The sequence below is a fragment of the Pleuronectes platessa genome, chromosome 22 (assembly GCF_947347685.1).
Source record: "Pleuronectes platessa chromosome 22, fPlePla1.1, whole genome shotgun sequence".
Lineage (NCBI taxonomy): Eukaryota > Metazoa > Chordata > Actinopteri > Pleuronectiformes > Pleuronectidae > Pleuronectes > Pleuronectes platessa.
Window position 1 is genome coordinate 637,280 of NC_070647.1, and position 279,479 is coordinate 916,758.

General features: G+C 41.9%; 4 protein-coding genes across 18 annotated transcripts; 3 read left to right on the forward strand and 1 right to left on the reverse strand.

Annotated features, from left to right (window-relative positions):
* Positions 1-32,537: 32,537 nt before the first annotated feature.
* Positions 32,538-120,789, reverse strand: ipo8 (importin 8). Of its 8 annotated transcripts, none has more exons than XM_053414579.1 (27): positions 120,567-120,716; positions 118,376-118,478; positions 115,192-115,273; positions 109,227-109,383; positions 108,794-108,952; positions 105,863-106,019; positions 100,757-100,846; positions 99,601-99,695; positions 99,422-99,506; positions 99,198-99,332; positions 96,649-96,748; positions 92,819-92,895; positions 76,824-76,940; positions 76,614-76,703; positions 75,098-75,124; positions 74,760-74,925; positions 66,223-66,383; positions 65,936-66,061; positions 65,799-65,865; positions 63,454-63,579; positions 63,177-63,274; positions 62,965-63,060; positions 60,898-61,118; positions 57,441-57,646; positions 52,671-52,886; positions 33,947-34,076; positions 32,538-33,492 (listed from the first exon to the last, which is right to left on the reverse strand). In XM_053414579.1, coding segments are annotated over exons 1-27 (3,102 nt in total). In that variant the 5' UTR covers positions 120,581-120,716; the 3' UTR covers positions 32,538-33,491. The 8 variants fall into 8 exon arrangements, 7 of the variants coding, with proteins under 7 accessions (XP_053270554.1, XP_053270553.1, XP_053270556.1 ...); XM_053414578.1 differs by having other exon boundaries at positions 65,790-65,865; XM_053414581.1 differs by lacking the exon at positions 118,376-118,478 and having other exon boundaries at positions 65,790-65,865; positions 120,567-120,789.
* A 5,244-nt stretch (positions 120,790-126,033) lies between these two features.
* On the forward strand, positions 126,034-225,212 carry tmtc1 (transmembrane O-mannosyltransferase targeting cadherins 1). Of its 7 annotated transcripts, XM_053415271.1 has the most exons (20): positions 126,034-126,460; positions 151,066-151,243; positions 157,431-157,504; positions 158,092-158,268; positions 161,644-161,725; positions 167,268-167,371; positions 170,901-171,090; positions 173,128-173,249; positions 175,229-175,396; positions 179,564-179,677; positions 190,126-190,269; positions 203,395-203,503; positions 203,792-203,894; positions 204,603-204,738; positions 207,148-207,292; positions 207,604-207,741; positions 209,673-209,795; positions 214,733-214,769; positions 223,296-223,373; positions 223,495-225,212. In XM_053415271.1, exons 1-19 carry the CDS (start codon positions 126,117-126,119, stop codon positions 223,325-223,327), a joined length of 2,520 nt encoding a protein of 839 aa, XP_053271246.1. In that variant the 5' UTR covers positions 126,034-126,116; the 3' UTR covers positions 223,328-223,373; positions 223,495-225,212. The 7 variants fall into 7 exon arrangements, with proteins under 7 accessions (XP_053271246.1, XP_053271245.1, XP_053271247.1 ...); XM_053415270.1 differs by lacking the exon at positions 214,733-214,769; XM_053415275.1 differs by lacking the exons at positions 126,034-126,460; positions 214,733-214,769 and adding an exon at positions 147,671-150,912.
* A 6,057-nt stretch (positions 225,213-231,269) lies between these two features.
* LOC128429148 (zinc finger MYM-type protein 1) lies at positions 231,270-235,045 on the forward strand. Its single transcript, XM_053415433.1, has 5 exons — positions 231,270-231,303; positions 231,597-233,174; positions 234,616-234,629; positions 234,791-234,919; positions 235,007-235,045. Exons 2-5 carry the CDS (start codon positions 231,890-231,892, stop codon positions 235,043-235,045), a joined length of 1,467 nt encoding a protein of 488 aa, XP_053271408.1. The 5' UTR covers positions 231,270-231,303; positions 231,597-231,889.
* Positions 235,046-248,063: 13,018 nt separating this feature from the next.
* Positions 248,064-257,408, forward strand: nfyba (nuclear transcription factor Y, beta a). 2 transcript variants are annotated; one of them, XM_053415277.1, is made up of 7 exons: positions 248,064-248,197; positions 250,398-250,491; positions 250,569-250,699; positions 254,946-255,143; positions 256,482-256,560; positions 256,703-256,782; positions 256,880-257,408. In XM_053415277.1, exons 2-7 carry the CDS (start codon positions 250,398-250,400, stop codon positions 256,910-256,912), a joined length of 615 nt encoding a protein of 204 aa, XP_053271252.1. In that variant the 5' UTR covers positions 248,064-248,197; the 3' UTR covers positions 256,913-257,408. The 2 variants fall into 2 exon arrangements, with proteins under 2 accessions (XP_053271252.1, XP_053271253.1); XM_053415278.1 differs by lacking the exon at positions 248,064-248,197 and adding an exon at positions 248,210-248,489.
* Positions 257,409-279,479: the final 22,071 nt, after the last annotated feature.

Below are 279,479 nucleotides of genomic sequence, written 5' to 3' on the forward strand. Positions count from 1 at the left end.
ATACATTGGAGAAAAAATTATCCAGCACCAGCCAAGCCCGGGAACCCACTCTGAAGGCCCACCCTGAGTGGTGAAAAATGCCTAGAAATGTCTCACTCTTTGTGTTAGGTAAATACAAAACAAAAAATACATGGGACACTTGTAGGCACTTTACATTATAGCAAGAATGCCTAGAAATGTCTCTAGCTTTGTGTTAGGTAAAAAAAGGACATTGGACACTTGTAGGCACTTTACATCATAGCAAAAATGCCTAGAAATATCCCAAATGTTTTTTTAGGGAAAAATGAAATACATGGGGGAAAAAATTCTCCAGCACTAGCCAAGCCTGGGGATCCACTCTAAAGCCCCACCCTCAGTGCTGAAAAATTCCTAGATATGTCTCACTCTTTGTTTTAGGTAAAAACAATTAAAATACATGGGACACGTTTAGGCACTTTACATTGTAGCAAGAATGCCTAGAAATGTCCCAAATGTTTTGTTGGGGAAAAATACAATACATGGGAGAAAAAATACTCCAGCACCAGCCAAGCCTGGGGAGCCAGTCTGAAGCCCAACCCTTAGTGCTGAAAATTCCTAGAAATGTCTCACTCTTTCTGTTATGTAAAATAATTACATGTGACACTTGTAGGCACTTTACAGTATAGCAAGAATGCCTAGAAATGTCCCAAATGTCTTGTTGGGGAAAAATACAATACATTGGAGAAAAAATTCTCCAGCACCAGCCAAGCCCGGGAACCCACTCTGAAGGCCCACCCTGAGTGATGAAAAATGGCTAGAAATGTCTCACTCTTTGTGTTATGTAAAAACAAAACAAAAAATACATGGGACACTTGTAGGCACTTTACAGTATAGCAAGAATGCCTAGAAATGTCCCGAATGTTTTGTTAGGGATAAATACAATACATTTGAGAAAAAATTCTCCAGCACCAGCGAAGCCCGTGGACCCACTCTAAAGCCCCACCTTGAGTGCTAAAATATGCCAGAAATGTCTCACTCTTTGTGTTATGTAAAAAAAATTCACGGGACACTTGTAGGCACTTTACATTATAGCAAAAAATGCCTAGAAATGTCCCAAATGTTTTGTTAGGGATAAACACAATACATGGTAGAAAAATTTTCCAGCACCAGCCAAGCCCGGGGACCCACTCTAAAGCCCCACCCTGAGTGCTGAAAAATGCCTAGAAATGTCTCACTCTTTGTGTTAGGTAAAAAAATACATGGGACACTTGTAGGCACTATACATTATAGCAAAAAATGCCAAGAAATGTCTCACTCTTTGTGTTAGATTAAAAAAAATAAAAATACATGGGTCACTTGTAGGCACTTTACAGTGTAGCAAAAATGCCTCGAAATGTCCCACGCGTTTTACAAGGGAAAAATACAATACATTGGAGAAAAAATTCTCCAACACCAGCCAAGCCCGGGAACCCACTCTGAAGGCCCACCATGAGTGATGAAAAAATGACTAGAAATGTCTCACTCTTTTTGTTGGTAAAAAAACAAATACATGGGACACTTGTAGGCACTTTACATTGTAGCAAGAATGACTAGAAATGTCCCAAATGTTTTGTTGGGGAAAAATACAATACATGGGAGAAAAAATACTCCAGCACCAGCCAAGCCTGGGGAGCCAGTCTGAAGCCCAACCCTTAGTGCTGAAAATTCCTAGAAATGTCTCACTCTTTCTGTTATGTAAAATAATTACATGTGACACTTGTAGGCACTTTACAGTATAGCAAGAATGCCTAGAAATGTCCCAAATGTCTTGTTGGGGAAAAATACAATACATTTGAGAAAAAATTCTCCAGCACCAGCCAAGCCCGGGAACCCACTCTGAAGGCCCACCCTGAGTGATGAAAAATGCCTAGAAATGTCTCACTCTTTGTGTTATGTAAAAACAAAACAAAAAATACATGGGACACTTGTAGGCACTTTACATTATAGCAAGAATGCCTAGAAATGTCCCAAATGTTTTGTTAGGGATAAATACAATACATGGTAGAAAAAATTCTCCAGCACCAGCCAATCCCGGGGACCCACTCTAAAGCCCCACCTTGAGTGCTAAAATATGCCAGAAATGTCTCACTCTTTGTGTTATGTAAAAAAAATACACGGGACACTTGTAGGCACTTTACATTATAGCAAAAAATGCCTAGAAATGTCCCAAATGTTTTGTTAGGGATAAACACAATACATGGTGGAAAAATTTTCCAGCACCAGCCAAGCCCGGGGACCCACTCTAAAGCCCCACCCTGAGTGCTGAAAAATGCCTAGAAATGTCTCACTTTTTGTGTTAGGTAAAAAAATACATGGGACACTTGTAGGCACTATACATTATAGCAAAAAATGCCAAGAAATGTCTCACTATTTGTGTTAGATTAAAAAAAATAAAAATACATGGGTCACTTGTAGGCACTTTACAGTGTAGCAAAAATGCCTCGAAATGTCCCACACGTTTTACAAGGGAAAAATAAAATACATTGGAGAAAAAATTCTCCAACACCAGCCAAGCCCGGGAACCCACTCTGAAGGCCCACCATGAGTGATGAAAAAATGCCAAGAAATGTCTCACTATTTGTGTTAGATTAAAAAAAATAAAAATACATGGGTCACTTGTAGGCACTTTACAGTGTAGCAAAAATGCCTCGAAATGTCCCACACGTTTTACAAGGGAAAAATAAAATACATTGGAGAAAAAATTCTCCAACACCAGCCAAGCCCGGGAACCCACTCTGAAGGCCCACCATGAGTGATGAAAAAATGACTAGAAATGTCTCACTCTATTTGTTGGTAAAAAAACAAATACATGGGACACTTGTAGGCACTTTACATTGTAGCAAGAATGCCTAGAAATGTCCCAAATGTTTTGTTGGGGAAAAATACAATACATGGGAGAAAAAATACTCCAGCACCAGCCAAGCCTGGGGAGCCAGTCTGAAGCCCAACCCTTAGTGCTGAAAATTCCTAGAATGTCTCACTCTTTGTGTTATGTAAAACAATTACATGGGACACTTGTAGGCACTTTACATTATAGCAAGAATGCCTAGAAATGTCCCAAATGTTTTGTTAGGGATAAATACAATACATGGTAGAAAAAAATCTCCAGCACCAACCAAGCCCGGGGACCCACTCTAAAGCCCAACCCCAACTGCTGAAAAATGCCTAGAAATGTCTCACTCTTTGTGTTAGGTGAAAAAAATTAAAATACATGGGATACTTGTAGGCACTTTACAGTGTAGCAAAAATGCCTCGAAATGTCCCACACGTTTTACAAGGGAAAAATAAAATACATTGGAGAAAAAATTCTCCAACACCAGCCAAGCCCGGGAACCCACTCTGAAGGCCCACCATGAGTGATGAAAAAATGCCAAGAAATGTCTCACTATTTGTGTTAGATTAAAAAAAATAAAAATACATGGGTCACTTGTAGGCACTTTACAGTGTAGCAAAAATGCCTCGAAATGTCCCACACGTTTTACAAGGGAAAAATAAAATACATTGGAGAAAAAATTCTCCAACACCAGCCAAGCCCGGGAACCCACTCTGAAGGCCCACCATGAGTGATGAAAAAATGACTAGAAATGTCTCACTCTATTTGTTGGTAAAAAAACAAATACATGGGACACTTGTAGGCACTTTACATTGTAGCAAGAATGCCTAGAAATGTCCCAAATGTTTTGTTGGGGAAAAATACAATACATGGGAGAAAAAATACTCCAGCACCAGCCAAGCCTGGGGAGCCAGTCTGAAGCCCAACCCTTAGTGCTGAAAATTCCTAGAATGTCTCACTCTTTGTGTTATGTAAAACAATTACATGGGACACTTGTAGGCACTTTACATTATAGCAAGAATGCCTAGAAATGTCCCAAATGTTTTGTTAGGGATAAATACAATACATGGTAGAAAAAAATCTCCAGCACCAACCAAGCCCGGGGACCCACTCTAAAGCCCAACCCCAACTGCTGAAAAATGCCTAGAAATGTCTCACTCTTTGTGTTAGGTGAAAGAAATTAAAATACATGGGATACTTGTAGGCACTTTACAGTGTAGCAAAAATGCCTCTAAATGTCCCACATGTTTTGTTAGGGAAAAATACAATACATTGAAGGAAAAATTCCCCAGCACCAACCAAGCCCGAGAACCCACTCTGAAGGCCCACCCTGAGTGATGGAAAATGCCTAGAAATGTCTCACCCTTTGTGTTAGGTAAAAATAAAACAAAAAATACATGGGACACTTGTAGGCACTTTACATTATAGCAAGAATGCCTTGAAACGTCCCAAATGTTTTGTTAGGGAAAAATACAATAAATGGGAGAAAAAATTCTCCAGCACCAGCCAAGCCCGGGGACCCACTCTAAAGCCCCAACCTGAGTGCTGAAAAATGCCTAGAAATGTCTCACTCTTTGTGTTAGGTAAACAAAAACATGGGACACTTGTAGGCACTTTACAGTGTAGCAAAAATGCCTCGAAATGTCCCACACGTTTTACAAAGGAAAAATACAATACATTGGAGAAAAAAATCTCCAGCACCAGCCAAGCCCGGGAACCCACTCTGAAGGCCCACCCTGAGTGATGAAAAAATGCCTAGAAATGTCTCACTCTTTGTGTTAGGTAAAAACAAAACAAAAAATACATGGGACACTTGTAGGCACCTTACATTGTAGCAAGAATGCCTAGAAATGTCCCAAATGTCTTGTTAGGGAAAAATACAATACATTGGAGAAAAAATTCTCCAGCACCAGCCAAGCCCGGGAACCCACTCTGAAGGCCCACCCTGAGTGATGAAAAATGCCTAGAAATGTCTCACTCTTTGTGTTAGCTAAAAACAAAACAAAAAATACATGGGACACTTGTAGGCACTTTACATTGTAGCAAGAATCCCTAGAAATGTCCCAAATGTCTTGTTAGGGAAAAATACAATACATTGGAGAAAAAATTATCCAGCACCAGCCAAGCCCGGGAACCCACTCTGAAGGCCCACCCTGAGTGGTGAAAAATGCCTAGAAATGTCTCACTCTTTGTGTTAGGTAAATACAAAACAAAAAATACATGGGACACTTGTAGGCACTTTCCATTATAGCAAGAATGTCTAGAAATGTCTCAAATGTTTTGTTAGAGAAAAATAGCCCGGAGACCCAATCTAAAGCCCCACCTTGAGTGCTAAAATATGCCTAGAAATGTCTCACTCTTTGTGTTATGTAAAAAAATACACGGGACACTTGTAGGCACTTTACATTACGGCAAAAATGCCTAGAAATGTCCCAAATGTTTTGTTAGGGAAAAATACAATACATGGTAAAAAAAATTCTCCAGCACAAGCCAAGCCCGGGGACCCACTCTAAAGCCCAATCCGGAGTGCTAAAAAAATGCCTACAAATGTCACACTCTTTGTTTTAGGTAAAAAAATATTAAATACATGGGACACTTGTAGGCACTTTACAGTGTAGCAAAAATGCCTCGAAATGTCACACACGTTTTACATGGGAAAAATACAATACATGGGAGAAAAAATTCTCCAGCACCAGCCAAGTCCGGGAACCCACTCTGAAGGCCCACCCTGAGTGGTGAAAAATGCCTAGAAATGTCTCACTCTTTGTGTCAGGTAAAAACAAAACAAAAAATACATGGGACACTTGGAGGCACTTTACAGTGTAGCAAAAATGCCTTGAAATATCCCACATGTTTTACAAGGGAAAAATACAATACATTGGATAAAAAATTCTCCAGCGCCAAGCCCGGGAACCAACTCTGAAGGCCCACCTGGAGTGGTGAAAAATGCCTAGAAATGTCTCACTCTTTGTGTCAGGTAAAAACAAAACAAAAAATACATTGGACACTTGTAGGCACTTTACAGTGTAGCAAAAATGCCTCGAAATATCCCAAACGTTTTAAAAGGGAAAAGTACAATACATTGGAGAAAAAATTCTCCAGCACCAGCCAAGCCCGGGAACCCACTCTGAAGGCCCACCCTGAGTGATGAAAAAATGCCTAGAAATGTCTCACTCTTTTTGCTGGTAAAAATAAAAATACATGGGACACTTGTAGGCACTTTACAGTGTAGCAAAAATGCCTCGAAATGTCCCACACGTTTTGTTAGGGAAAAATACAATACATTGGAGAAAAAATTCCCCAGCACCAGCAAAGCCCGGGAACCCACTCTGAAGGCCCACCCTGAGTGATGAAAAAATGCCTAGAAATGTCTCACTCTTTGTGTTAGGTAAAAAAAAGGACATGGGACACTTGTAGGCACTTTACATTATAGCAAGAATGCCTAGAAATGTCCCAAATGTTTTTTTAGAGAAAAATAGCCCGGGGACCCACTCTAAAGCCCCACCTTGAGTGCTAAAATATGCCTAGAAATGTCTCACTCTTTGTGTTATGTAAAAAAAAAAAAATGGAACACTTGTAGGCCCTTTACATTATAGCAAAAAATGCCTAGAAATGTCCCAAATGTTTTGTTACGGATGAAAACAATACATGGTAGAAAAAATTCTCAGGCACCAGCCAAGCCCGGGGACCCACTCTAAAGCCCCAACCTGAGTGCTGAAAAATGCCTAGAAATGTCTCACTCTTTGTGTTAGGTAAACAAATACATGGGACACTTGTAGAAACTTTACAGTGTAGCAAAAATGCCTCGAAATGTCCCACATGGTTTACAAAGGAAAAATACAATACATTGGAGAAAAAAATCTCCAGCACCAGCCAAGCCCGGGAACCCACTCTGAAGGCCCACCCTGAGTGATGAAAAAATGCCTAGAAATGTCTCACTCTTTGTGTTAGGTAAAAACAAAACAAAAAATACATGGGACACTTGTAGGCACTTTACATTATAGCAAGAATGTCTAGAAATGTCTCAAATGTTTTGTTAGAGAAAAATAGCCCGGAGACCCAATGTAAAGCCCCACATTGAGTGCTAAAATATGCCTAGAAATGTCTCACTCTTTGTGTTATGTAAAAAAATACACGGGACACTTGTAGGCACTTTACATTATGGCAAAAATGCCTAGAAATGTCCCAAATGTTTTGTTAGGGAAAAATACAATACATGGTAAAAAAAATTCTCCAGCACAAGCCAAGCCCGGGGACCCACTCTAAAGCCCAATCCGGAGTGCTAAAAAAATGCCTACAAATGTCACACTCTTTGTTTTAGGTAAAAAAATATTAAATACATGGGACACTTGTAGGCACTTTACAGTGTAGCAAAAATGCCTCGAAATGTCCCACACGTTTTACATGGGAAAAATACAATACATTGGATACAAAATTCTCCAGCGCCAAGCCCGGGAACCAACTCTGAAGGCCCACCTGGAGTGGTGAAAAATGCCTAGAAATGTCTCACTCTTTGTGTTAGGTAAAAACAAAACAAAAAATACATGGGACACTTGTAGGCACTTTACATTGTAGCAAGAATGCCTAGAAATGTCCCAAATGTCTTGTTAGGGAAAAATACAATACATTGGAGAAAAAATTCTCCAGCACCAGCCAAGCCCGGGAACCCACTCTGAAGGCCCACCCTGAGTGATGAAAAATGCCTAGAAATGTCTCACTCTTTGTGTTAGCTAAAAACAAAACAAAAAATACATGGGACACTTGTAGGCACTTTATATTGTAGCAAGAATGCCTAGAAATGTCCCAAATGTCTTGTTAGGGAAAAATACAATACATTGGAGAAAAAATTATCCAGCACCAGCCAAGCCCGGGAACCCACTCTGAAGGCCCACCCTGAGTGGTGAAAAATGCCTAGAAATGTCTCACTCTTTGTGTTAGGTAAATACAAAACAAAAAATACATGGGACACTTGTAGGCACTTTACATTATAGCAAGAATGCCTAGAAATGTCTCTAGCTTTGTGTTAGGTAAAAAAAGGACATTGGACACTTGTAGGCACTTTACATCATAGCAAAAATGCCTAGAAATATCCCAAATGTTTTTTTAGGGAAAAATGAAATACATGGGGGAAAAAATTCTCCAGCACTAGCCAAGCCTGGGGATCCACTCTAAAGCCCCACCCTCAGTGCTGAAAAATTCCTAGATATGTCTCACTCTTTGTTTTAGGTAAAAACAATTAAAATACATGGGACACGTTTAGGCACTTTACATTGTAGCAAGAATGCCTAGAAATGTCCCAAATGTTTTGTTGGGGAAAAATACAATACATGGGAGAAAAAATACTCCAGCACCAGCCAAGCCTGGGGAGCCAGTCTGAAGCCCAACCCTTAGTGCTGAAAATTCCTAGAAATGTCTCACTCTTTCTGTTATGTAAAATAATTACATGTGACACTTGTAGGCACTTTACAGTATAGCAAGAATGCCTAGAAATGTCCCAAATGTCTTGTTGGGGAAAAATACAATACATTTGAGAAAAAATTCTCCAGCACCAGCCAAGCCCGGGAACCCACTCTGAAGGCCCACCCTGAGTGATGAAAAATGCCTAGAAATGTCTCACTCTTTGTGTTAGGTAAAAACAAAACAAAAAATACATGGGACACTTGTAGGCACTTTACAGTATAGCAAGAATGCCTAGAAATGTCCCAAATGTCTTGTTAGGGAAAAATACAATACATTTGAGAAAAAATTCTCCAGCACCAGCCAAGCCCGGGAACCCACTCTGAAGGCCCACCCTGAGGGATGAAAAATGCCTAGACATGTCTCACTCTTTGTGTTAGGTAAAAACAAAACAAAACATACATGGGACACTTGTAGGCACTTTACATTGTAGCAAGAATGCCTAGAAATTTCCCAAATGTTTTGTTGGGGAAAAATACAATACATCGGAGAAAAAATACTCCAGCACCAGCCAAGCCCGGGGACCCACTCTAAAGCCCCACCCGGAGTGCTAAAAAAATGCCTAGAAATGTCTCACTCTTTGTGTTAGGTAAAAACAAAACAAAAAATACATGGGACACTTGTAGGCACTTTACATTGTAGCAAGAATGCCTAGAAATGTCCCAAATGTTTTGTTGGGGAAAAATACAATACATGGGAGAAAAAATACTCCAGCACCAGCCAAGCCTGGGGAGCCAGTCTGAAGACCAACCCTTAGTGCTGAAAATTCCTAGAAATGTCTCACTCTTTCTGTTATGTAAAAGAATTACATGTGACACTTGTAGGCACTTTACAGTATAGCAAGAATGCCTAGAAATGTCCTAAATGTCTTGTTGGGGAAAAATACAATACATTTGAGAAAAAATTCTCCAGCATCAGCCAAGCCCGGGAACCCACTCTGAAGGCCCACCCTGAGGGATGAAAAATGCCTAGACATGTCTCACTCTTTGTGTTAGGTAAAAACAAAACAAAAAATACATGGGACACTTGTAGGCACTTTACATTGTAGCAAGAATGCCTAGAAATTTCCCAAATGTTTTGTTGGGGAAAAATACAATACATGGGAGAAAAAATACTCCAGCACCAGCCAAGCCTGGGGAGCCAGTCTGAAGCCCAACCCTTAGTGCTGAAAATTCCTAGAAATGTCTCACTCTTTCTGTTATGTAAAAGAATTACATGTGACACTTGTAGGCACTTTACAGTATAGCAAGAATGCCTAGAAATGTCCCAAATGTCTTGTTGGGGAAAAATACAATACATTTGAGAAAAAATTCTCCAGCACCAGCCAAGCCCGGGAACCCACTCTGAAGGCCCACCCTGAGTGATGAAAAATGGCTAGAAATGTCTCACTCTTTGTGTTATGTAAAAACAAAACAAAAAATACATGGGACACTTGTAGGCACTTTACAGTATAGCAAGAATGCCTAGAAATGTCCCGAATGTTTTGTTAGGGATAAATACAATACATTTGAGAAAAAATTCTCCAGCACCAGCGAAGCCCGTGGACCCACTCTAAAGCCCCACCTTGAGTGCTAAAATATGCCAGAAATGTCTCACTCTTTGTGTTATGTAAAAAAAATTCACGGGACACTTGTAGGCACTTTACATTATAGCAAAAAATGCCTAGAAATGTCCCAAATGTTTTGTTAGGGATAAACACAATACATGGTAGAAAAATTTTCCAGCACCAGCCAAGCCCGGGGACCCACTCTAAAGCCCCACCCTGAGTGCTGAAAAATGCCTAGAAATGTCTCACTCTTTGTGTTAGGTAAAAAAATACATGGGACACTTGTAGGCACTATACATTATAGCAAAAAATGCCAAGAAATGTCTCACTCTTTGTGTTAGATTAAAAAAAATAAAAATACATGGGTCACTTGTAGGCACTTTACAGTGTAGCAAAAATGCCTCGAAATGTCCCACGCGTTTTACAAGGGAAAAATACAATACATTGGAGAAAAAATTCTCCAACACCAGCCAAGCCCGGGAACCCACTCTGAAGGCCCACCATGAGTGATGAAAAAATGACTAGAAATGTCTCACTCTTTTTGTTGGTAAAAAAACAAATACATGGGACACTTGTAGGCACTTTACATTGTAGCAAGAATGACTAGAAATGTCCCAAATGTTTTGTTGGGGAAAAATACAATACATGGGAGAAAAAATACTCCAGCACCAGCCAAGCCTGGGGAGCCAGTCTGAAGCCCAACCCTTAGTGCTGAAAATTCCTAGAAATGTCTCACTCTTTCTGTTATGTAAAATAATTACATGTGACACTTGTAGGCACTTTACAGTATAGCAAGAATGCCTAGAAATGTCCCAAATGTCTTGTTGGGGAAAAATACAATACATTTGAGAAAAAATTCTCCAGCACCAGCCAAGCCCGGGAACCCACTCTGAAGGCCCACCCTGAGTGATGAAAAATGCCTAGAAATGTCTCACTCTTTGTGTTATGTAAAAACAAAACAAAAAATACATGGGACACTTGTAGGCACTTTACATTATAGCAAGAATGCCTAGAAATGTCCCAAATGTTTTGTTAGGGATAAATACAATACATGGTAGAAAAAATTCTCCAGCACCAGCCAATCCCGGGGACCCACTCTAAAGCCCCACCTTGAGTGCTAAAATATGCCAGAAATGTCTCACTCTTTGTGTTATGTAAAAAAAATACACGGGACACTTGTAGGCACTTTACATTATAGCAAAAAATGCCTAGAAATGTCCCAAATGTTTTGTTAGGGATAAACACAATACATGGTGGAAAAATTTTCCAGCACCAGCCAAGCCCGGGGACCCACTCTAAAGCCCCACCCTGAGTGCTGAAAAATGCCTAGAAATGTCTCACTTTTTGTGTTAGGTAAAAAAATACATGGGACACTTGTAGGCACTATACATTATAGCAAAAAATGCCAAGAAATGTCTCACTATTTGTGTTAGATTAAAAAAAATAAAAATACATGGGTCACTTGTAGGCACTTTACAGTGTAGCAAAAATGCCTCGAAATGTCCCACACGTTTTACAAGGGAAAAATAAAATACATTGGAGAAAAAATTCTCCAACACCAGCCAAGCCCGGGAACCCACTCTGAAGGCCCACCATGAGTGATGAAAAAATGCCAAGAAATGTCTCACTATTTGTGTTAGATTAAAAAAAATAAAAATACATGGGTCACTTGTAGGCACTTTACAGTGTAGCAAAAATGCCTCGAAATGTCCCACACGTTTTACAAGGGAAAAATAAAATACATTGGAGAAAAAATTCTCCAACACCAGCCAAGCCCGGGAACCCACTCTGAAGGCCCACCATGAGTGATGAAAAAATGACTAGAAATGTCTCACTCTATTTGTTGGTAAAAAAACAAATACATGGGACACTTGTAGGCACTTTACATTGTAGCAAGAATGCCTAGAAATGTCCCAAATGTTTTGTTGGGGAAAAATACAATACATGGGAGAAAAAATACTCCAGCACCAGCCAAGCCTGGGGAGCCAGTCTGAAGCCCAACCCTTAGTGCTGAAAATTCCTAGAATGTCTCACTCTTTCTGTTATGTAAAATAATTACATGTGACACTTGTAGGCACTTTACAGTATAGCAAGAATGCCTAGAAATGTCCCAAATGTCTTGTTAGGGAAAAATACAATACATTTGAGAAAAAATTCTCCAGCACCAGCCAAGCCCGGGAACCCACTCTGAAGGCCCAACCTGAGTGATGAAAAATGCCTAGAAATGTCCCACACGTTTTGTTAGGTAAAAAACAAATACATGGGAAAAATAATTATCCATCACCAGCCAAGCCTGGGAAGCCACTCTAAAGCCCATCCCTTAGTGCTGACAAATGCCTAGAAATGTCTCACTTTTTGTGTTAGGTAAAAAAATACATGGGACACTTGTAGGCACTATACATTATAGCAAAAAATGCCAAGAAATGTCTCACTGTTTGTGTTAGATTAAAAAAAATAAAAATACATGGGTCACTTGTAGGCACTTTACAGTGTAGCAAAAATGCCTCGAAATGTCACACAAGTTTTACAAGGGAAAAATACAATACATTGGAGAAAAAATTCTCCAACACCAGCCAAGCCCGGGAACCCACTCTGAAGGCCCACCATGAGTGATGAAAAAATGACTAGAAATGTCTCACTCTTTTTGTTGGTAAAAAAACAAATACATGGGACACTTGTAGGCACTTTACATTGTAGCAAGAATGACTAGAAATGTCCCAAATGTTTTGTTGGGGAAAAATACAATACATGGGAGAAAAAATACTCCAGCACCAGCCAAGCCTGGGGAGCCAGTCTGAAGCCCAACCCTTAGTGCTGAAAATTCCTAGAAATGTCTCACTCTTTCTGTTATGTAAAATAATTACATGTGACACTTGTAGGCACTTTACAGTATAGCAAGAATGCCTAGAAATGTCCCAAATGTCTTGTTGGGGAAAAATACAATACATTTGAGAAAAAATTCTCCAGCACCAGCCAAGCCCGGGAACCCACTCTGAAGGCCCACCCTGAGTGATGAAAAATGGCTAGAAATGTCTCACTCTTTGTGTTATGTAAAAACAAAACAAAAAATACATGGGACACTTGTAGGCACTTTACATTATAGCAAGAATGCCTAGAAATGTCCCAAATGTTTTGTTAGGGATAAATACAATACATGGTAGAAAAAATTCTCCAGCACCAGCCAATCCCGGGGACCCACTCTAAAGCCCCACCTTGAGTGCTAAAATATGCCAGAAATGTCTCACTCTTTGTGTTATGTAAAAAAAATACACGGGACACTTGTAGGCACTTTACATTATAGCAAAAAATGCCTAGAAATGTCCCAAATGTTTTGTTAGGGATAAACACAATACATGGTGGAAAAATTTTCCAGCACCAGCCAAGCCCGGGGACCCACTCTAAAGCCCCACCCTGAGTGCTGAAAAATGCCTAGAAATGTCTCACTTTTTGTGTTAGGTAAAAAAATACATGGGACACTTGTAGGCACTATACATTATAGCAAAAAATGCCAAGAAATGTCTCACTATTTGTGTTGGATTAAAAAAAATAAAAATACATGGGTCACTTGTAGGCACTTTACAGTGTAGCAAAAATGCCTCGAAATGTCCCACACGTTTTACAAGGGAAAAATAAAATACATTGGAGAAAAAATTCTCCAACACCAGCCAAGCCCGGGAACCCACTCTGAAGGCCCACCATGAGTGATGAAAAAATGACTAGAAATGTCTCACTCTATTTGTTGGTAAAAAAACAAATACATGGGACACTTGTAGGCACTTTACATTGTAGCAAGAATGCCTAGAAATGTCCCAAATGTTTTGTTGGGGAAAAATACAATACATGGGAGAAAAAATACTCCAGCACCAGCCAAGCCTGGGGAGCCAGTCTGAAGCCCAACCCTTAGTGCTGAAAATTCCTAGAATGTCTCACTCTTTCTGTTATGTAAAATAATTACATGTGACACTTGTAGGCACTTTACAGTATAGCAAGAATGCCTAGAAATGTCCCAAATGTCTTGTTAGGGAAAAATACAATACATTTGAGAAAAAATTCTCCAGCACCAGCCAAGCCCGGGAACCCACTCTGAAGGCCCAACCTGAGTGATGAAAAATGCCTAGAAATGTCCCACACGTTTTGTTAGGTAAAAAAGAAATACATGGGAAAAATAATTATCCATCACCAGCCAAGCCTGGGAAGCCACTCTAAAGCCCATCCCTTAGTGCTGACAAATGCCTAGAAATGTCTCACTTTTTGTGTTAGGTAAAAAAATACATGGGACACTTGTAGGCACTATACATTATAGCAAAAAATGCCAAGAAATGTCTCACTGTTTGTGTTAGATTAAAAAAAATAAAAATACATGGGTCACTTGTAGGCACTTTACAGTGTAGCAAAAATGCCTCGAAATGTCACACACGTTTTACAAGGGAAAAATACAATACATTGGAGAAAAAATTCTCCAACACCAGCCAAGCCCGGGAACCCACTCTGAAGGCCCACCATGAGTGATGAAAAAATGACTAGAAATGTCTCACTCTATTTGTTGGTAAAAAAACAAATACATGGGACACTTGTAGGCACTTTACATTGTAGCAAGAATGCCTAGAAATGTCCCAAATGTTTTGTTGGGGAAAAATACAATACATGGGAGAAAAAATACTCCAGCACCAGCCAAGCCTGGGGAGCCAGTCTGAAGCCCAACCCTTAGTGCTGAAAATTCCTAGAATGTCTCACTCTTTCTGTTATGTAAAATAATTACATGTGACACTTGTAGGCACTTTACAGTATAGCAAGAATGCCTAGAAATGTCCCAAATGTCTTGTTAGGGAAAAATACAATACATTTGAGAAAAAATTCTCCAGCACCAGCCAAGCCCGGGAACCCACTCTGAAGGCCCAACCTGAGTGATGAAAAATGCCTAGAAATGTCGCACACGTTTTGTTAGGTAAAAAAGAAATACATGGGAAAAATAATTATCCATCACCAGCCAAGCCTGGGAAGCCACTCTAAAGCCCATCCCTTAGTGCTGACAAATGCCTAGAAATGTCTCACTCTTTGTGTTATGTAAAAAAAGGACATGGGACACTTGTAGGCACTTTATATTATAGCAAAAATGCCTAGAAAAGTCCGAAATGTTTTGTTAGGGAAAAATGAAATACATGTGAGAAAAAATTCTCCAGCACCAGCCAAGCCCGGAGACCCACTCTAAAGAACCACCCTGAGTGCTGAAAAATGTCTAGAAATGTCTCAATCTTTGTGTTATGTAAAAAAAATGACATGGGACACTTGTAGGTACTTTACATTATAGCAAAAATGCCTAGAAATGTCCCAAATGTTTTGTTAGGGATAAATACAATACATGGTAGAAAAAATTCTCCAGCACCAGCCAAGCCTGGGGACCCACTCTAAAGCCCCAACCTGAGTGCTGAAAAATGCCTAGAAAGGTCTCACTCTTTGTGTTAGGTAAACAAATACATGGGACACTTGTAGGCAGTTTACAGTGTAGCAAAAATGCCTCGAAATGTCCCACACGTTTTACAAAGGAAAAATACAATACATTGGAGAAAAAATTCTCCAGCACCAGCCAAGCCCGGGAACCCACTCTGAAGGCCCACCCTGAGTGATGAAAAAATGCCTAGAAATGTCTCACTCTTTGTCTCATCTCATCTCATCGTCATCCGCTTATCCGGGGTCGGGTCGCGGGGGGAGCAGCTCAAGCAGGGGGCCCCAGACTTCCCTTTCCCGGGCCACATTGACCAGCTCTGACGGGGGGATCCCGAGGCGTTCCCAGGCCAGTGTTGAGATATAATCTCTCCACCTAGTCCTGGGTCTTCCCCGAGGTCTCCTCCCCACTGGACGTGCCTGAAAAACCTCCCAAGGGAGGCGCCCAGTGGGCATCCTTACCAGATGCCCACTGGACGAAACTGACTGGCTGCCGAGGACCCGAACACAGCTCTCGCTTTGGGAGTACAGAGATTGGATGGCCCTGAGGATAGACCCCCTTACCCCATACTCCCGCAGCACCTCCCACAGTTTCTCCCGGGGGACCCGGTCATACGCCTTCTCCAGATCCACAAAACACAAGTGGACCGGATGGGCATACTCCCAGGCCCCCTCCAGGATCCTTGCGAGAGTGAAGAGCTGGTCCGTAGTTCCACGTCCGGGGCGAAAACCGCATTGTTCCTCTTCAATCTGAGGTTCGACGATTGGCCGAACCCTCCTTTCCAGCACCTTGGAGTAGACTTTACCAGGGAGGCTGAGAAGTGTGATACCCCGATAATTGGTACACACTCTCTGGTCCCCCTTTTTGAACAGGGGAACCACCACCCCGGTTTGCCACTCCTTTGGCACTGTACCCGACTCCCACGCGATGTTGAATAGGCGTGTCAACCATGACAGCCCCTCAACACCCAGAGCCTTTAGCATTTCTGGCTGGATCTCATCAATCCCTGGGGCTTTGCCACTGCGGAGATGTTTGACTACCTCAGTGACCTCCACCAGGGAAATTGACGACGAAACACCATCAACCTCGAGCTCTGCCTCCAACATAGAGGGCGTGTTATTCGGATTCAGGAGTTCCTCAAAGTGTTCCTTCCAACGTCCGACGACCTCCTCAGTTGAGGTCAACAGAGTCCCATCCTTACTGTACACAGCTTGGATGGTTCCCCGTTTCCCCCTCCTGAGGTGCCGGATAGTCTTCCAGAAACACTTTGGTGCCAACCGAAAGTCCTTCTCCATGGCCTCTCCGAATTTCTCCCACACCCGCTGCTTAGCCTCCGACACGGCAGCAGCTGCAGCCCTTCGGGCCTGTCGGTACCCTGCAACCGAATCAGGAGTCCTCCAGGATATCATATCCCGGAAGGCCTCCTTCTTCAATCGGACGGCTTCCCTGACCACCGGTGTCCACCACGGTGTCCGAGGGTTACCGCCCCTTGAGGAACCTAAGACCCTGAGGCCACAGCTAGCCGCTGCAGCTTCAGCAATGGAGGCTTTGAACACCGCCCACTCCGGCTCAATGTCCCCAACCTCCACAGGGATGCCAGAAAAACTCCGCCGGAGGTGTGAGTTGAAGATACCTAGGACGGGGGCCTCCTCCAGACGTTCCCAGTTCACCCGCACTACTCGTTTGGGCTTACCAGGTCTATCCGGAAATTTCCCCCATTCCCTGATCCAACTCACAACCAGATGGTGGTCGGTTGACAGTTCCGCCCCTCTCTTTACCCGAGTGTCCAAAACATGCGGCCTCAGATCAGATGACACGATCACAAAATCGATCATTGATCTTCTTATGAGCGTATATCTTAACCCTCGTGTTGTCCCTGCTTCCCCATGCTGTTGGCTGTGAGCTTTTGGGTACTGATTGAACTAACCACATTCACATGCACGCACGCACGCACGCACGCACACACGTCCCCCCTCTGCTTGAAACACACAGCCCACCACACATCAGCACGCGCAAGATGGGTAATAGAAAAGCGAACAGCCCTTGCAGATGTATTTGTCACAACCGCGGCACTTTCTGTGAGTTTTACAGTCCTTGTTCCTGGGGCATATCTGACATCTCTTCCTCTTACTCGCCGCGAGCAGGGCTGCCATGGAGGCTGCGACGACCGGGGCTAAACAGGAGGCCGGACCCTGGGGTTGTTGTTGTTGTTGTTGTTGCTGCAGGGTTAGGGCCGGAGGAGCGGCCGGACGCTCGGGCCGAGCGTCGTCTCGAAGGCGTTGTAGGAAGAGAAGTCGAGGATGTTGTGGAAGATGACAAGGGGCCAGCGCGCGGTCATCGTCCTGCAGCTGTACGTTCCGATCACCTTGTCCAGGTTGTCCACGCCTCCTTTGTTGCGGTTGTAATCCAGGACGACGACCGGTTTGCCGCCCGCGCGGTCGCTGACGTCGGCCTCCGAGTGCCGCGTGCCTGTTTTTCTTCTTCGGGACGTAAGACACCAGAGTGGCGGCGGGCGTGAAGGCGAACACGGAGGAGAACGCCGCTCGTCCCTTGACCGCGAGCAGCTGGGGCGGGAGCTCGGGCTTGTTCTTCCGAACCGACCACGGTGAAGTAATTGTCACATGTGACGTTGCGCCCGCTCAGTCCCTCCGTGACATCGAGCATGACCCGCAGTCCCAGGTTCCTCTCCGGGCGCCCGCCGCTCGGCTTTCCGGTGTAGACTTGCATCTTCCAAGCGTAGCTGGAGACGGCGTCACACGCCACTCACGACTTGATCCCGTATTTCGCCGGCTTGCTGGGCATGTACTGTCGGAAAGGACACCGGCCTGGCGTGTGTGAGTGTGTGTGCGTGCTTGCGTGTGCGTGTGTGTGTGTTCGAGGGGGGGGTAGGGGAGAGGAGAGGAGAAGAGACGAAACGTGAATATCGACAATATCTTCAGGGAAGAAGAAGAAGCAGAAGAAGAAGCAGAAGAAGAAGAAGAAGAAGCAGAAGAAAAGAAGAAGAAAGCTCATAGTCGCCAGGTGCATACCGGTGGACAACCGACGAGGCCACGTAACATAACGCAATGACAAAAAATACACATAAAATATTAAAAAGAAAAAAAAGAATTATAAAGAAGAGAATAACAAAAAGAATAACCTCTGAGCGGAACCTGTTGCTCGTCCACGGTCACTTCGGGCCCCGGGTTGTAGAGGAGCGGCAGCCTCGCCACCCAAGCGTCCCAGACCTCTCGCACGGCCGCCAATTTGTCCAAGGCGCGTCTCACGCGTCTCGTCTCGCGGTCGTCGAATCGCAGCCGTCTGGAGTACGTGTGAAAGACCTTCAGGGGCATCATGGGAATATCACGTGGCCGCTCTCTGCGTCCCACAGGCTGGCGGCGGCCTCGCCCCGGGACCTTTACATGCCCGCCAAGATCAGCAGCCCCACGTAGGCGCGCAGGTCGGTCGCGTCCATCTCTTTCCAGCCGTCGCCGTATTTCCGACAACCCTCCAGATTAGTCATCTCCAGGAGGATGTTCTCTACCGTCAGCGTGACAAACAGGCCGAACGTCGAGACCGCGTCGCTGATGCCGGACGTCGCGTGCGTCGTGGGACCCGGGTAAGGGACCCCGACGGGGGTATCGGAGTAGGAAGACGAGGAGGTGGAGCGGCCCTCGCGGTGGTACGGCGTTGAGGACCATGTTATTTCTCCGTTTTTGGACAGGAAGGTCTCTCTTTCCACGAATCCTCCTCCTTCTTCTTCTTCTTCTTCTTCTTCTTCTTCTTCCGAGGATGTGCACGATGAGGTATCTGCAGCAGCGGCTTCACGCACCGGGTCGTAGTCGTCGTCGCCGCAGTCATCTTCTTCGTCTTCTTGTTCGTCTTCTTCTTCTTCGTCGTCTTCTTCATCTTGGTCCTCTTCCTGTTCAGAGGATTGTCGCTAGGAAAACAGCTTTTGGAGAACCTGGTCTCTGGTGAAACGCTCTTGACGTGACATCGCGTGACCTCGTCAGGGAGAATGGCACGGTGTTGTACCGACTTGTACCCCGGATGCATCGTTAGTAACAGCCGTTCCACAACAGTTCACAGCCTGTGTGACGTAGGACCCCTGGGATACCCGCATTGGGGAGTCTCTTAGGCCTGGGTCTCGGCGACCCGAAGGCTCGCGCCGGGGGGCTCGCGCTGCCGCTCGAGTTGACGGCCGTCTCTCCGATAGGGGGTCCCTGTGACCCTGAGACTCGCGACACCGGGCCCGGTCCGGCTCCCCGCGTCGTGTACTCGAGCCTGCTGTTGTTCAGTGGTCGTTGAAAATAAAAAAAAAATACGATACATTGGCAAAGCGTAAGGTGCCTTGCTCAGGGGCACTAGACAGGGTAGGGAGAATCCTCTTTTTTTGGACAGATCAATCCAGGTTCGTCTTTTTGTTGTTTCTCCGTGGAGTTGAACCAGAGACGAACCAGAGACCTTTTCTGCACATAGTCCAAGTTTCTGCCACTAGTCTACCGCCTCTCATGATGTGAAGAACAAAAACAAGAAAAACAAGACAAACAAGAGGAAGAAGGAAACTCATTTTTATTATTTTTTATAGCTGCACACGACACACGCGAAGATGTATGGCCCCCGTCTCTTGTCGTTTGGGGTCCCCGTGACCCGAGTTGCGTACTCGAGCCTGTTCTTGCTCGGCGATGCGAAAGAAGAAGAAGAAGAAGAAGAAGAAGAAGAAGACACGCGAAGACGTGTGTCGTGTGCAGCTCTTGTCGTCTCTTGACGTTCGGGGTCCCCGTAACCCTGAGACTCACGACATCGGACCGACTCGTCTCCCTCCGTTGTGTGCTCGAACCTGTTCCTGCTCAGTGATGCGACGAAGAAGAAGAAGAAGACTTTTGACTTTTGACTTTTAAATAACTTTATTTACGACACCTTGTCAAAATAAATCCTTAACTATTCAATTATGTGGAGCAGAGAAAGGTTAAAACATTCCATACACACCCACACATCATACAACACACCTAAAATAACCAGATATTGTGTTAAAATTCTAAAAACAGAGACTGGTTGTCCCCCAGTGAGCACAGGACCTGTCCCACCCCCCACACAGCCCTGAATCCCTCCAAATTGTCAGTCAGTGTAAAATACGCATGCTCAATTCTCAGCCGCGCTGCCACCAAACCCCTCAGACAGCGCAGTGGATCTGTCCAGCCTCCCCCAGCCATCTTGTTCTTTCGACTAATCCAGGTGGCTATCTTGGCATTAGCAAAGACAAAATTGTATTTGCAATTTAAATGCCGAAGTCCAGCAGATCCTATCCAATAATGTTCCAGAAATGTTTTTAAAAATCTGCTGGTAATCCATCCAAACCTGGTGCCTTGCCTGCAGCCATCTGTGATACAGCAGTGTCAGCTCCTCCAGAGTGATGTCTGCGCTCAGGGTGTCTCGCTCGCCTGGACTCAGCTGTGGGAGGTCCAGCAGCAACTCGGCCACAGCTTCCCCGTCACACTCCTCTGCCCCAAACAGGTCGGTATAAAAGTCCACCGCGTGTCTCCTAATCTCGGCTGGTTCTGATGTTATATTCCCATCCGGCAGCCGGAGACACACCATCTGCTTCCATGGGCCACGGATCTTTCCAGGTTAAAAAAGAAAGTGGTAGGTGCGTCTATGGCCCCACTGACCCTGCCATCTGTTATTTTGATCCAGGTATACTGCCTGGTGGAAGGATGTTTCCTCCTCCACACGTCCACTAGATCCGCCTCTTTGACTGTCTGGCCCAGAAAAGAGGAGGACTAAGGATGGAGCTCCTGTCCTGTTCGGTCTAAAGTGACGTCTGTGCAGCAGTTCCAATCCCCCCCATTATTATACATTCCCCTGAACCAACACTATCCAACTTGTTTTTTAATAATTTAAAAAGAGTAACCCGTTCAGGACCTTGGTTTTGTGCATACACTTTGATTAAATTAAAAATAATACTGTGTATTTCCACTCTTATATTTAGAACCCTGCCTGCCACGATCTCTGTGCTGGATAGAAATGTCATATTTAATGAGGGAGAAAATAAAACAGCAACTCCAGCGCTCAGGTTAGAGCCATGGCTTAGTACGTGTTGCCCCCCCACCATACTCTCCAGTCTGTCTCATTCAGGCAATCACTGTGAGTCTCCTGTAAAAAAAGGACATCCAGCTTGTTTACTTTAAAAAGTTCTGATACTAAAACCTTTTGTGAGCACTTCTACCCCCATTTTTGTTTAATGAGGCTACCTTTAATGCCATGAGAGGATAAAAAATACAGCGTAAAAAGACAAACAGGTAGACACACAAACACAAGCTGGGTCAACAAGACCCTGGGACAACAAAAGGGTTAAATTGTGTCCAGATTTTAAGACAGTTTTTCAGAACAACACTGTCTGAATGCACATATGCTGAAATAATTGTGGGGAAGCACAGGCGGGACATCAGAGATCATGAACCACATGAGGCCTCCTCAACCTGTAGCCAGGGTGGGGGTTGGTCATTAGTGCAACAGAGTGTAACATGGCTCTAATGTTTGTTGCCCAGTAATAGAGTAAGAAGCTGGGACCACCCAGCTCCTTAGGTTTTTGTACAGTGACTTTTTTAATTCTAGGGTGCTTCTTGTTCCATAAAAATTGGGAAATTTTGTGGTCAAGTGAGTGAAAGAAACGTTTAGTAAAGAAAATGGGTAAACATTGGTAGAGATATAGAAATTTCGGTAGCACATTCAGTTTAACACAGTTTATCCGCCCTGCAAGAGAGAGAGGCAAAAGAGACCACCGCTGAAGATCCTGAGTCAGCCTTGCAGGAAGAGGGGAGAAATTTAATTTATATAAGTCTGAGTATTTTTTGATTAAACAGACACCTAAGTACTTAAAATGTTCAATAGATGTTTTGAAAGGTAAGTCAGACAATGGATATGCCATGGCTGCAGCATTGAGCGGCATTAATTAACTTTTTTGGAAATTTAGTTTGTAGCCTGAAATTTGACCAAACTCCTCCAGTAAGTTTAAGACAAGAGGGAAAGCTCTGTCTAGGTCAGAAACAAAGAGTAAGAGGTCATCCGCATACAGGGACACTTTATGTTCGACGCCACCCCTTGAAATACCTGGTATCTGACTTGACCTTAGGGCCACCGCCAATGGTTCAGTGGCAATGGCGAACAAGAGTGGAGAGAGTGGACACCCCTGACAGGTCCCACGCTTGAGGGGGAAGTAGTCAGAATAATTATTGTTTGTGCGAACACAAGCCTAATCCATGACATGAAGGTCTTACCAAAACCAAAGCGTCTTAACAAAGAGAACAGGTAGGACCATTCTACACGGTCAAATGCCTTCTCTGCATCCATGGAGATAACCACCTCAGGGGTGTCGGTGCATAAACAATATCAAATAAACGTCTAACATTATGAAAATAATGTCAGTCTTTAACAAACCCTGTTTGGTCAGTACCTACAATAGTTGGTAGTACAGTCTCCAAATGCCTAGCCAGGCAAAGAGTTTGACATCTGCACATAGCAGAGAGATGGGGCGGTAGTTACCACAGGAAAGTAGGTCTTTGTCCTTTTTTAAAAGGAGAGATATAGTGGCCTGTCCTAACGTGGGGGGAAGATTGCCATTTTGCATAGATTCATTGAACAAGATAAGTAAAATTGGAACTAATTGATCTGAGAATGTTTTATAAAATTCAGCCGGGAGACCATCTGCACTAGGCGAAAAGCAGAATTAGAGTCATGGGAAATCTTATGGAAGTAACCTGATCCCCTGCAGTAAGTGCCTATTTACAGCACGTCAGCACCGCGTTCTTCCGCGACATTAACCTAAGGGAAGCAGTACCGCAGGGAGGGGGTCTGGAGAACAAAGGGGAAGAGCAGCGGGGGGGGGTCGCGGAGCGAAGGTGTTATCTAATTAGCATATGACTCAGGACAAAGCCGATGCTGAGCCTCTCTCAATTCCCCATTGGAGGAAACCAACCCGGAAAGTCACTCGTGATTGTCTGGTAGAAGTGTTGCCATTGGTCACCCTGGGTCATTGCAGCACACGCGTAGGGTAAACCACTCCCACAAATTAACTATGATAATTATAATAACCATAATAAAAAAGTATTATTAATATTGTTGCCTATATTTATTAATATGAATTATTAATCCCTTGCTAAAAGCACTGCAGATGCTTGATGCTATATTTATTCATGTCATTGTTATCATATTGGCAACACCATATCTATGCCGTCAATTTACATTTCTGGGGCAAAGAGAAAAAACAGTAATGCTGCAAATGTTGAATGAAAGCTTTATTCATAGTGCACAAAACCGGCCCAAGCAGTGTCAGCCAAAGTCAGCCCGAATCCACATCTAGGGTCACATGTGAGGCTTAAAATGTTTCTGTGCATCCTCTGGATTCAATAATCTGGGTGGCAATCTTTCTGAATCTGCCCCAGTGTGCAGCCACATGTTAGGGCCAGCTTCCACCCTGGTCTGGAGTTTGGCGCACAGGTCGGGGAGCTCCCGGCTGCTGAAAGATGGAGGCCGCACAATCCACCCAGATATCCCATCAGATGAGCCATCCTCCTCATCTGACATCATGTCGATGGTGGTTCCCCTCCAGAACTCCACCTCATCTGGCGCCAGGACCCTCTGCATCGCTCCAAGCAACTTACAATTTTCCTTCTCTGTCGATCCCAAGCTGAACTTCTCCGTGCAGCTCCCATAGCCTCATGTTGTGGTTGACCATAGCAGAAGTTCCTCCGTAGGGTCCCATAGTACGTCTTACATGCAGCTGGAAACCAACATGAGTAGCATTAGTTCAATACTATTAAAGCAAGTAAAGCAGTCACTGAACCACTGTAATAAGATCCACATTATAATCATAATAATAATAATAATAATAATACATTTTATTTGTAAGGCACTCTTCATCCGAGAATCTCAGAGTGCCACAAGTACATAGTTAAAATCAAAGTCCTAAAAACTCAACTCAAAGTAAAAACGCCTTCTTGAATAAAAAGATTTTTAGGCCAGTCTTAAAAGAGTCCAGGGTCTGTGTTAACCTCAGGTGGTCAGGGAGACCGTTCCATAGGCGGGGCGCTGCTGAGCAAAAGGCCCGGTCGCCCATGGTGCGGAGCTTGGTCTTGGGAACCCGAAGGAGCGAGCTACTTGTAGATCTGAGGGTGCGGGTGGAGGTTTGGTGAGTGATGAGTTCTTGCAGGTAGGGAGGTGCATGTCCATTTATGCATTTATGGGTGAGGAGTAGGACATAGCAGTGTTGTCACGATACCAAAATTATGACTTCGATACTATACCTGCCAAAATATCACAATACCCGATACTTTTAATACGATACCACAAATACGATACAATACCACAAATACGATACGATACCACAAATACGATACGACACTGGTTTATCTGATAGTAATAAATAAAACATCTGTAAGGTTCCCTTTTTTACCAGCTTGTTCCTGCCCAGCTATTTGAAACACTTAACAAATGGCATTCATATTAGTATTAGCCTACAGGCCCACATAAGTCAAATTGTATGTATTTTGCATGTATAGCATTTTCTTTCTTAATTTTTTTCTTAATTCTTAATTGAGTTTAATTTTGGCAATGACCTGGGCTACGTTTTTGCAGCCAAATTGAAAGCTAGATCAACGTCTTAAACGAGAATACATGCAATAGGGCAAGAACACATTCAAGTGACTGGGGTGTTATGTTTTAAAGTGCGCAAAAACACACACGCGTAACGTGAGGGAACGTCACGCTAATTTGTCAAATCAGCATCGTATCAGGCCAATATGATAAAACCAGGAGCCGTGACAAATTAACGTGACGTTCCCTCACGTTACCGTTCAACATATGAACACTGTACAGGGAGCCGCTGCAGAGTGTCTGAAGAACCCCTGGCTCCGGAGAAAGAATTACTTTTTTTTACTGCTCCGCCATTAAAGAGATGCGGACGTCAAAGCATTAGTTGCGCCTCACATTCACAATCCCACTCGCGCGCCCCACCTGTTATGTCTCCGCCCGGTCGCGCCACATAATTTCCAGTTTTCACTTCTGGCATCTTTCTTTTCGATAAGCCGAGGAAGGTCGGCGAGAGCTCCTGCAGATGATGCCATGTCTCCCCTGAGATCACTCGCTGTGAGTGAGGGCCGCCTGCATGTATGAGAGGTGGCAGCCCCGCCCCTCGCAGTCTGCATGCAGAGTGACAGGTAGCAGAACAGCGAGTGCGCTCTGATTGCTGCTATTTCAATGAAGTACCGGTACTAAAACTATGCAAAACTGTATTGTTTTTAACGTAAGGGTACCGCGGTACCTTTCTAGTACCGGTAAACCGTGCAACACTACTTTGTAGTCAATCCGGGTTGAGACAGGGAGCCAGTGGAGTGAGTGGAGAATTGGTGTTATGTGTTCATATTTACGGACATCAGGATCCTGGCAGCGCTGTTTTGAATGAATTGCAGTTTTTTTGATGTTCTTGCCAGTGATCCCAGTGAAAAGTGAATTGCAGTAGTCCAGTCTAGAGGAGATGAATGCGTGAACGAGCTTCTCTGCATCTGACAGGGTTAAAGTGGGGTGCAGTTTGGGGATGTTTTTGAGATTAAACACTATAACACCATTACTACAGTAATTTACATGAGACGACGTCGGTGCTCTCAGTGTGCCAATCCGGACTTTCCGCGAGAGCAGCAACTAAACGTGTAGTCACGGACTCATTGTGTTGGGAGCTCACGCTGTGATAACAATATGATAGAAAGAATTCAGAGAGAGAACGAATTTCACACAGAAACAAAGCGTATCTTTTTTTAATCTTACCTTTGCTCTGGGTCATAGCGCCTGCCATCTGTCTCGGAGTTATGGAGACGTCGCACAGTTTCCTAAAAAATACAAAAGAACATATAAATGTCACATTTATGAACAATCCGGTTCTAACAATACATAAACATTTAAAAGTACACTAGTTCTGCACTCATTGCTTTGTTCTTCTAGCTTTCTCACTTTTCCTACAGTTGTTAACACCCTATTAAGATTTGCAAGTTACGTGGCTTAGCAGTTAGCAAAATGGCTTATTTTTCGCTTAACACTTACCGCAAGCTTGGGACACTGCCCCCGTCTTTTCCGTTTCGGTTCCGGCCCACTGGAATGGTTACTCTCCAGGGCAGTCAGCCGCTTGTTCACGGAAGCGAGAGCTGCGGCGGTGGCTTCGCGGTCTTTGTCCATCCTAAGATGCAATTCTCGGTGCAAAACAGTGAGCTGGCGAGACAACTCATTCATCGCAGACACGACTACCCTGTCCGTGGGTCCGTGACTGCCTGAAACGCTACGGTCACGAAGCTGTCCGGGGTTCTGTGGTGTTAACGTTTTATATGCTCTTGTCTCGCGAGGTCTTCCAAGTGACCATGTGCTCGCATGTGATTGGACGATCCATCTGATGACGTATACGACTGACCAGGAAGCAAATAAAGATGAGAGGAGTCACCATTTTACTAACATTTTCATGATGGAAGTCCCCAGGCCGAGAGTCAGGCACGTTTGTGGACAGTGTGACAACGATCTCTCTCATACACAGTTTTATGAGCATAGAAGCCTGTATTTCTTAAATGGATTTTGGGTTAGAAAATCTGAAATAGATCAAACCGATGCTGTACATGATTCAGTGGCATCCAGTCAAGACCATGGACAATACCATACTGGCAAGAGTAACGCCCCCTCGATGTTAGAAGCTCTCCGAGACCTTGGTTGGGGCGATTGAAGAAACTGAGGAAATGCATCTACTGCCCGACAACCCTGAAACGACTCAGTACGATAGATTCCATAAATGTTCCCACCAACTGAGACTTCAGACAATGGTAAGCAGCACTGTCTAACGTTTTAATAATGTAATATATCGGCTAGATAAGTGTTGTTCATGAACAATAATTTGTCCTAAGCGTTCACTTATAAAAGCATCCTGTTTGGTGTGGCACTGATTGGTTAAAAATATTTAATTGATCATTAATGTAGCTGCTATATGGTTGGATGTTTTTCAGACGAAACGGCAGATGACCAAAGCATTCATCTTTACCTGGACTCCAGCGATTCAGATTCAGTGCAAGATGATGACCAAGAGATTGTGGTAAGGATTTGGAACATAAAAAGTAGTGTACAGAATGTTGTTTGGGTAACTATGAAGCAAATCGATTGCAAATTCTAAGCTTGCTGTTTGAGATGCACATAAGATCTTTTCATTTTCAAATAGGATTATTAACGTGCTGGGTGTGGTCTTTTCAGAGTGAGGCTGCACATTTAATGGCCTATTCACTTTCAAATGGACATGTTCATGTGCTGGGTGTGGTCTTTTCAGAGTGCAACTGCATATTTGATATCCCTTTTAGAGTCAAACTGGCCATTTGCTATAGCTAATTACCTATTTGTTTTGAGCCATTTTTTAAGATGTACTTTAAATCTGTACAGGATGACTACATGACTGAGGAGGACGAAGAGGGGGAACGTCAGGCAGATGATCAGAGTGAAGTCTATCCAAACATGCAAGCTGGAGAGGAACATGAAAGCAGTCAGTCATCAGAAAAGCCAGAACACTTACTGATGAAACTTCTAACTGTGACAATTTTGTCATGGCAAGCAACCTTCAAGATTTCTGACAATGCCATCAAATCCCTTCTTCTGTGCATCAAACAGTTAATGTGGATAATGGGAACAGTTCTCTGTACTGATTCCCTAACTACCTTCGCGAACAATATGCCAAAGACCTTATTCTCTTTGAGGGGCTGGACAGGCATGCTCCGTGACAATTTTTTACAATATGTGGTATGTCCAAAATGTATGACCGTATACATTCCAACAGACACCTATGAGCTCAGATCGGATGGTACAAGGGTTTGCAAGACTTGTCGCTACATCCCATTCTACAAACACCCACATAAGAGGTCTGCACTAAGGAAGAACTGTGGCTCTGCCTTGCTAAAGAAAGCAAAATATTCCAGCGGTAAAGAGTATGTCTATCCAATATGACCGTACTGTTACAACAGTGTTGTAAAGTCTCTGGAATCACTTGTTAAAAGACCAGGATTTGAAGAGAGGTGTGACGAATGGCGGAAACGTAAAATACCTGAGGGTGTGTTAGCAGATGTTTATGATGGACAAGTATGGCAGGATTACCAGTATGTGAATGGAGAGCCTTTTTTAGCAGAGCAAAAATAATTTGGCCTTGATGCTGAATGTGGACTGGTTCCAACCTTTCAAACATGCACCATATTCAGGGAGAGCCATCTATTTGGTCATTTTAAATCTACCTCGTGAAGACCGTTTTAAGGAAGAAAAACATGATTCTTGTTGGACTAATACCTCGCCCAAAGGAGCCATTGCTTAACATAAATGCTTTCTTAGATCCCTTGGTTGATGAGCTCCAAGAATTTTGGCATGGTATAATTCTGGAAGACAGCTCTTTTACAGGACATCAGGTTTACAGAGCGGCACTGGTTTGTCTGTCATCAGATATTCCTGCAGCCTGAAAATTTGGAGGCTTTGTTGGACATACAGAGGTAATTGAAATATTCAAACGTTTGCTTTACAATATATAATTAATAAATATTGAACAATGTAGATGCTTATAATGATATATTTAATAGGTCTCTCATTGAATGCTCAGGTACAAATATGTGTGTTTAATATATTACATTTAACTCTTGCAGGGTGCCATAAGTGTTTGAAGAAGTCTTCATGGGAGCCACGGTCATCAGAGGTTCATATACACTTCGCCGGAATATCCAGACGGGCAAGGACGAAGGCAGAACAGAAAATAATTGAACACCAGTATGGCGCTAGATGGTCAAAACTTTTCCGCTTGAATTACTATGATGCAATCAGATTTGTCATCATAGATCCTATGCACAACCTTCTCCTTGGTACAGCAAGACATGTGTTTCGACTGTGAACAGAACTAGGAATTTTGACAACAAAGAGCCTTGATGAACTTCAAACTAGAGTAGAAATCATCAAAGTACCTTGCGAGGTTGGAAGAATTCCCCTACGAATTTTATCTGGTTTCACAGGATTTACAGCAGGTCAGTGGAAAAACTGGGTAACAATTGGGCTTATTGACAGCAGACATTATGACATGTGGTTTGACTTTGTGCAGGCTTGTATCATACTCTTCTCCAGAGTCATATCCATCAAGAGACTGGAAGTAGCGGACAGATTCATGCAGTCATTTCTCTCAAAATTTTTCGATCTGTTTGGCCCATTGCACTGCACCCCGAACATGCAAAAACTCACGTATCTGATTATGCTAATGCAACATATAAAAAAAAACAACAGCTGCAACAGGCATAAACAGGCCTACATTTAGCAATTGCGCCAGCCAAGCACAAACATTGTCAGAAACCCCAAACAACGAACCCCGCTGTACAACGGTTGCACAGCAGGCTACGCAAATCCGAGAAAGCCTCGCTGTTAATAGAGCAGGAACGCCAAGCTAGCGCTCGCCCGCCTGGCTGACAAGACAAACAAAACACACTGCGCCGGCTGGCACCGCCAGATACACTCAAAACCATGGACAAATGGTTGTTTCAACAGGTCCGGGCTGTAGTCATGATAAAGGCGAATTGTGGCCATTATAGAGCAGGTCGTTTTTATGGCCTAAAGTGGAGTTTAAACATAATTAAGCCTTTGGGAACTCTATAATGATCCCTCATTTGCTTCAGCTGGGATGCATATATAAATCCCAATCATGGGAAAGACAAAGGAGCTTCCACAAAAGCTGAGAGAGGAGATTATTTCATCAAACCTGAAGGGCCTCGGATAAAAGAAGATTTCCCAAAAATGTATATTCCAAGACACACCATTGGGAGCATTATAAGGAAGTTTAAAACTTATGGAGCAGCTTCAAACCTGCCTGGCCGTGGAAGAAAGCCCAACATTTCATCCAGGGCCCTCAGCAGAACAACTAAGAGAGACCCCTGTATGACTGCAAGACACCTACAGGATGGACTGATGAAGACTTGCACTGAATAAACAAGGACTTCATGGCCGGACTCCAAGATGCACTCAGCTCTTGACAACAAGCGTATCGTATATTCTATGTAGCCGAGAGGTTGATGTTGTTGTAGAAGTTGTTGATGATGAAGAAAGGACTCCGAGGACCTAGTACCTTCAGTATAACAAAGTTTATTACACAGAAGTTTCACAGGTCAGGACGGGCACCATGGTATACCCGGAGACATCACACAGCCAAATGGTGAAAATCTGACGTGCGGGGGTCTTACACACAGTTATATAGGGACATTGGTTCCGCCCTTGACTTCAGGTAAATTACGTCCCCTTATGGGATGTTTGACTAAATAAGTGCACGTTTTTGTGTCCGATCATGAAGACACATTAGTCAAATACATTCCCTCTGTATCCATCCACCAGCTGGTCAGAAACAACTCCCTAGGTCAAAGGTCATCCCAAAAAGGTAGAGTGCAAATAAGATAAACATCTGACAAACATAAGACAACTGAGTTTTGGGTGACAGTTATATGGACTAATGAAACCGAACTGGAACTATTTGGACATATGGACCAGCGGTATGTCTGACATGCGAAAGGCCAGGCTTATGACCATAAGAATACCATCCCCAAGGTCAAGCCTGATGGTTGGTTATTGATGATGTTGGGTTGTTTTTCTGCGGCAGTAACTGGCAATCTAGATTGTGTACCTGGCATCATGGATTCTCAGATATACCAGGCCATTTTAAGGAGGAATGAGATGCCTTCTGTTGACAAATTAAACCTTGGTGATCATTGGACTTTCCAGAAAGACAATGTTCCAAAGCCTACCTCCAAGTCAACCAAAGCTTGGTTTAGAAAAGGATCCTGAAACATCCTGGAGTGGCTTTCTCAGTCACCAGATTAAAATCTGAAAGAAAATCTTTGGTGGGATTTAAAGAAGGCAGTTGCAGCACGGAAGCCATCAAACATCAATGAGCTTGAGGCTTTTTCACGTGAAAAATAAGAAAAGATTCGAGATTTTAGAAGATCGAGGTTTTAGAAGCTTGTCCGCACTTACCGCAAAAGTTTGTTAGAAGTTATAAAAGCTAGAGGATGCCCCACAAAGAACTGAAGCTGGGGGTTGAATAATACTGAACATGCACATGTGTTAAAAGAGTTACATTTTTCATTTGAACTTCAAAGTTAAGTCAACTTCTGTTGTCAAAATAACTCAAATATGTATCAATAAATATCTTTTGTTGTTTAATTATTTTTTTGTCATTTATTGTCATATCTGTGATCCACATCACTATAATGTCTTTTGAGGTGAGGGGGTTGAATATTTCTGATTGCAACTGTACGTGCCTCGCGAATAACCAGGTCCTTGATTTGGAAACGGTGGAACCGTATGATGACAGGTCGTGGCCGCTCGTCTGGGGCAGGTTTTGGAGCAAGGCTTCTATGAGCTCGTTCCAGCTCATTGTCACGTTGCATGGCAGAGCACGCTGTCTCCAGTTGTTGAATGCGGTGGTCAGTGTCGGTGGCATTGTCTTCCAAAGAGGATATTCGTTGCCCATGGTCAGTGACCTTTGTGTGCAGGGTGTCCAATGTTGAAGTCATCGAGTCGTATGAAGTTTTGAAGTCGGCAGCAAGCGCAAGCCTGTGTTCCTCCAGTAGGGAGCTAATCTCCGCCATGGTGATGCTAGCGCTAGCAGACACAGAACACAGTGCAGGATCGCTTTATTTTTGATTGGAGTAAAAATTACTACTGAGGAAACAACATCACATCACTTTTGGGATTTTTAATCACCATTTTTAGGGGTTTAACACCTGATACCCGGGCTCCTTCCCGACTGCTATTGTGTAGCTCCAGATGTGCAAGACGGCGGCCATCGTATATGGGATATTGTGGCTTTATTTCTTTATACTAGGCTGAAGTGTTGGAGTTTCGTCCATTTTTAGATAAAGTTTATGGTCCAACCAATCATTATTATTATTGACCACTGCTTGAACTGAGGGATGGACAGAAAACAAATTTATTATGTTTGAGATTTTTAAAGAGCTGTACATTAACAAAAGTGGTTCAATACCAGACCAGCAAAACCAGACATTTGCTCTGCAATATATCAGCTGCAATTGCAACCCAGTAAACACACAGCTTGAGTCTCTGAAATGTAGCAATCTACAGCTAGCAATAATAACATTGTTGCTAGAAATTCTCAATATATTCTTTGTCTATAAACATGTTAATGACAAATAGTGAATAGTTGTAGTTTTTGTTTCTCTGCAAAACTAATAATGACATCAGGCTCAGCTGTTCTTTGTGTTTATTTTTTATCAAACAAGACTTCTTTAACAGCCATATTACTGGCTTTGTGAGACAGTATTTAGACATCAGAGATATTTAATTAAGGTAGGAAAAGAAGGATGGAATAACAAGAATATCACAGGAAACTATACATTATTCTTTTGTTTCTTAAATTAGCTCTGAAAAGTGTTACAAAACAAAAACCAGGGTCGAAGAAAAACTAAAAACTGCTTCTTTTTAGACATCCCTCCCATTTTACATTTAATTTGTCTGTGGTCATAGTCGGTGGCCACAAGTCTTGGACCTCATTCTTCTCAATTGTCTTCAACCTGTACACAAGCCCCCCCCCCAACAGAAATCAGGCTCTTTTTTTTCTGGATAGGAGCTCACCTCATGAGATGATACAAGTTTTCAGATACAGGTACATACAAATGCACATGTTGAAGTTTTATTTTTGTACAGTTTCTCGGACCCACACAGGCACACTAAAATTACTTGGATCAAAGGACTGCACTTTACGTGAACATATATGCTGGTCAAAGAAATTTAAAATTATAATGCAAATCTTTCTCACACACACACACACACACACACACACACACACACACACACACACACACACACACACACACACACACACACACACACACACACACACACACACACACACACACACACACACACACACACACGTCATTGAAATATTCCAGTAGTAGATGTGGTTTTATACAGTGCACTAGGACTCAAACTGCTATAATGCCAATCCAGCCCCTGGTACTCATCCAATTCTGATTGCAATCTGGAACCTGGTTTTGTTGGGATCCATTAAGGTATGATCTTATCTGGACTGAAATCATTCAGAAAAGACTGAAATTAAATTCAAGTTGGGTCAGACCAGCTGCTCTCTTTCTTCGGCCCCCTTCACTGATTCTGCAGTTCATCTGTCTCATCAACACTCTGAAAACACATCAAGAGACGATACAGTATATTTTTTGTAATACTTCTCTACTCATTCTGTTACTGGTAGTCATTCTAAATGTCAAATACAGAACTCCAAAAGGGACAAAAGATGGGAGGAAACAAAGTGAGTTGTCAGAAATAGCTCTGCATGATCTGACAAGTGCTCACAAGCTGTGGATAAAAAACTTCCAAATACAATGTTTTTAAATCATTGTGTTTACTCTAGGGTTATTTATATAGACGTCTTACCCACTAACTGAAAACATTAAAAAAGTGTCTGAAAAAACTGAAGGAATAGCTTTTGGAAAATACATATTTTGCTCTCAACCCGTCAGGCCAGGGTTCTAGTTAAGAAATATCTCTAAGATCTGTTTTGCCTGTCTCTATTTCTCCCATTCCCTCTGTTCCAAACTAAATCCTTTCCTCCACCTTTGTGTGTATTTCCACTCACCATTGGCCCTTTGTGGCAGTGCTACTACGTTGCTGTGAAATGCTGTATATCTCCTGCAGTTGTTTCTTCTGGTCATCACTGAGTGGACCAGTCAGACTCTGGTACCAGATTGCATCACGGTTCTGCACCCCTAAAACATACAGGGACAAAGATAAAGTTTATAATGTTAAGTGTTTTGGTGCAAAAAATCGTAAAGATTTGAGAGCTAACACTAAATAAACCAAAATCTAATGAAAAAGTGAGAAGGGGCAATTTGGGGTAACACAGTATCTTGCCCACTTAGGCAAGATACTGTGTTACCCCACATACCAACTCATTGGGCACCATTTACTAACATGTGTGCAGAAATTCATGACATGTGATTACCAGCCTATTTTGTTCTAACCATCATGCATATGTTTGTGAATCAGAAAAATTCTAAATTGACAGGTGCGTAGCCGCTCTTGGTAATTAGCATACTGACCCTCCTCTATTTCTCCATATAAGGACGTCTGTTTGTCACGAAGAGAGCGTTGAACTGAACAGTTGAAGTTATAAGAGACGACCCCAAAAGGTAAAAAACACAATAATCTCACAACACCAGAAATTGAAGGCGTCGGAGGTGGAAGACACAAAACACACACTTTTCTGTATTGGTCCTCCGGGGTGACGATGTTTAAAAAGAATGAAGCCTGGGCTGCAATAACGAAGGCGCTGAATGCTGTGTCCTGCACAGAGCTGAGCACTGGAGCTGTGGACATTTATCTTAGATACATCGCGACGTGGACTCCATCTGATTAATTATAGTACTACTGCTTCAGGATCAGACACTCATCAAAAGTCCGGTCGTCCTGTGTCTGAGTTTCTGTCGGAGATTGTTCCCTCATCACTCCCCTCTGACCAGCGCTCACTTTACACTTAACAATAAACACTGATAACAAGTTATTAGGACATGTAAAGGACTGACATTTACTTTGTGTTTGTTTGATTCTCTCTAGAGTTTATGAGACACATACTGCTGAACAACACGAGAAGTAACGTGACGCGCACAGTCAGGACATCAGGTTTAAAGGGACCGGAACGACCCGGAGTCATGATCCGAAATCATCGATTTATAAATGAATTCATGTGATTATCAGTTTGTGTGTGAAGAGGGACAGAAATGAACGCACACTCCTGCAGACAGAAGAGTTCCTTCCACAGATTAAGACTTAATGCGGTGTTTTAATTTCATTGTTTCAGAAGAAGCGTCGCCCCGTTTATCCAGAAACATAAATATGAAGTCAGCAGGTTTTAGAGATGAGGATGAAAGGGCATACATTTCTAATGTTTTTTAATACATTGGGTAAATGAATAAATACATTTTATTTAAATAAATGGAGTTTTAATATACTATGCATTTAGGCAAAAGAGGGTGTGTTCACATTTTCCAAGACCGTCTGGCCTTCATCATCTGTGCGTAGGCATGGTCTGAGGAAGTTCTACATTTGTTCACAGGGTACGAACAAAATGGGAACTAACATTGATGAATCCCAGATTTGTGCGGCAAACATTCGTACGCACGGTTTAAGCACAGATTTGTGCGTACGTACTGTTAGTGAATGAGGTCCATGGACCTTTTCTGACCTCAAGTATCCTCAGTTTCCATGGTAACTGCAGACTCATGAAACTCAACCTGTTTCATGAGACAAACTGCCACCTATATGAATAACAAATCAAAGAAATCTTAAAAGTGTTTGTGCATTTCTACTAAGTCCAATGATCACCAAGGTTTTTTGTATTTAATCTTTTGTGTAAACCTAAAAGAAAGTTGACGTGCTGCAGTGAGTTCTCACTTCCATTATCTGTGGTGTTTGTGTATTGACCATCTTACCCACTGAGGCTAGGTTTATATAGCAATATTTATACCGTTACTTGTAATAAATGTAGTTTACTTGCCGGGATGGAAGTGAGGATTCGTCAAATGATATAGCTGTAGTAATGACATACGACTCTATCAGTCAGAGGTCACAAAAGTGATGACATATACAGCCACAAGTCATCCTTTCACCGCTGGCTGTAGAGGTGGTGTCAAGAAAACAATGTGGGCTACCTGGTCCCCACCCATACTATTACTCATATTCACCGAAGCACAGGGTAAGATAGATTTATCTATCAACCATCAACCTAAAGGTAGTTAAGCTAATTTCAAAGACCTATCCTTTGCCACCAAAATACAAGCTTGAAATCACAAAAACTAGTGGATCTAGTTATTACATATAGTCCACCTGCCACTTACTCAGAATTTTTTGCTAAATTAGACATTTTACCTGAAGTAGCTCTCAGCACAGATAAAATAATGATGGTAGGTGATTTCAACATTCATGTTGTTGTTGCTAATGAGATCCTTGGTTCTGCATTTTATTCACTAATAGGCTCAATTGTTTTTTATTCAACATGTTAATAAAACCATTCACTGTTTCACCCTTATTCTATATGGCATTGCACTTGAACATTTTATGTTTCTCCAAAACCTCCTTCTGTCTGACCATTTTTTATTAATTTATAATAATTAACTCCACCCATTTTAGACAAATTCTATTTTAGCCAGTGTTTAAAATATAATACTGCAAACATATTTAGGGAAAGTATTCCTCTGATATTTACAGGTAGGTGTTATTAAAATACAGAAAAGTATTCAAAACTTCACCCCGATAGTTGATGACTTTCTTCATAGTCCAACTGCCTCATTGCAAACAACCCTAGACAAAGAAGGTAGTAAATCAGAGTAGGGCTGCCACTAACGACTATTTTTCAATCGATTAATCTGTCGACTATTTTACCGATTAGTTTAAATTAGCCCTCCGAAATGCCAAAATCTCCTATTATTCAATATGGATAGAAGTAAATATGAACAATCCCAGGTTCCTCCTCAGCACTGCAGCAAGGCGGACAGGGAGTCAAAGCTCTATGTGGGTCCTTACATTTCTGGCAACCAAAGGACCTGAGGCTGCTCTTTAATTGGTTGTTGCATATTTTCCACGGGATGAAGCCCTAGACACTAGGTATTGAGGTGAGTTTTTTTTATCTAATGTGATTGGTCGACCTTCGCCGCCTTCACTGACTTACTTCCGCTGCGAGCTGACCAGCAACCATATAATCATGTCAAGGGGAACTTCAGCAAATCCGGTTATTTCTTTACAAAAACACCCCAACAAGATAAAATGATTGACCCAATTAACAGATTCAGTAGCTGACAAGTGAGCTTGCACCCTTGGCTTCTCCCGCTCTTGTTATGAGAAACAGTGGTGGCTAACTGGATGTGGTGTAAGATATGCCTTCTATTGCTTCCCCTGTTTGCTGTCGGAGGTACTGACACTTTACACACACTTATGAATGTACTGTTCTTTGTCTGGAACATATCGTCTGTAAAGGTGGCCCTTATAGGCTGCATCCTAAATCTGTTGGAGAGGAAATAGTATCATGTATGGTTAGGGTGTTGTGTCAGTCAGCTGAGTTCTTGGAACAAAGGAAAAACACAGTTAAAACAGAGTAGAGCAAAAGGTCAATATAGAATTCAGGTGATTTCGGGATCAACTTCTGCAAAAGACATGAATAGACAATTGGCTCACATGCTAGACAGTGGGTGCACCATACAGTTTATGTTGAGCTGTACCCTAGATGGAAAGGTCTGCTGTAAGATTAAACTAAGAATTTATTAAGTAAATTTCCATTACACTTGCAACCTAACATGGACTTACACACCAATGACTTGAGACTTCACTCGGACCTGACCTCATTTACTGGTTAAGACTTGACATATTTCACAAAATATAAATTGCATTATCTTCTCAAAATGTGTGCGCAACTAATTCCTATATTCTCGAGTCATTCATTAAGCGACGTGGTGGCTGCCTATGTTAAAAGGTGGGTGTGGCCACAGCAACATTGTCAGTTGTGGAAAAGTAGTGACCATTAGCTGGGACTTACTTGTGAAATCATTTGTGCCCCATATAAATACTTGAACCTTTGATCTACTGCGTGTTTGTTGACCAAATTAAAAGGATACCATTCTGTTCCCAGCAGAGGGGCATTTAATCGATCTTTTCAGATTCATTCTGTTGATTCAATATGTTTTTCAGATCTGTCAATTCTAGATAACTAAGAAAAGGACCCCATATTCTTTCAAAAGATTATTGTTTCCCCTTGATAGAAGAGGGGGTTTATTTCTAATGGTATACATGCAGAAAGTCTTTCTACCATTTAGTAATACTGAAAAGCTTAAATTTAAAGCATAAATCTGGAATATTGCTATTAAATTTATTTAGTTTTTCTGCCAATTATATATTAAAATCCTAAGATGTGTGTTTTCGATTTGAGTTTAAGCTGCTTTGCAAGCATTTTCCCAATCGCCAAATGAAACAATGTCCAGTAAGTCCTCTCTCCAAGCTCTGAGTTTAGCATCAGAAGATTTGGGGGACCCAGATATGAGTGAACCATAAAATCTGGATTTATGTTTTTCACGGTACTGTCTTTCAAAATGGTTTTCGCTAATGGTGAAAAGGGAGGAACAGCTAGTGATTGTTTTTGGATCGCTTCAATTAAACTTCGGACTTGCAAAAAACTTTGAAAAAGTTTGTCCTTGGAATGTTGTATGTATTTACAACTCTTCAAATGAGTTTAACATTATTTAAATTCTGCATTTTCTGCAGCCCCTTATCCAACCATGTCCTAAATCCACTATTGGCTGTACCGGGTATGACATTTTTTATGTACCCAAAGTGGGCTACAATGTGAAAGAGAAAGTACCTCGTTCAAATATTTCCTTACCGCATGCCAAACATTAATCATTTTCCTGGTTATGGGGTTACTGGTTTTACTTATGAGTTTCTTTAGACTGGTTGAGTACATATATTCAGGAAAGGATAGTTCTAGGTATTGAGATTCCCTATCTCTCCAGACAGAAGAATTAAAGAAGTAAAACATAATAGTTCTTAGTTGAGCTGCCCAATAGTACAGTACCGGATTAGGACATTGGAATCCCCCTCTATCATATGGTAAGTACAGAAGAGACAGCTTTAGTCCGAGTCGTTTGTTATTCCACAGACAATTTATGAAAAACTTTTTTCACTTAAAGAATAGATCTGAGGGAGGGAGCAATGGGATGTCCGGGAACAAATAGAGTAATTTGCGAAGTCTTTTCATTTTCAAGATATCTATCTTTCCAATTAAAGACGTTGGCATGGATGTGCATCTATTAATCAAACTAGTAATTGATTCCATGGTCAAATCATAATTAGACTTGATCACATTGTCTATATTTGGTACAATGAAGACACCCAAGTACACTCCTGATCAAAATCTTAAGACCAGTTAAAAAATTGCATGAATTTGTATTTTGCACTGTTGGATCTTAGGAAGGTTCTAAGTAGAGCTTCAAAATACAAAAAGAAGAAATGGGAACAAGAGACCAAAAGTTGTGAGCAGGCAATTTATTGAAAACAACAATTTAACTCAAATAGGCTGTTCATCAGCTGATCAAAAGTTTAAGACCACAGCCTTTAAAAGCCAAAATCTGTGCAAAAATGTCCATGTCATTTCCTGTCAAGTATTCACACTGTGAAGATCTCTTGATGGCAAAGGCAAAAAAGCTCACCATCTTTGAACGTGGTAGGATTGTTGAACTGCATAAACAAGGCCTCTCACAACGTGCCATCGCTGCTGAGGTTGGACGCAGTAAGACAGTCATTTTGCATTTCTTAAAAGATCCTCAGGGTTATGGAATAAAAAAATCAAGTGGTAGACCCAAAAAAATCTCACCGGCGCTGAGCCGGAGGATCCGAATGGCTGTCCGTCAAGACACGGGACAATCCTCGTCCCAAATTAAGGCCATTACTGGTGCTGACTTCAGCCCAATAACCATCAGACGGCATCTGCGAAGGAAGGGCTTCAAAAACAAGAAACGTCTTCAAAGGCCACGTCTCCTTCAACGCCACAAAATTGCCCGTTTAGACTTTGCAAGGGAGCACCAAACATGGGACATTCAAAGGTGGAAGAAAGTTTTATTCTCTGACGAGAAAAAATTTAACCTTGATGGTCCTGATGGCTTCCAACGTTAGTGGCATGACAAGGAGATGCCACCTGAGATGTTTTCTATTCAGTGGAGGGGGTGACATCATGATCTGGGGTGCTTTTTCCTTCAATGGAACAATGGAGCTCCAGGTTGTGCAGGGGCGTCAAACAGCAGCTGGCTATGTGGAGATGTTGCAGCGGGCATCCCTCATGACTGAGGGCCCTTGTCTGTTTGGTAACGACTGGGTTTTTCAGCAGGACAACGCTCCAATTCACAATGCCGGTCTGACCAAGACTTTTTTCCAGGAGAATAACATCACTCTTTTGGACCATCCTGCGTGTTCCCCTGATCTTAATCCAATTGAGAACATTTGGGGATGGATGGCAAGGGAAGTTTACAAAAATGGACTTCAGTTCCAGACAGTGGATGCCCTTCGTCAAGCCATCTTCACCACTTGGCGCAACATTCGCACTAGCCTTTTGGAAACACTTGCATCAAGCATGCCAAAACGAATTTTTGAAGTGATCAACAATAATGGTGGAGCTACTCATTACTGAGTCAGTTTTTGACACTTTAATTTCTGTTTTAGGAGTTTTTTTTTTTTTTTTAGCTGTGGTCTTAAACTTTTGATCAGCTGATGAACAGCCTACTTCAGTTAAATTGTTGTTTTCAATAAATTGCCAGCTCACAACTTTTGGTCTCTTGTTCCCATTTTTTCTTTTTGCATTTTGAAACTCTACTTAGAACCTTCCTAAGATTCAACAGTGCAAAATGCAAATTCATGCAATTTTTTAACTGGTCTTAAGATTTTGATCAGGAGTGTATGTAACTTGATTACCAACATTAAAATGAGAAACTTCTGCGGATGGATTACCTTTATCTTTGGAGTTTAGGAGCATTATAGAGGTTTTGGAGTAATTTACTTTGTAGCCTGAAAAATCACAAACATTTTTAAATACTCTTAACACAGCTGGTATGGATTTCTCCAGGTTAATGATAATGATCAGTTTGACCTATATTGTTACACCAGCCATCTCTATATGAGATCGTACGGCTATGGCAACAGGCTCAATGGCCATTATAAACAGCGGTGGCAATAAACGGCATCCTTGACGGCTTCCTCTATGGATCTTAATTGGTTTTGATATTGTATTATTCGTGATTACTTCAGCACAGGGTTCCTTAAATAACAGTTTAATCCACTTACAAAAGTATTCCCCACATCTAAAGCATTTAAGAACGTCAAAAAGATAGGGCCATTTGACCATATCAAAGGCTTTCTCAGCATCTAACTATAAGATAATCTTGTCTGGTACGTCCTTCTGGATGTGTAAATGTTCAGCGCCCTCCTGACATTGTGAAACCCTTGTCGACCTCCTATAAACTCGTTTGGATTCTTTTCAATTATTCTTGGGAGTGAGCCTTCCAACCTCTTCGCCAGAACTTTACATAGCAGCTTCACATCCGAATTTAGAAAACTAATTGGTCTTAAGGTTTCACACTTATTGCAGGGTTTCCCTAGTTTTGGGATCAGTCAAATTAATAATAATAATAATCCACCATCCTTGAGGGAAGCCTTGATAACAGCCTTCCCTCAAGGATACTGGATTATTATTGGTTATTCTAATAACATATGCCATAAAGGGTCTGTAATTTGGTTTTAAACTTTCTGTAAATATCTATAGGTAGGCCATCAGGACCCGCCGCCTTACCAGATTTCATACTATCAGTTGCATCAGATATCTCTTTTAATGATAACTCAGCTTCGGGGCTGGATTCGAGTTCCTCTGGGATAATGGGTATATCAAGATTATCTAAAATTATGTTACATGTCAGAAGTACAGAAGTAGACAAAATTGTTGGTACCCTTCCGTTAAAGAAAGAAAAAACCACAATGGTCACTGAAATAACATGTAACTGACAAAAGTAATAATAAATACAAATTAACTTAAAATTTACTTATGAAAATTAGACATTGCTCATGAATTGTGGTTCAACATAATCATTTAAAAAAAAAAACGATCTAATGAAAATGGCCTGGACAAAAATAATGTTACCCCTAGAAAAGATTGAAAATAATTTGACCACAGGGACATGTTAAACTAAGATGTATCCTCTAATTAGCATTGCAGGTGTCTTCAAACTTGTTATCAGTCTGTGTGCCTATTTAAAGGGTGAAAAGTAGTCTCTGTGCTGTTTGGTATCATGGTGTGTACCTCACTGAACATGGACCACAGAAAGCTAAGGAGAGATTTGTCTCAGGAGATTAGAAAGAAAATTATAGACAAGCATGTTGAAGGTAAAGGCTATAAGACCATCTCCAAGCAGCTTAAACGTTCATGTGACTACAGTTGCACATATTATTCAGAAGTTTAAGGTCCAAGGGACTGTAGCCAACCTCCCTGGACGTGGCCGCATGAGGAAAATGTATGACAAAATGAAGAGACGGATAATAAGAATGGTAACCAAAGAGCCCAGAACAACTTCCAAAGAGATTAGAAGTGAACTCCAAGGTCAAGGTCCATCACTGTCAGATCGCACCATCTGTTCCTGTTTGAGCCAAAGTGGACTTCATGGAAGATGACCAAGGATGACACCACTGTCGAAAGCAAATAATAAAAAACGAGACTGGAATTTGCCAAAATGCATATTGACATGACACAAAGCTTCTTGGAGAATGTCCTTTGAACAGATGAGACAAAACTGGAGCTTTTTGTCAAGTCACATCAGCTTCATAGTTCACAGATGCAAAAATGAAGCATACAAAGAAAAGAACACTGTACCTACTGTGAAACATGGAGGCTCGGTTATGTTCTGGGGCTGCTTTTCTGCATCTGGTACACGGTGTCATGAATCTGTGCAGGGCACAATGACATCTCAAGACTATCGAGGCATTATGGAGCTAAATGTGCTGCGAAGTGTCAGAAAGCCTGTTCTCAGTCGCAGGTCATGGGTCTTCCAACAGGATAATGACCCAAAACACACAGCTTAAAACAACCAAGAATAACTAAGAGCAAAACATTGGACTATTCTGAAGTGGCCTTCTATGAGCCCTGATCTAAATCCTTTTGAACATCTGTGGAAGGAGATGACACATGCAGTCTGAAGAAGACATCCTTCAAACCTGAGACATTATTGGTATTGACCTATGAATTAGAATCACCCTGACATGTGTTGAAAAAGATGCTGAAAACACCCATCCCCTCCATCTCCTCTGTAGTTTAATATCATCCCTTGCCAAAAAGTGTTTCTTGAAGAAATATAAGTTTTGATAACAAACTTTTAAGTCTGTTTATTACCAGATTTTTTAAAGCAATTCCAGAATGTACATTTAACCCCCACACCCCGCGACATGACATTTGACACTGATTATGTTAGACAAATAGATGAAAACGACAACAAAAAAAGGTAAAGGATAAAAACGAAGGGTAAAACGGGAAACTTGATTACATTTGAGAAACAAATATTCTTAACACTGATGTTCCAACAAACATCAAACATTGAGAACCCCTAACAATCCCCTGACCCGCTTGATTCCAACCCGAAGGCTAGCTCCCCCCAAATGTTGAGACATTCCCCCACAGCTAATGACCACTCCACCCACAACAGCGCAGGTCTTCCAAATCTAGTTGTTTTAGTGCTCTCCGCCATTCAACAACAACATGGCCCACTGGTTAGACCAACATACCGGAAATGTTTGTAGTGTTGAACAAAGTCTTATAAATTAAATAAAACATATAGTGAGTGAGACCTCTTCATTCAAAATTAAGATGGCATGAACTCCGGTGAACTGCAGACACACAGTACAAAAGAATGAGAGCATATCTCCGTCGCGAAGTACGAAACAGGAGCTCACTTTTAAAGAATTGTTTGCTGACTTCCGGTTGGTGAGTGGAATGGAGTAGTCGTGTTTCTTCGGGCTCCTGCCACACAGTCTCCTTTTTGACCATAAGTCAATTTAAATGATCCCAACTTAGTTGCAACTTAACACTTAACGGCACCCGAACGAGCTTTTCGCCCAACAACATGTCGTCCAGACCAAGCAAGCCGTCGAAAAAATCAGAACAAGCTGCCCCACCGGACACTGCTATCGACAATGCTACGTTAGCCAACATGCTGGCGGAGCTGAGAGCGGACCTGCTGACCAGACCGGACTCACTCTCTGTACGATTTGAGAACAAGCTGGCGGGCATCGACGCAAAGTTAGATGGGATACAATCCACGGTAACGGACCATGAACAGCGAATCTCTGATTTGGAATCTGGGCTGAACCAGCTGCAGTTCCTGGAGGAAAAGGTAACCTCCATGAGTGAAAATAATGCAAAGCTGAGAGCCAAGCTAACCGACCTGGAGGGGAGGAGCAGACGGTGCAACGTGCGTCTCATAGGTGTGCCTGAAGCAGTCGAGGGTTCATGGCCGACCGCGTTTTTCTCTGGCTTTCTGGTGGACGTGCTGGGGAAAGATGTGCTGTCTTCCTCACCAGAGCTCGACAGAGCTCATCGCGCTCTCAGACCCAAACCAGCGGCGGGGGAGAAACCGAGAGCCGTGATCGTCTGTTTTCACAACTTCCAGACCAAAGACTCTGTTATTCGCGCTGCCCGTAAAAAAAGAGGCGAACTTAAATATGACGGCAAACCGGTCTACATCTATGAGGATTACTGCCCCGAGGTCCTGGACCAGCGGTCGGAGTATAAAGAGGTGATGCGACAGCTCTACGCTCTCAATCTCAAGCCTTCACTGTTGTACCCAGCGCGGCTGTTCATCAGGGCTGAGGACGGGAGCAGACGGCGTCTCGCGTCAGTGAAGGAGGCGCAGCAACTTTTGGCCGCACACCAGAAGCACTAAAAGACTGATGCAAGTTAAAATCGGTTGAACTATCAATAGCCTATCCTAATCACATGTCATTGGATGGAACAGGTATGTGATTGCGTTTTGTTTAGCAGAACAAATATGGCGGTTTGTGTGCTGGTTTTGGATGATGACAAAGTTATTTGTAGTTGCAATAAGTTGGGCTCACTGTTTTTATTTCAGCACTTCTGAGTGGAACTGTTCCATTACACTGTTTTATCCTATGTTGTTGTCACTCATGTCGAGCCTTTTGAGTGCCGGTTACAATTTTGTCGAGACAGTCACACTGTGCCTTTTTACAAATTGACTTAAATTTTCTACCATTCAGACTACTGTGTGGCAGGGTGGGAGATTGGAGGAGAGGAACCCCGGGAGAATTTTGCTAAGGGAACATGGCACTTTTGTGCAAGGGTTGTGGGTGGGTGCGGGGTGGGGAACTGGGGGGCACTGTTTATGTGTTTATGGGCTGGGGAGGGGCTTGGGGTCTCACACTGTCTCTTATGTATTTTTCTTTTTTCTTTTTTTTTTTCTTTATTCTCTTTTTTTTCTCTTCTTTTATTTTTTTCTCTCTTTCTCCTTTTCTTCTCTCCTTTTTCCTTCGTCTCAGATATAATCAGATATTTCACTATGCTATACAAGATAATCCATCACTCAGGCCTACATGGAAAGTAAAAAACTATGAATAACATTCGTTTTATATCGTGGAACGTCAAGGGGGCAAACCAGGCCACCAAAATAAATAAGATCATGTCTCATCTTCAGGATTTGAGAGGTGATGTGGTTTTCTTGCAGGAGACACACTTACGCAATAACGAGGTCCTGCGCATTAAAAGGGGTAGGTTTAGCCATTTATATCATTCAAAGTTTAATGCGAGGGCCAGGGGCGCTGCCATTTTGATTCGAAGCAGCATTCCATTTGAACCAGAGAGAGTTGTAGCTGATCCGGCTGGTAGATTTGTTGTTGTGACGGGAAAACTGTGCAGCTCTCAGGTTATCTTAGCTAGTGTCTATGCACCAAACTGGGATGATAAACAATTCATATCCAAGTTTTTCAACTCCATTCCCAACATTGAAACGTACCACATCATTGTTGGGGGGGATTTTAATTTTGTACAAGATGCTGTTTTAGACAGATCCTCCTCTAGACCATACTCTATTAATAATTCTGCCAAACTACTGGCCTCCACTGCAAGTGAGTTGGGCTTTTCAGACCCATGGAGATCTAAGTTCCCAAATAAAAAATCCTTCTCTTTTTTTTCGCATGTCCACCATTCTTATTCTCGAATAGACTTTTTTCTCTTAGACAACAGACTTATTTCTAATGTACACTCATGCGAGTACCACAGCATTTTAATCTCAGACCATGCTCCCACATCGCTAGACATACAATTTCCCAACTACAGCCGCATCTTAAGACCATGGCGATTTAATTCACATCTATTATCCGATAACCCCTTTGTAGACTTCCTAAGATCTAATATACAACTATTTTTTGAAATTAATGATACACCGGACGTATCAAAAGGAACCTTGTGGGAAGCTTTTAAGGCGTACTTGAGAGGACACATAATCTCCTACACAGCGCATCTCAGAAAAAAGGCTAAGTCCAGACAAGAGGAACTGTCACAGAACCTCTTGGAGATTGATGATAGCTACTCTAATAACCCAGACCCGCTACTTTATAAAAAGCGTTTACAACTCCAAACTGAGTTTAACCTTTTATCTACAAATGAAGCAGAATTGCAACTGCTTAAATCTAGACAGCGATTTTTTGAATCAGGGGACAAGGCTGGAAAACTCCTTGCCCAGCAAGCCAGAGCCGCATCCGCCTCCAGGCTTATTCACAGTATTAGGTCCACAACAGGCGTTATTCTCACTGACCCAAAATCCATAAATGAAACATTTACCAAATTTTATTCTGATTTATATGCCTCTGACCATCCCCAGACCAGTACAGCCAGTGCTCTAAACACCATTGAGTTTCCCAGAGTGGACGGAGAGCTGGTGCGGGGTCTGGCTGGCCCAGTTTCAGCGGCTGAGATCATTAATGCTATTGGTACTTTACAGAGTGGCAAGTCGCCGGGTCCGGATGGATTTACTGTAGAGTTTTATAAGAGATTCGCCCCACTTGTCTCCACAGTCTTGTGCGATGTATATAACGAGGCCTTGTCTCTCGGCCATCTTCCTCCAACCCTGAATAATGCCACAATTACTCTTCTCTTAAAAAAAGATAAAGATCCTTTACTGTGCAGTAGTTTTAGACCTATATCTCTGTTAAATGTGGATTATAAAATCCTCGCTAAGATTTTAGCCCTGCGTCTTCAGGGGGTTCTCCCACAAGTCATCTCACCAGACCAGACTGGCTTCATGCTGGGGAGGCACTCATTCCACAACACCAGAAGACTGTTTAATATTTTGAACATGCCCAGCTCCAGCACCCCCGAGGTAGTGGTGTCGCTGGATGCTGAAAAGGCTTTTGATAGGGTGGAGTGGGACTTTCTATTTGAGGTGATGGAGAGGTTTGGTCTAGGTTCAGGCTTTATTTCATGGGTGAAACTGTTGTACTCCACACCAGTAGCCTCAGTGCAAACTAACAATATAGTATCAAGCCCCTTCCAGCTCCACCGCGGCACAAGGCAGGGGTGTCCACTATCCCCTTTATTATTTGCCATAGCTATTGAGCCCCTGGCCATCTGGCTGAGATCCGAGAATAGATTTGAGGGCGTCTCCCGCCAAGGTTCAGTGCACAAACTGTCACTGTATGCAGATGATTTGCTGCTTTATGTATCAAATCCATCCACATCTCTCCCGATAGTTCTCGACATCCTAAAGCAATTTGGCCAGCTCTCTGGCTACAAACTCAATTTTGGAAAAAGTGAGTTATTTGCGATCAATAACTTAGTTGGCGTTTTGCCAGACAGCACAGCTCCCTTTAAAAGGGTGAATAACTGTTTTAAATATTTAGGTGTACTTATAGCAAGGTCTCTATCAGACACTTTCCAAAAAAATTTTGTCCCACTGCTTGGCAGAGTTGAGGAGGACTTTCATAGATGGTCTACCTTGCATTTATCGTTGGCCGGTAGGGTGAACCTTATCAAGATGACAGTTCTGCCAAAATTCCTTTACCTTTTCCAGCATATCCCTGTTCTTATCTCAAAAAAGTTTTTTGCTAAACTGGATAAGGCAATATCTATATTTCTCTGGGCAGATAGACCTGTGCGTATGCAGAAAAGGTTATTGCAACTTCCTAAGAGCACAGGGGGCCTTGCTCTTCCCAATTTCTTATATTACTACTGGGCAGCCAATATTCACAAGCTCTTGTACTGGATTGATAAACCTAACACCGACCAGCCTGCCTGGGTCCACATTGAAAAGTTGTCATCTCGGGTCTCGCTGCGGTCGTGGCTGTGTTCCCCACTTCCTGTGTCGGCCACTGAAGCCAACGATAATCCAGTAGTCAAGCAGTCATTTAAGATATGGTTACAATTTAGGAAACATTTTGGCCTGCAGGGTCCCTCTATTCATGCCCCAGTATCCCATAATCACAGTTTTAAACCATCCATTATGGACTCTACATTTCATTTGTGGTCGGAGAGAGGCGTGGCATCTATCAATGACCTCTACGATAGTGGTATTTTCATGTCCTTCGGTGACCTATCGTCTAAATTCGATCTCCCCTCATCTCACCTTTTCCGTTTTTTTCAAATTAGACATTTTGTCCAAAAAAACTACCCTGAGTTCCCAAACACTCCCCCTAAGACTCTGTTGGATACCCTTCTCATGCTTAACCCCAATCAGAAAGGGAATATTTCCCGTATTTTTAACGCGATGGACGCCATTACTTCAGTCTTCCCACAACAAACAAAACATCTGTGGGAGCAGGATCTGGGGCTCCATTTTGAAGAAGATCAGTGGGACAATATCCTTAGGTTGTTCCACAGCTCTTCTATCTGTGCCCGACACGGGCTGATTCAATGTAAATTAATACACAGGACTTACTACACCAATCATAGACTGTCTAAATTCTACCCCAATGTAGCTGACACTTGTAATAGATGCAACCAGTCCCCTGCCAATCTCATACACATGTTCTGGTCATGTCCAAAGCTTAAAGACCTCTGGTCCAAAATATTCGACACCCTTCAAATTGCTTACCATTTTGTGGCCGACCCCCATCCCCTCCCTGCCCTCTTTGGTATCCCGCACAACAGCATTTTAACCGCTGAGGCTCGACATTCTATGGCCTTTTGCACTCTGATCGCTAGGCGCTTAATTTTGTTGAACTGGAAGCACAGCTTCCCCCCATCCTACACTCGATGGGTTAAGGAAATTCTACACAACTTAAAACTGGAGAAGTTAAGATTCTCCCTCAAGGGCTCTCTGGGGAAATTTGGCCAAATTTGGAACCCCTTGCTGTCCATTATAGACTCATTAGATATTACACCTGAGGAGTCGGATATCTGAGTTCTGCTGACGTACCACTAAACTTTACATTCCCAGAATGTTAGCTTTTCTTTAATTTACTCTCTTTGTTTTTTGTTTTGTCCCTAATCTTTATTTTTGTTTCTTTTTCTCTTTTCTCTTTTTTCTTTTCTTTTCCCTTTACCTAGAGGCAGATAGGGGTGGGACCTCCTACAGGAAAAGGAGGTGTGGGTGGATATGCGGGAGGAGGGCCAACGTAAAATGTAAAAAATTTGAAAAATGTGAGCATTGTAAAATATCTATTTCATGTTCTTACTTTGTATCTCTGTTGCTCAATAAAGAAATTTAAAAAAAAAAAAAAAAAAGAATTGTTTGCTTGCAGCCCATTATAGTGAATACAATTCGTTGCATTTATTAAAAGACTGCATTTAACCCTCTTTAGTGTTGGTGTGCTACCCAAGAGTTGCAGTACCTACTACTAATATAACTAATACAACTGTGACAACCCTGGAGTTGTCCTGCTGTGGGGTTTTGCTTGTGTTTTTGTTTCAGGCTCCTGTAGGTGGAAATAGACCCTAGTGATCAGCAGGGATGTGGCACACCTGGGCTAACCAACATTTAAGAGGCCTGCAGACTGGGCTCTGGATCTCTCTCGCTCTTTCAACAGGTCTACCTCCATATGAACATCCCAGCTTAGCATTTGCGTGACTCTTACTTCTATACACCCACCCAGTGAACGGGTTACCACGTTTAGCTTCAAGTCTAGTCTTTTTGTAGAATAAATACTATAACTGCGGAACTGTGTGGCCTTCCTTGTTTCTTGTTGCACAACATGAGCCAATGTGTAACACAACTGTTAAACGAAAGAGAGAAGAAAGAAAAATAAAATAAATAAGTATGTCTTCAAGTTACCAGTTATTTAGTCTTTGTCTTCCCCTTTTTCTTTTGCAATCTGTTCTCAAATTTGTGTCTTTATAAGTCACCAAGAGACGTGCCGGTAACAGCATGCCACCCCGGATTCCCATGTTCCATAGTTTCTTCCGGACTGCATCATCATCTTCTGTCGTTTGTGCACCCCCATGGCGGTGGGCTCCCTCTATTCTGTGAGCTCTCTCCAGTATAAGTTTAAGACTTAGCAGTGCTAAATCCAGCACTTCAGGGAGCCAGTTCTCCAGAAGTGTAAAAGCATCTCCTGCTTCAGTGTCTTCGGTCAGGTTCACCAGTCTTAGATTGTTTAGTCTGGACCTGGCCTCCAAGTCCCAAACTTTATCTTCCAGACTCTTGTTTCTAGCTTCAAGAGTTCTGCATCAAGCTGATGTTGTCTTCGGTGGTCGAAATTCTTATTTCAGCTTGTGCCGCACGTTCGAAACATTCAACAGAACTTTTTCCAATCTAGCTCCCTCCAGCTTTCATCAGTCGGCATTGCTTGAGCTAAGCTAGTGTTAGCATCATCCTCCCTAGCTTCAGAGTTCAGCTTGGATGATCCGAAGTTCGGTAGTTTTGATTGCAGCATTTTTGTATGGCTTTTAGCAGATTTTCAGGCTGCGGTAAACCTCCATCTAAATGCTGTGAGGAAACTGGATTGTCATGGCCTAAAGCTCTCCCACTGGTTATCATGCAAATGAGAACAAGAGTCAGACCAAAAAATGGATTGAGCCCATTTGAGATTCTGTTCGGACGCCCAGCGAACACGGGCATTGAACCTGTTAATAGACAATTGCCCTCAACAACTCTCTGTGAAGATGAAATGCTTTGTTATTGTACAAATCACTCTTCTGCTTTATCTGCCATCCTCAAACAGGTTAAAGACGCACCCCCTAACCCGTCAACTGGACCACTTCATGACCTGAAGCCCGGCGACTGGGTGGTAGTGAAAGACCTAAGGCGGAAAAGTTGGCGACACAGACGCTGGACAGGACCGTACCAGATCCTGTTAACAACCCATATGGCAGTGAAGGTCGCTGAAAGGACAACGTGGATTCATGCCAGTCACTGCAAGAGAGTCCCAGAACCAGAACATCCACCTGCTGCACCCACACTGAATAATTAAAACAAAGGAAGGGTGAAGAGAGGGCAGTGCTGACCAGCACAGCTTTTGGTAAAAGTTGCTTCAGGGAATCACATAATACACACACCGCAGAGAAGACGACGATGAAACGCCGACCTCCCTGGCATCCCTTCAGTCAGTTGGGCCTGAGTGGCAGTAGAGGAACTGTTCTCTTAATAATGATAACAGCGATCTCCTGCTGACTGATAACTCTTGATACGGATTTATTTTTTGGACCATTCAAACCAATCTCCCAGGCCAGTCTGTTTGATGGGTTTCAAACATCCTGTGCGATATGATTAGTTTTCCTTTGAAGCTACAGAGTGTTTGCTCGTATGAACATGTCACACTTCTATTTGCACGTATGTCTCCCCCACACTGCACCTTTATACGCACAGTTTGGTTGACTACTGTAGCCTTCATGGGCTTTATGGGGAATGCCAGCTGTGTCCCTCTGGTTTGTTCCGCCAGATCCACCTTCTCTAATGCTAAGCCATTAAATGTATCTGCATACCCGATGACACACCAATTAGATCTACGACAATATAAGATGCGTTTCCCCTCCCTGACTGGTTTCTTTCTCAGAACCCTATTGATAGTGATGAAGAATGCGATGTTGTGTGTTGTCTGTTTAGTCTGCTCTTATCAGTCCTTCCTCCCATTTAAAGATGCATACCGTCCACGACAAAGGCAGTTTGCTTTACACTACAGTGATGGTGTTGATGCATTTTGAATATATGTGACTGGATGTATTTGATGTTTTACTGTAGGTGCGCATTCTCTTATGTTGTCATAAATGACAAAAAGGATGGAAATGTAATAGAAAAATTAACTAAGCATGGTTGACAAACTATTTTGTATTTGGATAGAAAGTTTCTGCAGCCTTGTCAAGAGACTTCTATGGGTTAGGGTTAGGGTTACCCACACCAAATGTTTTATGACTTGAGCTGTTTTATGGTCAGAACTGTTTATGACGTGGATACAGTGAGACCTTTTGCGACTTAATTACCCATCAAAGGAAGGAGTGTATGTCTTCTTATCACCATAGGGAACAAATGTGAATCAGCTGTTGTGTTTAGATACCTTTACTTAGCCCAACTATGGAACCAGTCTGGATTGGTTCAGAGAGACAGCCCTCAAGTCTTCCTATATAAGATCTGTGCTTTTGACTGTTCTGCATTCTCACTCTGAAATCCTTGTGGTTTCCATGTGTTGATCCTTTCTGCAGAAAGCCCCTAATTTAATACACGTAGATAACTCTGTTGTTTCTAGCCTCTTGTATCTCCAGATTTCCATCACAGTCTTCCTAGCAGTTCGCCATAACGGGAAGTTCCATTCACACTTTTACTACTTTTAAGGCTTGAATGATTACTTACCAAGCAGTGCGGAGGTAAAGAACTGATACTCGTCCTCGCCATTGTCGTAGTCGAGCGGTGTGCTGTATTCTTCTAGGGGCGTACCCTCAAAGCAGTCATCATCCAAGCATTCATCTTCATCATCTTCCTCACTGCCATGGTCTGTCACTGTGCCGGACTGCTGCTGCATGGCATTCCAGTTCTCATTAACCTCATCTTCATCACTGGGAATCTCCTCTGCCAACACAAAACATAGCATACTGCTTTAGATTAAAGCATTTAACGTCAAAAATTAAATTAAATTACAGTAGAAATCAGTTATTTCTCCAAAGGAGAGAAAAAAAAGAAAGAGGGGATATCACAACATTTTACAATGACCACTGTATATCCCCACATCCGATCAGATCCCACCACACCCGCAGACTCAACCTCCCAAATTGTGGTGAAGACGACTTGCTGAAGTTCAAACCAAGCATCAGAATGGGGAAGAAAGGGGATTTAAGTGACTGTAATCGTAGCATGGTTGTTGGTGCCAGACGGGCTGGTCTGAGTATTTCAAAAACTTCTGATCTACTGGGATTTTCATGCACAACCATCTCTAGGGTTTCCTGAGAATGGTCCGAAAAAGAGAAGATATCCAGTGAGCGGCAGTTGTGTGGACCGAAAACACTTAATAAAACAGACACACATAACATACTCAGTATGGCTACCTAGCCACCTTTTAATAAATTCCACTTTGTAGAAGTTAATGGGGATCCAAAAAATATTTAAAAAATAACGTTTGAAGTTTTAAAAAAAAGCTAAAAAGCTCAATTTTAGAACATGAGAAGCTAACACAATCATTTAGATATGGAGAAACAATATTTTTCTAGTCCCAAATTTGACCAGGAATTCAGATTTTCAGTTTTATGGACTGTGCTGTAAGATAGTTCTTACTGTACCCTAAACTACAATATCAATTTTATTGTCTGTTTCCTTTAGCATAAACAAATTTGGTTGCTATTCAAATCGGGTGAATTTGAATAGCAGGGTAAACTGGAAAATATGGGTTGTTTTTGGGACATCAGTGAGTGAAAGTTGTAATCTAAAAAAGTTTCCCTATTTAAATTGTTGTAGCTTATGCTAACCCTCTCTCTGTTTGTTGAAATTAAATACAAACATTGAAATATCTTAGCTGTATGTCAGGGGTGTTCAAACTACGGCCCGCCATCCATTTTTAATTGTCCCGCCTCAAAAAAATTGTAATGTAAAAAAATACTTTTACTTATACTTTTTTTACTTTTTTTTTTTAAACTAACAAATTAGTAGCACTTACATGGCACTATCTTATAGCACTTTGTAGTTTTGCTCTATTTTTGAAGAAATTGTACTTTCTTGATTCTTGTTGTAGGGGGTTTGTACCCTCGGGTACCCTTGAATGCAGTGATTGTTAATCGCTTCGGATTAAAGCGTCAGCTAAATGAATTGTAATGTAATGGACCATCGCCCACTGTATTGTACTTCTCAGTGTAGACACTAGGTGGCGCCCAACTCACCCCTGACCTGCCAGCTGTCCCTCAGAACACAGCCACGTCCCCCGCCCTGAGCGACGCAATTGAGACGCACTGTCAATGGCTCGCTCCAGGGCAGGGGGGCGTGAGTGGCCCAGACCTTCAAATTTTTTCTGTATGTGGCCTTCGGGATAAAAAGTTTGGACACCCCTGCTGTATGTGCTATGATAGTATGATTGGTGAAGTCCTTATCATTTTTTGAGGGTTAACCAATAGCTACAGTTCACCTTGAAAACTCAGTATTCAGGAAGATTACTTGTTAGTCAGTCACATTTTTGGGGTATTTTGTAATCTGGAGAATTTTCCTCCCAGATGAACATAAAGGCCAAATTTTCATCAACAAATAGGTTAAGCCTACTACAGGATTAGTGGTCTGGTGGGTTAATTGAACATGGAGGCAGTGGGATGGGATAGAGTCAAATTCCCGGCCTGATTTATTGTTTCAGTCCGATACTGGTTATGGGGGCAAATTCCTGTTTTTTAACAGGTTTGACTCATCGACACGGGACAATCTTCCCTCCACCTCCTCTCATGTCCCCATTCTCACCTCAGCTACCCCCCTCCTTGTGACAGCAACTCCACAGCTCCCCGCAGCAGACACCTGGACTCCAGAGCCACTGGTGAACAACCCATCAATGGCCTATCACCGTAAACCCCTACCTCCCTTCTCTAACCTTCCCGTTCTCTCATACCTTCCTCAACCCAGACCACCCTCCTCAGCTCCCCCCTTCCATCTCCTCACATCATCTCGTCTGACGGCCACCACACCCCAAACTACCCCAAAAATTTGGACCAGCCAGGTGAGACAACAACTCCCCAGTACCAGGATCAACAAGGCCAGAGGACTGGACAACATTAACCCGCACGTGGTCATGGTTTGCGCGGAGCAGCTGGCAGGTGTGTTGACGCATCTCTTCAACCTCTTGCTAAGGCTGGAAAGGTGCCCAATATCTGGAAGATATCCTGCATTGTCCCTGTACCAAAGAAGGGCTGTCCCAGAGCTCCAAGTGACTTTGGCTGACTGACTGGCCTCACAGACTATACACACACCTGGAGAAGCCATTAAGCACCTTGAGGATTATGTTATTTGAAATCTCCAGTGCATTTGACACTGTTCAGCGACACAGGCTGGCCCAGAGGCTCTCTGTGATGCAGCTGGACTGAGACCTGTGACATAGACCACTGACAGGCTGCAGTATGTCAGGCTGTAGGACTACTTGTCAGACATGAAGTAAGCAACACGGGCACATCACAAGGAACTGTCCTGTCACAATTTCTATTCACAGAGTTAGAAGTGGACTTCCAACGCAGAAGGAGATCCTCCATCCCTGTTGTGATTAATGGAAGAGGGGTGGAGATGGTCAATAGGGTTGGGGGCGCATCTTAATGACAAACTGGATGTGCTGCTAATTTCTTGTGCTGCTGTGTCATTTGTGAATTTCCTCAACAGAGGACAAATAAGACAGATGTAATTCTAACTTGTCATTTTTCAGTTTCACCATAAACATTTTTACAAATACGTAGACATTGAAAGTATGATAGAAAAAAATACAAATTGTTGATTTAATATGCAAGATTACCCCCCCCCCCCTTAAATGTATTATTCACTGTGAAATCTGTTAAAATGTCCCAAAACAACTTATCTCTCAATGTTAAAGGAGGTAATACAATTTTTTTTCAAGTGTTACGAGTTCTTTCCTGAACCGTGCCTCATCTTTTCACCAAATTTTGTCTGATCAGTAATTTTTACATAATCCTGACGACAAACAAACAAATACAAACAAACAGAAAAGGGTGAAACATGATCTCCTTGTTAGAGGTAGAAATGGGAACAATGGACATAATGATGGTAACATCGGAACAGTTTTGCAAGCCATGCCAAGACCAGGAATTTTTATAAATTGTGTAAAATTGTGCATGAGTTTGGATGGATAGATAGATGTCACTGGAAAGAAGAATGTGCTAATGCAGATATTGATAATTCAGATATAAGATGATAGAAAAATTGAAGTGAGAGAAGTAGAGTACGGTAACCATATACATTCGGAAGCATTTAATGCAGTGAAATTAATGAACCTTAAAAAACAAGCAACAGGAGGAACCCTTAAGGCCAATGTATGCCTATCCGTTTTGACGGGGCAAACACATGGCAACGCCTTCTTTGCCGTGGAACCCCTTTCCGGGCTCCTTGGAGAGCTCTTCGTGCACCTGGTGCACAGATTTTTCTAACTACAAGTTGGCATGGCGGAGAGCCTAGGGATAGCCCTTGGCTGTGATTGGTCCGCTAACGACAGCATTTCCGAACGACATCATTTCCGGAATCCCACATTTCCGGACCTCAAACTTCCTGTTTCATTCCCTATATCACAATACCCAAACACAACTACGATTCTACGATTAATGGGACAATCGGTTAAGCCAGCGGAGTTGTCCAGTTGTCGGTGGTTGGTTAGAGCACTAACGGCATGTGTGTACGGTAACATACTATTATAACGCCCTGTCGTAACGGCGCTAGCGGGCTAGCCACCATACTAACTGCGGTGGTAACAGCGCAAAAACCCCGTTGTCACGACTTTACTTCCACGGCTATCACTACACTGTTTCTCAAATACCGTCAGGTTAAAAGCAAACACTTGGTAGTAGTTAGTATCTGGAGTCCATGTTGACTGTGTGTAAAAGCTGGAGGGGAATCTAGCTGCCTCCGTGTAGCTTCAAGCTGTGGAATTAGCAACGCAGTTCGGAAACAAGACCGGGGAACTGCTGCACTAAGAAACGTTAACATGAGCATTTTGACACGCTGGGTGTCACTCTATTTCAGCAAAAACTGTCATTTCTACGCATCATCAACGGCCTTTGTCTATTAGTTGCCATCGTTCACTGTGTGTGAGAGAAGCCTAGAGGAGGTAAATAAACAAATGTGGACTTCTTCTACATTTAAAGTTAATATATCAGGCTGCTATATGAGCTGTAGACAAGGTTTTGGAAATCCAATTCTTTTACACATGACTTAAAGTGAAGTAGAGACTTTCGGGTTAGTAAAGTAGATATGCTGAATATAATTTGCGATTGGAACTGAATCAAGATCTGATCAAATCAGAAAATTAAATATCAATAATTATACCCAAGTCAATCCTTCTCTCTGCTTTCCGTCTGCCCTGATAAATCTGCTTTTGTTTCTGCACCTTTTTCTTCCTTTTACAATTTTTTTTTCCTCTATTCCTTTTTCCTGATCTTTTCTCACCATTCTGGTCTTCATCTTGTTGCCCTGTTTGGGCCGGCACATCTGGTTTGTTGATGAGACGAGAGGTGTGAAGGTGCTTGAGACCCAGGAAAAGAAGCAGGATGGAGGGGATGATCTGGGCAGCAACACCATCAAGCACTGCTGGTCGGTTAGGCAGCTCCATCAGCACACTCAGGCCGATGATACATATCTTCCGGTCATGAAGCCTGAGGTGAGCATAAGGGGAAGGAAGGCAGACAGAGAATTGGGTTAAAAGTTCTCAAAGATTTTTTAAAGAATATACAGATAATTTACAATCTGGTTTCTAGGTATCTAGAGGCGCTAAGAAGCCGAGGCCTTACACTGAACTGAAGTTCTAGAAGAGTTATGAACTTGGGTCTGAATATTATGTTGATTGCTCAACACACCTCTGAAATAGCCAACTTGCAAAAAATCTGTAAAGTAAATCTTTCACACTTGTATATAAGCCAGACAAAATAACTATCTAGAGTATCTAAGAGAACAATATCTACCTCTATGGATTCCAGAGGTCCTTGTCTGTTTTTAATGACTAATTTTGACGAGTTTTCCATTTTTCCCCTTTGCTTCTTTCCCTGATTTCTGAAAACTGACTATTGTCTGACTCAATAGTACAGTAAGTGAGGTGCAAAAGTAAACACAAAAATGTATGAATAATCCAGCATTGTTATCAGAGTCGCCCACTATTGCTATTTTCTGAATTGGTCCTGAACGTTCTGGAAATGCTGCCTTTCACACATGCACAACGCAGCAGGAGATTCTCTTTTGTCAGTAGAGGGTGGTGTAACATGCAGAGGCAGGATGTAACGTATCAATGCAGAGATCACATGTTTTTGTCTCTAGCACATCGACACTGGCGTAGGCTCTCATCTTAAAAAGTTCTTTCTACATCTTCTTTGGTGTCTTATAAGTGTATGGCTCCTCTTTTTCATCCGCAGGTATTTGTTTTCATTTGGTCTTTTTCATTTTCAGAATACCCCCACTCCCGTAGTGAAACCTTAGGAGGATTTCCTGCTGTGTTCTCACACCTGCCCTTCCTTAATGTGGACTTAATACTGGGGGACTGGCTGGATTAAGTTCAAAGAAAGTCCAGGGGCTCTCATTTAGACATATGTGTCAGGGTTCATACACATGTTGACCAATGGATTTCCATGACTTTTCCATGACTTTTCAATAACTTTAAACCAAATTTCCATGACCGAACATTTTGTGAAATCCCGGTGTATACCCGAAAAAGTGACAAAATGTAGTATTTAAACTAACAATTAGAATTCCAAGGCATACAGTATACCTTAAAGGGGACATATTATGAAAATTCACTTGTGTAGTGCTTCTACACGTTAATTTGGGTATCTGGCATGTCTACCGTCCCAAAAACTCTGGAAAAAAACAACTCCCGCGATTTGTTGTGGTTCCTCTATGTCAGAAACGATACGCTATAGTACGTTGAATGGGCTTACGACCGAAATAAATGTCACAGTCGCACCATACCCATGAAGGGAGTTTTGCTACATGGCCTTGGACGAGCGAGCGAGCTAACGCTAGCCGGGGAGCCGGGCTCGAGAGGGGGGGCGGGGCACTCAAAACAGGTCAATCTGAGGAGGGCTGTTTTAGACAGGGTAAAAAGGGTGCTGTTTTAAATGATCCTTGTGGTATTTTGACCAAAATGTGTTAGACATTTCATTAAGACCCCAAGGAACCATATCAACTGTGGTAAAATGGGCATAATATGTCCCCTTTAAATGACAAAAACCCAAGTATGACTGCTTATATTTTGAGCGTATTTCTTTAAAAAGCATATGAATTATTTAAAACTCAGCATAAATTAACTAGGAATGGGCGTTAAATTAAATTGTCTTAACCAATCGTCGGGAGAATTTACGATCGATTTTCGAATAATCATTGATATTTTATATTAAAATTCACTATTTATAGGCTATATTAAAATGCAGTGAAAATAGAAAATAGAAAATAGAAAAAAACAGCATGTTTCCTCATTGAGATCTTTATTACAAGATGTACAACTCTTGTGACAGATAAACGGGATCAGTTCAATGGTTACACTTGAAAATATGCGCTGCTGTACTCTTAAGCCCTGATGACAGAGCAGCAGCTAGCCGCTGAGAGCTAGCTGGATTTGACGGTTCTCGACTTCTCAGTCCGGTTGTTGTCACGCCCTCACTCCCGAAACCCCTCACCCAGACCCGGGTCTGTCCGGGTTTCCTTCCCCGTGGACTGACGGTCCCTGTGCGGACATGAAGCAGAGCGAGCAGCGGAGGCTAGCTTCGGGCTGCTTCCTCCAGCTGCTAACATCCTCGCTGTGCTGCGTTCAGGGCAACTCGGATATTCCGACCTCCTGCCACATAGCGAACATGCAATAGTTTTCATCTATGAAAAAATAATGTCATCGACGAAATTCTTAATGATCAATTCATCGATCGTCGATTATTTATGCCCATCCCTAAAATGAACGACATGAAAATATGAATATAACACATTTCCATGACTTTTCCAAAACTTTTGGGAGATTATTTTTTCCCTTGTCTTTTCCAGGCCTAGAAAAAAACATTTTAAAATTCCATGACTTTTCCAGGTTTTCCATGACCGTACGAACCCTGTGTTCACACAACCTCTGGAGAAAGGGCACAGGATCTCCGAAGTTCAGTGCATGCCTGAAGGCAGTTTATGATTACAACCTTGTTGTAGTACGTAATAACATTACTTGTAAATTTGTAAAGTACATAGCATCAACCAATGACGTACGACAGCATTTGTAGCCTAAGCTCAATTGCTAAATCTTATCCTGTTCATTGTTGCTAAAGACACAATACAAACTTAACAGAATAGAACAGAAAAAAACAGAACACAAAAAAGTTCAAGACCATTAGGTCAGATTCCAATTTAGGAACTTTTTACTTTTTTACTTTTGAGGCAACACCTAATGACCAAAACAGACTGTTCTGTAGCTTCAAGCTCCACAAATAGAGACCAAACACTTACCAAAAAGAGAGCGAGTGTCAGACTTGCATCTGTCTGTTGGACAGAACATCTGTAATCCGCCCTAATAAACTGGTTCACCAATGAGTTGTGACAGTTTGTAGTCAGAGAAAGGAGTCTAAAGTACAAAAACAAGCCTTTGAATCAACTCTCTGATTGATCGGGATTGAGAGCAAAAGTTGTCACTATGTCACCACCAATTTTGTGCCATGAAATGCTAGTAATTTTTTTGTCAGAATTATTTTGAGTTAATACCTCAACTGCCTCCTAGGTGTTGAGGGGGGCATACTATTATATATTACCCTTAGTTGTGCATACAATACCAGCATGCTCCTCCTTTACCCTCATGTCTCTCCCTCTATAACCTAAGTACCTCAGTGTTTGAGGTATCATCTAATGATCTACCATAATGTGTTAAAAACAGAAGGGGCCTCATCCTTACCCCAGAAATAACTCTGTGTCATTCATCCACTGGTTGATGAAGTGTGCAGTAATGGGCTGCGGGTTGTGTGGGAAGTGCATGTTGTCCAGAGTGTGTATGAGCAGCACTGGATTGTAGTAAAGAGCAGCGATGGCCACCTGAAGGCACATGGTTCTCAGTTCACTGGATTTCACCCCTCTCATCAAACGCTCCAGCACTGCCTCCACAAACAGAGGGATGCACTGCAGTGGGGAAACAGAGATAAATCAGGCTTATACAAATCACCTTTGTTGGGTAATACCCTTCAGTTTTGTATTTGGTTTGTGAACAGACACTGTTCACAATGTTAGAAGTTACAAGCAGTGTGCGCAAAAATCCCATCCAACAGACCTCCCAACAATGTAATTGGTTTCATAGCCAGGTTAAAGATTTCACATTTTGATTCCAGTCAATACAGTTATAGTTAAATATTCAAGCTTATGTGATAGAGTGAAGCATGCCCCCCTGCTATTTCCAGGTCAGGTAAGGCTTTTTAGGAGGATAGCTATTATAAATCAACAGCCATGACATTATTTTATTAGGAAATTTAGTCAGAAAGGACCAAGATCTGTGGGGTTTATTTAAAACAAAGACCAAAATAAACATTTATTTGAATATTTTGGTACTAGTTCAATTTGAATGGGATTGCTCTCCACCCATATTAGATTAGAAGGACAAAGCTCACTCAAAGATTTAGAATGAACACTAACTTGAGTCTTTTGAGATATTGGCGGTTTTTAACAACGACAGCTGAAACAATGAAGAAATCTCCCATAATCCCAGGCTGCTTCTTGACATAACTAAACTCCATTTTTTGTTATTACAGTGGAAACCACTTGTAATCATGAATATAGTGATCACAAATATAGTAATCAACTGTTTATATGGATCAAAAAGCCTAGGACAGAATCGTTCATATACAAATGCTTTTTAAATAATTTGGTTATAGTGATCAGGTAATCCGCTTACTGTGTTAATTTTGGGTCTTTTCATACATGTTTGGACCATAGTTATTAGCCCACAAAGAGCCCACAATTTCTTTTACAGTTTTTACTGGCTTTGTCAGGAATTTACTGTTCCTCTCTATGTCTCTATTACTCGAGCTGTGGACTGGGAAATGAATCGAGCCAAACAGAGTGCATCCTACCATCTCCTCCGGCTTTCCATACATTGACTAAGTTTACAAACTCTGTTGTTTTCACCCAGTCTGAGTTTACACATGTGTCAGATGACATTGTTTGTGAGTGCGTGTGTTGGTGTGCTTTTGTGTCAGTGCGCGAGAGAGAGAGAGATAAAGGGAGCTAGCGGGATAGGGTGATGAATGGCCTCGCAACTATGAGGAAAGATTTAACTCATTGAAGAAAAGTATCAATCATAATGTGATGCAATGTTACCTTTCCCTCAAGTTCTGTGAGTATCATACACAAGCTACGCAATTTGTTTATAGTAATCAACTGTATTTCTAGTGTATTTTGACTGAGAGACAGAGCAAAAAGTTACTTACACATGTTCAGACAAATTGATATATATTTTCTTGTCTTTCTCGCCATTGCTGTAAACTCTTACACGCACAAATATTTTGGCTAATAGGATGCATTAAGTCAGTTTAATATGAAGTGGCTAGAGAATTTTACATGCACCTACAAATCCTTCCACAACCTATATTTTTTCCATTAATAAAATTCAGAAATGTTAAATTAGTGATTCCGAACTGTAACTTGTATTTCACTAGGATGATTTGCAGTTTCCAGATAACATAAAGAAATATATCCAAGGATAAAGCCAATAATGAATAAATCCATAAAACTGATACACGGTGAAAGAAAGTAAAAATAGTGGATACATAGTTAAAAAAATAGATGCATAACTTCATAACAAATTGTGAAAAAAAGTGGAGTACATAATGAAACATGATGCTTAGTGTAAATTGTGAGGGTATATTAGACAGTGAATATTGGGACCTGCTGTGTTAAATGTACAATATTTGAATGTCAGTCACTCTGTTGATTAATTATATGAAAGTCTGTAATGTTTGTGGTCATTTCTGACCTGGTCGATGCCTCTGCCTCTGCACTGCAGTATGATGACCTCCAACAGTTTGGCAGCATGACACTCTGCATCCTCACCTGCATCTATGGTCAGCACCTAAAGTTAAAAAAAATAGTTGAGCAGTCATGGCTAAGTAGCACTGCTGGAGACAGTGGATCTTTGTTCAGATTTTATGCAACAGCAAAAAGCAGGGGAAACGTCTGTAGTCTGACCTTTTTGCACATGCTGTAAATGACCTCTAAGTGTTTTGGGTTAGACAAGAGCATGTCTGTATCCACAGTGATGTAGTTGTGCAAAAGAGGCATCATATCTGAAACACAAATGCATATTATCATTAACACTGTTATAATTTTTCTGGGATGGTGTATCATCATGCAAAAAGTAAAGTTTACTGTACAGGTACACCGTTTAAAATGATTGTGCTCAGTGTACGTGATACTGGATTACACTCTGTGTAATGTTAGTAAAACAAATTGGGTTGTGAGGCACCTGTGAAGTAATCAAAGCAGTCATGCTGGAAGACCTCGTACAAGATGCCAAGTAGCTGCCACATCTGGGGAGAAATGGTCTGACAGGTGAGGCCAAATGCCAGAGAGAGGATCTCCTCATAGAACTCTGCAAAGAGGGAAGACAGGGCTGCTAATATAATGTTCACACACATTGAAAATGTCAGTGCTGAAAACAATTAAGGGAATACTTAAATCCCACATCAGATCTCGATGAACGAATTATGCCAGTTGAAAATCTTTATTGTTTTACATTGTATAATTGTTGAGAACAAAATGACATAATGGTCAATGGAAACCAAGATAATCAACCCTTTAAGGGCTGGATTCAAAACCACATCTAAATAATGGCAACTCATAATGTGACTATTCAAGTATGAATTCCAATATTATGTATAGTTCAGTTATAAAGCATTTCTCTTTCCCCCAATTTAAGGTCTGTAATAATCACTGTGGGAAACTGATTGGAATCATTCCTCTATGTCTAAGGAAACCAAACTATAGCTGGCCTGGGCAGTTCACAACTTACAGATAAAATTATTCTAACCAGCGGTCTTACTGTGAAGAACTTGCTCATGTTAGTGATAATTGCAACATCACTTTAAGTAACATCACTGTGCACAAGCAGTGATTGACAAGTGCTCAGACACTTCTGCTGGTTCAGATTGATCGTCTAGAAATGTGAGCGATTCTTGAAAATTGCTCTATGAGCTGTAGGTGGAGCCAGAGATGCTGTGACAGTTATAGTACATATGTCAAGGAGCTATATTTATATATATATATATCCCCGCTTAAGCTTTAAGAGAGAAGCTGAGATATAAACAATGTCCATCAACTGGTTGAAAACAAAGGACCAATCTTAATCAAGTGCTCTGTATAAAAGGTCTCTATTTGGACATTTGAGAGGCTTCAATAACCACATTTTATTGCAAAATGTGTCTCGACTTTACAATGTGTCGTCACAGGAGGAAAACCCATCTCAAGTAGTATATAAACTGGTAGCAGTCTTAGAGGTAGTATACCTGGAAACTCCACTGATGTGTTCAGCTCCTACTCCTCTTGCCATGTAATAAGGGGTAAACCTCACAGCTGTGACTGTGTGTATTTGAGTGTTGTCTAGATTTCTGAAAGAAAAATTTACTTGACCTGACCTTATCAGAGTAAGAGTGATCCAACCCCCCAGGGAAAATCACTCCAATTACTAGGATTACACACACATACAGACACTTTTTGTGCGGTGTACCAGTGACCAGTGATCTCAAAACACTGCAGGTAGAGTCAACTTCAGCTTGATAAGTACTCACACAATCAGAGATCCCAGGATTGATCCTCAATACGGAGGATCAATGCACAATGAGGTTTGCACGCAGAATAATGCACTGTCCATTTAGTCAGTTGCCTGAATGATTATGCAATGTCGGACATTTCTACCCGAGTGCTCAAAAATATTGGGAGGAGTAGACGCAAGTACTTTAATATAGCACACGCTAAAAAACACGGCATGGTAGAAGACGGAGAGAACAGTTTTTTCTGCACGTGTTACCATGTTTGGATTGACAGAAGCATCTTCTCTCAATTTCAACAGTTGTTCTTTTAGTTTTACCCACAGCATTCTCGCAGATACTCTACCATGTTGCGTTTCTTTGAGTTATGTTAAAATTCGGAGTTCAACAACGTTTTTGTTTGCATCTTCTATTAACACCTCCAATTCCATGGCATTAAATTTCGCTTTGCGCTTGCGGTCACACTGCTCTCCGTAATGCTCCATGGCAGAAACCAGTAACGCACACAAAACACTCATTTAAATACAACTGCCTCTACCGTGTTTGCACCTGTTATCATATAGGCAATTATTGTTAATAGATCACCTGCAAAACGCCCACCAACCAAACGTACAATCGGTAATAATGCACATGCATTTAGCACTCTTTATTTGGGATCTTAGTAGATCAGGCCCATAGAGTAGAGAAACACAGCTGGTTGATACGCTTTTGGCTGCCTCCTGTCACATGACCATTGTTTCGCACTCAGTAGCAGTTCTTCAAGCGTCTCCCGTCAGTAACAAAATGTGAACGTCTTTAGTCTGCAAATAAGCAAGTCAGTAAAATCTATAGTTTGAGAACTGTCGTAACCTTTGGGTTACATCGCAGGAACATACCAGTAATTCAAATCAGCCACGTAAAATTTACTCTGTGAGGAAACAGGAATATTCCTTGGATTTCTGATGGAAGCAGCCTGACAGGATCATAGCAGCATTTCAGGGAGCAAATTAATTAATTAAGTAAATCTATGATAAAGTAATTAGTAGCTCTCACACACCTGCCATACCTATGATGGGTTTCTGCAAGACCAGGCCGATCACCTGCAAACAGATCCCTTCCAACTTCTGAGTGATCTGAAATTAAGTATAAAATATTACAAGATATAGCAAGTTATTCTGTGTGTTTATGAATGTGTGTTGAGACCTCTTTGTGGTCCTCCATGACAGTGAGTATGGTGTCGATGGTGCTAAGGAGGCCAAGGGCCATGACAGTCTTGTCTTCGTTCTCCTCATACTCCTCACTCTGAAGAACCCTGGTGAAGATATCTGCCTATGAAAGAAAGATAGAAAGAAAGAAAGAAAGAAAGACACTTACTTTAGAACATTACATTAAATATACCTGACTAACATGAAGAAAGAGCTACATATAACATCATCTGAAAGGCTCAGTCAATCATGAAATCATTGGAAATGTTCACGATGTGTTCCTACCAGGTTCTGTGTCATATCCACAGCAATGGCCGCAACCTCCTGGTTGTACTCACAGATCATCTTCTGAATGACATTAGTCAAGTCGTCATTCTCTGTCTCTTTCACCACATGCAGCATCTCCTGCATGACTGGCTGGATGTATGGCCTGATGTAGATCTTGGCTATACAAACATGAAAACAGAGCATGTGTGTAAGCAATTTACAGTATATCACACACACACACACACACGCACGCACGTGCGTTTTCACGGGCCCGTAAGTGCAAGAGCCCTTCCGGGCCCCTTACGTGCTTATGTATGCCTTCTTACGGCTTACATGCGTCGCCCAATTTTTCTAACTATAGACACAGCTCCGTAAGCCTCACGCAGCCCGCAAGGCTGTGATTGGTCTGCTAACTACATCCTTTCCAGAGTCGCATTTCCGGTTTCATGCCCCATAATACCGGCAGAAACAACGGAAGATTTAGAAGAATGACTATGGACCAAATAGAAGAGCGTTTGGCAGAAGAGATCCGAAAGTATGACCACTTGTATAACCCGTCACTGACTGGCGGAATTGGCCGCCACAAAAGGCTATGAGGAGCCGCAGTGGCGATGTAAATAAACAGTCGAAGAAGATAGGAGGCCTCTCAAGGTCGTCTTCGACAAACACGTTACTCCGCCTAGTGTTCTGGCGGGGAATTGCTTTGTAACACGCGAAACGCTTGGAAAAGCATGAATGACAACGAGTCCTTCGCAACAGCGGCGTGAAAAGCCGCAGATGCAGTTGCAGAAGCATGCGCCGGCCTTTAATCTTCACAGAATAAAACCAAGTCAGTAAAACTCCAGTGGTATAAATATGTCCATTTAGGAAGCATAAGTGATTGTGAATTAATTTCACCTGCTTTGGTGTAAATGAAAGTGACAATAGGTGCAATGGAGAGGCAAAAGCAAGACAACCCCCCAAAAGGGAATAGTTTTGCATGTGGTGGCCACAGTCAAATGCCCTCTCTTTAGTTTTCCTGACTGATTCTTCCTTCGTTTTTGTATTTTGCTAGTGTCCTGGTCACTACTGGTAGCACATCCATAAGTTATGTGTAGGGATGCAGCGATATGGAAATTCTTGGCCGATACCGATACCAATATTTAAAATAACAATCTGGCCGATGGCCGGTACCGATACCGATATTTGTTTATTTTCTTTTTGTTATTATTCATTCACCTTTTTGTGCCAGAAAAATAATTAAATAATTATTTAAAAAGCACTATTTAAAAAAATGTCAGCCCTTCATCACTCTTATCTTTTAATGAGCAGATTTATGAAACAATCTTTGATTTAACTAAACTTTATTTAACAGAGACATATAATGCCCATTTTACCGCAAGTTGAAATGGTTCCTCGGGATCTTAATGAAATGTCTGTAACATATTTTGGTCAAAATACCACAAGGATAATTTAAAATAGCACCTTTTTACCCTGTCTAAAACAGCCCTGTTAAAGTAGCATTATAGAGAACGCTCTTCTCATTGATTTACGGTAGCAGTATTGCCCGTTTATTAGATGTGTTACGGCTTCTGTGTGTATGACGTATGTTGTCAATTCCCTTGTTACCTGTGCATGAGACGGATGAATAGAGCCGATGCACATGAGAATAAAGTACTTTAACAGACACTACGCTCATACTTTTTACGCCAAGTTACACTGCGTGAGTCAAGATAACTTAACAAGCCCTCCTCAGTTTTACCTGTTTTGAGTGTCGGGCAGAAATCACATCGCGTCAACACCCACCGTGGGCCTCGCGATGCATCTGTCGGATTCCCCTGGTCCGCACCAGTTCTCAGTCAGCTGCTAGGCGCCAGCCGAGGCGCACCGCAGGGTGCCCCCCCGCGCGAACAGAGGGTTCCCCCAGCGGTCGCCGTAGCTGAGGTGATCCGCTAGAAGGGCCCGACACGCGTCCAGAGTGGCCGCCGCTGACCGCGTACCCGGTCCCCTCCAACGGCCCGCCTTCCGCGCCGGCGATAGACACCGCCCCGCGGTCCAAGAGAAAGAAAGCCCCCGCACCAGTGACACCGTGAGGTGCCACCGGATGAGGACCTCCCGGTGCCACACACTGAGCCTCCGGCGGCACGGAGAGGAGGGCGACGGAGCGACTGCTCCCCCAGCCGCGGCACGTGCCCAGCGGTTTTACAACAAATATGAACATCGGCCAATGATATCGGTGAAAGTCAAGTTTATTACCGATAAGCCGATATCAGTAAACGAGGCGAATATCGGCCGCTACCGATGTTCGGCCGATAAATCGGTGCATCCCTAGTTATGTGCCATACGTGCAGTCGCAAGGTTTGCTGTGTCTCCCAGAATAGTCTCAAGCGCATGAAGGAGATACCAGGAGACCGACCATTACACAATGAGAGCTGGGCATGGCAGTAGAAAGGCATCAAACCTGGCAGTAGGACTAGTATCTGCTGCTCAGGTGCGAGGAGGAACAGGCATTCACCTGAGAACACAAGAATTGGACTGACTGCCACTGAGCACATGTGACAGACGTGAAAGAGACTGGAGACGCCGTGGTGGACGTTATGCTGTTCTTTAACATAATTTGGCAGTGGGTCAGTGATGGTCTGGGAAGAACAAAACAACCATCGGACATGAAATGATATATACATAAGAACAATAAGTTATGGGCACGTTTGGTGCTAAGGTGCAGTGTACTCCCTTAGCCCGGAGTCTAATGGAGAATCAGGAGTGTAGTCTGAAGATTTTTTCGGAGTCATGGCTACACAGGTACGTTCAAGACCAAAATTTTAACATCAGGGGATTTCAGACGGTTCGGGCCGACAGGGATTGCACGGAGAGCGGGAAGCGTAAAGGAGGGGGTTTGCTGTTTTGTAAGCAATCCTGGTCATATTGCAATCAAGGACTGTATTTGTCGCCCGGACATTGCACTTTTAGCAGTGGGACTCCGTCCTTACTACTAACGGAAATCTTGTATGCTATTGTGATGGCTGTGTACATTTCTCCGTCCGCCAACCCAACGTCATCCACACCGCCATAGCTGGACTGCAAACTGAACACCGGAATAACCAAATCATTATCTGGGGTGACTTCAATCACGTTTGCATGGATAAAACACTCACAAAATTCACCCAGTATGTCACCTGCAAAACTAGAGGGGAAAGGACCCTTGACCTGCTGTATGCTAACATTAAGGATGCATTTAAGGCTGCACCCCTTCCCCCCTCTGGGGAGATCAAATCACAACTTAAGGCCGGCGCATGGTTTTGCGCAAGAGCCCCTTGTGTGCTTTCGTACCCCTTCTTGCGTGCATCGCCCAATTTTATACAACAACTATACGACAAAGCTACGGAAGCCTCACGCAGCCCGCAAGGCTGTGATTGATCTGCTAACTACATCCTTTCCGGAGTCTCACATTTCTATGCCCCACAATACCAGCAGAAACAAATTAAGATTTTGAAGAACGAATATTGACCAAATAGAAGAGCGCTTGGCAGAAGAGATCTGAAAATATGACGACTTTTATAACCCGGCATTGATGTTAGGATTGCCCTCTCTGCCATCATTCACTGTGTGTGTGGAGAACAAGACTGGGAGTAGGTGAATAAACAGTCAACAACGACTGCCACACACAAAGAAGGCGTCTCTAAGGTCGGCTTCGACAAAAATCTTTACTCCACTTAGTGTTCTGGTGGTGAATTGCTTTGCAACATGCGCAACCCTTGGAGAATCATAAATTAAAACGAGTCCATCGACACAACTGCGTGAAAACCCACAGCCGCAGTTGCAGAACCATTTAGTGCATCTCACCCCCTGCCATGTGCCTCTGGTGAAATGCAGCCTGTGATCACAAAGACAGTTAGGAGACAAGTAGGTGAATGCTCAAAAGGGAATGATGACACAGTGCGTAAACCAAGAATAGCAAGACCTTCTTGGATAGGGGAAGTTTTGGCAGCTTTTGATGTAAGGGGTCCAATAGCTCTGTTAGCTCTCCACTGTGGACAGGAAGATGGTGCATTACTCCCCTTGTATTAACAACAGTACACCTGATGGTCTCCGTTATGGCCGACTTTGCTTATTTTTTTTTCTTTTGCTGTTAGGTGCCAGAGCAGCAGACTCAGAGGCTGTTTGGATGCTTTCTTTACATGTTCTAGTCATGTCATACTCCAGTTGCTGACCAAGGCAGACAAGTCTAACAAACAAGGTATTATTTTTCAAAATGAGTTTAATTCAGATTAAGATTAAGATACAAAATACAATTTTATCCCAAACACATGCATGGGCACACTCATGCAATTATAGGGAAATTTAACCTCTGCTTTTAACCCATCTGGTGCAGGACACACAGAGCAGTGAGCAACCATGTACAGCGCCCGGGGAGCAGATGTTGGGGGAGAAAGGTGCCTTGCTCAGGGGCACTAGACAGGGTAGGGAGAATCCTCTTGGATTTTTGGACAGATCAATCCAGATTCGTCTTTTTGTTTTTTCTCCGTGGAGTCGAACCAGAGACCTTTTCTGCCCATAGTCCAAGTTACTGCCACTAGTCCACCGTGAGTCCCTCCTCCATTAAATGATTTGCTTATAATTTAACTGTTCATAAAAGTCCTTCCAAATATGTATTTTATGATGACCTACATCAGACCAGGTTCTAGCAGTGCCATGAAGCACATTGCGGTGGCAATGGGCTCCTCATCTGTGACTGGATTGAGAGAGCCAGTAAATGATCACACCTTTCCAGGTATTGTAGTGGGTGAGGTGAATAATTTAAGCAACTATATGTTGGGAAATTTTATTTTAACAGGACATTGACACTAGGTCCCCATGAAGGGTGGATGCCACTGGTCAACCATAATTGACATCTGACACGCCAGACTGTACAGAGGAATCTAACCTGAGGTGGTTGGTACCGAGTTGCTGTTCTCCTGGTAACACGTCTAAGTGGGTTTAAACACTTCCAATTCCAAAGGAGGTGGTAACTTTACCTGCAGTGATTTCCTCTGACAGTGTTTTAATTCCACTTTTTGCAGTTTAATGACTTATCCTGTAGGTGGGCTATGTACTAGAGATTGGGGAGATGACAGAATTAAGTTCCTTTAGCAAATAAGTATGATGGTGATTTAGCCTCCAGCCAAGGGAGGCAGTGAACTGTGTTCGAAGATATCAAAGCTGCTTTCCTTGTCTTTGAACACTTCCTTCTGTTCAAGGAATAAGTCATTTAGTGCTTTGGCTACTGTTTTAGTATATGATGTGATTTCTTTTGTTATTATTTCCATGTTTTCCTGTTTAGTTCCTGTCCGTGCTGATAGTTGTCTTCCATAATATTTTGAATCTCCTAATGAATCCCAGGTCCAGAAGTTGCGTGACAGCAGTGCAATGCTGCGGTGAAATGAAATGTTTCGTGAAGGCAATAGAGAGCATCTCCCAGGGTCCTCACCTCTATGGGAAACCTGCTTCATGACCAAATGTTTAGCTATTATTGGTGACTGTGTGCCTCAGGTCCGATGTGGTCACTAGTCTAACCTGGCACCATTTTCCTACATGTGTTGGCCTTTAGAAAGAAACACAGCAACCACGCACGCACGCACGCACGCACGCACGCACGCACGCACGCACGCACGCACGCACGCACGCACGCACGCACGCACGCACGCACGCACGTACGCACGCACGCACGCACGTGGATTTCACAATTATTTACAAATAAAAATCTGAAAAGTGTTGAGTGCATATGTATTCACCCCCTTTACTGTGAAACCCCTAACAAAGATCTGGTGCGACCAATTGCATTCACAAGTCACATTTGCAAGTCACATAATTAGTAAATAGGGTCCACCTGTCTGCAATTTAATCTCAGTATAAACACACCTGTTCTGTGACGGACTCAGAGTTTGTTGGAGATCATTACTGAACAAACAGCATCATGAAGACCAAGGAGCTCACCAAACAGGTCAGGGATAAAGTTGTGGAGAAATATGAAGCAGGGTTAGGTTATAAAAAAATATCCAGAGCTTTGAACATCTCTCTGAGCACCATAAAATCCATCATAAGAAAATGGAAAGAATATGGCACAACCGCAAACCTACCAAGAGGAGGCCGTCCACCCAAACTGAAGAGTCGGACAAGGAGAAAATTAATCAGAGAAGCAACCAGGAGGCCCATGGTTACTCTGGAGGAGTTGCAGAGATCCACAGCTGAGGTGGGAGAATCTGTCCACAGGACAACTATTAGTCGTCTACTCCACAAATCTGGCCTTTATGGAAGAGTGGCAAGAAGAAAGACATTGTTGAAAGGGATCCATAAAAAATCCCGTTTGGAGTTTGCCAGAAGCCATGTGGGAGACACAGCAAACATGTGGAAGAAGGTGCTCTGGTCAGATGAGACCAAAATTGAACTTTTTGGCCTCAATGCAAAACGCTATGTGTGGCGAAAACCCAACACTGCCCATCACCCTGAGCACACCATCCCAACAGTGAAACATGGTGGTGGTAGCATCATGCTGTGGGGATGCTTCTCTTCAGCAGGTACAGGGAAACTGGTCAGAATAGAGGGAAAGATGGATGGAGCCAAATACAGGGAAATCCTTGAAGAAAATCTGATGCAGTCTGCAAAAGACTTGAGACTGGGGCGGAGGTTCATCTTCCAGCAGGACAATGACCCTAAACATACAGCCAGAGCTACAAAGGAATGGTTTGGATTAAAGAATGTTAATGTCTTAAAATGGCCCAGTCAAAGCCCAGACCTCAATCCAATAGAGAATCTATGGCAAGACTTGAAGATTGCGGTTCACAGACGGTCTCCATCCAATCTGACTGAGCTTCATCTTTTTTGCCAAGAAGAATGGACAAACCTTTCCATCTCTAGATGTGCAAAGCTGGTAGAGACATACCCCAAAAGACTTGCAGCTGTAATTGCAGCGAAAGGGGGTTCTACCAAGTATTGACACAGGGGGGTGAATACTTATGCACCCAACAGATGTCAACTTTTTTGTTCTCATTATTGTTTGTGTCACAATACAATTTATTTTGCACCTCCAAAGTACTATGCATGTTTTGTTGATCAAATGGGAAAAAGTTTATTTAAGTCTATTTGAATTCAAGTTAGTAACAGTACATAATGGGAAAAAGTCCAAGGGGGGTGAATACTTATGCAAGGCACTGTATATCAGCTGATCAGACATCGCTGATCCCCCGTTTCCTCCTGAATCTTCCAGCCGGGTGCACACATGATCTACGACCTCCTTCAGGAATACACTCCCTCCCGCACCCTCGGCTCATCCTCTTCTGGACTGCAAACCATCCCCACGTCACGCCTCGGTACCATTGGTGCCCGAGCCTTCAGCTGCTCAGCAGCCAGGCTCTGGAACTCCCTCCCCCCACACATAAGACAATCAGACTCCATCAAATCATTCAAGTCTCAACTCAAAACTCACCTGTTCAAACTGGCATACTCTTTATAACTGGACCCTGTGCACTTCCCTTTTTTTTATGTTGATGTTCTTTTTTAATGTTGTTTTTATCTTTCAGGTTTTTATCTTTTATCTTTTATCCTGTACTATTGTATTGTAAGGTGACCTTGGGTGACTTGAAAGGCGCCTCCAAATAAAATGTATTATTATTATTATTATTAGAATCACGCACCAGTGTCACAGCAGTATCTATTTATTTAGAGCATCCAGACCCAATCCATCACATCAGTGGATCCTCACCTCCACTCTGGGATACTATTTGGAAAGTTTCTTAATTTCTTGTAAGTTATCTCCAGTGCGCTCTGTGCGCCAGTGGCACTGCAGGGATTTAATACACGCACAGTGTTAGAAGATATTATGAAAAACTTTTAATGACTCGGCTCTGCAACTCCGCTTTTAAATGGAATCTGAACGTGATTTACTGAAAGTTGTTTTATATATTTTTCAATTAAAAGGTTTGTGTGGAACAGATATGTCGAACGAGCACAACTAAGCTGTTGGTAGAAATGTAAATGAGGAAGTGGATCAATCTGCTTCAGTTCACCACCACGTCAGGTCTGCAACACCACTTTCCAGTCTCCAAAATTTTCGTACACATGGGTCAGAGTTTGCTTGGAAATACGCACATTACGCACGCTTTTTGTTGATCTTTGTTGCTTTGGTAACAAGGCAAAGGTTGAGGCAAAGCATGACACATTCACTCAATTTCATTGTCTGATCCATAAATTAAAGTCTGCTAAAAAATATCGTTCTTTCGGATTAGTTAAATTTGGATGGAAACATTTCCATGACTGCTTTTTTCCCCATTGGACAAGTCAGGCTCCCCTGACTACAAAATTGTGAATGAATAGAATAAATTAGACCTCAGTCTATGAGATCATAATCTGTCAGTCAATTAATACATACGTCATATCGCCTGTAGCAGAAGAGGGAGAATCCCTGGTGGCCCAGATTTTTGAATATATTTGCAATTTATGATCTTATTTGTACTTTGTGGTACTCCAAATTATTTCATCACTTATTTAATATTAATATAAATGTCAAAACACAGACAAAATGTCAATACTTGTCCACAGACCTTGCTCCTGGTTGCTGACCAATGTCTGCAGAGCAATGGCAGCCTCCACCTTGACCGGCATCTCTTTGTCGTCGATGAGATCCTGTTTTACTAACTCAACAGCATTCCTCAGAACCAGCTCATCCTGGAAACTTAGTGGGCTGAAAGAGTGGAGCACCCAGCATGACTGCCAAGCAAAGCAGAGAACAGCACATTAGTACAGCATCTGGAAACTTCTTAGTCAATGTTAGAAATCTAGATCTCTAGATCTCTGAAACCACCACCACAAGTGTCCACTGCTGCGAGAGCAGGTGTGGACGCAAGCACAAGGTGCTAAAATGAATGAAACACTGACTCACATTGACTGAATGGAGCACCCAACAGGACTGAAAGCAAGGGAACCAAAGGTTAAAGCATTAAAATACAGTCTATTCATTAAAATTGTATTTAGTGACCCATACAACATATGAAATAAAACAAAAGTATGTTTTGATGTTTTTCACAATATAGCTTTAAGAATATTTTCAGTGTGTGCCCAGACTGTCTTAAAATATTTAAGTGTCGTTGTAGTCTATTGGATAGGGCACTTATCAGATAGCTACAAGGTCCATTTCTCAACACCTGGTCAGGGGACATATAATGCATGTCAAACCAATTCTCTCCCCATGTTTTTTGGCAAAATGTTAAACAATCATCTTGAAACAAAAATAGTCTTAAAATATTAAATATGAGTGGGGTTTCCAAGAACGATATGTTGAAGATCCTTCTGTCCGTCCTGGGAGAGGGATCCCTCACATGTGGCTCTCTCTGAGGTTTCTACGTATTTTTACCCTTTTAAAAGGGTTTTTAGTAGTTTTTCCTTACTCTTGCTGAGGGTTAAGGACAGAGGATGTCACACCATGTTTAAGCTCTATGAGACGAATTGTGATTTGTGAATATGGGCTATACAAATAAAATTTGATGGATTGATTGATTGAAGATGCTATTAAAACCTATTAATGACTCGGCTCTGTAACTCCACTCTTAAAAGGAATCTAAACGTAATTTGCTCTAAGTTATTTTATATATTTTTTAATTAAAAGGTTTGTGTGGAACAGATATGTCGCGCGAGCAAAACTAAGCTGTTGGTTTCAGGGGCCTCATTTACAAAAACAGTGCATAGGATTCATGCAAAAAGTGTGTGAGTACACAAAGATCACACAGAAAGGGTGCGCAAAAAAAGATTTATATTTATGAAACCGTTTGCACCCGACCTGGAACGGAATACCATCGTTCATAGTTAATGTTTCCTCTAACTGACGATAGTTGTATGACGAGAATACCATACATATCTGAAGGTGTGAACTCCTCTTTGTCAGACTTCTGAACCAGTGGTGCAGAGTTGAGCACTCGGTTATATTCTTAGATAAATTCTTTGTTAAATTTTCTGTTATATTCTCTGTTGTATTTCCTACTTGAATAAATTCAAAAACAGCAGATTGATCAGAAAATTCTTATACATATTATTTAAAGTTATTGAACCAAGTTCAAAAGTAAAATATGTCAACAATAGAAACTATCACAACTGTGAAATAAACAATTATATTCCTTATAGTCATTTTTGATGACTGTGGGCAGTTCAGAGGTCAGAAAGAAAGTACTTACAATAAAAGGGAGATGAAATGTGTATATCCGCTCAACATAATGTTTATCAGCTGAGAATTTGTTATCAGCATGTCCTATATGAGAAAATAATTATTCTGATTATTCTTGGGATGTATGCACACTAACTGGGTTTAAGGTTTTTTCAAGAGCAAGGGATCTCTGAATGAAAGGAAAACAAAAAAAAAGACCAAAAATAATTAACCATTAAGGAGCTATGGGGGATTCACTTACTCTGGCTCGCAGGTAACCCATGGGAGAGTTGAGCAAAGGAAAAACATAGTTTTGTAGTATCAGCTCCATCTTCTCCCTGTACATCCGCTTCTGTAGAATCACACACAATAAAGCACAGTGGTGATTAAAACAGACAGAATCTGATCTTTTTTTTTTTAAGGAAAATTAAATTAAATTAAAGAGGCACAGAGGTGTATCAGAGGTGTGTACCCTCAGCATAAGCTCAGCCAGAGCACCGATGCAGTGCAGTGCTCCATCCTTACTGCGGGGATTTGCCGAGGGGTCCATCAGTATCTGGTGGCAGAACTCCATCATCTGAGGAAGAACCTTCCAAGAAAAAATTATGAAGATTTCACAATGAAAAGGCTAATGCATAAAGAATGACTTTGTTACAGACGTATATGAGGGTTTCTGTGGCCGAGAAATACACTTGAATACATTTTCACAATTTATGTATATATTGCAGGGGTAAAAATATAAATAAAGTTTCATTGTCATATTGGAGGAATGCCCGTTTAAAGTCATCATTATAAATATTACTGACAGCTGCAATATATTTTTTTGCCACCTGGGGGCAGCAGAACAAGCTGAAAACAAAAATTGACAGATTATCAATCATAACCAAGTGGAAACCTAGCTAGACCTCACCAATTGATTTGTGAACTGCTGCTTTGAAGCCAAGAGTTTTGAATTTGATCAGCGCCATCTTGGCGATTTTGGGCCAGGCTGAGCTGGATGTTACCATATTTGGACAAAAAGGAGGAGCTGGTTCTGACCTTCTCTGACCTCTCAACTCGAGGAGTCACATGCCCACCTACAACGGCTACTGACCCAAGCTCCTGACTGGGCTGAGAACTACCTGCTAACACAGTTAGCTTTCATCATCTGAGGTAAAGTTCATGTGTAAGTCATATGAAAAGCCAGTGGTGGACTTCCGGTTACGTCATGGAGGGATAGGTCGCACGGTATCAGAGCTCCCGATAGCCAGGTGCTAATACCCCTGAAAACTCGAATATTCAGAGCTAGAAATCATCTCTGCTGTAATGAAAAGGGGGAGAGGTTCGAAGGGTAGGAAAACTGCGGTTAATCAGCCTGAAAATACGGCGCAAGACGAAGCTGAAAACGCGATAGCTGACCTCGAGATGGAAGAAGATGGCTGCCATGAAACTACCTGCTTTGAACTAGCCGACAGCGAGGCTGGAATGCGCTCGGGTCTGGCAAACATTAGCAAGGACATAAAGGACTTAAAAACAGAAATGAAAGCCTCATTCCGCGCATTTGGTGAAGATTTGAGGAGGGACGTGAAACGAGACTTGGATGATTTCAAAAAAGGAATTAACCAAGAGTTCACTAAACTTGGCACTGAACAGCAGCTGCAGAGCGGGAGGCTAAACGAGGCAGAGACGCGGCTGGAGAAGCTAGAATCTTGGGCACTGGAGGCAAACAACGCTCTCATTACCTCTTTGAAAGAACAGAAAACCCTGCAAGACAAGTTAACTGATTTGGAGTCGAGGTCGAGGAGAAATAATCTCCGCATCTATGGGGTCCCTGAGGGAGAAGAGGGCGAATCGACAGCTAAGTTTTTGCAAGACATGCTCAGGCGTGAACTTCAACTGCCGGATGACTTAAATCTCCAAATACAAAGAGCGCACCGATCGCTGGCACCCAAGCCAGCAGCCGGCGCTCAGCCGAGACCTATCATCGTTAATTTCCTGGAATTCACCACCAAAGAGAGAGTCTTACGGGACGCGTGGAAAACCAAAATACAGCTGAGAAACAAACTTCTGTCATTCGATCACGATTATGCGACAGAGGTTGTTCAAAAGAGGAAAGAATACAACGCTTCTAAAAGAGTCCTGAAGGAAAAAGGCATCCGGTTTCAGACACCATTCACCAGGATGAGAGTCCACTGGAGCATGGGAGCCCGAACCTACAACGACGCGAGGGAAGTGAAGGAGGAATTGGTGAAACGCGGACTCATTGAACCGACACCGGCTCGCGACACGGAGGAGACCGGGTTGGAGACACGGCTTTCCACGGCGATGGAGTGGCAGCGCAGAGAGGGACCTCGGAGGAGCACCGCTTCAGCAACGACCATGGCAACGACACGCGCAAGGGATAAACTACAAGAATTCAGAAGATCTGGAGATTGAAGTAGGATTAAGACAACAAACATGATAACCTGTCCGGTAGGAATGTTCCGTTTTAAACTACGTCTACAAAAGGCTGAATATTGATCAGCACGTTTGCCCTATGTAAGTATAAAAGACTATCGGGACCTGAGTGTTACCCTATTTTTTATTCTCTTTCTCTCATAGTTTTTTTTCTTATCCGTTGGACTCACTTAGAATGACGAAAGCCTGTACCGTAGGCCATTATGTCATTACTAAGTTAGGGCCCTCTCCGAATGAGAGGCTTTCCCTTCGGCCCCCCAACGGGACCGGAATTCTGGAGGACGAGAAGACCCTCCTTCTTTTGGAAGTGTTTTATTTGTTTAGTTCGTATTCTGCCACTGTTCAGGCACGGTTAGCTCAAGTGTTTTATTTGTTTAGTTCGTATTGTGCCACTGCTCAGGCACGGTTAGTGGGGCCACTGATGTTCTTATTTGTCCTTAAGTGATGCACGTTAGTGATGTGAGGATAGCGTCCTTAAATGTGAATGGTTTAAATAATCCAATTAAAAGAAAAAAAGTAATAACCAAAATGAAGAGGGAAAACATCCACTTGATATATTTACAAGAGACTCACCTCTCTCAGCAGGAGCATTCTAAGCTTGGGTCTTTTGGATATAAAAATGCCTTTTATAGTACGTTTAAGAATGGCCCCAAAAGAGGAGTTGCCATATTAATCTCTAATTGTGTGAACTTTGAATTCATTAAAGAAATAAGGGACAAAGAGGGGAGATATGTCATCGTAAATGGAAAAATTGACAATAATATAGTTACTTTGGTTAATGTCTATGTGCCACCCGGTAGTGATAAAACTTTTCTGAAATCAGTGTTTGAAATTATAGTCTTGGAAAATGAAGGGACCCTGATTTGTGCAGGGGATTTTAATATGATCTTGAATCCTAAACTTTATACAACCAATGCTAAAAGAAATAAGACACAATTATCAAAACTTGTCAATATCTCACTAATTGAACTGGGGATGTTTGATGTGTGGAGGGAACTCCACCCTTTAGAGAAGGACTACACGCATTATTCTGCTCCTCATTCCGTTTACTCTCGAATAGATTACTTTTTTATGAATACAGCAGACAGACATAGAATACAAGATTGTAGTATTGGGATAGCTGATCTGTCTGACCATAGTATAGTCTATCTTAACATTAAATTGGAGGCAAGGAAGAAAAATTCACTCTGGAAATTAAATGCAGGTATGTTAAATAATCGGGACACAAAAGAGGGAATTAAAAAAGAAATTAAAAATTGCATAGAAGAAAATATAGACAGCCCTGTTGATGATACCATTCTTTGGGATACGGTTAAAGCGGTTATGAGAGGGAGATTGCTATCAAGGGCAGCATACCAAAAGAAAATTAGAGAGGAAGAATATAAAAATTTGATTAATCAATTAAGAATACTGGAACAGAAACATAAAAACCATGAGGATGGAGCCCTTCTACATCAAATAAACATTATAAGACGACAGATAGACGACAATTTAAATAATGAGATTGAGAAAAAACTGAGATTTACTAAACAAACATATTATGAATCGGGCCCCAAAGCGGCTAAATACTTGGCTAGACGCCTTAAGGTGCAGCAAGCTGCTAATACGATACACAAGATCAGAGACCCCTTAACAAAAGAAATTTTATTTAAACCGGAGGAAATAGAAAAGGTCTTCAAAGAATACTATGAAAACCTGTACTCTCAGCCCCCAGCAAAAGAAAAACACGAGATGAAAGAACTTCTCAATTCATTGGACTTACCGGCTATTGGAGAAGATCAAAATAGAAAATTAAATTCTGCTATTACTAAAAAGGAATTAGACAGTGCTATTAGCAGATTAAAATTGAACAAATCACCAGGCAGTGATGGCTATCCGGGCGAGTGGTATAAAACATTTAAAGAGGAATTGTCTCCACTTCTTCTGAACTCCTTTAATGTAACTCTGACAGAGGGTAAAGTGCCCCCCTCTTGGAAAGAGGCGGTGATCTCAGTGATACTAAAGGGAGGTAAAGAAAAGGAATTATGTGAATCTTATAGACCTATCTCGATTTTAAATGTAGATTATAAGATTTTCACGTCAATCATCTCTAAAAGGTTTGAAAATGTTATGTCTGATTTGATCGATGAGGATCAATCAGGATTCATTAAGGGGCGACAGACTCAGGACAATATTAGACGTACTCTACATATCATAGATCACATCCAGAAACAGGGACTGGAAGCAGTATTAGTGAGCCTTGATGCCGAGAAGGCCTTTGATTGTGTCAATTGGGAATTTTTATATCAGGTACTGGAGAAATTAGGTTTTCAGAAACAGTCAATACAATGTATCCAAAGCCTTTACAAAGAACCCACAGCAAGGATAAAAATCAATGGCCACTTAACCAATAGTTTCAATCTACAAAGAGGCACTCGCCAGGGATGCTGCCTTAGCCCCACTCTATTTGCCATATTTATAGAACCTTTAGCACAGCTGATCAGACAGGATAGCAGTCTGAAGGGAATCCAAATAGGAAAACAGGAACACATCATAGGACTTTTTGCCGATGATGTTATTGTGACTCTGATGCACCCAGATAGAACCTTTTCTAACCTGATGGCAATATTAGATGACTTTGGTAAATACTCTGGCTATAAATTAAACATGGCAAAAACACAAATCCTCACTTTCAATTACTCTCCTAATAAAGAAACCAGAGAAAAATACAAAATTAAATGGAAGGCTAAAGTATTAAAATATCTTGGAGTGACATTAACAAAAACTCTTGGCAACACGTCTGAAATCAACTATAAACAGGTCAACGAAAATATTGGAACAGATGTCAGGAGGTGGTCAGCCTTTAACCTAGATATGGGGACACGTATAGATATAGTGAAAATGAACATACTACCAAGACTACTATATCTGTTTCAATCTATTCCACAGATGATCCCAGAAGCACAATTCAGGCTGTGGGACAAATTGATTTCTAGGTTTATCTGGGCCGGCAAGAGACCAAGGATCAGGTATAAAACACTTCAAATAAATAAAGAGGAGGGTGGTGTGTCACTGCCTAACTTGAGACAATATTTCTATGCAGCACAAATTAGATTTGTAGTATGCGGAAGCTGCCCGCATTATGAAGCCAGATGGAAAGACATTGAAGTCAACATAGAGACCTCTCCAATCCAAGCAGTGTTGGGGGACACAGCGAATAAAATGCGCCAAGAAAGCAGCAATGATATTATCAAACAGACCCTGGGTATTTGGAATAAGATGGTGAAAGACTACAAAATGGAGGGAGACGCAAAGATTTTGACTTGGCCTGCCCTGGATCACAAATTTAAACCAGGAACAAATGATATTGGCTTCAGACAGTGGTGGGACAAGGGTATAACAGCTATATGTACACTCACACAGGGTGGGCACTTCAAGAGTTTTGAACAATTACAAAAGGAATTTGATCTAAATAAAAAAGATTTTTTCAGATATTTGCAAATTAGGGATTACTTTGATAAAAAAATTAAACCAGAACTATCTGTAGAGGGTAATGCAGTGGTTGAAATCCTAGTTGAAGCTTATAAAAAAAAGAGTAATAAAACTATTTCCAAAATATATCAGGGCCTACAGAAACAAAATGGAGAAAATACAGGATATGTTAAAGCAAAATGGGAGAAGGAATTAAACATAGAAATATCACAGGAGGATTGGTGTTCTATGTGGAAAGCACAGCATTCATCCACAAGCTCAAGGAAGTGGAGAGAATTTGGTTGGAGGAACTCAATTCGTTATTTTATAACACCACATATTAAAAGTAAGCAAATTCAGTTAAAGGAACCGTGCTGGAGGCTGTGCGGAAACACGAACGCCCATCACTCTCATATTTTTTGGCTATGCCCAAAAATTCAGATATTTTGGGGGAAAATATGTCTGTCTTTAAGTAAGATTCTGGGATATGAAGTCACAAACAATATAAAGGTGCTTTACTTCTGTATTTTAAAGGATGTCATCTCAGGAAAAGATTTGTATCTGTGTAAAATATTGCTCAGAAGAAGAAAACAATCACTAAGAACTGGTATCAAGCGGACACTCCAAACCTCAAACAATGGATGGACATAGTAAAACAGATTAAGACAATGGAAAAAATTACTTTCTCTCTCAGATCCAGAGGAGCGATTTTCCCAAGTAAATGGGAGAAATGGACTACCTTTATTGAAGAATTAGATGACGCTTCACTATCAGGATAAGCTTTGGACAATCAAAGAAAATATGTATAAAACTGTTATACTGGTGCGCCCCCTCGTTATTGTTTATGTTATTGTACTTGTATTGTGTGTATGTCCTTTAAAAATGTGAAAAGACTAAAATAAAAAGTTAAAAAAAAAAAAAAAAAAGAAAAGCCAGTGGTGCACATGTACACATATTTCAGAGCAGTAATGAGTGGTTGCTGAAATTAAAGTATGAGCTAAAGTTAAATAGTTTTATGTAACATACTACAGTGTGTTTTAATCTGCAGAACATGAAGAGAGGTCAGAAATGATCTGAACTTCTACATGAACTGTAATGACTATAACTCATGATGAATAACAGCCTGGACTGTTTGCATCTTCTCTCCATCACCATTGTTACAGTCAAACTACTCACTGTTAAACAATTTTATTGTTAAAGAGCAGCTTGTGTTCCTCCAGGCTTTGGACTTTATTCTTACAGTAAAGACGACTGAATCAAGTGCTGTAAGATGTATATAAAATACTACTTTACTATTGTTCTTTCTCAATTCAAACATTTCTAATGTAAATTATACTCACTAAACGGTATTTCATTTTTCTGCTGGATTATAAATTAATGTAGTTTAATGTGAAATAAAGTTATCTATGAAACTGTTTCACTAGTCATGATTCTATGGAGCACATCTGTTAAAAGTTACAGCAGCAACAGTCACATTATTCGATCATACAAGAACACTGATGATCTCGTTGTTGGAATTTGAAATTAATCACAAGCCTTTTACATTTGGGTTTTAATCAAATCAATCATTGACCATTAAGATATGAGTTGATACTTTCCTTATGTGTCTTATGACAACATTTTATGAAAATTAAAACATAAATTTACCAAAGTGTGCCGTTTGATTTATTATAAGGAAGAAAAGGTTAAATGTGCAAAAAACAGGCAAGTCATCTGCAGACATGGAAAATGTACTCAGTAATGCTTAATCATATTTCAAATTTAAATATCAGAGGTTAGATAAACACTTCAGAGTTTGTATATCTAATACAGTGGTTCTCAACCTCAATATTTTTTCAGCCAAGTATCCCCTAACCAGCACAAAGCATTTTTGGTTGAAAAAAAGATGTAATACACAGCGCTGCGCCATAAGTGTCTGATTTATTAAACACTTATATTTTATTGAATATTCATTAAATACATTTTTTTTAAAGGATATTTGAATGGATGCTAATTTTAAATCTATTTAAAAAAAATCTCACGTACCCCCATCTGAGAACCACTGATCTAATACATACTTTTAAAGTGTTAATAGGAGTAAATATTTGTTATAGAAGTCACAATTATCCAGGTGAACTACAGGTTGGAAAGTTCTAGCTGTTACGATTGAAGACTGTTCACACTAAACTAGGGATGCACCGATCCGATACTTGTATCGGTATCGGTACCGATATTGAAGAAATTTCTAGATCGGGTATCGGTGACAATGGGCCGATCCATAAGCAACACGCCGTGCGGAACCTACAGTGTTTACAAAATGGAGCGAGCGAAAGGATCGGCGATCTGGAGCTTTTACACGTTACCTCAGCCAACAAGCTCCACGGCTACGTGCAACATCTGCAAGGTGAATGTTCCGAGGGGCGGTTCTAAAGCGTCGAGTTATAACACGACAAACCTCATTAAGCATCTACACAAATTTCACGTGAGAGAGCACGCGGAGTTCGTTGAACAGAATAAAAAAAAAGGAGCCGGCACGAAGCAGCTAACCTTAAAGGAAATGAAGGAAAGAGTAGAAAAATTTCCAATGAATAGTGTGCAGGCAACCAAAATCACCGACAAGATTTTAAACTTTATTGTAATGGATGGGCAACCGCTGTCGGTTGTTGGAGACAAGGGATTTCGGCTGCTAATTAGCCACCTGGAGCCACGTTATGACATTGTAAGCCGAAAATATTTGTCCGAGACGGCTCTACCTGAACTGCATGCTAAAGTGTCCAAACACATATTGGAGAGGCTAAAAGACGTCAAAGCTCTGAGTTTCACCACAGATATCTGGAGCTCTGACGTTTCCCCCGTGTCACTTTTGAGCTTAACAGCACACTGGCTGGATGAGAGTTTCTTGCCACACAGTGCAATGTTAAATGCAACAAACTTCCGTGGGTCACAAACCAGTGACGCGATTGCAGCTTCCCTAAAAGAAATGCTTGATAGGTGGCAAATTCCTTTGAATAAAGTCCATGTCATTCTGAGGGACAACGCCAGCAACATGCGAAAGAGGATGGACATCATGAGAGTGCGTAGTTTAGGCTGCGTTGCACATACAATGCATCTCGTTGTCATCGAGGGACTTCTATCACAGCGTGCTGTGAGTGATGCCGTTGCAAGTGGGAGACAGATTGTTGGACACTTCAAACATTCCCCGCTAGCTTATTCACGGCTGCAAGATATCCAGCTTGAGATGAACCTACAAGAAAAACGCCTGCAGCAGGACGTCAAAACCAGGTGGAATAGCACCTACTTCATGATCACGAGTCTGGTGGAACAGAAGCGAGCACTGTCTACTTATACTGCTGACCATGACCTGCCCACAACACTCACGGCAAACCAGTGGGCCTTGCTTGAAAAAACAAAGAACTGTCTAGAACCGTTTGAGGAGTTTACAAGGATGGTGAGCTCAGCCACATCCTCCACTGCTGATGTTATCCCAAGTGTCACCGTTCTGAAACGTATCCTCTCTATGGAAACCGAGGCTGACTCTGGGATTAAAACCATGAAAAGGACGCTCTTAGAAGCTGTTGACAAGCGCCTAAGCACCGCGGAAGACGAACATCTGTATGTACTTTCCACACTGCTGGACCCAAGATACAAGGACAGGTGAGACTGTAAACTTTTTGTAAGAGATTTCACTTGTGAGAAAGATTATTTGACTTTACTAGAACATATAAATATTAAATATTATACAGACATTATAGATGTAACATACAGTAATAACATATTTGAAATTTAAAGTAAGGATAACTGCATATGTGATCTTTTTTTTTTTCATTTCAAGAAGTATTAGGCTAGTTTGCTGAATTTATAACTGAAACCAACATGTTTTATTTTTTCAGATTTTTCACCAGTGCAGACTCTGTCAAGCGTGGGAAAGATGCACTTGCTAAGGAGCTGGAGGAAGATGTGAGGACCACCACTGCTGATGGAGCATCAACGGCTTTGGAGCCACCAGGAAAGGCCCCCCGAGTGGAAACAGCAGCAGCAACTCCAAGCAGCAGCAGCAGCAGCAGGAGCGGCTTCATGAAAGAATTTGGCAAAATTCGGGGGGAGCGAGAAGAAGGTCCTGGTGCAGCAAGCAGCTCTAGTACTGCTGTACAATTGCATGGATATTTTACAGAGGAAACAATTCCTACCACAGATGACCCATACAAATACTGGGGAGTCAACCGCCAGCGCTTTCCTGGCCTTGCTGCTGCTGCCTTCAAATACCTCAGTGCACCCTGCACTAGCGTTGAAAGTGAAAGGCTTTTCAGCACAGTCTCCACCATCATGGACGAGAAGCGAAACAGACTCACAGCCGAGAGAGCAGAAATGCTTGCTTTCCTAAGCAAGAACCTGCCAGTGATGCTTAAGCCTGAGCTTGAGAAGCTTGAGAAATCTGCTTGAGCAGGTCACTGACACTGAGTGTCAGTATGTGTGTGACTTATTAAGCCTCAACAGTTATTGGTGAAAAAACTTGAGAGAAGCTATTGTTTTCTCAATTTCAGCTCCTTTATTATTTATTACAAGTTATAAGTTGGTACTACCTCTAATTTTGTTTTTGTTTGTTTTTACCAAGCTAGAGAAGCTATTGTTTTGTTCAGATGCTTTTGTAATGGATGTTTAATTCCCATTTGCACTAAACTATGTAAAGAGCTGATTGCTATTTATTTTGAAAGTCTTCCAACCAAGCTAGTGAAGCTATTGTTTTCTCAATTTCATCTCCTTTATTATTTATTGCAAGTTACAAGTTGGTACTACCTCTAATTGTGTTTTTGTTTGTTTTTACCAAGCTAGAGAAGCTATTGTTTTGTTCAGATGCTTTTGTAATGGATGTTTAATTCCCATTTGCACTAAACTATGTAAAGAGCTGATTGCTATTTATTTTGAAAGTCTTCCAACCAAGCTAGTGAAGCTATTGTTTTCTCAATTTCATCTCCTTTATTATTTATTGCAAGTTACAAGTTGGTACTACCTCTAATTTTGTTTTTGTTTGTTTTTACCAAGCTAGAGATGATATTGTTTGGTTCAGATGCTTTTGTAATGGATGTTTAATTCCCATTTGCACTAAACTATGTAAAGAGCTGATTGCTATTTATTTTGAAAGTCTTCCAACCAAGCTAGTGAAGCTATTGTTTTCTCAATTTCAGCTCCTTTATTATTTTATTATTTATTTTGTTTTACATTGTATTTGAATCCCTAATTGCACTGACTGAACCAGTCACACTATATTTTTGTGATTAAGATTGTTTTACTGGTGCACAATTATATAATAAATAAGTAATTCAGTACATTTATATCTGTTTATTTGTTTTATAAAAAATAGGAAAGAAATGTTTAAGTCAAGTCTCATGATCCCAGTCTTTTCCCCCCAATGAAACTTGCAGTTTGTTACCATAATTTCGCGCTGTTTTTCTATATCGGTATCGGATCGGTATCGGCCGATACTAAACCTCAGATATCGGTATCGGTATCGGAGGTGAAAAAAGCGGATCGGTGCATCCCTACACTAAACACTTTCCTGTGAAGGTTGTGACAGCTGAAATTGATCTACTTACTAATCTAGTCAAATTATTTTCAAATCAAAATAAAGAATCAAACAACCATTTTTTTTCTGTGTTTCTTCTCTTGGACCCGGAAGCTACGTCCATTTTTTATATACAGTTTGTGCTTATAACAAATTTCTCTGCCCTCTTGAGTCTCAAATACAAGTCACCGTCACAACAATCAGGGTTCTACACATTTTGACCAATGGATTTCCATGACTTTTCCGGGAGATTTCAATCACTTTAAACTAAATTTCCATGACCAAATATTTTGTAAGATTCTGTGTATACATGGAAAAGTGACAATTTGTTTTATTTACGCTAACAATGAGAATTTCAAAGCAATACCATAAATTACACAAATGAATGAGACAAAAGTTTGATTGAGGTCTTTGTCTGTTGTAACCCATGGCATGTACTTTTCCATTTGTAGCCAAGCATGGTTAAATCTACACTTCCCTGGCATAGTGCACTATCCCGCCTGCTTCCCCAATGAACTTTTCAATTAGTATGAAAGTATAGTATGCCTGCTTATATTTTGAGCCGATTTCTTTTTAAATCATATGCATTATTTAAAAGTCAGCGTAAATGAAGGACATGAAAATATGAATATAACAAATTTTATCTCCAAAACCTTTAGGATTTAATTGTTTTCAAGCACTTTTCCAGGCCTGGAAATAAACATTTAACAATTCCATGACTTTTCCAGATTTTCCATGATGTAGGAACCCTGAACAATGTAATTTGCCAACTAAATAAAAGACAAGAGAAGAGCTCAAAATTATTCATCACATGACTGCTTCAACTCAGAACAAAGAACTAGATTATACAGAGCTCAAGGAAATTGGTAATGGACAGTATTTGCACTCTCTTTGCCAAAATGTAAGTTTTTTTTTCTCGGCCCATGTCCCATCCTTCCAGAAAGTTTTGTGGATATCTGTTCTGAGGTTAATCAATGATCTTGTGAACATACAATTGAACAACCACCAACCAGTTAGATAGGTATGTGAAAACACAACCTCCCAATGGGATTATTGAGCAATCGAGCCAATGACAGACATGATTCTGCACAGATGAGCTAAAAAAGCTGAAATATTCTTGTCAGGTCCAATCCTTAAATTAGGGATACCGTTAGAGAACTAAAGTCAACTTCTAGAACTTAATACCTGGCTCTCCACATAATGCAATGATCATTTTTGGGGATAAAAACAATACAATATCAGGATGAACAGGAGTCATCAACAGTGAGGTTTTTTGACCTTGCTGGCAATCTTTTCCATAGCCTCAAGCACCTAGCTCTCTCTTCTCTCAGTTTTATTAAGAGCTTATGTAAATCTGGGGGAAAAAGACCACCCTTCACAGCAGTCACAGCTTCTTCTTTTTGGTAGCACTGACACTGTCCACACACAGCCATAACAGCTGGTTATCAATCAAAGTACAATTCATAAAACAACATGATTTGTGTGTTGTCTCAATAAAACCTTAAAAAGCAAGATAAAAAAGTAATTCAACAATCAGTAAAATAATACTGTTGAAAGGATTTAAGCTGAAAAGATAACCAGAGAGAACTAACAAAACACTTATGTTTGGATTCAGGCCATGTGCTTACAAATAGGCTCAGATAAAATCCACAGGTTTGGGGCTTCTCTGTGTGATTTTTTTGGCCACCAAAAAGGGAGTCATTTACTCAAACGCAAATTGCAATCTTTTTTTGTAGAGGAAATTTACAAATAAAATGTTTCCTAGCAGTGGATTAAACTCCAGTGTTTTCCTGCAGGAAAATTAGCATAGACCATGCTCGCGCAATTTGTAAGGCTTAGGACTGTTTTGTTTAATTAGTTTCATTCTTTTTCACTTCGTATTGATTGTCATACTTTTGGGCCTCTCTAACTCTTAAAGACTGTACCTAGAATCGAGTTAGAAGAAGATGACCCAAATTGAACACATCTGTGTAATAATACTGCATGCCCTTTTCTCTATTGCAGTATGCATATGATCCAAGGTTGAGTTAGGAAGCTAGATCGATAACCGGAGGAAGGTAAAAATATCTCTGCAAGAGGGAATACTCATTTTCTTTCTCTTTGAAACTAGAGCTGCAAAAATGACTAAAATCTGAAAACGCCATCAGAATGATATTGTAACTATCGTGACAATACCTGGGAACTGGGTCCAGACTTTATACGCAGTTTGCCTTACAAAAATGCACAGAACAGCAGGAGTTCTCTGCTCAGACACGTTCAACAAAGCAACAAATTCTCCACAGGATTAAGGTGAGGGGTGGTGCAGCAGGGAGAGGCAGGATGTAACGTATTAATTTTGCTGCGGAGATTACATGATTTTGTTTACAGCACATCAACACCTTCTTCGGTTCCTATCATCACAAACTCTCACATCTTTGTCAGTCTCTTCTTTCTGTGCACACACGCATGCTCCAGTGAACGTGACTGTGCCATCAGGTGCACAGAGCACACTGGAGATCACTCATGGAAATAAGAAAAACTATTCACTTTCAAATTTCTATTTCCAAATAATATCCCTGAGAATCAGTAGGTGGTGCTATCACTATCAATAAATACAGACTAATACATCTGGTAAGGCAGGGACTTCCTGTTACACAGTGAATCAGTAGGTGGCGCTAAGACCCTGAGTTAATATTGACACATGGAGCTGTTCAGGCCTCGAATATGATCTTAGGTGTTAATTTTGGTGCCGATTGGACAATGCAGAGTGGAGTTATAGAACTTTGTCTCCTATAGCTTATGATCAATCTTCACCATATCTCAATGTTTATACGGTTTGAGGAAAGTTCACAATTCTAAGCATGGTTTTATGACTTGCTTGAGCTCATTTAAGCTGTATTTTGTAAAGCAGCTAGGAGCAGAGCTTCAAAGTATGAAAGATTTCACTTCCTGTTGCGAGAAGGTGGCGCTGTAATGATGAGTCAATATCGACATATGGATCTGTTGAGGGTGGGACTGTGATTGTGTGAAAGAGGTCTGAGGCTGATTGGACAATGCACAGAGGAGTTTTAATAAATCCCAAATTTTGGGCGGATCATCAAAATTCAACGCCACGGTCACATAATGTGACATATACTTAAAAATCAAGGTTAGTTTTAATCTCCATGTTGTTGATATTATACTCACTTAATTTGAAGTTGATCTGTTGAAAGTTCTAGTAATAGTCTCAGTGCCCCCTAGTTGTAACAGGAAATGTCATGTTTTACATTTCCGTGTCCTGCAGCTCACCCGTTTACCTGATGTATTTCTAAAGAGAGCCTAAAGGACTTGGTGATGCCATATAATGAAACTTGGGAGCTTTTTTCAGGTTGATGTGCCGATGGCGTGGCAGCGAATTTCGATGTCTCGCCATCAATTTTCAATTAGCTGTAACTTCCATGTTTTTGCTCCAATCACCGTCAAACATCAAATGTGTAATAAGGTTCCTGCCCTGAACACATCTTTATGCCATATACTATAATTGTCACAGCGCCTTCTAGCTGTAACAGGAAGGACCTGAGATGTTGGTGATACCATGTTGTGACAATTAAACCTTTGTGTTGAACGCCGATTTTGTGACCTTTGACGGAACGCCAAAAAACAGGCAGCAGTTGTAAAGTCATTGCGCATGCTCCGGGGCCTTAAACTTGACATGTACAATGAGAGTCGCTTAATAAACACATCAAGGACAATATTTGGCAAGTGAGGCTAAAGGGCTAAAAAGCGCCATCTACTGGAAACTGGAGGTAGTCCCTCTGGTTCAAATGTCATTACCTGAAATTTTTCCAGTAGTCTCCAGAACTCGTAGCTGAATTGTGAGACATAATCAGCATGCATTCTCAAGGGCCACCTGATGGACGCAGGGAGACACTCCAATAAATCTCCTGTCTAGTCCCATGCGGGTGCCTCTCAGTGGGCATGTTGGCATGATAAATGTTGAAGAGCAATCTTTTCATCTATAAGCTACAATTATTTATGCTCTTCGCTTAGCATTTCATTTTATAATGTGGTCCCAGTACAGCCTCAAGAGCATGGAGGAGATACCAGGAGATTGGTCATTACACAAGGAGCGCTGGACAGGGCTGTAGAAGGACATCAACCCAGCAGCAGGAAACAGACACAGCATACAGTAGGTTTATCAAACTTTTTCAGTAACAGCTGCCTGCTGCTGAACACAGAATGATATTGACATTATTTTTAAACTGGCACTGCCGTTGTATACCTCCGCTAGTATTTTTTCAGATTCATATACGGTTACTATGAGCTTTAACTTTAACCAATGATATCTAATCACTTCATATTTGAGGCTAAGTGACAACTGATCAACAGTTGAAGATGTTTATTGAGGCCATTGTGTCCTTGAAATCTGAAAACCCAAATCAGTGATTGAGCCCAAGTGAAAATGTGTCCCAAAAAAAAAAAAAAATTAAAAAAAAAAAAAAAAAAAAATCACACTGACAAGGCAAAACGTATCAGTTAATCTTTGAGCCCAAATAATTGTTTGTACCAAATTTGAAGACATTACCTCAAGGCATTCTTGAGCGATCGCATTCACAAGAGTGGGATGGACAGACCAACAACCCGAAAAAACTTAATGCCACCGGCCATCATTAGAACTGAGCCCTAAAATGCTAAAAAACTCAATGGACCTAAGGTGTTCTGCAGGGTTAGTGAAAATTCCCGTCATCACAACAAACAAGACTTTTCATATTATATATAGTAATTTAATCCATTGTTAGTATAAGAAACAGTAAGTGGCAGATGTAAAATATCTCACATAAACCATGTAGAGTTAAGAAGCTTTAGCATAAAAACCAACGATGTAAAAAAGGTAAAGCTTTGCTATGTTTTGTATAAAGCAATAACCCAATTGTAGTCAAAACCATCAGATATGGAGTAGTAAAAGGAGAAGTCTGTTAATATGGATCTACTTAGGTTAAGAGCCAGTATCTAAAAACTGTTTGGTACTGTAGTTGAATAAATTTAGCTCAGTTACAATTGACCTGTGTTGAAATGCTCCTCACCTCCTTACGTTTGCGGGCAGCTTTACACAAGAGGCTCTGAGCAGCAGTAGCTGGGAGGGCATGGTCATCATATAGGTCTGTGACAGAGACAAACACATACATGCTTACAGAAAGAATAGGATCAAACAACATGTTCCAAAGGAAGGCAGATCTTCCTCCTTCACCACAGACTACAAATGTAAGAAAGCAGCTTAAAGGTAAAATATTAGAGCATAGATTAAGTCAGGGGTGTCCAAACTTTTTATCCTGAGGGCCACATACAGAAAAAAATGTGAAGGTCTGGGACACTCATGTCACCACGCCCCCCTGCCCTGGAGCGGACTGTTGGCAGTGCGCCTCAATCACGTAGCTTAGGGTGGGGGGCGTGGCGCCACCTAGTGTCAAAACTGAGAAGTACAATACTATGGGCCATACATTACATTACATTACAATTAATTTAGCTGACGCTTTTATCCAAAGCGATTTGCGATCAGTGCATTCAAGGGAAGGGGAGAGCAGGGGTAATGTGAAACACCCCCTGTAACTAGGCAACGGAACACATTTGTAGTCATGTGATCATTATGTTTTCAAGCCCCTCCCATTCCACCCTTGCCATGAAGGAGAGGTTGGTGCTGATGCTGTGGTTAGAATGTTTTTTCACAAAAATGTTCTTTTTGCATGTAAAAGTAAATTTTCTTGCATCAACTGTTTTGTCAAAACAAATTGATTCAGGTAGAAAAACTTATATCATACATGTTGGTGAACTTCCAACATATAAAACCATGTGATTGATGCTAGCTGAAGATTAGCCTGAATTGCCAAGAGATGTTTTTTCTAAAATGTTGGCTTAGGGGTAAAGTGAGACATGTAGCACAAGTTAAGTTAAGTATTTTAGTGTAATATTACATTATATATGTTTTATTTTTAATGCCTTAAACATTGTAGAAAAGCCATCATGCAAAGAAACTACACCAGAAAGACAACCTCGGGCCAAACACCCCTCACAGAGGTGGAGAGTGCAGCCGCTGAGGTCATGCAAGGAAAGAAGTCCTTAAGAAAAGCTGGAAGGGATAGAAATATTGATAAGACAACCCTCAAAAGATTTATAAAGAAAAAAGAGAAGGGGGAAGTAAAATCAGTAGCCTGGGGTGCAGTAGCTGAGGCAAAGAGAATATCCACAGATGAGATGGAGGTGGAGCTTGACAAACACTTGAAACAACTAGCTGACCAGTTCCATGGCCTTGCTCCAGTTAAGTGCCGTGAACTGGCATTTGAATACACAGAGAAAAACAATATCCCTGTCCCTGCCAATTGGACAGAGAAACAATGTGCAGGTAAGCTAGGGTGTGCAAGAGATCACATGAATCATAATAATCATAAATGTGCTTAATTGACCTATTACAACATGTCTTGTAATGGTAGTTGTAAAGTGGAAAAGGTAAGTGGATCACTTTACCCCCTTGATTTCTCTGGTCTGTCTCCCTTTACCCCTAAGCTGGGGTAAAGTGAGACACAAGACCACTTTTTTACAAACAATCATATTTTCACTGCCCTTTGTCCTGAAGACATTCTGATCATTTCCATTGCTAGGAAACATCCTGAATTAATGGGAAATGTGTACATTTTACTGATATATGATTTTAGCTCGCCTAGAGGGGAGCAAATGTAAAAGATGTCTCACATTACCCCGCTCTCCCCTACTCAAGGGTACAAACCCAGAACAACAACAATCAAGAAAGTACAATTTCTTTAATTTTTTTGAGGCGGGCCAATTTAAAATGGATGGTGGGCCGCAGATGGCCCGCGGGCCGTAGTTTGGACACCCCTGGATTAAGTGATATTGGCCCGCCCTAGATAAAAAACAAAAGCCTTTTCCCCTACATAATATTACTTTTTGGCATTGACGATTGGAGAAAGTTCTAGATTGATTTGCTGGTATATTATCTAGAGATGGGGGGAAAAACTGATTCAGTTGCGAATCACGATTCTTGTGAATGAAGATTTTAAAATCTCTAGGCTGTCTCTCAAATCGATTTAAAAAATAAATAAAAATAATAATAAAAAAATGTAATCTAAACAAATTTGAAACATATTTATTGGTTTTAGACGGGAGGGTGATATATGGGGGGGAGGACCAACCTCACCCCAGTGCATGTTGACCAGCTCTTGTTTTTGCACAAGAATCTAAACATATCCAAGCACTAGCTTTGCATAGCCTACATGCAAACAACAGTTAAGCATAGCCTACTTTTTGTTTATTTCAAAGTTTATATTTTAAGTAAACTTTTATTCATTCCGTTTAATTTACCTTTTATTTATTGTTTAAAAGTAGCCTAAGTCGCATACATTTCTTAATCTGTCAGTTTCTGTGCTTTCTTATTGGCTGCCCGGCAGTCATTAAGTTAATATTAATATTTGAAATAAAACTTGTAAAGCTCTAACTGAATTTGACTGTGTTGTATTTGAAGGTATGTTCAAATCTTTTCGATGGTCCAGTATTTATGAAAAAAAAAACGCAAGAAAATCGTAATATCAAATCGCAATACTTACAGAATCACAATACCCACAGAATTGCAATACATATTGTATTGCCACTAGGGATGCACCGATTTATCGGCCGAACATCGGTAGCGGCCGATATTCGCCTCGTTTACTGATATCGGCTTATCGGTAATAAACTTGACTTTCACCGATATCATTGGCCGATGTTCATATTAGTGGTAAAACCGCTGGGCACGTGCCGCGGCTGGGGGAGCAGTCGCTCCGTCGCCCTCCTCTCCGCGCCGCCGGAGGCTCAGTGTGCGGCACCGGGAGGTCCTCATCCGGTGGCACCTCACGGCGCCGGCGCAGAAGGCGGGCCGTTGGAGGGGACTGGGTACGCGGTCAGCGGCGGCCACTCTGGACGCGTGTTGGCCCTTCTCGCGGATCACCTCAGCTACGGCGACCGCTGGGGGAACCCTCTGTTCGCGCGGGGGGGGGGGGGGGGGGGGGGGCACCCTGCGGTGCGCCTCGGCTGGCGCCTAGCAGCTGACTGAGAACTGGTGCGGACCAGGGGAATCCGACTGTTTAATTAAAACAAGCATCGCGAAGGGCCACGGTGGGTGGTGATGCGATGTGATTTCTGCCCGACACTCAAAACAGGTAAACCTGAGGAGGGCTTGTTAAGTTATCTTGACTCACGCAGTGTAACTTGGCGTAAAAAGTATGAGCGTAGCGTCTGTTTAAGTACTTTATTCTCATGTGCACCGGCTCTATTCATCCGTCTCATGCACAGGTAACAAGGGAATTGACAACATAGAAGCCGTAACACATCTAATAAACGGGCAATACTGCTACCGTAAATCAATGAGAAGAGCGTTCTCTATAATGATACTTTAACAGGGCTGTTTTAGACAGGGTAAAAAGGTGCCGTTTTAAATTATCCTTGTGGTATTTTGACCAAAATATGTTACAGACATTTCATTAAGATCCCAAGAAACCATTTCAACTTGCGGTAAAATGGGCCTAATATGTCTCTGTTAAATAAAGTTTAGTTAAATCAAAGATTGTTTCATAAATCTGATTCAATTTGTTCTCATTAAAAGATAAGAGTGATGAAGAGTGCTTTTTAAATAATGATTTAATTATTTTTCTGGCACAAAAGGGTGAATGAATAACAACAAAAAGAAAAACAAATATCGGTATCGGTATCGGCTATCGGCCAGATTGTTATTTTAAATATCGGTATCGGTATCGGCCAAGAATTTTCATATCGGTGCATCCCTAATTGCCACCTAAGTATCGTGATTGTATCGTATCGGGAGGTCCCTGCCAATTCCCGTCCCTAATAATATCACACCAAATTTACTCACTGAACTTCATGCGGATGTACTCATAGGGGTCTTCCTGCCAGAGCTTCTCATCCTCATCTTTGTAACACATCAGAGGGAAGATGACCTCTTGGCATATGGTCTGTAAGACAAGAAGGTAATCATGACAGCAATCAGGCAATGAAAGTGGCTTTAAAATAATAATCACAATTAGAGGAATGTAAAAGGCCTGATGGTGAAAATGTTGAATGTTTCTTAAGCTCATCGGTCAGGAACTTTGAACAAAGTAATGGCACTTATTAGCCTGAGATTGTCATACTCATAATTCTAGTCAGAATACGAGTCTGATCCATTGGCTGTGATTATGGGGCGTGTTTCAACCGAACCAGGGAAAAAAATGGCTCTTCGCTCAGCAGAGTTTCTCTACTGATGTCACACGGCTCTTTATTGTTCACTTCATCGTAGCCGTAAATACACCGTAAAACTGGAATGACATTAAGTACACAATATTTTAATCCATAAAACCAAACACAAACGTTAAAATACAATAAATAAACAAATCACCAAAAGACTGGTGTTTAACGTGACATAGCGACTCCCGTTCTGCGCTACCTGCAGCAAAGTAAATGGGACCAGCCTCCTTACCTCGTTCCGCTGGCGAGGCGTGTTCAACTATAGCTTTTGAGAAATGCCGCACAGCCGGCGTCCGGTCGTTGTTCCTGCTCCTATCCTTGTAACGGCGCTGTACGGCAGGTGTCTTATTGCACTGGTCCGCAAGCGAGGGATCTGATGCGTCTATTAACATGGTCCGCTCCTTAAACTGCAGGTATTTATGCGAGGTGAGTCGCTATGTGTAAAACAAAATAAGCCCAACACAAAATAACACAATAAAACAGTATGCATAAAGTGGTAGGTGTAGCAGTCAGTTACAGTAAAGGTGAATGCACGTACGAACAAGTTCTCCGTTTAAGATTACAACTCCACAACACATCAAACAAATCGTATCGCATTTGTCGGTCCTGTAAGAACTTAATAACACGGTTGGAACGCGACATTCCCGTGTCCCATCTTCTTCGCCACCATCGGGGCCAGCTGATAGATTAAACTTTTTCTGAATCCCGTAGGAAGGACGGCAAAAAACATCTTTTCGATCTACAAATGCCTTCATCGCGTTTCTCTGTTCCTCTTTCAAAATGAATGCGCTGTCGATGTCTTCTAAAACAGACTCAATGGCAGCATCTACACATCTCAGCTCTCCAGCGGCAGGCAAGTTTCCTGAAAACGAATTCAACCCAAGCGCACTTTGATGACGTGGTTGATTACGTTACTGTTGATCATCTGTCCATCATCGTATAAAGCCCGCCCTGACAATTTGATTGGTCCGAACAGCTTCTGTTCGGGCATAGTCTCTCCCCAACGGAGCGACTCCAGACCGAACTTCCCGACCTCAAATGTTGTGGGTGGGGCTAAGTTCGTGTGGCATCCAGACTAGGCACTTATGTATATAGAAGAAAAATGTTAATTGAACTTTCATTTATTATTATTTATTAGGTTGGCATATTTGCTGAGTGTTTATCACTTTTGCTTGGGTTTGACTCATATGAAGTGTCTTCTAGAACAAAATGGGTTTTGTATTTGGTTTTTCATGTAAGAAAAACATCCGTTCTGTGGACAATCTTATTTCATTGAACATGAACTATGTGACTATTAGCCTTGGGTCAGGAGCATTATACCAAGCTAGTCCTGTGATTGTTCTAAACGTGCTTGTTTGCTTGGCATGCGGTAATGCTCCGTTGCCTACTTCAGAGTTATTCCTTGTCATTAGTGAGCCCTTCTCAAATGGGCCTACAATATAATTGTTGTGTATTGACCGACTAAGTATACCGCCTGAATAAAAGTTTAAACTAACAATTTAATGGCTTTCTTGAAGAAATTGTACTTTCTTGATTCTTGTTGTTCTGGGTTTGTACGCTCATGGTTGAATGCACTTATTGTACGTTGCTTTGGATAAAAGCATCAGCTAAATTAAATGTAGTGAACTGCGATATAGAAAATTACTTTATTGCGACCATCGTCAGATGAACAGTTTAAGCCGTCAGCATGAAATTCTCTTAGTTTCTCTCTCTCTTCTCATGCCCCTCACAGCAGACTGCTCACTTCCCCGCCCATCTAGAAAAATCTTCTGCACTCCTATTTTTGTATCAGGAGAGGAGGGAGACCCAGTTAGCCAACCAAGTGTTCAGCAGAGGTTTGTATTAGACTCACATCTGTGGTCTACATTTTCTTTCTGCTAAATCTAAAGACATATCAGTTATTTTTAAGTGATGCATTCATGGCTCTGATGGTAAATCAGAGACCATGGAAAGAGAGAGTTTAGAGTCGGTTATTGACAGTTTGTTCCTATTCTTTGTGAACGCTGAACTGAACAAATCAGTTTACAAATGATGAAATTGAGCGGCATTCTCCAGAGAGAGTGGATGCTTGTGTGTGTGTGTGTATATACTCAGAGCCAAGTGAAATTCAAATAATTTCAAAGAACTTCAAAATTATCTTTTGGATTAGCTATCAAATTCATCTTTTTATTTACCTACCTGCATGTGTGGCTTCATCTGTTTCCAGGTCAGGGAGTGTGACAGGCCCTGGTTGAGGTAGTTGAGACATTGCTGCAGGACACGAGGAGTAATGTACTGCTTCTGTCGGTGCTGGTCAACCACCTTTAGCAGAACCTGGATGACAACATAAAATGACAGAGAAATTAGAGCAGTTGGAGCTTGGACAACAAATAAAGAAAAAAACTAAAACCACACATGCCTACCTGTTGTATGCCAACTGCATATGTCTTTAGAAAAAAGTCAGCAAACTCGCTGTACTCTTTTGTCACATTGCCAGGACTTCCATAACTGTAATTCAGACCAAAAGCATGTGAACAGATGGAAAAATCTCTGAAAGCTACAATTATGTTTTTTGGTGATGTAATGACAACTCTGCACTCACCGCTCAAACAGTCTGGTGATGATGCGCAACGACCACTTCTTGCACTTCCACCATGCCAGTTCAGGACGGTCATCCTCATCAACCTCCAAAGTCTCCTGACAAGTAGACATTATGGTCAGTTCAAGGGGCTTGTTTAGCCAGTTAGAGAACAAAAAAAACATATACAACTGATAATTTGACATACATTGAGATATTAAATGTTTCAGACTATTTTAAAAGGAATTGTAACTGGAGTATACTCTGTGCGTACCTTTGGAAGTATAACTTTTTACGAAATTAGTTAAAATATGTTATGCTAATGGAGTTGTATTTATTGCTAGGCATAATTTTAATGGGATAAAACGTTTTAGAAACACAGAGACCTTGACCCATCATATCAAATATTATTTAATTTTTTTTCAGTTATAAGTTATTTTCAGTACTGAATTCATGGCTTTGATGTAACATTCCGCGGCATTATGCCAGTCACAGCAAATTCATCATCTTCAAAATTGTAAACATCTGAATTACAAACTGAGAATTTTCTTCCACCCTTAAACTTTTAAGGTTTAAGATCAATAAAGTCAAAACATATATCCTAGCAAAAATCCAAGGTTTGAATATCAAACTGCATGGCTTTGTGAAGCCAAGCTGAGGCCTCTTGAGCTGGCAATGACTGAGAATAACTGTTTCCCGTAAAACACAAGTCAAATACCATTCATAATCAGATTATTGAAGCTTGCAGTCTTGCAACAAGGTGAAGGTTAAAATCGAATTTTCATAATTCCGTTGTTATTCATTAAATTAATAACATATTTGTTATCTTTGTGATCCAACTGGTCAGTGTGTGACTTTGTAACTGTTAAGGTAGATTTAAAGATTCCCTCTGATAACAGAAATTGATGTCTTGATGATGAATCTTATGGAAACTGACCTGGATATTTAAGTTTGTTCCCATTTAATGTTATTGGTTGTTTCTGCTTTCCTGCTTGTTTCTATTCTTTCAGCACTAGAATTTGTTCTATTGTTTAATTGTCAGACCTGTCAGAAAATGAAATATTTGTAATTTTATGAATCCCCTTGCTGCAAATAAAAACCTAAATAATAATAATACAAAAACATAACTGACAAGTCTATGAAAATGTACTGTGTGTTTGTGCGTCTTTGTGAGTCTTACAGCAGGGACTTCTCGGTCCATTATGGCTCTGAGGATTTCCATCCACTGAGTCATCACCGTGTTGTTTATCAGCTGGAGAGGTAACGAGTACTGCAAGGCAACAATGAGTTACTATCATAATAATCATTTCTGTGACCCACACAAGATCTCTTTACACACATGGAATACTTGTTTAGATGCTGACTTCATCTACGTTTTTTACAAAGGTGATGTTTTTTTTCCAGTATAAATGTTTGTAGTACAAGGCTGCAGAGATGAGTAAAAGAACTGTTGAAAAAACAAGTACTCAACATCTTAGTGTCCTTAGACTTTGATCCAGTAAAGTTGGAGATGAGATAACTTTCCATCATAAATGAAAGTTTGCCTGACAAAGACCATGTGTGGTTGAAACAGGGTTCTGTTAACATATATTCTATTATATTCTGAATACGTATGCTCTACATTACCCTGAATTGTTTTACATTATGTTGCAACCTTACGTTTAAATAATAGGCCAACTAATTCCACAAATGTCTCTCTGTAGAAAGTATGCATACGTCTTTACTTTATCAGCTTCACATTTGCATTGTGTATTCCAAATGGCCCAAGAAAGTGCAGTGTAGAATTTAGTGCATTTTGGAAATATTTCCAGATTAATACAATTTTAATTGATAGTTCAGTAGTCAGGGGACAGGGCAGTGTGCCTTCAGTCTGCAGACTGAGTTGAAAGCATCTTCTTCTTGGTTCTCAGACAAACTACAGTAGTGATCAGCAACAAATTTTCCATTTTACTTTTCCATATCAGACTGACACAGACGTTTCACAGGTGTCACTAGTGCCGATATCTCAGGGCAGTAGCATTCATTAAATCATTTCACATTGTTTGTTTGTTTGTTTGTGTATGTGTGTATATGTCCAACTATTGGACATAATTTTATTTGTTTATAATTCAATTTCTTTTCTATAAATGGGACCGAATAAAAAAAAAAGGAGAAGCTGATGCTTATCACTGACTTATCCCAGAATGTTTTATTTCTCCAAAAGGACTCCCATTATAATGTTTTGTTTCTTTAATAAAAAAAAAAAGTCAGATTCATGTTTTAAAATCAATTAAAGGGTTAAAATCAGAGGTGTAAAAAGTACTGAAATATTGTACTCAAGTAAAAGTACATTTACTTTGATGCAATTTTACTCAAGTACAAGTAAAAGTACCCATCCAAAAATCTACTCAAGTAAAAGTAAAAAGTAGTCCATTTAAAATGTACTTTAAGTAAAAGTTACTTAGTTACTTCCAACAACTTGATGGGTGCCGCTCCTATACAGTGCAAAAAGGACAAGGGGTCATAAATCCATTCCCAAAACAGTTATTTTTAATTAAAGGAGAATCTTTACATATATAAGTGCATATATAAGTATATAAATGACATTAAAAATGTCAAACATTTAACATGTCAACACAACATTTAAGAAGTTCTGGGAGGACATGTCAAGACATGAACCACATGACAGCTAAAATAAAAAAGTTAAAATGCCGCTGTCCCACTGCATATTTAAACTTTTGGTTAAACTTTGGTCCACCTTTAGAGCACTAGTCTACAAACTCTTGTTGAGTTTGAACAGCAGTGAACAGCATCCAGCACAGCCGAAGAGTCGCTCGCAGGCGGTCGAGGCAGGTAGGCCAGTAGGCTATTGAGTCTCAGGCAGTGTTGTTCAAAAGTACGCGTTCATTAAACACATTCATTTTTATGAGAATGTTGAACTGAACGCAACTTAATGACAAAATGAATTTGAACGGTGAACATGTTCATATTATCTGAGGTATTATCTAGCTAAAACGTTACGTAATGTTTTCCTTCTCTGGAGGAGAGACGCTGTCTAAATCGAACGATTGCACCATTTCGTTGCTGTGTTTATTTGAAAATAAAGCAGTCTTACAGGGCAATATACCGTATGAAAGTTACAATTCCGTTTAGGTGGAAAATCATTTGAAAAAAAAATAAAGGGGATGGGGGGGCCGCCAGTAGTGAAGCTTGCATAGAGCGCCAAATGTTCTAGGGCCGGCCCTGTGTAGCGCAGTGATTCTCAAACTGTGTGGTGCGGATGCATAACAGGTGGGGCGCATGACCGGTAGGTGAAAATGCGGGGCGGAACTAATATTATAGCCGAACTAATGTGTTGACGTTCGCATCTCTTTAACGGCGGAGCAGTAAACAAATCGCTCTTTCGCCGTAGCCAGGGGTCGGCAACCCGCGGCAACCCGTGCAGTGTTCTGCATGTCGCGCATATTTTTCGCAAACAGTGAACTTTACGATAAGTTTTCATATGTTGAACATGCATGTTAGGGAATCGCATCCAATCTATGCAGCATCTACCACTGCAGTGAGAACTGCCTTGCGCCCTAAACTATGTTTTTTTTTTACTCAGTAACGGATGTAATTTCCAATGTAGCGAAGTACAATACTTCAGTCAAAATCTACTTAAGTAAAAGTAAAATTACCCATTTCAAAAACTACTCAAAAAATTACAAAGTACACAAAAAAACTACTCAATTACAGTAACGTGAGTAAATGTAATTCGTTACTTTACACCTCTGGTTAAAATTCAGAAAATGTATATTTGCTGTTTAAATAGCATAGCAAATTTAAAAGTCCCACAGGATTTAGCTCTGATGTACTAAACCCCCGTTGGTGGTGTGTCCCATCAGGACTTGTGTAACTTTAATCAGTACTCAGCACAGATGTTCCTTTATACTATCACAGCTACGTAGTTATGCCTCTCAGTGTACACCTTCCCCACCTGCATTTTAGACCCTGTTACTATGTGCTGGAATATATATTAAGGGCATCTGTGAATAACCTGCACCTTGGTTCTTGTATAAGAATAAATGGTCGGTATTTATATAGTGCTTTTCCACTCTTGATGACCACTGAAAGCTCTATACAGTGACGTTTATTGTCCATCACACACGCATGCACACACGCACGCAACATTCTGGTTAGAGGTGACCGCTCTAAGGCCTCGGCCACAGCCGCCCTGCAGCCATCTGCTATGATAGGCACTGGTCTCTAGGAACAAACAAACTGAAACCAGCCTCATCAAACAAAACACAACAAACTATATGCTAATCCTGTAGCCTTCATTGAGCTGCTGAGCGATGCTAAGCATGCCGCAAAAATGTAGCCTCATTGTGACTTAATGGCCAAGGATGATGGAGGGGGTTACCAATTACACAGCGAAAAACACAGTGAGATAAAAATACAGAGATTCACTACAGTCCACAGCTGCACAATGATCAGCGCCGCTGCTTCGTGATAAGGGAAGAAGCAGCAGTTGGTTTGTACGGTGCTAGACTTTCCTGTGTCCTCCCTCCACAATCCAGCTGACCTTCACTCAAAATCACTAATAAACATAAACATTCGCACACAAGTTATCAGGACATGAAGTTTACTAAGTGCTTGTTTGTTTCGCTCAAGAGATTATGAGACTGAATTTAAACATAATTAAAGTCGTCAAAATTTTGCGCACTCAGTACAACAAAACATGAGGTGAACAGCCAAATACAATAAGTATTAAAGTGACCGGAATGATCCGGATTCATAATCTGACACCATTGATTACTTACTAAATACATGACTGTACGTTTGTCATCTTACTCATAACATCCAAATCAAAAAATGGAACAAATAAATGTGAACAATCCGTGTATCATTCGTTCTTTTATTATCCAAATAGAAAACAAAATCGGCAAATGAAAACAAGTCATTATTTCGTTATTCATTTATGAATCTGATACCAAAAACAAATAACGGTTGGTTTTTCGTAGTTTGGATCTTTTGCTGAGATCGAAATAGGAAAAGAAAAAAACAGGTCACGAGACGAACCGGATTTTGATTTATAATTTGTATGATTTCTGTGACCCGGAAGTCAGATTACTTGGATCAATAAGTCATAAGCAAAACATTGTGAAACAAACTCTTTCCCACCATAGCAAGGTAGAGAATTTTTGGAACGTTTTATTGGGAAAATTATTCAATAACTTCATTCTAATACTGTGTATCTGGAGCCTAGATGTCTAGTGTAAGTTTGGTGAATATGCAGTACTAGAGTGAAGTTATTGAATATGAAATCATCTCTTTTCGGTGCTGCACTTTGTAGATGGTCCCTATGCACTCCTATCAAGGCCGGCTATAAATAGAGACCAATATTCTGTGTCCAGCACCGAGGACGGCTGCTATTGATGAAAACGGGCTTGTAGCCCATTGTATACCTTACTACGGTGGGAAAGAGGAGGTGTTTGTGTTGTGTTTTGGTTTTCTAATTGAATAAGGAAAGAACAAATGCTACATTGATTTACACTGATTCAAGGATTATTCAGACCGAACTTAATTTGTATGATTTGTTTGACCCAAAAGTTACTGACTCATTAGGTTCTGTGCTGGTTAACGTGATTTAGTTTTGCTAACCTTAACGATTGATCAATCATGGGGAGTTTCATCTGGTTCAGTGGAACTAAACTCTCAAGAAGATGACATGACAAATCGAATAAATCAGCAGGATCATCCAGGTATTGTAGTTTTCTCTTAAACTATGTCAAACTTATTCTGTCAAATTGCACAAATGTATGTTATTTTATAACTACTAATGTTGTGGTGAAACCCTTCCCTCACTGCTTACATTTGAAAAGGTACATGGTCCCAGTCTCTACATCACCGATGACAACAATGTAGCCATATTTCCTGGGAATGACGGACACCATAGCCCTTTAGACCTCATAGTAAGGGGAACTTACGAGGTGCATAGTGTAGAGTATCAGCATGGATAACTCATCTAGCATACCAGTACTTCATATATGGATCCGATCACAGCCCACTCCAGTTCACGCAGATCATACAAATTTTATATAAAATCAGGTTCGGCCCATGAACCGTTTTTCATTTCCTATTTTTGATCTGAGCAAAAACAAACTTTTATTTATTTTGTTGGTATCTAATTCAAAGATCAATAACAAAATTAAATTATCAGTGAAAAGCTACATTTTGTGTTTACTCACGTTCCCTGTATCTCATTAAAATGTGTTTGATGATCTAAAAAACAGAAGAAAACATCTATGATTTCGAGACAACACACCTGTACAAGAGCATGGAATATCTTGAGTATCTGCTTTTGGATAAGGACAGAGAAGATGGTGGCATCAGACAGCAGTTGGCTGATGAGCAGCTGGATCCTCGGCAGAAAGATTTGCATGGCTGCTAGCAAAGGCTCCCTCTCATCAGCCTTTCTATACCTGAGAGAGACAGACACACGCAAAGACATGCACACACATTATGAATTGACCAAAAAGTAACTGTCAGTGGTCTTTATATGTTTAAATCACTATGGGAATGTGCTGAAAATGTGTAAGTGACTACCGCCCTGTCGCATTGAATCGAAATCACTACAAATGGGTTCTGCCTTGGCCCATACCCCACCCTTCCTCTCGTCTCTTTCGAGTCTATACAATGAGATGAAACATCCGTCCCTGCCCAAAAGCATACATTAAGTTTTTTTTTTTTCTACATTTAGGTACATCTTGACAATACAAAGATGTGTATGTTGCTATAAATATCACTATTGCAAGGAGTTGTGGTATGGGTTTATCACCCTATCTTTAGAAAAGGTCTGTGTATCCTATGCTAAGCAGAACTCCACTGTTTATACATGCTCTTCTACAGTTGATTAGATTTAAGATTTTAAGTAATGAAAAATTAGGTGTTGAAAATTGGTTTCGGAAATATTTTTTTGTTTTGGCATCTGGCAGCAGGGTTTATGCCATAATGGCAAAAGGCACTGCAGCGACTGAGCTTGGTTTTGTTGTCAGAGTATGGATAAGAATTGTAGATTTTCTGTGATAATATCAACTTTAGTTTGAGTTAAGTAAATCTGTGTTAATTGTTAACATGCATTTCTCCGCGCCGGTCAACAGTCAGAGAGTGTTAGGGTTGCCATCATGATCACAGTGTCTCCTTTATTGATAACTTCCACCTCTTCTAGGAACGCAGGCAGTTTGTTATTTCGAGAGGATGGTATTCATCCAAACTGGTTGGGGGCAAAACTTTCTCTGACATCTATTCCCGTGCCCCGCTAACAGAGAGCCACAACCACAAGACTTAGACATTATCCACTCCCTCTGACCAGTCCCACCACTATTGACGTCCCGAGGGTCCTAGCACAGCCTGACATGCCACTGTTCCGCTGCTCATGAGGAGCCAGGACCAAACACTTCTAATTACAGTCGGTTTTCTGACCAGAAACAGAAGTCGACTTCAGTGTTATCCTCCCTGTCTGTTAATCAGTTTCATCTGCCCTCGGCTACCGCTGAAGAGCAAGTAGTGCTTGATTCCCAACTATTTAAATCATCTAATGGTCTCAGCCTATTACACCTCAACATTAGAAGCCTGCTTCCCAAATCATATTATACCCATATATTGCTACATGAAATCTCCCCGGACATTCTCATTTTGTCTGAATCATGGCTTTCCCCTTAGATCCCTAATAATGATATATTTTATTTAGGTGTGATCAAGTGAGCAAAGGAGTTGGAGGTTTGATTTAAACAAAACAATACATGAAATCACTTCATGCTCAGTACCAAAAAATTATGAATACATTGTGTTGGATCTCCTTCTTGGTGGGGGCATACACATGACCATTATTGGTATTTACCACAGCCGTTCAGCGCAATTGGATAGTCTGGAAGAGATTGCCAGACTCTGGTCGCTGCTTGCCTCCACTGAGCTATTAATTATGGGAGATCTTAACCTGGACTGGCTCTCTGACAGCGCTAATAAATTAAATGAAAACCGTGCCTGGAACTAAATTTGTTTCAACCTATAGACAAACCTACCAGACTGATCTTAAAAAATCTTTTAAAATCCACATAAATGTCCTGCCTCTGGTGTTTTTGGCCTGATATCAGTGACCATTGTCCCATTGCCTGTGTCGGATGCACCAAAATTCCCAAGAACAAATCTCAAATCATTACTATCAGAAATTATACCTACTAAAATATTTAATAAATACTAATAATTTAGCAACCTATGACATTAATCACATTTTTTCAATCTGTAATCTGACCATCACACGAAAAATCTTCTCTGAATCTTTTAACATTATCGCTGACAGACATGCCCCCTACAGGAAACACAGAATTAAACACAGATACAGTCGTTGGTTCTCCACAAATGTCCTCTATCCACAAAAGAGACAAAGAATGGTCTAAGTCTAGATTCAGTGGTAACCCTGATGGCTGGTTAAAATGTTGACAACTCAGAAACATTGAGTTTAAGTGTGATTAAAAGGCTAAATCTAATTATTATTATAATCAAGATATCTCAACCTCTGACATTTTCTCTAAGTTATGGAATACAATAGCTTATCTTAAAGGTCTAGTGTGTAAGATTCAGGTGAAAGGGATCTATTGCTCGAAATTGAATAAAAAATTATCCTAATGATGTTCTCACTAGTGTGTTCCATCTAAATTGTTCAAATTGTTGTTTTCTTTACCCTAGAATGGGCCCTTTATATTTAAATATTCTTTATTTACACCGTGAGCGGGTCCTCTCTATGGAGGCTGGCAGGTTTTTTACAGGAACCAAGACTGGACAAACTAAATACCTTTTGAGTTTTTATAACAACTGAAGGCTACTGAAGGTTTTCGTTCATGTTTGGAAGGGGAGGGAGAGGTGAGTAGTATTCAGCTGGAACATGCAATTCAACACTAGAATTTGGTTCACTAAATCTGACACACTGAACCAAATTCTCTATAAATTTTTTCGATAAAATGTGCCATGCACTCCTTTATATTCCAAGGATTTCGTTTGATTGAGACAAAAGAAGTTTGATTTTAGATTAGTTTTTCTTATCTGAAATTAATAATTTCCATGTTAAAAATTTAAACTGGAATTATTACTGTAAATACCCTCCTTTGTAACTCATTGCCCTCATGGGAGGGTGATGTACTTGAGGGGTACAGAGCAGTAAGGTAGCAAGAAAACAGACAAAGACAATCAAGTTACTCACTCATAGGTTTTGACCAGTTGGTAGAGAGCCAGCAGGCTGCCGTACCAACTGCCGCTGCTCAGAGACTGCAGGTTCATGCCAATCTTGTCCACGATGGCTGTCCAGCGGCCGGGAAAGTCATACTTGATGATGGCTCGCAAACACATAGTCAGCTGGGCACTACAAAAACATTTGGAGTCATCAAGTATTTTTCAGTCTGTGTTCATCAGGAGAACTCACTATCTCGTATGAAACATCTGTGAGAACCTTTACAAAGCTCGAAATCTAAGTGGAAAAGTCTTTGATTTTAACATATGGAGGCAAGTAGGCAGACATGTTGTTAATGGGGATTTTCTCAAGAGAAGAATGGTCTAATGAATTACAAAAAGTAAAAGAAAGCTGCTGGGATGAGAAACAGACTTGGATTATTGATGATAGGGTGGTGTGTGTGTACCGTATGGACTCTGGACAGCGGATGATGCCCTCCACTATGTGATCTCTGATCTGCTGCCGGTCATTCTCGTGGATATTGAACGGAAAGATGACTTCCCCGAGAGATGGCTCCCTGTCCTGCCAGTACTGACTCACCATGTTCTTCAGGTAGATGGCCGCTACACACAAAACACATGTACTTGATCTCATTAATGTCTCCTACCAACGGCTATTGTGTTTTTACCACAACCTGATATATATTATCCCTCTGAATCATTGAGTTTCTTTATTTCTAAAAGGTATTAAAACAGCTTGAATAACACTGTAGCATGTTCCTTCATCAGCATGAACACACAAAAGCCATTTTGAGACATGACATCTGCAGGTGGGACAGGTCAGGTCTTTCTCCAGAGGTTTCCTTTCACATATGAAAAATGCAGCAGGATGTTCATTGCTATCTTGCATTCAGAACAGCAAAAAAATCATCCAAGGTATTCAGGCAAGGGTCGGTGCAGCAGGCAAAGGCAGGATGTCAGAGGAACCATGTTTTTTCTAATTCCTTCTCGCATTATTTAGCTAACTAGAGGCATAAATGTTACCAAAGAAAGGGGGCTTCAGTGATCAAAAGTAGAGGAGAAGAAATTTAGTTAGCCAACTTCTAGGGTTTTTTTATTTAAATCACATGGCCGAGTCAACATAAGGGTATGACTGTCTGTTAGTCATGTTTTAGATAGTATGCAGAGTAGGCTAACTGTAAGCTAGCGAAGTGAGTGAGTGGGCCAGCGAGTGAGAGGCACTGCAGAATTCAGTGCTCCTATTAACTCTTCCATCTGGGAATTTTTTAATATAAATCGATTTTCATTTTTTCTAAATTTGCAAAAAATTCTAAAAAGTTTTTTTACTTTGTCATTATGGGGTATTTTGGAGGGACGGGAATCGGCATGGACCTCCCGATTCAATACTATCACGATACTTAGGTGGCGATACGATATGTATTGCGATTCTGTGGGTATTGCGATTCTGTAAGTATTGTGATTCGATATTACGATTTCTTGTGATTTCTTTTGGTTATTTTTTTTTTGGACCATGGAAAACAGTTCAAATACAACACAGTCAAATTCACTTAGAGCTTTACAAGTTATATTTCAACTATTAACATTAACTTAATGACTGCCGGGCAGCCAATAGAGAATATAAATAAAAATGTGCCCTATTATTGTATAGTCACTGTCAACTGCATACAAACTGACAGATTAAGAAATGTGTACTACTTTGGCTAATTTTAAAAATAGATAAAAGGTAAATTAAATAGAATGAATAAAAGTTTACTTAAAATATAGACCTTGAAATAAACAAAAAGTAGGCTATGCTTCCCTGTTGTTTGCATGTAGGCTATGCAAAGCTATTGCTTGGGTATGTTTAGATTCTTGTGCAAAAACAAGAGCTGGTCAACATGCTCTGGGGTGAGGTTACTCCTCCCCCCCATAAATCGATTTGGGAGGCAGCATGGCGATTTAAAATCGCCATTCAAAAGAATCGCGATTTGTAACTGAATTGATTTTTTCCCCCATCCCTAGTATTTTGTGTAGAATTTTGAGGAAACCACATTTTGTTATGTTACAGCCTTATTCCAAAATTAATTTAATCCATATTGGAATAAGGCTGTAACATGACAAAATGTGGAAAAAAGTGAAGCGCTGTGAATACTTTCCGGATGCATTGTATGTGGAATCATAGAGCGAGATCAATCTTCCGTAATCTTTACTCCCTTATCTATCCCACCCATTCCACACATACCCAACACCTTGTCACAGGGGGCCTATGAAACTGCCAGTCAGCTACCCGCAAATCAGACTTCATCTCTGGCTTTGCAACCCTGCAAACACTTGACTTCACTTGCTCTCACAACATCAGGAGAATACGGCCCCTTCTCACTCAGAAGGCGGGACAGGTTCTGGTCCAGGCCCTGGTCATCTCACGCCTAGACTATTGTAACTCCCTCCTGGCAGGTCTACCTGCTAGTGCCATCGGACCTCTGCTACACATCCAGAATGCAGCATTCAGGCTGGTCTTGAACCAACCAAAATTAACTTTAACGCGTTGGCATTGGGCACGGGCGGTGGACCAGGACCGCGGTAGTGGCTCGTGATGGGTCCTGGTGGGCGGCGGTGGACGGTGACTGAGGACTGGAGTGGCGTCTGGTCTGGATGGTGGATCGTGGTCTGGATGGTTGCTGACCATGGACTGTGATTGCAGCGGGACTGCTTGGCATGTCATGTTGGGGTTGTCCTTCGGGATGTCTACCCTCATCAAATGCTTCTAGAGACTTTAATCTTTAATCTTGAAGACTTTAATCTTGATGATGTTTTCCTGCACGTGGCATCTATTGCACTTCTGTCCGTCCTGGGAGAGGGATCTCTCACATGTGGCTCTCTCTGAGGTTTCTACGTATTTTTACCCTGTTAAAAGGGTTTTTAGTAGTTTTTCCTTACTCTTGCTGAGGGTTAAGGACAGAGGATGTCACACCCTGTTAAAGCCCTATGAGATGAATTGTAATTTGTGAATACGGGCTATACAAATAAAATTTGATTGATTTGATTGATTGATGACACAGATTCTCAATTGCCTTTATTTAGCCAACAGCTTTTAATAAACTTTGCTGCATATTAGGGTACTGTTGACACAAAAGCAAATGAATACAAAAAATAAATAAAAAATCAAGTATTCATATTTCCTGTTAACAAAAAGGACAGGGAAAGTATCAGCAATAAAAACATCAAAGGCAAAAATTCAGTCTTCTTTGAACTGCATAGCTGTGATTAAAAAATACGTTTGTCAGGCAATAGGAAAACATTACGCTTTTAAACTCATTAAAAAAAAGTTTAAACCATATTTTTTGTAATGGATTCTAGAATCCTGCGCACAGGTAAATACGTGTATAAAGCAAGCTAGCTAACACGCTATCTTACCGAGGCGAGTCCGCATCGTTTACGTTACGATGTCAAACCTCCTCCTCACATGGGTGTCCGCCGAGCGGACCTGCGTACAGGGGGTCCGCCGTACACATATTGCAGGTAGTTTTTTTCGGGCCATGTTGAGGGTGAAATTCTCCCCAAGACGGTGTTTCAACGGACGCCGCCATTGGTCCATGTTGCAGCCCTACTTGTAACATCATCCAGCATGACCGGTTTGGAGGTGGGTCAGTGATGGTCTGGGGAGGCATATCCTTGGTTTCTTTCTGTTTGAGGCTGGAGTTCTGGTCACCTAGTTCTTAGGCTTTATTACGGCCTGAGCACTGACAGTGCGAAGGCCCTATTGACATTGAAATTATCATATTATTATGATCTTCATGAAAATCGGTACACACGTGTTCAAATTGTGTGGCTTAACCTCCACAAGAAGGGTAAGCCACAAAAGGTCATTGTTAAAGACGCTGGCTGTTCACAGAGTGCTGTATCCAAGCATATTCATAGAAAGTTGAGTGGAAGGGAAATTGTGGTAGAAAAAGGTGCACAAGCCCCAGGGATAACCGCAGCCTTGAGAGGATTGTGAAGCAACGGCCATTCAAGAGTTTGGAGGAGATTCACAAGGAGTGGACTGAGGCTGGAGTCAGGCCACCACGCACAGATGTTTCCAGGAAATTGGCTACAACTGTTGTATTCCTCCTAGGGCTGCCACTAACCACTATTTTTCTATCGATTAATGTGTTGACTATTTTACCGAATCGTCGATTAATCTAAATGATTAATTTTCCTCCAAAAAATGTAATTGACCATTTCATTCATTTCCAAAGCACCACAGAAAGGAATGCCCGGCGCCTCCATATTCAACCCCCTGTTAAACCTTTGTGCGGTTCACATGGGCTGCGATGCGCTTCGCGCCCTGCACCGATGGTTTCGGTGTCGAGTTTGCTTAATAATGTTGTTAGACATACTGTGTACTAATGTTGACATCTTTATTCGGGTCCTCACTTCCGTGTCTGACCCCGCCCCCCACATTCATTGCCTCCTCCTAATGGTCCACAACATACCAACATAGGGGCTTCCTATTAGCTAAACCTACATGTGAATAACCTACATGTGAATAACATTGAACAAAACCACGGTCTATTTTTTTCGCTCGCCACAAGTGTATCGCGCCAGGAAACACACTGGAAAATGATATTAATGACATATTTTATATGATATAAATAATCAAATATGCATCCCATACTTTGTATTCCCCTTCTGTTGTCATGGAGTTTTCATTTCCCCAATCACATAATTAAATGACCCCCTCTGCCCATCCACTACAAGCACACAAGCAGATAGACAGAGAGAGAAAGAGAGGGGCTGGCTATGAAGACCATCATCATTTACCCCCAAACCAGTAAATTGAACAGGTTACATACAACAACAAGCGGAAAAGGCAGAATCATTTGCTGACCGGCGCTGAGAAATGCGCGTCCCGTGTGAACAGCAGGGCGCCTGCGCCCGCTTGAGAATAGAGCTGCGTGGAGCAGAGCGGTGCGGTGCTTCGTTGTCCGGTGTAAACCTCAAGTAGTGATATTGAAGAAGAACATTTGTTATAATGAATTGAAATTAAACGTTTTAGAAATCAAAAAGGTAAATTCATAATTTGTATGGGTCCGACGTGTCAGTTTTAAATATTGATGTCGACGCATTTTCAGCGTCGACGTCATCGATGACGTCAATTAATCACGTCAGCCCTAATTCCTCCTGTCCAGCCGCTCCTGAACCAGAGACAACGTCAGAATCATCTTAATTTTAGAGCACTTCATGCCTTCCGCTAACAGGGTTTATGGAGATGCTGTTTTCATTTTCCAGCAGGACTTGACACCTGCTCACACTGCCAAAAGAACCAATACCTGGTTTAATGACCATGGTATCACTGGGCTTTATTGGCCTGCAAACTCGCCTGACCTGAACCCCATAGAGAATCTGTGGGGGAATTGTCAAGAGGAAGATGAAAGACACCAGACCCAACCATGCAGACTAGCTGAAGGTAACTATCAAAGCAAACTGGGCTTCCATAACACCTCAGCAGTGCCACAGGCTGTTCGCCTCTATGCCACCCCGCATTGATGCAGTAATTCATGCAAAAGGAGCCCGACCAAGTATTGAGTGCATATATATGAACATTCTTTTCAGTAGGCTGAAATTTCTGTAATAAAAATCCTTTGTTTTATTCAAATTTTATGAGATGCTAAATTTTGGGTTTTCATTGGCTGTTAAATCCTCAAAACTAAAAGAAATAAACGATTGAAATATTTCACTCTGTGTGTAATGAATCTATATATGAGTTTCACTTTTTAATGTGAAATATCGAAATAAAGAAACTTTTTGAGATGCACCTGTAGTTCTATTTTTATGTTTACATATATGTAATATTTTTTATAATCATTTAAAAACCATTCTGTGCTGCCTTCCCAGCAACTGGAGTAATATTATTTTTGTATTTTTAATTTTTGTATGTAGTTCCATTTGTATTATTTTGTATATAGTTCTGTTGTTATTTGAATATTTCCATTTCTTAACGAGTGCCCTGTGTATGTATGCGAGTCATACCTGTCAATACAATACATGTCATACAAGTCCTAAAGATTTCACATTAGCCTTCGTAATACATGACTGGATACTACCTGAGCCTTTTTTTTTTAAATCACACTTCACTGTGGGCTATGAATAAAAGGAGACTGTTAACTGAGAAAAATACATCTTTACTGGAATAAACAAACCAATTATATAAACTTGTATGAAGTTTTTCGTGAAAAATAATATAACAGTTTCAAAGCAGAAGGCAGGCTAGATCCCTTTATTCCTTGTGTCCTTATGAACATGACCAATGAGATTTCTCAAAATGAAAAATACATGGAGATGGGAATTATGTAAATTATAGTCAATATTAAAACTTAACAACCAAAAGGGCTTACAGCAGTGAATTGCAAACAGCAGCAGTGATATTATCTGGATTTGTTGGTGTCTTACCTGCATGGCGAACAGGAAACTCCACCTGCTCTGATACAATGATCTGAAGCAGGGTTGGTGCAAAGTTTATGATCTTGTAAGACTGAAACAAAAAGAAAAAAGAAGACAGTTTTACATTCTATTCACATTTAAATTTGAACAAATTACAATACAGGATTTCAGAAGGTTTACAAAGTAAAATTTAAGAGTTTTTCCAGAAAATAATTTAATGAACAGGATGTAACTAAATAACGGTTTGATTGATATATGGGTCAGAGTGTATGTAGGGGATGAAAAATATTGGACAACATAGTCTTTGACACCGATATATTCTAATTTTGAGTAAGAGCAAACAACGGTGTAGAACACTGCAGAAGCCACCAGTGTCATAGAAAGTTTTTAATTGTGTCCTGCACACTCCAAAATACCTCAGTCTCCATAACAGATGGAGATGACTCTGGCCTCCCCAACTGTGTTGCTGGACCAGTCCAGTTTGTTATTGAGGTAAACACCCAGGTATCTGTAGTCCCCCACTATCACAATGCCCACATCCTGGATGTTCTCTGGGCTGACTTCCTGCGAAAGGCTGTCACCATCTCCTTTGTTTTGGTGGTGTTGATGTGAAGGCAACCTGGGTCACACCAGTCAGTGCCTCTCCACACCTCTCTTTTGTTCTGTTGGAAGTGTTCCTCCAACATCCTCCTGATCTTCTTACATGTTCAGGAGTGGAGAATATGGGACTATTGGAATGCCACTATACTTGTGATCCAAGTGCAAAGAGATAAATGCAGAGGATGATGGATCAATGAATGCTTCGATACCCAAATCTAAGCTAAAAAAGAATGACCCTGTGGACAATTACCAAGGCAAGGTAAGAAAATACCATTAGAAAGTCTGCCTGAGCACTACACTACACCAGTAGTAAACCTAGAGATGCTTGAATACAAGATGAATGCCTTAAACTACAAGGAGCAATGGAGAAGACGGCTAGGGGCCAAGATCAAGGTAACAGGGAGATAAGCTAGGCAAATATCAGAACTGCGTGATGAAGAAAGGGTTACTCAAGAACTACAATACAGCTCAGGCCACCTGCCTAAAGATGTACACAACGGAGGAAGGAGAATAGATAGGATGTTCTCCAACAAAGCATCCGAGGTCTACTCTCAGTGGCAGGGTAATAACACCAGATTAGATCCACCCAGAGCGGAGACTGAAAAGTACTGTAAAAACATATGGGGAGGAGGCATCACATAGTGGCTAGTGGATGTGAGAACAGAGAACCGCAATCTCCCAGAACAAGAAAGACAACCAATTTCAAACTTAATCCAGTTATCCAGGAAAATACAAAATTTCAATACCACAGGGGTTTAATTACAAAAGATTAAGAGGCATACATTTTAATTAAATAAAGATTATAACAATACAGGCAATAATCTTAACAACACAGTGTATGTCCAGTTGATTCTGGACTTCTCTCATCTTTAATCTGGGTCTTTAGAGAAACGTAACTCATTTCAGACGCAAACAATTGTGTTATCCAGCTAAAGTTACACTGTCTATTAACATTACAGATGGCAGGACTGATAATGTGGGAGCTAAGCAGCAAACGTTAACATGTGTAATTCATAGTACTGCCATAATAGCCAGTAGCCAGTCAGATTTACCTTTAGCCTCAGCATACCATCAAGTTCAGCCTGTATTGATTACAATAATTATATCAGAGATGGGCATTCGATTAAATTGTCTTAATCGATCGTCGGGTGAATTAACGATCGATTTTCGATTAATCATTAATATTATATATTAAAATTCACTATTTATAAGCTATATTAAAATGCAGAGAAAATAGGAAAAACCCAGCATGTTTCCTCATTGAGATCTTTATTACAAGACGAACAACTCTTGTGGCAGTTAAACGGGATCAGTTCAATGGTTACACTTGAAAATATGCGCTGCTGTACTGGTAAGCCCCGATGAGAGAGAAGCTAGCTGCTGAGAGCTAGGTGGATTTGACGGTTCTCGACCTCTCAGTCCGGTTGTTGTCACGCCCTTACTCTCGGAACCCCTCACCCAGACCCGGGTCTGTCCGGGTTCCCTTCCCCGTGGACTGACAGTCCGTGAGCGGACATGAAGCCGAGCAAGTAGCTGAGGCTAGCTGAGGGCTGCTTCCTCCAGCAGCTAACATCCTCGCTGTGCTTTGTTCAGGGCAACTCGGATATATCAACCTCCTGCCACATAGCGAACATGCAATAGTTTTCATCGATGAAAAAATAATGTCATCGACGAAATTCTTAATGATCAATTCATTATTACTTATATTTGTGTAAAGGTAAACACTTTCTGTGAACATTAAATTTACAGGAAAATATTGTTATTGATAATACAATTATAATAGTAGTAATACACTGCAAGACAGCATGGCTGCAGTAAAACGTTCCTTCAAAGCTGTTTTCTTGAGTATTCAACATACTCAAACTTACAACTGATGGTGAGACAAGATACTATAATTTACAGTCCCTTAACCACAGCAGACTTAACATTTTAATAGAGATTTAATCTTTGATATTTCCTTGCAGGATATGTTTTCCACTTCAGTCGGCAAAACTTAATACTATCAGACCCCATATCATGATTGAGGGACTGCTGCAGTAGTAGAATGTGGAATAATCAGATATGTTGGAACTTTTCTGACACGCCGATCAGTTGGTTAGAGTTAATGAGGTAGCCTTTCCTACTATTACCAGACTAATGTTGACTGTTTATGATTATAATGAACTGTGGGAAGGTTTTCCTGGATCCTGTGTTTAAATATGCACTACATCAGATGTTCTGTGTGCCAGGAACACCAAGAATATAGCATTTTCATAGTACTTCAAGCCAGAGAGAACATCTATGTTGGAAAATGGATCCACATACTGTTCCCTATGAAGATGAGAGACAGCAAAAAGAAAGAGGCCACAGTGTAAGCATGCTTCCAAGGTATCTACATGACTACCAAACTGAACTGTATAGCAGGGCCCACCAAAACAGTAGCAGTGCGCTGAACCTGTTTCAGAGATTTCAGATACTGTTTTATTAAGACAGGAAATATAACAAGGGTATGGTTCAGGAATTGATGGGAAGAGTTGAACAATATTAACAAAGTTATTGAGGAGACTCAGATGGAGAGGGTTATATACAGTCCCGGGAACAAGCACCATCTGACCTCGACCTCTGCCTGCTCCCTCTCTTCCATGTTCTCTGCCACTCCAGAAAGCGTAAATTCAGAGGAACTGAAACTGAACCCCTCAAATTTCAAAGCTGAGGTCCTGCACAGATAAAAGTGAGCTATTAGAGTTGGTAGGGTAGAAATAAAGAAAGAAAAATAGAGTTTCCTTCATGTTAAAGGATGTTAATTTTAACGTTAACTTTTAATTCAAATGGGAGCGTACAGTCTGGAGAAAATTATATTATATTAATACAAGCAACAAGGTTCACATGTATGATTTTGCAACACAGGATTGTATACTGAAATTGTAGTTGTTCCTTTAAGCTCCTTGCAAAACAATTTAAATGGATGACCGTAAATAAAATCATCAAAAAATAAATGTTTTGTGGTATCATAGATAGGTTAAATTGAAAAGCTTAAAAGCCTGAGGTCATAAGCTTTTCTCTAGTCTGTTGTATTTCTTGCTAGAAAGCGACAGTTGGCTTAAAACACAACACTTTATGTCGGCCTTGCAACTGATCTATAAACGCTGTTTGCTTGGTGAATACATAACATTATGATGGAATGTTGCTTACTTTGGCTTTTACAATAAAATTGCTATTCCAAAGCTGCTACATAATGAAGATTTACATGAAACCAAAGTGAACGTTACTAAAACAAAATAATCATGTTTTCATATCATACATAAACAAAAATATATATTGTGGAGGTGCATGTGTCAGTATACTATAAATTGCCCGAGTGAGACGCTTCCGAGTTATTGCCTGCAGCCTAATCTCCTAGTATGATGTCCGTAGAATCAAGGAGAAGTTTATATGTGAACACAGTGGGTATTCGCCGCGTGCGAGTGAGGAGACAAAAATGAAAACTAAAATAGAACAAATACCTCCCAGTGGAAAGTGGTGTCACACACGTAGAAAACAAGATAGTTTGTGGTGATAAGAGCTGACGACGGTATCGGGATGTGGTAAACATCAGCCGCAACGTTAATACCTTACTAAACTGCGTAGCCAATTGTCCGGGTTTCACCTATACACTTACATACAGTTGCACAGACCAACAAATACTCCGCTGACGTCGATTTGTTAGACATTACAGCCACAATATCAACACTGTTTACCACAAAATGATCAATCATTTTGTTAAATGAGTAAAATCTTTCTTCATAGCTGCGCGCATTCATTAATTAATTCAGCTCATTATCGAAAAACCATACGCACATACAGCCAAACGTCTGTGAAGTGCGACTCAAGCTTTCTTTTTCCTGACCTGGGCAAATCTGCGCTTCTGATATTGAACTAGTCTCTCTCTCTCATCTCCTCTGGGGTCGAGTCGGATTCACAGAGGGAGAAACCCATAACCCTTTTTATGAAGTCTATGGGAGAAACGGAAAGTGAAGTGGGTATGATGGGGAAACTCGTTAAGTTGAACGAGCAGTTGATTTGTACCGTGTCATATTCTCATCACGTTATTAGGACCTGAGCAGTACTGAAGTTTACTTTGTGTTTGTTTGATATGCTCCAGACTTCATGAAACACGCAAACACAAAGGCAAGAGCAAGCTCGCACGCACTTTTTTTGATAACTGAGCCAGAGTCCATTTTAGTTATTGTTCTGGTTGTGTGTGGTTTATTTTATTAATGTTTTATGTAAATTCGACATTTTAATATTTTTGATTCTAATTGAGAACAGTCGAGAACATGTTTAATAGCTGTATTACTGCATTCTAAAATGCCCGGCTGTTCACACGGAACGCGCATTTCTCAGCGCCTGTCAGCAAACGATTCTGCCTTCTCCGCTTGTTGTTCTTTGTAAACCTTCCGTTCAAGGTACTGGTTTGGGGGTAAATGATGATGGTCTTCATAGCAGCCCCCCAGCCCCCCCCCCCCCCCCCGGAAGCGTGTGTGCGTTGACGGGATTAAGACTAGATATCACTGATGGATCACGATTGCAGTCAGAACTGACTCGTATTAGATTGCAAGGCAGATGAGTCAGAGTGAGGAACTGGTGATCCCAGGCCTAGCGAAAACTGTTGAGAAGTCATGCCGATTCACCAGGCCGTAGTAGAGCTCGATTCACCCAAACACGGCCTAAGCTCCTCCGATAACACTGACATAATTTCTGAACCAAACTGGTACGCGGTGCATCCTCTGAAAACCACAGACAAAAAACTATTGCAGCTAACCCACCTGATTGAGTTCATTTTCCGCCGCTATTCTCAGATTAGGGTCGATAGTCCCTTTGAGAGCCTGCATTATCCGGTTAGGATCCATCCTACGGTTTCCTCAGTGTTTTGCTATCTCATTTATGTACCGCGAGCTCACGTTTGCGTCCTCGATTTAGCCAAGCGTGTGAGTCTGCACCTAATGTGGCTACCACAATTACAAATACGACTTCCGGCTACAGCATTCAAAATAAAATCCTTTCCTCTTCTTCTTTCATGTTTATGGCGGTTGGCAAACAAAGCTATGTTCCATTACCGCCATCAACTGGTATGGAGTGTGGATAGGGACCCTAAATAAATTAACTTGTTATAAAAAACTTAAATATATTTATATGGCAGTATTTTTGTTTCAGTATCTCAGCAGAACAAACTTGATAGAGATTAAATCTTTCAATTTGTATTTCCATTTATGTTCCATAATGGATAAATAAATAAAATAAAGTTAAACTTTATTTTGCTTTTTTATTTCCTCTCGACGGGTTCTACTCGTGTTTCTTACCATACCTACTTTTCTTTGAATTCTGTAAAACCACCTTCCTTTTTTCTCTCCCATTGCTATCGCCACCTTTCTGTTAACCTTTGGCCCATGACAATATTCCCCATGGGACAATAAAGTACATTTGACTTGATTTGATTTGAACCTATGCATAATTGTCGTCTTCATTTCCATTTTACCGAAGGATAGTGTGACATCAACGTGATTATTATTTTGGCTTCCTTTGCACATTTGTCAGCTATTTACTTTTCTTTTGATTCCTACTTGTGCTGGTATCCATCCAAGTGTTGTACTTTGTCCACTCATTTGAATTAAATCAACTGGTGTGCTGTCTGAATGGCTGTGCTTCAAGCTGGTTAACAATGAACTGGAATAAGAACATATTACTGTCCTCATAGGTCTCAGCCCTTCAACCCACTGCAATGCTCCAGCGCCTCCCCAGTATACACTGATAATCCATCACTGATTCTTTTGAGAATTTTTATGTTGAAATCTGAAACCATGAATAAAATAGCAATTTTTTTAACCGAGTTCTTTGAAGCGTATAGATCAGGACATAGCTCTATATCAGTATAACCTGTGGGTGTAAACTAAATTCCTTATCTTAAATCTTTTAACCAAGCAATGTGAGTCTACAACAGAGTCGGGAATTATCCACAAGTGTGTTTTAGTGGTACTTTTGGACTAATGTTTTTTTTCCAGTTAGTTCTTTTGCTTTCTATTCAATAGTCCATCCAAAACCTTTTGTTTCTCTCCTCTCCTTTTCCCGACATGGCTTTAATGTCTCTTGTGTTGTATGACCTCCATTATGTCCTTTTACACTAATCCAGTCATTCAGAGATAGCTGTTAACTTCTTAATTCAAGTGGCATTTCTAAAATTTCAACTTGTAGTGCTGATGTTGGGCTTGTCCTAATGTCACCTAACTATAGTCTCAAGGCCTGATACTGATTTTTCTCTAACTTCATGAGGGATGTTGCTACCGATCCGAATGCTACACACCCATAATAAAATACTGATCTTATCAATTCAATATAAATGGTTTAATTGCTTTTTTTTCCTGCGCAGTTCGATCCCCAGTCTGACCCATCTGCATGCCGAAGTGTCCTTGGGCAAGATGCTGAACCCCGAATGGCCCCCCATAGAATAACTAAGTGCTGTGAATAGATGCACTGTATGAATGTGTGTGTGAATGGGTGAATGTAAAACTGTACTGTAAAGCGCTTTGAGTGGTCATCAAGACTAGAAAAGCGCTATATAAATACAAAGCCATTTACCATTTACCATTTACTTGTAGTCTTCTAGTTTTACGGTGTTTTCTACGGCGCCTCGATGTGATGTTTAAATAAAGAGCCGTGAAGCATCAGTTTGAAACTCTCGTCATGCTTTGCCAGCCAGGGGCTGTTACAGTATCATTGCGCCACCAAGGTCCTGCGACGTCAGATCAGAAGCAACTAAAGTAGGCCTATCTTGTCTTCTTGTTTACAAGTGCTCATTTTTCACAAAAGAGAGTAACGCGAGTAACGAACTCATTTATATTTCTGTAATTGTAACTGCGTTACTTGATTTAAAAAAATACTTTGTTATATGCTCGTTACCGCTAAAAGTAGTGGAATTACAGTAACACGTTACTTTGTTACTTTACTTTGTAACGTGTTACTCCCAACACTGGTTGAAAGTGAACCATATGAAATCCCGTTTGGATTTTGCCAGAAGCCATGTGGGAGACACAGCAAACATTTTGAAGAAGGTGCTCTGGTCAGATGAGATCAAAATTGAACTTTTGGCCTCAATGCAAAACGCTATGTGTGGCGGAAACCAAAGGGGGGTTAATACTTATGCCAGGCACTGTATATAGGCTAGGAAGCACTGTGTAGCCGATATAAAAAAAACTGTGTCTGTTGAGCAATAGAGAGAGATCCAGACTTAGTGTCTTCCTCATACCAGAGCTCATTTATTTCTAAGCATTGAATCATCTCTAATCAACTCTCCCTGGTTCACCTGGAGTTTCTCTGATGAGCTACCTCCACAGGTGCCACCCCATACTCAAATACACAACCATACTGACAATAGACATTATAAAACATTATATTTAAGAAGAAAAATAATACGAACGTAACATATTCTACAAACATAACCCCAAAATTTGTCTAACTCAAAATACATATACAAAAAGTATACAACTCAAAACACACATTTACTTTTCCTTCCCTTCCTACAGAAACTCATATATAAACTATTACATATAAGCAAATGGTCATTCAACATTTGCATGCCGAAGTGTCCAAATTTACCCCTCATAGAAAAAAGAAAGTGCTGCCTATATATGCAATGTATGAATGTGTGTCTGATTGGCTAAGCAGTCAACAAGACTGGAAAAGTACTATATACATACAGACCATTTACTAATAGCATAACATACACTCAATCTTCCTACAGCAATCACATGCACTACCCTTATACACACACTTGCACTTTAAAACGGCTTACAACAAGATGGCTCAGTTGGCGAGTGACCGGATATGTGAACTAGCTTGAATTTACTAACTTTTCAGTCACAATTCAGTTGAGACTCACATTTAGAACACAGTTCCAAATGTTGTTGCTTGTCTCCCTGGTGGATCCAAGCACTAGACTGCTATCTACTGACGTAGAAATGAATTACCTAAGTGTGAAGTATATTTATGTAAGAATACTAGATTAATTCAATTATTTAAAAAAAAATGGGCGGGGGGGGGTGTCTGTTTAAATAAAAACTTATCATATAGGCTTTCTCCTATTACACCAAGAACTTCTTTGAAAAGTTTTGAAGAATTTATACTGTCAAGACCAGTAAAAAGAAGGAGCTGCGGTGTTTTCAAAGGGGATGGATAGACCTGGATAGAATTATTCCAGCTCTTATATCAAGTACTTTGTCTTTGTAAAGATTTAAGAAAGAAGAAGGTGGAAGTGAACGTGGTGATTTTAGTAGAGTAAAAAGAACCCTTTAGTGTGACCAAAGGCTTACGCTTTTTAACTGTCAATGGAGAAACAGAGTCAAGGTGGTGGCTAAAACTGTACTGTTAAATAAAGAAAAGTTATACTGTGTTTGCAGAAAAAGGTGCAGCCTTGCTGCTGACAGCAATTGGGAACTCACTATAGGCTTATGCAAGCCTAAAGGCGCTGGTGGAATTAAACATGCTGAAATGCAGAAAATTCAGATTGAGTTCAGATTGAAAATGATTACTCAGTGATCAGACAGGTGAAAAACGTATTCTACTGGGTTGGAGATTAAGAGCCCTGAAGGTAGGGCCTTTCACAGATTGGCTTCAGTGGAATTACAGTGCATTTAATTGTGTTGTGCATTTAAGACATTTTGCTGTCTGCTTTGAGGCAAATAGGAATGTAATTTAGAGGTTGAGTAGTTGGGTTTGAATGCAGTCCCGTGTCAGAAGCCAGTTCCTATCTGTTACAGCCAGTCTGCACAGGGGAGCCTTTGAGACAGGGAGTTTTGGGGATATGGTTGGTGACATACAGGAGAAACTGTACGTTGTTACAGGGTTGCAGTCCGGCATGTAGATATAGCGTACAGTCTCTTATTGTTGGTATTATGGACCACATAGAATATATTATCTGTTAAAACTAAATAAATACATACCACAAATTAAACAGATGTAGGTATACATGTATGTTTTTTAATTTATTTATGCATTTACTAATGTAGTTCAGCATATTAGTATAGATTCAGATGGATAAATGGTAATGGCGAACTAACTGACAACATGGTGGTCAACAAACAGCATATGTAATAGATGTAGCGATTCCAAGAAACAGCAACATCAATCAGACCGAAGATGACACTAAACAAATAACAAGGGTAAGAGAGAGGCTGGAGAAGATTCGGAATGTGACAGCAACAATCGTGCCAGTGGTAATTGCAGTACTGTAACCTCCAAACTGGGTGAGTGGCTCGAGTGGATTCCAGGAAACTACATCTGAGGTCTCTGTCTACAAGCGAACAGTCCTAGGAACAGGTAAGATACTGCCAAGATCCTCGGGCTCCAAGGCCCATATGGCAGATGACTGAAACTTGGAGGTGGAAACTTATTTTTATTTTACTCAGTAATATATTTATTTCAGTTTTTATTATATTATATGTGCAAGGGTGCATTAAATATCTACTGCTGATGTTTTTGTCCACATGAAGAGGCAGCGTCCTGCTGCGCATGCTCTGAATGCGAGTTCACTTTGCCGCATTCAGGTGCTTTCATAAACTCGTAAATCCAAATCTCATAGTTCAACAATGCCATTTGTCCATCATTCATAATTGGAAATCCAAATTCTAAGATCCTCTACCATTCACCTTTCCCACATAAAATACATGGGGATTTTTATGAAATGAAAATGTAATTAGATTTTCCAATCCCAGTATTTTCCTCATTTTGGAGAACCTCTTGTGGCTGTTCTTTTAATTGAAAAGTAATTTCGATGCTATTGTGTAATAAAATATATTTTTTTTACGTCAGTATGTTTGTGCTAAAATGAACAATAATAAACAATTAGTAAAACTTCCTACGCAAATCTGTGCGGAGGTAGAACATTTAAAAGCTTTAAAAGTACCGACCATTTGAAAGCTGGACAACTAAGAACATTGATTTTAGATTTGTTTTGTGAAATGACATTTCAAGGTAATGAATTAACTTTCACGCACAATAGTTTTTTATTTTGAGACCAAGAAAATTGTTATGTTAATAAAAATCAATTATACCAATCGTCCATATATATCAAATTATATTTAAACTGAAGTAAATTCACATTATATAATTATAATATGAAATCAAATACAGAAATTATGATTTAGCATTAAATGGAAAACATTACAGGTATAACGTTAGACTTGACATGAGTCCGACGTTCCACCACATACATGAAGGCAGCACAATGCATCAACACAACAGTCGATGATCCACGCAGTTCCCTCTGTCCACAGCACATACAGTTGCTACCTGCTGGGCGGAGTTGACTTAAACACCGATGCTACATGCTTCACCCTCTGTCCAGCCGAGCTGCAGGAGAGGCCATGCACGACTTGACAGCACCGGAACCGCAGAAGAGAGGCCGCCGGCAACCGCGGGTGACCGTGCAACCAGAGGCTATGAGTGTTGCAGGTCGCTATGTTGTGTTGACAGCCCTGTGTGTCCTGTGCTACTGCAACTCTCTCCACGGGGAGTTAGTGCACGACGATGTGTGGGCTATCATCAACAACCCGGACGTCAGACCGGGCTCAAGCCTAATAAACATCTTCAGCAACGACTTCTGGGGCAAAATGATGGCGGACAATACGAGCCACAAGTCCTACAGACCGCTCTGCATCCTCTCCTTCAAGTAAGTGGACGCTCTTTTCATCCACCTTGAACCTCCAAAAATGGTAGTGTAACCGTACTGTTAATTATATTTAACTGAGGTGAGTAGAACCCTTACTAACCACGGTATGAATGCTATGTAAACATGCAGTTGACGCTGACGTCATACAGATTTTGCAGCCCTACACCCAATTTAAAACTGATTCAAGCTAAACATTCCTTAACATCACACCTGATTGGATTAATACAGTGTCACCACATTAGACAGAAATGCCGGGTCTAATTTTAGGCCAAAAAGCTGACGAAGCATTTCTTTACTCAAAACGAGCAAGTTCACGTGTTAATGAGATAGTTCACCCCAAAATGAAAAGTTACTCATTTTCTACTAACTACGATGCCGATGGAGGGGTGGGTGAAGTGTTTCATTCCACAACACATTTTCACAGTTTCAGGGATAAACAGTGTTGCAATACAATAGAAGTACATTTTGACCAATTGTTCAAATGTAAAAAACAACACAAAAAAAACATAAAATACCCCCATACTACTTCTGATGTGTCATCCAAGTGTCTATAAACCATTTAAATTCGACTCAAATCAGTGTGATGTTTTTAGTCGAGAGGTCCGCGACTGAAAGTAATGATGCTGAGGCGAATCACTCATGAGTTCAGTAAAGTTGGAAAGATATTCACAGATTCTGACTTCCCGGATCAATAAGTCATAAGCGAAACGTTGTTAAAGGACGAACGCTGCATAATCCCCACCGTAGTAATGTGGACAAATGGCTACAGGCCAATTATCGTCAATATAAGTCGTCCTCCGTGATTGACACAGAACATTTGTGTCTATGTAAAGCTTGCTGTGAAATGAGTGTGCAGGGACCTTCTACAAAGTGTAACAATGACAGAAAATGTTACAAAGATATTCAAAAACGTCACTATAATACTGTATATTCTCACCAAAATCACATCACATTTCTGGATCTCCTGCTGACTATGCTACAGTACTTTTTTGGGGAAATTTCTTTTGTTTTAATGGTCTTAAAGTTGTTTAAGAAAGTGTATTTGCCCCAACTACACGTCAAACACAAGGAGACCCTTGATGGTTATGCGAAACAACAGAAAATGTATTTCCCAATTTTGTTGAATTTTAATCAGAATCTCTTTAACATTGAAGCCATGTAAGAAGGTGCCATATTTGCTTTCCACAAACCAGAACCTAATTTGATTTAATATTTTCACGAAGTGACGTACAGAAATGACTCAGACACATAATCCATTTTATCCATCTAAATGACTTCTTCTTCTGAGAATGCTGAACATCTGGTGTAGGAGCCCTTCCCAGGGGTCTGTAGTTGAAAAGTTGGTTTCACGCTCAGGCACGTGCACAGATAGACCCTTAGTGGTGCTCAAGCACCAGCCCTTTTGCCCTGGATGAGAAAATTGCCCTTCTGCTGGAGCCCAATTTTTTCTTCATCCATCAATATTTAAGAATGAAAATTATTCTCTCTGTCATCAATTCCCCCCCAAATGTGTTTTGATATCTGACGGGCATTTATTTGACTTCTTGTGAGAATTTCACCCCGACATGCTCCGCGGTGCTCACAGCCCCCCCCCCCCCCCCCCCCTCCTCCTCCTTCTCATGCAGCGCTGAACGTCAAACGGCTGCAGCCACTTCTCCTCAGACCTGCACTGCCCGCAGCATCACACAAACAGGTAATGACGCTGTGTGTACTGTGTTGTCAGTTTTATAGAGATGATGTAAGTCACTCTTACGAACTCAGTCGAACCCAGTATTCCTCGATCCCTAAATAGCAATATCTTTATGACCTTTTTTAATGATAAAATTCTAACTATTAGAAATAAAATCAACCATCTCCTGCCCTCAATTGGCACTAAAGGCCAATGTATGCTTCTCCGTTTTGACGGACAAGGACAGATAGGACCGCCTTCTCTAACGTGGAACGCCCTCTCCGGGCCTCTCCGCGGCTCCTCGGAGAGCTTTTCGTGCAGCTCTCATTTTTCTAACTACACGTCGAAAATGGCGGAGAGCCCACGGAGAGCCCTTGGCTGTGATTGGTCCGCTAACGCCAGCATTTCGGGAGCTCAAACTTCCTGTTCCATTCCCTACATCACAATAAACCAAAATCACAACTACGACTCTATGATTAATGTGACAAGAGTGTTAAGCCAGCGGCGTTGTCCGGCTGATGGTGGCTGGTTAGAGTACTTACGGCATGTGTGTACGGTCACATACGGTTATAACGAACTTTCATAACGGGGCTAACCACCATGCTAACTGCGGTGGGAACAGCGCAAAAACCCGCTGACTTTAATCCCACTGCTGTCATGACACTGTTTCTCAAACACCGTCAGGTTAGAAGCAAACACTTGGTAGTAGTTAGTATCGGGTGTCCCTGCTGACTGTGTGTGGAAGCTGGGGGGAAGCTAGCTGCCTCCGTGTAGCTTCAAGCTGTTGCAGCTGTTGAATTAGCAACTCAGTTTGGAAACAAGACCGGGGAACCGCTGCGTTAAGACACGATAACATAAGCATTTTGACCCGCTGTGTGTCACTTTATTTCAGCAAAAACTGTCGCGTCATCAACATCCTTTTTCTGTTAGTTGCCATCGTTCACTGTGTGTGAGGAGCCGGGAGGACGTAAATAAACCAGCGTGGACTTCTTCTACATACGTCATGAGGTAGGCTTCTCTAAGCTCGACTTCCGTTGCGCCAAACAATTCACCGCTAGAACAGTTTCTAGCGGTGAATTGTTTTCACAACAAAAAGGCTCGTAGAACTATAAATCAAAAAGGGTCCGTCCGCTCCGTCCGTCCGTCAGTCCGCAACGGACTCGGAGAAGCGTACAGAGGCCTTAATACCCTCCCAACAACAGAGATCTCAGAAACGGCTGAGAATCCTACCCATGACTTAGACAGCTTCTCTCTGATCACCTGTGATCAGTTTACCAAAATAATCTCAGGTTCTAAACCAACAACCTGTATCTTAGATCCTATTCCTACAAAATTACTTAAATAAATTCTCCCCCTAATTGATAGTTCGTTACTTAACACAATCAATCTGTCATTATCATCAGGTTATGTACCACAGTCTTTTAAAATAGCAGTAATCAAACCCCTTCTCAAAAAAACCACCCTAGACCCAGAGGTTTTAGCCAATTACAGACCAATATCTAATCTCCCCTTCATGTCTAAAATCTAAGAAAAAGTGGTAGCCAATCAGCTGTGTGAGTTTCTCCAGGAAAATAATATATATGAAGACTTTCAGTCAGGGTTTAGAGCCAATCACAATACAGAGACAGCCTTGGCAAAAGTCACTAATGACCTTTTAATACCCTCAGATTAGGGCTGAACGATTAATTGCATTAGCGATAAAATCGCGATATGATAAAACGCGATTTTCGTATCGCAACGTGCGCGATTAAAACGTGCGAAAGAGAGTAGGGCACTGGGCTGCTGTCCTCACCCGCAGCAAGAATGCCGCGGGACCACAAAACTCCTCTGATCAAGAAGATAGCGAAGCAAGCCTGCATCACCTACAGGGTCCTAAAGTCTTCGGCCGACGTGGCGGACTCACAGAGCGAGCTCATCCCGCTGCTGACCGCAGTGCGGGCGGCGGACCTGAAAATCACTCCCCGGAAAGCAAGCCGTGCTCCGGGGCGGCGGGGCTCCAGAGCCACCCGGTCACCTACATGCACATCTGCGAGACGGTGGTGTTCAGCATGGGGGTGTTCCTGCTGAGGCCCGGCGCCTCCATACCGCTGCACGACCACCCGGACATGAACGGGAATCTATGGAGATGCTGATCCGCAAGCTGCCCTTCCAGCGCATCCAGCTGGCCAGCCGCATCCGTGGACACAGAGCTTAAGCTGCTGCTGCTCCACTGACTATAACAACGCCGCATTCCAACACTTATAAAAGGCAATTAAATGTGGAAGTAATCCAAGTATTCAGAATACGTTACTCAGATTAGTTAATGTAACGGAATACGTTACAGATTACATTTTTGGGCATGTATTCTGTATTCTGTAAAGGAATACGTTTTGAAAGTATCCTTCCCAACACTGGAAATGTTACTGTTAATTAGCATTAATGGAACCGCCATTAACTGGTTTAAATCGTATTTTTCTGATCGCTCCCAATACGTGCAAATTAATGATGAGTCATCTGTGCGCACCAAAGTTAACCATGATGTTCCACAGGGCTCTGTGCTCGGCCCAATTTTATTCTCATTATATATGCTTCCACTAGGAAACATTATCAGGACACACTTGGTAAATTTCCACTGCTATGCGGATGACACCCAGTTATACTTGTCAATAAAACCTGAACAAAGTAATCAATTAACTAAACTTCGAGCATGTCTCAAGGACATAAAAACCTGGATGACTCGCAATTTTCTCTTATTAAACTCAGACAAAACAGAGGTTATAATACTTGGCCCCAAACACCTTAGAGATACATTATCTAATGATATAGCTGCGCTAGACGACATTGCCCTTGCTTCCAACGAAACAGTCAGGAACTTGGGAGTGATCTTCGATCCTGATTTATCCTTTAATAGTCACTTAAAACAAATTTCTAGGACCGCCTTTTTCCACTTGCGTAATATCTCAAAAATCAGACATGTGTTACATCAAGACTGGACTATTGTTATTCATTTTTATCAGGCTCCAGCAGTAAGTCGTTAAAGACTCTACAGCTTGTCCAAAATGCTGCAGCACGTGTCCTGACGAGAACAAAGAAAAGAGAGCACATTTCTCCAGTATTAGCATCGCTACAATGGCTTTCGGTTAAATCTAGAATAGAATTTAAAATTCTCCTCCTCACCTTCAAGGCCCTTAATAATATAGCACCTTTTTACCTTAAAGAGCTGTTAGTACCTTATAAACCCACTAGAGCACTCCGCTCCCAGAATTCAGGCCTACTTGTCATCCCTAAAGTCTCTAAAAGTAGAGTAGGAGCCAGAGCTTTTAGCCATCAAGCCCCTCGGCTGTCGAATAATCTACCACTTTCAGTTCGGGAGGCAGATACCATCTGTTCATTTAAGAGTAGGCTCAAAACCTTCCTTTTTGATAAAGCTTATAGTTAGAGCTAATTAGTGCGGCAGAACGTAACTTGTTCTATTTTATGACACATGACACACGGAGCTTCTTTTTCCAGCTTTTCCTTCCACTTCTCCATCCCTATCTCCTTCCCCGGAATCCCTTTGCTTTATCACCCGCAGATCCAGGGCCTCTGTGGCCGCACCATGGATTGCGGTTTGTGGATCACGCACCGGGGGTCGCGGTGGTGGATCCTGTGTGGCGGATTCTGTGTCATGTGGGCTGATCGTGGTGTAGGGCTGTGCTCAAAAAATCGATATGGCGATATATCGTGACGTCGTCATGCCGATGCACGCATCGATGCAGATGCTACTGTATCGATACGGCATCAAATGCTTTGACGGCCGTCTTGAAAACGAAACTTCACCTATGGTGCAGTGCACAATAATGCCAAAGGGGGCAGCATAGGCAAAAACAGCACACGTCTCAACTCAAAACAAGCGAAGAAGAAACACCGGGAAAAACTGGCGGAGTTATTGCACGTGAAATGCTTTGCTGGCAGTCTGAATTTGTCCGCTCAACGTGCGCTCGAGACGCCCACTGCTTCTTACTTATTCTCCACTGAGGTGTGGAAGAATGCCAAGGAGCTGTGGACCTTGACTGAAGCGGACCTGGCCTGTGCTGAAGATGAGGCTAAAGCCCTGAAACCGCTAAAAGCTGCAACACTCGTAATGTCCGAAGAACATTATAGCCACGCTGCATGCCCAGATGTGCAACTGCGCTCATGTTCAAGCAACAGACTCGGCACTTACGAGGGAAAATAAAAACACCGTATCCGGGGATCTTGGGAGGAGATGCGTGAGCGACAGATCCTTTCTGTGCATTGCTTTTTTTTTTAATTGGGATTAGAATGATAATTATTTTATTTGACTTGATCTTTTAATGGCCAGAATTTTAAGTATTTTGAGTGTTGCGATCCCTAGGACTTTGCCTTTGCTGTTATATGGAATAATAAAGAACAACTGTTGTAGTCAATTCTGTGCAGGACATGGTCATTATTCAAAAGCAACGTGTATCGTGATAGTATCGTATCGTGGCCTCTGTATCGTGATACGTATCGTATCGTGAGGTTGTAGGCAATACCCAGCCCTATCGTGGTGCTGGTGGCGGACCCTGTGTCGCGTTGGCATTGGGTACGGGCGGTGGACCAGGACCGCAGTGGTGGCTCGTGGTGGGCGGCGGTGGACGGTGACTGAGGTCTGGAGTGGCGTCTGGTCTGGATGGTGGATCGTGGTCCTACTGGTTGCTGACCATGGACTGTGATTGCAGCGGGACTGCTTGGCATGTCATGTTGGGGTTGTCCTTCGGGATGTTTACCCTCATCAATGCTGCTAAAACTTTAATCTGGATGATGTTTTCCTACACATGGCATCTATTGCACTTCTGTCCGTCCTTGGAGAGGGATCCCTCAAATGTGGCTCTCTCTGAGGTTTCTACGTATTTTTACCCTGTTAAACGGGTGTTTAGTAGTTTTTCCTTACTCTTGCTGAGGGTTAAGGACAGAGGATGTCACACCCTGTTAAAGCCCTATGAGACGATTTGTATTTTGTGAATATGGGCTATACAAATAAAATTTGATTGATTGATTGATTGACTCTTGATTAGTTTGCACAATATTGATTTATTTCATTTACCAAATTTGCAGCATAATGCCAAGAAAAGAGAGACTAAAAAAGCAGAAGGACAGGGAACTGCAGCAAGCAGCTCAGGCTAGCAGCTCTGTATTATCTTGGATCAGGCCATCAACAAGTAAAACCAATCAGGGAGAATCAGTAACCCTTCCTGGTCCAGAGGAGCCCATCACAGATGAGGAGATGAGAGAAGAAAAGGGTGAAGTGACAGCACCTCCCTTTACATCACAGAAAGGGCATGTGGAGGAAAGAGCTGTTGATGAAAGTGAGGATGCAATTTCAACTAGGGCTACGTAGTAGCACTTGCGGGCCCGAGCACCCGCACGTTGAAGCCTGTTGCGGTCGGTGGAGAGAGCGATCAATGACCAAGCGCACATCATCGATCGAGCATGCACTTCTCCACGTTGCATGCGTTTTGCGCTCTGCGGCAGTAGGTTTGCCAGTAGGTGGCGCCATCACTATTATTACGCACAGACATCTATATATCTGTTCATGTAGGCGCTCTGATGTAGCGTGAGCAATTTTGTGTCAATCGGACAATGTTAACACAACTTAATATTCACACTGATCAGTAGGTGGCGCTATGACCCTGAACTAATATTTGTATGTGGAGCTGTTCAGATCAGTATTGTGATCATAGGTCAGTAGTTTGGAGCCGGTTGTATAATGCAGAGTGGATTAACAAAGTACTTCCTGTTTCCTGGCGAATCAGTAGGTGGCGCTATGACACTGAGGAAATATTGACACATAGAGCTGTTCAGGCTTGTACTCTTATCATGTGACAGAAGTTTGGTAGTGATAGGACAATGCACAGTGGACTTATGAAAACATTGTGTCCTTTGGCGAAGGATGATCCTTCGCCAAACATCAACGTTTACATGGTTTGAGGAAATGTCACAATTCTGACCTTGATTCAATGACTTGACTGAGCTCATTTGAGCTGTATATCTTAAAGCAGCCAGGAGCAGTTCATCAAAGTATAAAACATGTCACTTCATGTTGCCACCAGGGGGCGCTGTGATTTCAAGTCATAATTTATGTGTAGATGTCATCAAGCCGGAACTCTTGTCTTGCATGTCTAGTTTAGACTTGATTGGACCATGTATGTTCGAGATACAGATGCTCGTGTTTTGATGGCGTGTAACCAAACTTTAACGCCACGCCACGGTCACACGGTGTGAAGGGGAAAAAATCCCTTAATCAGTTTTTATCTCAATCTTGTTGTGATGACACTCATCTGAATTTGAAGTTGATCTGATGAAAGCTCTACGACAAGTAAATCAAAATAAAAATGTGGAATAGGGCTAAAATGGCCACTAAATCCAAAATGGCGGGCTTCCTGTTTAGTCTAGCATATCTATCCAAGAGACTTATTTGTTTGTTATGAAAAGACACATGCCCAAATCGATTTTTGTACATGTCGGCCAATCGTAGTGCCGGGGCTGCCTGTTAGGGGGCGCTAGTCAGTTATTTTGCCACGCCCATTCCTTAAAACCATATGAAAATCTTCAGGGGGGGGATGTTGTTGCAAACATTTAGTTTGAGTGAGATAGAACCATGAACACTGAAGTTAGAGCAATTTCGTGTTTCGCGGCGAGTTGATGAACTTTGATGCCACGCCATTAATATGGCGTTTGACGAAAAGTCACAGTTATCTTATGCCTTCATTATCAATGTCTTGAGACCCATTTGATACAGTTTGACATGGTTGAGGTCAGTGGATGAAGAGGAATACATCCAAGTGTAAGACAAGCAAAAAACAAGACATTTCCTGGTGCCACCAGGGGGCGCTGTGATTTTAAGTCATTATTTCTGTGTAGATGTCATCAGGCCGGGACTCTTCTCTTACATGTCTAGTTTGGACTTGATTGGACCATGTATGTTCGAGATACAGATGCTCGTGTTTTGATGGCGTGGAACCAAACTTTGACGACACGCCACGGTCACACGAAGTGACGAAAAAAAATTCCGTTGATCATTTTTTTTCTCAATCTTGTTGTGATGACACCCGTCTAATTTTTAAGTTGATCTGATGAAAGCTCTACGACAAGTACATTAAACTAAAAATGTGGAATTTGGCCAAAATGGCCACTAAATCCAAAATGGCGGGCTTCCTGTTGCATTTTTCATAATGCTCCAAGAGACTTTTTTCTATGATTAGTCACGTTACACCAGTGTCTCGATTTTGGTGAAAATCGCTTATGTGGAAACCTAGGGGCTGGTTCCAGGGGGCGCTGTTGAGCCATTTTGCCACGCCCATTTCCAAATACTCCAGAATACGTAAATTTTCACCACTCTCTAATTTACTGGAAAGTTTAAAAACTTTTTGAGCACGTTGAAGCCCTCAAAAAGCCAATTCATTGTTCGGAGAATAATAAGAACTAGGGCTACGTTGTAGCACTTGCGGGCCCGAGCACCCGCACGTTGAAGCCTGTTGCGGTCGGTGGAGAGAGCGATCGATGACCAAGCGCACATCATCGATCGAGCATGCACCTCTCCACGTTGCATGCGTTTTGCGCTCTGCGGCCATAGGTTTGCCAGTAGCTGGCGCCATCAGTATTATTACGCACAGACATATATATCTGTTCATGTAGGCGCTCTGATGTAGCGTGAGCAATTTTGTGTCAATTGGACAATGTTAACACAACTTAATTTTCACACTGATCAGTAGGTGGCGCTATGACCCTGATCTAATATTTATATGTGGAGCTGTTCAGATCAGTATTGTGATCATAGGTCAGTAGTTTGGAGCCGGTTGGATAATGCAGAGTGGATTAACAAAGTACTTCCTGTTTCCTGGCGAATCAGTAGGTGGCGCTATGACACTGAGGAAATATTGACACATAGAGCTGTTCAGGCTTGTACTCTTATCATGTGACAGAAGTTTGGTAGTGATAGGACAATGCACAGTGGGCTTATGAAAACATCGTGTCCTTTGGCGAAGGATGATCCTTCGCCGCACCTCAACGTTTAAATGGTTTGAGGAAATGTCACAATTCTGACCTTGATTCAATGACTTGACTGAGCTCATTTGAGCTGTATATCTTAAAGCAGCCAGGAGCAGTTCATCAAAGTATAAAACATGTCACTTCCTGTAGCCACCAGGGGGCGCTGTAATTTCAAGTCATAATTTCTGTGTAGATGTCATCAGGATGGCACCCTTGTCTTACATGTCTAGTTTGGACTCGATTGGACAATGTATGTCCGAGATACAGAACCTCGTGTTTTGATGGCGTTTAATCAAACTCAAGACGCCACGCCACGGTCACACGGTGTGACGAAAGGTCAATCTCTTAATCACTTTTTATCTCCATCTTGTTGTGATGGCACTGATCTTAATTTGAAGTTAATCTGATGAAAGCCCTGGGACAAGTGCATCAAGTAAAAATGTGGAATATGGAAAAAAAATGGCCACTTAATCCAAAATGGCGGCCTCCCTGTTTGGTCAAGCATACCTATCCAAGATATTTTTTTGTTTGTTATGAAACGACACATGTCCCGATAGATTTGTATAAATGTCGGCCATCGTAGTGCCGGGGTTGCCCTATAGGGGGCGCTGGTCAGTTTTTTTGCCACGCCCATTTCTTAAAACCATATGAATATCTTCAGGGGGGGGCTGTTGTTACACACATGTAGTTTGAGAGAGATAGAATCATGAACACTGAAGTTACAGCAATTTCGTGTTTCACGGCGAGTTGATGAACTTTAATGCCACGCCATTCATATGGCGTTTGACGAAAAGTCACGGTAATCTTATGTCTTCATTGTCAATGTCTTGGGACCCATTTGATACAGTTTGACATGGTTGAGGTCAGTGGATGAGGAGAAATTCATCCAAGTGTAAGACAAGCAAAAAACAAGACATTTCCTGTTGCCACCAGGGGGCGCTGCGGTTTTAAGTCATCATTTATGCATAGATGTCATCAGGCGGGGACTATTGTCTTACATGTCTAGTTTGGACTTGATTGGAACATGTATGTCCGAGATACAGATGCCCGTGTTTTGATGGCGTGTAACCAATTTTTAACGCCATGCCACGGTCACACGGTGTGATAAAAAAAAAATCCCTCAATCATTTTTTATCTCCATCTTGTTGTGATGACACTCATCTGAATTTGAAGTTGATCTGATGAAAGCCCTGGGACAAGTACATAAAAGTAAAAATGTGGGATATTGCCAAAATGGCCACTAAAAGCAAAATGGCGGACTTCCTGTTGCGTTTTTCATAATGCTCCATGAGACTTTTTTTCATGACTGGTCACGATACACCTATATCCAGATTTTGATGAAAATCCGTTATGTGGAAACCTAGGGGCTGGTTCCAGGGGGCGCTGTAGAGCCATTTTGCCACGCCCAATTCCAATTACTCCAGAATACTAAAATATCCGCAGACCTTGAATTTCCTGCAAAGTTTCATAACTTTTTGAGCATGTCTAGACCCTGAAAAAGCCCCCCAAAGGGAAATAATAATAATAATAATAATAATAATAATAATAATAATAATAATAATAATAAAAATCCTTACAGATTCAATAGGGCCTCTCACCATTCGGTGCTCGGGCCCTAACTAGGGCTACGTTGTAGCACTTGCGGGCCCGAGCACCCGCACGTTGAAGCCTGTTGCGGTCGGTGGAGAGAGCGATCGATGACCAAGCGCACATCATCGATCGAGCATGCACTTCTCCACGTTAAATGCGTTTTGCGCTCTGCGGCAGTAGGTTTGCCAGTAGGTGGCGCCATCACTATTATTACGCACAGACATATATATCTGTTCATGTAGGCGCTCTGATACAGCGTGAGCAATTTTGTGTCAATCGGACAATGTTAACACAACTTAATTTTCACACTGATCAGTAGGTGGCGCTCTGACCCTGAACTAATATTTATATGTGGAGCTGTTCAGATCAGTATTGTGATCATAGGTCAGTAGTTTGGAGCCGGTTGGATAATGCAGAGTGGATTAACAAAGTACTTCCTGTTTCCTGGCGAATCAGTAGGTGGCGCTATGACACTGAGGAAATATTGACACATAGAGCTGTTCAGGCTTGTACTCTTATCATGTGACAGAAGTTTGGTAGTGATAGGACAATGCACAGTGGACTTATGAAAACATCGTGTCCTTTGGCGAAGGATGATCCTTCGCCAAACATCAATGTTTACATGGTTTGAGGAAATGTCACAATTCTGACCTTGATTCAATGACTTGACTGAGCTCATTTGAGCTGTATATCTTAAAGCAGCCAGGAGCAGTTCATCAAAGTATAAAACATGTCACTTCCTGTAGCCACCAGGGGGCGCTGTAATTTCAAGTCATAATTTCTGTGTAGATGTCATCAGGATGGCACCCTTGTCTTACATGTCTAGTTTGGACTCGATTGGACAATGTATGTCCGAGATACAGAACCTCGTGTTTTGATGGCGTTTAATCAAACTCAAGACGCCACGCCACGGTCACACGGTGTGACGAAAGGTCAATCTCTTAATCACTTTTTATCTCCATCTTGTTGTGATGGCACTGATCTTAATTTGAAGTTAATCTGATGAAAGCCCTGGGACAAGTTTATCAAGTAAAAATGTGGAATATGGAAAAAAAATGGCCACTTAATCCAAAATGGCGGCCTCCCTGTTTGGTCAAGCATACCTATCCAAGATATTTTTTTGTTTGTTATGAAACGACACATGTCCCGATAGATTTGTATAAATGTCGGCCATCGTAGTGCCGGGGTTGCCCTATAGGGGGCGCTGGTCAGTTTTTTTGCCACGCCCATTTCTTAAAACCATATGAATATCTTCAGGGGGGGGCTGTTGTTACACACATGTAGTTTGAGAGAGATAGAAACATGAACACTGAAGTTACAGCAATTTCGTGTTTCACGGCGAGTTGATGAACTTTAATGCCACGCCATTCATATGGCGTTTGACGAAAAGTCACGGTAATCTTATGTCTTCATTGTCAATGTCTTGGAACCCATTTGATACAGTTTGACATGGTTGAGGTCAGTGGATGAGGAGAAATTTATCCAAGTGTAAGACAAGCAAAAAACAAGACATTTCCTGTTGCCACCAGGGGGCGCTGCGGTTTTAAGTCATCATTTATGCATAGATGTCATCAGGCGGGGACTATTGTCTTACATGTCTAGTTTGGACTTGATTGGAACATGTATGTCCGAGATACAGATGCCCGTGTTTTGATGGCGTGTAACCAATTTTTAACGCCATGCCACGGTCACACGGTGTGATAAAAAAAAAATCCCTCAATCATTTTTTATCTCCATCTTGTTGTGATGGCACTCATCTGAATTTGAAGTTGATCTGATGAAAGCCCTGGGACAAGTACGTAAAAGTAAAAATGTGGGATATTGCCAAAATGGCCACTAAAAGCAAAATGGCGGACTTCCTGTTGCGTTTTTCATAATGCTCCATGAGACTTTTTTTCATGACTGGTCACGATACACCTATATCCAGATTTTGATGAAAATCCGTTATGTGGAAACCTAGGGGCTGGTTCCAGGGGGCGCTGTAGAGCCATTTTGCCACGCCCAATTCCAATTACTCCAGAATACTAAAATATCCGCAGACCTTGAATTTCCTGCAAAGTTTCATAACTTTTTGAGCATGTCTAGACCCTGAAAAAGCCCCCCAAAGGGAAATAATAATAATAATAATAAAAATCCTTACAGATTCAATAGGGCCTCTCACCATTCGGTGCTCGGGCCCTAACTAGGGCTACGTTGTAGCACTAACGGGCCCGAGCACAGGCAATTTCAAGTCTGTTGCGGTCGGGGAAGAGAGAACGATCGATGACCAAGCGCACGTCTCTGCCTTGCGCGCGTTTTAAGCTCTGCAGCAACAATAAACGCTTCACTTCCTGTAGCCAGCAGGTTGCGCTAGGATTTTAAGTCATGGTGTCCTTGTAGATGTCATCAGATCGCGACTCTTGTCTTACATGTCTAGTTTGGAGTTGATTGGACCAAATATGTCCAAGATACAGACGCTCGTGTTTTGATGGCATGTGATCAGACTTTGACTCCACGCCATCAAGCGGACCGAGAATGTGTTTGGCCAAACTCCTGAGGATATGTATGAACCACGAGAAACAGTTAACACGCAGGCGGAGAAGACGGATGACAAGGAGCTCTCTTAATCAGCTCACCTCCTGCATTCGAATTCAGAATTTATATTTTGAGGCCATGTAGGATTGTTGCTATTTATTTTATTTTTGAAGTTCAGAAATGTTTTCCTATTTTGTAGCAGGTAAAAATACCAGTTAAATGTCAACAGTTGTCTTTATTGTCGTTCTGTTATTTAATAAATGCAACAAACTATAGTTTTTATATATATTGTATAACTATATATATATATATATATGTATATATATAACTTTATAACCTGTGTTATCAAATATGTTGTGCGGCTCCAGACAGATTTAAATTGGGGGAAGACGGGACGAAATGGCTTTTTCAATAGTTACATTTTGTGTCTTGATCAAACCATGGTGTTACACTGACCTCTGGTGCCTTAATATTGGCACTACAGGTGTAATTCAATATTAAGTCACTAGAGAGCAGTGTTGGACCATTAACTACAGACATGGTGTTTTCATTTTGTTTATCAAATTTATAAGCCTCACCACGGTCACACAGATTGATGAAAAGTTTAAATTTTGATAACTTTAGATCTTCATCTTGTTTTGTACACATGCATCAAATTTTTACGTTGATTTGATGAAGGCCCTACGAGAAGTGAGTCAAACTGTAAGACATAGAAAAACAAGACATTTGCTGTTGCCACCAGGGGACGCTGTGATTTTAAGTCACGATTTCTGTACCGATGTCTTCAGGTCGCGACTCTTGTCTTATGTGTATAGTTTGGACTCGATTGGACAAAATATGTCCAAGATACAGGAGCCTGTGTTTTGATGGCGTTTAATCAAACTTGGAGGCCACACCACGGTCAGACGGTTTTGCTAAAACTTAATCCTTCAATAACTTTAGATCTCCGTTTTGTTGTGATGACGATCGTCTAAATTGTAAGTTGATTTGATGAAAGCTGTAGGAGGAGTACTTAAAAGAAAAAATATCGAATATGACCAAAATGGCCACTAAAGTCAAACTGGCGGGCTTCCTGTTGCGTTATTCATAATGCACTGATGGACTTTTTTGTGCATCTAGTCATGATACACAATAGTCTTTGTTTTTTTTGATGATCGGTGAATGCTAAATGAGGGGCTTTTTCCGTAGGTGGCGCTATTGAGCGGTTTTGACACACCCGTTCCCAAATACTTCAGAATACGTAAACTTGCGCACATTTCTAATTTACTGTACACTTTAGAAACTTTTTGAGCACGTTAAAGCCCTCAAAAAGCCAATTCACTGAGCGAAGAAAAATAATAATAATAATAATCTTTTCAATTTCAATAGGTCCTCTCACCGATTTCGGTGCTCGGGCCCTAACTAGGGCTACGTTGTAGCACTTGCGGGCCCGAGCACCCGCACGTTGAAGCCTGTTGCGGTCGGTGGAGAGAGCGATCGATGACTAAGCGCACATCATCGATCGAGCACGCACTTCTCCACGTTGCATGCGTTTTGCGCTCTGCGGCAGTAGGTTTGCTAGTAGGTGGCGCCATCACTATTATTACACACAGACTTATAGATCTGTTCAAGTAGCCGCTCTGATGTAGCGTGAGCAGTTTCGTGTCAATTGGAAAATTTTACCACAATGTAATTTTCAAACTGATCAGTAGGTGGCGCTATGACCCTGAACTAATGTTTATATATGGAGCTGTTCAGATCAGGATTGTGATCATAGGTCAGAAGTTTGGAGCCGGTTGGATAAGGCAGTGTGGATTAACAAAGTACTTCCTGTTTCATGGATAATCAGTAGGTGGCGCTATGACACTGAGGAAATATTGACACATAGAGCTGTTCAGGCTTGTACTCTTATCATGTGACAGAAGTTTGGTAGTGATAGGACAATGCACAGTGGACTTATAAAAACATCGTGTCCTTTGGCGAAGGATGATCCTTCGCCACACCTCAATGTTTAAATGGTTTGAGGAAATGTCACAATTCTGACCTTGATTCAATGACTTGACTGAGCTCATTTGAGCTGTATATCTTAAAGCAGCCAGGAGCAGTTCATCAAAGAATAAAACATGTCAATTCATGTTGCCACCAGGGGGCGCTGTGATTTCAAGTCATAATTTCTGTGTAGATGTCATCAGGCCGAAACTCTTGTCTTGCATGTCTAGTTTGGACTTGATTGGACCATGTATGTTCGAGATACAGATGCTCGTGTTTTGATGGCGTGTAACCAAACTTTAACCCCACGCCACGGTCACACGGTGTGAAGGGAAAGAAATCCCTTAATCAGTTTTTATCTCAATCTTGTTATGATGACACTCATCTGAATTTGAAGTTGATCTGATGAAAGCTCTACGACAAGTAAATCAAAGTAAAAATGTGGAATAGGGCTAAAATGGCCACTAAATCCAAAATGGCGGGCTTCCTGTTTAGTCTAGCATATCTATCCAAGAGACTTATTTGTTTGTTATGAAAAGACACATGCCCAAATCGATTTTTGTACATGTCGGCCAATCGTAGTGCCGGGGCTGCCCGTTAGGGGGCGCTAGTCAGTTATTTTGCCACGCCCATTCCTTAAAACCATATGAAAATCTTCAGGGGGGGGATGTTGTTGCACACATTTAGTTTGAGTGAGATAGAGCCATGAACACTGAAGTTAGAGCAATTTCGTGTTTCGCGGCGAGTTGATGAACTTTGATGCCACGCCATTAATATGGCGTTTGACGAAAAGGCACAGTTATCTTATGCCTTCATTATCAATGTCTTGAGACCCATTTGATACAGTTTGACATGGTTGAGGTCAGTGGATGAGGAGGAATACATCCAAGTGTAAGACAAGCAAAAAACAAGACATTTCCTGGTGCCACCAGGGGGCGCTGTGATTTTAAGTCATTATTTCTGTGTAGATGTCATCAGGCCGGGACTCTTCTCTTACATGTCTAGTTTGGACTTGATTGGACCATGTTTGTTCGAGATACAGATGCTCGTGTTTTGATGGCGTGGAACCAAACTTTGACGACACGCCACGGTCACACGAAGTGACGGAAAAAAATTCCGTTGATCACTTTTTTTCTCAATCTTGTTGTGATGACACGCGTCTAATTTTTAAGTTGATCTGATGAAAGCTCTACGACAAGTACATTAAACTAAAAATGTGGAATTTGGCCAAAATGGCCACTAAATCCAAAATGGCGGGCTTCCTGTTGCGTTTTTCATAATGCTCCAAGAGACTTTTTTCTATGATTATTCACGTTACACCAGTGTCTAGATTTTGGTGAAAATCGCTTATGTGGAAACCTAAGGGCTGGTTCCAGGGGGCGCTGTTGAGCCGTTTTGCCACGCCCATTTCCAAATACTCCAGATTACGTAAATTTTCACCACTCTCTAATTTACTGGAAAGATTAAAAACTTTTTGAGCACGTTGAAGCCCTCAAAAAGCCAATTCATTGTTCGGAGAATAATAAGAACTAGGGCTACGTTGTAGCACTAACGGGCCCGAGCACAGGCAATTTCAAGTCTGTTGCGGTCGGGGAAGAGAGAGCGATCGATGACCAAGCGCACGTCTCTGCCTTGCGTGCGTTTTAAGCTCTGCAGCAAGAATAAACGCTTCACTTCCTGTAGCCAGCAGGTGGCGCTAGGATTTTAAGTCATGGTGTCCTTGTAGATGTCATCAGATCGTGACTCTTGTCTTACATGTCTAGTTTGGAGTTGATTGGACCAAATATGTCCAAGATACAGACGCTCGTGTTTTGATGGCATGTGATCAGACTGTGACTCCACGCCATGGTCAGAGTATGGTGTTTTCCTATTTTGTAGCAGGTAAAAATACCAGTTAAATGTCAACAGTTGTCTTTATTGTCGTTCTGTTATTTAATAAATGCAACAAACTATAGTTTTTATATATATTGTATAACTATATATATATATATGTATATATATAACTTTATAACCTGTGTTATCAAATATGTTGTGCGGCTCCAGACAGATTTAAATTGGGGGAAGAGGGGACGAAATGGCTTTTTCAATAGTTACATTTTGTGTCTTGATCAAACCATGGTGTTACACTGACCTCTGGTGCCTTAATATTGGCACTACAGGTGTAATTCAATATTAAGTCACTAGAGAGCAGTGTTGGACCATTAACTACAGACATGGTGTTTTCATTTTGTTTATCAAATTTATAAGCCTCACCACGGTCACACAGATTGATGAAAAGTTTAAATTTTGATAACTTTAGATCTTCATCTTGTTTTGTACACATGCATCAAATTTTTACGTTGATTTGATGAAGGCCCTACGAGAAGTGAGTCAAACTGTAAGACATAGAAAAACAAGACATTTGCTGTTGCCACCAGGGGACGCTGTGATTTTAAGTCACGATTTCTGTACCGATGTCTTCAAGTCGCGACTCTTGTCTTATGTGTATAGTTTGGACTCGATTGGACAAAATATGTCCAAGATACAGGAGCCTGTGTTTTGATGGCGTTTAATCAAACTTTGAGGCCACACCACGGTCAGACGGTTTTGCTAAAACTTAATCCTTCAATAACTTTAGATCTCCATTTTGTTGTGATGACGATCGTCTAAATTGTAAGTTGATTTGATGAAAGCTGTAGGAGGAGTACTTAAAAGAAAAAATATCGAATATGACCAAAATGGCCACTAAAGTCAAACTGGCGGGCTTCTTGTTGCGTTATTCATAATGCACTGATGGACTTTTTTGTGCATCTAGTCATGATACACAATAGTCTTTGTTTTTTTTGATGATCGGTGAATGCTAAATGAGGGGCTTTTCCGTAGGTGGCGCTATTGAGCGGTTTTGACACACCCGTTCCCAAATACTTCAGAATACGTAAACTTGCGCACATTTCTAATTTACTGTACACTTTAGAAACTTTTTGAGCACGTTAAAGCCCTCAAAAAGCCAATTCACTGAGCGAAGAAAAATAATAATAATAATAATCTTTTCAATTTCAATAGGTCCTCTCACCGATTTCGGTGCTCGGGCCCTAATAATCTTTTCAATTTCAATAGGTCCTCTCACCGATTTCGGTGCTCGGGCCCTAACTAATAATCTTTTCAATTTCAATAGGTCCTCTCACCGATTTCGGTGCTCGGGCCCTAATAATAATAAGAATAATGCCTACAATTTCAATAGGGCCTCTCACCATTCGGTGCTCGGGCCCTAACTAGGGCTACGTTGTAGCACTAACGGGCCCGAGCACAGGCAATTTCAAGTCTGTTGCGGTCGGGGAAGAGAGAGCGATCGATGACCAAGCGCACGTCTCTGCCTTGCGTGCGTTTTAAGCTCTGCAGCAAGAATAAACGCTTCACTTCCTGTAGCCAGCAGGTGGCGCTATGATTTTAAGTCATGGTGTCTTTGTAGATGTCATCAGGTCGCGACTCTTGTCTTACATGTCTAGTTTGGAGTCGATGGGACCAAATATGTCTAAGATATAGAAGCTTGTGTTTTCATGGCGTTCATCACACTTTGCCGCCACGCCACGGTCAGACGGTGTGTCAGAAAGTTGTTTCTTTGATAACTTTTTATCTCCATATTGTTGTGATGACACTCATCTAAATTTTTTGTTGATCTGATGAAAGCTCTCCGAGAAGTACATAAAAATAGAACATGTACCAAAAACAAGACATTTCCTGCTGCCACCAGATGGCGCTATCATTTTAAGTCAAGATTTTTGTGTTGTTGTCTTCAGGTCGCGACTCTTGTCTTACATGTGTAGTTTGGAGTCCATGGGACCAAATATGTCTGAGATATAGAAGCTCGTGTTTTGATGGCGTTTCGTCACACTTTGACGCCCCGCCACAGTCAGACGGTGTGGCGAAAAGTTTTTTCTTTGATAACTTTAGATCTTCATTTTGTTGTGATGACAGTCGTCTAAATTTTAAGTTGATCTGATGAAAGCTCTACGAGAAGTACATTAAAGTAAAAAATTATGGAATATGACCAAAATAGTCACTAAATCAAAAATGGCGGGCTTCCTGTTGCGTTTTTCATAATGCTCCAAGAGGCTTTTTTGTACATCTGGTGATGATACACAACTGTCTTCAATTTCGTGAGGATCAGTGAATGCTAAATGAGGTGCATCTCCGTAAATGAGGGGCTCTCCGTTGGTGGCGCTGTTGAGCCATTTTGCCACGCCCATTTCCAAATACCCCAGAATACGTAAATTTTCACGACTTTCTAACTTACTGCAAACTTTTACAACTTTTTGAGCATGGTAAAACCCTCAAAAAGCCAATTCATTAACGACACAGCAAAATAATAATAATAGGAATAATAATAATCATTTCAATTTCAATAGGTCCTCTCACCGATTTCGGTGCTCGGGCCCTAATAATGCCTACAATTTCAATAGGGCCTCTCACCATTCGGTGCTCGGGCCCTAAAAATAGCCACCATGCCATATCCTACGGATCCATCCCATGTTGAAGCATTTTACATCAGGTGCAATGAGAGCTACGTTGCTATGTGCTGCAGTGTAGGGCCCTGTCAACCAGAAATGTTTTTTCCCCAAAATGCTGAAGGGCGGTCATTCCAAAAGCATTGGTTTTCTGGAAATGTGTGGCTGTAGTATTCCCCAAGTTCTGATTCAATGCATTGTTTCAGTTGTCGGCTTTTTCTACTTGAAGATAGATATAAAAGCAGAAAGGAGTGGAGAAATGGGATCAGAAAGTGGAATACTGCTCTTGATAAAATCAAGCAGCACTCTGTCTCAGAGGTCCACATGACAAGCATGGTGAAGTGCACCAATTACAAAAAAAAGGAACTCCAGACTTCATTTGATCTATCAGATGTAAAGGGAGTGGAAGCCAGAGAGCGAGAGAGGCAGACAAACAGAGAGATACTGACCAGGTTAATAGATCTCACAGTGTATCTTGCAAGGCAGGGGATAGCATTCCAGAGTGATAAGGAGAGTAACTCAAGTAACAAACGTGGGAACTTTCTGGAACTTGTAAATCTATTTACCCGCTATGACAGTGTGCTGAAGATGCATACAGAAACTATTGGAAGAGTGAAAGTCACCAAGAAAAGGCCCCAGGTGTCACTACTGTCAAACAGAAGCCAAAATGACCTGGGGTTTGGATTATTGATCCACTTCATCATTTACATTAAAACCAACATCTTAGTTTTGCTCGCGCGACATATCTGCTCAACCCGAGCCTTTCAATTTAAAAATATATAAAACATCTTACAGCCAATTACGTTCATATTCTATTTAACAGTGGAGTTACAGAGCCGAGTCATTAATAGTTTTTAATAATATCTTCTATAAGATCTTCAGTACTTCCTTTCACTGCAGTGAACGTGACCGTGCCACAGAGCGCACAGAGCGCAATAAATAAATACTGCCGTGACAGTGGTGCGGGGATCTGCGTGATGTGTGCATGCGAATGGAAGGACGAGGAGGAAGAGAGGGTTCAGCGATTTCTGATCTCACACATTGTGTTATCCACAGCAGCGGCAGAGTGTCAGTGTATTTTCTTTATTAGTGACATCACTGCTGTCCCATAAAATCGCTCTTCACCTCACTAACGAACACATCGATGTCAGTGTCAGAAAGTTTCACTTCCTCTTCACATCGCTTGATGCCGTGCCTCCGTCAGGACTCACGGTGGAAACCCATTGGTCAGCGGCATCCTTTAATGTTCGTGCCGTGCTTTGCATTGACCATTCATGGTTGACGGTGGGCGTGTGGAGGGCGGATTTGGAGGCAGATCCACGTACGAATGTTTCCAAGTGGACTGTGAACATTGCGTTCAGGTGTGCGTACGCACGGTTTTATAAATCGGAATTAGCTTTGGCCAACGCCATTTCCGGCTTTTGTGCGTGCGCACACTTTTAGTAGGAATCCTACGCAATCCTTTATAAATCCGACCCCTGATCAGAGCATTTGGTACTTACATCAGGAGGGAGATCCAAAGAAAAATCGAAAGAAGCTGAAATGTACTCTATTCTCTTAGATGAGACCACCGATGTTTCCCACAAAGAACAGGTGTCATTTGTAGTGCGTTATCTACATCAAAAGCAAATAAAGGAGAGATTTATCGAAGTTTGTAACATTGATACAACAACAGGCCAGGAGCTGGAGAATACTGTAGTCTCCCTTCTACAGAAGAATGGTCTGGAGCTGAAAAACATGTATGGCCAGGGCTACGATGGAGCAGCCAACATGAGTGGCATGTACAAAGGTCTTAAAGCCAGAATACGCACACTCAATGAGAAGGCCCTCTATGTGCACTGCAAAGCACACTGCCTGAACTTGGTCCTGGTGGAAGCCTCAAAGTCAAATAAGCACTTTGTGACCTTCTTCAACCTCGTGGAGAAGCTGTATGCCTTTTGCAGTGGCTCCTCAAAGTGCTGTGCTGATTTAGTTAGATTGCAGCAGTCACTGCATCCAGAGGGACACATTGTGGAGCTCACAAGGCTGTCAGATACCCGTTGGGCTTGTATGGAACAAGCACTGATGGCCCTACAGAGAAATCTGGAAGCTTTAATGATGTTCCTCAATCAGATCTGTGAAAGAAATCCCTGAACTGGCGCTAGGAGATGCAAAAATGTACCAAAATGCGATTAACTTCCCATTCATCCTCTGCATGGAAATCACCACCCCAGCATTTGAAGTCACTGCTCTTGAATCAAACGCTCTGCAACAAGAAAGCCTGGACCACTCCACAGCCTACAAGCTAACTGATGGTGTAATTCATCTACTGTTGTGCCTGGTCAGGAGAGGAAACAGAAAGTGCCAGTGCATTTCCAACACAGCACAACTATATCCCAAGTGAGTGATGAGATTGACTCTGTGGAGTCATACTACATGTGGAATGTTTACTACACATTTATTGATACCTTTACTGCGGAGCTCAACAGGAGAATCCAGGGGAGCATCACTGGAAGTCCAACTGGCACAATCATACGGTCCTTCCACTCTCTAACAGTGTGTGCCAACTGGACAAGCACCCCAAACCCAGAGGCAGAAGAAGCTGTCCATGTTATTTGCGACTTCTATGAGGAAAATGAGGACCAGCTGAAGACAGAGCTAAAGGTGTTCCACTCCAGCTTTCCCTCGAAGAACCTGCAAGAAATCCTTGCCATTGTGGAGGAGAACACTGGCCAGCTCATCTTTCCATTACTTGTCAAGATGGTAAGGATCTATGCAACACTGCCAGTGACAACAGCTTCAGTGGAAAGATCCATTCAAAACTGAAGATAATAAAGAACAAGCTCAGGAGTCTCTGTGGAGAAGAAAGACCCACCGACCTTCTCCTGCTTGCCATTGAGCAAGACATTGAAATAAATCACAGTAAAGTAATAAAAATCTTCCAAGAGATGGCACCAAGGAGGATGCTCCTGTGAAGATCCTTTATTTTATTCAGAACAGAGTTTTGATAAGTTTTAAGTTAGAATATTTTTTGATTATTTAACATATTATTTGGTTATACACTATGGCTTTATTTTGTGTGTTTTTGCCTGTTATTCATTTATTTATTCAATTTGATAATTTGAGTGAGTTTATTAATAAAAATAAATATATAAGTAGAAAATATCCTACTGTTTTTTATTTACTGTTTAATTTCATAAATAATTTTTGCGATGGGTGCCCTTTTTTTTGTTTTGAGCACCTGCCTCCCAAAATGTCTGTGCACGTGCCTGTTCACGCTGAACAGTTTATTGTTTCATTACAGTCCCTCAATAAAAACATTTGATCAAAACAATTATTTGGGAACCCCCTTTTGTTTTTATGGCCAATATGACCAAATGATTTTGGTGAGAATATTACATTTGTACTTTAGCATAGTCAACAGAACTCGCTAGACGTGTGACATGATTTTGGTGAGAATATACAGTATTACTGTGTAGGGCTGGGTATTGCCTACATTGCAACATAGTGGACACAGGAACCTAATGTCTCACTGAGAGAGGAGATGGTTGAAGATCTTGAGCAGCATGTCATCTTGTGTCAGGAATCAGACATTCTGTCATTATGCAATGCTGTTATGTTCGATGGAGATTGGGACCCAGACTCGAGTATGCAGGTTAACAGTTTATTGAAATGATTAATAATGGTGGGATTCACAGGAGGTATGTAGAATAGCAGTGGAGTGGCAGTGACGGCTCCAGTGGCTTCAGCACACGAGAGAGGGGAATATTGAAGACGGTGGACAGGTTTGCAATTGGTGTTGATCTGGAACTGGCAGGCTGGGATGGTTCTGAACAGAGGGAAACAAGACGTTAGGTACGAGCACAGGCAAGGTAATATAGAGCTAATGTCAGACGTAGCTACCACTGTAGTGGACGGAACGATCTGGCTTCATCTAGGAAATGATAATATGGTCTGTATTTATATAGCGCTTTTCCAGTCTTTATAACCACTAATAATGTTTATCCGTACAGTTTTGCCATTCACCCATTCACACATACATTCATAAAGTGCACCCATGTCCGACACTTTCTCAGTTTTTCTCTAGCATACATCATTCATACACTGCCAAATGCCAGGGGTAATTTGGGATTTAGTATCTTGCCCAAGGACACTTCAACATGCATCCATCTCTGGTTAGTGGACAACCCGCTCTACCTCCTGAGCCACAGGTGCTGGATTGCTGGATGATTGTTTAGGTAAGGTTGATATGTTTTTGTCTCCATATGTGTATAAAGATATATTGAATAATGGGTGATACTGACTGTACTCTTTTACAATGACCGAATAACTTTTAAAAAGTCTGTTGTCTCCACCCACAGTGCTGAATATTTCTTTCTCTTGTCTGTCAGGTTGAACATCCTGTTGGGCGGAATGACACCTCTGTATTTCCATATCGTCAATGTGTGTTTCCACTGTGCTGTATCCTGCCTGCTCATGCACACATGTATAAGCTGTGTGTTTGAAGACTCACGTTTGGCTTTCATCACAGCACTCCTCTTTGCTGTGCACCCTGTCCACACTGAAGCCGTGAGTATGCGCCACACAGCCTGTTACAAACTGGGTCAAGTTGGCTTTAAAATAAGAAACGTGGTAGAGGGTCAACATCCCGGGCTTAGCGATGAGGCTAATACGGAAGTGCAAGAAGCTGCAGTTCACTGGGTGGACACTGGAGGCTGGCTCCAAGAAGGAGTCAATTCCCATTGACTCCCATGTTAAAAAGCCAGACTTTAGAGCGGAATTAAACCTGTTTACATCCTGGTTAAAAAAACGGTTTTAGTCTCAATCACTTAGTTCTTACTTCATGACAACTCTGAGGGGGCAGGATTTTTTTCTAACTCACTCATTTAAATCATATAGAGGTTTGATATTATGAATAATTATCATGTGACGTCACAGTTAGCTCGCGACTCCAGCTCCTAGCCTGTTGCCTGCTCGGGTCCACCTGAGCTCACAGGCTAATCCCCGTAACTGAACACGACCTGAGACTGTGTAGAGGCTTGAGCCGGTCCACCCAGCAGAGAGAAGCGTTAGAGTTTATGAGGATGAATCTATTAAACTGAGACAGGAGACAGGAGACTGTGTCTGGAGAATAAGCTCCACCACGTAAGAAATCTAATGTTATGTAAGGTCCTTCTTCTTTACGGGGCGGCTGTGGCTGAGGGGTAGAGTGGTCGTCCTCCAACCTGAAGGTCGGCGGTTCGATCCCCAGTCTGACCCATCTGCATGCCGAAGTGTCCTTGGGCAAGATGCTGAACCCTGAATCGTCCCCCATAGAATAACAAAGTGCTGGGATAGATGCACTGTATGAATGTGTGTGTGAAAGGGTGAATGTAAAACTGTACTGTAAAGCGCTTTGAGTGGTCATCATCAGACTAGAAAAGCGCTATATAAATACAAATCCATTTACCATTTACCATAACAATTGGTGCAGCCCAGCTGCTGTTGCTGGGTTGTGCTACTCCAGTCCTTACACTCTGTTGAACTTGTTGATCTGCTGCAATCTGTTTGTGTCTGGCCATCCTGCGTTGTGCCTGTTTTACAGATGGCCCTTAGGTGGTCAGTATATCATGTTGCACTAGATCTGTAGTTCCAAAAGAGAAGACATCTTCATACGACTGTAATAGGCCAGCTAGCCTGACTAGGTCTTCCTGAGAGAGGTGGGCACAGCTCTCAACATACAGTGCCTTGCATAAGTATTCACCCCCCTTGGACTTTTTCCCATTATGTACTGTTACTAACTGGAATTCAAATAGACTTAAATAAACTTTTTCCCGTTTGATCAACAAAACATGCATAGTACTTAGGAGGTGCAAAATAAATTTTATTGTGACACAAACAATAATGAGAACAAAAAAGTTGACATCTGTTGGGTGCATAAGTATTCACCCCCCTGTGTCAATACTTGGTAGAACCCCCTTTCGCTGCAATTACAGCTGCAAGTCTTTTGGGGTATGTCTCTACCAGCTTTGCACATCTAGAGATGGAAAGGTTTGTCCATTCTTCTTGGCAAAAAAGATGAAGCTCAGTCAGAATGGATGGAGACCGTCTGTGAACCGCAATCTTCAAGTCTTGCCATAGATTCTCTATTGGATTGAGGTCTGGGCTTTGACTGGGCCATTTAAAAACATTAACATTCTTTAATCCAAACCATTCCTTTGTAGCTCTGGCTGTATGTTTAGGGTCATTGTCCTGCTGGAAGATGAACCTCCGCCCCGGTCTCAAGTCTTTTGCAGACTGCATCAGATTTTCTTCAAGGATTTCCCTGTATTTGGCTCCATCCATCTTTCCCTCTATTCTGACCAGTTTCCCTGTACCTGCTGAAGAGAAGCATCCCCACAGCATGATGCTACCACCACCATGTTTCACTGTTGGGATGGTGTGCTCAGGGTGATGGGCAGTGTTGGGTTTTCGCCACACATAGCGTTTTGCATTGAGGCCAAAAAGTTCAATTTTGGTCTCATCTGACCAGAGCACCTTCTTCCACATGTTTGCTGTGTCTCCCACATGGCTTCTGGCAAACTCCAAACGGGATTTTTTATGGATCCCTTTCAACAATGGCTTTCTTCTTGCCACTCTTCCATAAAGGCCAGATTTGTGGAGTAGACGACTAATAGTTGTCCTGTGGACAGATTCTCCAGCCTCAGCTGTGGATCTCTGCAACTCCTCCAGAGTAACCATGGGCCTCCTGGTTGCTTCTCTGATTAATTTTCTCCTTGTCCGACTCTTCAGTTTGGGTGGACGGCCTCCTCTTGGTAGGTTTGCGGTTGTGCCATATTCTTTCCATTTTCTTATGATGGATTTTATGGTGCTCAGAGAGATGTTCAAAGCTCTGGATATTTTTTTATAACCTAACCCTGCTTCATATTTCTCCACAACTTTATCGTAAGGGACCCGGAAGGGCTCTTGCGCTTACTGGCCCGTGAAAATGCAGAAGCATGTTTCAGGCTTTAGGGCCAGGATAATAGACACCATGTCCTCTTTAATTGAGAGGACATGGTGCCTCTCAATTAAACTTTTGGTTAGGGTCAACATCATATCTCCAGCTGCAGTATGGCGGAGTCAGGTGGTGCCAGACTCCAACAATGTAGTGCGGGATACTCTGACAATGTGCACCTCAGGCTGTGGGCCGGGCTTAATTTCTCTGTGACCATAATCCAAGTGTGCCTGTTCCATGTTATTAGCTGTGTCTGACATAATAATGTTCAAGTTTGTAACTCAACCGCCGGCTGGCACTGACAGGTTGACATCCCCCTGGACTGTCAGACCCTCAGGACCGATGCCCTGCAGAACTTGTACAGTGGATAGATGGATTTGAGGTCTGGATTCATTAGAGATGGCATTGAAATGACGAAGGGGCAGTCCATTCCTCCAAGCGCTAGAGTCTAGCAGAGCACATAAGTCCATATATCCGTATTGGAGTACTCATGTTGTCTTCTGAGCCTTTGGTGCATGTGACCACTGTACCTGAGTCAGGAACCGGTGCTGTACTGGCTCTGATTGCAGATCGTTTGGGTTTACAGGTAGAAGGTAAGTACCTCTGTATATGCCCCACCCAAGAACAGTGGTGGCAAATTACTTAGTGCTGTAGCCATGCCCGGGCGTATCCACCGTTTGCCTGGTTAACGATGTCTGCATTAACCCGGACAGCCTCTTTAATGTCAACAAGGAATGGATTCATGCTGGTGTATGGGCTCACAGCATTGAAGTGATCCTAGACGAGCCCCCAGTGTTACCTTTTCTGGCCAGTATCTCAGGCCCGAACCATAGTTGGGAGCTTACTGGATATTTGGCCCACTGTCTAGCCGGTAACCAGCCGTCCGGACCTCTCCGTGAAGGAAGCGGAGGAGACGATTCTTTACTTTTTAATGCGGCCACTTTATTTTCAACCCCCTCATCACGCGCTCGGGGGTCATTCTATTTATGTTATCCACACATTTTAGCACCTTTTCCCACAACACCCAGGTGCACTACATCACACACTGGCCACTCTCCTTGAAGGGGCAGGCCCTGCCTGCAACAAGTGCAAGTGCAAGGGCATGTCCATGGCGTAGCGGAAAAATTTGATATCCCGCTATGCAAATTCAAGTAGCTCTAACTTCCGTTTTTTTCTCCAATCACTGTCAAACTTACCATACGTGATAAAAGTCTCGCCTTTTTTTCATTTGATCCAACTCAAAATGTATCAAGCATTGAGACGTCTGTGACGCCACATTTTGATACTTAAGCATTTACATTGTAAGGCGATGTCATGATTTTGATGGAATGCCAATAAACAGGAAGTGGATGTAACGTTACTGTTCATGCTCCATTCTATCTTAAACTTGACGTGTACAATGAGTCACTACGTGAACACACCACAAGGACAATATTTGACAGCTCAGGCAGAACCTACTGGACCTACTACTGGAAACAATCCCTCTATTTCAAATGTCATTGGAATGACCTGAATTTTTTTAAAGCCGACTCCAGACTTCGTAGCTGAATCATGCGACATAATCAGCAAGCATTCTCGTGTGCCACAGATGGACACAGGGACATTTTTGCATTTTCAAATGTGCTACAAAATCCTAATTGTACAGATTTCATCCCATCAACTGTAAATTTGGGATATGTCATCTTAGGGGCTTTTTGAACATAAATAATATTTTTGCACATTTATGATTATTATCATGATTCATGTGATCTCTTGCACACCCTAGCTTACCTGCACATTGTTTCTCTGTCCAATTGGCAGGGACAGGGATATTGTTTTTCTCTGCCAGTTCATGGCACTTAACTGGAGCAAGGCCATGGAACTGGTCAGCTAGTTGTTTCAAGTGTTTGGCAAGCTCCTCCTCCATCTCATCTGTGAATATTCTCTTTACCTCAGCTACTTGCACCCCAGGCTACTGACTTTACTTTCCCTTTCTCTTTTTTCTTTATGAATCTTTTGAGGGTTGTCTTATCAATATTTCTATCCCTTCCAGCTTTTCTTAAGGACTTCTTTCCTTACATGACCTCAGCGGCTGCACTCTCCATCTCTGCGAGGGGTGTTTGGCCCCAGGTTGTCTTCCTGGTGTATAGTTTCTTGGCATGATGGCTTTTCTACAATGTTTATGACATTAAAAATAAAACATATATAATGTAATATTACACTAAATATGTTTAAGACTAAACTTAACTTGTGCTTCACAGCCACCGTTTTAGAAAAATCAACATCTCTTAGCAATTCAGGCTAATCTTCAGCTAGCATCAATCACATGGTTTTATATGTTGGAAGTTCACCAACATGTATGATATAAGTTTTTCTACCTGATTCAATTTGTTTTGACACAACAGTTGATAAGTTCAAAGCAAGAAAATTTACTTTTACATGCAAAAAACACATTTTTGTGAAAAAACATACTTCCCACAGCACCAGCACCAACTTCTCCTATATGGCAAGAGGGGAATGGGAGGGGCTTGAAAACATAATGGTCAAATTACCACAAATGTGTTCCGTTGCCTAGATACAGGGGGTGTTTCACATTACCCGATGTCCCACATTACCCCGCTCTCCCCTACACTCAAACTTGTGAGTTTGCAGTTTGCTTTTTCTTGCCTTTAATGGATCGGACGAAGAGTAAGCTGTGAAGGGGGGACAGAGAGAGAGTGGGGGAGGACATGCATAACGATGCCCCTATTTTGTATTAGATAATAATGTAACCTAATGTATAAAGGGCAAGGTTATATATTCTATTTTCACCATGACCCAATATTCATTTACTGTAACTAAAACCAAATGGAGTGTGTAAGACAATCACATTTCATTTCGCTTTCATCCAAAGCGACAATAAGTGCGTTCAACCATACAATGTAAGGCAGAAAGTGATTAGCACAAATGTGGGATCATTGAAGGATCGATACATTTAAAGTTAATTCTACAAGACTAAGTATTCTATCCTGACATTAATTATAGGGCTGCGAGAGAATTGCGAGGCCGCTGTATCAAATCTGGTAGCGCCTCCTTCTGACTAAATTCTAATGTGAAAACTTCTATTGATCTAGTGACTCTCATTAGTCATACACCATTTTAAAAAGCAGAATTCAAAACAACACACCCTATTTTTTGCGAGAATATTCTTTAATTACACTCATCAGAAAGATGTCAGCCACCCAGTAAAATGGATCACAGCAGTTAGCATCTCTGGCCCTCAGGCTTCAGGACTACCCTGTTTGATGGAGAGGTTGAGTGGGGCGGTGTGGCCTAGGTGGTAGAGTGGTGGTTCTTCAACAAGAAGGTTGCCAGTTCAAATCCCCCTCTTCCCCATTTGCATGCCGAAGTGTCCTTGGGAAGATACTGAACCCCTCATAAATGTTGAGTGTAATAATTGTAAGTCGCTTTGGACAAAAGCGTCAGCCAAATGACATGTAATGTAATGTTGAGGTTAGAGTCCCAGACTCTATATTTATGTCTTTGCTAACAGCGTTGAGTTCCAGATATCTTCTCACACATTGCAATTTCAGTTGAAGGAAGAAGGGTTGGGAAATGTCTCACTTCTTATTTCATTCACTAAGAAGTGTGGGCTAGGTTCTGTCAGTAATTAAGCAGAATATTTATAATTTATTACAGCAGCAGCTTAAGTTGTGCATCTCACTAAAGTGTAGCAAAAATACTGGGCTTCACACAGACATCCAGCTGTGTATCCTCACTGTCTCACATGTGAGTAATCACTGAAATGTTTGTGTGTTACAGGTGTCTGGGGTTGTGGGCAGGGCTGATGTTTTGGCCTGTCTGTTGTTTTTGCTGACTTTTCTTTCCTATGTTAGGTAAGATGACTCTGTAACACACACACACGTATCAGATATTAGATATTAGTCTGCCAGAGAAACAGATGATGATGTCTTTTTAATGCAGACAAGATAATGTAGTTTTTCATTAGCAGCTATTTGGCTGCTACAAAAGAGGATCATACAAGGTTGTGTGCTGGTTGGCAACATCCATCAACCTCCTACAGAGTGTGGTTATCATAGACTGTATATGGAGGTGGTTATGCATGTTCAGAATTTCCTCCTTGGTTATTTTAAAGTACATGATTTAAATCAGAGTTTAATTAAGAACGCTTTTAATAGTTTGCATATTTCAGAAGCTTGCACATTCTCCCTATCCCTGTTGCTCTTCACTGCTTCCTGCCACAGTCCAAAGACATGCAGGTTTATTAGAGACACAAATTACCCTAGTTGTGAATGTGAACATGAATGGGGGTTTGTCTTTATGTTTTGGGATGATCTCAGATTTAAAGCTATAAATAAATCATTACTTATCTTTGTGATTCGACGGATCTTCTGTCATCATATATTTATATATATATATATTCCATATGATGCATTTTGTCGTTCTTTTTTCTTTCTCTCAGAAGTGTGGGTGTGTGTGTCTCAGAGGACTCTCTGCCCTCCACCATGTCGGCATGTTCTCTGATTGTCAGTTTGTTGCTGGGCACTTGCGCCATGCTGATCAAGGAGACAGGCATCACAGTGTTTGGAGTTTGCGTGCTCTATGATGCCCTGGTCCTCTGCTGCAAGCCTCTTATTAAGTAAGCACTCAGAGTCTTGATTTGTTTTAAATGTTTGTGTTTTTACTTATATTTAATTGTGTGGTAATTGTCCTATGAGCATGCACATACTTTTTCAGCAATCAATGCTATATTTACTATGTGCGTGGCATCATGATGGACATGATGCATTTCAGATTCTTTGATACTTATCGTGTCTACCAAACATGCTTTTGTTGCTCTGTATCGCATACAGACCAGGGGTCTCATTTAGGGCTGAACGATTAATTGCATTTGTGCTAAAATCGCGATATGATAAAACGCGATTTTCTAATCGCAACGTGCGTGATTAAAATCTGCGAAAGAGAGTAGGGCACTGGAATGCTGTCCTCAACCGCAGCAAGAATGCCGCGGGACCACAAAACTCCTCTGATCCAGAAGATGGCAAGCCTGCATCACCTACAGGGTCCTAAAGTCTTCGGCCGACGTGGCGGACACACAGAGCCTGCTCATCTCGCCGGTGACCGTGGCGGACCTGAAAATCGCTCCCCGGAAAAGCAAGCCGAGCTCCAGGGCGGCGGGGCTCCAGAGCCCCCCGGTCACCTACATGCACATCTGCGAGACGGAGGTGTTCAGCATGGGGGTGTTCCTGCTGAAGCCCGGCGCCTCCTTACCGCTGCACGACCACTGCCCTTCCATCGCATCCAGCTGGCCCGCTGCATCCGCGGACACAGAGCTTAAACTGCTGCTGCTCCACTGACTATAACAACGCCGCATTCCTACACTTATAAAATGCAATTCAATGCGGAAGTAATCCAAGTATTCAGAATACGTTACTCAGATTAGTTAATCAATCAATCAATCAATCAAATTTTATTTGTATAGCCCATATTCACAAATTACAATTCGTCTCATAGGGCTTTAACAGGGTGTGACATCCTCTGTCCTTAACCCTCAGCAAGAGTAAGTAAAAACTACTAAAAACCCTTTTAACAGGGTAAAAATACATAGAAACCTCAGAGAGAGCCACATGTGAGGGATCCCTCTCCCAGGACGGACAGAAGTGCAATAGATGCCATGTGTAGGAAAACATCATCCAGATTTAAATTTTTAGCAGCATTGATGAGGGTAAACATCCCGAAGGATAACCCCAACATGACATGCCAAGCAGTCCCGCTGCAATCACAGTCCATGGTCATCAACCAGCAGGACCACGATCCACCATCTAGACCAGACGCCACTCCAGTCCTCAGTCACTGTCCACCGCCGACCACCAGGACCCACCACGAGCCGCGGTCCTGGTCCACCGCCCGTACCCAATGCCAATGTGACACAGGGTCCGCCACCAGCACGACGATCAGCCCACATGACACAGAATCCGCCACACTGGATCCAACATCGCGACCCCCGATGCCGGTCCACAAACCGCAATCCATGGTGCGGCCAGAGAGGCCCTGGATCTGCGGGTGATAAAGCAAAGGGATTCCAGGGAAGGGGGATAGGGATGGAGAAGAGGAAGGAGAAGCTGGAAAGAGAAGCTCCGTGTGTCATGTGTCATAAAATAGAACAAGTTACGTTCTGCCGCACTAATTAGCTCTAACTATAAGCTTTATCAAAAAGGAAGGTTTTGAGCCTACTCTTAAACGAACAGATGGTGTCTGCCTCCCGAACTGAAAGTGGTAGATTATTCCACAGCAGAGGGGCTTGATGGCTAAAAGCTCTGGCTCCTACTCTACTTTTAGAGACTTTAGGGACGACAAGTAGGCCTGAATTCTGGGAGCGGAGTGCTCTAGTGGGTTTATAAGGTACTAACAGCTCTTTAAGATAAAAAGGCGCTATATCATTAAGGGCCTTGAAGTTGAGGAGGAAAATTTTAAATTCTATTCTAAATTTAACTGGAATACAGTGTAGCGATGCTAATACTGGAGAAATGTGCTCTTTTTTCTTTGTTCTCTTCAGGACACGTGCTGCGGCATTTTGAACAAGCTGTAGAGTCTTTAACGACTTACTGCTGGAGCCTGATAATAATGAATTACAATAGTCCAGTCTCGATGTAACAAAGCCGTGGACTAGTTTTTCTGCATCTTTTTGCAAAAGGACATGTCTGATTTTTGAGATATTACACAAATGGAAAAAGGCGGTCCTAGAAATTTGTTTTAAGTGACTATTAAAGGATAAATCAGGATCGAAGATCACTCCCAAGTTCCTGACTGTTTTGTTGGAAGCAAGGGCAATGTCGTCTAGCGCAGCTATATCATTAGATAATGTATCTCTAAGGTGTTTGGGGCCAAGTATTATAACCTCTGTTTTGTCTGAGTTTAATAAGACGGAATAAGGTACAGATTACATTTTTGGGCGTGTATTCTGTATTCTGTAACGGAATACGTTTTGAAAGTATCCTTCCCAACACTGGAAATGTTACTGACTTGGGAGCAGTAAGACCCCTATAATTAAAAAAAATTTTTTTTTTAAAAAGTGTTTAAAATTGTTTTAAAAAGTGCATGGCTTGTCTTTATACTTACAATGACTTTGATTAAATTACTTAAATGCACACCGATTTGTTGTTCTTGTTTCTGTAATGAGCAATTAAATAAAAATGTGGGAAAGAATATTGTACAGTAAATGTATCTGTTTTTGTGTTGGTCATATTTAAATCATTCAATTTTTTTTGAGGAGGAAAAAAGTATTAAATCGCAATATTTGGGGAAAAATCGCAATTAGATTATTTCCCCAAATCGTTCATCCCTAGTCTCATTTAAAAAACAGTGCATAGGATTCATACTAAAAGTGAATGTACGCACAAAAGCCGGAAATGGCATACGCAAAATAAATTTCCGATTTGTAAAACCGTGCCCACGCACACCTTTACGCATTGTTCGCTTTACAAATCACAGTCCACCTGGAAACGTTCGTACGTGGATCTGCCTCCAAATCCGCCCTCCGCACGCCCGCTTTCATCCATAAATGGTAAATGCAAAGCATGGCATGAATATTAAATTAGTCACGGCATCAAGCTATGAGAAGAGAAAGCAAAACTTTCTGACACTGACATCGAGGTGTTTGTTAGTGTGGTGGAGGTGGAGAGGGATTATATAGGACAGCAGTGATGTCACATCACGCAGAACCCTGCATCACTGTCACGGCAGTATTTATTTAGTTAGAGTATCGGACCGATTCCCTCACATCAGTGGATCCTCACCTCCACTCATAGATATTATTTGGAAAGTTTCTTCATTTTTTGTAAGTGATCTCCAGGTTGCTCTGTGCGCTCTGTGCACTCTGTGCGCCTGATGGCACAGTCACGTTCACTGCAGCGCTTTTTTGTTACACGCACAGGGTTAGAAGATTATTAAAACCCATTAATGACTTGGCTCCGTAACTCGGACTGACAACCTTCTATTTGTCTTTTTCCTTCAGTCACCTGTATAGCTCCAGACCAGGCAACCTCCTCTACATCTGCAGCCCCTTCGTCAAAAGAGCCTGCCTGATCTCTGGATATGTGAGTACTTTTTTTCTTTTACATTAAAAAGTACCATTCAGTTAGTTTTACATGTTTTGGTCACTGAGCTACCAAACACCACATTACTGTTGGCCAAGTATTAGATGGATTTCTACTTTGATAAACATATGGTTTTCCATCCTTCTAGAGCAGGGGTCGGCAACCTTTATTATTAAAAGAGCCATTTTGCCCTCTCTTCCACCAAATACAATTTGATAGCACAGCTTATAAAGTTTTATATATAGTTTATTCTCAGTGATCATTGCCAGTTCACACTTAAAATGAACTAGTTCCGAGTTAAGTACATGCAGATTAAAATGAACTAGTTCACGTTCATTTGTTCCATTTTTTATTGGGATGATTTTGGTGACAAACGTCCGGTCATGTGTTATGAATCGATGGTGTCGGATCATGTCTGCGTGGCGCTCCGCTCATTTTAACACATTTTTCATGATGTTTAAATGCGGTCTCATAAACTCTAGAGCAAATCAAACAAACACTGAGTTACTTCATGTGCTGATCAGGTCCTGATAACTAATGATGCGTGTTTATTAGTTATAGTGAGAGCAGGTCATAGTGGAGGAGGACAAAGAAACTCGTGCTCGGTATAAACCAACTGTAGCTTCTGCTCTGATCATGGAGCAGCTGTTAACTGAGAGAAACTCTGTATTTTCACTGTTTCCACTGTTCTTCAACAAAGTCACTGACCGGCTGCTTGCGTGAACAAGCTCTGATCTCACTGTGTGAGTCTCTGAGCCTGTGTGTGTGTCTGCGCTGTCTGGGAGCACACACACAGACATTTTCTCTGATATGGTGATTTAAAAAATGAACGTGAGTGACGTTCACTCACAAGCATGTGCTCAAAATCAAAAATGTTTCCAGTGGTTGTGGGTGCCCCACTGTCCTGTGATGGTAATCTGGACATACAAGAGGCTGGAAACATAATGTTATCTACGTGTATTTAATAAGGGGCTTTCTGCAGGAAGGATCAACACACCCCGAGAGTCCTAAGGATCTCAGAGTGAAGATGGAGAACAGTCAAATACAAGGGTCTTATATAGGAGGACAAGGAAGTTTGCCTGAGCCAGTTCAGACTGGTTCTGTAGGGTAGTTTAAGACAGGAACTAAAGCAAAGTAACAAATGATTTACATATATTTCCATTGGGTTCATTGGACAGTCAATAAGTAATGGAAAGTTCAAACAGGTATATAGAAAGGTCATACAGGTTTCAGGTCATAAACATTTAAGGTCATGGAGTCGTAGACAGGTATGCAAAAAGTTACTCTTCAATTATCTAATAGTCTTCAACCACACTTTTCCCAATACAGTCCCAAATAATTTTTGATGATTTTCATGTGTTGGATTTCAAGGAGCAGCCGTGGTGAGTAGAGAATTTGGCTTGGGAGCCTTAGATTTGTATCACTGCGTTTTTGCAGACAATGTGGTTGTCTTGACTTTATCGAGGTGTGACCTCCAGGCAGAACTAAATTTTTAGCCAAGCGTGAAGCGAATCGGATGCGAGCTATCACCTCCAGGTCCAAGGCCATAGCTCTGTTGGCAACCAGAGGATTGCTATATCTAGGTTGAGGGAAAGTGGCTACCCCAAATTAAAGAGTCTAAGTATCTCAGGGTCTTGTTCACCTATGAGGGGAAGAGGAAACATGAGATGGACAGGTTTACCATTCACGCCCAACCAAGAGGAAACCCTAAGTTCCCAGAAGGGGTTACATATCCCATCTGGCCTTGGAACACCTCGGAATTCCTCAGGAAGAGATGGGAAGAGTGTCTGGGGTGGAGGACGTCTGCAATTCCCTACTTGGCCCGCGGCTTTGCTTTCCAATGCAGTCATCCTCTCCTCCATGGAAACAGTGTCATGTTGACTTCAGCAAGTTTTTTACACCGAAAACGGAGTCATTCATCGAACCACACAAAAACAACAGCCCGGAGTTTCTTGTCTGCGGGAGACGGACTCTTCATTCACAAGGCTGTGATTGACATTAACGACTGACGTGGCATCTTCAGGAATGGACGTATTCACTCTCTGAGTCTAGAAGTAAAACTTCACAACTGACCTTCCACTGTTGAGGCAGCGATTATAACAGTTTTTAAATTGTACTTTACATTTATATAGGATGAGTATGTGACTGAGGACCAGTTAAATCTCTCTGGTATTAAGGTTATGTACTTACATGATTCTTGCTGTTCTGTGTTTCTACCCTCATAGTTGAATGCACTTGTTGTAAGTCGCTTTGCATAAAAGTGTGTTTTGGAATACTGAGAAAGTTTAATAACAACAATAGGACAATAGAAGTCCAAATCATGAGGCAATTTCAGCAGAGTCAACAGTTTAGTAATCTATGGACATGCTAATGGTTTAAATCGTATTTTTCTGATCGCTCCCAATTCGTGCAAATTAATGATGAGTCATCTGTGCGCACCAAAGTTAACCATGGTGTTCCACAGGGCTCTGTGCTCGGCCCAATTTTATTCTCATTATATATGCTTCCACTAGGAAACATAATCAGGACACAATCTGTAAATTTCCACGGCTATGCGGATGACACCCAGTTATACTTGTCATTAAAACCTGACAAAGTAATCAATTAACTAAACTTCGAGCATGTCTCAAGGATATAAAAACCTGGTTGACTCGCAATTTTCTCTTATTAAACTCAGATACAATTTTAGTTATAAACACCTTAGAGATACATTATCTCAAGATATAGCTGCACTAGAAGACATTGCCCTTGCTTCCAATGAAACAGTCAGGAACTTGGGAGTGATCTTTGATCCGGATTTCTCCTTTAATTCACACCTAAAACGAATTTCTAGGATAGCCTTTTTCCACTTGCGTAATATAAAAAAAAATTAGACATTTCCTTTCGCAAAAAGATGCAGAAAAACTAATCCACGCCTTTGTTACATCGAGACTGGACTATTGTAATGCATTACTATCAGGCTCCAGCTGTAAGTTGTTAAAGACTCTACAGCTTGTCAAAAATGCAGCAGCAGGTGTCCTGACGAGAACCAAGAAAAGAGAACACATTTCTCCAGTATTAGCATCGCTACACTGGCTTCCAGTTAAATCTAGAATAGAATTTAAAATTCTCCTCCTCACCTTCAAGGCCCTGAACAATATGGTGCCATTTTACCTTAAAGAGCTGTTAGTACCCTATCAACCCACTAGATCACTCCGCTCCCAGAATTCGGGCTTACTTGTCGTACCTAAAGTCTCTAAAAGTAGAGTAGGAGCCAGAGCTTTCAGCCATCAAGCCCCTCTCATGTGGAATAATCTACCACTTTCAGTTCGGGAGGCAGACACCATCTGTTCGTTTAAGAGTAGGCTCAAAACCTTCCTTTTTGATAAAGCTTATAGTTAGAGCTAATTAGTTTGGCAGATCGTTACTTGTCCTATGTTCTAAAATAGGAAGCGTTTAGTTTAAAAAGGCATAGAGGTATTGATGGCTGATCTACTGAGTGGGCCACATGGTTTTCATCGTACTACCATACAAACCTAGCCTGACATAGCGACTCCTGTTCCGCGCTACCTGCAGCAAAGTAAATGGGACCAGCTTCCTTACCTCGTTCCGCTGGCGAGGGGTGTTCAATTATAGTTTTTGAGAAATGCCGCACAGCCGGCTTCCAGTCATTCTTCCTGCTCCTATCCTTGTGCCGGCGCTGTACGGCAGGTGTCTTATTGCACTGGTCCGCAAGCGAGGGATCTGGTGCGTTTATTAACATGGTCCACTCCTTAAACTGCAGGTATTCATGCGAGGGGAGTCGCTACGTGTAAAACAAAATAAGCCCAACACAATATAACAGAATAAAACTGTATGCATAGAGTGGCAGGTGCAGCAGTCAGTTACAGTAAAGGTGAATGCATGTACGAACAAGTTCTCCGTGTAGGATTACAACTCCACAACACATCAAACAAATCGTATCGCATTTGTCGGTCCTGTAAGAACTTAATAACACGGTTGGAACGCGACATTCCCGTGTCCCATCTTCTTCGCGACCATTGGGGCCAGCTGAGAAATTAAACTTTTTCTGAATCCCGTAGGAAAGACGGCAAAACATATTTTCGATCTACAAATGCTTTGATCGCGTTTCTCTGTTCCTCTTTCAAAATGAATGCGCTGTCGATGTCTTCTAAAACAGACTCAATGGCAAGTTTTTTAAAAACGAATTCAACCCAAGCGCACTTTGATGACGTGGTTGATTACGTTACTGTTGATCATCTGTCCATCATCGTATAAAGCCCGCCCAGACAATTTGATTGGTCTGAACAGTTTCTGTTCGGGCATAATTTCCTCCCAACGGAGCGACTCCAGACCGAGCTTCCCGACCTCAAATGTTGTGGGCGGGGCTAACTTTGTCTGGCCTCCAGGCTAATACAAACCAGTAGCCAGTTAGATTTACCTTGAGCCTCAGTGTACCCCCAAGTTCGGCCTGTATCATTGTATCATTGATTACAAGGCAAAAAACCCTGATGACGCTAAGACGCAAAGGGAATTTATGAAACATAACACACAGAGCTTCTCATTCCAGCTTCATCTTCCTCTTCTTCATCCCTATCACATTGAAGTAAGTCATATCTCATCAGTACATGTTACTGACTTCACCCCTTCCCCGAGTCCCTTTGCTTTATCGCCCGCAAATCTGGCCCGCTGTGGCCGCACTATGGATTAAGATTGTGGATCGCGCATCAGAGGTCGCAATGGTTGATCCAGTATGGCGGATTCTATATCGTGCGGGCTGATCGTAGTGTAATGGCGGATCCTGTGTCGCATTGGCATCATATATTCGTGGTGGACCACGACCGAGGTCGGCGGCTGATGATGGATCCTAATAAGCAGCAGTGGACAATGACTGTGGACTACTGTGGCATTCGATCTGGATTGCGGATCATGGTCTTGCTGGCTGCTGACCATAGACTATGATTGCAGCAGGACTGCTTGACATATAGTATTGAAGTTATCCTTCAAAATATGTACCCTCATCAATGCTGCTAAAAACTTTAATCTTGATGATGTTTTCCTACACCTGACATCTATTGCACTTCTGTCCGTCCTGGGAGAGGGATCTCTCACATTTGGCTCTCTCTGAGGTTTCTATGTATTTTTTACCCTTTTAAAAGGGTTTTTAGTAGTTTTCCTTACTCTTGCTTAAAGGGAGGTAGTACCTGTTAGAAAAAGGTGTAACCTCTGCACCACTGAGTGAAACTATCCTGATTTGCATTTCTTTAAGATCAAAGTTTTGTGTTTTGTTATTTACATATCAAAGAACTCATATACCTAGTAGCAGGGAGGTCAACTGCCAAGCTTTTCAGGCTTGTAGAACTGCCCAAAACTGGAACCCCTCGTCAATTCCCTGCAGTTCCTGTCAGTTTTCTGTGCTGCCTTTAGATGGGTGGAAGGAATTCCTGTTGTTAACCTGAACTTCCATAGAAATTTACAGGGGCACTAACTGACAAATTCTTCTTTCTATGCAGTGATAATACTCCATGCTGAGACATTTTCCCCTCCATTCTCCCTCTTTCAGGTGGTGCTCATCATGTCAGTCAGGCTGTGGCTGATGGGAGGATCCATGCCTCTCTTCTCTGAACAGGACAACCCCGCCTCCTTCTCCCCTCACCTGCTTACCAGGTCAATGTCTCTCGCATGCATGTATAAACACCAGTAGCAGGCGTTGAATGAGTTTTAAATTGATGTTTCAAATCTGAAACATAATTATTGTGGATGTGTCAAGCCTCTGGGATTGCTGTACGCCTTTATTGTTCAATTAACTAAAAATGTATTTGTTTACCGCTAAATTACAACACACATTAAAACAGGGCACTCTATATAGTAAGCTGGATTCTTGGATATCTTTCAAGAAAGGTTCTATCCAATCCATGGAACTGGTTGAGGACCAGTTAAAATTGCAAATTTCTCGACAAGCCTCATTTGTCCATTCAGTCTATCTTTGCTTTTCTTCCTTAATATAAAAAATAAATACAAGGGGTTTAAACGTTTTAGCACACTGTACAATCTCAAGATGGTTCTACTTGGTATTGAACTATTCTACTGTTTAGTAGTCTGCACTTCTGATGGTGATAATAATAATAGCCCACATTTTAAGGTACAGTGCCTTGCATAAGTATTCACCCCCCTTAGACTTTTTCCCATTATGTACTGTTACTAACTGGAATTCAAATAGACTTAAATAAACTTTTTTCCGTTTGATCAACAAAACATGCATAGTACTTTGGAGGTGCAAAATAAATTTTATTGTGACACAAACAATAATGAGAACAAAAAAGTTGACATCTGTTGGGTCCTTAAGTATTCACCCCCCTGTGTCAATACTTCGTAGAACCCCCTTTCGCTGCAATTACAGCTGCAAGTCTTTTGGGGTATGTCTCTACCAGCTTTGCACATCTAGAGATGGAAAGGTTTGTCCATTCTTCTTGGCAAAAAAGATGAAGCTCAGTCAGATTGGATGGAGACCGTCTGTGAACCGCAATCTTCAAGTCTTGCCATAGATTCTCTATTGGATTGAGGTCTGGGCTTTGACTGGGCCATTTTAAGACATTAACATTCTTTAATCCAAACCATTCCTTTGTAGCTCTGGCTGTATGTTTAGGGTCATTGTCCTGCTGGAAGATGAACCTCCGCCCCAGTCTCAAGTCTTTTGCAGACTGCATCAGATTTTCTTCAAGGATTTCCCTGTATTTGGCTCCATCCATCTTTCCCTCTATTCTGACCAGTTTCCCTGTACCTGCTGAAGAGAAGCATCCCCACAGCATGATGCTACCACCACCATGTTTCACTGTTGGGATGGTGTGCTCAGGGTGATGGGCAGTGTTGGGTTTTCGCCACACATAGCGTTTTGCATTGAGGCCAAAAAGTTCAATTTTGGTCTCATCTGACAAGAGCACCTTCTTCCACATGTTTGCTGTGTCACCCACATGGCTTCTGGCAAACTCCAAACGGGATTTTTTATGGATCCCTTTCAACAATGTCTTTCTTCTTGCCACTCTTCCATAAAGGCCAGATTTGTGGAGTAGACGACTAATAGTTGTCCTGTGGACAGATTCTCCCACCTCAGCTGTGGATCTCTGCAACTCCTCCAGAGTAACCATGGGCCTCCTGGTTGCTTCTCTGATTAATTTTCTCCTTGTCCGACTCTTCAGTTTGGGTGGACGGCCTCCTCTTGGTAGGTTTGCGGTTGTGCCATATTCTTTCCATTTTCTTATGATGGATTTTATGGTGCTCAGAGAGATGTTCAAAGCTCTGGATATTTTTTTATAACCTAACCCTGCTTCATATTTCTCCACAACTTTATCCCTGACCTGTTTGGTGAGCTCCTTGGTCTTCATGATGCTGTTTGTTCAGTAATGATCTCCAACAAACTCTGAGTCCGTCACAGAACAGGTGTATTTATACTGAGATTAAATTGCAGACAGGTGGACCCTATTTACTAATTATGTGACTTGCAAATGTGACTTGTGAATGCAATTGGTCGCACCAGATCTTTGTTAGTGGTTTCATAGTAAAGGGGGTGAATACATATGCACTCAACACTTTTCAGGTTTTTATTTGTAAATAATTGTGAAATCCATGTAATATTTCCCCCCACTTCCAAATGATGCACTATTTTGTGTTGGTCCATTACATAAACTCACGATGAAATAAATTTTAATCTGTGGTTATACCATGACAAAATGTAGAAAAGTCCAAAGGGGGTGAATACTTATGCAAGGCACTGTATATGATGAGGTCGTACTGCTGTAGGCCATGTTTGTCCTTCAAGTGTTGAACACTAGCATTACATTTTTTTGCATGAATAAAGTCCTAAACCGGGTTTCAGATCGTTTATCTCCTTTGTTTGGAAGAATTTCTGTATCGTATGCACACCATCTGAAAACATAACCTAAACTACCTTACGCTGGGTTCACACCGGACGCGGAAGCGACGCCAAAGCGTGCTGTAAGCGCTAATCCCTAGCGCGCTGGCGCTTGGCTGTTCGCACCGGACGCTGGAGCGACGCTGAAGCGCCGGGCAGCGCTAATAATATCACCCGTTGATCCAGTAGTATAAAAGCATATACTTACTTGTTGCTCCAACATTAAGCAACAGCGTCCCAACATTTGTCTTTTTTGGTGTTGTATAAAGACAACACCAAAAAAGTGTGTTCCGAGGATCATACAACTCACTGTACTTCTCCAGTTCAATTTTTAATTTAAGCGGCGCGGCGCTTCAGCGTCCGGTGTGACCCGCACAACGGTTTAACATGGGATTGGATGGGAGCCAGCTGTTTTTTAAGGCTTGGCGCTCGGTTACGCCACGCTTTGGTGTCGCTTCCGCGTCAGGTGTGAACCCGGCGTTATGCCACATTCTTAATTTGAAAATTATATTTCTTTCTACTTGGTTTTACACCAGTACAGTAAAGGAGCATAGTTTTTCTAGAAGCATACAAATAATTTATCAGACATGGGAGTGCCATTACTCCTATTTCTTTCCCTAATTTTAAGATATTAAAAGGATAGATCACTGAAAAATGAAAGTGCACTCATTATCTACTCACCACTATACCACTAGGGGTGGGTTAAGTGTCCACAATACACTTCTGGAGTTTCAGGGATAAACTTTGTTGCAGCAGAATCCAGTACAATTGAAGTCAATGGTGAGTCCTTTTTCAGACATAATATAATAAGAGAAAAAACACAACATACCTCCATCCTGCTCGTGTGGTGTCATCCATGTGTCCGCAATAGATTTGAAACTAGGTCATTTACACCGTATTTTTAGCCTGAAAATTCACCGGAAGTGGCTAGTCGCTCCGTGAATGCACCTCCTAGGAAGATATCAGCGGAACTTTAGGCGTATAACTTTGTGTTTATTAGCTTGTAGCAAGACAAGTGAACTATTCCTTTAACCTTTTACAACCACCTGTTTATTTTTTTCTCAGGTAAACTGCCAGACACATAAAGGTTTAGGTAAAGAGTGAATTTTAACAATTGACATTTCTAAGTCAATTAATGTTACAATTAATATCCTCTGTATGTTACTCATTTCTTTCTACATTTTTCAATTCTCTTCTTACTTCCTTTTTTCCCCTACCATTTCTCTCAACCAACCATCAACCATTTTTCCTTGTCCTCACCATCCTCTCTTTGCTCCCTCCCTACAGGATTTTGACCTACTCTTACCTGCTGTCATTTAATGCCGGGTTGCTGCTTGCCCCCATCGTGCTTTGCTACGACTGGCAGGTGGGGAGCATTCCCCTGGTGGAGTCGTTGAGTGACTTTCGCAACGTGGCTGCCATGCTGCTGGTCATTGTAATGGTTGCACTTTGCCTGCACTGCGTCTTCTCACTGCAGGTAAGAGCAAGAATGTGACAAGCAGCTAAAATGTGCATTTCTCAGGTCTTCTTCCTCCTGTTGCTTTGAACCTCAAGAATAAAGTGATCACTGCCCAGGACAAGAAGGCCCTCCAGCACCTCTCAGGAGAAACCTTCCACTTACTTCAGGACATTTACAACACCAGGGTAATAAGAAGTACATGCAACATCACCAGGGACAGCACACATCCACAACACAGCCTCTTCACACTCCTGCCATCAGGCGGAAGTTACAGATGTGTGATATTCAGGACAACAAGACTGGCAAACAGCCGCAGCCTCTATCCATAGGCCATCATGAGAAAACACCGCTGCCTTTACCACCAGTATGACAGTGGAATGTTAGAAAATATTGACACACACAACAATAATGCGCTGTTTGACCTGTGCAATAATGTAAGAGAGGGAGAAGAACAAGGTCACGTTATGTACAAAAGTTTATACTGTAGTAATACTTTAGGTCAATAAACAGTCTGTGATGCTATCAGTTGCTCCATCTTAATATTTGTAGATGTTCATAATGTTAATGGTGTCAATGTCAGATAAAGCAGTGGTGTGTTTGTATTGCACTTTCTATAATACATTATTACAAGTGGAGGATTACTTAACTTGCTCAACATGCTTGTCATTGTTTATTTTAAATTTGTCTATATTCGCTATAGGTCCTTTCCAGGCAGTAATGCTGTCATTTAGCCCGTTGAAAAGCATAATAAATATCTGATTGGAGTAACACTAATCAGCACTTCACATTGCATGCTCTCATTACTGCTAATGAGATAATCTACTGAGCCTAAGGAATATAATTTGTTTTCCTCATCTGTTGTCTGTGTGTGTGTGTGTGTGTGCTGGACCTGAATTATAACAAATGTGCTTTTAAGAAATGCTGTTTATAGCTGTTTCCAGTACCAGTACTGCCATACAAGCCAGTAGCCCGTCAGATTTACTTATAACCTCAGTGAAAAATACTTTTAACTCTATACCTGATTCAGTAGTGCAAGGATTACTGGACCATATAGAATCTAGCTAGTGTTTACATTCAAACACACACAAGGGTCGAAGAGCCATTTAACCATTTATTGGCTGGTCGATGAAAAGATGGAGGAATGGTAAAATGGATCCTTATTTCTGTTCAATAAACGTCCATGTCAACCATAAATAACAATAACAACAATGGTACATAAGTTTTCTTACATATTTATTGATTTAAGGAATCATTCAAGTTTACATCAGGTTGTTTTTATAGGAAATATAATCAAGTACAGAATAACAAAATAAACAACTTCTCCTATAGATTCCGACAGATTACTTAATTATTCTTTTATATCATTCTGCCTGCTCAGGAACAATATATCATGATCTGTTAGGTCAGATACAAATTAAATTAGGATGCATCTCATGTAGGCATACTCACAGTTATATATATATATATATATAAAAGTTATATAAAACAAACTTACTGGTGTGGCAGTATGGTCTCAGACAATGGGATTTTAAAAGACACACCCAGCCATTATATAACCTCCCCGTCTCTAATCTCCTCCCCTGTGCCCTCACTGACAGGGGAATCTATCCGCCCACTCCCTGTCTCACTGAATAGACAATCTGGCTTGGGATTTTTGAATACTCAACGCACCCTCAGATTGGGCTGGTAACGTAATTCTGATTAAAAGGCTGAAACATCCCATGACGCTAAGGAGAACAACTAAAGATATAACATAATGGTCAAATGACCACAAATGTGTTCCGTTGCCTAGATACAGGGGGTGTCTCACATTACCCGATGTCCCACATTACCCCGCTCTCCCCTACAGCTCTTTTCCTTATCATTTGGAGAATTCGAACAGCTGCCAGCCACTGAAATACTTCCGGTCAAAGCAAAACTATCTTTCCGAAAGCAGCCTGTATGTGTAATGTCTTCTCCTAAAAGTGTAGCGGTGGCCCTGGTGGATAGGGTCCCCAAACAACATGTGCTTATGAACAATCTGTATCCCCCCCCCCCCCTTATCGCTCTCTGCAGAGACAAGAGAGCAGGGAGGTGTTGGTTGGAATGTTGTTTCTGGTGTTTCCATTCATTCCTGCCAGTAACCTTTTCTTCAGGGTTGGATTTGTTGTGGCCGAAAGGGTTCTCTACATGCCGAGGTGAGTGTGTGCATGCGGGCATCCACAGTATCTATGGATAGTTCTAGTCCGACTCTTGTATAATAACTTAAAATAAAGCAATACATATTCTTTGGAAATTTCATCTCTGAGGGCTATTGATCAATTTAGTATCCATGTAAAAGATTTTGGGGCATGATCTGATATTACCATGCTATCCTAATGGTAATCCTTGATTTTGTGTCTAATCTTTAACATATATTCTTGAATATGTTTATGTGTGCTATAGTAACAATAATATTCAATATTCTGAGTTCAGTTCAGGCCAAATTTCAGAGGAGTTCAGATCCTTCATAAAGTTTAATATCGGCTTTCTAGTTTTTCTTTGAGACAAATCCAAGCCTGTAGACTTGTAGACACTAAATTAAGTTTGTTATATAATACGCTTCCTTAAAGTATAATACATTGGTCCTTAGGTTCAATCATTGAAATCTCCTTGAACATGGGAGCTGTAAGAGGCTCCAAACACTTCTCTTAATTTTAAGTAAGTCAGATGGCATCATATGAGATTCTTGTATAGAAACTATGTATGCGTGTTTTCAAGTTTAATTGTTTCACGTACCTGGTTCACCTGTTTCTAGAACTGATCATTATAAAAAAACCTGCTTTATTCATATGTATGTTCCTGGATAACCAGGGCGTCGCTTCTTCTGCAACAATTAAGTTAAAACTCTGCGTTGCGGCATAATCTGCAAGAATAACTTTCGTCTGCAGGAGTATATGTGTGCGTGGGTGCTCGTCTCTGTCCCTCTTTGTGATAATCACATGTTTTTAGTTATTAATTGATGATGGCGGCTCATGTCTCCTAACTCTGTTTGCACCAGCCTCCATGGGGTGGCATCGTAATCTTAGACCATGCAGACTATTCATTCTCATCATGGTTCAATAAAGCTGAACATATCAACTGAATAATGGTAGTGTTTTCAGAGCGAAAGGTGAACAGTAGCCAGAGTATCAAAATTGTAATGTACGAGACCAGGACTGAGATCACGCTATTAATAGCAAAGTCTGAATAAGGAGTCACCAGTTACTTCAATTGTATTGGATTAGGCTGCAATACTGTTTAACCCTGCGACTCCTAAAGGGTTTTGTGGCCTCAAACACTTCACCCACCCCTCGATCGGCATAGTGGTGAGAAGATAATGAGATAATTTTTTCGAACTATCCCTTTTAAAATTGATTTCAAGGGAACACGCCTAGTCTCCACTATGTTGTGCACTACATAAAGGCACTTTAAGGTTTAATTCTCTTTATTTCTCAAGAGAACACATGTAGTCTCCAGAACGTTTTGCATTATGTTGTTGTTTTCAAATAGCAGAAAATGTAGCTCCTCTTATTACCTAAAACCAAAATACTAAAATTTTCCCCTTTTAAATTACACTAAATAAATGTTTCTGAATTTCTGGTTATTATGCCTTTATTGAAATTGGATAGCTGCTTGAAACTAAGGTAACTTTATCAAAATGGCTTCACAAATGTGATATTCAAGTTCATTTCACAATGACATCTTGCACACAAGAAATGCTTTATGCTTGTATACGGTGTATATGCTCTTGGATGGAACCAGAGTTTAGAAGGCTTGAGACTAAACCCTACAATCTGAAGCCTCAACAAAACACACACACCTGAGTATAACCATGTAACAGGGTCAACAAATTTGAGGAAAGGGATTGAGATTGTGTGTTTTTTTTAAGAGCCCACAGCAGGCCAACTGTAGTGAAAATGTATGCAGCCGTGAGACATCAAGGGATTTTAGGCCATTAAGCTATATCACATCTGTTTAAAGAGGAGTCAGTAGAACTTAACTACATAATAAAGGACTTAACAATACATTTTTGCTTTGTCTCTCACCCTCCTTCCTATCCATTTCTTTACTTTCTTTTTCTCCGTCAATGTTCCTCCCAAACTTCCTTATAATTTTTCCTTTCCCTTTACTTACTTCCTCCCTCCCTTTTCTGTAGTATGGGTTACTGTATCTTAATGGCTCATGGCATGGGTCGGTTGTGTGCGGTGGTAGGCCGCTGGGGCACCACAGTCCTCAGTGTCTCCATGCTGTTGCTCCTACTTCTCTTCTCCTGGAAGACCATCCAGCAGAACCATGTCTGGCTAACCAGGGAGGCCCTTTTCCAGTAAGGAGGGAAGGAGGGAGGGAGGGAGGGAGAGAGGGAGGGAGAGAGGGAGAGAGAGAGAGAGAGAGAGAGAGAGAGAGAGAGAGAGAGAGAGAGAGAGAGAGAGAGAGAGAGAGAGAGAGAGAGAGAGAGAGAGAGAGAGAGAGAGAGAGAGAGAGAGAGAGAGAGAGAGAGAGAGAGAGAGAGAGAGAGAGAGAGAGAGAGAGAGAATTTCACAATGACATCTGGCACACAATAAATGCTTTATACTTTTACATGTACATTGTGGATGTCTGTAATAAATATACTGTAATGACAGCAGCCTGCTCACATGCAGCATAGGGAATTATTCTGAAGACTCAACTCATCTTTTCATAACAGTGATATGTAGAATTACAACAAGATTAATGTCATGTATAATATTATAATTTTCAAAAGATACTTACCTTCTACTTTATTGCCACATCTGCCAATTTTTTTTAATGCATTTAATAAAATAAGTATCAGTTCAATAATGAATTGCTGCCAGGTAACCTTAATGTGTTTCTGCTGGCTTGTGTCCTGCCATGGAACAACAAACCCCTCCATTCTGATTTCTGTAACAGATATGGAAATTCAGCAAGACAAAGCAAAAGAAGAAAGCCAAAGTTGTAACTCATTTATATTTTATGAGCCTAAATTGCCAATTAGGGGGGGAGGGGGGGAGAAATACAAGTATTTAACAGCAAACTGAGTTATTGTGTTGTACCGTGTTGTAGATAAATAGATAAAGGATTTCTTCATGAGTCTACAACCAATTATCTATAATGACAGAGTGAAAACATGTTTTAGCACAGTGACTTAACTCTATGTCTGAAATCGAAATCTCCCATTTATAAGTACGTATTCAGACCATTTGGCGTGTCTCTGAACTGTGCTCAACTCCATCCAGTCTGTTATAAAAATATCCTTAACATCTGTCTTAAACTTAAGTGGAGTTTACCTTTCAAACTGAACTGGTTCTGGCAAATCTTATTACTTCTGGCTTCTTGTAGCCGAGGAGCTTCTTATTTACCTCTGTGACCTCTGCCAGGGAAATAGATGATGCTTCCCCCGACTCTTCAAACTTTGCTTCATCCACTGAGACTGTGTAGAATAGGGTGCTATGAAGTTCTCTTTCAACCGCCTGCCAATATTCTGCAGCAGTTCTCCTCCGAGACAGTCAGGGAGGATGGACTCCATGTCCCCAACCTCACTCAGGATGCCAGGATTATCTTCTGGAGGAGGCAGTTCACCCTCACTATAAATTTGGGTGTGCCAACTCTTTTCTGGATTGCACTGATCCCTCATCAGGTGCTGATTAGTTGACAGCCCTTCTCTTCTCTTTACCTGTGTCTGCAACATACAACTACAGATCTGATGATACAACCTCAAAGTAGATAATCAGTTGTTGGTGCTGCTCAGGTGTTGTTGAAGCAGGTAAACTTATGTACCCTCTTATGGTTGAACGTGGAGTTATTTATGGCCAATCTTGCACAGAAGTCAAATAACAAAGCACTGCTCAGGCTCAGATCAGATAGGTCATTACTCCCAAACATTGCCCCCAGCATTGAAGTGCAACAGCAGGATTTAATGGACCCCAGGTGGAACCCTTTCCAGGACCCCACCTAGGGATATTAAAAAATGTCAGGTACTCTGAACTGCACAACACCCAGAGCTTTCTCCTATTAACTTTGAAGTTACAAAGAGGCAACCCTGTCATTATCCAGGGGAAATTCCTGTCACTCTGGGTAACTTTATGGTTAAGGAAACCATGTTCATGCGTTGAGGTGGGCCCAACTATTTCTAGCTGCTGCCACTCAACCAGCTCAGGATCCTTCCTCACCAGAGGTGACATTTTATGTCCCTAGAACTATCTGCAATGCCAGACGTCAGCACAGAGAGGCTCCTGCCTTTGCCTGCCACCAGGAACCACATATAGTGGGTACGGAAAGTATTCAGACCCCTTTAAATTGTTCACTCTTTGTCTCATTGCAGCCATTTGCTCAAATCAAAAAAGTTCATTTTATTTCTTATTACTCAGCACCCCATCTTGACAGAGAAAAAACAGAAATGTAGAAATGTTTGCAAATTTATTAAAAAAGAAAAGTATTCAGACCCTTTGCTGTGACACTCATATTTAGCTCACATGCTGTCCATTTCTTCTAATCCTCCTTGAGATGGTTCTACTCCTTCATTGGAGTCCAGCTGTGTTTAATTAAACTCATTGGACTTGATTAGGAAAGGCACACACCTGTCTATATAAGACCTTACAGCTCACAGTGCATGTCAGAGCAAATGAAAATCATGAGGTCGAAGGAACTGCCAAAGGATCTCAGAGACAGAATTGTGGCAAGGCACAGATCTGGCCAAGGTTACAAAAATAATTTCTGCAGCACTCAAGGTTCTTAAGAGCACAGTGGCCTCCATAATCCTTAAATGGAAGAAGTTTGGGACGACTAGAACTCTTCCTAGACCTGGCCGTCCAGCCAAACTGAGCAATCGTGGGAGAAGAGCCTTGGTGAGAGAGGTAAAGAAGAACCCAAAGATCAATGTGGCTGAGCTCCAGAGATGCAGTAGGGAGATGGGAGAAAGTTCCACAAAGTCAACTATCACTGCAGCCCTCCACCAGTCGGGGCTTTATGGCAGAGTGGCCCGACGGAAGCCTCTCCTCAGTGCAAGACATATGAAAGCCCGCATAGAGTTTGTCAAAAAAGACATGAAGGACTCACAGACTATGAGAAATAAGATTCTGTCTGATGAGACCAAGATTGAACTTGTTGGCCTTAATTCTTAGCAGTATGTGTGGAGAAAACCAGGCACTGCTCATCACCTGCCCAATATAATCCCAACAATGAAACATGGTGGTGGCAGCATCATGCTATGGGGGTGTTTTTCAGCTGCAGGGACAGGACGACTGGTTGCAATTGAAGGAAAGATGAATGCGGCCAAGTACAGAGATATCCTGGACGAAAACCTCTTCCAGAGTGCGCTGGACCTCAGACTGGGCAGAAGGTGCACCTTCCAACAAGACAATGACCCTAAGCACACAGCTCAAATAACAAAGGAGTGGCTTCGGAACAACTCTGTGACCATTCTTGACTGGCCCAGCCAGAGCCCTGACCTAAACCCAATTGAGCATCTCTGGAGAGACCTGAAAATGGCTGTCCACCAACGTTCACCATCCAACCTGACGGAACTGGAGAGGATCTGCAAGGAAGAATGGCAGAGGATCCCCAAATCCAGGTGTGAAAAACTTGTTGCATCATTCCCAAGAAGACTCATGGCTGTACTAGCTCAAAAGGGTGTTTCTACTCAATACTGAGCAAAGGGTCTGAATACTTATGACCATGTGATATTTCAGTTTTTCTTTTTTAATAAATTTGGTTGGTTGTGGCTCCATGAAGATTTATCATCCTCACCCTTACAGTGCCACATGGGTGAAGGACACCCGCCCCTTTCCTTGTTGTGGTTCCAGCCTTTGTTTCCCTTGCCCACTGCAGCTCTTGCATGTATGTGTCATTGAGTTTTTATGACTTGCTCTCAATAAGGCCCATTTCTTGCCTTGGGAAAAAGTTGGTAATACATCTGTAGAGAAACTTGAAGATAGCAGTAGACAGACACATGCCGCCCAGTCAGTTGGGGCTTGAGAATGTTTCCCAGGAAGAATGGGATAAACTACCCAAATCAAGATCTACAAATCTTGTACTGACTTACCCAAGAAGACTGAAAATTGTTAGAGCTGCCAAATTCTACAAATTACTGAATGACGTGTTAAGATAAAGATTTTAGTGTTTGATATTTATAAAATTTGCAATACTTGCTTTCACATTGTTAGTATTGATTGCCTACTGCTATGGACAAATGTTATGTTTGAATTATGAGAGACCTTTCTAATACTTTCAAATTTAATTCTGTACCACAATAGTGAAGAGTCTGAATAATTTCTGAAGTCACAATACATACCTTTATGCCAGACAGGATTAAAAGCCCTGATCAGTGCAAGTAATATCAAAATGATCTCACCCCATATAATAATAAATGTATTTTTTTTCTTTCCACGAAAGGTGTTTTGTTCCAACAGGGATTACCGATAACCTTTTTTGTCTTTATTTAAATCAACATAATGCCTTCTCTTCTTTTCCTTCCTTCTCTTCCTCCTTATTTCAGGTCTGGTATCCAGACTCTGCCTCACAATGCCAAAGCCCACTACAACTACGCCAACTTCCTGAAAGACAGTGGCCGACACAAGGAGGCCATTCACCACTACACCACTGCCCTCAGGTGTAATATCATTCCAAACTGAGACTGTATATGCTTCTAGCACTGTGTTTACACAGAAGAGGTAGCATGAGCACTATGTTAGCAGAGCAATGTCTTCACTCATTTACAACATAAATGCATAAAACAAAAACAAGAAAACTGAAAATCCATACAACATGAAAATACACATTTGATGGTGTTTATTGACATATTGTATGAGGAAAATGCAAGTCTTTAAATGGCATGAATAGACAACTACTTGGATAAAAAAACATAGAAGCATGGAACGAATAACTGTCTTTGAAGTTCCAAAACTCTTATTGATAAGGAGACAACCGTAAGAGTGACAACAACAATAATATAATAATTCTGCAACTACTGTGCATGCTCAATATAAATAATCTTGGTATATATATAACGGTAACACTTGTGGGATGTCTGTGGAAGTGTGAGCATCAATAAAGAGGTAACTGGGTCAGACATAATGAAGATGTAACACAAGTTATATGAAATAAGCCTAACAGAAATGTATCATTTAAGAGCAAATACCTCAAATTAAATCATGCAGATGAAAACTTCTTTATTTACCCTTATATTTAGCTAAAGGTATTCATTTTTATCTAATTACAACTGCTTCTTAAATAAAGTGGTGTACAAGCTCTCTAAATATCACTCCACATACGGTAGCATAGTAGCAGGTGATTTTAAAGTCAGACAACATGTACATACAGAGGATTACGGCAGTCCATTGGTCAGTTTCAACGATTGACATAGTGTATCTAAAGAACTATCAGAGCCATCTAGGGATAGCCTCTAAATCCACGACAGCAACCTAATTCACCAACTATAAGGAAGTGAATGCAATCCGTCCTGAGACTGGCCAGACCACAGGCTTCATACAGTGCATCCGGAAAGTATTCACAGCGCTTCACTTTTTCCACATGTTGTTATGTTACAGCCTTATTCCAAAATGGATTCAATTAATTTTATTCTCAAAATTCTAAACGCAATACCTCATGACAAAGTGAAAAAAGTTTGTTTAATTTTTTTTTTTATTATTACAAATAAAGAAAATTGATTTATGACTTGTACATAAGTATTCACAGCCTTTGCTTAATAATTTGTTGAAGCACCTTTGGCAGAAATTCAATCAATCAATCACATTTTATTTGTATAGCCCATATTCACAAATCACTGAATCACATCAAATAAAATAAATTATCTCCATTTCACTGTCGGGTCAGTTATGATGAGTTGGTCCTTGCCTTTCTTGTCTCTTTTTTTTGTTTCCCCTTCTATCTCTTTTTTGCCGTTTCTTTCTCGGTCTGCAACAGCTGTTGGTTGTTGGTATGGTTTTTACACCTCAGCTGTCGTCTTTCTTCTACTTTGTTCCTCATCTGTGAGGGAAGCGGGACTCTCTCCCTGGGCCTCCGTCTCAAGTGGTGGCATCATTCCGCAATGGCTGGCGTGTGTCCCGGTGGTGCTTTCTTTCACATTAACCGCTGTATGTGTGGTGAGGAGCACTTGATAGGGTCCTGTCCATCTGAGTTTCCTCCAGTGTTTCCTCTTTAGGTCTTATATCAGCACCCAGTCTCCTGGTTTCAGGTTATGCAACTGGCCCTCTGCTGGTTGCGGTAGTGCTGCATTTACCTGTGTGTATAAGGCTCATGATTTTGGTTATGTGCACACAGTACAGACCTGTTCTGGCCCTTCCCCTCCCTCTCATGGTCATTAACACTACCGGTATTGCTTTTATCCATGAGAGTCCTGTGTCATCACAGCACTTGACCATTTTGTTTTTAATTGTTCCAATGTTATCTTTCAACTGTTCCACCCCTCTGTGGATGATAGGTGCAATGCTGTTTCAAAATGATACCTAAAGATGTTGAAAGTTGATTATTTGCATTATTTACCAAATGAGTTCCGTTATCATGTTGATTTCATGTGGGATTCCCAGGGCGAATGATTTCTCGCACTAACACATTTGCTAGTGCATAGGCATCTGCTTTACCTGTAGGGAAGACAATATTCCTTTCCTTCACATGGTGTTAGTTCAATGAAACCCATTTGCAAGTGATCAAATGGTTGGCCAGGGGCTTGTATGTACTTGCCTCTTGTAGTGTTGCTTGTCAGAACATTTTGAAATAAAACCTTGTGAGTAATTTTGTGAAACCCGACAATTTTCAATAAAAACAAAAACAAACAAAACAACAAATAAACATTTAATCAGACATGGACGGCCGGCCTCAGATTGACATACATTGTTAAAACATGTACATTCTGCCTTCTCTATGTTGTTAGCATGGCTCTGTGCTTCTGCTAAATCTGTGAGAGAAAGGAAAAAGGAGTATCAATTACAGTATGTTGGTTAGTTGTGCCACTTTCTTTGCTGCTGTATCTGCTTGAGCATTACCTGTTGAAACAGAATCACCTTTGGTGTGAGATTCACACTTACAGACAGATATCACTGTAGAGAGTAAAAATGGCTCTTAATAGAATTAGGTTGTTGCTCTACCTCTTGATATCATTCCTGCTCTTAGACAGAGAGGCTGACCCAATGCCAAACTATCTAATTTCTTTGAGGAGAAAAACGCCACTGGTCGTTGTACTATACTGTTGTCATGAAACCCCCTTTCTCATTTACAGTCTGTTTAAATGATCTGTTTTGATCAGGTTGTCGGTTGGTGTCAGTCCTTGGCCATGCATAGCATACAAGAGTGGAGCCTCAATCAGGATCAGAATCAGAATTCTTTTTATTGCCATGTATATTTGCACATACAGGAAATTGCCTTGGAGTAGTTGGTGCACTGTACAAACAACAATATTCAAACAACAATTTAAAAACAACAACAATATTGAACAACAATATATACAGTAAGAGAGTTTTGTGCGGTTTCTAAGGTGCATAGATTGGTGATAATGCCAATAATATAGAGATATAAATTATGTGCGAGGGGGGGGGTCAGCAGAGTCAGTGTGATACAGAGTCAGTGTGATGCAGGGGGCTTGTTTGTGAGCCCCACTGCCATGGGGAAAAAACTGTTCAGTTGACGCGAGGTTTTAGTCCTGATAGCCCGGAACCTTTTTCCGGACGGGAGTCTCTGGAACAGGTTAGGACCGGGATGGGAAGGATCAGCAATGATCTTGCATGCTCTCCTACTGGTCCTGGAGTGGAACAGGTCTAGGAGAGCCGGCAGGTCACAGCCGATGACCTTCTCAGCTGACCGAATGATCCGCTGCAGTCTGCCCTTATCCTTGGCAGTGGAGGCAGCAAACCAGACGGTGATAGATGAGATGAGGATGGACTCAATGATGGCTCTATAAAACTCAACCATCACTTTCCGCGGCATTTTGAATTTCCTCAGTTGCCGCAGGAAGAACATCCTCTGCTGGGCCTTCTTGATGATGGAGGTGATGTTCTCCGCCCATCTCAGGTCCTGTGCGATGATCGTCCCCAGGAATCTGAAAGACTCCACTGTTTTAACTGGGGATTCACACATGATGAGGGGAGCTGTTTGGGCTGGGCTCCTCCTGAAGTCTGCTACCATCTCTACAGTTTTTAAAGCGTACAGCTCCAGGTGGTTCTGGCTGCACCAGGAAGCCAGGCTGTTAACTTCCTCTCTGTAGGCGGCCTCGTCCCCATTGGAAATTAATCCAATTAGGGTGATGCATAATCACAGATCCACTGTTTATAGTAGCCTGTCATCCCTAAAAATTACATTAAATGTATTTTAGTACACGGTGTTGGAATATATTGAGGATGGCTTCCACTCGTTTTGAGCTCAATGTTTTACCGTTGCTAGAAATTTTGTGTCCTAGGAAAGTTGCACTTTCCTGGACAAAGTTGCAGCTTAGACAGCCTGGTCTGCAAGATTTTTTTTTTAGAATGCTACTGTGTCGACTTTAAAGGCTTGTGTTGTTGGTGAACAAATCATTGAATCATCAACATTTATATCAGCGCTTCCCTGCTGGTAATGCAAAAGTCCTCCAGACTTGCCTGCAATACCTGTGAGTCGACTGTGGGGGATTCCACAAAACCTTTGGACATACATCTGAACTGTATTATTTGCCCTGTATTGTGAAAACAAACCAATACTGAGAGTATGGATGAACTGGGATACTGAAAAAAATGCTTTAGCAAAATCAACAATTAAAAGAAACAAAACCCACATGCTTTCTGGTGGAACTTGAGAAACTTGTATATTTTCTCTTTTTTTATTAATTTTTTTTATTTATTTAATAGGCATTATTACTGGTGAGTGTGCACATAAAATGATGACTCCGTTTTTTTACCAGGTTTTTAAAATACTCATCTTAATATAAACACTTATGTACATGCGATTTTTTTATTCTTGATAAATTTTACAAAAATTTCTAAAAAATGTTTTTAACTTAATTATTAATAAGGGTTCCAAATTGTAGTTACTTTCACAAGACTTGATTAATAAATTGGCTATTACATCCCTTCCTTTGAAAGTTGGTGCCCCGAGGTAACTTTAAACAATTAAAGTTATATTTATATTTTTCATATTCAATATTTTTTCTGATACCAAATTTATTGAATGCCCAAAGGCACACCATTTAATGGTGTGATGTTTACGGTATAATATGCAAAACATAACCTTTGATTTTTCATTATCAGATTACATGCCATTAAAGGAAAAAGCTTCTCCCTGATCACACTAAACCCGCAGCTTGTATCTGAAGGCCGAATTATAGTCGGGTTGCACGCACGCACGCATGGACGCAAGACACCCAACACGCCCCTTTCGTGCCCTCTGCGGGCTTGCGTGCGTCGGCCAATTTTTCTAACTATACGACAAAACGACGCGAGCCTCACGCAGCCCGCAAGGCTTGTTATTGGTCTTCTTACTACATCCCGTCCGGAGTCTAGTTTCCGGTTTCATGCCCCACAATACGCGGAAATCACGGAAGATTTAGAAGAACGAATATGGACCAAATAGATGAGCACTTGGCAGAAGAGATCCGAAAGTATGACCACTTGTATAACCCGTCACTGACTGGCCGATTTGTCCGCCAGAAATAGGCTACTAGGAGCCGGAGTGGCGATGTAAATAAACAGTCGACGAAGAAGAAGACGTCTCTTCTTTGTGTGATTTGTCTTTGAAAAAAAACGTTACTCCGCCTAGGGTTCTGGCGGGGAATTGCGTTGCAACACGCGCAGCACGTTAGAGAAGTATAAACCAAAACCAGTCCGTCGATGCAGCTGCGTGGCCTTCCGCGGTTGCAGTCGCAGGACTATAATTCAGCCTTTAGATCCCATTCCTTTAAAGTTGCTTAAAGATATTCTGCCCCTGATTATTGTACTTTACTGAATACAATAAATCTTTCATTATCGTTAGGAAATGTACCACATTCCTTTAAGCTAGCTGTAATCAAACCCCTGTCTAAAATCCTTGAAAAGGTTGTAGCAAATCAGCTGTCTGAGTTTCCCCAGGGAAGTAATGTATACGAAGACTGTCAGTAAGGGTTTAGATCTCATCATGGAACCAACCTTTGCAAAAGTCAATAATGACCTCTAATAGCTTAAGAGCATGGGTTTGTGTCTGTCCTCATCCTGATAGATATTAGTACAGCATTCAACAGTATTGATCATCACATTTGTCACAGAGAGTAGACTAAAACTGTTAATAAATGAACCACCCTAACCTGGTTTAAATAAAAAATTTTAGATCGTTTCCAATTTGTGCAAGTTAATCTATGCCTTAATCTATGTCATCTATGCGCACCGAAGTTAACCACGACGTTCCACAGGGCTCCGTGCTCAGCCCAATTTTATTCTTATTATATATGCTTAACATAACATTATCAGGACACTCTCAATAAAATATCAATGCTTTTCGGATGACTCCCAGTTTTACCTATCATTAAACCAGAACAGTGTAATCAATTAACCAAACTTCAGTCATCAAGTGGCAGGAAAAGATATCACATTACTCCTGTATGAATGGCACTAGACTGGCTTCCGGTTAAAGTTAGAATAAAATAAAAAAATGTCTTCCTCAACAACAAGGCCCTTAAGAATATGGCAACATCATACCTTAAAGAGCTGATAGTACCATCTCACCCCACTAGAGCACGGCGCTCCCCGAATTTCGACTTACTTGTTGTCCCTCAAGTCTCTAAAAGCAGAGTAGGAGCCAGAGCTTTCATCTGTCAAGCTTCTCTACAGGGGAATCATCTCCCAGTTTTAGTTCAGGATGCAGACACTCTCTCTACTTTTAGGAGTAGGCTTAAAACCTTCCTTCATGATAAAACTTATAGTTAGAGCTGGCTCAGGTTAGTCTTGGCTATTAGTTATGCTGCTATAGGTCTAGAATGTTGGGGGACACGTAACTCATGGAACTTCTCTTTCCTCTTCATCTCTCTAACTTTATCATACTTCTTCACCGGAGTCCTTATGATTTATCGTTTGCAGATCCAGAACCTAGGCTGCGGCCATATCGTGAATCATGATGGTGGAAAACAGATCAGAGATCATGATCGTATTGGTGGATTGTGTTTGCTGATCGTGATCGTATTGATGGATCCTGTATCGTGTTGGCAGCTGATTGTGGATAATGGTGGTGTACCATGATCGAGGTGGCAGCTAATGGTGGATCACGATGATGGATCCCGATAGTGTCAGTGGATTATGATCGTGGTGGCAGCTGATCGCGGACAAGACTTCTTGATATACAATATGCACACATCACATACTCTACCATTACTGACAATACCTCTTCAATTTATTTACTTTTCATTGTGTTATAAATGTTTTTTTCTAATCAATGTTGTAAATACTCCTATTTTGCTGATATTCTCCATTACACGTGGCATCTTTTGCACTTCTGTCGTGGGAGGGTTCAATCACATGTGGTTTATACATTTTTTCCCCCTATTAATAGGGTTTTTGGTAGTTTTTCCTTACTCCTGTTGAGGGTTAAGGGCAGAGGATGTCCCACATTGTTAAAACCCTATGAGACAAATTGTGATTTGTAAATATGGGCTATACAAATAATATTTGATTTGATTGGATTTTACTCTGCTGAAAAGCTACTGGCCAGAGGAAGCCGCACCAGTGGTGAAAGACAACCATCAGCATGATGTGCTAGCCAGACTACATGAGGGTCACCAAGGGGTGGCAGACACAAGCCGGGGTTCCCGCTTAAACTCCAGAGCTCGCAACCGCAGGTGCATTGCCTCCCGCTCCAGCTCTTGTTCCTTAGCTCCACCTCCTTAATACAGAGCACAAAGTTGAGCTCCATAAAATGGCAAAATCATCCAATTGAAACTCCATCCTATTAATATGAAAAGAAAACTGGCAACCAGAAGAATACATTATCTGCCACGTCTTACCTAATGAAATGAAAATGCAAACAAAAAAAGGAAATGGACGAGCCCCCAAAACAACAAACAAAAACAACCTAAATGTGAACAACCTAAACTTACCTACTCAAATTAAAGAGAAAAAAGAAAAGTTACTAACCTAACTCCTAATCCAAATACAGGTGAAAACATTGGTCAAACTAAAAATGCTACCGTACCTACCAAACCAGGCTGGTACATAAACAACAGATCTTAAGACACTTTACAAGGAACAATTCTGTCTGGCTGGTAGTGGCAAGAGGAGAGACTGCAGGAGCTCGGGGAAGCCATGGTAACCGGGTGAAATCCCTAGGGCGATTTTCAGACCTTACGCTGGTGCAGTGGGCACTAGGTTCCTCCTGGTGCAGGACAATGCCTTATGTGGCCAGAGTGTGTAAGCAGTTCCTAGATGAAAGGCGACGATGCCAATAAATTACGCTCACGTTCTCCAGGCCTGAATCCGATTGAAAACCTTTGGACATTATGTTTTGTGTATCTGTCGCCGCCAAGTAGCAAAATAGACTATCCAGTAGCTTTTTAATGCGTGATCAAGGTCCGGGAGGAGATCACCGAGGACACCATCCTGCTGACTCATCAGGAGCATGCCCAGCCAATGTAGATATTACATACAGGCACGTGGTGGCCATGCACGCTACTGAAAAACCTTATGAGATGATCAGCCTGTGATTTACAATTTTCACTCATTTTGGTGCGATTTTATATCCAGCTTCAAGGGGGTAATGGTTTTGGTTTCCATTGACCCTTCTTACGTTATTGGTTCTCAATTAATTACACAATGTATATCAGTAAAGATTATATACGTGAATGTTTTGTTCATTGAGATACTATGTGTAATTTAAGTTTCCAATCAATTACTGTTATTTGTATAGCCCATATTCATAAATCACGACTTGTCTCATAGGGTTTTAACAAGGTGTGACGTCCTCTGCCCTGAACCATCAAAAAGAGTAAGGAAAAACAAAAAAAAAAAAAAACCTTTTAACAAGGTAAAATGACATAGAAACATCAGAGAGAGCCACATGTGAGGGATCCCTCTCCCAGGAAGTGCAATTCTATTTGCAGCATTGATTAGAATAAATACTTTATAGAATAATCGAAGGTAAATGAAATCTATAATGAAAAATGAGGGATTATTGAGAGTAACGGTAGAGTATCTGAGTATCAATATTGTATATCAAGCAGGCTTGTTGTAATCATAGTCCATGGTCAGCAGCCTCCACAATCAGGATCCACTAGTGATGGAAAGTTCGGATCTTTTTACCGTGTCGGTTCTTTGAATCTCGTTCAGTAAAATGAACGAATCTCTTTTTGAGTCATTCGTTCGTTTCAAGGGGGGGGTGCAAACGATCCAAAGACTCGTACCCGGCAGATGAACGAATCGTTCAACTCCCGACCGTGTGTTTGGATCAATGATCGGGTTCATCTGCCCACAGAGTCTTCGGCCGACGTGTCGGCCACACAGAGCGAGCTCATCTCGCCGGTGAACGCGGTGCGGGCGGCGCACGGGAAAATCGCCCGGCACTTCCATACCGCTGCACGTCCACCCGGACATGAACGGGAATCTATGGAGCTGCTGATTCGCACGCTGCCAGCACATCCAGCTGGCCCGCCGCATCCGCGGACACAGAGCTTAAACTGCTGCTGCTCCACTGACTATAACAACGCCGCATTCAAATAAAAATGTGGGAAAGAATATTGTACAGTATCTAATATTGTGTTGGTCATATTTAAATCATTCATTATTTTTTATGGGGGGGGGGGAAAGAGAGGATAAAATAAAAGAATCTCATATTAAATCTTAATCGTTCAGCCCTATTCACAAGTCATAATGACTGGTTTTGTTATTTTCACTTTACATTTACACTTACAGTTTAGTGCAGTGTAATTATTTCCCGTGATAATTAAATGCCAGTGTGACAATAAATGACAATTTAAAACCATACAAACTGTCATGTTTTACTGTATTTAATAGAGGAGGTTTTCTTAAAAATATATGATCTGCCACACAAAAGCTGTCAGTCATGGCTGCTTTTTAACAGCGGTCAAGCGAAAGGGGATGAGGTAACTGTTTCCTCTTCTGAGCCTATGGAGGCAGATGAACGAATCGTTCACCTCCCGACCGTGTCTTCGGATCAGTGATTCGTTCATCTGCCGGATACGAGTCTTTGGATCCTTTTTCACGTGACCCGCATCAGCCTATGCAACAGTCCCGATGCGCGGCCACGAGAAAATGAACGAATCTCTCTTTGAGAGGACTCGTTACTCCCGAGTCCTTGTAAGGATTCGTTCAAAACGAACGAATCGTTCACGACCGACACATCACTAGGATCCACCATCACAATCGGATGCAGCCATAGTCCACAATCCTGATCCACTGCCGCCATCAGGATCCACCACCAAAACGATACAGGATGCCAACACGATACAGGATCCGACCTTACTATCACGATCTCTGATTCGCGATCCACCATCATAATCAACGAAGTGAGAATTAAAAGACAAATCGGAATCTCATTTAATTTCTTTGCCAAATACATGATTAACTAAACCTTGCTTATTTCTCTCAGGTGTTTCCAGAGTTGCTGTTCTGTCTTCTCTGTCGAAAGCTAATCCCATAATATGTGGAACAATGTTGCAGTAGAAATATTGCCATGGCACCCAACTCCCTCCTGCCATGGGCAGCTCTTCAAACTTGTGTCACAAGGACACTATAAAAGTTTATTGCAATTACACAGAGGAGTTTGTAGCATTAAGGCAGAGTAGCAGTAAATGTCATTACCATAACTCTGCTGATTTATCTGCCCCGAAGATAATCCCTATAACTGTGACAATGCACTTAGTCCAATCAGGATTGTGTTATGGGATGCCTCCATGTGAAAGGGTTGAGCCATCAGTGGCTCCTAAGTTAAAAATAGTTTTTAGCTATTCTCATTTCCAGCAGTTTATTCACAAATTGTTCTCATACTGGTTATTTAACTGTGGATCTTTTTTTTTTTCAGTGAAAAAGAGAGTGAACTATTTTTGTTTGACTCTCCTCTCCCATCTTTTCCTCTGTTCTCACAACTGTCATCTCCTCTTAGGTTATATCCTCGTCATGCCAGTGCCATGAACAATCTTGGCACTCTGACACACTGCCCAGAGGAGGCCGAGTACTTCTATAGGAAAGCACTGGATACCAACCCTCAACATAACCGCGCTCTCTTTAACCTGGCCAACCTCGTCAAGTAAGACACATACATTCTCACAAACACATAAAAATCCTTTTTGAGAACACATTTTCCTCCAATTCTTAAGAAAGAACTACCTTTTTCTTTAACCCTTCCCAATGTATGACCACAAAAATATATTTAATCATTCAATCACCTTCATTTGTTTTGACCAAAAACCAATAGGGACATAGAGACTGATGATTTTTTTTAAGTTTGGAAGCTGCTGAATGATTGGCTGGAAGATACCGTGGCAGATATAAATGGCTATAATTGGTTATAATTTAGAAACGCCCACAATCAGCTGATCAATAAGCAGGTTAAGTCTTCCTGCCTGAACTTACGCTGTGCTTCATTTAAATCATGAGAGACTTGATTTACGATTTTAAAATGTTTATTTGACAAGTGCACAGAAGTGATGTGAATGTTGTAGTCTTTGGCATTTTAGACCCCTGTGTTATATCATCAGTATTAGAATGGGGTGAAGCAGAGCTCAGAACAGGAATTCCCCCAAAAAGAGAAGAGAAGACAAACAAATTGAAGAAGGTGGATGATTTCGGAGGAGAAGTGAGATTATATCCAGTTGATGTAGTACTCTAGGCAATAGTGAAATAAATATTCATGTCTTGGTAAGAATATATAATAATTCTATAATTTATCGAATATACTTATTTATTAGATAGATATATAGAGATGATAGCTCTTGTAAGAATGCATCTGCAGCCCCACTGATAATGATATGAGACAAAGGTGTGGAGACCAAACAGGTAAGAGATCAAAATTTAGAGCAGAAAAAAAAATGAAACATAAGTGCAGGAGTGATATGGGGTCTAAAGTGTAGAACATGACCAAAGGTCAGCAAGACCGAAATAAGATTAAAGGTAATTTGACCAAACGGAAATTAAGGTCCGAGGACCCAATTATAAAAAACAGAAATTATAAATTGGAACAGCAAACGGAACAGAAATTAATTTAGCTTGACAAACAGAAATCAAGCTGAGTGCAAGTTCTAAATGTAGGTCACCAAGGACGAACTTAAATAAAAGGTCATTCATCCAAACATTTTTTTTTTTAATAAGTACATCCAACGCAACAGAAATTAAGTCAGCTTGACAAATTTAAATTAAGGTCTTTAGGACAGAAAGTAAAAAACGGTGTGCTGCTGCAAAGCCCGTTTGGGGTCCGAAAACCATGCAAGGTCACGAAGACAGTGAATGCAATGAGTGAGGGGAGTGACCAGGTGTGAATCAAATAAAATTAGATTTTATTAATTGATTGATGTTCAGAAGAAAGTGCATGTGTAAATGAGAAGTTACTTACATTAGAGTGACCCGCAACAGCACGCAGATAATACACCACCACTAGTTACATGCATGACTTACCGAGATCAGGGTTTTAGAGAACTTTGATCCGAAAGGACGGTGTTTATATCCGGCTGGATATAGGAAGTGAAGGCAGAAGAAGACCATCTTCCCAAATTTTGTAGGGAAGAAGATAATATACATTGATTGGCTGCAGAAGTAGCGGCTCATATCCTGAATAAATTAGCTGAATAGAGCTCGGGCGATAGGATACTTTTAATGAAAACTTGTTTAAGATGGGGATTGAACCTTTTTTCTGATAGAGGAAGTTTCAGTGAATGAGGAATAGAGGACAACTGGGGCTACTAGAAGGTCTAATTTGTAGAGAATATATCATAAACTTGAATGGGCAAAAAGGGGAATTAGTTCAAGCCACAATGATGGAAAATCGGAACATGAAATATACAAATTACAAATATACATATGTGGCATCTTTGAACAAACAATTCATTCAAACAACAGTAACACCTCCACCATACAACACACACAGCGGCAAGGGCGCTGCCCGCACATCAATACCATGCGCCGTCTGTGTGTGCCCATCCAGCAAGCATGGCGCATCGGGGGAGCTCCCTCATGTTCAAACTCTCTAAAACTACCTATCAAAACCCTGTGTAAACAAATATCCCACCACCAGCGCTCTCCCCACCACCTATAACACACAGCACAAGCTTGCAGCCCCCATATTACAACAGAAACCTTACCTAGAAAAGGGGAAAGGACAGAAATGAAACGGATACAGTGTTTGCTGGCTTCACATCCAAGTGTAATGAATGAGCCACCCCCTCTACTCTCCAAACCAGGAACCTCAGTGTGAAAACAACTCAGAGACCAAAGCAACAGATCGCAGACGTCACAGATAATTAAACCCCTGCAAACAATTGCAAATAATATTAGAAATTGACACATCCACCACACTCCCCTTCAACACAGATGTCGTCCCGATATCAATGTTTATAAGTAGTCAGTGTCGTCGCCAGGCACTAAACTTGACCTCGCCTCCGGCGATTGGACAAACGTGTTTGTTGATCCAGGATTTGAGAAGGAATAATTAGACACTTATACATGAAGTTCTGGAAATTGAACATTTATGTAAAACAATGAAATACTTACAGAGAGTCTCTGGGGTTCTGCCGGACACGTCACCAGGTTCACTGGATCATGTCGAGAAGAAACGCAAACTCATCCTAAGTCCACAGTATTTATAAAGACACAGGGTGCAGCACAGAGGCGGTTCTTTTTCTTTGAGGGAATTCAGTTATTGGCCAGATGTATACTGTTTCCTCAAAGTGCAGTTTTTTGCAAGCACATCACTTTCAACTGACCAGGTGTCCCACTACTGTGGCCTTGGCAAACAGGGAGCTTGCTACAGTGGAGAGACCCAGCAGATTAGACTTAGGAGGATTTCATATCTTTTTCTCACCATGTTTCATGAAGCACCTCATTGTATTAGTTCTGGCACGTCCTCTCTCTTTTCTGAGCATCCGTGCTTTCATTATTTCAAAACTCAAGATGAACTTCCACCACACACTTTTCCCCGAATTGTATTTTGCAGTCAGATTGACACTCAGATTGATACCTGCTTTCTGTGGTCTTGCTCTGGGCCTGACCCTGTGTCTGAGTCAAAAAGATATACATCATTCCAAATAAAAGAAACAGTTGTAGCATTATTGATTATATAGATTATAAAGCTAAAATTATTCACAGGATATAGGTAAAATATAAACACAAGATACAGAGAAACATAGATATCTCAACATCAGCAAGGGCATATAATGCAACTGTTCCATTTTGAAATGGTCCACACATGTGATCTACGTACAAAAACTGCTTTGTAGAAAGTTCATCATCGCATGAAACGTGTCGGAACACTCAGCTTTCTCAACAGTCCATGAATGCATAAAATATGTATATGTATACATATATATATATATATATATATATATAGGTGAGCACTAGGTTTTTTTAACAGTCCATGAGTGTTTGGGTATGTGAGCACTCTGCTTTCTTTAACAGTCCATGAGTGTATGTGGGGTGTGTCTATATATGCCTTCTCTGTGAGGAACACAAGCTGGTAGTTAAGCTGCTGCACCAGGGCCATCCACGTACTTGTTCCTTGGATTGCTCTGTAGGATCCTGGCGGGCACCAGTACCTGAAGTTGCTTTGGGGTCCAGCACTGTTACGAACTGGATTGCCGAGCTGGTTATATGTGAAAATCCTCGGAGGTCGTATCTCTCTCACTGGTCGCTGGAATCCTGTTTCAGTTTCTCTGTTACTTTCAGAACAGGTGACGGCGTAGCTTGTACTCTCTCTCCCAAAGCTAGTTTTTCTTGAACTCTCTCCCTTTGGCCTAATGTCTCCTCTGTCCTGAGCCTCTTGCAGTTGGGGTATGTCCTGTTACTGAGGGCCTTGTGAGTTTCCTGTCAGCATCCTCTCTGTCTGTGATTACCTGTGGCTTCATGACAGGCCGAGGTTGAATCCTGGGTATAAGATAGTACCCACAGTCATTGTCGTCACTATCATTATCCTCCTGTTGTTGATGAGGTTCCTTCTTGTCACTGCTGTTCTGAGCTGTTATTTGTCACTTAGATGTTGCAGGTTTTAGCTGGATCTCTAGCAGTAGGTGGTCACATGGCAACAGGAGATTACGGTGTAGTATCGTGCTATCTCTCCCTATACCTTGCTCCAGCAGTACTGTCTTTTCCTATTTGACGGATGACTTTATGAATGCAATCTTCCTAGTGGCTCCGAAGCTTTCCCGTCCTACCTCTTGGTGTCAGATTCCGAACGAGGACACAGTCACCCTCGTGCAGCCGAGAACTCCTTACTTTACAGTCATAGTTTCTCTTGCTCCTCTCAGTGCATTTCTTTGCATTTCCTGCTGTAATATTATTGGCCTCTTGCTTCTGTTGTTTCCATCTTCTCATATATTCCTGATGATCTGCAGTTCCTGTCTCAGGAGTCAAAACAAACATTAAGTCAACAGTGACCTCCCAAATAGGAGATAGAATGGTGAGAATCCAGTAACTTCACAGCGCTTGCTGTTATATGCAGCAGTGTTCTGTTTAAGCGTTCGACTTGACCATTCCCTTCTGGGTGGTACGGTGTGGTTCTTGAGCCCATCACTCCACAGTTTTTATGCAGCTTTGCAAATAACAGATTTTCGAATTCGCCTCCCTGATCATGGTGGATTCTCAAAGGAAATCCAAACTTCAGTGCATAATCATTAAACACCTTATCTGCAACTGTCTTGGCCGATTTAGAGGTTGTAGCATAAGCTTGTGCAAATCGTGTAAAATGATCAACTATCACAAATATGTATTCATAACCCCCTTTACATTTGTCTAAGTGTAGGAAGTCAATGGATATCAATTAAAATGGCTGTGTTGGGACAATGGGGGTGAGAGGGGCTCTAGTCTGTCTAGAGCAGGGATGCAAGGGTGAAATTGGACAGGGGGCCAGATTTTTTTCAAGCAAGACCTCAGGGAGCCAGATTACACTTTCGGACTGAAAGGCCAAACACTGACTCAACACATGGATAGGTAGCCTCACAATGAGGCCTACAATTACATAGCCTAAAGTAGGAGACAGTTACCCTCTAAAAACGTAACATTTTCCTATCCATGCAAGTAGCCTACATTTATAAATTAGAAATGCAACAAAATAGACTAGGTGCTAAAAAACACATTTCCTATAAATAACACAAGTGTAAACTGTTAATTACTTGTTATATATTTATTGAAGGCTTGCACATGAAAACATGTTAATGCATAATCATGCCATTAAAAGAAGTCCGGGCCAAGTAGGCCTAAACGAGTCAGAAAGTAAGCGCCAGAATAAAGTAGTCCAACAATAGGCCATGTGATTGAATATCCAGTCGGAATTAGTAAAACAAAAAGGTTCTTGAAAAAAATTGTAAAATATGAGCTATCTAAACACATTAAATTGGCTCAACGACAGATGAGGCACATTACCTTTGCCAGTCATCACCAGTCAACCCCAACCCATATTTCCACACACCCATATGCCTATACGGCACTAGTCTGGCTGTCAGTCAACCCTAACCCCGTATATTCCCTCCCACCCATATCACACTGGATTATGAAAAATGGGGAGACCAGCCTACTTCAGCTACTTGTCGAAGCCAGACACCTTTTAACTTTCACCAGCTTGTCCATATCGGAGACAGTTTCTGGGTAGTGGCTATTTTCATAACATCATTCAGATGTCAGTGCGTCATCTATTCACTCCTAACATCAACACTCGTCTTCTCCCTCTACTTCCTCATTCACCCCTGACCCGCCAACAAACCAGCCAATGAGAGCCTGTCATCCCACACAACCCCACAGCCATTGGTCAAGAACTGTCACTTGTCCCACCCCGACCTGTTCACTGACCCTCAGGGCATCTCAGTACTTATTCAACACAGTGTACTTAGCTAGTAACAACCATAGATATATATATAAGGCTAGATGTCTCGTCCGCGTTGCCGGCCAATGGAGTCGAATGTCCATACATGGCGGCCATCTTGCAACAGGGGGCTCGCTCACCCATAAGTACGTACCACTACAACACAATGTTATGGGTGAGCGAGCCACAGACCAACTGACGGTTTCCACTGAAAATGTAAAAAAATAAATAATATTAAAAAAAATATTCTCCCCTTATCACCCGTGGGCCATATGTGACGTACAGTCGGGCCAGGTCTAGCCCGCGGGCCGCAACCCTGGCATCCCTGGTCTAGAGGGCTTCTGTTTAAGGCATGTACAAATCTGAGACACGTATCTCTTGCTGCATGTGTGGCCAGAAGAAACGATCTTGAATGAGGGATGTTGTTCGTTCCATACCTCAGTGTCCCATTTCATTGTGAAGTTGTCTCAGAACTGTTGCCTTGTACTTCTCTGGTAGCATCAGTTGTTTTCTGTTGGGAGTCTTTCGGTGAAGTATACTGTCTATACTGAGTTTCTCCCAATCCCTGAGTAAACACTTGCTCTGAGCACTGAATAATTTCAGTTCCTGCCCCACCGGCCTCTTATCTAACTGTCTAGCGTGTATAACAGGGCCAACGTTCTGATCATCTTTCTGAGGTTGACGTGTAGCTGATCTAGAGAAAAGCATAGGTGCCCCTGCATCTCTCTCTGCACTTTCGATAGTACTCGTGAACCAAACTGTGTTCGCATCTATATTTTCCACTGCTTGCAGTGTTGCTTGTCTGGAAGGAGAAGACATTTCCTCTATACATTCTTCCATAATTGTTCCTATTTCACAGGGCATTCTTGAAAGACTATCAGCATCACAGTTCTCTTTTACTGGACGATATCTGATAGTTAAGTGAAAATCTGCTAGTCTCAGTTACCCAGCTATATCCTGTGGCGTTGAGTTTGGCTGTGGACAATAAGCTGATTTTTATCCGTGTACACCGTGCACGGTGAACTAATCAAATAATCTCGAAAACGCTCAGTAACAGCCTACTTCAATTCTAGAAATTCTAATTTAGCTGAATGAAGATGGTAATTCTTCTCAGCTTTGGTCAGTGTGCGGGACGCATACGCTATAATACGTAGCTGCCCCTTCTGTTCTTGATACAACACTGCCCCTAGGCCTTGATTTGAAGCATCTGTGTGCAGGATGAAGGATTTGTTGAAAACCGTAAATCCAATTATAGGCGGCTCCACCAGACAGTCGATCAGTTTTTCCAGGATCTGCTGGTACTTGTAGGTCCATGTTATAGGCTTATGTGAAGGTGTCCCTTTGCTTTTTCCTTGTTCATTCCTTGTCTTTGCATAGATAGTCCATTGACTGCCCTCACCTCTCCTACAGTTCTTGGCTTATTCTCCTTTAAAGCTCTCACAGCCAGAGTATCAGCCGGGTCCATTTTACGGCCCTCAGCAGACACCATCCGCCCGAGGTATCAGACCTCACACCTGAACACTTCACACTTACCAGATTACCGTAGTCGCTGTAGTACTGTTCTCACATCCTCTACATGGTCGTCAAATTATTTGCTAAAGACCAGAGTGTCATCTAAATATTGAATACAGATCTCATCTCTCAGTTCTGCCAAACCCTCCATGCAAAGCTGGAAGGCAGCTGGGGCGTTCATTAAGCTAAAGGGGATCCTAATCCACTCATAGAGGTCCCGGGGAGTTACAAAAGCAGTCACAGGTCTGGGGTCGGATTTATAAAAGAGTGCGTAGGATTCTTACTAAAAGTGTGCTTACGCACAAAAGCCGGAAATGGCGTACGCAAAAGCTAATTCAGATTTATAAAACCGTGTGCACGCACACCTGAACGCAATTAAATGATGCTCCTGACCAATGGGTTTCCACCGTGAATCCTGACGGAGGCACGGCATTAAGCTATGTGAAGAGGAAGTGAAACTTCTGACACTGACATCGAGGTGTTTGTTGTTGAGGTGGAGGTGAAGAGCGACTTTATGGGACAGCAGTGATGTCACTAATAAAGAAAATACACTGACACTCTGCCGCTGCTGTGGATAACACAATGTGTGAGATAAAAAAAATCGCTGAACCCTCGCTTCCTCCTCGTCCTTCCATTCACATGCAAACATCACGCAGAACCCCGCACCACTGTCACGACAGCTCTTATTTAGAGCATCGGACCGATTCCCTCACATCTGTGGATCCTTGCCTCCACTCTGGGATATTATTTTTGAAAATGTATTTTTCTTATAAGTGATCTCCTGTGCGCTGGGTCACTCTGTGCGCTCTGTGCGCCTGATGACACAGTCACATTCACTGCAGTGATTTGATGAGACACGCACAGTGTTATAAGATATTATTAACAACTATTAATGACTCGGCTCCGTAACTCCGCGAGCAAAACTAAGCTGTTGGTTTTAATGTAAATGATGAAGTGGATCAATAATCTGGCTTCAGTTCACCACCTCACATCTGCATCGCCACTTTCCCGTCTCCAAAACGTCCGTACGCATGGGTCTAAGTTTGCTTAGAAATACGCACATTTTCCCGTCAAGTTCGTTTTTATAAATCCCATCTTTGGCGTGAGAAGTGGCGTACACACGTTTCAGGCGTACGCAACGGTTATAAATCCGACCCCTGCTCTCTTTGGCCATGAAACCCTGGTGATAGGCTTTACCATGGTCTAGCATTGAGAACCAGGAGTTTCCTCCAAGACCATCCATGATATCTTGTAATCTGGTAATAGGCTGGCGATCCGGGAGAGTTTTTCTGTTCACCTCACGGAAGTCAATACATAGTCTTAAACTCCCATCTTTTTTTCGAACACAGACGACTGGTGATGCATATGGTGAATTAGATTTCTGAGCCCTGTGTGATGAGATCATTTAAATAGTCTTTCCTTTCCCGGTACAATGGCTTCGGCACTGAAAGGTAGGTTTTTGCAACATGTTCTGTATCTTTCAGTGATATTCTGAGTTGCAGTTTTTCTATGCAGCCAATCTCATCATCTGTTCTTGAAAAGGAGGCAGACTCCTCCCTTAACATCTGGTGAGCTCTTGCTCGCTCTAGCTCACTAAGGTGGCTCAGATTCACAGGAGGGTCCCGTACATCGTCAGCAGCTTGGTTACTTTCCACTTTCATGTGATTCAACATGTGAGGGGCAGGGCTGGATCCTTCTAGTATAGAGGCTGGGTAAACTGCCTGAATGGGCTTGGCACTGCCAATCACAGTTCTCCCTGCCAACATTATGTCATGGTCTGTGGGGTTCTGCACCCTCACAATAATGGATGGTTTGTTACCTTTAATCACTTTTATGTAGTGCGTCACAAAATCCGAGCCCCTCTGTCCAGCGGGGGTTCGCATCGGGCTCCATGATAAGTGTGATGTCATCTTGTGTTGAACACGTGTGCACATGGCCCTCAAGCTGGATAGAAGTGTGTTTAGGTAATAATTTTACATACAGCTGTGGCCAAAAGTTTTGAGTGACACAAGTACTGGTTTTCACAAAGTGTGCTGCTTCAGTGTTTTAGATCTTTTTATCATATGTTACTATGGTATATTGAAGAATAATTACAAGCATTTCATAAGTGTCGTAATTGATTGACAATTACATTAAGTTTATGCAAAGAGTCAAAGTGTTGACCTCTGAAATTCACCCTGGCATGCTGTCAATTAACTTCAGGGCCATATCCTGACTGATGGCAGCCCATTCTTGCATAATCAATGCTTTGACTTTGTCAGAATTTGTGGGTTTTTGTTTGTCCACCTGCCTCTTGAGGATTGACAACAAGTTCTCTGGGGAGTTTCCTAGCCATGGACCCAAAATGTTGATGTTTTGTTCCCAGAGCCACTTAGTTATCACTTTTGCCTTATGACAAGGTGCTCCATCATGCTGGAAAAGGCATTGTTCGTCACCAAACTGTTCTTGGATGGTTGAGAGAAGTTTCTCTCGGAGGACGTTTTGGTAACATTCTTTAATCATGGTGGTGTTCTTAGGCAAAATTAATAGTGAGCCCATTCCCTTGGCTGAGAAGCAACCCTACACATGAATGGTCTCAGGCTGACTTACTGTTGGCATGACACAGGACTGATGGTAGCGCTCATCTTTTCTTCTCCGGATAAGCTTTTTTCCAGATGCCCTAAACAATCTGTAAGGGGATTCATCAGGGAAAATTACTTCACCCCAGTCCTCAGCAGTCCAATCCCTATACCTTTGGCAGAATATCAGTCTTTCCCTGATGTTTTTCCTGGAGAGAAGTGGCTTCTTTGCTGCCCTTCTTGACACCAAGCCATCTTCCAAACGTCTTCGCCTCACTGTGCGTGCAGATGCACTCACACCTGCCTGCTGTCATTCCTGAGCAACCTCTGCACTAGTGGTGCCCCGATCCCGCAGCTAAATCAACTTTAGGAGACTGTCCTGGTGCTTGCTGGACTTTCTTGGGCGCCCTGAAGCCTCCCTCACAACAATTGAACCTCTGACCTTGAAGTTCTTGATGATCCGATAAACGGTAGATTTAGGTGCAATCTTAATAGCAGCAATATTCTTGCCTGTGAAGCCTTTTTTGTGCAAAACAATGATGACTGCACGTGTTTCCTTGCAGGTAACCATGGTTAACAGAGGAAGAACAATGATTTCAAGCACCACCCTCCTTTTAAAGCTTCCAGTCTGCTTTTCTGTCTTAATCAGCATGACAGAGTGATCTCCAGACTTGTCCATGTGAACACTCTCCCCTGTGTTAACAAGTGAATCACTGACATGATGTCAGCTATTCCTTCTGTGGCAGGGCTGAAATGCAGTGGAAATGGCTTTTGGGGATAAAGTTCATTTTCGTGGCAAAGTGGGACTTTGCAATTAATTGCAATTCATCTGATCACTCTTTATAGCATTCTGGAGTATATGTAAATTGCCATTTTTTTAAATGTGCACATGCAGAGTTGCACTCATTTAGGTATGTGATATATTTAAAAGATAAACATTGAAACTTTGTCGAAAGTTCATCTTCTCTGCAAACTACACGTGGCATGCGGAGAAAATCAGCGAGACCGGAACCGCGGCTGATCAACAGGCTCCGATCTGTTAAATGCGAGCCGATCCGTGGTCAGTATGGCCTGGGCGTCAGGCAAAGTGCTGAAACAGGTCTGAATAACAGTGTTATTTCCACCTCGGCCACAGGGTCTGTGTGTGTCTGTATTACTGGAGGTCTCTGTGGATCCAGCATTTTTGACATTGTTGAAATGTATAGTTTAAAACTGTAACAGACTGCTCTGTTCCCGTGAGTATCTTGTCAGGAACACTATGGACCACAGGTATGATTTTTGTTATGGTTGCTTTTGATTATTCGCATCTACACAGAGATAAATATACACACGCTGGCTCTCTCGCCATCCATTGTCATCCTGCTCTGAGCCATCCGTCAGATCGCGCTACTGCTGATAAAGAGGAGAGGGTCATTAGTTGACCTGGAACACCTGTGCACAATCAGACTCTCCCTGGCACAGCTCCCAGAACCTCATCCCCATTCCATCCCCTCCCTCCTGCTGATGACACCCCACTACCACAAAAACATTCTCCAGGACGCGCATTGCTGTCCTGATCTAACATGTTCCCTTATGGATCTGTTGATTTGGAAGGCGGGACATGTCAGTGAAACCTCACTTCATCAGATATAACCAATCAGAAACTGAGATTTCAATGTAACTTACGTTTCAATAATGCTCTCCTACACACCATCACTCTCTCTCACACAGACTACTATTCCCATTCACATATCTGTCTGGGTTGGTTAGGCAGTGGACCCAGGATGCAGAGTTTAAACGAAAAGTGTCCTTTTAATAGGTAAATGTCCAACAGGAAAAAACAGGTAAAGGAATCTCAAAAAGCACACAGGGAAAAACACTGGAAGCTTATGAGAAGATGCAGAGGGACGCAAGCACAGGAGATGAAGCGTAACGACATGGATTAAGACATGCATAAAGACAACGAACCGACAAGGGGAAGCACAGAGACTTATATACACAGAGGGAAGGCAGGGGCAATTGAACACAGGTGGAACACATGAACATCACAAAGACAGGCAGTGAAGAAAGAAAACACACTAGGAGCAGGGCCTACAAAATAAAACAGGAAACAGAACACAGGGAGTGGGAAAACCAGAGACATAGAAACAACAACACATACAAACATAAACAGATGGATATACATGAAACACAAGGAGGTACTAATAAACTGAAGACACTCTTGAAAAAGAGGCGGAAACTAAACGTCTTACATTCACTGTCATTTTCTGCCTCACACATGGTTATTCGCATTAACATTTCTCTAACATGTAATATTATTCTATTTCAAATATAATATCTCTGTGCAAGAGAGATCAGTGTTGTGTGTGAGAGAGTATGATGGTGCATGTGAGAGAGTATAGTAATGTGTGTGACAAGTATTAATTATCTCTCATAGGGCCTCTCATAGAATGGTGTGGAACACACTGGAAAAATCAAAGACTGTGATTCGCATTGTGCGACCAGCCTCGATGGATGATAAGTGGATGAGTACAACATACGTGGGGATTTAGACGTCATCGGAGCCGATCTGCACATCTCTACTACAAAGACACACACAGACATATATATAGTTAAATTTGTTTATTAGACATTGTTTTTGAACTTTGTTTATATCTTTTTATGAATAAACAAATATATGTCTCTTTAAGTGGGAATTTTATCAACCTCTACAATGCCAAGAACTACAAATCCTTCAACTTGCTAACTGCTGATATGGTGATTTGGGTATTCATTATTAAGTTTGTTATTAATCAAAGTTCCTTACTCGTAGTTAGTGATTTTATGAGACTGAATAAGTAAATTGGCTTTATTTTCCCTTCATTTGAGGGGTGATGCCCAGAGGTAACTTTAATGTCAATTCAATTTGTTACTTGATTTAAATATGAATTGTTAATAAATGGATGCCCAAAGGTACAACTTTACTGTTACAAAAATTACGATGTCTGTGTTGAGATAAGTATGAAAACAGTAATTAGCTTACAATAAATGATTATGAGAAAGACTTTTGTAATAATGAAGTGAAGATGGCCATGACTGTGACAATGAGAGTAAGAATAAGGAGTCCTTTTATTATTACCACAATTGGGAAATTTGCAATTTACAGCAGCAAAAAGACATCAGTGGTAATAAGTAGGAATATAAAAGAAATGTATAGAAAGAAGGACAAAGGACGAAGTTATATAGAAAAAATGCTCAAAGTGAGATAGAGCTGCTGCAAAAGGCAGCCACTAGGGGGGCGCCATCTTAGATTCAGTGTGATACCACTGATGCTGTGTTCCAGGTACCAGGGGAAGGCAAAAGAGGCTGAGGCTCTGCTGATTGACTCCATACACTTCGGTGCTCATTTTGCTGATGCTTACGCCAGTCTGGCATCACTTTATGCAGAACAGGTGAACCATACAGAAAGTGCACTTCCTCCGACATTCACAACATTCTCATAGCCATATTTGGCTTATTAGCCAGATTTGCTCAAAGGAGTATTATGACTCATCACTAATTACTGAAAAAAATTTGCTTTAGCTGTAGATAGTTGATTTGTGTGCAAGTAGCTGTAATACAGTAATGGCACATCATTAATAACAGGTTCATTTGTACACTTTACAGCTTCTTGAAACAATGGTCTAGGTCATGCCTGTTTTAATTAAACCTGAAATCTTTTAATCTGCATTCTCCCACAGAAACGTTTTCCTGAAGCCAATGAAGTGTATCTGAAAGGCATACAGAACTGTCCAGACAATTCTGATCTGCATAATAATTATGGTGTGTTTCTGGTAGATACAGGTGAGTGGTACCTATAGACCTTCTGGCCATGAATGGGTTAATCAATACAGGCATAGGGGACAAAATAGGTAGGATGGTCAAAATACATTAACTAAATTAAGCTTGAATTTATCAATATGATACACAAAAATTGTTTTCAGACATGACCCAGAGAATTAGCTACAGAGTATACCTAGAGTTTGATTTTCACACATGCACAATGCAGCGGGAGGTTCTCTGCACAGTGGTGTTCACAGCAGTGACAAATCCCCTGCATCATTCAGGTGAAAGGTGGTGCAGCAGGCAGCGAAGAGAGTAACGTATTTATTCCACTGTGGAGATCACATGATTTACTTGACAACACACAGACACCAGCTCTTATCGCCAAAAACCCTTCGATATCTGGGTCGTTGTCTTCTACGTGTATGGCTCTGCTTTTTCATCTGGGGATATTTGTTTTCTCTCTGATTTTTTTTTTTTGGGGGGGGGTAAATTCTCCTCTTCTTGGTTTTACACTGAGGTCATGTCTGAAAACTTCTTATAATTTCACCTCAACTAATTCTGTCGATACCAGAGGCCACACAGGTTTCATGATCAGTAGGAGCCATTACATTTGGGAAAACATGATCACATAATTATTTTTTTCTCCCTCTTTCCTTCAATCTGTTTTCACTCTATACTTATCATTCATCCATTTGCTTTTTCATCCTTCTTATATCTCTACAACAGGAGAAGGAGCGCTAGCAGCAGCTCACTACTTGCAAGCAGTTCGACTCAAACCAGCACACTATGTTGCAATGGTAAACCTGGGCCGCCTTCTCAGATCATCCAATGAGAATGAAGCAGCGGAGTCTTGGTACAAGAGGTGAAGATATGAAAGGCAGGACCGACGTGTGCACTTCTGCCAGTCTAAGTGAAGAATACTCCTGTCCCTCTTTTTGCAACGTACCGTACCAGAAACAACACACCAATGCTAATATTCCATACACAGAAAGTGCTAGTGCACTAGATCACTAGTGCAATTAAGTGCAACGCTAGTGTGCTCAAAGTGCCAACAGTATTAAAGTGTGCATGATGCAATATGCGGGCATTTTGCGGAACTATATCCGGATCCTCAAACCAAATAATATAAGTGCAATCTGTCCTATACACCACTTTGTTCCGTTTTTTATTTGGATGATTAAGATGACAAAGTTACGATTGTGTATTTAGTTATATATCGATGGTGTCGGATCATGAATCTGGATCCTTCACTGACTGCATTAAAATGTTGACGAATTTTTCATTATGATCAGACATAGGATCTACTCACAAGACTATTCCAAAGCATTTCACATATGTGTCTGATGTTTAGAGATTCCCATCCCATACCTCCACTATTAGCCAAAACGCAAGTACATTTATGGACCATACCTATATTAGAATAGGTCTATATCATTGAGTGTATAAGTTGTATGTTCATTGAAACCGCATAGTATAAATCTTTAAGTGACACTGTTGGGGATAACGAGGGGTGGTACATGGAGTTTGAACGTCTGTGAGGGGCTTTTAGCCCCTTATGATGGTTTGAGCAGATGACCAGGAATCGAGATTAAAGTTGGCGCGGGGGGGGGGGGGGGGGGGTGCTTAAATGCCAGTGTCATTGTCACCCTTCTTACACTTTGTTATGCCACTGCGGTGGCCACCAAACAATACCTGCTTTTCTCACCTCCACTTCACTCACAAGCCTAGATTTTAGTGTCTGCTAAGTTGTGCTTGTCGGTCTTCCTCTGTGTCATGATTCACCATATAAATTCAATGATCAGTACGTTCATGTATATGCATCAGCATTAATGAGGTGCTTTGCATTGACCATTTATGGTTGAAAATGTGCGTGTACAACATTGTAGTATTCAGGTGTGTTTGCACACAGATTTATAAATCATAATATTTTTTTTGCCATTTTCGGCCTTTGTGCTCACATACATTTCTAGTATGAATCCTACAAACTGTAATAAATGAGGCCCCTGGCCACTGGATGCTTGCAAGCGAGCCCCCTTCCCAGGTCTGACTCCAGGTTGGTGCCACTGGTTCCCTATTCCAGGCATGATTAACATCAGTCTGTTACCATTTTTCATCATGGTTTTTCTTCATCACTGTCTGACCCTTCCCCTGTATTTACTTTGCCTTGGGAGACCCCACTACAGGCTAGTGCTCCAGACAACACAGCTGTCATGTCACTGTGACACACAAACCCCTTCACCACGATTAGGTAGTGTAATGGGACATTCTGTATTTAGATATGTTTAATGAAAGAACAGATTAGTATATATAGAGAATACTATGACAAAATGTGTTTCTGCAGTTTAGACTTGTAACACTAAGATCTTTTCGTAACTTACTCTGCTCAGATGTGTATTGCTGGAGACTTCTTCCTGTTGCTAAACAAAGGTTTAACAGCAGGGGCCGTTCTACTGTTTACAACAGGAGGTTGCAGTGACTATAGGTGTTGTTGACCAGAGACGGGGGTCACTGGGAAAACAGGTTTCCACACTTGGAGGCTGAGCAGAGGCCTGATGTCATTGTGTTGTGGGACTTCAAAGGGGTCCTCATGCAGATTGATCCAGACAGAATGTCTGACCAGCCTGATTACAACACGCAGAGAGCCGATTGGATGAACATTCTGCCTCTGTGAAAGGAGGGGCTTATTTTGTATAAATGAAGTGACATGTCATTGTTCAGGGCCTTTGCCTCGCATCTGTCACCGTGATGATAAGCAATGTGACCCCATCCGCAGATGGGTAGAATTAGACACCAGAAGATAATTGTTTGTTTGTGTCATGTATTAAATATTCTATTACAGTAGCGATTCACAGAGATTGATTAAGTCTTGTGAAGGCCTATATTTGCACAGAGAAATCTGTTCTGCATGTACTTGACCTGTATGCTGGGTGTTTGTCATCCCTGACTGTAGCACATAATCAACTGTAACATGCTTAGCTGGATGAGCGCATTTCCTTAAGAGGGAGACTCTTTCTGTGTCTGTTGTTTATTAGACATTTTTCAAACGCTATGCACAGTGCCAGAGGCTTATCATACACAGTATCAGATGCAACTCAAAATCAGATGTTTTTCAAAGGTTGCGCACAGCATTAGCATTCAAAAGTATTCTACAACAACTGCAGATTACAGTTTCAATGCAGATAGAGTGAGTCGGTTGCTGTTGAACCTGTACATGGCTGTAAACCACCTCCATAACATGCCATCCTCATGACCTTTGACCCATTGCCTGCAGGGCGTTGCAGATAACAAGGAAGGTGGACATCCTGACACCGCTTGGAGCACTGTACTACAACACAGGCCGATTTGAAGAGGCTCTGCTGGTGTATAGAGAGGCTGCAGCCCTGCAGCCAGACAACACAGACATTTGGCTGGCTCTGGTGAACACACACACACACACACACACACACACACACACACACACACACAAACATGTTTATCTATAGTTGTGAGGACATTGACATAATGCAGTCTCTAGCCCCTTACCCTAACCTTAACGCTCAAACAGACAATTCAATTTGCGAGGACCAGCCAAAATGTCCTCACCATGGTGGCATTAAACCAAAATTGCCCCTCATAACCATAGACAGACATGGGTGCACACACCCACATAACCCTAATCCATTTGTGTTCCCTTAAACACTTTGACAAATTAAAAAAGCTACTTCTCTTGTTTCAAACATTTTACCAGGCTCAAGTTTTAGTCATGGTCAGCCATACCATAGAAGCAGAGAAGATAACCTTGGACATCATATCCAGAGAAGGCAGCTGTATTGAATGTTACAGACTACTGTCTGCCATCTACAGCAAGCGTGGCGACTTTACAGAGGTTTGTGTGCATGTTGCAGGTGTACGTCTATCTGATGGTGTCTGCTGATGATTAATGAAATAACATAATCTGTGTTCCTAAGACTCTCATAAATGTTTTATTCCTAGGTATCTAATCACCTCTGCTTCTCTGTTAGATAAACTACAACATTTTAAATGGACTTTTGTTGTGACCAGTAGAGGGCACATGTGTGTAATAATAATCAGCATATTTTAATGTCACACCTGTCAGATGAACAGATTGTCTCACTAACACTGACTGAGAACACAATTTGAGAGTGGCATTTATATTTTTGTTGAACATAGTTTCTTTTTTTTCACACTTTCATGTGTCCACTCACAGAACTTCCATCAGATTACAAAAATATATCACAACTATTACAGCTTAATTTTAATTCAACAAAGTTTCCAGATATTGCCTGACAGTGTTGATGCTTTTAGTGTTTTATCATATCAATAATGAGTCAAATAACATGAGAGAACAAAAAACCTACAACCTATGATGTCTTTTATTAGAGAAATTATACAAAAACACTTTTCGATTTTATCAATATAAATTAACATATCTTATGTCGGACATATCATCCCATATGAACTACTTATTTTCCTTCCTCTCTGTAACAACAAACAGACTGACATCTTCTCCTCTTCATCTGACATACAACTAAAATACTCACTATAACCTTGATAAAATAGAGGCGCACTTCATCAACTCTGACTCTTGGCGCTTGGGCAAAAAAGCCATCACAGATGACAGAGCTTACAACTCCTGTCCAATACACACAGCAAACGTATCTCTCCCTGAAGATCTTAACCATTTCTTTGCATGGTTCGACTGTAACAACAACCCACCCATAAATAAGCTGACATTGCAGGGGAGCCCGAGTTTGCTGACAGGTTTCACAATGTCCTGTCACACCTGGATCAGCGAGACACCTATGTATGGATTCTATTTGTTGACTATAGCTCTGCATCCTCAGAGACCCTATTACATCCATGAACCAAGCTCAGCGGGATCCTCTAAGAACATAACATTATATTACATTTCGTTTAGCTTTTATCCAAAGCGACTTACAATAATTGCATTCAACCATGAGGGTACAAATCCAGAACAACAAGAATCAAGCAAGTACAACTTTCTTCAGGAAAGCCAAACTACAAAGCTCTATATTTTAAGTGCCATAGATGCCACTTACTATATATATATATATTGTTTATGTTGAGTTTTTGATGTGAAGTGTCACTTTTCAAAAGAATTGATTGGTCAGTGGGTGGTGCTGCTGGACTGGCTGATCTGGAATCTCCAATTTAGCCGTTCAGCATAAATCACCATGGGGATTTAGCCCAATAAGAAGTGAAGGAGCGTTGTAAGACTGAAAACCCTGAGTTAAACCTGAAGATACCCGGATAAGTGCAAATGCTGGTTCATAGTACAGGCTCCAGGGCATCTCCTACGAAATCTTATCTTGTCCTGTCCTTGGATATTGAGTGAAGCACTGGGCATTGTCTGCATGTTTTACTTCTTACGTAAGAAGTGAAAGATAGTAATTCACAGGAATTCTTCAGATACATAGGATATAGAAATTTCTCATGATAATTTTTTTTTCTTGTTTAGAATTTTGACCTGCATATTCATTGTTCTCAGTTCTTCTACTGCATCTCTATCCTCCTCCTTTCTGCCTGACTACTCTGCCCTAAATCTGTTCAGACTTTTTCCTTTTTTTCATTTTCAGCTCCTTCTTGCCTTCCCCCTTCCTACTCGCCTTCATTGTTCAAAATATTTGCTTTTTTTTTTACAGAGCTCTATGTAATTTCTTTTGTAAACCAGCAGTAGGTTAGCAAGAAAGTACGTTCAAAATGTATATGGTTATCTATGTGTCTTGATGTGTTGGCTCTGTATTTATGTGTGCTTTCACTGTGTGTACATGCCAGGCCCTGGTTGCTCTGGATAGGGCCCTTCAGCAGAATCCTAGTGATCTGACAGTAAGAGCAGAGCTGTATTTCTCCAAAGGAAACCAGCTCCGAGAGATGAACCAGCTGGACCGGGCCTTTGAGGTATTACGCTATCTGCCACACTCTCCTCTACTTTTCTGCTCTTACCCACTGCCTTTCCCCCCACTATGTCTCCTATTCTTGCTCCAAGCCAGTAAATCTTTTATATAGTTTGTGGCTAATAATACGGCACTCAAGCTGAAACTACTTTCATATTGTTTTTATTAAAAAGCGATAAACACACAATAAAAGTGGTAGCTGAAATTATAACTGGTGTTTATTCCTGTCATTTCAGTGTAAAACTATTCACAGGTTGTCAGTTGATCTGACCAAATTGGTTCAGTTAACAGTTAATTCTGCTCTCTGACCTAACAAACTTGACTTGATGTTGGCAAAATGGCGCTGCAGATGGCTGCCTTGTTGTGTTAGTGTGCATGTTTTTTTCTTGTTTTGTTTGTTAATTCAATGTTTTCTTACAGTCTATAGAGCTCAGGAACATCAGAGGAACAACTTCACCAGACTTATTTCTCACTTTTCTTACCTCATCTGTAGATTTCCTGGACATTCTGGTTAAATGTGCTCTTGCCATTGTCCATGCAATGAAACACCAGAGAAGAGGGAAACTTGCCGGTGTATCTCTGCTGGCACAGACTTTGCACACTGTTACCAGGAATTATTTTTTCCCCTCAGGTGTACACTGTACAACAAGCTGAAATCTAACATTACTTTTCTTCATATTCTGCTACATACTTTACTGTATGGATCAATACTGAACTCTTTTGTAAGGTCTCGACCAAACTATGTAAAGTGTGCCTATAACGCCATCCCCTGTGACTCCATTCTCAATGAGCTGCAGCTCCAGCTTCCCCAGTTCAGTAGCTCCCCGTGCACATTTCCCACAGAGGAAAGTAAAACTGTGGAAGCATGACTCTGGTTGCTGGACCATCAGCACTTGCTCCCCAAAAGGCTGAGTTCTTTCTTCCTGTGGTGGAAATTTATGGGAGAGGAAATAATTTTAGACTGGTGAAACAAAGTTGTCTTTGTAGGTTTTATTTTAAGTAACATTAAGAGTTGCAGAGAAAATCTTAATTATCTTCCTTATTAGGACAGGAGCCGCCACCGGCAGATCGCTGATGTAATATGTGGTTCAGCTGGTCCATTGATTAGCACCATGTGCTTTTTTTGACTATTTGTGAAAACAAGTAATCACACACTTACCATAACAGAGAAATTGTGTTAAGTCATCTGTCCATTGCTTCAAAGGCGCACAGCAAACACAGGAACCACACGAATAATTTTATTTGCATGGCCAACGATAATAAAAAAACACTATACAATGTAGAGTTAACCATAAAGCATGCATAGACAATGTGGCATTATTAGTATCTACCATAAATCACACTTCCTACAAGGGTCATTTGGGTTAATATGATATCGTGGATGGATGCAGCATTTTAAGCCTGCCACACAAGCTAGCTTGTCAATGTGACAGATACAGAAACAGCAGCAACCTCTTCTGTCCAATAAATAAAGTATTTCTACTGCAACTGACTTCCTGTTGCAAACATCCACCTATTTAGCATGTGGCCCTACTGACATGTGCACCATGCAGTGTGTAAAGCAGATGTCATGATACTTTCTGCCTTTGTACTGTAAGCACACACAAATGAGAAAATGGTGCACTGTCATTGAGATCGAAGAAATGACAACTCATGAATGTAGAGAAACTATCTGGCCTTTTAGAAACGTTTAAACCATCTGGGTGTGATGTCAAAACTATGGAAAAATGCACAGATGGTCTCTGCCCATCAGATTGACTGGGCAGTGATAGGACATTATGAAGGTTTTATAGTTAAATCAAGTATGCATGATAGTGGTGTGGTGTAGGGCTCCTTAATTGGAACACCTCCTGCATCCACAGTTTAACACGTTCTACCACACATTTTGGGTGGTTTTGATCTTCTGCAGGGATGCTTGTCTTCCAGGTTATCCAATTTCCCCACGTAGTGTTCCTCGAGATTGCAGTTCATAGGACTCCAGTGGGGATGTATGGCAAGCGGTGAGCATTTATTCCATATCCTTGATATCAAATTTCAGTCTCCTCCACTAGTTCGGTCTTTGTCAGCACTAGTTTGACATTTGGTCGCTCTAGTTCAGCATCTTACTGTACTAGTGTAACATTGGTTAGCAATGATCATCACTAAGCACAGTACAGGTCACAATATAGCCCCCTCCTCCATTAATGTTTTGATATTTCAAGTTTTGTATAGTCCCAGGACTCGGGACCCTCGGGAGTGGCCAGAGGTCAAAATAAAAGAGAAAGAAGCCTGTAATGCCAGCAGAATATAATTGAAATGGACTTTACTGATGTGGGATTTTCAAAGAGGCAGGTTTTGACACATGGCCACTCCCGAGGCTCCCGAGTCCTGGGACTATACAAAACTTGAAATATCAAAACATTAAGGGGGGAGGGGGCTACATTGTAGACCTGTAGTGTGCTTAGTCATGATAATTTCTGATAGCTAACCAATGTTTGGCTGGCTGCAATGCCAGTAATTCATATCGGGATTGAGAGTGTATCACTCCCCTCAAGAGGAGGTAGCTTGGATATTTTACTTTACAGGGAGAGGAGGGAACACTATTTGATGCACGGACTGAAATCCCTGTCACCTAATAGATTGAATATAGATTATGACTTGAAGTGTTTTCTGTAAAGTACCACAATTTATTGCATATTTAGATTAAGTTGTTAATAATGTTCATCTAGAGCTGAGATTTGACTTTTTCTGTACATCTATTAGAAATCTATTCAAAATAAAAAACGCTAAAACATTTTCACCTTTGTTTCATTGTTGTTCGGAAAAAAAAATTATGAACCTGACACACATGTACGTGCTTTACTCTTTATGGATAGTAAGCAAGGAGCTGGCGGTTCATAACAGTGAAACCTTATCAGGCTTTATAGGGTTACATTTTTGCTGGATGGAGCACTTGCTGGAGAGCCGATAGGAAGCTTCAATGTATGCCCCTCAATAGCATGTAATGCAAGAAGTGCCACTAGTAAGCTAGTAGGCATTTTCACTGTCACTAGCTTACTAGTAAACCCTGTTGGCCTCACTTGTTTGCTAGTAAGGTCAAAAGATTAAGATTAAGATACATTTATTCATCCCAAACACATCCCAAATTTCCCATGCAGAGGAAATTTTATCCTCTGCTTTTAACCCATCTGGTGCCGGACACACAGAGCAGTGAGCAACCATGTACCGCGCCCGGGCAGCAGATGTTGGGGGAGTAAGGTGCCTTGCTCAGGGGCACTAGACAGGGTAGGGAGAATCCTCTTGGATTTTTGGACAGATCAATCCAGGTTCGTCTTTTTGTTTTTTCTCCGTGGAGTCGAACCAGAGACGAACCAGAGACCTTTTCTGCCCATAGTCCAAGTTTCTGCCACTAGTCCACCGCACTTCAGCTAGTAAACTAGTGCACATTTCTACCACACTAGCTTACTAGTAAACATTTTGCACCTCACTAGTTTGCTAGCAAGGTCAAATAGGCTTTTACGAGTAAACTAGTGGGTATTTTGCCTGCACTAGCTTACTAGTGTGCATTTGGGCTCCCACTAGTTCAACTAGTGCAGAAAATTGTAGGCCTCTAGTTTACTAGTGAGCTGAATCCATGTTTGACTAGCTAACATGTCAGAGCTTTTGCAGCTCACTAGTTAGCTAGTTACACTTTCAGCATTACTAGTTCGGTCCAGAGAGGGCCACTAGTGCGACAAAAAGCCAACTAGTAGGTACTTTGGTGCTACTAGTGCGGCACACAGTTTTACGAGTAAGGTTTCTGTTTCAGATTTTTTGTTCAACTAGTATAGTAAGATGCTGAACTAGTGCGACCAAATGTCCAACTAGTGCATTTGGTCAACTAGTACAGTAAGATGCTGAACTAGCGCGACCACATGTCCAACTAGTGCTGACATGACCGTACTAGTGGAGGGGACTGAAATTTGATACCAAGGATATGGAATAAATGCTCAAACTGCTTGCCATAGGGATGCTCCCATTGAACGGTATTCTTGTGAAAAATTGTTCCAGCTACGCCCTCTACTGGGTTGGACACATGATCCAAAGCTTCCATAATATCTTGCTCAGACCATGGCCTGAAGAATAGGATAGGTCCGTTACTCCAAGGCACTTCCAGCATCAAGTACAGTTGAACCTCACTCTTGCTTCGCTAACATATTTATTGCTTCACATTTTCCCTTTAGTCTAATCAGCGTAGAGTCACCTGTTCCGCTTCGTCAATGTCTGTCAACAGTGGGCTGTGGGTGTGTCGATCGTGGTGGTGCAGCATAGCGAGGAGGAGGGACAGAGTCCAAGTCGGGATCCAGCTGGAATGGATTTCTTGATTTATTTTTTTGAATAAAACAGGGTACATTGTGTTAGCTAGTTTTACAATTATGTCTCAATCTTCTCTTTTCTCTATTCTCTGCTTCTTGTCTGCACATACCATGTTACTGTGGCTCCATCCTTTTCTTGAAGAGCCCACTAAAACTAAAAAGTCACATCATGTAGTTGACGCATACTCCAAAACAAACTTCGTTAGGTACTTTGTTTGAAAATCTTTACTGAAACTTTCTTCTTACAGTACAAAGTTAACAGACAAATAAATTCAGTAATCTACTAAAGAACTGAGGATTAGACTATGAGTACAGTTGAAGAATAGTTTGTTCTTTAGCTTTAACAAACAAAACTAAACAAGCACATTAGCCAATTAACCATTCAACCAATCAAAGGCCAGGACTGTCTGCAGTCCCAATTTGTCCTAGTCAAGCCTCAAGCTGCAATGATTATGTGAACCTAATTTGAACAAGCATTTCAGAAATGGCTCTAATATAACCGCTCCTAATTGACTAGGCTATTTGCAAATCTATTATCAATATAACATATTTGAGTAATTGTATCAATAACAAGAATAACCAAAACCCTTTTATGTTCTTTCTTCAGGTTGTAAAGATACACAAAAAATATCATTACAAATCAAGTAAGTGTCTTTGTCCTATCCTATCCTTTTACTTGACCTCCGTCAAGAGGCATATCTTGGTAATGTGTCTTTCTATCATTCTTGTCTTTGTCTGGACATGGACACTCTGGACAGCTCCTTTCCTATCGAGTCTGGCTTCATCTAGGATAAAGGAGGATAAAGTTTGTCCTTGCTGTGCTCTAGGAGTGTAATATCCACTTAACTCCTCTTTCTAGCACATATTCTTGAATCCTGGACTGATTCAAGTCTTTGTGTGATTCCTACAGCTCTCTCTCTCTGCACAGACATAGTTTGTGCCATTTTCTGAACGAAAAACTGACACTTGACCTCTTATACCTAGAAAGCGGATCAGTGCATGTAACAAGGCCTCTTTGTTACCGTGCATTCTTCGTTGGGAATCAAGGGGAAACAGGTAGGTGTGTCTCAACAGCTTCTTTATTTGTTCAGACACATACAATTTACACAAACACAACTTCTTCACAAGCATATAACAGCTAGCTTTCAAGCCTAGCATTCGGCATCCGGGAGCAATCTGGCTCCTGGTGATGCCTAACTCGCGCCCCAGCGCGCTACTGCTGATAAAGGGGAGAAGGTTATTAGTTGAACTGGAACACCTGTGTACAATTAGACTCTCTCCCTGGCACCGATCCCAGAACCCCTTCTTCACTCCCTCCCTCCTGTAGCCGACGCTGACCACCCCCCACATACCTCTACCGCCCGACTTAGGCTGGGGAGCCCTCCGGTGCCTCTGGATCGGCTAGGCACTGCACGTTTTTTTTCCATGCTGATCCAGGAGCTCGTTGACCCGGGGCATTGGATTTGCATCAAACCGTGAGACATCGTTCACCTTGGGGTAGTCCACACAGAACTGTACAGACCCATCCTTCTTGGACGACAAGAACGATGGGGCTGCACCAGGCGCTGTTACACTCTTCTATTACCCCCATCTTGAGCATAGCTGCCAATTCTTCCTGAAAATTGTTTCTTTTACGTTCAGGAAGCCGATAGGGTCGTGAACGTACAGTCCCCCCAGTAGAAGTCTCAACGTGATGTTATATGAGCTTTGTGCGTCCTGGCAAGGGGGAAAACACGTCAGCAAAATGCTGCTGCAACATGGGGATCTCTGCTCTCTGGGCCGGGGAGAGATGGTCATCACAAGGGAGCAAGGCCGGATTGATAGAATTTGGTACTTCAGGCCCCAACTCATCTCTTTCGCCTCCCAGCGACACCAGAGAAACAGGCTCTGCCTCTCTCAATGCTTTAAGGAGGTTGAGGTGGTATATCTGTGTGGCACCACCCCTGTCAGAACGCACAACCTCATAATCGACATCCCCCACCCACCGTATGACCACAAAGGGCCCTTGCCACTTGGCGAGTAATTTAGAGCTAGAAGAGGGAAGCAATACAAGTACTTTTTCTCCCGGTGTGAATTGTCTTAGCTTGGCTCCTCTGTTGTACAGGCGCTGTTGACGTGCCTGGGCCTGGAGCAAATTCTCACGTGATAACCGCCCCAGTGTGTGGAGTTTCCCTTGCAAGTCCAGGACGTACGGAATATCATTCTTACTGAGGCTTGGACCTTCCTCCCAGTTTTTTCTAAGTAGGTCCAGTATGCCCCGTGGTTTTCTGCCAAACAAAAGTTCAAAGGTAGAGAATCCCGTGGAGGCCTGGGGCACCTCCCGCACTGCAAACAACACAGGATCAAGCCATTTAGCCAGATTGCGCTCGTCTTCGTGAGTGAACTTACGGATCATGGATTTTAATGTCTTATTCAACCGCTCGACCAGCCCATCAGTCTGTGGGTGGTACACGCTGGTCCGAATAGATTTGACTCCCATTAATCCGTAGAGTTCGTGACATAAACAAGGTCCCTTGGTCAGTCAGGATCTCTTTTGGGATCATGACTCGGAAGATGACCTGAAACAGTGCCTGCACAACACTCTTTGCAGAGATGGTGCGCAGGCACAAAGCGATACCCACGTGCAGTCCGATGAGGTTCATACCAAGGCGCTCAAATGGAACCTCCATTAATCGTAGCGGGCGTAATGGCGCTCTCGGAACTGCTGGTAGGTTCACCAGTTGACCTTCATGGCAAGACGCACACCAGCGGCGCACCTCCCTGCGAATGCCAGGCCAATAGAATCGGCTCATTATCCGGCTTAGTGTTTTATCATCCCCCAGGTGACCAGCCATTGGGTTAATATGAGCCGCCTGGAAAACCATTTCCCGACCGCTTTTAGGCACCAGCAACTCGGTGGTTTCTCCTCCTATCTGAGTTTCACGACTCACCCGGTACAGCCTGTCCCTGATCAATGAAAAATATGGGAACATCTGCGCAGCGTTAGGGCGCACCATGTGACCATCAATTCGTATCACCTGATACTGAGCGTAGAGTGTCATCACAAGACTGTTCGAGTCGAAATCCTCCATGGAGTGTAATTCATGCGGTGCCTCCTGTGGAGTCACTGCTGGTTCCTCCCCCCTGTCTGCAGTGTCGGACAACCTCACGTCACCTCTGAGCGCAGCACACATGTCATATGTCTCTGTCTGTCGTGAGTGCAACCCCACACATTGCCCCACTACAGAATGAAACCCCGGCCAATCAGTCCCCAGGATTAGGGGGTGCGTCAGGTTGGAGCTAACCGCGACCTTAGTTCTATTATTTTTCCCCTGGTGTCTAATTTCCACTGTCACCATCAGGTATCTGTGAATATCCCCATGCACACACCTATTTACCCAACAAGCCTCCACCAAAGTCCCGGGTCGAACCAGGTTCTGGTGAATCATGGACTGCATGGTGTACGACCCCCTGAATTCTTTCCGGGATTCTGTATGTCGCTCCCGCACCGGGGAAGGGTGTTGCAGGGCCGGCAACCCGGATCACTTGCCCCACTTCCATAAGGGGGCACGCCTCCCTGAAGTGCCCAAGCTGCCCGCACCTCTAACACTCCTGCCCAGGCATTCGAGGCATCCCTTGCGGGTTGGGAGCGGTGCTTGTAGACTGCGGTTGAATGGAATGTGACAAAACAGCGTTAACACAGGGATCAGGTGGGCCCCGTACCGGGTTATGGGGTTGAGGAGGGTGCGATCGCCGAGGGGCTGGGGTCGGTCGGGTCCGTGTGGGGCAGCTGCGAGAGTGACGGCCGCTACCAGCGTTGCTGGTCGGTGATATCGCACCCACGCCGAGGTCCGGTCCGGTAGCCCCCACACAAACTCTTCCAGGACCACCTTCCCCAGCATCGTGTCTTCCACGGCGGAGCCCCCTGGCTGCAGCCACCGTCTAGCCGCATCACACAGCTGTTGCGCGTATGCGACCGGACGGTCCTCACTCAGCCTGGCATCCCGGAACCTCCGGCGATGGTCCTCCGGCGTCAGCCCCAGCCGGTCCAGCACCGGCCTTCCGCTGTAGTCCTCTCTCTCGGCGCCGCCTTCTGTGCCTCCCCTGACAGCAGAGGAAGGAGCCGCACTGCCCACTTAAACGCCGGCCACTCAAAAGAGTGTAATACCTGACAACAAGGAATGGGACGCGGGGGACGGAGTTGCTGTCGGTTGGGAGAAGAGATGCTCCATCTGGCTCTGGAGCATCCCCAGGAACTGCCGATTAAATACCGCCTGCTCCCGCTGCATGGCCGCGACACCCTCCATCAACTGGCCGAGCGCCACCGCCGGCTGCGACGGGTTCTGGTCCCGCTCTTGTTCCATGACAACGGGTTGGGCTCCAGTGTAACAAGGCCTCTTTGTTACCGTGCGTTCTTCGGTGGGAATCAAGGGGAAACAGGTAGGTGTGTCTCAACAGCTTCTTTATTTGTTCAGACACGTACAATTTACACAAACACAACTTCTTCACAAGCATATAACAGCTAGATTTCCACCCTGGCATTCAGCGTCCGGGAGCGATCTGGCTCCTGGCGATGCCTGACTCGCGCCCTCCCTCCTGTAGCCGACGCTGACCACCCCCCTTTACCACAGTGCATTAATAAATGACCTGGTGTTGAGTGAGTATGCTACCTCTTAAGAACACCATATCTCTTCACACTGTCCTCCTACTTTAAAATATGGATCCAACTTAAAAATACGACTACTTTTCTAAACAGAAGGTTGTCCTCCTCTGCACATTTTTGTTTCTGACAAAGGTCTTCAGTGGAGAGCACTTGTGGTGTAAAGCTCTGTTTGTACTTGAGCATCCTTTGCTGAAGTAAAAACTCAGCCTTTGATGGGTTGTTTTCACATTGATTTATTGTTTCTTGAGACTGAAAGCTAGGCATAAGCTAAGCCATTGCTTTGTTGAGTTTGTACCAGCTTGAGGAGTGATTCACAAACAGAGTCATTGCATCTGGTTTCTTATCACTCTGTATAAGGAATATTATGGCTGATCTTTTGACCTCCGAGTCATCTTCTATAGATAGAATGGGCTAGTCTGAGCGGACTGGCCATTCAGGATTTAATAAGAATTCTAGTCCCTGTATCCAGTTTTCATTCTTTGACACGCTTTCAGCGCATGTCCCTCTTGAAGCCTGGTATGCAGAGTTCACATATCTCCAGTGAGAAGGCTTTGTAGCTTTTTTAATGAGGAAGGCTCTGTTAGCAACAAAGGTTTAATATCAAGCACCATTATTTTCAATATACTTTTGTCCAAAAGATTGATTGATCCAGCCTTAGCTGTAGTTGAACCGAAGAATATTGTCCATTTTCAGTTCTATCACAGCTACGGTCAATTCCATCTTTGGGACAGTGACTTGCTTGAGGGGTACCACTCTTGATTTTCACATCAGGAATGAAGTTTGTTTTTGGTCCCTTTCCTTGGCCAACATGATGTAAGATAATGTAAATAACCCTCAGTGCTGGCATCAGAGATATGGTCCTGACATAATGACACCAAATCCTGCTGGTTTGACACATCTGTTGATACTGAACGATAACAGCATTTGCAGGGCTGCCCACCACTTTTCCCATCTCTTTGCTTGTTCTTCTGACACCTCTTCATCCCAGGCCTTTTTGTCCTTGCTCTCTTAAAAGGAGCTTGGCGGGAAGGATGACAGGTGCCAGGAAACCTTGAGGCTTGTAGGCTGAACTTATGGATGACAAGATTAATTAAGATACATTTTTAGCTTAAGGGTGTCAGATTGTGTGAACCACTGGACACCTAAAGCCCTCTGTACGAGAGCCTATTTCTTTCAAGGTTGAGGTCTTTAACCTCTGAAGCTCTACTTCTGGAATCAACATTATCAATGCTTTTGAGTTGCTTGTCCATATAGTCAAGCAAAATCCTACACTGAGTCAATATGTCCTCCAGTCCTCAGCGAGAATAAAAGCATGTTGGTCTGATGACACTGAGCAACTTAAAAGCTGCTTCAGTGTTGGTTCTCTCCATTCTGTCTTCAGTTGTCCTTTTTAAAGCGTATTAGGCACTGCTATTGGAGGAAGCTGCTCCAAACAACTGTACACCCATCCTGTATTCTACTGGCCAAGACCTCAGATTGAGAGTTTGAGAGAGTATATCAATGAGGTGAATGAACAATTTGGCGATGAGAAGATAGATGTCTGGGGTTCTTGTAGAGCTGGTGCTTTGATGATTGAGACCAGGTGTGGAAATAGTGCCAGGTGCCAGGAGTGGAGATAGCTCCCATGACACAAACACATTCACACTCACACGGAAGGAGAAAACAATGAGGGGAACACAGAAAACAGGGAAACACTAATATAACAGCATAAGTTGTGACAGACAACCACTCTTAATTTCTTATTTTTAGGATGTTATATGGAATTCCATGATGAGGAATGAACCATATTCTCCCATTGCTGCAGTCTAGCTGCTCCTCTGGAACTCTGCGGGCATTTCCTTTATCAAGTAGCTCTGTCATAATCCAATGTACCCTATGTGGAAGCCAAGTTTCTTGTAGAACTTCTTTTGTATGCTTGTTCAGCCAGATGTTTGTTGTCAAGCATTTTTTACATCTTTGTCTTTAAGTGGCAGTCCTATGCAGTAATACCATTTACTATCTGAGTAGAGTCAAGGAACTGACGATTTTCCTGAGACATATCAGCCTTGTCGTCATAACTTCTTTCTGGGAAGTCTGCATTTACTGTTGAGTCAACAGGTTTTCCACATTAGATACTGAAATGCGATCGACAGAGAGAGAGAGAGAGAGAGAGAGAGAGGTGTCTCTCAGAGCATTCACTGTTTGCAAACTAACACCCCTGTCAGACCACAGCAAAACCAGTATATACGTCCTCACTATGGTGAAACCTTAAAACAGTGTAAAAATATAGTGATGTAAAAAATGAACCATGTTAGAAACCACCTACATGCCTTTGCAGAATCCATAAAAACAAACGACTTCTGGAAAAGTGGAACACTCTAGACAAACAAAAACATGACGACCTACCCATCCGAAATGGAGATGTATCGCTAAACCACTTCTCCAATCTCTTTTACACATAGAAAAGAATGAACAGCAAAAAACACATTCAAGATAAACTGCAAAGTTTAGAATCAACCACAAACGACTATCAGATCCCCCTAGACCCCCCAATTACATTAAAATAACTACGGGGCAAAATGAAATCGCTCAAATCCAAGAATGCCACTCTACAAGAGTGAAGACAAATTTGACCCCAATAACTACCTTGGGATCTGTAGTAATAGTAACCTTGGGAAAATCCTTTGTGGGATTATAAACCAAAGACTCCTACAAATTAAAATTATGATATTCCAAACAAGATCCAGCCTCTAACCCACAAATACAAATTCCTTTTAGACATTATTGCTCTAGAATAAACAAAAACATATACGTACCTCGGCCTAAACATCTGTTCTACAGGTAACCTTAACAAAGCTGTGAATGACCTGAGAGACAAGGCAAGAAGAGCTTTTTACACCATCAAAAAGAACATCAAGTTGGACATCCCAATTCTAATCTGACAATGTAGCTAACAAATAAACAGGCTAATAAGCAGGCTACAGCAGAGTATCACCTCAAACTATCATTGAACTGAAACAATGTAAAACACTGACACTGCTGCTTTCAGGAATGTGTAACTTCACTCAGCTATTTTTATAGCAGCGCCCCTAGTGACCCGGTCCCCTAAAATGTGTTCTTCAGAACCTCTAGAATACATACCTCTGTCAAGGTCCCCATTTAAGTCTACTAGAATCCAGATTTGTATTTGGATCCGCACTAATTACACACACTCATAAATTGAGTCCATTAATAAATAAGCATGATTTTATTCAGTAAGATCAATGCATCACTCACAAGGAAATAGATGAAAGTGTGAAAATGACGTCTTTTGCAGAAGAGTTTAATGTTTACTTGATGCATCAAAGAGACCAGAAGATGGAAGAATATAATAACCCTTACAGAGCATAAGCAATGTCTGAATATGTTTCATACAGCATCCTCATGTTACACGTAGGTGTTGGCCTCCTATTGGATAGTTAAGCCTAGAGTATGCATTCCTAATCATGTTGTGTCCATGGCCCAGAAAAATGTTGGGCCATGGGCTGGGATTTGAGCCACAGAACTTCTGGTTTGAGGACAACTGCTCTACCACATCAGCCACAGCCTGCCAGCTTGCCACTGGTATAATACGCAAAAGAGTTGGAGTTTGGTACCTCTTTGTCTGGGGCTGAATTGGATTTCCCAGAGTACACTACAATGTACTGCTATCTATAACCTGACCATGGGTACTGCTTGAAGAGAAGGGAGGATATGTGGAATGAACCAAATTCTATTCTATTCTCCTAATGGTCAACTGATGTAATGTGCAAGGATGGTCAAAGTTTCCTCAACACTGGTCAAAAATCGAAGTAACATGCCTTACAGTACAACTGGAGGCCAAGGTAATGTCACCCAATCTTCAATTTATTTCTGCAATGTTTTCGCCCTGACAATCTGACAAATGATTTCCATGTAATAATAATTTCACTTCTCTGCATGCTCTCTGACAACCGTCTTTTTACTCTGCCTTGGAATCGGACAGTTTGGAAGTGTCAACACTATCAACAACACAATGTTACGAGCTAAATTTGATCGAGCATTGTCTAAGGCTTATTTACTGAAAGTCTGTTTGCATCACAAACTCTGAAAGTGATGGGTGTTAATTTGGTAGAATGTGTCACTATTGACTTGATTCATAGAAAGTAAAGGATCCACAAGTTATGGATATTTAAATCCATAAACTGGAGAGATAATGGTGTATATTAAAAGCTTAAATCTAAATTAAAAATAGTAAGTATTACATATTTATTTGGGCTGCTGTGGCTCAGAATGTCCAGCTGGTGGTCTAACTTTAAAGTAACTGGTTCAATCTCCAGCTCCTCCTATCTTCCTATGGTCACTTAATCAACACAGCAATTGGTCCCTAATGCAAAGATTTAATATGACTTTGTTGAGAACCTCTCTTTAGCTGTAACTCAATACTGATCCATTATATATGGAGTTGCTGTAACAAAATGGTATCACTGTCATCAGTAAGTCTTTAGATTTAATTTTGGTGACAACTTCTTTTGTTTTTTTCTCCCATTAGAGCTACAAACTAGCGGTGGAACTCAAACCTGACCGGTCCCAGGCCTGGATGAATATGGGAGGGATTCAACACATTAAGGTAGTGCTTAGCTACCCACTAAGAAAATACTATTTATGCAAACAAAAGTAGTTTTTTGTAGAATGAATGTAATTGTGCTTTTTTTTGTGTGGCTTTTTTCTCTGTGTGTCTGCACATGCAGGGAGATTATGCAGCAGCCAGGATCTACTACCAGCAAGCCCTGCTTTTGAACCCTGGTTCCAAACTTCTTAAGGAAAACTTGGCCAAGCTGGACCGGCTAGAAAGGAAACTGACAGTCGAGGCATAGACCACCAAAGTCTGAAAGATTCTGCATCATCATGGGTATAGATCAAGGGAGGAAGACACTGCCCACACTTCTGGAGCCAGTCTTGACAAAATAGACTAGGATTGGATGGACTTGTTTAGACTGTAGGGTGTTTGGTGTGTTGGAGTAAGGAGATGGGTCATGTCATAGTCCAGAAACCTTTTGCTTCATGTGTTTCACCAAGGGAATGAAATTCATTCCTCACCTGTCTTCATTATTCACTTGCCTCAGGCACCTTCCTCTCAGGTGGCTGAGGCAGGAACTGTAACTAACTGTTGAAAGCCAAGTAAATGGACCATAAAGTTTGGATCATTGTTTTGCAATGGTTTTGGAATGGATTGACACAAGATTAATAATGTCTGTTTGATCTTGCAGACCTGGTAGTGACCTTGGGCCACATGCTCCATAACTTCTTTAGAATTTTCTTAAATTTGTTCTTAAGAATATTCTGTAGAAAACTTGAATTATGATGTAATCTTAAACTGCAGAATTTTTTGCACCTGAATTCTTATATTGACGAATGACATGTCATGTAAGTTCCTAATTAGCATAGCTAAACCCTGCCAAAGCCCATAAAAGGGCATGAAACTGCAGTGGCATGTACACACAGAAACAGAAAAGGATTTCTAAGAGGTCAAGAATGTCTAAACGAAATGGATGATGGCACAAAGGAAAAGCTGTTATATTTTGTAGTGTCAGCAGTGGATAGAAAATTATTTAAAAAAAACACAAAGTTATGTATTACCTGAGTTGAACCAGCGCATCATTGACCACGCAATACTATGTGTTTTAAATTTGATTTGGGTAAGGTCTGTCACGTTGGTTGGTCTGATGTTTTACTCTGCTCGTTTCTGTTATCTGTTCACAGAAATTACCATTTGTGTCAGAGACAGAGTAACACAAATTCAGTGGAGCTTACTTTAACTGCTTTGGTTTCGGGTCAGGTCAGACACAGGTTTAATCACCAGCTGACAGCTCTAAGCATTGGTGTGAGTTCACCGAAGTTGCATTGGGGACTCATTTTAGATCCATTCAGGCTGGATTTTGAGGTGGTCTAGGAAGCATGTGGCCCCATTCTTTTAGCAGTGGTTTTGCAAATATATCCCCGGCCACATTGAAGCAATGTGGCCGTGAACACATTCAGAATATCTTCTAATGTCAAGCTGTAACTGATATATACTAAGATGATGGCCACTTTCGACTGTATCTCTCACGACAGATGTTAATATCAGGTATTCCATGTTCATTTGACTTCCTATTTTTCAGAACTCTATGTACAACCTGATGTAACAATGCTTCTTCAAGTATAATAAGTGTGTCTGGATGAGAATTTTGATATTTGTGGCCAAAACCTTTGAAGCTTTTCATCATGCTATGTGGGAGTACAATTGGAATAATAAAAGAATAAACAAGTAAAGATAATGGTTGGAAATATAAAGATATATAAAGAGAATAAGTAAATGTTTGATAACCCTAAAACAAATAGGCAATTATAAAATAATAATTATAAGCATTTTCTCATTTAATTCTGTATATATATTATATGTTATAAAAACTAGTGTTTTGTATATACAGGGACTTGCTATTTTTTAAAGAATTTAAAACAATAAATGTGAATTGTGTTTACCCTGTATTTCTAAATACAATCAGTCAATCAATCAATCAAATTTGATTTGTATAGCCCATATTCACAAATCACAATTTGTCTAATAGGGCTTACACTCACAATACAAACGGTGCGGCATCTTGAGGGCGGCTTCTTGAGGTAAGGTCAAACCTGACATCTATTTTTACCCCCAATTTGACCAATCCAGACATATATGCGATGACATGATAATTACATTTAAACAAACGATTGGAAAATTTGGCATCTAACACAATTCAGCCGTGTGTAATCAAGGCTAATTCTATTCAGGTTCTAATAAGCCTTGTATTGGGCATTTGCATGCAGCCCAGAATAATTTAATTTAGAGAAGACTCAATAACCTGTGTGGTGTGTTTTTATGCAGCAGAGCAACAAATAATCATATGGCTCTATGAAGAATTTATATTCGTATTTACCAAGAAGGGAGACATGTCATTCTTAGATTCTTAGCACTGATCTTGCAAAGTGACCTAAATGTCAGTATTAGTATAAGAATCTGCAGATCTTTCTCCACAACAACACATTGGTTTTCATTGTATATTTTATTAAACAAATTTTCAAATTCACAGGACTATGGATATTAAGCTAGATAATTTAAAGGGGACATATTATGAAAATTCCACTTTTGTAGTGCTTCTACACGTTAATTTGGGTATCTGGCATGTCTACCGTCCCAAAAACTCTGGAAAAAAACAACTCCCGTGATTTGTTGTGGTTCCTCTATGTCAAAGTATACGCTAGAGTGCGTCGAATGGGATTACGACTAGAATTGACGTCACAGTCCCCGGAGGCGGAGATCTGGCGGAGGAGGAGACCGGGGTAAGTTACGAGCCACAGCCCTCTCCTCAGCTCAGGGCGGCAGGTGTTAGCTGGGAAGCTAGCCGAGGGGGATGCTAACCAGCCGGGGGGCAGGGTGAGAGGCGGAGGTCGGGGTGACGATCTCCCGGAGCTATCAGCAACCCCGTCATCCTTCCCTTCTACCATTCCTCCCTGCTTCCCTGCTGACGATCTCCAGGAGCTATCGGTAACCCCGTCATCCTGCCCTCCTGCTATCCTCCCTGTTGACGATCTCCCGGAGCTATCAGCACCCCGTCATTCCATGTCAACTGCCTCCGTTCTGCCAGCCGGTCATCTTCTCTCCCTCCATCACCTCCTCCTCACCCCCCAGACCTATCTCAGGTCCCCCCGGAGTACCACGAGCTCCAGGAGGTGTTCAGTAAGGACAAGGCCCTTATCGTAACCCCTCACAAGGCTGAAAAATTTGTGTTCCATTCCCAATCAGTCCCTTTCCTGGGATATATCGTGGAGAGAGGTCAGCTTCGGACGGACCCAGCGAAAGTTCGGTTAATGAGCGAGTGGCCAACCCACGGGATCAGAAAACAGCTGCAGCGTTTTCTTGGCTTCGCAAATTTCTACCGCCGGTTCATACGAGATTACAGTAAGGTAGCTACACCACTCACCAGAAAACCTCACCTAAGATCCCTTACACCTGGTCCCCTAGTGCGGAGAGAGTGTTTGTAGGGCTCAAGACGCTGTTTTCCACCGCTCCGGTACTGGTTTACCCTGATCTATCCATGCAGTTCGTGGTCGAGGTGTATGCCTCAGATACGAGGGCAGTCCTCTCCCAACGTTCCCCAGGGGACGGTAAGTTGCAACCTTGTGCCTTTTTCTCTCACCGTTTCTCTCCTGGCGAGCAGAACGACGATGTCGGTAACCGGGAGTTGCTGACCGTGATACTGGCGCTGGGAGAGTGGCGCCACTGACTGGAGGGATCTGAGCACCCGTTCATCGTGTTGACGGATCACAAGAACCTGTCTTACCTCCAGTCAGCTAAGAGATTTAACCCACGACAGCCTAGGTGGGCTCTGTTCCTGGGACGGTTTAACTTTTCCATAACATTCAGACCTGGTTCCCGCAACACCAACCCAGCAATCTCTCCCGGCAGATGGCCCCCTTGACCCCCTACCAGTCTCCGGAGACCATTCTTCTGTTGTGCAATAGTAGGAGTAGAATTGACGTTGGCTAATTATTAATAATCATGAAATATGATTATTAAAATAACAATTATTTCTTAAAAATAATCAAAAATGATAAAGCTATTAATTAAGAAATGTAACACATTTAATTCGAAATGATACGGTTATCCATTATTAATAGTTAAAATAATTAATGAAAACAATAAAATTATCAATTAAGAATAATACAAATCTGTAATCATTGCTTATTGTCGCGGGGCACCACCCTGGTTACAGGGACCAACGATACAATCTATAAATATCAGTCTCATAATGATAAATGTCAAATCAATAATCTCAATATTTAATATTAATAATTATTTAATTAACAGTGAAGGCTACTAAGTTCGAGCACAGGCAATCATAATCCAGCTGCAATCACATACATATGCACAAATAATCACAGACTACAGATACTTTAATTACAAAAGCATTTATTAAAAAGGGGAAAAAGTTAATGTTATTCAATGATTCATCATTTTAACAAGCTCCGATATTTCAAAGATAAACACAGCAGCAGCACTTATCACAATTCAGAAAATACATGTAAAACCGGCGGTCTACCTATGTATGTCTGTCTCGGTGTGTGTGTGTGTGTCTATGTCAAAGTGTCTCTCTGTGTGTGTGTGTCTATGTGTATGCATGTGAAATAAAGTTAGTGTTATTTAATGATTCATCATTTTAACAAACTCCCATATTTCAAAGATAACAACAGCAGCCGCTTATCACAATTTAGAAAAACACATGTATTCATCTATGTGTATCTGTGTGTGTATCTGTCTGTGTCTATCAATGTGTCTCTGTGTCTGTGTGGGTGTGTCCGTGTGTGTGTGTGTGGGTGTGTGAGAGAGCGAGAGAGAGAGAGAAAAAGAAAGGGGGCGTGGCGATGACGCAGTCACTTGGTGACGTCACATCTAAGATGGCGGCCGATCATGATTCGTGGAATCAAGGCCTAAAAACTCTCAAAATGGCGGATTGACTACAAAACAAGATGGCGGAGCCATTATGAAATTAGAGCCAGAATGGGAGGAGAGGGAGAGAGGAGGCGTGGCAATAATAGATTCAAAATGGTGGTTTAACTTGCGTTATTCAAAATGGAGTCTATGTTAATGACACCATGTGGCCGGAGCTCACACTGGTGGTCGTCACATGAATTACACCAAGGGATTTTCAGACAAAGAGAATTCTTTGTCTCTGCTTTGGCGTTCGGCCGCATGGCTTCCAGATGTGTCCAGCCTCTCTGAATATAGATTTAACTATGTTACATGAACTGTATTCTAAATACAGATCGGATGTGTGTATAGGTCGGTTTAGAAGGAGAGAGAGAGAGAGAGCATACAAGGAGAGAGCAAAGCTCTTAAAAGCACCGTCAGAGACAAGTTACATTTACTTTACCACTCAGCACCCAAGTGGCGTTGTGTGCTGAGGTTTGACCGGTAAAGTCTCTTTAAAGTTGTTCAAACGGTCACAATGAGCTGGAGACGCTGCTCACGGCGCTTAAAAACTGTGGCACAAGGCCGTAACCGGAAACCGGAAGTGGCGAATCGCCGCTAAACATTAGAGACTCGGCGGTCTCATACAAAACAAATACGTTCAAGTATTAAAACAATACGCTACGTATTAGATTAACATCTGCCCAGACAATAAAGCCTCTTACTGTGACCTCCGCGGTGTTGCTTGCGCGTGGGGCGCGGATTTCCGGGAGTCCAGTGAATGTCTCGTTAAACCCCAGGATGCGTGCGAACGGGCGGGTTCCTGGAAAACAAAATCAGTGTCCTGGCCTCTTAAGCGGTGCTCCGGTGGGTCTCGTGGTTGCAACGGAGATCAGCGCTGGGCCGAATCGAGCGAACTTCTCTTGCTCTTGGAATGGAATTCAGCTTCGTCTCTTCTGCAGGGATGAACAGCGGTAACGCCGCTGTGGATTTGGAAAGAAAGTCTGTGATGCTCGACCGGCGAGCGAGTTCCTGTGCGCGGCCTCTTCAAGTTAAAATAACAAAAGTCCTTTTGAAAATAAAAACGTCGACTGAGATAAAGAAATAAAAGAAATGAAATAAAATAACTCTGGTTGCCCCCTTTAGCCACTAAATCAGCTGGGAGTCCCCGAAGGGGGCCCGGTGTTGTCTTCAGAGCAGGGTAAAATGGCTGCGATGTTTGGGTTGCATGGGCTTTTAAATTACCTGAGAGGTCCTCCTCCTTGAGGAGTTGGTCATAGGATGATGCTGGCTTTAAGCCAATTGAGTGTCAGAGATGGATCTGAGTGGGCGGGGCTTGGAACTGAGCTGGGGTTTCTGGGAAAACCCCAGGACATTTTTCCACCACCAGGGGGAGATTCTTGAGCCTGCAGGAGGATGTTTTCCCGCCCAAAGTTTAACAACCCTTTGTTCCTCTCGGCTCCAGTGTCTGGTGGCACCCCGCTGGGCTCTGGCCCAACACTTCCTTCTTCCATCGTGTATTGTGGCAGCGGCTTTTTGGGAGGTGGAGTCCCGGGTCAAGGCTTTTGGTAGACAGGCATGGCTCGGACATCCTGACCATCCCGGTAGGACGCCCGGTGGCGCCCATTGAGGGGGGGGGGGGGGGGCAATGGCGGAGCCAGGGGGTGGCCGGGGGTGGCCACGGCCACCCCCCGTAGAATCTCGGCCACCCCATTGGCCACCCCAAGCACCACATCAAAGCGGTCAAAAGTTTTGACGGCTGTGGAAAAATGCGGAACCTTTCTCGCACCGCTAGTACACTGTCGGACCCTTTAGCCACGCGCAGCGCGCACACATCCTGTATTTGAATTAAACGGCTCAAGCATGGCCTGAGAATGCCTGTTACCACCTGACGCTTCGACCGGCACCTGCGGCTAAGTGAAGAAACCCAAAACAGAAAGGTATGATATCATAATGGATGTTGTTTTTGTCTTCTAATAACTGTGACTATCCCACCCATGACTATCTATTTTGCGAAGTTTAGAAGCAAGCTAGATCGGAGGAGAACATAGTAAACTGTTAAAATTGCTATATGCTATGCTGTATTTGATAACTACGTTGCGAGATTGTGTACAGTGTTTTAATATAATCTCTCTCTTGTCTCTACACACATTTGTTTTTGCAACTTCGGATCGACTTTCGATCTAGTTATTTGCTGTTAACTGCTATTGTTGCCAGAACGTGTTATGATTGTGTCAGGTATATACAGTATGCATTTTGGATAGGTGTCATTAAAGAGGGAAAAATAATGAAGAGGAAGAAGGCAGACATAGCGTCCTTCTTCAGGGCAAGTGGAAAGAAGTCAGCTAAGGCAAAGAATGAGGATGAGATGGAGAAAAAACAGGCAGAGAGCGAGGATGAGGAGCCCCCAGAGAGCAGCAACTTAAATGGACCTCCAGGTATACAGTATAGAGACTCACATATAGTACAGCTTGGTATGAGATTATCTTATTTACAATTGGCTTAAAGTGTGTCTATTCATATACAGGTCAGGTTGAAAGTGCATTGTAAAACATATCAGTTAGTTTTTTCATTACATTAAAGTATGGCATATTTGTATTTGCTACCCAGAGACACTTTCACTAATATTATACTTTAGCTTATAGTGTGTTTGTTAAACACTATATAGCATGCATTATAAAACCTTTAGGAAAATTACCTGTACACCTTATTGTAATTATTTTAGATGTTTCTGAAAGATTGATTGAGAGCAGGACAGAAGAGTCCTCCCTGAGGAGTGGCCCCAGTGGATCCCCAGGTAAATTGTCAATCTTACATTGTATGTTGTACTCTTCTGCTAACTTTTCCATCGATATTGTCCACAAGTTTATATTGTATATGTTTAATGCTGTAGAAAATGAATTTTAATCTTTTGTATCTGTGAAATTGGATAGTGGATCATTACACCTTGTGGAAAATACTTTAAACACCTATTAATGTTTTTAATATATATATTTAGATTCCCACAGAGAAGATTCAGACAGCGAGAAAGAGGAGCCTCCAACAACGAGTGGCGGCCCAAGTGGACCTCCAGGTATACTCACTCTTTCACACATACTGGACACTTTAATTCCACTTCAGTTTTGCCCAATCTGATACAGTGGCCTGATAATTCATAAACAGGTATGAGTCATACCACTCACCTCAACTGGAGTAGAGTTGGATGAATGGCCTCAAATCTATAACGTTTTTAAGCAGATTATAGTGTTCAGATAATCCATTAGATGTAACATGGGATAGTACACTCCAATGTATGAGTTTATCTTGATTATTAATCTCTGCTGTAATTTAATAATTGAATATGCCTTTTTTTCCATTTTTAAACAGACATTTCCAAATCAAGAACTGATAGTCCAGTCCAGCCACGTCTGAAACTCTATCCGAGGACACTCCAGGGCGACAGGCGCAGAAACTTTCAGGCATCGTGGTACTCTATCCACACATGGCTTGAATATTCACTGTCACAAGACTCAGCATACTGTTATGCATGCAGGCATTTTGGCCTCCCACACACAGAGTCAGTGTTTACGTCAGCCTTGGGTTTTAAAAACTGGAAAAAGGCAACATTCAGAGATGGAGGGTTTTGTGGACATGCAAAGGGAGAGGGTCACACAAATGCAATGATTGCTTGGAAAGAATATGAGAGAGCAGATAAAGCTGATGCCTTGTTAATGAGTACTTTAAGTAAAGAACATCATAAGCAGATAGAGGAAAATCGTGCCTACATAAAAAGTTTAGCAGAAGTCCTACTGTTAACTGCAACCCAGAATATTTCACAGAGGGGACACAAGGAGACAGTAGATGCAGACAACAGGGGAAACTTCTTGGCTATATTGGACATGATTGCTAAACATGACCCAGTTGTTAAAAAGAAAATGACAGGGCCTCGCAATGCAAATTACACGAGCCACCAAATTCAAAATGAAATTTTGGATACATTAGCTGAAATGGTACGCGCTTCCATCATAAACAAAGTCAAGGAGAGTGAAGTCTTTTCCCTTATGGCAGATGAAACTAAAGACCTTAAAAAAAAGGAGCAGATCTCTTTAGTGTTAAGATATTATTATGCAGGAGCCGTAAAAGAGAGCTTTTTGCACTTTGAATCTGCAGACCGCCTAGATGCTGCAGGCCTGACGCATAAAATAATACAGGTACTTGAGAGATGTGGCTTGGAATACAAAAGTAACCTGATCGGGCAATCATATGATGGGGCTTCTGTCATGAGTGGCAAGCACTCAGGCGTTCAGGCTCGTATTAAAGAGGTGGCAAAACAGGCCTTTTATGTACATTGTAATGCCCATTGTCTTAATCTTGTTCTTGTGGACACAGTTAAGGCAGTACCACAAGCTGAATGTTTTTTCGCATTGTTGCAGAGACTCTATGTATTTGTGTCTGGCTCGTACATTCACAACAAGTGGCTGAACATACAGAAAGAAATGTATCCTGGAGCACCCAGAGAGCTTCAGCGATTGAGTGAAACAAGGTGGGCTTGCCGGCATATAGCTTGCCACACTGTTCTTGATAGACTACCTGCCATCATGCGTCTCCTTGTAGAAGTGGTTTCAGAAAACAGTGGCGATAGAAGCATTGATGCACGAGGCCTGCTCGCTCAATTTGACCTGCAGTTCATTGGACTTTTGGTGATATGCAATAAGGTTTTTGGTGATGCAAGGTGTCTCTCTGACATGCTACAGTCTCCCTCTCTTGATTTGTGTTCAGCTGTGGATCTAGTTCAAGCCCTTGTGCAAAATGTTCAAGCTTACAGGGATGAATCCTACTTTGAAGGACTCTGGAGAGAAATCTTAAATACTGCTGAAAAATGTGATGTAGAGGTGGAACCTACTTCAAAAAGAAAGACAAAACAGAGCCGGTGGCTAGATGGACATGCTGTCATGTCCTCAACAGGTGAGCGTTCAGAGCAGAGTATGGACACTTTCCGTACCAGCATATTTTACCCTGTGCTGGATAACATGCTCAGTGAGCTAAACAGACGATTTGCTAAACCAAATTGTGAAATAATGTTGGGAATCCAAGCCTTAAATCCGTCAAGTAATACATTTTGCCAAGAGCAAGCTCTATTTGCATTTGCTTCTATTTATGAATGTAACACAGATGACCTCAAACACGAGTTACACCAAATGAAAAGAATCCTAGAGAGAAAAGTCAAATCTGGCATACAGAAGCCCTCTAGCCTAGTAGAACTCACTAAATTCGTTGAACCCTTTAAAGAGGTATTCCATGAGCTCTTCAGGTTATGCAAAATTGCTATTGCCATACCAGTCAGTACTGCCTCCTGTGAACGCAGCTTTTCCACACTCAAGTTAATAAAGACACACTTGAGATCCACTATGGATGATGATCGACTGAGCAGTCTGGGTATTTTAAGTGTGGAGTCCAGACGAGCAAAGTCCCTGGACTTGGATGAATTTGTTAATCGATTTGCTGCTAATCACAATAACCGCAGAATACGTCTGAAATGAGTGTGTAAACAATGATATGATGAAGTGATGATGTAAATAGTTTCAATAATGCAGTTAGAAGTTCTGCATTGGAAGATTCCATGTAAATAATCCCCAAGGGCTTCGAGGCAATTGTTTTTTTAAGAGGCACTATTTTTTATAACACAAAGGAAAGTATCAAAGTGTTCAATGCCTCTGTTATATACAGGAGGCTAATCTTTAGATCTTTAAGGACAGTCATTGAAGTGTTCAGTTTTCATGAGATGTCACTGTTTGGATTCTCTGTCTGATATGTGTAAATGTGGCTCAAACTTGAATCATTCTTGCAGACTCCGCCTAATACCCATTGTGAATATGATGTTTGTTATTATGTGTTTGATAGATGTTTATGGATCGAATTGAAGAAAAATTTACACTGCTTATTTAAACAGGCTGTTAATGCTTGTCATATTTACATTTGTTGTAATTCAGCAAATTGTATTCAGGATGTTATTTTATTTATTTTCATATTTCTATACATTAGCTCAGTATTTTATACTTTTTGTTATTTAAAGATAAATCCATATTGTGATCAGACTTGATTAAAAAAACATTGCACTTCTAATTTTGCATCCTTGTTTTGTATTCCTGATGATACACTGAGAGAATTGACTTGGCTTGTCGCCATAAACTGAGGACATCTCTACTATAAAATAGAGTACCTTACTGTCATTGCATATCTCTACAACCATTGTTCGACTCAGTCGTGCAATACAAATAAAAACACAAATAGCAATCGGTAAATCAACACAGTTTAAAACCAAGTATGAATACAGAATAAGTGTATTCTTTTTTTTCACCTGAATTCCGAATAATGTTGAGATGTTTCCTATATGTGTCTTAAATAGCTCTGCATCGCCTGGTGAGACACATGCTTGCCACCCAAAAATTATCACTGGCCCCATCCTGGCCACCCCAATGGAAATTTCCTGGCTCCGCCACTGGGGGGGGGGGGGGGTACTGTCACAGTTCCTCCGTGCCTCCAGTGCCCCTCCCCCTCTCCTCTCTCCTTTTCCCACATAGGTGAAGCCCATTCCATTAGATGACTCGGCGGAGGCCCACGAGGGAGCGCACCTGCACTCATCCCCCACTGGCTTTATCTACCCTGGCTGTGCGCCGAGTCATCGCCAGTTCGTCCTTGTCACTACCGTGGTAGATACTCGTTCTCGGCCCCTCTGTCTGTTTTCAGCCTGATACCATTGGTCTCATAACCCCCGTGTCTTTCCCTCTGTTCTCCAGGACTCTTCCCGTGAACCCTCCTGCTATCCTCCCAGCTGACGATCTCCCGGAGCTATCAGCAACCCCATCATCCTGCCCTTCTGCCATTCCTACCTGCTTCCCTGCTGACCATCTCCCGGAGCTATCGGAAACCCCGTCATCCTGCCCGTCTGCTATCCTCCCTGCTGACGATCTCCCGGAGCTATCAGCACCCCGTCATTCCGCCTTGTCCCATGTTAAATAAACATCCTTGAACTGTTTTGCCTCTGCTCTGGGGTCCTTCCACCCGACCTGAATCGTCAGTCTGTTTTAGCCAATGCACTGTACTTTGCTGCGGTATGCTGGGGGAGCAGCATCAGAGCCGGTGACACCAACACACTTAACAAGCTGATTTAGATGGCTGGCTCTGTCATTGGCTGCAAACCAGGATCTTTTCAGGTGGTGGAGGAGAGCAGGGCATTGAACAATCTGTTATTCATCATGGCCATTCACAAGCAACCTCTCTGCTCTGCCCACCCAATTGGTCAACTCTATTCTATGATATTTGAATCTGCCAATCACATTTATTTTATTCGCCACAATCAGGTTTCCTGATTTCTGATTAGTGCTGTGGAAAAATTGTGGATAGAAACTACAAGAGATGAGAATTGTACAGTCTTATTGCTGTGGGCAGGAAAGACTTCCTGTATCTGTCCTTGCAGTAAACCAGTCTGTTGGAAAGAGTGATCTGCTGTCTGTCGACTAGGTGGTGGAGAGGGTGCTCCTGATTGTTTATGATGAATAACAGGTTGGTGAGAGAGAGAAAAAGACTGTGCCAATTTGAGAGAGAGAGAGAGAGAGACTGTGGCAGCCTCCTTTTGGGCTTCCTGGTAACATCCTCTAAGTGTCTGGGGGCCTTTATTTTGAAAATCCTGCCTCCTTCAGGCTTCCTGGTAAGGTTTTAACACCATCCGAGGGATTTTGTTTTTAAAATCCAGCCTCCTTTCGGCTTTCTAGTAAGGTATTTTTACCACATGGGTGCTTTTAAGTATAAAGCACAGCATCTTTCATGCTTCTTGGTAGAGTCTTATTACCATCCAGGACTTTTGTTTTGAATATCCAGCCTCCTTCAGGCTTCCTGGTAAGGTCTTATAATCAATCAATCAATCAATCAATCAAATTGTATTTGTATTGCCCATATTCCCAAATCACAATTCGGCTCACAGGGCTTTAACATGGTGTGATATCCTCTGTCCTTAAACCTCAGCAAGAGTGAAAGGAAAAACTAGTCCACGCCTTTGTTACATCGAGACTGGACTATTGTAATTCATTATTATCAGACTCCAGCAGTAAGTCGTTAAAGACTCTACAGCTTGTCCAAAATGCCGCAGCACGTGTCCTGACGAGAACAAAGAGAAGAGAGCACATTTCTCCAGTATTAGCATCGCTACAATGGCTTCCAGTTAAATCTAGAATAGAATTTAAAATTCTCCTCCTCACCTTCAAGGCCCTTTATAATATAGCGCCTTTTTACCTTAAAGAGCTGTTAGTACCTTATAAACCCACTAGAGCACTCCGCTCCCAGAATTTAGGCCTACTTGTCGTCCCTCAAGTCTCTAAAAGTAGAGTAGGAGCCAGAGCTTTTAGCCAACAAGCTCCTCTGCTGTAGAATAAACTACCACTTTCAGTTCGGGAGGCAGACACCATCTGTTCGTTTAAGAGTAGGCTCAAAACCTTCCTTTTTGATAAAGCTTATAGTTAGAGCTAATTAGTGCGGCAGAACGTAACTTGTTCTATTTTATGACACATGACACATGGAGCTTCTTTTTCCAGCTTCTCCCTCCTCTTCTCCATCCCTTATCCCCCTTCCCCGGAATCCCTTTGCTTTATCACCTGCAGATCCAGGGCCTCTGTGGCCGCACCATGGATTGCGGTTTGTGGATCGCGCACCGGGGGTCGCGGTGGTGGATCCAGTGTGGCGGATTCTGTGTCGTGTGGGCTGATCGCGGTGGTGGTGGCGGACCCTGTGTCGCATTGGCATCGGGTACGGGCGGTGGACCAGGACCGCGGCGGCGGCTCGTGGTGGGTGGCGGTGGACGGTGACTGAGGACTGGAGTGGCGTTCTGGTCTGGATGGTGGATCGTGGTCCTGCTGGTTGCTGACCATGGACTGTGATTGCAGCGGGACTGCTTGGCATGTCATGTTGGGGTTGTCCTTCGGGATGCTTACCCTCATCAAATGCTGCTAGAGACTTTAATCTTTAATCTTTAAGACTTTAAATCTTGATGATGTTTTCCTCTACACTTGATATTTATTGCACTTCTGTCCGGCCCGGGAGAGGGATCCCTCACATGGGGCACTCTCTGAGGTTTCTATGTTCCTTTCACCCTGATACAATTTTTTTTTTATAGATTTTCCATACTCTTGTTGAGGGTTAAGGGCAGAGGATGTCACACCTTGTTAAAGCCCTATGAGACAAATTGATTTGTGAATATAGGCTATACAAATAAAATGTATTGATAGTCTGATTGATAAAACAGTGCGTGAGATTCATACTAAAGTGTTTGTGCACACAAAAGCCGGAAATGGCGTAAGAAAAAGAAAATTCAGAATAATAACACGTTGTGCATGCACACCTGAAGGCAATTTTCACTTTATAAATCACAGTCCACTTGGAAACGTTCATACTTGGATCTGCTTTATACTCCGCCCTCTACATGCCCCCTTTCAACCATAATTGGTCAATGCAAAGCACCTAATGAATATTAAATTATCCTGCTGACCAATGGGTTTCCACTCTGAGTCATGAAAGAGTCACGGCATCTGGCGATGAGAAGGGGAAGCTAAACTTTCTGACACTGACATGAGGTGTTTGCTAGTGGGGTGGAGGTGAAGAGAGATTTTAATAAGAAAAATACACAGACACACTGCTGCTGCTGTTCGTACAGTGAGTGAGAGTGAAGAAGATGGAGAAAGGAGTATGTACACAGAAAAAGATCCAATTCAAAGGTGGAAAAAAAACACAGTGTCAGAATGTGAGGGAACTGGTTGTACCTCATGTTCGTGTTTTAATCATCCAAAACTGCAGGATTATTCAATTCAGAGACAACTGTGATGTCCCCAATCTATAGAATTTAGCAGAATTATTATTATATGCTTGTGTTTGTCCTGGGATGGTTCGGTTCCGTCTGTCGATCCAATAGTGGACTCAGTTCAGCACAAAGATCACAGATCTAAAGAATATCAGCAGATCAGTCACTTGTGAACCCTTGTTTCCTCCTCATCCTTCCATTCGGTTGCATCCATCAAGCAGCATCAAGCAGCATCAAGCATGAGTGTCATGGCAGTATTTATATATTTAGAGCAATCAGAACGATAACCTCACATCAGTGGATCCTCACCCCCATTCTTGGATATTATTTAGACAGTGATTAGTTTTGTAGGTGATCTCCAGTGCGCTCTTTGTGACTGATGCACAGTCACGTTCACAATTTGAGGATATACGCATGGTAAGAAGATAGCATTAAAAACTATTGAGTCTGGGACTTCCGGTTGCGACATGTAGAGAGAGGACGCACACGCGACGGCTCCCAGATTGCTTTTTGTTACTTTCATTTTTTAACAATCTTTTTGTGAGCATTTCGATATAACCAACGTTGCTTGACCTAGTTTAGTCAACTCTGCATAAGATGAGCAAACCTAAAAACACTAAGCAAGCCAACAACCTGGAAACTCCGGCTACACGTGCTGCGGGCAAGCTAGAATCTTTTGCAGCTAACAACTCTCCGACATCGTCAAAAACTCCTGCAGCTCCCGCGGTGGTCGGCATGGACCAGCTGTCTGCAGAGTTCGCCAAACAGAGAACAAGTACACAACTTGAACTCTTAAACTGTACAGACCACTTGTGTTGCCTTTCAATATTTATGTTATACACGTTCTCATATATGCTTGTTTGCTTTACAGTTATTGTATTGCTCAACCATTTTCATTTTAACATATGACCACTGGGAGCCTTCCTGGGCATAAGTGTCAAGAGAATGTATTGCCAGAAGTTTTTGGAAATAGTGTTTAGCCTGCAGCTTGCCTCAGGGAGAAGGACAAGTATAGGCCTAGTTGTAGTTCTATTTTTGTTTTGGACATGGGATAGGGTTAGGGGAAAGGACACAACCACATTTTTGCAACAAATGTTCACCTTAGTTCACTTAAGAAACGAACATAACTGTGTACTTTATCACAACCGCTGCTCTAACTTATCTTTACTTACTACTCTTTTCTTTTTTCTTTTTAATAGTTGAACATGAGAGATGGTATCGATGCAAAAAGGGCTGCTATACGATTCATAAGCTGGAATGTAAAAGGTTTAAATGGGCCTGTTAAAAGAGCCAGAATATTCAATTATCTAAAACACTTCAAATGTGATGTTGTATTTCTACAGGAAACCCATCTACTGGTTAAAGATCAAGTCAGACCAAAGAAAGGATGGGTGGGGAATGTGTTCCATTCAAACCTTAACTCTAAAACTTGTGGAACGGCCATATTGATTCATAAAAGAATCCACTTTAGTGCGACCACTGTCACCTCAGACCCACAAGGTTGATTTGTAATGGTTTCTGGGCTTCTCTACCATAAGCCTGTGGTTTTGATTAACATCTATGCCCCAAATTGGGATGATGATAAATTTATGGATGAACCAGATAGGAGGTGTTGACCCCTGGGCTTCTTTGTTTCCACAAAGCAAGTCCTTTTCTTTTTTTTCCTCTGTACACCATTTGTATAGTAGAATAGATTATTTTTTTATTGACCAGTCTCTTCTCCCCTATGTCACAAACGCTGAATACTCAACTATAGCTGAGTCAGATCATGCCCCTGTAATATTAGACCTTGCATTTCCTTCTTACAAATTAGAACGCCCCTCTTGGAAATTAGATAGAAATCTTCTGGCTGATGAGACTTTTTGTGAAATGATCTCCCAAAAAATTGATGACTTTATAGATTCCAACAAAAAAGATGACACCTCCCCTTCTCTTTTATGGGAAACATTAAAAGCTGTAATCAGGGGTGAGATTATATCATATTCTGCTAAAGCAAATAAAATGAAAAGAACAAAACAAGAGGAGCTCATTAAAGCAATAGCTATGGTGGATTCTCTGTACTCCACCTCCCCCTCCCCTAAATTATAAAAAAAGAAGCTGGACCTCCAAACACAATATAATTTGTCATCAACTGAAAAGACAGAACGTCTCCTATTAAAATCACGGGGGTATGTCTATGAGCATGGCGACAAAGCTGGACGGCAATTAGCGCACAAACTTAAGTGCTGCTCCGTGTCCCAACAGATTCCACAAATACGGAAAGATGATGGTGAACTAACTTTTGACCCAGAAGAAATTAACGAAACATTCACCTCTTTTTACTCAAATCTGTATATGTCAGAGATAACAAATGATAGCTTTGACATGGAACATTTTTTCAATGATCTCCAAGCTCCTTCTGTAAAAACACAGGACTGAGACTGAGCTCCCACTAAAATCTATGGAAATCATTAACGCGATTAAGGCAATGCAGAATGGCAAGACGCCTGGCCCTGATGGGTACCCTGCAGAGTTCTATAAAAAGTTCTCTAGTAAACTGTCTACAATCTTACTTGATATGTTTAATGACTCTTTGTCTCATGGATCCCTGCCGCAGACACTGACTAAAGCATCAATTACCCTCTTGCTTAAGCCAGGTAAAGATAACACGGAATGTGGCTCGTATCGACCCATCTCCCTTTTAAACTTTGACGTGAAGATCTTGGCCAAGGCCCTTGCCTTACGTTTAGAAGCCACAATGCATGACGTGACTTCTGCTGACCAGACTGTTTTTATTTTGGGGCGTCATTCATTTACAAATATCCACCGGATATTAAATATTATTCACTCTCCTGCGTCCAGTGCAGTCCCCGAGGTGGTTATCACGCTCGACGCAGAGAAAGCCTGTGATAGGGTAGAATGGGGATATTTATTTACATGCTTAAATAAATTTGGGTATGGTCCTAATTTCATTTCATGGATTAAACTCTTATATACCTCACCCAAAGCCTCAGTAATTACAAATGGTAAGCGCTCTCAGTATTTTCAGCTGTCAAGAGGCACCCGTCAGGGCTGCCCTATCAGCCCACTGCTATTTGCCCTGGCCATAGAGCCCTTGTCCATTGCACTCAAATCACTACCCTCGTTAAATGGAATCCATAGGGGAGGGGAAGAGCATAGAGTATCTCTGTACGCAGATGATTTATTAATGTATGTATCGGCCCCTGTTTCAAGCGCCCCCCATGTGATCCATGCTTTGAGGAGATTTGGTGCTTTGTCTGGGTACAAATTGAACTTTAGCAAAAGTGAATGTTATCCTGTTAATGACTTGGCTCTTCAAATACAGGACAATGCTCTGCCGTTCCGGATGTCTAGAAATCGCTTTAGATATCTGGGCATTAACATTACAAGGGACATGCAGAAGCTTTACCAGGAAAACTTCTGTCTGCTATTTGTGAAAGTCAAATCAGACTTGAAGAAATGGAAAACACTTCACCTATCTTTAGCAGGAAAATTGAACTGTATAAAAATGAATGTACTCCCCAAATTTGTTTATCTGTTTCAGTGTATTCCACTTTATCTCCCTAAATCTTTCTTCAAATCTATTGATAAGGTCTTCACTTCATTTATATGGGAGGGGAAGAAACCTAGAATACGGCTGGAACTGTTACAGAGGCCTAAAATGCAGGGTGGCCTGGCTCTCCCAAATCTTTGTCATTATTATTGGGCCTCAAATGTTAAAAAAATCATGCACTGGCTCCACACTCCTGATACGGACTGGTGCCATTTTGAAGCTGCATCTTGCACTTCAACCTCTCTCAGAGCCCTGGTCACCTCCAGCCTTCCCATCTCTACTTCTCAATACACTAACAATCCAGTAGTCATAAATACCCTCAAAATATGGTTTCAACTTAGACATTGCTTCGGGTTTAATAATCTTCTCCATATAAGTCCCATACACAATAATCATCTTTCCTTCCAGCTAGATTAGACTCCGAATTTACTCTATGGCAAAGACAAGGCATTTACAAATTTAAAGATATGTATGTTAACAGTATTTTTGCTAGCTTTGATGTCTTATCACATAAATTTGTATCTTAGATCCCATTCCTACAAAATTATTTAAAGAAATTCTGCCCCTAATTGATAGTTCGTTACTTAATACAATCAATCTGTCATTATCATCAGGTTATGTACCACAGTCTTTTAAAGTAGCAGTAATCAAACCCCTTCTCAAAAAACCCACCCTAGACCCAGAGGTTTTAGCCAATTACAGACCAATATCTAATCTCCCCTTCATGTCTAAAATCTTAGAAAAATTGGTAGCCAATCAGCTGTGTGAGTTTCTCCAGGAAAATAATATATATGAAGACTTTCAGTCGGGGTTTAGAGCCAATCACAGCACAGAGACAGCCTTGGCAAAAGTCACTAATGACCTTTTAATAGCCTCAGATCAGGGACTTGTGTCTGTCCTCGTTCTGTTAGATCTCAGTGCAGCATTCGACACAATTGACCATCAAATTCTATTACAAAGACTCAAACAGTTTATTAACATTAATGGAACCGCCCTTAACTGATTTAAATCGTACTTTTCTGATCGCTCCCAATTCGTGCAAATTAATGATGAGTCATCTGTGCAAACCAAAGTAAACCATGGTGTTCCCCAGGGCTCTGTGCTCGGCCCAATTTTATTCTCATTATATATGCTTTCACTAGGAAACATTATCAGGACACACTCGGCAAATTTCCACTGCTATGCGGATGACACCCAGTTATACTTATCAATAAAACCTGAACAAAGTAATCAATTAACTAAACTTCGAGCATGTCTCAAGGACATAAAAACCTGGATGACCCGCAATTTTCTCTTATTAAACTCAGACAAAACAGAGGTTATAATACTTGGCCCCAAACACCTTAGAGATACATTATCTAATGATATAGCTGCACTAGACGACATTGCCCTTGCTTCCAACAAAACAGTCAGGAACTTGGGAGTGATCTTCGATCCTGATTTATCCTTTAATAGTCACTTAAAACAAATTTCTAGAACCGCCTTTTTCCACTTGCGTAATATCTCAAAAATCGGACGTGGCGGCGTTCTGAGGGACAGCTGCAGTACAGTGGGCCATAGTCCATCACATTACATTTCATTTAGCTGACGCTTTTATCCAAAGCGACTTACAATAAGTGCATTCAAGGGTGCAAACCCAGAACAATGAGAATCAAGAAAGTACAATTTCTTCAAAATGGAGCAAAACTATAAAGTACTATAATTAAGTGCCATTCAAGTGCTACTAAATTGTTAGTTTAAAAAAAAAAAAAAAATTATAATCTTTTTTTTTTTAAACAATTTAAATGTTTTTAATTTTTTGGAGGCGGGCCAATTTAAAATGGATGGCGGGCCACAGATGGCCCGCGGGCCGTAGTTTGGACACCCCTGGTTTAAGAGTAGGCTCAAAACCTTCCTTTTTGATAAAGCTTATAGTTAGAGCTAATTAGTGCGGCAGAACGTAACTTGTTCTATTTTATGACACACGGAGCTTCTTTTTCCAGCTTCTCCTTCCTCTTCTCCATCCCTATCCCCCTTCCCCGGAATCCCTTTGCTTTATCACCCGCAGATCCAGGGCCTCTGTGGCCGCACCATGGATTGCGGTTCGTTAATCGCGCACCGGGGGTCGTGGTGGTGGACCCAGTGTGGCGGATTCTGTGTTGTGTGGGCTGATCGTGGTTGTGGTGGCGGACCCTGTGGCATCGGGTACGGGCATTGGACCAGGACCGTGGCGGCGGCTCGTGATGGGTGGCGGTGGACGGTGACTGAGGACTGGAGTGGCGTCTGGTCTGGATGGTGGATCGTGGTCTGGATGGTTGCTGACCATGGACTGTGATTGCAGTGGGACTGCTTGGCATGTCATGTTGGGGTTGTCCTTCGGGATGTTTACCCTCATCAAATGCTGCTAGAGACTTTAATCTTTAATCTTGAAGACTTTAATCTTGATGATGTTTTCCTGCACGTGGCATCTATTGCACTTCTGTCCGTCCTGGGAGAGGAATCCCTCACATGTGGCTCTCTCTGAGGTTTCTACGTATTTTTACCCTGTTAAAAGTTTTTTTTGTAGTTTTTTTCCTTACTCTTGCTGAGGGTTAAGGACAGTCACACCCTGTTAAAGCCCTACGAGACGAATTGTAATTTGTGAATATGGGCTATACCAGGGGTGTCCAAACTTTTTATCCTGAGGGCCACATACAGAAAATAATTTGAAGGTCTGGGCCACTCACGCCGCCATGCCCCCCTGCCCTGGAGCGGACTGTTGACAGTGTGCCTCAATCGCGTAGCTTAGGGCGGGGGGCGTGGCGCCACCTAGTGTCAAAACTGAGTAGTACAACACAGTGGGCCATAGTCCATTACATTACAATTAATTTATCTGATGCTTTTATCCAAAGCGATTTGCAATCAGTGCATTCAAGGGAAGGGGAGAGTTGGGTAATGTGAGACACCCACTGTATCTGGGCAACGGAACACATTTGTGGTCATGTGATCATTATGTTTTCAAGCCCCTCCCATTCCACCCTTGCCATGAAGGAGAAGTTGGTGCTGATGCTGTGGTTAGAAAGTTTTTTTACAAAAAATTTCTTTTTGCATCGAAAAGTAAATTTTCTTGCATCAACTGTTGTGTCAAAACAAATTGATTCAGGTAGAAAAACTTATATCATACATGTTGGTGAACTTCCAACATATAAAACCATGTGATTGATGCTAGCTGAAGATTAGCCTGAATTGCTAAGAGATGTTGTTTTTTCTAAAATGTTGGCTGTGGGGTAAAGTGAGACATGTAGCACAATTTAAGTTTCGTCTTAACCATATTTTAGTGTAATATTACATCACATATGTTTTATTTTTAATGCCTTAAACATTGTAGAAAAGCCATCATGCAAAGAAACTACACCAGGAAGACAACCTGGGGCCAAACACCCCTCCCAGAGATGGAGAGTGCAGCCGCTGAGGTCATGCAAGGAAAGAAGTCCTTAAGAAAAGCTGGAAGGGATAGAAATATTGATAAGACAACCCTCAAAAGATTCATAAAGAAAAAAGAGGACGGGGAAGTAAAATCAGTAGCCTGGGGTGCAGTAGCTGAGGCAAAGAGAATATTCACAGATGAGATGGAGGAGGAGCTTGCCAAACACTTGAAACAACTAGCTGACCAGTTCCATGGCCTTGTTCCAGTTAAGTGCTGTGAACTGGCATTTGAATACGCAGAGAAAATCAATATCCCTGTCCCTGCCAATGGGACATAGAAACAATGTTCAGGTAAGCTAGGCTGTTTAAGAGATTACATGAATCATAATAATCATAAATGTGCTTAATTGACCTATTACAACATGTGTTGTTATGGTAGTTTTAAAGTGGAAATGATAGTGGATCACTTTACCCCCTTGATTTCTCTGGTCTCTCTCACTTTACCCCTAAACTGGGGTAAAGTGAGACACAAGACCACTTTTTTACAAACAATCATATTTTCACTGCCCTTTGTCCTGAAGACATTCTGATCATTTCCATTGCTAGGAAACATCCTGAATTAATAGGAAATATGTAAATTTTACTGATATATGATTTTAGCTCGCCTAGAGGGGAGCAAATGTAAAAAATGTCCCAAATTACCCCACTCTCCCTCCGCAGATGGCCCGCGCGCCGTAGTTTGGACACCCCTGGGCTATACAAATAAAATTTGATTGATTGACTGATTGATAAATTTGACCTCCCTCGGTCTAGCCTGTTTCGTTATTTCCAAGTCCGCCACTTCCTCCAACATCATGACCCCAACTTACCATATTTACCTTCTGGTTTAGATGATCTGTTAAAAACTACCTTCAGCTTTAAAGGACTTATTTCAAGAATCAATAACTGTATATTCTCTTTTAAAAATACAACTCTTGCAAAGATCAAGGCCGCTTGGGTGGATGAGCTGGGAGAGGACTTGGAAGAAGACATTTGGGACAGCGCTTTACTAAGAGTGAATGACAGCTCCTCATCTGCCAGATTAAGCATAATACAGTTTAAGATCTTACATCGCATCCACTACTCAAAAGCCAGACTTGCTAAAATATACCCTAACACGGATGCAAGTTGCGACAGGTGTCGAAATACTCCTTATGTTTTGGTCGTGCTCAGCCTTAACATCCTATTGGTTTGCAATCTTTAAAACACTGTCAGAGGCTCTTGATATTGATCTACAGCCCAGTGCAGTAATGGCCATATTTGGTACTACTGATAGAAGATACTGTACAATAAGGAAAAGATATAAAAACATCATTGCTTTTACAACACTGCTGGCACGTAGAAGAATTTTATTACATTGGAAATCTAAAAATCCACCTAGTGTGTCTCTGTGGTTTAATGACCTAATGCAGTTCATACAGTTAGAGAAAATAAAATACACTCTCAGGGGGTCCAGGGACAAATTCTTTTCAATCTGGGATCCAGTGCTGACATATTTGGGTAAACTTAAGAATATGGCTGCTTAGTACCACTTAGCAGCCCTCTAGCATCTACAGTTGTGATATTTGTCCTTGTGAGCTATAGTGTGTAAGTACACAACTTGAAAAAAAAATGGTGAGCCTATGTTAATGTATGTGTTTTTTTTTTCCTTTCTAAATTATTTACTTTTTCATTTATTTTTTATCAGTATTATTATTATTGTTATTATTATTTTCTTTTTTTTCCTGGATGGATGTCCTGTATTTTCGGGGCGGGGGGTAATTTATACAAAATGATGTGAGCATTGGTCTAAAGCTGTTTTGTGAATGTTGTAATTTTGAAGTCAAGTTTTATTCATTGTTTTTCTAAAGCTTATAAACATTTGTGTGAGAAGTGGCGTATGCACATTTCAGGCCCCGTTTTGTGCATAAGCAACGGTTACAAGTGAGACCCCTGGTCAGTACATGAGGTTTATTTAGTGGTTTTGTTTGATTCACTCCAGAGTTTATGAGACTTCATCATGAAAAATTACTTTTCAACATTTTGTGCTCAGTACAACATCAGACGTGATGTGAACAGCAAGACTCAGTTTTAAAGGGACCACAGCAACACAGGTTTGTGTATTTAACCATTAAACAGGAAACCTTAACCATCAGCACAACAATTGCCCCCCCTGAGAAATTTGGCAGGAGCCGTAACTGACTGTATGTACACTGAAACCGGAATAGATATAGTTGTGCAAAAGGTAAAGTTTTTCTCAGTACGTGTATTTGCACTTTGTAGAAGGTCCCTGCCTACTCGTGTGACTGCCATCTGCAATGTTTGTCTCCCAATTAGATTTCGGCTGGTTTTGATCAAATTAATGCTTTAGCTCGTTATATATGTTACTCTGATCTGAAGGAGGAATTGTTTGTGTTTTATCGACGTTTTGTTTGTTAGTTTATGATCCGAAAAGACCAACATCGTGTAGATCTTTAACACTTCTGAAGGGTTTTCTACAAATACCTCACCTAACATGCATTAACATTAATACATCGCACGCACGGTAACACGCGTACACATGAACAAACGCGTCCACGCACGTATAAACGATCGGACGCGCACGCGCGCGCACAAACACACACACACACACAAACAGAGACAGTCGAGTTGCGCTTCGAACAGGAGGGAAATTAGAAGAGATGCGTTCACATGCCGTCGGAAATGTGATTATTACAACGCAGCGATCTTCTGATCTTCGATTTATGCTAAAGGTTTTACGCAGAATCTGCGTTGTAGAATGCCTGAAATGGGGATAATACCACGCGCACAAGTTGCTCTGTAAAGGCTCTAAATGATCACAGTTTTTAATAATGAATGCATGTTATGTGTATACTTTATCCTTATTCTGTGGTTTCAGAGCGCAGCGAAACCTGACAATAACGGTTGTTATAAAAAGCATGCAAAATATACAATTGGGAACACAATTGAGATCGTATACTTAATTTGATATGCTTCGACCGCCGGATTATTTTTACACCTCTGCTTGCGGAGCTTGTCAGAAGTTCTTGAAAGCAGCGCGGCCTCCTCTCGGCTTCAGATGGTGGTGCAGCCGCGGCTCGGCGCTGGGACTGGTCCTTCCGCAGCCATTTTCTGTCCAACCAAACAGCCGTCTCAGGGAGGTAACCAACCAGGGCTTCATTGCAGGTTTGTGCCTGGCTCCGGCCAATGATTCGTTAACCGATTTCTTGTTAGCTCGAATGGAAATGTCCGTCTCTGTCTGATTTTTTATTTGTTGTTTGAGTCAACGAGGCTTGCTTATCAGGAAGTATCTAGTGGTTGATACTTTTAAAATAAGTCTTTATAATTTCGGCCTGGGCCACGTCTTGCTCTGCTCCCGACGACAATGAACAGGCCAACGCGGTCTGTGCTGGCACCAGCTCCGGTGTGCAAATGTGTTCATCGGACAGTCTGTACCTGAACTGGTTAACTGCAGAAGGTAACATCCCATCGATAGTCTCTCCTCACTCAACTCATTAACTTAGTTCATTGGAGAGCAGTAAAGTGGCTAGTTAGCTGAACATGTCGCTTACCCGCGCCTATCATAAGCTAGTCTGGTTAGCACACGATAGCTAAGCATAGATCAATGTGTTTAACGTGTAGCTAACGAAAAAAGTAATTGCCCAGGTTATAGCTATACAACACGCAATTCAACTAGGTAGTTGTCGTGTCGGAGCCCGATTAAGTATTTCATCACAAACCCTCCAAACTGTCGACAATGTGAAGAGTGTGTCTAATATGCCAGTGCTCAGAATGTGGCTGCACAACAAGCTTATCTCAAATGGAAATAGAACGTTAATGTCCTGTTAGGGGGTCGTCCCTCACGTTAGCAGCTACAGAGAAAACAAAAGGATTGTGGTTTATTGTAGGTGAAAGCCGCTCCATTTTATTAAAAATAAATGGTTTCGTAAGAGTATTTGAGTTTTCTATGGCTGTAGTAAGTGACATGGCTGAACAGTTTGACATAACTCTTTGTTATTCTTAACATTGAAGATAGTTCCATATGACTCTAATGACATGATGGGGCCTGCAGAAAGAATCTGGCTCAAGCAAACACCTTAAACAATACAGATTTAGAAGAATATTAACATTTCAAGTGACTTGTGCATTCAGAGGTGTATCAAAATTTATATATATTTTTTTACTCAAGTATAAATACATATACTTGTCTTTAAAAACAGTCAAGTAAAAGTAGAAGTACCGAATCACCCTCTTTGCTCAAATAAAAGTATAAATGTAAAGGCTCTGAAGTTTACTCGATGTGTAAGAGTAAAAAGTATCTCCTGAAGGCATTTCTACTAGCTGTATCTGTGCAAAACAAGCTTGAGACTCATGTCACATTCATATAATTTGAAGACTATTTAATTGAAATCCCTCTTCAAATAAAATAAGACAATACACGAATACATAATTCAGTAATTTCCTTCAGTAACAAAAATTTGTACTTAAAGTACTTAAAAAATATAAGTTACTCCAACCATTTGCATATATTTCAGTGGCCAATTAAGATACTTCTAGACTAGCACTTCACTCCGTAGATCCTCTTCAGTTTCTCCGGATGCGGTGTATGTGTGAACGCAAATGTCCTTGTGAGATCCTTCTGAGTTTCTCTGAATATTCTCTGCCTGGTGCCCTAGTATAAAGTAAGCAGAAATCAATGTGAGAACAGGATCCCCTGCTGGATACACCATGAGCTAGTGGGGTGTTTGATGATGCTTCTAACTCGTGACAGACAAAAAAAACAAATGTATCAGGGTGAAAAAGCGGTGTCACACATTGAAGAAGACATAGATGAAAATGTCAAAGCGATTTTGCGTGAATAACAGCAGATGCCAGTGTTGATGTGCAGTAAACAACATCATGGGATCTCAAAGGTGGAATTAATAGCTGGAATCCTACTGCACCCCCCCTCTAATCCATGTGAAAATGTGTTGCTGTTGTGACCATGTGGGAGCAGAGAACCCCCCCATACACACACTGTTGTTTCAAATGACCACCATGATATCAACACTGATCACCACATAATAAACGATACTGTTCTTAAATGAGTAAAATCTTCAAAGCTGCTTGCCTTGATTCATTCGTTAATCTCTTTTGCTGACACACATACACATACTCACACACACACACATTGCATCAGACACGTGCTAACTCAGACTGGGTAAAACAGAATTTGTTAACTTTCTTAATGAATGGAGAACAGGTGGAGATGGTGGGGCATGCTTGATTTGGCTCGATTCAGTTGGCAGTGTGCAGCGCGAATGATAGAGACACAGAGAGGAGCGGTTAAAAGAATAACTTTTATATACAGAAGTCAATGTGTGTATGATGTGTGTTTGCATTACAGATGGACGGAGACGGCACGACCACCGATGCTTCCCAGCTGGGGATGACTGGAGAGTACATGGCATCCAGTCACTATGTTCTCCAGTCTCAAGATGGTGAGGAGCTGGTATAAAAACAACCATCACTGTAGGAGGTGAAGACCTGCTGACTCTGTGTGTTTTGTTTTCTGTAGATGAAGGAGAGGAGAATCTGAATGACCATGATGATGGCGGAATTAAAGAGAATTACAGGGAACAGGACATTTATCTACCTATTGCCAATGTGGCTCGTATCATGAAGAATGCTGTTCCTCAGACTGGAAAGGTTTGTGAGGGAAGGAAAGGAAGGAGTGGGAATAATCTGTTTAATTTTTGAGTATTTTATGTCCACTTTGTTTTTGTCCTAATCTATTATAACTCAAAGCCTCATCTTGACAGGCTGGACTGTCTGTTTGTGGTGTTGACGGTGTATCATCTTCAACCTTTCTCCACTTAACTTCTGTTCACATTACATTCATTCCTGTGATAAGTGCAGGAAGGAGTCATGAAGTAGTGACACTGGCATAGACATCTAAATATCAAACGATATTTGGTGCCAGCATATCGATAATTGTATTTCACATGTCAGGATGACAATATATTGCTGTATCAATAATTTTCTCTGCTCAAGTTAAGAGCAACAATGCACTGTGTGGTAATCTGCAGGTGGAACGTCTCTCCTCTCTGCAGCCTGTTTGTTTGTGAGTGCGCAAGTTCGTCTCTATCGATCTCTTCACAAACAAACTGACGATCACATTTAACCAGTTAAAACATCAACACTGTCGGGTATTATATTGGAAATCAGAGTGTTGTTTTAGGAATGAAGTCTTCATTTGTTTTCAATTATACTGGAATTAACTCCCTGTCAACCATTTTACATGTAGTAAGAAAAAAGAATGTACTTAGAATATAATTACTAAATAAGTAGTAATTAAAAATTAATCCAATGTTTTCGAAATATTATTACATTATCTTTAAAGGATCAAGTATATTTGATTGATTGATTAATCAATCAAATTTTATTTGTATAGCCCATATTCACAAATCACTATTTGTCTTATAGGGATTTAACATGGTTTGACATCCTCTGTCCTTAACCCTCAACAAGAGTAAGGAAAAACTACTACTACTAAGGTAAAAAGAACGTAGAAACCTTAGAGAGAGCCACATGTGAGGGATCCCTCTCCCAGGACGGACAGAAGTGCAATTCAAGTCAAGTGTAAAGGAGAACTTCATCAAGATAAATTATTTAGCAGCACGGATAAGGGTTAACATTTTTAAGGATAACTGAAGGTCAATGAATTGATGGATTTCTCTGAGGAGAAATACTATATATCAAACAGTCCTGCTGCAATCATAGTCTATGGTCAACAGCCAGCAAGATCTGATGCCACTATAGTCCACAGTCATTGTCTACTGCCGCCAATTAGGATCCATTATCAGCTGCCACCTCGGTCGTGATCCACCACCATTATCAGATGCCAACACGATAGAGGATCCGCCAAACTGGATCAACCATTACGATCTTTGATATGCGATCCACAGATCGTAATCCATGATGTGGCCACGGCTGCGGCCCTCGATCTGCGGGCGATAAGGCAAAGGGACTCCGGGGAAGGGGTCAAGTCAGTAACGTGTATTGATGAGATATGTATAACTTTGATGTGATATTGATTTGAGAAGAGGAAGGAACTATCAATTGAGTAGCACTTGAATGGCACTTACCTTTTGCACTTTGTTTTGCTTTATTTTTGAAGAAATTTTACTTTCTTGAATCTTGTTGTTCTGGGTTTGTACCCTCGGGGTTGAAGCACTTAAGGCTGACGCATGCTTCTGCGTTTTCAGAGACATGCAAGAAGGGGTACGCTCAAGAGCCCCTTGCGTGCGTTGCCAAATTTTGGCCCACTGTATTGCACTTCTCAGCCCTTACTTGCCAGCGGTCCCTCAGAACGCCGCCACGCCCCCCCACCCTGTCAACAGTCCGCTCCAGGGCAGGGGGTGTGGTGGCGTGAGTGGCCCATGCCTTCGGATTTTTTTCTGTATTTGGCCCTCGGGACAAAAAGTTTGGACACCCCTGTTCTAGACCTATAGCAGCATAACTTAGAGCAGGTCAAAGACAAGCCTGGACCGGCTCTTACTATAAGCTTTATCAAAAAGGAAGGTTTTAAGCCTACTCTTAAACGTACAGATGGTGTCTGCTTCCCGAACTGAAAGTGAGAAATTATTCCACAGGAGAGGGGCTTGATGGCTGAAAGCTCTGGCTCCTACTCTACTTTTATAGACTTTAGGGACGACAAGTAAGCCTGAATTATTGGAGAGCAGTGCTCTAGTGGGTTGTTAAGGTACTAAGAGCTCTTTGAGGTATAATGGCGCCATATTATTAAGACCTTGAAGGTGAGGAGGAGAATTTAAAATTCTACTCTAGATTTAACCGGAAGCCAGTGTAGTGATGCTAATACTGGAGAAATGTGGTCTCTTTTCTTGGTTCTTATGACATGTGCTGCGGCATTTTGGACAAGCTGCAGATTTTAACAACTTACCACTGGGGCCTGATAATTATGAATTACAATAATCCAGTCTGGATGTAACAAAGACGTGGACAAATTTTTCTGCATCTTTTTGCGAAAGGACAATTCGTTTTGTGTGAATTATAGGACAAATCAGGATCGAAGATCACCAAGTTCCTGACGGTTTCACTGGAAGCAAGGGCAATGTCGTCTAGCGCAGCTATATCATTAGTAAATGTATCTCTAAGGTTTTACTGTTTTATCTGAGTTTAATAGGAGAAAATTGCGGGTCATCCAGGTTTTTATGTCCTTGAGACATGCTTGAAGTTTAGTTAATTGATAACTTTGTTCAGGTTTTCTAGACAAGTATAACTAGGTGTCATCCGCATAGCAGTGGAAATTTACAGAGTATCAGCCAAGAATTTGCATGTCGGTACATCCCTAATAACAATGGATAGTTTAATATCACGTTCTATAAAGGGCGGCGCATGCTTCTGCGGCTGCGGCTTTTCACGCAGTTATGTAGACGGACTCGTTTTAATTTATGGTTCTCCATGGGTTGTGGGTGTTGCAAAAATTGGGCGACGTACGTAAGAAGGGGTACGAAAGCACGCCAGGGGCAAGCAAAGGCTCTTGCGCTTGCTTGTCCCTGAAAACGCAGAAGCATGCACCGGTCTTAAGATATGGTGTGTCTCCACCACTGTCAAATCCTCATGATGTCATAGAAGTGATGTGGACTTCTTTGCCTTATTCAGAGTTAACTTGTTAAATCATTCTCTTAACTTCTATCACAGTATAGCCTCACTGATGGCACATAATTGGCAGGTGTATTATACTTTTTTAGTAGTTTAATACAGTAGAAACAGGTTGTGTAAACTTGAGCCCCGGTGGAAATGTATTGTATAGGTAACAGTGTTTTTTAAGATAAGGGGCACTCGCATAACTCAACTACTGGAAGTGGTTATGCTAGCTGACATATCCACACGAACGCGCACCCGGTATGTGCCCTTTGGCGAGAGTGTGTGCGGGTTTCCAGTGAGCCTGTGCGTACGTGAACGTGCTTTCGAAGAGGCCATCAGAGGACTTTTACGCTAAAAACGAGGTGTAAATGTTTCAAGTCAAAAATGAATGTGGGGCTTGCTGACACTTAGATGACACAACACGAACAATATGAGGGCATGTTGTGTTTTTTCTGTTGCTTTATTACATCTGAAGAAGAGATCACTAGTTCCTTCAATTGTATTATATTTTGCTGAAACACTGTTTCCCTCGACTCCTCATCCCTAACTATCCCTTTAATGCATAGAGTGCATGTCACAAATCTATATTTTCATTAGCCATAAACCTATTATTACAAAAAAATACAAAACATTTTACCAGCGGAATGTACAACCAATATGCAAATTAAACCATGTCATTGTGTTTACAGTGAAGATTAAATGTCCATATGTTTAACTGTTAAAAGACATGTTTTTCACCCTTGTTCATTATATGCAAAGATGCTGTCTACTCTACTGAGTGCCATTAAAGGCAATAAAAGCCCCTGAATTAACGTTAGTTTACTAAAGTTAACGTGTTATGATCTTGATTTTAACAATAATCCAAATTATAAATATCCTAATGCTATAAAATGAATGCTACTTTTCCATTGTCAAAAAGCTACTGTGCATGCATTAAAACAAACAAAACAATTGTTTGAATTTTTAGCAGTAATTATTAACATAAATTACATTGTAAGTCTGCCATTTTATTGTGATTAAGCTTAAACCCAGGATTATCTTGCATACTACTGCTAGCCTCACAAAATAATTAAACCCTCTGCTATGACAAATGTATCACCATCATTTTTCCAACCCATTTTTTTTACAACAGAAGTCTTTTGCCACTGGCTCATGTACAGCAACTCTCCTCTTTTTTTTTAAGTATCTAAAAAGTATCCGTAATTGAAATTTTGTATCAAAACAAAAATGTTGGTTTTGTTACAAGACTATTTTGTAATGTGTGTGTGTGTCTGTCTGTCAACAGATAGCAAAAGATGCCAAAGAGTGTGTGCAGGAGTGTGTTAGTGAGTTCATCAGCTTCATCACATCAGAGGCGAGCGAGCGCTGCCACCAGGAGAAGAGAAAGACCATCAATGGAGAGGACATCCTTTTTGCCATGTCTACGCTTGGCTTTGACATGTATGTGGAGCCGCTGAAGCTCTACCTGCAAAAGTTCAGAGAGGTGAGATATAATTCAAGGTCACAGTGACCTCACGTTCTTGTGAATGTGATATATCAGGACTTCCGTCAGGGAATTTTATTCCCACTGGCACAAATCACTTGACTCATGGATGACCTGATTAGAATACGTGGCCTCTCAAACACATTTTGCCTTGTGAATGTAATATCTCAGGAACATCTCAATGCAATTCTTTAAAATTTAGCATACATGTAATGTAATATCTCAAGACTGCTTTAGGGAATGTCTTAAATTTTTAATGAGTAGTCAAAGGTCACATTGACCTTATATGAATCAATGTGATAATGAATCGGTGGAAATTCTCTGCCTTTCGGCATACAATTGTACAAAAAATATTAAAGGACCAAATGTATGCCCATTTTACCACGGTTGATACGGTTCCTTGGGGTCTTAATGAAATGTATGTAACATATTTTGGTCAAAATACCACAAGGATCATTTAAACGGCACCCTTTTTACCCTGTCTAAAACAGCCCTCCTCAGATTTACCTGTTTTGAGGGCCCCACCCCCCTCTCACGTGTAGAAGCATTACAAAAGTGGAATGTTCATAATATTTCTCCTTTAAGAATTTTGTTATGAAACCTAAATAAAATGTTGCTGTCATCAGAGTTGCTCTATCTGTCCCAAGACCAAATATCTTGCCCTTGGGAATGCCATTCCACTCAATGATGTCAAGGATGGAAATCCAAAAAATGTTGGCCCTTGCCATCAGAATGTGGAAGCTATGGAAACATATTGCTGTCACACCAGAACAATAAAAGACCAATCTGTTTTACATTAAAAATGAAAATTTTCATGTTGACCAGATTGGTTGAACTTGGCAAAGTAAGATTTAAGGCATTTTCTATTCAGTAACCAAAACTGAAATTTTGTCTGTTGTCTTCTAATCTTATATTCCATCCTGAACTGTTCTCAAACATGTGGATGTTGTGATGATGCGGGGCCACATTACAGATTTTCTTTTACTGCAGTGTGAATGCAAATTAGAAATTATGCATAGACCACACCATTTTATGAAAATGCTGGAGCATGACATGCACTGTAGATCTGCCAAGCAAAATTTTTAATTCACTTATCTACTCACCACTATGTAAACAAAATTGCAGCCAAATACAATACAATAGATACACCTGGTTTGATGCTTAATCTGGTTTTATTGAACAAACTCAAGTTTCTTCAATTCTTAACTCGTGTCACTGGAAAGGCCTGAAATAAGGATTAGTTTCTTAACAGATGACGCCATGTTCTTCTTTAGTTCCATGTAATCTTGTACTCACGTGTACATAACAATGCTATGTGCTCATATGGTGCTTTTCCAGGCAATGAAGGGGGAGAAGGGGATGCCTGGGGTGGCGGTGGGAGACAGCCTGGGAGAGGATCTCACAGATGATGGCTTCAGTAAGTACAACTAGTCAGGTTTTTATAGTAAATATTTTAGAATTCATTCTAGTTGGTTCAGCATTTGTCTCTTTGCTATGGTCAATTTGTCCTTGATGTTCCAAGTTCATTCTCATTAGTCTACATTTTCTTCCTTCATCAGCAAATCCACTGCCAGCCGGGATTATCACAGCTGATGGACAGCAGCAGAACGTCATGGTGTATACCACTTCATATCAACAGGTAGAATCTCTTCTGAGGCAGTGGCAGCTCTCCTTACTGATGGATGATTGAGAATGATTCACACTGTCTCCAACTAAACTGTGTTGCTGTGTTCCAGATTCCCACCGTACAACAGATCCAGTTTTCATGACAAGGACAAACTCCGAGCACGAACACAGGGGCTCAACACTCGTCTGATGACCTAAGCCCTGCCACAGAGTAAGGGTTACCAGACAGGGAGGACGGAGGAAGAGGCATCTACACAAACCCTCATGTACAGAGAAAACATTACCTGTAGAGTACAAAGTGTTGTTTTTAGTTGTGAGGTACCAAATGTTTTCGAGTGTCTCCTAAGCAGCTGGCCAATTTGAGGTTTTATTTAAAGGCTAGTCTTATGCAGGATTTAGTGGTGGAATTTTTTGTGTGTATGTGTTTGCTTGTACTTATTCTTTTCTCGTGAGTTGGGTGGTAGTAGGAGGAAATGTTATGCAGGAAGCTTGTCTTAGAAGGTTCTGTGTTTGAATTGAGAGAAGAGATGTTGCTGTCAGATCAGATCATACAGCTCTTTTGTAAGTTCAGAAAGAAAATTTACGATGTGCTTTAATGTCATGTGAATCCTTTGAATAAATACTCCAGTGATGTTTAAACTTTCACCTTTTTATTACTACGAAGTTTGATAAGAAGATGGAATTAGTCTTTTCAAGCTATGCAATTGCAACTGGAAAGGGATAACACTGCATTTTCCTACTCTGCAAGGACACGGCACTAAAAAAGTCCTTCAGGCGTTTGGTGAGAGGTTTTAGATGGGAAAGATGTACTTTTATATATCCATAATGTCAGTAACAGTTGAATGTCTATGATCAGTTTTTCATCATTAATAGTAGCAGGACAGTGGTTGTGATTTATTTACGTCTATCATAAAAGCAGGATGGTCACAAATCTGTGGTTAGTTTACAAAAAAAGAGAGGACTGAATATTGTAGTCAACAGTACACCCGGTGTGTGTGCATTGCCTGATGGCTGTGTCACTGATCTGTTTTGTGGGCGTCTGTTGTTCACTCAGAGAGCGTGACTGCCTGCAGCCTAGCTGGAGTTTGTGGTATGACTACCGTATATCCTTGAATAAAAGAGAGGCTATGTACTAAACTAAATGCCAGGACAATTAAGCTGTGCATCTTCCAGACTCGCAAAAACCTAAAAGCCTTCTTAAAACAAATGAATGGAGTCAGTCAACAGGAATGCTAGAGCTTCGATGGTTAGAAAGTACAGGAGGTCTTTCAAGTATTTATGTTTGTGACATATTCAACCGATATAGACATTGAAACTGGTGAAAGATAATTTTCACTCACTTTTTTGCTGTGAACTGCATGCAGTATGTGAAGAAAATGGCCTCAACTCGCTGGAAGAACAGTCCGGCTATTCCGACATTTCATTATGCACGTTCGCCACACATGCTGCCCATCCAGTGTGGCCCAGCCAGAAAATCTTCAATTGCAGTTAATCAATCAGCATTCATTAAGATACTAACAATTGCAATAAATACAGAGTAAAATCTGTCAAATCTGCTCTATAATCTTGCTTTATAGCAAGTTTTCAGCCTTGAACATTCAGTGTGTGTTGACTAATCTGTACTGCCTTGAGCGACTAGACAAATGAACTACCAAAATTTGAATGAGCTTTTGATTAACAGAGATTTAACAAAAGGTCGGATATAATGTGCAAAGATAAACTGAATGCAAAGTGTAATGTGGGTCAAACTGTAAATTTACAGCAGTGGAGATATGCAGTAATCAAAATGTAAGAGATGGCTGCAGATTGTGTTGTGTGTTGTTGAAGTTACATTATCAATCAATCAATCAAATTTTATTTGTATAGCCCATATTCACAAATCACAATTTGTCTATAACATTGTGAGACATCCTCTGTCCTTAACCCTCAACAAGTGTTAGGAAAAACTCCTAAAAAACCCTTTTAACAGGGTAAAAATATGTATAAACCTCAGAGAGAGCCACATGTGAGGGATCCCTCTCCCAGGACAGACAGGAGGAGAATAGATGTCAAGTGTAGAGGAAAATATCAAGATTCAAGTTTTTAGCAGCAATTATGAGGGTAAATATTTAAGGATAACTGAAGGTCAATGAATTGATGGATTATTGTCAGTAATGGTCAAGTATCTGAGGAGAAATACTATATATCAAACAGTCCTGTTGCAATCATAGTCTATGGTCAACAGCCAGCAAGATTATGATCCACCATCAAGATTGGATGCCACAGTCATTGTCCACTGCCGCCAGTTAGGATCCATCATCACCATTATCTGACGCAAAAGGCGACAAAGGATCCGCCATTCCCACTACAATTAGCCAGCACGACATAGAATCCACCACACTGGATCCACCACCGGGACCACCGACCAGGATCCATAAATCGCAATCCATGTTGATGTGGCCACAGCTGCGGCCCTGGATCTGCGGGCGATAAGGCACAGGGACTCCGCGGAAGGGGTCAAGTCAGAAACATGTATCGATGTGATATGAATTACTTTGATGTGATAAGGATGGAGAAGAGGAAGGAGAAGCTGGAAAGAGAAGCTCCGTGTGTCATAACTTCCCTTTGCATCATCAGGTGTTATTGCCTTGTAATCAATGATACAATGACACAGGCCGAACAGGGGGGCTAAGGCTCAAGGTAAATCTGACTGGCTACTGGTTTGTGTGGCAGTACTATGAAAACCATGTGGCCCACTCAGTAGATCAGACATCAATACCTCTATGCCTTTTTAAACTAAATGCTTCCTATTTTAGAACATAGGACAAGTTACTTCTGCCGCACTGATTAATGCACATGTCATTTAGCTGACACTTCAATCCGAAGCAACTTCCAATTCATGTATTCAATATATCAGGGGCCATCTGGGGTTCAGCATCTTGCCCAAGGATACTTTAGCATGCAGATGGGGAAGACCGGGATCTACTGGGAAGTTGAATAATTTTTCTTTCTATTCTAGATAATCAAATTCATTCCCAGACTTAGTGTTTTATTTTACTGTTATTTTTGATCATCTAAATATCTGAAGTGCATGAAATGTTAAATTTAAATGTCATATTTCCTGTGGGTGGCCTCACAACTGGGCCCCTGAGCTGGAAGTGGTCTCTCTCAGGCCAATGCCCATATGGCTCATTTCCTTCTATTGAACAGTTGGGATCGCCTGTTGCCTTTTCCTCGGGAAGCTTCTTTTGGCGGTTTCCTGAGCCACTCCCACTCTTTGAATAAACAGCACACTGCGGTATTTGCCTGTAGGCTCCTACATCCCTTCGTGGACAGACAGACAGACACGCACACACACACTCACAATACACTGGCTGCAGATTTATCTTCTGTCTGAGGAGCAACTCCCAAAAAAAGACACACCCTCCTCCCTTTCCTCTTCCTCCTTTTCAGCAGTTTTAGGCATTTGTTGGTTCACCCCCCACCCCATCCCCCCATTCACCATTTCTTTGTATTAAGATACTATAAATAACATAAAATTGTCCCATAAGACTCTAAACAAATCAAATTCCCGCCATGCAAGGATGGGCAGTATTTACAGTGCCTTGCATAAGTATTCACCCCCTTTGGACTTTTCTACATTTTGTCATGGTATAACCACAGATTAAAATTTATTTCATCGTGAAATTATGTAATGGACCAACACAAAATAGTGCATCATTTGGAAGTGGGGGGAAATATTACATGGATTTCACAATTGTTTACAAATAAAAATCTGAAAAGTGTTGAGTGCATATGTATTCACCCCCTTTACTGTGAAACCCCTAACAAAGATCTGGTGCGACCAATTGCATCTCAGTATAAATACACCTGTTCTGTGACGGACTCAGAGTTTGTTGGAGATCATTACTGAACAAACAGCATCATGAAGACCAAGGAGCTCACCAAACAGGTCAGGGATAAAGTTGTGGAGAAATATGAAGCAGGGTTAGGTTATAAAAAAATATCCAGAGCTTTGAACATCTCTCTGAGCACCATAAAATCCATCATAAGAAAATGGAAAGAATATGGCACAACCGCAAACCTACCAAGAGGAGGCCGTCCACCCAAACTGAAGAGTCGGACAAGGAGAAAATTAATCAGAGAAGCAACCAGGAGGCCCATGGTTACTCTGGAGGAGTTGCAGAGATCCACAGCTGAGGTGGGAGAATCTGTCCACAGGACAACTATTAGTCGTCTACTCCACAAATGGAGCCAAATACAGGGAAATCCTTGAAGAAAATCTGATGCAGTCTGCAAAAGACTTGAGACTGGGGCGGAGGTTCATCTTCCAGCAGGACAATGACCCTAAACATACAGCCAGAGCTACAAAGGAATCGTTTGGATTAAAGAATGTTAATGTCTTAAAATGGCCCAGTCAAAGCCCAGACCTCAATCCAATAGAGAATCTATGGCAAGACTTGAAGATTGCGGTTCACAGACGGTCTCCATCCAATCTGACTGAGCTTCATCTTTTTTGCCAAGAAGAATGGACAAACCTTTCCATCTCTAGATGTGCAAAGCTGGTAGAGACATACCCCAAAAGACTTGCAGCTGTAATTGCAGCGAAAGGGGGTTCTACCAAGTATTGACACAGGGGGGTGAATACTTATGCACCCAACAGATGTCAACTTTTTTGTTCTCATTATTGTTTGTGTTGTGGCAGACAAGGAAAGGCAGAGACGCAGGTACTGTTTACTGTCGTTTATTCAGTAGCAAGGAAGAACTCGCACATGTTCCCCATACGGGAAGTATATATAGCTACAGCCTCTAACATTACCCATCAACCCACTGGGTGAGAGGACACACCCATGAGTGCACGCCACACAGCCCCCCCCCCGAACACCCAGAGGGAAAAAAAAATTGGACAAAAGTCAGTACCTTCCAGGGGGTTTAACGAGGCGACCTTAACGGCTACGCCGACCCCCGTCCGCAAACGCAGGGGTGGAACAGGCAGAAGGGACATCATTTACAACAGGCACAGGATCAGGAGGCACAACTGGAGAAAACAACACAGGGGTCTTAGAAGGGGGGCGACCACGATGGGGAACCCGGGCCGGTAGCACCTCTTCACTGGCCAACTGATGAGCTGGCTTAAGCCTGTCTAAAGAAACGCGCTCCCTGCGCCCGCCCATGTCCAGAATGAAACTTTTAGAACCCGCCTCTAACACTCTAAACGGGCCGTCATACGGGGGCTGGAGGGGAAACCGGTGAGCATCGTGACGCACAAAAACAAACCGAGTGGTCGCGAGATCCGTTGGCACGAAAGACCGAGGAGAAAAATGATGCACGGGCACCGGTGCACAAGCGTGTCCTGTGACGCAGGACGCGCAACAGGAACCGGAAAGGGGGCCGAGCTCTGAGGCAGAAACTCCCCTGGGACGCGGAGCGGCTGACCGAGCACCAACTCTGCAGGCGAGGCATCCAGGTCAGCCTTAGGAGCCGAGCGCAACCCAAGCATCACCCACGGCAACCGATCCAACCAGTTTGCATCTGAGAGCGCAGCCCGCAATGACGCCTTAAGCGACCGGTGAAAACATTCACACAAACCGTTAGCCTGGGGGTGGTAGGCAGTGGTACGGTGAACCTGTGTGCCCAAAGACTTTGCTAGCGCCGACCAGAGATCCAAAATGAACTGCGGGCCTCTGTCAGAGGTGATATCAGACGGTGCACCAAAACGCGAGACCCAAGCTGAAAGAAAAGCGCGTGCCACGTCCGCAGATGTCGTGGAAGACAGAGGAACCGCCTCTGGCCACCTAGTGGTCCGATCTACCATGGTAAGGAGATGTGTAAAACCCTGGGAAGGGGGAAGAGGCCCCACAAGGTCGGCAGCCAGTGCTGAAAAATCAACCCCAAGACGCACAGGGCACACCAGCACCCGCGACAGGCAGTCTGCCACCGGGTTCGCTTTACCCGCCACATGTTGGATGTCCGTTGTGAATTCGGAGATCGCCGCTAGATGGCGCTGCTGGCGAGCAGACCATGGCTCTGTCACCTTCGCCATAGCAAACGTCAATGGTTTGTGGTCAACATAGGCTGTGAAAGGGCAGCCTTCCAGCAGGAAACGGAAATGACGCGTAGCCAGGTACAACGCTAACAGTTCCCGGTCAAACACGCTGTATTTTCGCTCACTGTCTCGCAAACCGCGGCTAAAAAATGCAAGGGGCTGCCACGCACCCGCAACACGCTGTTCCACAACTGCACCGACAGCCACATCCGAAGCATCGGTCGTGAGGGCGATGGGCGCCCGAGACGCGGGGTGCGCCAGAAGCGCCGCGTCAGCCAGGGCAGCCTTAGCCCCCTCAAAAGCCTGGATCCTCACAGGGGTCCAGTCAACCTGGTCCTTGGCTTTCTTAAGCTTCAAAGCACCATACAATGGTTGCAGGAGTTGGGCCGCACGAGGCAAGAAACGATTGTAAAAGTTTACTATGCCCAAAAACTCCTGTAGCGACCTGACCGAGACCGGACGGGGAAAATCCGCAACTGCATGCACCTTCGAGGGCAAAGGAACCGCACCCTGCGACGAAATGCGATGGCCCAAAAAGTCTATGACAGACAGCCCAAACTGGCACTTGGCTGTGTTGACAATGAGACCATGTCCATCCAGGCGCTGGAAAACCTGCCTAAGGTGCGACAAATGCTCATCAACCGACGGGCTGGCCACCAAGATGTCGTCCAAATAGACGAAAACAAACGCGAGGTCACGTAACACCGAGTCCATCAAGTGCTGAAACGTCTGCGCTGCGCCTTTAAGGCCGAACGGCATTCGCAGGAACTCGAAAAGCCCAAACGGTGTAATGACTGCAGTCTTGGGCACGTCCTCTGCCCGCACAGGCACCTGATGATAACCTCGCACCAAATCGATTTTAGAAAAAATTGTCATGCCCGCCAGACGAATCGAAAAATCCTGAACATGCGGAATGGGATAACGGTCAAGGGCCGTAATGTTATTTAAACGGCGGAAGTCACCGCACGGCCGCCAAGACCCGTCCGCCTTGGGCACCATGTGGAGCGGCGAAGCCCACGGGCTGTTGGACCGCCTAACGATCCCCAAACGCTCCATGGTAGCAAACTCCTCCTTCGCGGTGGCTAACTTCACGGTGTCGAGGCGACGCGAACGTGCGAAAACGGGCGTACCCGCAGTGGGAATGGAATGTTCCACGCCGTGTTTAGTAACCGCGGCAGAAAATGCGGGCGTTGTCAGCGAAGGAAATTCCGCCAGTAAGCGCTGGAAGACATCCTTTGACGCCGCGAAATTAGCGTGTGTTAACGGCCCGGGTCCCCCTGTCTGACACGGAAAAGACGCAAAAGACACAGCATCAATGAGCCTGCGATTAGCTACATCCACTAACAACCCATTAGTGCACAGAAAATCTGCTCCGATAATAGGAACCGTAATGGAGGCTACAACAAAGTCACACAGAAATTTGCGTCCATTGAAACACACAGTCACAGACTTGGTACCAAACATCTCTATAGCCGAACCATTAGCCGCTGTCAGACGCGGACCACTGCCACAGGCCGAGAGGTCTGTAGCTGCAGGAGGGAGAAGGCTCTTCTGCGAGCCGGAGTCCACCAGGAACTGATTACCTGATATGGAGTCATGAACGAACAGCAGCTCCTCTTGCTCGCCAGCGCCCACGGCTGCTACCGAGCGCCGGCTCTTCCGTTTCCCGGTGCCTCGAACGCGCACGGAGGAACGCAGCGGCGCGCCTTGCTGCCGAAGCGCTGATGGAAGAAAACTGCCGCGTCTGCGGGTGGAAACTGCAGCCGTCAATGCCGGAACCTCGTCCTCCAACGTCGGCTGCAAGGACTCCACGGCCACACTCTGCACGGAGACGTTCCTCGAAGTCAGCAGGATCCGGTCCGCCTGCTCAGCCAATCCACGGAAGTCGCCGGCCGCCAAACAAGAAGAGTTGGCGAGGGCTGCGCGCACCTGCAGCGGGAGCTGGCGTAGAAAGATGTGCGGGAACAGGAAACCATCATCCTCGGAGCCCAGCAACGACAGCATCTCGTCCATCAGGTCCACTGCCGAACCATCGCCCAAACCGGGAAGCGACAGTAGCTTGTCCGCTCTCTCCGCGGATGACAAGCTGTAGCGCCGGAGGAGAAGCTGCTTGAGGGCGGCGTACTTTCCGCGCAGCGGCGGGGCTCGCAGGAGCTGCATCACACGCCGAGTGGATTGCTGGTCCAAAGCCGTGACCACCAAAAAATAGCTGGAGTCGTCTGCCGTTACTCCTCGCAGATGGAAAAGAGCCTCGACGTGCAGAAACCACGGCGCGGGGTCGTTCTGCCAAAACTCCGGCAGTTTAACGTGCTCCGCGGAGCTGGTCGGCCGCGGAAGCTGCGGCGCCATGGTCGTTGTGGAGACACGGTCCACGGGCGCCGGGGAAGAAAATACGTCTTCCCCCGATGAGGAAGGGACACTATCCTCCTCTACCTCGAACATGTCCAAAAAACGGGGTCACCAATGTGGCAGACAAGGAAAGGCAGAGACGCAGGTACTGTTTACTGTCGTTTATTCAGTAGCAAGGAAGAACTCGCACATGTTCCCCATACGGGAAGTATATATAGCTATAGCCTCTAACATTACCCATCAACCCACTGGGTGAGAGGACACACCCATGAGTGCACGCCACAGTGTCACAATAAAATTTATTTTGCACCTCCAAAGTACTATGCATGTTTTGTTGATCAAACGGGAAAAAGTTTATTTAAGTCTATTTGAATTCCAGTTAGTAACAGTACATAATGGGAAAAAGTCCAAGGGGGGTGAATACTTATGCAAGGCACTGTATAATACACAAAATAGTATTTTGGCAAATGCATTTCATAAGTAGATATGTATCTTCTGGACATCTTGGAAATGTGTGTTTTAACTGTAATTTTCAAACTACTAGCACTGCCTTATCCCGCTCAAAGCTCAGTCGCATCTTGAACCCTCAGATTTCCCCTAAATTAATTTTATCTCCTCAACTGATTTGGATGTTATGTCTTTAACAGGATCTTTATTTAACTCACACAGCTTGCTGAATTGTGTTCTCAAGACTATAACTTATTTAACCGACCTAGGGACTGTGGCCTTGGTGGCAGCCTTATCACTGTCCAGAAGAATCACTTGAATTGTGATCTAATAGCCGGTAACAACCTTGCCTCCTTTGAGGTGCTCATGTTCAAGCTTGATGGTCCACCACTGGTCCTTCTTGGTGTTGTTTGGGTTCACACATGCACCTGCTCCAGAGAGCGTACTTTCCCTCAAACAGATTTTTGATACATGGCAAACTAAATTTGGAACAACAGCTGTAATCATGGCCACAATCTAGACCTACTCTTTAGCCTGGGTCTGATAATATCTTCTGGGGCCGGTATTTCAAAACTTGTAATCCAGATCAGAATGATCCGGATAACCAAATCCCCCTGTCCTCAGCCACGGATCAACCTGATCTATCCCGGTATTTCAAAACTTTGCTGGATTGGATCAGAGTGATCCTGATACCGGCAGATTGGGATGTCCAAATCCGTCCCGCCCCCTGGATCACAGACAGGAAACAGGAAATGGAGCCAACATTTTACAGAAAAAGGAGAAGCTAGCTCAACTATTGTCTCTGAATTAAAGTATAATCTTAGCCAGTGTTGATGCGTCCTCAGACTAGATGAAAGGCAATCATTATATTGAGTTAACCAATTATGTAAATCAGCACAAAGTTGAAAGAAGAGCTCGGCGATCTCTAATTAAGCAGAGTTCGCGCTAATGCGAGCTAACGCTGCTCCATTGACTCCTGTGTTAAGGAGCTAACAAACTAGTAAATAGGCTAGCGTCTGTATGTCGCGGTCCACAGTCCATTTGAATGCATTCACTCGCAAGGCATTGTGTGTAGATTTTAAAATGTGTTGTACATATCTTTTTAGGAAACAGTTGTTAACAAAGGGGACAGCCCTAAAACCTTAATATTAGATTTTCTTTACAGATGTCTGTGGGAAGAGACTTGCACAGACTTGCTCCAAATGGCATTACTTTTTGAGCTTTGGCTATGAAAATTAAGTGTGTGTGCTGAATGCATGTGAATAAAAACATTTGACAGAGTTTCAGTGGAGGCCTTTATCAGTGGGTAACTTAACAAAAAAAACTGTTACTTAAATAAGGCATTCATATTCAAACTTAAACATACAAATCGAAGTTTTGTTAAACAAAAGCACCAGACCTTATCAATGAGGATCAAGAGAAATACAAATTAACCATGGCATTTCGAACTGCTCTTCCTGCTGGTTCATCTGCTTGATGTGGTGGTGGTGGTGGTGGTGGCTGCAGCTGTGGTACTTCTGCCTCAAGTGGTGGTCTGTCCAGGATGTCTTCATTCAGAGGAACTCTTCTCAATTGGGCAATGTTATGAAGAACAATGCAGGCAGATATTATATTGCAGGCCTGCTTCGGCTCCACACGAAGATAGTTCAGGCAGGCAAATCTGCGTTTTAAAACACCATTGATACGCTCAATTGTTCCCCTTGTATAGCCGAACCATGAAATGTGACCACTGTATGATGAACATCCACAAGCGGTGTGTGGCCAACGTCCCGAGTTTGTGTGGGACAGATCACACCGAGAGGAGAGGACGCATCCAGATCACTGCCCAGATCACTGAGGACACACTCACCGTCAGCATCAAAGAGGCCAGGAACCTGGTGCCCATGGACCCCAACGGCCTGTCAGACCCTTACGTCAAATGCTGTGTGCATTGTTATACCTCTGCTGTGGGTCACATGTGACAGTAGCAAAGGGGGTCATAAGCCACCGTAGAAGTGGGTAGCCACTGTCACCCAGGAGGATACCATCCGGCGCAGTTTGTTGCAGTCTTCTGTAGAGATGACTTTCTCTTAGAATCCGTGCATCATGTACAGAACCAGGCCATCTCACAACACAGTTGGTTATTTTAAGGTCAGCATTCCCTATGAGCTGCACGTTGATACTATGCCGTCCCTTTCTGTTGACAAATTCCCATTCTCTTTCATGGGGTGCCTGAATGTGTATGTGGGTGCAGTCAATGGCACCAATAGTGTTAGGCATCCTGGCAATTGAGAAGAATTTTCTCTTGGTTTGTGTTATTTCTTCCTCAGTATCTGGAAATCTCACATACTGGTGAATTAGACCAGCCAGGGCTGCTGCCACTGAATGCATGACGTGTCCCACTGTAGACTTTGTCACAGCCAGGCCATCTGCAATGACTTCATAGAAGGATCCACAGGCAAAGAAACGTAGGGCAATAAGCACCTGCTCCTCCACAGGTAAGGCATGACTCCTTCTTGTAGGACGTTGAAGATGTGGGCGAAGAATTTCACATATATACAAAATATCTTCTCTTCGAAATCTATACCGTGCATAAAGCTCATCATTTGAGTACTGCTCAATGAAATTACCTCGTTGGACATACTGACGAGGCTTGTATCGTCTCTGACCGCAGGACATGTACTATGGATGTCATGTTGCAGAAGCAAAGGTCATTGACCTAACGAGCCCAGTTTTAAAGTCTGTGACCTGTTCTTTCTCACCTGCTTTCAATTTAGCTTTATGGTATTTAAGGCCTTCCTTAGTGATAGGGCTTTCTCAGACAACATGGAGAAGAATAAAGGAAGTAATTTCACAACAGCAGAGACAACGGCCCTTTTGGAGGGTGTTCGTGCCAATTACCAGGCCCTTTTTGGAGGTTTTAGTGGTCCTGGACAGAGTTCTCTGTCCTCAAAAGTAAAAAATAAAATATGGGCCGACATAACAAGGCAAATTAATGCCACTGGTAGTGGCCAACGGCGGAGTGTTGAGCAGGTTCGGCTTAGGTGGAAAAACTTAAAGCAAAAGGCTACTAAGGACCATTCTGAGGCGAAAAACCCCCAAACAGGGAACAAGTCCATAAAACGTGGGGAGTTCACTGATACGGTTTTGGACATCATAGGAGGTGAGAGTTCCCAAGCCTTGTTTGGAATACTGCCAGCTGGTACAGGGGAGTCAATCGACCCCACGGAGCCTCTGAACCTGTCTGCTGAATTGGTCACCCTCACCCCTGTGGAGCTGGCATTTGAAGAGCCCAGCACAAGCCAGAGCCCTGTCTTGGAGAAGATGTGGAATCCACCGGCACCACCACCACCATGTAAGCGCAAAAGGCAAGCTGAGAAGGGGGATGGCTACAATGAACTACTGAAGGTGGAAACGGAACGGGCTCAGCAACAAATAATTCTAACAAATGAACAAATCAAACTAACACTTCTTAAACAAGAAGAAGTGAAGTTAAGAATTCAGTTGCTGGAAAAGCAGTTAAAAGACTGAAATGTATACTGCATAGTTTAACACTGTTTGTTTAATAAATCACATTGTTTTTCCTTCATAATTCCTTGTTAATTGGAGTTTGTAATGTCACTTACACGCAGTAGTGTAATGTTTATTCTGTGTTGCACTTCTGACGCCGATTTGTTAAAGCATTGCAGTGAACAGCGTGCATGTTTGCAGAAAAAAAAAAAGGAACGTGAAAAGGAAATAAACATTGATCAAACAGCAGTGAAGCTTAGTTGTATTAAACAAAGAACTTTGGGAGCAGTTATACTTCAACTGTTCAAATCTTAACATGTAATCTCCCTCAAATCCACCTCTGAGGTGGGATCAGGGTGATCCTGATTTTTAGGATCAAACTGATCCAGATTTCCCACTTAAGTTTTGAAATACTCAACAGCAGCTTTTAATCCGGATCAAAGGCAGGATTGGATTGCCAAATCTGAATCTGAATCTTCAGGATCAGATTTGCTTTGAAATACCCGTTTTTAGGATCTGATCAGGATTTAATCCAATCCAGGTGGATTAATCCTGTCGGATCATTTTGAAATACCGGCCCCTGGACAACATGGACACACCTGTAATTTTCAAACTGCTAGCACTGCCTCTTCCCACTCAAAGCTCACTCGCATCTTAAACCAGCAGATTGCCCCTAAATGCAGTGCACAGTGATAGAATAGTATTCTTCTTATACTTTGTTAGAAAAGTGCAACTCAAATCTGCCATAACACAATAACCCACACCAGAATTCTCTCTCTCCTTCTCTCTCTCTCTCTCTCTCTCTCTCTCTCTCTCTCTCTCTCTCTCTCTCTCTCTCTCTGTCATTGAGGACTTAAATTCTGCTATAAGAAGATAATATCTGTGAATGTGAAATAATATAATTTGCTCAAGAGAATGTATTTTTGTGCTTGCAACTTTTGACATAAAACTAACAGCATAACAAAAGGGAGGAGGTAACTTGTTGAATTCAGTGGAAAGTTTATTTAATGTGGCCAACCAGATTGTGATGTAAGTCAGAAAAGTAGCAATGTAGCAGCACCACCAAATAAGTGTGTGTTGTGTGTCCTATCGAAGGCAGATATATCAGACTATCAACTTGACCCTGGCTGTCACTGATTCATCTGACACTCCTCTGCCCGGATGATAGCTTCCTCTTAGACCTCAAGACCAGAAGGTGAAACAATATACAAACATTAACAGAGTAACATGAGCAATTGTCCCCCACAAGTCTGGAGATGTCTCCCACAGGCTCCCCATATATCTTCCGCTACTTGCATCCCCCATTCTAACAGCACATCCATGAAAGCTTGAATTGCTCCAAGTCCCCATGTTACATGTAGGTTTGGCATTCTATTGGATAGAGTTAGGCTTAAATATGCATTCCTAAACCACGCTCTCCTTATGTCGTCCACTGGTGAAATTACAGTTGGTGCCTCTCTGTCTGGCGCATCTGAGTTAGATATGCAGGTCGCTAAGCCTAGACACTACAATTACCCTTTATCTATAACCTGACCTTGGGTACTGCTTAGAGAGAGAAGGGAGGAATTAGACAGGAAATATTCTCCTGTAAAGATATAATGTATATAGTGGCATAAACATTAATGTGTGAGAATGGTAAAAAATTCCTCAGCACTCCAAACCATCCTTCTTTTTTCCTACATCACCTCCTTCCTTGTTTTAACCTTGAACCTTTGACCATAGATCCTCCCTGTTCACCCTGAAAGGGTATGTATGGCTAACAACAAAGGTTTTTGGAGACAAAGCAGAGGAAAGAGGTATTTGCATAATCCCCTGATACCGAACAACTTTCTCTTTCTCACACACCTACCCCCCCCCCCCCCCCCCCCCCCCCCCCACACACACACACTTAATGCACGTCAGGCTCCAGATGCAGCTCCACTTGGTACCAGGCTTCTGATAACAAGGTGTGGAATGGTCTGTGTCCTGCTATTACTCTCATGTCAGACCTCCTCCCACAGCCAAACAGTGCAAAACACTGAAGAACATTCTCCTGATGAAACATTTGTTGTTCTCACTTCACTCATTAACATATCAATTATCACTCATCCTTCCAGGAAAACATGGAATGAAATTATTATTATTGTTCCAGTAAGAACTTTTTTGTCTCACCATTGATTTATTAGTAAAATATTGCCAGAGTCTGTCTTTGTTAAGTTGGTATAAACAAACGTAACCCCTTTTGGTGGATCAACTATGCTGCCTCTGTTCTGCAGTATCAAATTGTAACAATGTTAACAGCTTGCTGACACTAACCAGCAACACAAAAAGATGCAAAGATATCTGTATACTACTATCACATCAAAGATGTTATTCTTTATTGTGTGAGTAAGAGTATTGTGTGCTAGACAAGAGAGCAGGAGTAGACTAGTCAGAGAATAGTAAGAAAAGAATAATGGCATGCTCTAAAAAGAGAAAGAAACACAGTAAAAACAGACTATCGCTTTACCAAGTGGAATGGAACCAATTATTCTATTTCCTATTCCGTAAAAACGTTTGGCTTTCGACAGCACTTTGGCTTTCGAGAGCACTTTATTTTTCATAAGGTCTTTTGTTGTTTAATACTGGAGGGTAGCTTAAAAAGAAAATGGTAAAAAAAAAAATATATACTGGAGGGTAGCTTAATTTAGTAGCCAACAACTAATGTTCAGATAAACACTGTCCCACAATGTTGATTTTTATATTTGTATCGTGAAATTTAAACGTTTTATCACTGGCAGCCTATTACGAATTAGAGCTTAATGATTACAGTTTAGAATTAATGAATATGTTTTATGACAGTACCAGTCAGATCTATACATGCAGAAGGGAAACCTTCTCTCTTTGACGCAGTTGTTAGGGTTACCCACAATATATCTGCTTAGAGCAAATAACAAAAATCCAGTAAATCAGGGGGAGGATCGGAATGTTATCTCCCTGCGATTGGTACCATGTCTCTAAAGAATTTCAGAAAGCTCTGCCAGAGTCTGGAAGACAACATTTGAATCTGGTAAGGAGGGGAGCCATGGGTGGGAAGATATGTGTAGGGGGGATGTTATGCGAGAATTGTCACAGGCTACAATAGTATGTCTTTAAAGACTTTTTGTCTTCTCCAAATTGCTGCAGCAAATGTACTGACAAGAAGCAGGAAAACAGATCACGTTTCTCCCGTATAACCTCCACTACACTGGCTTGCTATTAATATGATATATATATTTTTTAGGTTCTACTCCTCACCTTGGCTGTGGCTGAGGAGTAGAGTGGTCGTCCTCCAACCTGAAGGTCGGCAGTTTGATCCCCAGTCTGACCCATCTGCATGCCGAAGTGTCCTTGGGCAAGATGCTGAACCCTGAATGGCCCCCCATATAATAACAAAGTGCTGTGAATAGATGCACTGTATGAATGTGTGTGTGAATGGGTGAATGTAAAACTGTACTGTAAAGTGCTTTGAGTGGTCTTCAAGACTAGAAAAGTGCTATTTAAATAAAAAAACATTTACCATTTACTTGGATGTGAACTTTAATGTTGCTATCTGACCAACACTAATATAGTGAGTCAGAGAGAAGGAAGAAAATTAACATCTCATGGCATGCTGAGTAGAATGGGAAAACAGAGTTTTTCATCAAGATTGGACGGACATTGACATGGTCAGTTTCTGTTACATGGACCTCTGTCCGTCCTGGCATAGGGACCCCTCACCCCTGAGGTCTCTTTGTTCTTTTCCTATTTTGGATGGTTTTCCTCACAGGTTTTCTTGAGGGTTACAGGATGTGGCACCATGTACAGATTGGTTAGCCCTATGAGGCAAACGGTCTTTTGTGAATATGGATTATACAAATAAAATTTGATTTGATTCTGATGTGAAGTGTGAGGAGAGGATGGTGGTGGAGGGGGCAGTTGTATTTAAAGACAGAGGAGGTGCTGAGGAGGTTTCTTGTGGGGAGTTGGGTGGGGGGGGGGGGTAGGAGGAATAATACACACTCACATTCCTGGCATACCTGCCTGATTGTAGCAAGCTAATGAGGCGAGGGAGTGCTGTCCTGGGCCCACAGAATGGACAAAACCAGCAGAGTGTCGGCCAACATCGAGTGGCTGAGCTCACAGCTGAGGAATTCCCAATGCCGGACCTGAGAGGATGTGGCTCACTGCCAAGACTTTTTAACAGTCGCACACCCAAAAGACACCTTTTTACTAGGGTGCGTGGTATAACAGGACTGCTATGCAGTGTCAGATGTCAGCCAGTCCTGTCCATATACAGCTGACACGATGAAGACTCCTTTCTGACCAGAAAAGTTAAAACAAGAGAATAGCTTATTATCAATATCTTATTTCAATCCTTCATTTGAATAGAAAGGTTGAGTGTTACCAGAGGCTCTAAATGCTCTTCCAGAAGTTTTTCATCCTGAAATATATCTTTTTACAGAAGTTCTTTTCTTTTCTTTAGAAGGTATATTCACAAGGTATCTTAAATTAGTTTATTGTAATCCCATCACAATTTTTCTCTTACGGGCTTTAACAAGGTGAGACATCCTCTGCCCTTAACATTTCAAGAAGAGTAAAAAAAATTACAATTTTTTTTTATTTTAACAGGGTCAAAAGAACGTAGAAAACAAATGCTTTCACAAGAGGTACATGTGTTTTTGTTTAAAGCACATCGACACCTGTGTTTTTTTTACAAAAGTGAGTCCAGAGCCTTTCATTCGGATATTTGGATTCTCATATACAGATCCTGAGTTCAGTGCATATCTTAAAACAATTTGTGGTGGTGGCCGAAAACACAGACTAACTGGGATATCCCGATAAGTATGTGTCTCCTAAACTTCCGAGTAAATCAAACACAAAGTGAACTTTAAGTACTGTACGTGTAAGTTCTGATTAGTGTTGATGTTTATTGTTAACATGTAAAGTGAGCGCATGTCAGCAGGAGAGTCGAGATCGAGGACATGCGGCAGGGTAATGGGTGATGCTCATAATGGAAAAATAAACATAACTGGGGAGTATTTTTATGTTTTCCAGAAGAGAGAAGGACAAGTGGCTGTACTGTGGAAACCACTGGGGAAGTCAGCGGAGGAGAGGATCTTTTTTTGAAAAAAGGTTGTTCATAAAAGCCTGCTGCAGTGCTAATGTTAGCCCAATCATTAGCCCAGCATTTTGTTTGCAGCATGTCTGTGTTTGTGGGACGTGAAGTAAAGCCGTCGGATGAGAGGAGCTGGGTCCAGCTGCCTGCACCTGAGAAGTTACTATGGAGAGGAGCTGTACTGAACTCTGATTGTCAAGGTCAAGGTCTAAGGAGACTGCATTTGGGTGGAGAGTTGTCGTGGAATAGAACTTCTGTCACCCACAGGTCAAGGAGTCTACGTGGTGCAAAGTCAATTGTTCTCCATGCCAACCAAAGGCTACCTGTTGAATATTTCCGTTTTATTGGGGAAAAGTATTTTTGAATGTTTGGGTTTTCTTAAAGAATTAACTTGTTCGGATAAGAGGTAAGCTTCTAAACTGAATAGATAAGGAGCTACTCTTAGTACAAATAATTTTTTTAAATATGGGCCTTGGAGTTTATTGATTTGAAATGGTGCTCAGTACAATGTGGATTGGATTCACAGAAATCTTCCTCTCTGTATAGATGTTAGGCTAAGAAAAGGTCCAGAGGAAAAATAAAGTGGGTGCTGATAAAGGAATTTGGTTTATTACCAAGTCTTTAGGTGACGGATGATTCAATCTATCTGTTGATTAAGAAATTGTTAATGTTGCCATCAACATCCCCATTTTGGTCCTGAGCTACATTTTCTCTCTGTTTTATGTATTAATAAATATAGCTCAGTTTATGAACCCAAAATGACAAACCAGAGTTGGGCCCAGGAGGCAGAGTTGCAGTCCTATACACGTCTCTGCGCTCCCTCTGGATCAGTCACACAACCACAACCCCAGACTGTGTCTGCCCCGCACCCCATTCAATTATTTAAATTAGAACCTAATGCTATTTTTAACTCCAGTTCACCAATTACTCCGAAACCTAAACTAAACTTAAACTCATTTGAAAATCTTGTACTTAGTCTTCCCAACCCATCCAAGAAATCAAAACAGGCAATTATATTTGCTATAGTTTACCGTGTTCCGGGGCCTTATTCTGAATTTCCAATTTTTTTGATCAAACCTAGTCCTAAAAACAGATACAATTATTATTGTCGGTGACTTAAATATTATTGTTGATAATAATAATGACAACATTAGTGTTGCAATTATTTCAATATTGTGGTCGTGCTCCAGCCTGAAGGTCGGCGGTTCGATCCCCAGTCTGAACCATCTGCATGCCGAAGTGTCCTTGGGCAAGATGCTGAACCCCGAATGGCCCCCCATAGAATAACAAAAGTGCTGCAAGTAGATGCACTGTATGAATGTGTGTGTGAATGGGTGAATGTGAAACTGTATTGTAAAGCGCTTTGAGTGGTCATCAAGACTAGAAAAGCGCTATATAAATACAAATCCATTTACCATTTACCACATTATTCGATTCTAGCAGACCATAATTTAATAGCCTGCAACTTCTCATTATCAGACTACATGCCATTCATATCCAGACGTCTACCTGGTAGTGTTGGAGCAAAATTAAGGAAATTATTCCAGATACATTTAACTCAGTATTTTCCCTCAATTTAACTGCAGAATTCCTTAAAAAGCCTAGTTCCAAAGAGAATGCCCATCTTGTTGATAGCACTGCAGACTCCTTACGATTAAAATAAGATTCCATAGCGCCTCTAAAAAAGAAACACGTAAAACATATTAAATTAGCTCCATTGTATAATTCCAACACACATGAATTAAAACAAGCGTCGAGAAAACTAGAAAGGAAGCGGCACTCCAGCAACTGTGTTGAAAATCACCAATCCTGTTAAGATAGTGTTAGAGTATAAAAGAAGGCCCTCAACAAAGCAAGATATGCCTATTACTCCACATTAATAGAAGAAAACAACAACAACCCCAGGTTTATCTAACTATTAGAAATATAATCTTTTTAAGCCTACTCTTAAACGTAAAGATGGAGTCTGCCTCCCCAACTGAAAGTGGGAGATGATTCTACAGCAGAGGGGCTTGATGGCTGAAAGCTCTGGCTCCAACTCTATTTCTAGAGACTTTAGGGACGACAAGTAAGCCTGAATTCTAGGAGCGGAGTGCTTTAGTGGGTTGATAAGGTACTATCAGCTCTCTGAGGTATAATGGTGCCATATTATTAAGAGCCTTGAAGGTTAGGAAGGAAATTTCAATTATATTCTAGATTTAAGCGGAAGCCAGTGTAGTGAAGCTAATACAGAAGAAATGTGGTCTCTTTTCTTGGTTCTTGTCAGGACACATGCTGCTGCATTTTGGACAAACTGCAGTCTTTAACGACTTACTGCTAGAGCCTGATAATAATGAATTACTATAGTCCAGTCTGGATGTAACAAAGGCGTGGACTAGTTTTTCTGCATCTTTTTGAGAAAGGACATGTCTGATTTTTGAGATGTTACACAAGTGAAAGAAGGCGCTCCCAAGTTCCTTACTGTTTTATTGGAAGCAAGGGCAATGCTTTATCATGTCTGTGCGTCGCTCCGGTCATTTAAACAGTCCTGACTGTGAGGTGTTTTAAGTTACTTCACGTCCTGATAACTAAAGATGACTGTTTATGAGTTAAAGTGAGAGCAGGTCAGAGTGGAGGATTAACAGAAACTCCAGCCTGGTACAAACCAACTGCAGCTTCTGCTCTGATCACTGTGCAGCTGTGACCAGGGAAACTCTGTTGAAGAACAGAGGAAAGAGTGAAAACACAAAGTCACTCACATGAACGAGCTCTGATCTCACTGCGTGTGTCGCTCTGAGCAAGTGAGTTCGGGCAGGGGGGCGGAGCCCTGGGGCCTGTGTGTGTGTGCGCTGTCTGGGAGCACACAGACATGCACACAAGTTTTCTCTGGCTCCTGGTATTACACATGATGGCCCGATACAATGATGATTTAAAAAATGAAAGTAAATCTTCATAATATGGAAAATGGTTTGTTCAGTTCATCGGTCATGAACAATATGAACGACACTGTAGAGGGAGCCACTGCAGAGGGGCTGAAGAATGCGCATGCGGCTCAGGGGCCACGGGTTGCCGACCCCTGACTTTGTCCATAAGATTCTTCTATGAAGTGTGTCTACAAGGGGGGAAAAATGAAGAAACATGAAACCTGGAAAGGTTGAACTAGAAAGTGTATTAGTTTTCAACTCAGAACAACAACAAGGATGATGTAAGAACATAACAATAAAAGGGGACGTGACAGTATCTCTGTATGCAAAAACTTAATTAATACACAACAGCAACTAAACAGACCATAACTAAACAGATGACTCAAAAAAGATAGAACTGAGGACTTGACTTAAATACAAACTGAACTGATGACAAACTAGCGAAAGGTGGCACAGGACAAACATGTGAAATAAATCAAGAACAACAATCTAAACTGGAGGTAAACACAAAGGCAGGAACGTATGAGGGAGATCAGAACTATTTCAAAATAAAACAGGAAACACAGAATGAACACAAAATCTAAACACAGAAACCAAGGTAAAAGTCAATAAACCAAAGAGTCCATAAAAAAGAACCAAAATAGACCTCGGGTCAGGGCAGAAAAATATTTGCAATACTGAAGAGAGATTCCATTAAGCTGCAGGACATGCAAAGTTGTAGGGGAGAGCCATAGGTACACAGGGGAAATGGGTATTGCTATGGTAAATACTATACCATCACGACCAGTTATATGCATGACTTACTTGTTAATCAGGGTTTAATAGATCTTTAAACTGCTGGTATAGCTGCAGAATCTGGAGGTATGTAAGAAGAGTCGGTAGAAGAACACCATCAGCTGAGCTGCTAAGAGGGTCTAAGGAGATTCATTACATGGCTGCGGATGTGACAGTGCATATTCACAATTTTTGGCCTGAATATTGCTGAGGGCAAAGGTTAAAATGTGGAGCACCATTCTGGGGTCAAACCAGAGTTTCGACGGTGGATTATTACAAGGGGTTAACATGAGAGGAGATGGCCTGGTGTCTGAGGCTTATATTTTTTATTATCTCTGCGAGACCTGGTGATAGAGCACGCACCAGGATTACACCCGGGCAACACTAGCTACGGAACGGCTTTCTTTTATTTTAGGAGCTCATGCTAACAAATTACATTGTCCACACTGCCTACGGTTCAGCCATGGTTCAGCCACTAAAGTAGCGCTGCTCTTCAAGGGACACTTCGTGTACCCGTTTCTAAATAAAAGCACTCCAATGTGTTTGTATAAGGTGTTTATTGTGAAATATTTGCAGAAGCAGAAGATGCACGGTTTTAAGGGACTACAACGAAATACAGTAGTCATACCAGAAGACAAAATTTATATTAGAAGTTAACATTTGACAACTCTGTGTTAACCCCCACTCAGACTGCTAGGAACCTGGGTGTGACACTCGATAGCCAACTCTCCCTTACTGCCAACATTAATGCAACAACACGGTCCTGTAGATTCATGCTGTACAACATCAGGAGAATACGCCCCCTTCTCACTCAGAAGGCAGTGCAGGTTCTGGTCAGGGCTCTGGTCATCTCACACCTAGATTACTGTAACTCCCTCCTGGCAGGTCTACCTGCTACTGCCATCCGACCTTTGCAGCTCATCCAGAATGCAGCAGCTCGCCTGGTTTTTAACCAACCGAAATTCACTCACACTACTCCGCTCCTCCGCTCCCTTCACTGGTTACCAGTAGCCGCTCGCATCCGGTTCAAAACACTAGTACTTGCGTACCATGCTGTGAATGGATCAGGTCCAGTCTACATCCAGGACATGGTCAAACGTTACACCCCAGCTTGTTCACTCCGCTCTGCTTCGGCTAATCGGCTCGTTGCTCCCTCACTGCAAGCTAAACACTTATCAAAATCACGACTGTTTGCAGTCCTGGCTCCTAAATGGTGGAATGAGCTCCCTATCGACATCCGGACATCTGAAAGTCTACACATCTTCCGCCGAAAACTAAAAACACACCTCTTCCGACTTTACCTTGAATGAAAGAAAAAAAACAACAACTCTTTCAAACTAACACTTTAGTAGCACTTAAATGGCACTTACTTATAGCACTTTGTAGTTTTGTTTTATTTTGAAGAAATTGTACTTTCTTGATTCTTGTTGTTCTGGGTCTGTACCCTCGGAGTTGATGCACTTATTGTAAGTCGCTTTGGATAAAAGCGTCAGCTAAACGAAATGTAATGTAATGTAATGTAATGTAACATAAATAACTCTCTCTCTCTCTCTCTCTCTCTCTCTCCATCTCTCAAACGCCCCCCCCCCCACACACACACACGCGCACACACACACACACACACACCC

Bases quoted from the DNA above. Each gene is read 5' to 3' on its own strand.
- ipo8 (XM_053414578.1), bottom strand. The intron at 99,507-99,600 runs GTGAGTGCAGAG...TCTGAATTACAG, and splicing joins ATCACCAGACTGTTTGAGCG to TTATGGAAGTCCTGGCAATG. The intron at 96,749-99,197 runs GTAGGTAAATAA...CTTGTCTTACAG, and splicing joins AGATGAAGCCACACATGCAG to ACCATATGCCAAGAGGTCAT.
- tmtc1 (XM_053415270.1), top strand. From the start codon at position 126,117: ATGCTTCACCCTCTGTCCAGCCGAGCTGCAGGAGAGGCCATGCACGAC. The intron at 157,505-158,091 runs GTAAGATGACTC...TCTTTCTCTCAG, and splicing joins ACTTTTCTTTCCTATGTTAG to AAGTGTGGGTGTGTGTGTCT. The intron at 203,504-203,791 runs GTGAACCATACA...ATTCTCCCACAG, and splicing joins CATCACTTTATGCAGAACAG to AAACGTTTTCCTGAAGCCAA.
- LOC128429148 (XM_053415433.1), top strand. From the start codon at position 231,890: ATGATTGCTTGGAAAGAATATGAGAGAGCAGATAAAGCTGATGCCTTG. The intron at 234,920-235,006 runs GTAGATACTCGT...TCTGTTCTCCAG, and splicing joins TCGTCCTTGTCACTACCGTG to GACTCTTCCCGTGAACCCTC.
- nfyba (XM_053415277.1), top strand. From the start codon at position 250,398: ATGGACGGAGACGGCACGACCACCGATGCTTCCCAGCTGGGGATGACT. The intron at 250,700-254,945 runs GTTTGTGAGGGA...GTCTGTCAACAG, and splicing joins CTGTTCCTCAGACTGGAAAG to ATAGCAAAAGATGCCAAAGA. The intron at 256,783-256,879 runs GTAGAATCTCTT...GCTGTGTTCCAG, and splicing joins ATACCACTTCATATCAACAG to ATTCCCACCGTACAACAGAT.